Below are 251,969 nucleotides of genomic sequence, written 5' to 3' on the forward strand. Positions count from 1 at the left end.
TGTCTTGGAGGGTATCAGAAGATAATGGTAATCTTGAGGGAAAAGAGTTATCATGGTGTTAGCAAGGGAATAACTTCCAGACTTCTAGGTTCCCAACAGCCTTAGTATTGTATTGCAGCAGATAATCTTTCTTTGTAGACTCATGCCAGGAGGGAAATAAGCTTTTAAATTCCATGCAGCCTGTGAGCTTGTTTCTTCTATAATATAACCTCAGTGCACAAACTTGTTTTTTCTTTATTTTGCCAGTTCTCTCTTGTTTTCACCCCTTCTTTCTGGAAGGCACAAACACTTCCTGTGATTTGGCTCCAGTCACCCAAGTAGCCATTCTTCCTGTCTGAGCCTAGAGGATGATAATTGGAAGATTATTCAACTATGGACGGCATCACACCTGAATCCGTCCATTCATCACCCATATAGGGGCTGTCAGCACTTTCTAGCGGGGGACACAGTGATCAGTAGTATTCATTTATTCTCACCCTATCCTAGGAGTGCTGACACCAATGATGGCACCCATCTACTGCCTTGATTAGGAATGGCTAACTCAGCACAACCCAGGAATCAAACACACCCTTCTGCTTTTTTTCACTTCGTACCACATTTCAAAATTTTCATCCTTATTTTCAAATCCCTCCATGGCCTCGTCCCTCCCTAGTTCTGTAATCTCCTCCAGCCCCACAACTACCCCGAGATGTCTGCGCTCCTCTAATTCTGCCCTCTTGAGCATCCCTGATTATAATCGCTCAACCATTGGTGGCTGTATCTTCTGTTACCTAGGCCCTAAGCTGTGGAACTCTCTGCCTAAACCTCTCCGCCTCTCTACCTCGCTTTACTCCTTCAAGACGCTCCTTAAAACATACCTCTTTGATCAACCTGTGCTAATTTCCACTTTTGCGGCTCGATGTCAAAGTTTTTATCTCATAATACTCCTGTGAAGCGCCTTGGAGCCTTTCACTACGTTAAAGGCGCTATATAAATACAAGTTGTTGTTGTGTAGTGAATATACTTATCAGGCAATTGAGGGAGCTTCATGTTTAACTTATTTTCCATTGACTATTCGACCATGGGTGGCATCAGAGAGAATTGTGATACTGTGAAATAATGCCTACTTTCTTGTAGGGTCACCAAATAATGATCATGAAAGGAAAAGTGGCTGAGTTTTCTTTTCTGTAGCACAGAAGCAGTGAGGCTAACTGAAACATTCCTACTGTGAATCCTGACTGAGATCAGCTAGCTCAGCACGGACTGAGTATTAGGGCACCATTAAAGTACCATATGCAGTTTTTGGCACACCATTATTAAAGTGATATTGGAACCATGCAAAAGGTGCAATAGAGATTTATTAGGATAATACCAGGAATGGGGGGATATAGCTATGATGGGAAACTTGGAAAAATGGGACTGCATTCACTCGAGCAGAGTAGGTTAATCAAGGATCCAATAGAATTATTCAACGTTTTGAGAGGGTAAATACCGAGAGAATATTTACACTGGTCAGTGAACTGGTTAAAAATATTTAAAGCATAAAGTTGGAGGTTAAAGACATTTGCTTATACAATTGGTTATTAGAATATGGAATATATTACTGAAAGTGCGTATTTAAACTGATTCAATCACAATGCTTATGAGAAAATTAAACAAACATTTGAAGACAATTAATAGTTACAAAGAAATGGGATTAAAGTACGCTATACCGCTGACATAGCTAACATTGATGGGACAATTGGCTTCCTTTTGTGCTAAAATGTGTATGATTTTATGATTGAACCTAGGATCTTTCTGATTTATATGCATCAATTACATGCTAAGCCTTTAAGGAACATCATTTTCGGTTTAATTTGGTTTAGTATTTATTGCTGCAAAATGCCTCTGACAAAATAATAAAACTAAAACATACATCCCAACCCAGAAAACTAGTAAAAGCTGACCAACAGCTTCAAAAAGCAAGGTGACACCTCAAGATTGGCCCTGATTATTAACTTATAACGTGTGTAAAAAAAAAAGCAAGGCGCTGTAGGTACAAACAACATTCCTTCCCTTATGTTGGAGGGGAAAAAAACATAAACTTATGAAGGCACAAAATTGAGGGTGCATTTCTAGGAAGGCCTGGGGCATATCCCTTGGAAAAAATTTGAATTATCACGTTAAAAATGATAAATTCTGGTTATTTTTAAATACTTTTATAGTTCACAATTAATAGATTTTTAATCCAAAAAGAGAGGAAAACAAAGTGATATTTAAATTTTCAACAGGCCAATCAGACCAAAAAGTGACTTTAAATGTCGCAGCCCCACATTCAATCATCACCCAGCTCACGGGCACTGTACCCCCTGCATACCCAATTCACAGAGGGACAGTGTACTCTATTCAACTCCCACCCTTTCACTGCTACACTCTCTCTTCTTCCAATCCTTAGTTTATACTGGCTCTCTTTATCCCTCAATTCAACTTGGCACTCTTTTCTCCCTACAACCCATTTCAAATTGGTACTCATCTTCCTCTCTCCATTCAAGTTGGAATCTTCTTCCCCCTCTCCTATCTTCCTGAGTTAGCTTCCTCCCAACCCTCTACTCTCTCCCTTCCCTCCCATCCTATTTTTACCTGAGTCTGGCTGCTAAAGGACTCAACACCATTTCAAATACCATCACCCTGATTTTCACATTAAAAATTATATATTCTGGTTATTCACAATGGCAGGAAGTCTAACGAAAATAGGGATCTTGACCACAGTATACAACAGCTGTGTTCATTGACATTAGTGGCAGAAGTGGGAATGAGGATATAAGAGCCCTGGCCCATTCCTTAAGCAACCAGACTCAGGGAGGAGCAAGACTGAAGGGGAGGAGGTTGGATGGCAATGAAGGGCAGAGGAATGGGGGAAATGAAGAGGAGAGGGAAGGGGCCAGAAGATGGGAGCAGTGCTTTGGGATGAGGGTCTAACCTATGCAAGTTTGAATTAAACCTGTTTTGGTGGCTCTCCCATGATCCAGTAAGCAAACGCCCTCTCCACTGTGTTAGTGAGACATGCAGACCAGGAAGGCTCAGATTCAATCCCTGATCTGAATTAGCTAATCTCAGCGAAGGTGGTAGTAGGGACATTACAATAGTCCACATCATGCTTGGGCTCAGGGGAAGGGGATTTTAGTGAGAGTTTTTGCTCCTAATCACTATCAAGTGACTACTGGTCGAAAGCGCATGTGTGTGGCTGTGAAGTCAGGGCAGGATTGGGCTTGCCTGTGGCATCCCCCAAGATGAATAGCCTGACAACATTCATCACCAAGGTTTGCAAGGTGAAGCACTGGATATCTGCCAACACCTGTGGAACCATACCGAATATAAATCAACACCGTTAAAAGAGAAATGATGAAAGGGTGGGGAACACAATTGGGAAAGCATTTTAAAAATGTAAAAGAGAAGTCGTGCCTGTCCTCTGAATGTAGAAGAGGCACGTGTCACAGGGAGATCTAAAGGAAATTGAATACATTTTAAAGAATTAAAAATAACCAAAATAATTTTTAAAACATATATTTATATTAAGTGCTAATATTGATGTGCTGAGTTCTTTTTTTATTTTTTTTACTTTTTTTAGATCAATTTATTACACATTTTTGCAATAATCAGCAGGGAAATTTATTAGAAAATATTTATTTTGATTTGCTACCCTTGCAAATGCAACAACCTAGTAAGAAACAACAGGTTGAATTGTGTATCATAGGTGTATTCAATGAATGGCCTATTAAATTTCTCAGGATTAAATTGAGTTTAATTACACGAACACTGAATCGTTAAACAAAATCTGCCTGTTTCCACTAAGCAGTGCTGCTAAAGGTGCTGAATTATGTCTCAGTCTTTAGTCAATTTGTCTCAATTTAATCTTTTGCAGTCTTGGTCAACAATTTAGGCTCACACTAGAGGGTAACGGAGTTATTGTCCTTGACCTTGAAAATCAATATTAGTATAAATTTGGAAGCACATGATCTCATCTCTTGAATTGTGATGTATAAAAAAGTTGTATTAATTTTTTTTTTCTTCTTGACATTATTTCCTATTAAACCCAAGAATGCCAGTGTGGCAGCCTATTTTTTGTCTAGCCTTGGTGGTATGTGTGTGTGTGTGAAAATACATTCAAACCTAAATTATTAAATGGGGCATAGAAAGAGCAGGGAATTGGAGTCAGAGTGGACAGCTTCAATATGGAACTAGCACCAGCACAGGCATGAGGAGCCATAGGCCTCCTTCTGTGCTGAAATGTTTATGGTTCTGTATATGACTGGCTGAAATCTGGATTACACTGATAAAATGTAGTCACTGTAAAATTCCTCTTTGGTTGATTCCACTTGGAGCAGGGGTTCGAATACATTAACACAGCATTAGAGCCTGGAGCCCAAAACATAGTATAATAGAATGTTACTGTACAGAAACAAGTCATTTGGCCCTTCCATTCTGCACTGTTGTTTTCCTTTACATGGAACTAATTCCATCTGCTGCTCACTCCTGTTACTTTTTTAATATCCCTCTTTTTCAGGCAACTATCTAATTCCCTTTTAAAATAATGTATGGACTTTGCTTTAACAACTTTGTGGCAGAGAATTCTATATTCTAACAATCCCGAAAGGTTCTTTTCTCATTTCAGTATATATGTCAGAAAATGTGGAAATTAATTCTGGCTTTACGTAAATGGGGTTTTGTGACTGGTCTGTATTCACTTGTTCCTCCTATGAATGTTTACTGCTGTTATTCATGAAAAGTTTTTGAAATACCAATTACATTTATATTAATTCCATTGGTGATGCTGGATAAAACTAGTTTTTCTCCCATGTGTGAACTGGAAGCACTTACAACATTCTATCTTAATGAATGGCAAGAATTAATTAAGAAAAAAAACCTGTAAAGTACAGTCAGGTGTTGGGAAACATTGTATTTGGGCTTGTGACCTCCTTCTGATTGGGGATCAAACAGTTACAAAGCCACCCATGCACAATTGGTATTCTCATTTCCACAAGCAATCCTTTGTTTCACACTGCAAATTAATATTTTCCAAGTAATTAGCTTCTGATTTCATCAGTAGAGACATCACTGAGGTAGATCAAAAAGGAATTTATCTGTTCCACCTTCACACATACAATAAAAACAGCTGGTGTTTATCTGCAAACCGTGCTCTTTATACATAAGCAAACTATCAAAGAGACAGAAAGTAGGTTAAAGAAGATTAAAACTACAATAGATCAGTATCTAATCCCCAATGAAAGAATTAAAATATTTTCTAAGCAGCTTGCTTGATAGGTCAGGAATTCGAGTAGCAGATCCAAATGCACCAGGATGGTCCCAGATTCAATACACACTGAGTCCATTATTCTCAATTGAAAGATGCTGCAATTGGCCTCAGTGTCCCTGGGTTAAGGAAGGAAAAGTCCCTGTTGGAATTGTGTGTTGTCAGGTAGAAACAGGATTGGGGTCCATTGTAATACAGGTACAATGTCCCGAATCTGGAATTCTGAAAACTGGACATTTTTGAGGCTGCCTAGATGGGCAGCGAGGGACGAGGAAACCGGTTTTAAAAAATCCCAGCGCCGTGGAGTTACGGGTGGCGGGAATCGGCGAGCGGTGAGGAGTGGAGGAGCGGCGGGAATCGGCGAGCGGAGGATGGCATGAATCGGCGGGCGGCGAGGTCCGAAATCCGGCAAAACTCAAAATCCGGCACAGATTCGGTCCCAATAATTCCGGATTTCAGACTATTCATTTTCTTGTCTGAAATCGGGCAAAACTCAAAAATCGTCATGGACTCAGTCCCGAGGATTCCGGATTTCAGACGTTGTACCTGTAACAGCTTGCATTCATGTAGTACCTTTAACATGGATAGAAAGGCACAAGGTGGTGACAAAAAGCATAGTTCTCCCGATCTTAGCCCTGCCTTCAAGAAGAAGGGTCGATTGGAGACCAGGTGGCAAAATTGTCTCGGATTCTTTACACATTTCATTGGTTCATGAGCTGCATTGATAGAAACACATGGGTACATTGGCTGCCCGACCAGACAGGCAGAGCAAGAAGTGCAGCAGAGAAACAACTAAAAAGAATAGGAGAACATGCAACTTACTTTTTTAATTCCTAATTTTAAGGGTAGAAGTTATTATGCAAAAAAATATGTGTATCATATTCTGTTCAGGATCAGACACACTAGACAAGACAAAGCTAAAATGTTCTGTATATAGGGCAGAATGATAGGATGTGGGTTTGCATCACCATTCCCTATACAGGATGTTTTCGGTTGTGGTCAAAGGTTCGGGGAAGCTTTGAGTAGTGGCCAGGTGTTTCCTCACAGAAAGGAGGTATAATGAAGATCTGCTGTAGGTATCTGAAGATAGTGGTGTATTAGAACATGTAAAGATTTTTCTGCATTGACTGGAGCTAAAATATTTACCCAAGCTAAAATATTTTCTATGGGCCTTTCTTTGCCCCACTCTGGCAATATACCATGTAGAAATCTATTGTACATATGCTAGCCATCAGTACTCAGCTACACAGTGTTAGATCGAGACCATTTTATTTATGGAGAGCTACTGAGGAATGGGTCTCTTATTTCCAATTTGCTCACCTTTCTTTCCCTCCTCAATTGAAGGTGATGATTCATGACACAGAATGGTTCTATAGACAGCAGCAGTCGTCTGGTACCTTCTCATGTGATGATTGTTCATATATGTGGCCAGATAGTGAGTATTGCAGACTATTCAGCTCCGAGAGCATCATAGCCGAGCTCGATCCTGTCCTCACCTAATATCCATACATACGAACATACTTTCACTGGATTGTAATCAGTAATGGGAATCCGAGCTAATCTTCCGAATGTACTAGGGGACAGTAGGTCTAGTGAGAAGGAGGAACTGAAGGATATCCTTATTAGGTGGGAAACTGTGTTAGGGAAATTGATGGGATTGAAGGCCGATAAATCCCCAGGGCCTGATAGTCTGCATCCCAGAGTACTTAAGGAAGTGGCCCTAGAAATAGTGGATGCATTGGTGATCATTTTCCAAAAGTCTATCGACTCTGGATCAGTTCCTATGGACTGGAGGGTAGCTAATGTAACACCACTTTTTAAAAAAGGAGGGAGAGAGAAAACGGGTAATTATAGACCGGTTAGCCTGACATCAGTAGTGGGGAAAATGTTGGAATCAATCATTAAGGATGAAATAGCAGTGCATTTGGAAAGCAGTGACAGGATTGGACCAAGTCAGCATGGATTTATGAAAGGGAAATCATGCTTGACGAATCTTCTGGAATTTGTTGAGGATGTAACTAGTAGAGTGGACAAGGGAGAACCAGTGGATGTGATGTATTTGGACTTTCAAAAGGCTTTTGACAAGGTCCCGCACAAGAGATTGGTGTGCAAAATCAAAGCACATGGTATTGGGGGTAATGTACTGACGTGGATAGAGAACTGGTTGGCAAACAGGAAACAGAGAGTCGGGATAAACGGGTCCTTTTCAGAATGGCAGGCAGTGACTAGTGGAGTGCCGCAGGGCTCAGTGCTGGGACCTCAGCTCTTTACAATATACATTAACGATTTAGATGAAGAAATTGAGTGTAATATCTCCAAGTTTGCGGTGACACTAAACTGGGTGGCGATGTGAGCTGTGAGGAGGATGCTAAGAGGCTGCAGGGTGACTTGGACAGGTTAGGTGAGTGGGCAAATGCATGGCAGAGGCAGTATAATGTGGATAAATGTGAGGTTATTCATTTTGGGGGCAAAAACACGAAGGCAGAATATTATCTGGATGGCGGCAGATTAGGAAAAGGGGAGGTGCAACGAGACCTGAGTGTCATGGTTCATCAGTCACTGAAAGTGGGCATGCAGGTACAGCAGGCGGTGAAGAAGGCAAATGGTATGTTGGCCTTCATAGCTAGGGGATTTGAGTATAGGAGCAGAGAGGTCTTACTGCAGTTGTACAGGGCCTTAGTGAGGCCTCACCTGGAATATTGGGTTCAGTTTTGGTCTCCTAATCTGAGGAAGGATGTTCTTGCTATTGAGGGAGTGCAGTGAACGTTCACCAGACTGATTCCAGGGATGGCTGGGCTGTCATATATGGATCAACTGGGCCTTTATTCACTGGAGTTTAGAAGGATGAGAGGGGATCTCATAGAAACGTATAAGATTCTGACGGGACTGGACAGGTTAGATGCGGGAAGAATGTTCCCGATGTTGGGGAAGTCCAGAACCAGGGGACATAATCTTAGGATAAGGGATAGGCCATTTAGGACTGAGATGAGGAGAAACTTCTTCACTCAGAGAGTTGTTAACCTATGGAATTCCCTGCCGCAGAGAGTTGTTGATGCCAGTTCATTGGATATATTCAAGAGGGAGTTACATATGGCCCTTACGGCTAAGGGGATCAAGGGGTATAGAGAGAAAGCAGGAAAGGGGTACTGAGGGAATGATCAGCCATGATCTTATTGAATGGCGGTGCAGGCTCGAAGGGCCGAATGGCCTACTCCTGCACCTATTTTCTATGTTTCTATGTTTCTATGTTTCTCCTTGCCAGCCTATGGACAGTGTGGCCAACTGTAGTGGCCCACCAACATAACACAGCACAGACCAACCCAGTCTGCACAACGCTACCCACCACAGAGCTCTGAAAGAGATCCCTTAATAAGTTATGAAAAGTACAAAAAGCAGTGTTCTTGTGGGCGACTTTAACAAGATCAGATTTTCCCATCTAAGTTGCTCTGAGAAGGTGATGGCTTGCTAGGCCACTTCAGGGGGCATTAAGGAATCAACTCTGTATTGTAGACTAGTCACGGATAGATGGACTGGCTACAGCGATAGGTTCTGTTTCAAGAAAGATGTTAATGAACAAGTAGGTTTTTATACTTGAAGAAGGAAAATGAGAAGCTTGCATGTAATTAAGATACATTACCAACGATAATGGTTATGGTATTGGATTGTAACCCAGACGATAAAAATTAAAATCTCAAGTCATGAAATTGAATTCAATAAATTTGGTAAATACGAATGCTGTGAGATTGTTATAAAATCCCACTTGTTCATTAACATTTTTCTTGAAACAGAACCTATCGCTGTAGCCAGTAGTTGATTCCTTAATGCCCCCTGAAATGGCCTAGCAAGCCATCACCTTCTCAGAGCGATTTAGATGGGAAACCTGATCTTGTTAAAGTCGTCCACAAGAACAAATAAAAACAAATGAAGCATCCATCAATCTATATATCTATGTTTCTATATTTACTTCTATGTTTCTATATTTACATACAAGTACTCTTTAACTATATAATCCATCTATAGAAATAATCGTACTATACATCATCATCATCATCATAGGCTGTCCCTCGGAATTGAGGAAGACTTGCTTCCACTCCTGAAGTGAGTTCTTTGGTGGCTGAACAGTCCAATACAAGAGCCACAGACTCTGTCACAGATGGGACAGAAGTCATTAAAAGAAGGGGTGGGTGGGACTGGTTTGCTTGTTCCGCTGTCTCTGCTTGATTTCTGCATGCTGTGATATACTATTATGTCTGTGATGTACTTATGAATGACTCCATGAGGCAACGTGTTGTGCTCAAACTGTAGTCACCTTGGTCCTTTATTCATAACTCCAGAGTGAGGCAGCCACATGGTGGCTACCCTTTTATACAGCCCCTGCCATCAGGGCAGGAAACTCTGGTCTCCAGTTGCACCCTCTAGTGGTGCCAGCATAGTATATACACAGTGTAAACCTTATTGATAGTACATCAGGTAAACAAGTCTCCATCTTATGCAACTATACAGTGACTACACAGAGAGTATATCTATAATCTGCATATATACATCACTCTCCCCCATGTCCTTTGTGCCAATTACTTTTGCACTATGTGCTCTGGCTTAGCTCTCCCCAGATTTAAGTGGCAATAACTCTTGCACCTTGGCTGTGCTTGGGCTTGGCTCTCTCCCTGTTAACCCCCACCCTCCCACCACCCCCCCCCACCCAAGTCCTTTTGCCACAACATTGGGTAGTGGTTACCAGTTTGGATGGGTCGATGATGCAGTGGAGGTTCCAGTGGGTTCTGGGTGTGATCCATCCATGTGTGTGTGTCCATCACTACATACATCCATTTACCCAGCCCCTCCCACAACGTGTTCATGCAGCTGGCCCGTTACATTAACATACAGGATCAGACACAGTGCAAGTACAAAGAAAGGTAGGGAAAAAAACAGTTTGTATCGTGAAACCTTGGTTCAGTGACTTACATTTGTTACATTTTACGGTTGTGCGCCAGAATTGCGTAGATTGCATTCATGGTTCAGTCATGGTCAGTACTGAGGTAGCAGTACAGGTATGCGAGGACGTTGGTTCCAGAGCAACCGGATGGGATCCTTGTCGTCTGATAGCAGCGCTGCGTGCCCTGCTAGTGGAGTGGGCTTGGTTTGCTCACCCAGCCAGGACTCAGGGCCTTTGCCGTTGCCTAGTGGTGGGCAGAGCCCAGATGTGTGTGGCCACCCTGTCCTCCTTTGAGGGCTGCAGAATCTTCTGCTCTCTAACCTGGCTGTTCCAGGTCCCGTTTGGGGAACTCGTTGGTTCTGACCTTTCACTCCCGGACATGGCCGAGGTAGTGACTGGGTCTGGGGGCTGCACCGTCTCCACCCGGGTGTTGGGCAACGGCGGCCGACTGCGCGTATTGGCACCATTTTCTTTTCCAGGTCCGTGGTGAATAGTGCCATCGAGTGCCTGCAGCGTGGGATAGACCTGGGGCAGGGTATCAGGGTCAGTGCCTTCACCCTCCAGAGGTCGCTGGCCTATAACTTGTGGGGACACCTGGGGCATGGCATCAGGATCAGCGCCTTTACCCTCCCGAAATCGCTCGCTTGCTACTTTTGGGGACACTCTATTCCTGACATCTCGCAACAACATTTTGTTCTTTACATTAGGAATAGTACCGACATCTCGCAACAACATTTTGTTCACAATCTTAATTGGTTTGTTACATTGATTGCCATGCATACAATATCTCGAAGTTCAGTTGGTTGCAGGTCTCCTTTAAGAGAACCCTGCTGGCTTTACCCCAATCAAATCCTTTGTTAGACACCACGTGTTGGTCCCTCAGCGGTGCACCTCGTGATATGGCCGCAGCCATCTTTTTTTTCAGCCACACTGCACCTCGCTGCAGCAGGGACGCCATCTTGCCTCTGTCCTCGAGGTCGACTGCCTTGATCCTTCTCTCCCGCAATTCTGCCACAAAAGCTGGAAGAGTGCCTGCGAATTCGATCTTCCTCCCCAGAAGTCCTGCCACTGGAGCCAGGAAGGTACTTTTAGGTCGTTCCAGTCGGATCATTGCCACGCAGTCGTGATGGATGGTCTGTGCCTCAGGTGCTGTGCTGGTCTGTTCTCTGATGCCTGGCCTAAGCGAAGGTGAGGTTTTGCTCTGCCTCTGAGCACGGGGGACATCGATTGCTGGAGTGAAGAGGTTTTCTTATTTCCACTGGATCTTCCCCATCCACCTTCTTCCCGAGTAACGCTGGACCATCACCTGCAACAATCCACAGAGGTAACTTGTGCACCACGCCATTATGGATTACACTTACATCCGCACTACCAAGGACTGGGATCAGCTCCTTGGTGTAGGTGAGCAACTTTTCCTGTATTGGAACCAACTCGGGTCGTTTTTTTGTTCCATAGCCTCTCAAAGGCATCCTGGCTCATCACTGACTGGCTCACTCCTGTGTCCACTTCCATGAAGACTGGAACGCCATTTATCTCGACTTCTATCTTCACTGGAGGACAATTGGTGGTGCAGCTATATACTCCATACACTTCTTGGGGCTGAGCTGCCTTTCTGGCCAAATCATCACACTCCCCGCTGGATTCAAAATCATCTACTGACTCCTCTGCTAGACGGTGAGTCGTATTTCTTTTACACATGTGCTGGAGGTGGCCCTTCGTGTTACAGGCTTTGCATACGTACTCAGAAAACCGACACTGGTGAGCCCTATGGTTTCCTCCGCAATGCCAGCATGGTGCTACTCAATTAGCACCCCTCGGCGGACTCTGAGTTCTGGAACCCTGAGGTCTGTGCTCTCTGCCCTGGGCAGAGCCACGTTCTACAGTCTTGCCTGTGAAAGGCACCATTCTGTGTACATTACTTGCCGGATTTGAGTCCACAGGATGAATGATTTGCTTCGTGCTGCAGGTCGAGGTCATGAACACCTGACTGATGCTGATGGCCTTCTGCAGGTTGACTGTGGTGTTGGCAGATAATAGCTTGTGAAGGAGGCCCTCGTGGCCAATTCCCATAACGAAGATGTCTCGCAATGCTTCGTTGAGGTGTGTGCCGAAATCACATGGTGCCGCAAGTCTCCTGAGGTCGGCAGCATATTTTGCAATCTCCTGGCCCTCAAGTCTGCGGTGAGTGTAGAATCTATGCCTGGCCGTGAGGATGCTCTCTCTTGGTTTTAGTTGGTCATGAATTAGTTCAGTCAGCTCATTGTATGTCTTATCCTTGGCCTTCGTGGATGCCAGCAAGTCCCTGACGAGGCGGTAGACCTCGGGCCCACAACTGGTCAGCAGTATAGCCTTGCACTTCTCCGCCAATGTGTCAGTCTCACCTGCCAGGTTGTTTGCCACGAAATATTGCTCGAGCCTTTCCATGAAGGCATCCCAATCATCACCCTCTGCAAAGTCTTTTAGTGCGTCAAAGGTAGCCATAATTGCGTGAAAGCCCGTATTCTCGTCGCCAATTATTATGTCTGTGATGTACTTAAGGATGTACTTAAGAATGACTCCACGAGGCAATGTGTTGTACTCAAACTGTAGTGACCGTGGTCCTTTATTCGTAACTCCAGAGTGAGGCAGCCGCATGGTGGCTACCCTTTTATACAGCCCCTACCACCAGGGCAGGAAACCCCGGTCTCCACCAGTTGCACCCTCTAGTGATGCCAACATAGTATATATAAAGTGTAAACCTTATTGATAGTACATCAGGTAAACAAGTCTCCATCTTATGCAACTATACAGTGACTACACAGAGAGTATATCTATAGTCTGCATAGATAACACTCTTGGCGTTGAGACTCGAGGTGCTCAGCGCCCTCTCGGATGCACTTCCTCTACTTAGGGCGGTCTTGGGCCAGGAACTCCCAGGTGTCAGTGGGGATGTCGCACTTTAACAGGGAGGCTTTGAGGGTGTCCTTGTAGCATTTCCGCTGTCCACTTTTGGCTCGGTAATATAAATAATGGATATATGGAAGTGATCTCTAAAGAATATTTGTTTTAAAAGATTCGTATAACATTAAAAACCATGACAGCATAATTTATGTGGTTTATAATGATCATCTGAAACTGCAATTAGATTTTAATCACATTCAAGTGTTTGTTATTTATACATGTTACAGTGTCGGGTAAAGATTTAATTCTGTTTTGAATCAGTTGTTGTCCTGTCAGCAGTTGTCAGTACTATTGCCAATTGCAAATGAATTCAATTTACACAATTTGTGATGAAGTTCATAGAAGAGGATTAATAATTCTGATGTAATGTTGGCAAATTTGGGACAAGTCATTTCTCATCATTTACCTGAAATAAAGCCTAGTGGATTGAAAAGCATCATTAGAAATAAAAAATGAATATGCATTTATATCGTACCCTATCACGTCCTCAGTTTCAAAGAGCTTTTGCAGCTACTCTTTATGTAGGTAAATGTAACAGATGATTTATACACAGCAAGGTCCCACAAGCAGTAAATACAGCGAACAAACATTTAATCTCCTTTTTGGTTGAGGCATTTTAGCAAAGAATGTTGGCCAGGCCACCAGTTTTTTTTCTCTCTTAGTTGTGTCATGATGGACATGGGCACCATGATATTCTGCCTTCCACCGTATCACAGACCTTCCAATTTGTTCTTTCCTCTCCCCACCACCACTCCCCACCCCTTTCCCTGCCTCTGTACTTGCTTAAAACCTGTTGCATTTCTAACTTTTTCATTTCTGATGAAAGGCCATCAACCTGAAACATTAAACTCTGTTTCTCTCTCCACAGATGCTGCCTGACCTGTTGAGTATTTCCAGCATTTTCTTTTTATTTCAGATTTCCAGCATCTGCAGTATTTTATTTTTATATGTTCTTCCACTTGTTTGATATTGGATAATATCGTCAATTGAAGATAACATTTGTGATGTACTTGTTGTAAGGTCTCAAGTTCTGCCATTCATTTCTGTAAATAACACTCCAGAATACATTATAGGACTTCAATAAACCTTGGGATTCAAATTAAAGAACAAAAAAACTTGCAGTTATATTTGGCCTTTCAAGAACTCGGGATGTCCCAAAATACTTCACAGCCAATGAGTCACTTTTTGAAGTGTAGTCACTGTTGTAATGCTCGAAATTTTCTTCGACAGCACCTCCCAAACTTACGACTGTTACCACCTAGAACAACAAGGGCAGCAAGCTCATGGGAAAAACACCACTTCCAAATTCCCTTCCATTCACTCACCATCCTGACTTGGAAATATATCGCCGTTCCTTCATCATTACATGGTCAAAATCTTGGACCTCCCTACCTAACAGTACCTTCACCACACGGACTACAGCAGTTCAAGAAGGTAGCTCACCACCACCTTCTCCTCAAAGACATTAGCGATGGACAATAAATGCTGGCCTTGCCAGCAATGCCCACATCCCGTGAATGAATAAAAAAATTATTCAGCATCCAATTTGTACACAGCAAGGTCCCACAAACAGCAATGAGATAAATGACAAGATTCTCTCTTGCTGGATTGATAAATGTTGGCCAAGACACTCGGAAAACTCCGTTGCTCTTCTTTGCCATGGATTTTTTGTGGCCGCCTGAGAAAGCAGAGGGGGTCTTGGTTTAACATCTCATCCCAAAGTTGACAAATAAACCATATTCTATATATTTTACCTTGCCTCTGAGTCAGAAAGTTGTGGATTCAAGTCCCACTCTGCAGAGAATTGAGCACAAAATCTTGGCTGACACTACAATACAATATTACTGAGGGAATGCTGCACTCTCAGAGTGCTCCCCAGTCTCCTACATACAACAGTGACTACACTTCAAAAGTGCTTTGAGATGCTCTGAGGTCGTGAAAGATGATATATAAATGCAAGTTTTTAAAAAAAAGTGCACCCCTTTTGTAACTTATTTTTTAAATTATTTTTCTCCCTCAGTGACTTCTTGGAAAATTTACCATGCCAAACATTTTTCCTGGCAGAGGTCAGGCTGGGGACTTCTCATATGCCTCCCCCCTTGCTGTTACACAGCTGGCTACTAGGAGGTGTGCAGAAGGGTCTAGTGTGATTGCACTTTTAAATTTCTCCTTCCTTTTCATTAGCAAACACTTGGGGCTAGATTTTTGGCTTCTGCGATTTCGGGCGGTGGCAGGGTGGTTCTGGGAGCACCTGGGAAAAGTTTGCGCCCTCGTCTGAAAAATTTGCCCAAAAAAGAGATTCGATGATCGGGGGTGCAAAATTAGGCGTTACAACAGGACGTTTTAGTGCCCCAGCCAAAAATCATGGCAGTAAAAAAGTAAAAAAATTTGAAATTTGAGCATGCGCATCTAGTTTTCATTTTTCTAGGTGCAGGCGGTGCATCAGGGCACGGTTGTTTCCTTCGCGCACATGCGCAGATGACCAGGCCCACTTCCAACACAGCGGGAGAGATGGCGCAGCAAGAGGGCAGGCAGCATGCACGGCAATTCTCTCCAGTGGCTGCTGAGGTGTTAGTGCATGCCATTGAGAGGAGGTGGCTTGCACTCCATCTGGTGGGTGGAAGGAGGCATCTTAAGGAGAATTTGGAGGGAGATTGCCCAGGAGGTCTCAGCGGAGACACGGTGACCAGAACTGGCACACAATGCCACAAGAAGTTCAATGAGAGGGTCATCAGGGTGAGTACCCTTCACATTTATATCGGCCTGACATGCTTGCAATATCACTGTCTCACACAATGTTAAGTCTTTGATGGAGCTGCCCCTTCTCAATGTGTTACAGGCCATTTGTGTGGGTTGGTGAATCCAGCAGAAAAGATGCAACATTCAGGATGCACATACCCTCTTGTCCCCTAATCATTGTCAACCCTCCTCGCACTCCACTCCCACTTTTGATATGCGTTGTCCAAACATCACCCTGAGTCGCTATGCTACCTGCCTCTCACCTTTTCCCAGTCTTTGAAAAACCTCAGTCAACAGCTACACAGATTGAACTGGAGACATTTACACATCCACACAGTGGCAGCTATTGAACTATGGAAGGCACATGCGGCATAAGAGGAGGTGGACACTTACTGAACCCTTCTGCTTACTCTTATTGCAGGCCAAGCTTTCCCATAATAGACAGGAGCAACGTCATACCGGAGGCAGACAGCTGGAACTGCTGGAGCTCACAGACGTCGAGCAGTGAGTGTCGGCCCTCATGGGCACTCCAGTTCGCGCAGTAGCCGGGGGCAATGCCGAGCCCCCTTCGGCTAGTGATGGTATGTGAATGGCATTTGCAACTGATGTGACTTCCTTGACCCCTAATATCAAGTGGCCTGGCCCCTTTACGTATACATGTCTAATGCCACCTTCCTGTTATCACCCTGCCCGCTCCCCTGCTAACTACATGACTTCTTTTGTGCCTACAGATGACCAGCCAGAAGCGCGCCAGTCTTCCCGTGAGCCATCGACATCTGGCCATGGGGCAGATGATGAGGGAGGGGATGATAGTCTGCTGCCTGAGTGTCAGAGCCCACCAGTCGCATTGTGTGGTGACACAACATCGGGGGTTGAAGGCGACTTCGAAGGGTTTCTGGACTCTGAGCCTCCTGGCTCCAGTGGCCTACAGCAATGCCGAGTGGGAGGGGAAACTCAGAGGAGAGCTCCCCAGAGGGTGAGTTGGCACAGTAGTCCTGCTCAAGAACAGGCAGACGTGGTGGCAATGTCCAGGGAGCACACACAAATGCACCACAAGCTCATGGATGCATTGGCGAGGGTCCCCCAGAGCATAGACACACTTGCTGTGAGTGTGGCGGAGACTGCCTCATGCATTGCATGTGCATCTGAGGACTCCAGCGAGCCCATCCTTGACCGCTCACAGAGGCATGTGGCCTCCAGCAGCGACAGTGGAGTTCCAGAGTGTGTGTGCCCCATGCCATGGGTGAGGTTGCTGCAGCGATTGCATCGCAGACAGAAGCTATGCTGCAGCTTGGTGATGTCATGCGGTCACTGACTGCTGCCATCCTCTCTGTCTTCCCCACTGTCCAACGGGGAAGAGGCGGTGCCGAAGCAGGCCAGCAAGTTGTGGTGATGCATTGTGCTCCGGATGCTGAGGCCCAGCCCCGTGTGAGTGTCATTGGTTCCCAGGAAATGGAAGGTGCTGTCCTTCCTCAACATGACCGTATTCCGGTTTCCACCACTGACTCTCCCACCATGCATCTTTCATGGTCCATACCTGAGTCATCAGATACTGCTGCCGCCGATGCTGCAACGCAGCAGTCCGCAGCCAGGCCTTCCAGGCCCAGTGCTGGTCCAGGGCACCCACCTAGGCCGTCTGCACTGTCTGCCGACTAACACAGCAGCCCTCAAGCAGCATTGCTGTAGGCACTGAGGTCTCACTGAGGAGGAGTAGCAGGCATAGGAGGGGTTGAAAGGAAGGGGTGGGAAAGCTCACGTCAAGTTCCTCTAAGGGGTGTGAGAACATTATGGAGATAACCTCATATATTGTAATGATGCCTGTTAATAGTTCAGTTGAAGTAATCAAATGCATTGTTCTTGAGTGCCTTTCAGCAGAACACTGTTTATTGAATTGTTTTGTTTTGTTGGGGGGGGGACTGTTTGTTACTTTGTGGAAGTAAATTTTCACTTTGACCGTTTGCCACTGGTGTTGTGTGATCTTCACCGCATGACAACTACAAGAGAAATGCAGGGAACAGCACCATGGCCTTCTTTGACCTCACAAAAGGCCTTTGAAACTGTCAATCGTGACGAATTGTGGAGTGTCCTCCATTTCGGCTGCTCTCAAAAGTTTGTCACCATCCTCCTTCTGCTCCACAACGACATGCAAGCCGTGATCCTGACCAACGGATCCACCATAGACCCAATCCACGTCCGGACCGGGATCAAGCAAGGCTGCGTCATCGCACCAACGCTCTTCTCAATCTTCCTTGCTGCAATGCTTCATCTCACCCTCAGCAAGCTCCCCGCTGGAGTGGAGCTAAATTATAGAACAAATGGAAATCTGTTCAACCTCCGCCACCTCCAGGCCAGATCAAAGGTCGTCCCATCCTCTGTCACTGAACTACAGTACACAGACGACGCTTGCGTCTACACACACTCGGAGTCTGATCTCTAAGCCATCGTCAACACCTTTGCCGAGGTGTACGAGAGCATGGGCCTTACACTAAACGTACGAAAGACAAAGGTCCTCTACCAATCTGACCCTGCAACACAGCACTGCCCCCCGGTTATCAAAATCCACAACGAGGCCTTGGACAACGTGGACCATTTTCCATACCTCGGGAGCTGACTGTCAGCAAGAGCAGTCAAGTCCACCTACAGCCCAAGCACCCAATGTCCCACCCCACTGCTGCCCAAGAATGGGGAGACACTCATCAAGGACACTGAGGCAGTCAGGACCATCTGGAAGGAGCACTTCGAAGATCTCCTTAACCGAGACTGCCTTTGACATGAGTGTCCTCGACTCCATCCCGCAGCATGCTACCCGCCACCATCTCAGCAAAACCCCAGCCCTGCATGAGGTAGAAAAGGCCATCCGTCAGCTCAAGAATGACAAAGCATCGGGAGCGGATAGAATTCCTGCTGCTAAAGAATGGGGGAGAGGCACTATTGGCACGAATGCATAACCTCATCTCTCTCATCTGGAAGGAGGACAGCATGCTGGGAGATCTCAGAGATGCATTAATCGTGACCATCTTTAAAAAAGGGGACAAGTCCGAATGCGGCAACTACAGAGGAATCTCCCTGTTATCAGCCACTGGGAAGGTCATCGCTAGAATCCTCCTCAACCATCTTCTCCCTGTGGCTGAGGAGCTCCTCCCGGAGTCACAGTGCGGATTCCGTCCGCTACGGGGTACAACGGACATGATCTTTACGGCGCGACAACTGCAAGAAAAATGCAGGGAACAGCACCAACCCTTGTACATGGCCTTCTTTAACCTTACAAAGGCCTTTGACACTGTTAACTGCGAGGGACTATGGAGCGTCCTCCTCAGTTTCGGCTGCCCCCAAAGGTTTGTTGCCATCCTCTGCCTGCTCCATGACAACATGCAAGCCGTGATCCTGACTAATGGATCCACCACAGACCCAATCCAAGGTCCGGACCGGGGTCAAGCAGGACTGCGTCATCGTGCCAACCCTCTTCTCGATCTTCTTCACTGCAATGCTCCACCTCACACTCAACAAGCTCCCCACTGGAGTGGAACTAAACTACAGAACCAGTGGGAACCTGTTCAACCTTCGTTGCCTCCAGGCCAGATCCAAGACAGTCCCATCCTCTGTCGTCGACCTACAGTACGTGGACGATGCTTGCGTCTGCGCACATTCAGAGGCTGAACTCCAAGTCATAGTCAACATCTTCACCGAGGCGTGCAAAAGCATAGGCCTTACACTAAACATCGGTAAGACAAAGGTCCTCCACCAACCTGACCCTGCCACACAGCACTGCCCCCCAGTCATCAAAATCCACAGCGCAGCTCTGGACAACGTGGACCACTTTCCATACTTCGGGAGCCTATTATCAGCAAGGTCAGACATCGACGACGAGGTTCAACTCTGCCTCCAGTGCGCCAGCGCAGCCTTCGGCTGCCTGAGGAAGAGAGTGTTTGAAGATCAGGCCCTCAAATCTGGCACCAAGCTTATGGTCTACAGGGCTGTAGTGATACCCACCCCCCTGTATGGCTCAGAGACATGGACCATATACAGTAGTCACCTCAAATCGCTGGCGAAATACCACCAACGATATCTCTGCAAGATCCTGCAAATCCCCTGGGAGGACAGACGCACCAATGTTCTCGATCAGGCCAACATCCCCAGCATCGAAGCACTGACCACACTCTACCAGCTCTGTTGGGCGGGCCACATTGTTCGCATGCCTGACACAAGACTCCTAAAGCAAGCACTCTACTCTGAATTCCTATACAGCAAGCGAGCCCCAGGTGGGCAGAGGAAACGTTTCAAGGACACCCTCAATGCCTCCTTGATAAAATGCAACATCCCCAACGACACCTGGGAGTCCCTGGCCAAAGACTACCCTAAGTGGAGGAATAGCATCCAGGAGGGCATTGAACACCTCAAGTCTCATCGCTGAGAGCATGCAGAAAGCAAGCGCAGGCAGCCGAAGGATCGTATGGCAAACCAGACTCCTCACCTACCCTTTCCTTCAACGATTGTCTGTCCCACCTGTGACAGAGACTGTAATTCCCGTATTGGACTGTACAGTCACCTGAGAACTCACTTTTAGAATGGAAGCAAGTGGAGGGACTGCCTATGATGACATCGATGATGAGAGCCAACACCGCCTCCAGTGTGTCAGGGTAGCCTTCGGTCACCTGAGGAAGAGAGTGTTTGAAGACCAGGACCTCAAATCTGGCACCAAGCTTATGGTCTACAGGGCAGTAGTAATACCCGCTCTCCTATATGGCTCAGAAACGTGGACTATATACAGCAGACACCTCAAAACGCTGGAGAAGTACCACCAGCGCTGCCTTCGCAAGATCCTGCAAATCCATTGGCAGGATTGACGCACCAATGTCAGTGTTCTCGCTCAGGCCAACATCCCCAGCATCGAAGCATTGACCACGTTCGATCAGCTCCGTGGGGTGGGCCACATCGTTCACATGCCCGACACGAGACTCCCAAAGCAGGTGCTCTACTTGGAGCTTCAACATGGCAAGTGAGCCCCAGGTGGTCAGAGGAAACGCTTTAAGGACACCCTCAAAGCCTGCTTGATAAAATGTAACATGCCCACTGGCACCTGGGAATCCCTGGCCCAAGACCACCCAAAGTGGTGGAAGAACATCCGGGAGGGCGCTGAGCACCTTGAGTCTCATCGCCAAGAACATGCAGAAAACAAGTGGAAGGAGCGTGCGTCAACCCTGGCTCCCCACCCACCCTTTCCTTCAACCACTGTTTGCTCCACCTGTGCCATTGACTGTAGGTCCCGCATTGGACTCTTCAGTCACCTGAGAACTGCCTTTTAGAGTGGAAGCAAGTCATCCTCGACTCCGAGAGACTGCCTATGATGATGATGATGTGTATCATTCCAAAGTTTACCAGAGATGTACCTTTATGGTGGCACATAGTGTGGCCAGTTTTGGCTGCATTCCTCATCTTCCTCCATTCAAGCAAACTCGGCTTAGTCCGGCAGCATCTAGACGCAGCTTCCCCCATGGATGGGGTGGCTGCACAATTAGGGTTTCACCAGGCTCCTCTTCATTGTCCTCCTCCTCCTGAGGTGGGCCTGCAATTCCTACTGGCAATGGTTGGCACCTCATGATGGCCAAGTTGTGCAGCTTGCAGCACACGGTAATGAATTTGGAGACCTGTTGAGCGGAGTATTGAAGGCTGCCTCCAGAGTGGTCCAGGCATTAAAAGCACTGCTTGAGCACCCCAATTGTCTGTTTGATGATGTTGCGTCTGGCTGCATAGCTCTCATTGTCGTGCTTCTCGGCTTCTGTGGTGGGGTTGCGGAGGGGATCATTAGCTAGGTGGCCATGAGCCAGGTGGCTAGGCCGTATCCTTTGTCCCTGAGCAGCCAGCCGCGCCCTTCCCTTTGTCGCTGAAACATTCATGAGACACTGCTCTCACACAAGATAAAAGCATCTTGTGTGCTCCCTGATAGTGGGCATTCACTGCGAGGACGCACTGAGTGGCCGCACACTAGCTGTCGTTTAGGGAGTAATATCCCTTTCGGTTTCTGAGTACCTCTGCATTCTGTGTTGGTGCTCGCAAGGCCACCTGTGTGCAGTCAATGGCTCCTTGATCCCTCGGGAAGCCCGCAATTCTGTCGAACCCAAATGCTCACTCGTTCTGGCTGTCCCTGCTCATTGGGAACATTTTGAAGTTGATTCTGCGGGTGTACAGAGCCTTTGTGATGAGGCGAATGCAGTGATGTGTAGTGTATTGAGAGATGCTATATATGTTTCCTACTGCTGCCTGGAGGGAGCAGGAGGCTTAGAAGGCCAGCGCCACAGTCACCTTCACTGCGATGGGCAGCGCAGTCCTGTTGACACTGGAAGGCTGTAGGTCTGCTTGAAGGAGCTAGCATATCTCTGTCAGCATTTCCTTTTGGAAGCACAGCCTTCTCACACACTGCTTCTCAGAGAGCTGGAGATCTGAGCGTTGGTGCCTGTAAACCCATGGGGGGGGGGGGAAGTCCTTCCCCCCTCCCCCCCAGATGTCTTCAGCCTCTCCTCATAGAAAATAGTTGCAGGAGTAGGCCATTTGGCCCTTTGAGCCTGCACCACCATTCAATAAGATCATGGCTGATCATTCCCTCAGTACCCCTCTCCTGCTTTCTCTCCATACCCCTTGATCCCCTTAGCCGTAAGGGCCATATCTAACTCCCTCTTGAATATATCCAATGAACTGGCATCAACAACTCTCTGCGACAGGGAATTCCACAGGTTAACAACTCTCTGAGTGAAGAAGTTTCTCCTCATCTCAGTCCCTCATCCGTGGGCCAACATGGCCAAGAGCCCTTCTTCTATCTTGACACCGCCGAGCAATAGCATGGAGCATGATACGCTGGCAAACTAGTAATTCCCCCATTAAATTCTCTCACTGAACTTGTAAGGACACTGTAAGGATGCTAAAAGGCTGCAGGGTGACTTGGACAGGTTAGGTGAGTGGGCAAATGCATGGCTGATGCAGTATAATGTGGATAAATGTGACGTTATCCACTTTGGGGGGCAAAAACATGAAGGCACAATATTATCTGAATGGTGGCAGATTAGGAAAGGGGGAGGAGCAATGAGACCTGGGTGTCATGGTTCATCAGTCATTTAAGTTGGCATGCAGGTACAGCAGGCAGTGAAGAAGGCAAATGGTATGTTGGCCTTCATAGCTAGGGGATTTGAGTATAGGAGCAGGGAGCTCTTACTGCAGTTGTACAGGGCCTTGGTGAGGCCTCACCTGGAATATTGTGTTCAGTTTTGGTCTCCTAATCTGAGGAAGGACATTCTTGCTATTGAGGGAGTGCAGCGAAGGTTCACCAGACTGATTCCCGGGATGGCGGGACTGACATATGAGGAGAGACTGGATCAACTGGGCCTTTATACACTGGAGTTTAGAAGGATGAGAGGGGATCTCATAGAAACTTACAAGATTCTGACGGGACTGGACAGGTTAGATGCGGGAAGAATGTTCCCGATGATGGGGAAGTCCAGAACCAGGGGACAGAGTCTTAGGATAAGGGGTAGGCCATTTAGGACTGAGATAAGGAGAAACTTCTTCACTCAGAGAGTTGTTAACCTGTGGAATTCCCTACTGCAGAGAGTTGTTAATGCCAGTTCATTGGATATATTCAAGAGGGAGTTAGATATGGCCCTTACGGCTAAAGGGATCAAGGGGTATGGAGAGAAAGCAGGAAAGGGGTACTGAGGGAATGATCAGCCATGATCTTATTGAATGATGGTGCAGGCTCAAAGGGCCGAATGGCCTACTCCTGCACCTATTTTCTATGTTTCTATGTAATGGCAGATAAAACTGCCGTTTTCAAGTCGGAGCTTCACGCAGTGTGCTGTGTGCAGCCAATGTGACCTGCGATGTAGGATTCTCCTCCCTCCATTTAAATACGCTGCAAACACCATCTGTTGCACACTGGGAATGCCTGGTTTTTCAGGCGTTTCCTGGGGCGGGCATATAATGGGGCATTAAGGCCTAATTTTGCACCTGGGGTGCTAGCGGAGCGTTGCATGACAATTGACATCATGATCTCGGTGAAACTAGAGGGCAGGACGGTAAGTTTTAGTGCTGCCGCAAGCCTTGAGCCGAATTTGTCGACTGGGCAGTAAAAGCTGGACGCCCGCCACTATGCCTAAAAACCGCCCCTCCGGGGCGCTACCAGAGGCGCAATCGAGCCGAAAATCCAGCCTTTGGCCTTCAGTTGCGACCTTCCCACAATGGTAAAGCTGAGACCTGAAGCTCAACGTGGTGAATTGCCATAACTTTCAACTGTCCTGTTTTATTAAGGATGTCTTGCTAAGCAGCACTGTTGAAAAAAGCAGTGGCAACATGTAAGATTCCCAAGCTAGCTAGTTTGCTGGTTCTACATAAAATTGTTCTCCCACCTCCGCTGACCTGAATTCCATCCTCTCAACACATTGCAGGTTGAAGATTATGGATATTCCTGCATGCTACAAAGTTCTGTGTCACCTACAATTCTTATTGTTAAAGTTATTAGTTGTTCTTCTGTAGTATTGCTGGAAACAAAATCACAACTGGTGGCAGCCAATGGGATTGCTCAAAAGGGATGCATATCAATATTTTAATTAATTTTTCTTTCCCACTTTTAGGTGTCAACTTGACACAATATCATTTTCTGATTGAAATGGTGAGCAGGTGACCTGTTTCAACAACAACAACATGTATTTATATAACTCCTTTAACATAGTGAAATGTCCTAAGGCGCTTCACAGGAGTATTATGAGACAAAAAAAATGTTTTGACACCAAGCTACCTAAGGAGAAATTAGGGCAGCTGACCAAAAATTTGGTCAAAGAGGTAGGTTTTAAGGAGCGTCTTGAAGGAGGAATGCAAGATAGCGAGGCGGACAGGTTTAGGCAGGGAGTTCCAGAGCTTGGGGCCGAGGCAACAAAAAGACACGGCCACCAATGGTTGAGCGATTATAATCTAGGATGCTCAAGAGGGCAGAATTAGTTGAGTGCAGATATCTTGGGGAGGCCGGGGTGGGGGCGGGGATGGTTGTGGGGTTGGGGATGGTTGTGGGGTTGGAGGAGATTACAGAGATAAGGAGGAGCGAGACCAAGGAAGGATTTGAAAACAAGGATGTGAATTTTGAAATCAAGGCGTTGCTTAACCGGGAGCCAATGTAGGTCAGCAAGCACATGGGTGATGGGTGAGCGGGACTTGGTGCGAATTAGGATACGGGCAGCCGAGTTTTGGATCACCTCTAGTTTACATTTGGGTAGAATATGGGAGGCCAGCCAGGAGTGAGTTGGAATAATCAAGTCTAGAGGTAACAAAGGCATGGATGAGAGCTTCGGCAGTGGATGAGCTGAGGCAAGAGTGGAGACGGGTGATGTTACGGAAATAGGCGATCTTAGTTACGCTGCAGATATGTGATTGAAAGCTCATTTCAGGGTCAAATGCCTCTGTCGGTTGTTCTGAAATTTGCAATCCACCACAGTTCAAAATTGAATATTTTTTCATTTCATGGTGCAGTGCATAGATACAACAATATACTGTAACGAGGACCCATCTAGTTCAGAGACATCATAAATAGTGAAATTGTCGCTCCAATTTTTATTTACAGATGTCACCTGAACACAAAATTTTAATGTGCTTTTCTCCTCGTATCCATAAGATCTCAAGTGTACGTATTTATCTTTACCCTTATGGATCTTTAAAAAAATGCATATCTCAGAAAAACGAAAATATTGTTAATAATTGTTAAAACAGTGCTGATAGATGGTGAGAGGCTATTATGATAACATAACTACACAATAAATTGGCACTTAGCTCACACAGTGGGCATGATACAGCAAATAATAGATGCCTCCAAGTGTTAGATGGCTGATAACCCATTGGAGTGGGTTGGAAATGTCACAAACCATAAGAACAAAGCTGAAACAATATATGAATGTTTTGTGCTATTGAAAACATTCAGGCATTTATATTCTTTATAACAGATCATCTCTTTTGTTTTTAAGTTTTACTATCAGGCCCAGAATTTCCAACCGTGTCACCAATCTTTTTTCCTGCTGCAGTAAAGCATCATCATCTCAATGCAGAGTTTTGCCATGTGGCTGAGTAACATGTACTAGGAAGAGTTTTCAGTGAGATTATACTCAAATATTTTACTGGAAAATAAAACGTGTAGTCATTTCATATGATCTGGAAAAATGTTCTCCTGAAAACTAAAAGCATCTTTATTGGATTACAATATTGAGCATATATTATAGAAAGAATAACAGATTCTTGATTTTTACATATTGAAGTTTACTTGAGTTTCCATTTTGTTTTCAGGTTTGCCTTATTGCTTCATGTTACTTGACAAGAGGGGAGGGGCGGGGGTTATAAAATTATGATCACATGGGGGCGGTTACAAAAGTATGATCGGTATAGTAATGTTAACTATGAGAAGATTGTAGTTTCTCCCAGTTTTCCCTCTTTTTTCCTCAAAGTGTTGACATACTGGAGTTTGACTCCACATGAACCAGTAGCCTAACAGTATCACGTGGCACTCTTCAAGTGTATGCCTATACAGTGAGCGTTTGGAGACTATTCTCCCATGGTCATCAGAGCAAAGCATGATCCTGCCCCCAACCAGTCTGTACACAATTTCCAGCTGCGGTCAATGGATAGTTGATTTTCTCCTCCCCAGCTCAGGGCTGATAAAGTAAATTGCACAATCCAAATACTACCCCAGTTAAAATCAGCTAACTCTGCACTGACTGCGATGCTGCAATTACTGTGCTGCAATACCATACCATCCAAGGACACTGAATTATAAAAAGAAAGACTTGCATTTATATAGCGCCATTCATGACCACCAGATGCCCCAAAATGCTTTACAGGCACCGAAGCACTTTTTGAAATGTAGTCACTGTTGTAATGTAGAAAAATCTGAAGGTTATTAAGACCATAATAGACATCACTATTCAGGGATTGTCTTTATCTATACAGCTCTAGATGTGCTACAGTTGTCAGTAGAGGATTTCTTCTTTTAGAGGGAGGCTCACTTTATCCCTGGTGGGAAAATAAATGGCCTTTTTCTGCCAACATCCAAATTTTGAAACATTGTATAAACTAGAGATTGTGGCCATTTATTCGTCTGTTCACCACTACCAAAAAAAAATCGGGGGAATAAAAACAATCTGTGTTTTGGATTTGTTTGTAGTGATCTGGCGCGGAGACACGACAAGTGAGAGTTGTGTTGTTTCCCCGTCAGCCTCCTCCCTTTCTCAGCTGCTCGCACAATAGAGCCCTGTTGCTGTGAGTGAGCCATTTGCGCGGGCCGGGTCACAGCGGCTGGCGGGCGGGGGGAGGGAGGGAAGGAAGGCAGACGTTGGATGGCAGTGAACGTTTGGCTGTGTTCAGCCTGACATTCTCCTCGGCAAAGCCTGGTCGCCCCGCACCCACCGACAACCCGCTTCAGCTTCATTTTTTATTATTTTTTTTTACACATCGGCCGCTCTTCCTGGGACAATACAAACGATCGATCGGCTCCAGCTGGCACGGATGCGAGGTTTTATATCCAGAAATTTCCATTATTAGCCCGGCGAAGCCCCGGCCTCGAGAGAGAGCAAGAGAGGGGGGTGGGGAAGGAGCGACAACAAGAGGCCGCCGAGCAGCCCGGAGAAGGAGGCCGAGCGTCTGCGGTTCCCGGTGAGTCAGCCCTCCGGCTCTGGGTACAAACTCTACCCTGGACCGAGCTGGAGGGGAGGGAGGGGAGTGTTTCTGAAGCAGGGAGAGGGCGGAGGGACGCGGCCTGCTCCGCTAGGCCCGGCGGTGGGGGAGGGGCGCTCACCGACTCTTTACCCCCACCCTCCACTGGAATTGGTAGCCCCGGGCCGGGCCGGTGGTGCTGCCGGGTTCCCCCCCCCCCCCGAGGGGGGCCTGCATCCCCCACAACCCCTCCCCTAAGCCTTGGGGTTAAAGCAGGCGGCTCCTAGATAGTGTGTGGGGGCCTGAGCACGGGCCTGGGGGTAAAGACTGTGGGGGAAGTTCAGCAAACCATCACTCCGGGCTCTGTTTGCTTGCAGCGCCCGCTGGGGGTCGGGGAGCCGGCTGAAGGTGCGGGAGAAGCGCGGCTCGGGCCCAGACTCGTGCTGTGGGGGAGGGGAACCGCTTGAAGAAAAGCCTGTAACCCACATGTTGCTGTGGCTGACATTAGCAACACTAGAGGTGGATGAGTGCCTCGTCTGCGATTAAAATAAATGTTGAATGATCAGTTAATGTTAGTCTGTTAGTGATGAGGCCCACAAGTTTTCTTGATTCAAAACTTGTGGTTTTGTTGGGGCCTGTACTGTTTGCATGTGTGTTGACCAAGCCGTTCAAATTCTTGTCATACTGAAGCTAGTAAAGGAATTGCTGATCACACTTTAGAAGGAAACGTGTTATTTCAAAAGCTACTTGTGTTATGGCTCACGTAATGGATTACATAATTGATGGCAGGACACAAGCTTCCATAAAACCATGACTGAACTACACAACTTTAGGACCAACAACACTGCAAATCTGTGTAGTGTAAAACTAAACATATTTTATGCATTGATCACAAAAACAACTCGTAATTAGAACATATTTTCCTATTGAACTCTTGAGTTCAGATATTGGGTACAACAGAGTGTACCAAGAACTAATTGTGATGTTGCAAAGTGGGCTTGCAACATATTTAGGTTTTAACATGCAGGCATTGATGTAATAGGGTTATAAATGGAAGATATTGTTTCTGACTAGACAAAGTAACACACATTGGTGACCATAAGGTGGTGGATCTTCTGTGTGAAATGGCTGTGGTTGAGGAGTGTTAGCTACTTAAATTACATGGTCTTTTACACAGGCTAAATAACTTCTAAAGCTCATTAACTATGCAGACACAATATTTAGATTTTTTTTGGTATAGTGGAATAACACAATCCCAGTTCTGTTGATCTATTTTTGCTTTATGTTGTACTACACTTAGATTCTCCAATGTAGTTAGCGCATGCACACTTTGCAACTGTTAAATTCTAAATTTTTCTTTGTACGGTGAATTATTTTGCTGGAGTGGGAGTGGAAATAGTTTACTGCCGCAGAACAACCAGAAGGGAATATAAAAAAAAGTATGGAAAATTACCTCTGTGAAGATCTGATGGTACTTTATTCGCTCTGCAGAATTTAACTTGTCCTATTATCCAAATGCAGTGTTACTCATTTTTTTAGGTGTTGGAAATGGCTGCAATGCTGCATGCACCATGCAGTGATGGGACACCGGTCCATGCCAGTGATTCACCACACAGTAAACTCCTGATTCACTCACGCCGATCTGGATAGTAACTGAGTGGCGGTCAGGTATTTCCCAACAAGACGACAAAGTGTGGGTGGGGAGGGGAAGATAAGTTATATTAAATAATTCCGGACTACTGAATATCAAATTGGATTTTCTCAAAAATTTGAGACGTCTCAAATCCAGCTGTCCAAAAATCGGAATTGTCCAAAAACCGGACATTTTTGAGAAAATCCAATTTGATATTCAGTAGTCTGGAATTATTGTCCAAAAACCGACAGGCTGGACGAGTGATCGGCTTTGGGGTTGTGGAAGATCCTCTCCGGAGAAATCTAGACAGATTGGAAAAGTCATTTTTCAGCGGCGCACGTGCGTTGCACCCCGAAAACTGGCTTTTGCGAGGCCTTGCCGGGTCCGTGCGTACTTTGTGGAATTTACGGCCCATAGATTTTCTTGTCCGAAATCCGGAAAAATCCGAAAACCTGCAAGGTCTCGGTCCTGAGGTTGCCGAATTTGAGATGTTGTACCTGATATATATATCCGTGATCCCATTCTGCTCATGTAATTGTGGCAGAGTGGCAATTGTGCCCTGATGGATAATTGTGAACCTGATTCCATTGGAGTTTCCAGGATCAGTCATTTCTATAAAAAGGCAGACACTTGTTACTTGGGGGAGTGGGGAGAAATCATTGCTAGTTAGATGCTTTCATGTGAATTTGTCCGGCTAAATCAACAGTAAAGAGTTGAAATTGGTATTTAAAAAAAAAAGGCTGATTTCTCTGTCCAAAATTTGTATTTTTGAATGTTCTTGACAATGATCGCAGTCTGGAATACAGCTGTAAACTTTACCTCTGATGCTTCAATTAACTGGTCATTGGTATCTTAGTGGTTTGTTTGGGACACAGAAGGTGGGGTCAGTGGGAATTACAATGGATGATGTAATTCTGCTGGCCATCCTTTTTTAATAGGCAGATGAAACTTCCACCTGCCCTCAGAAGAAACCCTCGTGATCTACTCTTCAGGGTGGAAACTTAGTGTTACTAGGATCCATCTCCCCCCCCCCCCCCCCCCCCCCCAAGTTTTCGTTCATCCGGAAACCACCTCATGTATATCCGAGGCACTGAGGAAATTTGGGTCATAGTTCATGCTTTAATGCGACTGTCCCTCTTACTGAGTGGACTCTGGGCTAAACTTGCCATTTAATGATATTCCTTTGCTTCCTTTTGTTTGAGAGCAAGAAAAAGAGGGGGACAGTGTTTAATCCCAGCCTGGTCATTCTATAACTGGGTTGTCTGTGAATGGAAACCTTGAGGCAGCAAATCTGCTGAGGCCCACAGATGAAGGGGAAGCAGACTGTAAGTGAGTCCCATTGCCCTATTGTGTCTTGCACCCATTGGTGCAAAAATATCTCTCTGCAATTCTCAGGCCCCAAACAAGAGGGGATCATTTTTCTGGGGTTTCTTGTGGGGCCTCGTAAATGGTGCTTTTACATTGTCATTTTTCCTTTTGTTCAGGTATTTAGAGTATGACATCCATGAGCCTTTGTCTCCCACTTCTATTTGTCACTGGGAGCTGGTCTCTTTAGACTCTAATGCAAGGTTGGAGTACATGTTGGAGTACACGCATGCTGAGCTAGCTATGTGTTTTAACTTGTTACAGCAGAAAATGCTTAATCTGATGACAGATTCATAGACCCACATTTTGTGGGCTTACAATGCTGTCAGTTCTCTGCAGTTTGGGCAATTTATAATTATGCAACTCACGGTGGGACAACTAAGCATTTGGTGTTGGCTGCACTCCTCTAACGTGTGTCAGGGATCCGTGCCAAACTTAAGTGACAGATTCAGAAACCCAATGCAAACCTGTCAAATGTGAAGATAATAAACTTGGGCGCGGGTGTCAGGTTCCACGTACCTACAAAGGGGAGTTAGATAAAACCTGCAAATGGATAAATCAGTGGCAGGTGAAATTCAATGCAAGTGAGAATTACACATGAGAAGGAAAAATGGGTGCTCAAATGTATACTATGGATGATGTAGAAATAGCTAAAGGTGAACTGGAAAGGGTTTTGTAGATTCAGCAGTTAACGCATTAAATCATTGTGGAGCAGCAACAGACAAAGTGAACAGAATGTGGACGTCAAAGTGCCATGCTAAAATTATGCAGTACCACCGTCATACTGCATCTAGAGTATTGTTACATTTTTGTCACTAAGATATAAGAGAACGTTCAAGCCATAGAGGCGGTGCAAGAGAGCACCATAATATTGAATGGCAGAGCAGGCTCGAGCGGCCAAATTGCCTACTCTTATTTCTTATGTTCTTATAAGGCTTTTTGGTTGTTTCAAAGGAATTAACTAAAATGAAATACTGGAGAAACTGGGACCAAAAGGGGACTTTATAGAAATATGCAAGATACTAAAAGGCATAAATGAGGCTAACTTGGAGTACTATTTCAATATGTGCCAGGATATTAAAACAAGGAGCATAGGTTGAACCTGGTGAACTGAGGACTGATGTCAGAAGAATAGAAGAATGTCTTCATACAAAAGTGTTTGACACATGGAATCATCTCTTGGGTAGGGTAATGGAGGCAAAAACCTTGCTTTCTCTTCTCCCCCCCCCCCCCCTCCCCCCGAATTCATTTTTTATTTCGGAATATGAGTTAAGATGGACTGAATGTCTGCCCTTATCTGTATCTATTTTATAACTATCTTGTAATTTTGTAAAATATCTTGTAATTTTGTAAAAGTTCCTAAAGTGACACTTTTAGCATTTCTTGCAAATTCCTTTGAGTTAGAAATTAGAGGAGATGTAGCTCAAAGACTACAGTTTACACTTTCAACGGGTACATTTATAGTAGGTGACCACTGAACTTTTGAGGGCCATTTTGATCGTTATTGCACATAAGCACATATTGGCAGTGAGAATATTGCTGTTCTGTACCAACGCCATACTATAAATTTTAAAATGCCGTCATTGAAAAGTGTCAGCTTACATTTAGGAATTTAAGATAGGAATGCTTACATTTTGCTGCAATCAGGTGCTGATTAGGCATTTAAATTATGCAAGATCTGTGCTAGCACTCAATAGGTTCTCAATATAAGACTAGCTACCTGTTGGCCAGCCTCGAGTCCTGGCAGGTTTACCTACAGGTTACAGTCAGCTGTGTGAGACCCATGAGTTGGGAGCCAATGGTGCTAGCACAGGATTTTGTGTAGTATAGAATCAGGTTTAAATGGACCACACTGTAAATCTTTTGACTTCCAGCAATAATCTGCTGTAACCAATGTTCCTCTGCGCTGCAGCTAGCAGATACCACGCGTGCACGGCCACGCAACAAATTTAAAGGGACCGCAAATTAGAGGGATCATTGGCTGTAACTTGTCTTTTTAACTATCCTAAAATGCACTCTTTTGAGTACTGGCTTCAAGAGTTTGCAGGTACTGCATAGCGGTATAAACACTTCAACCTGCTGAAGCCAGTGGCTTTGTTTTGCCATTCTATTGTTTTTCCCAAAAATCACTAGGTTGTCTTTTTCCCCCCCCCCCCCCCCCATTTTACTGCTTATTTAATGCTCTGCAAAATGATCGTGCAGTGCCGATTTTTTTTTTGAGTAATATAAAGTCACAAAGGGTATCCTATCCCTCCCTCCTCTTCGTTTTCGACCTGTCTGCAGCCTCTGACATGGTTGATCACACCATCCTCTTCCTCTTTACATTCTTGCGTATCCAGTCGGAGCCAGAGAATCACCTGCAATAGCTTCTCTTCCCGCTCCTACACCGTTGCCTCTGGAGTGCCTCACGGATCTGACCCCTTCCTGTTTCTCATCTACAAGCTGCCCTTCAGCAACATCATCCGAAAACACAGCGTTCGTTTCCACATGTATGCTGACTACATTCGGCACTTCACCATGTCCGCGCTCAACCCCTCCACTGTCTCTAAATTGTCAGACTGCTTATCTGACTTTCAGTATTGGATGTGCAGAAATCTCCTCCAACTAAATATTAGGAAAACTGAAGCCATTGTCTTCAGTGTCTGCCGCAAACTCCGTTCCCTAGCCACAGACTCCATCCCTCTCCCTGGCAACTGTCTGAGGCTGAACCAGACTGTTTGCAACCTTGGTGTCATATTTGACCTTGAGATGAGTTTCCGACCACATATCCGTGGCATCATGAAGACTTTGTGGGCTGGATTTTTGGGTTATTTGTGACTGTTTTTTTGCTGAGTTTTGACCCTCCGGGCGAGATCCTCGGGTCGGTTTTTGTGGCGGCGTTTGCTTAGAAGCACCGCCGGGGAGAACTGCACCGGGTGTGCAACAGCTCACATTGTGACGCCAGCACAAGATTTGTCAATCACCCGACCTGTACGCCGCGAAATGCGCCCCCCGATGACCACCAGGGAAAACGCAGTGGTCCAGCCCCACCGGCAGTGGTGATTTGAATAAACTGTAAAAAAGTTAAGTTAAAGTTTAAACTTTTTTATATTTTTGCAGCGATTTGTGTGGTAAGGGCGTTGGCAATGTTTTTTGAAAGTTTTTGTGACTCCCCCTCCCAAGGCCTCTCTCAGAGCACTCCCGGCCCCGCACTAAAGTTGGCGAGGATCCCGTTTTTGCACCGCGAAACTAGTACAACGCATTCCTTTGCGCTGCAAGGCCCAAATGACAAAAGTTGCTCTACAAAGCGCAGATGTTAATTGGGCGGTAAATTTCCCGCCCCTCCTCCATTTTTGCCACGAAAACGGCAAATCCGAAAATCCAGCCCCTTATTTCCACTTCCATAACATTGCCCTGCCTCCGCTCATCTGCTGCTGAAACCCTCATCCATGCCTTTGTTACCATCCATGCCTTTGTTACCTCTAGACTTGACTATTCCAATGCACTCCTGGCCGGCCTCCCACCATCCATCCTCTACAAGCTTAATCTCATCCAAAACTCTGCTATTCTTATCCTACCCGCACCAAGTCCCGTTCACTCATCACCCATGTGTTTGCTGACCTACATTGGCTCCTGGTTAAGCAATGCCACGATTTTCAAATTATCATCCTTGTTTTCAAATCCCTCCATGGCCTGGCCGTCCCTATCTCTAACCTCCTCCATCCTCACAATCCTTTGAGAGCTCTATGCTCCTCCAATTCTGGCCTCTTGCGCATCCCCCATTTTAATCATTTCACCATTGGCGGCCGTGCTTTCAGCTAACCACTGGACTTCCCTCCCCTAAACCTCTCCACTTCTCTACCTCTCTTTCCTCCTTTAAGATGCCCCTTAAAAATCTACTTCTTTGACTAAGCTTTAGGTCACCTGTCCTAATATCTCCCTATGTAGCTCAGTGTCAAATTTTGTTTGATAACACTCTTGTGAAGTGCCTTGGGACGTTTTGCTATGTTAAATGCACTTTATAAATGCAAGTTGTTATCCACTGCTTGCCATTGCAGAGCTCCTGTTGAGTATACCAGTGTGAATGGAGCCTCCACATTCAACATCTGGTTAAAGAGAAGAGTTACAATGCTGAAACAGGCAACAAATATAGTGTAGATGAAGTATCAAAGGCACAGTACAATAAATATTAGAGGTTCACGTCTGACACCATCACAACAAATGTGTGCAAAGCAACTGCCAAAGCATTTGCCATTTCGGTAAATGATGCCCAGATTGCTAATGGAACTTAGGAAATACCAAGAGATATGGGTAGTCGAAGACACCCAGGACCATTGTGGATGGCAGTTCCCACATTACCCAAGTCTCTGAGCCTCCCATCTCGGACACCTCATGGTCCTTTGTATTGTGGAAACGACCATGACTGTCATCCTCAATAACCAGTATTAATGAATGTTATTCATAACTGTCCATTAACATTTCACACTGATTAGTGTTTTAAGGGCCGGGTTGTCAGTGTTTACTGAGGCAAAGCAGCACAGCTGGGCCTACTCAACCACCCACTCTCGTTTCTTCCGAGTTCCGAGGCTAATGCACTGGACAAATCCTACTCCTCTTCACACACTTTCAGGTCACTCTGGATCACTGCTTCAGTAGAGACAAGAACTCTTGGGAGAACTGCCATCTTCAGTACACAGAGCATTACCATTAGCAGCGAAAGTGCGTGAAGAAGAGTAATGGGACTGGTGAATTAGTCACCAGACAGTTACAGAAAACATTTTAGTAAAGGATATAGATGGGGAACAGAATGCACGAGTCAGAAAGCAGTGGAATTTCCCCTTCATTGCCATCTACTTCCTCCTCTCCCCCCCCGCCCCCATCCATTTCCCCCTATCCCATGCATTCTGTCCCTTCCCTTTGGTACGCAGTCTTCCCTCTCCCCTGGCCTTGTTTTGTTTCTTACTTTTCTCCCCTGAACCTGATCTTTAGCGTAAACAATCCCAAGTCCTTAATCCTCTCCTGATTCTTTAAAATAAGCATCCAATTGGTTACCCTTTGCTGCACTGCCTGGATATTCTTGTTGAGATTCAGTGCCTGAAATTGTACGCAGTAGGGCAGGTGTGGCTGTGACAGTGCCTTGTACAGACTCACTATTGCCTCCTGAAGTATGGACTTTATCTCTGATTTATGCATCCAACTGGTGTTGCTGCACCCCGGCTGTTGGTTTCAGTGAGCATTCCATCAATTCCACCAGATCCCCCTCCTAATTATTTGTCGGATAAAGACATTTAGTTTGTATTCACATTTTTTATTCATTACCTTGCATTTGTCCAAATTAAATGACAGTTGCCACTCATTAGTCCCTTTCCACCACCATTAAGATCTTTTTTTATTATCCTTTTCCATATTGTTTGAAACCGCAGCAATTTGCAACAGCAAATTGGTGTCATCTGCAAACTTAAGCTTTGTTTTTATGCCCAGTTCTAAATTAGTTATATACATTGTAAACAGCAGTAACCCCATCACTGATTTCTTATGGCATCCTGTTAGTGAACCCTTGCCATGTTGATGCAGCTCTGTTGAAACCACCCTTTGCTTTCTCTAGTTTAGCATATTTTCAATTCTATTCAGAACCTTATCCGCTTTGGTAGAAAGAATAGAAAAGCAGATTATTTTTTAAATGGTGAGAGATTGGGAAGTGTTGCTGTTCAGAGGGACCTGGGTGTCCTTGTACACGAATCACTGAAAGTTAACGGGGGGAGAAAATTGTGGTCGGAGGCATCCTTCGTACTGAACGCCTCCGACCCGAAAAAATTGCCAGAAGTACCTGGTGATGAAGCGTAGGATTCCTGTCGGAGTCCTAGATTTGCTGCACAGCACATAGGAAAATGTCTTTCAGGTACATGCTGGAGTCACGTGGGCCTGGACCACCAATCACTATGCAGTATTCTCATTGATAAAAATGGAAATTACGTTTGAACAAGTCCCCATTACTATCAATGAAAATAAACCCCTAAAACACCAAAATACAGCATAATAAATAAAACACCTCACATATTTAAAATTAATTGTAATTAAATGTTTTAGAAAAAAAATATTTTTGGGGAATTTTTTAAATGTGTTTCAATAGGGTTAAAAATAAACTTACCTTTAATGGACATGGTTTTTAATATAAAAATGAATGTTTAAATTTAATTTTTATATGTTTTAAAACTCTTATGCTGGTAAAAGTAAGCTATGCGCCTGCTTTTACCAGGCATAAAAGTTTGAAGGACATGAGTTGGGCAAATAGACCAATCTCTCCCGCGCGGTTATCCTTCTCCCGGGAATGGAGAGGATCTGTCCACAGAAATTTTGACACATTTTCAGCGCATGTGCATCGCGTCTTGAAAACCGGCCTTTGCGAGGCCTCGCCGGGTCTGTGTGCACTTTGTACGGACCTGGCGAGGCCTGTATTTTCGTCACCGCATGGTACAGCACGCAATTTAGAAAGCAAATGGAATTGTTGGCTTTTATTACAAGAGCATTTGAGTATAAGCGTAAAGATGTCTTACTGCAATTATGAGACCGCACCTGGAGTATTGTATACAGTTTGGTCTCCTTACCTAAGGGAGGAAATACTTGCCATTGAGTGAGTGCAACGAAGATTCACCAGACTGATTCCTGGGATGGGGGGAATTGTGCTATGAGAAGAGATTGAGTAGATTAGGCCTATATTCTCTGGAGTTTAGAAGAATGAGAGGTGTTCTCATTGAAGCATACAAAATTCTTACAGGGCTTGACAGGGTAGATGCAGGGAGGACGTTTCCTCTAGCTGAGGAGTCTAGAACAAGGGGATGGCCATTTAGGATTGAGATGAGGAGAAACGTCTTCACTCAGAGGGTGGTGAATCTCTGGAACTCTACACCAGAGGGCTGTGGAGGCTGCCTTTGAGTATATTCAAGATAGAGATTGATAGATTTTTGGATATTAAGGGAATCGAGGGATAGTGCAGAAAAGTAGAGTTGAGGTAGAAGATAAAACCATGATCATATTGAATGGGGGAGCAGGCTCGAGGGGCCACGCAGTCTACTGCTCCTAATTCTTATGTTCTTACCTCCTAGTTTCAATATGGATTTTTTAATATTTTAGTCCTAAACAGCTTTTCTTAGGTCTCAGCTGTCTTAGTTTTGAACCATTGTGACTAATGTTTTAAAAAGGTTAGAGTATATTTGAGGTCCAAATTATTTTGTGAGGAAAGAAAGGAGATAGAAAGTTTGTGCACTTCGAATCAGGTGGGGTTGGAAATGGGTATGATTGACATTAAGGGTCATTTTCAGTAAACATATTCAATGGGTAGTCCTTAATTAATTTGCTTCTAATTCCTAGCAGCAATTCTGTTAAAACAGTTGAACTTAATGATGTGGAGAGGCAGCTGTTGTGACATTAGACATTGTGTTATCTTCAGATGTTAATCAACAGCAATAGAATTCACTAAGTGGCTCAATAGTATGTTGAAGTTGTTAAGTATTTTTATCATTGTGCGCATAAATTTGGTTTGGGTTGACTATGGTAGCTTTGACCATTTCAAATGTGAGATTTGATTTGGACCTCTTTGCAAGTTGTAATTGCTGCTCACAGAACAATCTTCTATACATTGGGAAAACCAAACCCAGATTAGGTGACCACTTTGCCAAACGTCTGTCCTGTCCGCAAGTGTAACCCCCGAGCTATTTGTGGCTTGCCATTTTAACTCTCTTCCCCAACGACCCTTCCCTTTCCCACCTTGACTTCTCTGCAATACTGTACAAAGCCAAAGACAATGAAAATCAATGCAAGCTTCAAGAAGAACATCTCATCTTTCTCTTAGGCACTCTAAACATTGACGTAATTGAAGTCCGACTTTTTAAAATGTCATCCCTGGTCCCAGCTTTTCATCTTTCATTTTCTTGCATTTCCCCAGACCTGCCAGTTCCCTATCTTTTAATCTTTTAATGCTTCTGTCCATTGCTTGTCTGAAATGACAAATTTATGATTTCTTTGTAGATTTGACTGTTTATACAATTTTTTTCATATTTTTTGGCTAAGAGTGGCATAAAACCTGTTCTAGACTATTCCATTACATTTATATAGTGCCTCATGTTGAACTGTATTAAAACAACTTGGAGCGTGCTGTCTATATGTAGGTAAATGCAATGGATCGGAGTTTGTGATGGGTAATAATGGCAAACTAACAACGTTTGCTGTTACTACCCCATTGGAACGGAACACAACTTCAGGATGTAGCGCATGGGCATCTAAACGCGGAAATCCTGAAGTTGTGGTCAGTCATTCACTACTCTGACACAGGCTGCCCTGTGGACCGACCCCACCCCCCATAGCTGGTAATCAGTGAAACTGAATAAAACCTGGGCTTTTCTGCGGTAATATCGCTGTTAAATACCCCATTAAAAGTTAGACCTTTTTGGATTAGGTATAATTGGGGTTTTAGCAGTGTGTTGTCTGCTGAACAAACATTATGGCTCTGAAAAACTAATTTTAATTTTGTGGAGTGTCAAATTTCTCCATTATGATAAAACCATTTTTTTTTTAAGAAACTTTAAATTAAAAAAAAAAAGTTTTCACGATATTTCAGGTTCTACCTCATCCCCATGTGAGAGCCCCAATCTTTGTTTTGCTCTCTAATATTTTTAAAAAGTTATGATAAAAGCTACTACTCTCTTCAATGTGTGAGGAGGACAGAAACAAATCTGTAAAAGGACATAGACAAGCTAAGTGAGTGGGCAAAAATTTGGCAGATGGAGTATAATGTTGGAAAGTGTGAAGTCATGCACTTTGGCAGAAAAAATCAGAGCAAGTTATTATTAAAATGGAGAAAGATTGCTAAGTGCCGCAGTACAGCGGGACCTGTGGATATTTGTGCATGAAACACAAAAGGATAGTATGCAGGTACAGCAAGTGATCAGGAAGACCAATGGTATCTTGGCCTTTATTGCAAAGGGGATGGAGTATAAAAGCAGGGACTCTTGCAACATCTATATAAGGTATTGGTGAGGCCACACCTGGATACTGCGTGCAGTTTTGGTTTCCATATTTACGAAAGGATATACTTGCTTTGGAAGCAGTTCAGAGAAGGTTCATTAGGTTGATTCCGGGGATGAGGGGGTTGACTTATGAGGAAAGGTTGAGTAGGTTGGGCCACTATTCATTGGAATTCAGAAGAATGAGGTGATCTTATCGAAATGTATAAGATTATGAGGGGGCTTGAGAAGGTGGATGCAGAGAGGATGTTTCCACTGATGGGGGAGACTAGAATTAGAGGGCATGATCTTAGAATAAGGGGCTGCCCATTTAAAATAGAGATGAGAAATTCCTTCTCCTGAGGGTTGTAAGTCTGTGGAATTCACTGCCTCGGCTGTGGAAGCTGGGACATTGCCTATTTCTGTCTTAAATTTATTCAGTTTCTTAAATGATAAGGGGATAAGCGGTTATGGGGAGCTGAGTCCATGATCAGATCAGCCATGATCTTATTAAATGGTGGAGCAGGCTCGAGGGGCAGTATGACCTACTCCTGTTCCTATTTCTTGTGTTCTTATGTTTATGTTCTTCCCGATTTCCTGTCTGAGAATTCTGCAGTGCGATTGGCTGCTTAAACAGCTTGTGACGTCACAGCATCTCGCACCCGAGAATTCCAATTCCACTGTGCTGAAATCAATTATGCGTCGAAAAGGGCAAACTTTTCGTCACAGAGATCGCGAGGTCTTTGTGGGCAGCTTTCTTCGAGGCCAGAGGTGAACGCCTTTCCTTTGGTTCTGACCAATAACTAACAAACAGCAGTGATATTAAAGCCAGTTGATCTGTTTTTTTAGTGGTATACATTGAGTGTGGAATGTTGGCAAAGATCATCTTCTTTGAATAGCATCTTTAATATCCAGCAGAACAGGCAGGAAAGCTTGCTTTAACATCTCATCCAAAGGATTCAATAATGCTTCTTTCCATGACCCTCTCTATAGGCCATATACCGATACAGAAGATACTGGCCCAGAATTTCCAATGTCCCGGGTCTGTATGAAGTTTCTACGGACCCGGGAAGGCATTGGAAAAGCCGGTTTTCAGTGCGCAATGCGCACGCGCTGCAAACCGGCTTTTCTGATCTGTCAAGCCGACAGACAACATAAGAACATAAGAATTAGGAACAGGAGTAGGCCATCTAGCCCCTCGAGCCTGCTCCGCCATTCAAAAAGATCATGGATGATCTGGCCGTGGACTCAGCTCCACTTACCCGCCCGCTCCCCATACCCTTAATTCCCTTATTGGTTAAAAATCTATCTATCTGTGATTTGAATACATTCAATGAGCTAACCTCAACTGCTTCCTTGGGCAGAGAATTCCACAGATTCACAACTCTCTGGGAGAAGAAATTCCTTCTCAACTCGGTTTTAAATTGGCTCCCCCGTATTTTGAGGCTGTTCTCCCGTATTTTGAGGCTGTGCCCCCTAGTTCTAGTCTCCCCGACCAGTGGAAACAACCTCTCTGCCTCTATCTTGTCTATCCCTTTCATTATTTTAAATGTTTCTATAAGATCACCCCTCATCCTTCTGAACTCCAACGAGTAAAGACCCAGTCTACTCAATCTATCATCATAAGGTAACCCCCTCATCTCCGGAATCAGCCTAGTGAATCGTCTCTGTACCCCCTCCAAGGCTAGTATATCCTTCCTGAAGTAAGGTGACCAAAACTGCATGCAGTACTCCAGGTGCGGCCTCACCAATACCCTGTACAGTTGCAGAAGGACCTCCCTGCTTTTGTACTCCATCCCTCTCGCAATGAAGGCCAACATTTCATTCGCCTTCCTGATTACCTGCAAACTAACTTTTTGGGATTCAAGAGTTTCATGCACAAGGACCCCCAGATCCCTCTGCACCGCAGCATGTTGTAATTTCTCCCCATTCATATAATATTCCCTTTTTCTGTTTTTTTTCCCAAGGTGGATGACCTCACATTTTCCGACATTGTATTCCATCTGCCAAACCTTAGCCCATTCGCTTAATCTATCTAAATCTCTTTGCAGCCTCTCTGTGTCCTCTACACAACCCGCTTTCCCACTAATCTTTGTTCATCTGCAAATTTTGTTACACTACAATCTGTTCCTCTTCCAGGTCATCTATGTATATTGTAAACAGTTGTGGTCCCAGCACCGATCCCTGTGGCACACCACTAACCACCGATTTCCAACCCGAAAAGGACCCATTTATCCCGACTCTCTGCTTTCTGTTAGCCAGCCAATTCTTGATCCATGCTAATACATTTCCTCTGACTCCGCGTACCTTTATCTTCTGCGGTAACCTTTTGTGTGGCACCTTATCGAATGCCTTTTGGAAATCTAAATACACCACATTCATCGGTACACCTTTATCCACCATGCTCATTATATCCTCAAAGAATTCCAGTAAATTAGTTAAACATGATTTCCCCTTCATGAATCCATGTTGCGTCTGCTTGATTGCACTATTCCTATCTAGATGTCCTGCTATTTCTTCCTTAATGATAGCTTCAAGCATTTTCCCCACTACAGATGTTAAACTAACCGGCCTATAGTTACCTGCCTTTTGTCTGCCCCCTTTTTTTAAACAGAGGCGTTACATTAGCTGCTTTCCAATCCACTGGTACCTCCCCAGAGTCCAGAGAATTTTGATAGATTATAACGAATGCATCTGCTATAACTTCTGCCATCTCTTAATACCCTGGGATGCATTTCATCAGGACCAGGGGACTTGTCTACCTTGAGCCCCATTAGCCTGTCCAGCACTACCTCCCTAGTGATAGTGATATTCTCAAGATCCTCCCTTCCCACATTCCCGTGACCAGCAATTTTTGGCATGGTTTTTATGCCTTCCACTGTGAAGACCGAAGCAAAATAATTGTTTAAGGTCTCAGCCATTTCCACATTTCCCATTACTAAATCCCCCTTTTCATCTTCTAAAGGACCAACATTTACTTTAGTCACTCTTTTCCGTTTTATATATCGGTAAAAGCTTTTACTATCTGTTTTTATGTTTTGTGCAAGTTTACTTTCGTAATCTATCTTTCCTTTCTTTATTGCTTTCTTAGTCATTCTTTGCTGTCGTTTAAAATTTTCCCAATCTTCTCGTTTCCCACTAAGCTTGGCCACCTTGTACGCATTGGTTTTTAATTTGATACTCTCCTTTATTTCCTTGGTTATCCATGGCTGGTTATCCCTTCTCTTACCGCCCTTTTTCACTGGAATATATTTTTGTTGAGCACTATGAAAGAGCTTAAAAGTCCTCTATTGTTCCTCAATTGTGCCACCGTTTAGTCTGTGTTCCCAGTCTACTTTAGCTAACTCTGCCCCTCATCCCACTGAAGTCCCCTTTGTTTAAGCATAGTACGCTCGTTTGAGACACTACTTCCTCACCCTCAATCTGTATTACAAATTCAACCATACTGTGATCACTCATTCTGAGAGGATCTTTTACTAGGAGATCGTTTATTATTCCTGTCTCATTACACAGGACCAGATCTAAGATAGCTTGCTCCCTTGCAGGTTCTGTAACATACTGTTCTAAGAAACAATCCCGTATGCATTCTATGAATTCCTCCTCCAGGCTACCCCGTGCGATTTGATTTGACCAATCGATATGTAGGTTAAAATCCCCCATGAGTACTGCCATTCCTTTTTCACATGCCTCTATTATTCCCTTGATTATTGTCCGCCCCACCGTGAAGTTATTATTTGGGGGCCTATAAACTACGCCCACCAGTGACATTTTCCCCTTACTATCTCTAATCTCCACCCACAATGATTCAACATTTTGTTCCATTAGAGCCAATATCGTCTCTCACAACTGTCCTGATATCATCCTTTATTAAGAGAGCTACCCCACCTCCTTTCCCTCCTTGTCTATCCTTCCGAATTGTCAGATACCCCTGTATGTTTAATTCCCAGTCTTGGCCACCCTACAACCACATTTCTGTAATGGCCACCAAATCATACCCATTTGTAATGATTTGTGCCGTCAACTCATTTACTTTATTTCGAATGCTGCGTGCATTTAGGTAAAGTGTTTTAATACTAGCTTTTAAACCATGATTTTTAGTTTTGACCCCTCCTGCAGCCCCTTTATATTCATGCATATTGTCCCTTCCTATCAAGTGCTACTCTGCTCTGTTGCCTCCTGCCTTTTGCATTCTGCACTCTCACCCACTCTAACTAGCTCAGGGCCCTCTCCTGAGTTCTGAATACTTCTCACATTGAGGCACCGAGCTTTCAGGCTTGCCTTTTTATTACACTTTGACCCTTTAGAATTTTGCTGTACATTTTGTTTTTTGCCTTGGGTTTCTCTGCCCTCCACTCTCACTCATCTCCTTTCTGTCCTTTGCCTCTGTCTCCATTCTGCTTCCCTCCGTCTCCCCGCATTGGTTCCCATCCCCCTGCCATATTAGTTTAACTCCTCCCCAACAGCACTAGCAAACACTCCCCCTAGGACATTGGTTCCGGTCCTGCCCAGGTGCAGACCGTCCGATTTGTACTGGTCCCACCTCCCCCAGAGCAGGTTCCAATGTCCCAGGAATTTGAATCCCTCCCTGCTGCACCACTGCTCAAGCCACGTAGATCGGGAGCGAGGACATTTGTACATGGAAGTTTGGGCTATTTACCCATATCTTGCACAGCAAATGTCCTCAAAACTCTTGTGCCTGAAAAAGCAGGCGCATAGCCTACTTTTACAGGCGTAAGAGTTTAAAAACTTAGCAAAAACATGATTAAAATAAAAATTTTAAAAACAAATTTATGTTAAAACCCTGCCCACTCAGATAATGTTATTTTAAACCCTAACCCTAACTTTTTTTTAAAATCGGGATTTTTTTTCATGGTAACATTTTTACTTTCTATTAGTTTATTGTGAGAGGTGTTTTTTAAAATGTTTTATGTAGTGTTTGTGCGTTTTGGGGTTTTTCTCATTCATGGTAATAGGAGATTCGTAACTTATGAATCTCCTATTACAATGAATGAGAAAATACTTACCTGTGATTGGGTGTCCAGGCCCACGTGACTCCTGCGGACGTCCCAACGTGCACGCGCTGCGCATCACAGGGAGAGGAGGCCTGTGGATCGGGAGTTCCTGCGGGAAATACTCCTCGGAATTTCTGCCCCAATGTTTCAACTTGGAAATCTTGTTGGGACGCAGACTTGAACGGATATTATGGACAACTGTTTTAGCCATTCACCACCAGATTTGGCTGGACCACATAAAGCATTGTCGGGTCCTGCTCTCATAGAATCATAGAATGGTTACAGCATGCAAGAAAGCAATTCGGCCCATCTAGCCTGCCAACTATTCCAGAATCAATCTGGAATGCAAAGATAACCCCCAGCTACTATTCTCTACTGCTAACCGTCTTCTTAAACTCCTCTTCCCTGACTCTTCCACACTCATCTCCAATAACAAGTGCGAGAAGCTCATGATCTGCTTTGTCTCTAAGATGGAGACTACCCAATCAGCTGCCTCTGCTACTTCCCTTCCTTTCCCTAGCCCACCGGGCCAAACTTCCTCTAAGGTCCCCCTGTCTTAGCTCTGAACTCTCATCTTTCACCAGTTTCTCTCCAATCTCCCCACTTGATCTCCCCAAGCTCATCTTGTCCACGAGACCCACTTCCTGCTCCCTCGACCCTATTCCCACTTAACTGCTGATCACCCAACTTCCTTTTCTGGCTCCCATGTTAGTTGACATTAGTAATGGTTCGCTCTGCTCAGGTATTGTTCCCCTATCCTTCAAATCTGTCGTCATCCCTCTCCTCAAAAAAACAACTGTTGACCAAACTGTCCTTGCAAACTACCACCCCATCTCCAACCTCCCTTTTCTCTCCAAAGTCCTTGAACTTGTTGGCGCCTCCAAAATCTGTGCCAATCTTTCCCAGAACTCCATGTTTGAATCCCTCCAATCCAGTTTCCTCACCGCCACAGTACCGAAACGGCTCCCAAAGTCACAAATTACATCCTTTGACTGTGACAAAGGTAAGCTATCCCTCGTTGTCTTTCTCGACCAGTCTGCAGCCTTTGACACAGTTGACTACTTCATCCTCATCCAACGTCTCTCCACCATCGTCCAGCTGGGTGGGACTGCACTCACCTGGTTCCATTCTTTTCTATCTAATCGTAGCCAGAAAATCACCTGCAATGGCTTCTCTTCCCATTCCCGCATTGTTACCTCTGGTGACCCCCAAGGATCTATCCTTGGCACTGCCCCCGCCCCACCATTTCTCATCTATATGCTGCCCCATGGCGGCATCATTCAAAAACATGACGTCAATTTCCACATATATGCTGACGACACCCAACTCCACCTCATCACTACTTCTCTGAACCCCTCCACGGTCTCTAAATTGTCAGACTGCTTGCCCGACATCTAGTACAGGATGAGCAGAAATTTTCTCCAATTAAATATTGGTAAGATCAAAGCCATTCTCTTTGGTCCCCGCCACAAACTCCGTTCCCTAGCCACCGACTCCATTCCTCTCCCTAGCATCTGTTTGAGGCTGAACCACACAACCTTGGTATCGTATTTGACGTTGAAATGAGCTTTCGATCCCATATCTGTGCCATAGCCTATTTCCACCCCGTCTCTGCCCCTGCCTCAGCTCATCTGCTGAAATCCTCAGACATGCATTTGTTACCCCTAGACTTGACTATTCCACCACATGCCTGGCTGACCTCCCACATTCTACCCTATGTAACTTGAGGTCATCCAAAACTCGGCTGCCCATGTCCTAAATTGCACCAAGTTCCGTTCACCTATTACCCCTGTGCTCCAGGTTAAGCAACACCTCGATTTTAAAATTTTCATCCTTGCTTTCAAGTCCCTCCATGGTCTCTCCCTTCCCTATCTCTGAAATCTCCTCCAGCCCCACAACCCCCCCCGCCCCGAGATACCTGTGCTCCTAATTCTGTCCTCTTGATCATCCCCGATTATAAATGCTCAATCATTGGTGGCCGTGGCTTCAGCTGCGTAGGTCCTAAGCTTTGGAATTCCCTTCCTAAGCCTTTCTTCCTCCTTTAAGATGCTCCTTAAAATCTACCTCTTTGACCAAGCTTTTGGTCATCTGCCCTAATTTCTTTTATGTGCCTCTGCCAAATTGTTTGTCTATACACTCCTGTGAAGTGCCGTGAGACGTTTTACTGTGTTAAAGGTGCTATATAAATACAAGTTGTCGGTATTATAATTTGCAAATCTGCAATGTCTGTTTTTATGCTTTTGATTCGTTCAGCCTATCGTAACTACTGCAGTGTAAATAAACGGATTTGAGATTGATATTAACAAAATGGTAGGTAATATCATTCTTCAACAGGAAAAGAAAATTTGAAGAAAACAAATTTGTTACCTGTCAGTGGCGAAGTTAATGGACACTTTTTATCACCTTTCGTATCCCTCGCCAACTCTTGTGTGCATTTGATCTTTTTTTTAGGCTAAATGGTGTGTCTGCTACCATGACAAAATCCAAAGCAACTGAGATCAGGAAAAACTTGTTCAATAAGGGTAGGCCAGTAATTTGAATGTCAGTTAAAGGCACTACAGAAGAAGTTGCATACTGATCTGGCGATACCGTAGATCCGACCTTTTTATACTGCAGGGTGGATTGAACAAGCAGTGGCGCACAAACTGCAAATTCACAGCTTTAAAATTATGACTATTGACTTTTATTCCTGGCAGCCCGACCTTCCCCATTGGCTGGGAAAGATCTTTATCAGCTGGGTGTGAAAATCAGAAAAAAATGGTGGCGTGCACTGCTATTTACATTTCCAGTTTTTGGAGAGCAACTGAACGCAGTCTTTGGAGATGACTCTTTGATCCTTCATTCCAACTTTGCCATTTCATTTACATTAGAGCGCTGCATCCGAAGGAGCTGCCAGCTGTGGTATTATAATATAAAACCATTCAAAAGAATCCCCTGCTAGCTTGTGCAACCTATTTTATTCTTTGACTGGTTTGAAGAACTGATTTTTCTGATCTTATTCTCCAGAGGTGCTTTTATTCCCTTCACTGTAAATTTTAAATGAATCAAAAATCTGCACAGACTTGTGTGGAATTTTTATAATCACTTTAAATTTAGTGATTGGTAAATTTACAGTGGTGGGAGGAGAAGCAACAGTGCAGGTAAATGGGAAACTGCTGTGCAGAGGATGGGGTTAAGCCAGGTAGTGGTGGCATGTTATTGAATAAATTAGTAATAGAGCCTCCATGGGCTTGTTTCAATATGATTTTTGAATTGTCCCCAGGTTGAGGCCACCTCTAAAGGTACTTGTTCAACTAGGCTTTGATGCAATTCTGAAGTTAATTTGTTGTATTATAGCAATAATCAGAAGTCACAGTTTCAGGAGATTCAGCTCCCAATTACTGCTATAGATGGAAGGTGCAGCGCTGTGATGTTTTGAGCACCAGATACAGGCTACTGGGAAAAAGATTATTGATTCAATCTTTTACAAAAAAAGGGATTCTGTTGGAGGGGTGTGGGGGGTGTGGTAAGAAGGAGGTATGATGGAGGATGGATGAATTTCTTCTCTTGCCATCCCCTATTAAGTCCTTAAGCTTAATTTACATAAGAACATAAGAAATAGGAGCAGGAGCTCTGCTATTCAATAAGATCATGGCTGATCTGATCATGGACTCAGTTCCACTTCCCCGCCTGCTCCCCTTATCCCCTTATCATTTAAGAAACTGTCTATTTCTGTCTTACATTTATTCAATGACCCAGCTTCCACAGCTCTCTGAGGCAGCAAATTCCACAGATTAACAACTCTCGGAGAAGAAATTTCTCCTCATCTCAGTATTAAATGGGTGGCCCCTTATTCTAAGATCATGCCCTCTGGTTCTAGTCTCCTCCATCAGTGGAAACATCCTCTCTGCATCCACCTTGTCAAGCCCCCTCATAATCTTATACATTTCGATAAGATCACCTCTCATTCTTCTGAATTCCAATGAATAAAGGCCCAACCTTCTCAACCTTTCCTCATAAGTCAACCCCCTCATCCCCAGAATCAACCTAGTGAACCTTCTCTGAACTGCCTCCAAAGCAAGTATATCCTCACCAATACCTTATATAGCTGTAGCAAGACTTCCCTGCTTTTATACTCCATCCCCTTTGCAATAAAGGCCAAGATACAATTGGCCTTCCTGATCACTTGCTGTACCTGCATAATATCCTTTTGTGTTTCATGCACAAGTACCCTCAGGTCCCGTTGTACTGCGGCACTTAGCAATCTTTCTCCATTTAAATAATAACTTGCTCTTTGATTATTTTTCTTGCAAAGTGCATGACCTCACACTTTCCAACATTATACTCCATCTGCCAAATTTTTGCCCACTCACTTAGCCTGTCTAAGACCTTTTACAGATTTTTTAATGTCCTCCTCACACATTGCTTTTCCTCCCATCTTTGTATCATCAGCAAACTTGACTAGGTTACAATCAGTCCCTTCTTCCAAGTCATTTATATAGATTGTAAATAGTTGGGGTCCCAGCACCGATCCATGCGGCACCCCATTAGTTACTGGTTGCCAACCAGAGAATGAACCATTTATCCCGACTCTCTGTTTCCTGTTTGTTAGCCAATCCTCTATCCATGCTAATATATTATCCGCAACCCTGTGAACTTTTATCTTGTGCAGTAACCTTTTCTGTGGCACCTTGTCAAATGCCTTCTGGAAGTCCAAATACACCACATCCACTGGTTCCTCTTTATCCACCCTGTTCGTTACATCTTCAAAGAACTCTAGAAAATTTGTCAAACATGTCTTCCCCTTCATAAATCCATGCTGACTCTGCCTGACCGAATTTTGCTTTTCCAAATGTCCTGCTATTGCTTCTTTAATAATGGACGCCAACATTTTCCCAACCACAGATGTTAGGCTAACTGGTCTATAGTTTCCTGCTTTTTGTCTGCATCCTTTTTTAGATAGGGATGTTACATTTGCAGTTTTCTAATCTGCTGGGACCTCCCCAGAATCCAGGGAATTTAGGTAAATTACAACCAATGCATTCCTGCCGCTACTTCTCTTAAGACCCTAGGATGCAAGCTATCAGGTCCAGGGGATTTATCTGCCTTTAGTCCCATTGGCCCTGAAATTCCGGTTTGGCCTTCCTGTGGGCATTTTAGAGAAAAAAAAATCTACACTCCTTAAGCTGCTGCCCACATCCGCACTTCCGAGCTTGTGGCCTCCTTTGACTGGCAGTCGCAGCGCGTGCACGTGGGGACGTGCGCAGTGCTGGAGCTGGCGTCACTGGCTCTGGGCAGCCAATCAGGTAAGGTATCATAGTAATAGGAGTTCTGGAGGGTCCTAAATTCCTATTCCTATGATTATGACTCCTATTACTATAATTGTGATAGACCCAAAACACAGCCCCAAGCACCCAAAACAGTAAAAAAAATAGAAAATAAATACACTACATTCATTTAAATTAAAGTTATTAATGTCTTTTTAAAAAAAAAAAAAAATCCCGATTTTTAAAGTTTTTATAAATAAACTTACCGTTGTGGGGAGGGTTTTTAATGTTTTTAATTATTTTTAGATGTTTTTGTGCTTTTTCAGGTGCAAGATTTTTGAGGACCTTTGTAAGCGTAAATATTGGAAATTTACACTTACAAGTGTCCTCGCTCCCGATCTGGCTATGATCTGTCAAGCCAGAAACTTGACAGATTGGAAATGCCGGTTTCCAGCGCATGAGCATTGTGCGCTGGAAGCCGGCATTTCCGATGCCTTCTCGGGTCGGTAGGAACTCCGTATGGACCCGGGGAGGCCGGAGTTTCAGGGCCAATATCTTATTGAGTACCACCTCCTTAGTGATTGTGATTGTATTAAGTTCCTCTCTCCCTATAGCCCCTAGACTATCCACTGTCGGAATATTGTTAGTGTCCTCTACCGTAAAGACTGATACAAAATATTTGTTCAGAGTTTCTGCCATCTCCATGTTCCCCATTACTAATTCCCTGATCTCGTCCTTTAAGGGACCAACATTTACTTTAGCCACCCTTTTCCTTTTTATATATCTATGGAAATTCTTGCTATCTGTTTTTATATTTTGTGCTAGTTTACTTTCAAGGGGCCCAAGTTTCGAGCCGCGCCTAGAACGGCGCAGTCCCGACCTGGACACCCGTTTTTCGCGCCACAAAGTGCGCCTAAAAAAACTCTCCGTATTCTCCACCTCCCTGCAGGTCCTCTGACCCTCGGCGCGGCGCAGCAGGAGCTGTAGGGGGGCGGAGCCAGGTCCCTGCGCTGAAAAAAGTGCCAGGACCTCTGCACATGCGCGCTACAGTGGGCACGCAAGTGCAGTAGCTCCAGACGCCCGAAACACTGTGGGAGGGGCCCGAAGCACGCAGCCCCGAGCCCTGGCCAAATGGCCTCACTGGGGCTGCGTGAATAAGGCTCCTCCCACGACCAGCTCCTGCTTCTCCCCCCCCCCCCCGACCCGACTGCCGCTCCTACTGGACCCGACCCGACTGCCGCTCCTGCTCTCTTTCCCCCCCCCCCCCCCCCGGACCCGACCCGACTGCCGCTCCTGCTCCCCCCCCCCCCCCCCCCGACTCTACTCCCGCCCCCGGACTGGATCCGACCTGACCTGACCTCCCTCTCCCTCTCCCCCCCCCCCCGTCGAACCGAACTTCCCCTCCCGACCCGACCCAACGCCACCTACCTGTAAATCTGGTGCTGGGGACGGGCCCTGCCCGAAGTCTCGGCCCCGGCCCGTTCAGCCTTCGGTCCCGACGGCAATCCGCTGCCTGAAGAACTTTCACACAGGTAGGAACATGGTTTATTTAATCTTTTCTTTGCTTATACATTTTTATTCAGGTTGGATTTATTTGTTTAATATTTGTATAAGTATTACTAAGGATTTATTGTAGAATTTAATGACTTCCCTTCACCCCGCCCCCTCGTTCCCGACGCCTAATTTGCAACCTGCGCCTGATTTTTTAATGTGTAGACAAGGTTTTTTCAAGCGTACAAAAATCTTCACGTACTCCATTCTAAGTTAGTTTGGAGTAAGTTTTCACTCACGAAACTTTGAAATCAGGCGTAAGTGGCTGGACACGCCCCCTTTTGAAAAAAAAATTCTGTTCCAAAGTGAAACTGTTCTAACTGACTAGAACTGGAGCAAACTAAATGACGAGAATTCCGATTTCTAAGATACTCCGTTCTACACCAGTTGCTCCTAAAAATCAGGAGCAAATCATGTGGAAACTTGGAGCCATAGTCTATTTTCCCTTTCTTAATCATTTTTTTTGTTATTCTTTGCTGGCTTTTAAAAACTTCCCAGTCTTCTATCCTCCCACTAGTTTTGACCAATTTGTATGCCCTTGTTTTTAATTGGATACCGTCCTTTATTTCTTTAGTTAGCCACGGATGGCGCTCTCGTCTCCTACACCCTTTCCTCCTCACTGGAATATATTTTTCTTGAGAGTTGTGAAATATCTCCTTAAATGTACACCACTGTTCATTAACCATCCTACACTTTAATCTATTTTCCCAGTCCACTTTATCCAACTCTGCCCTCATACCTTCATAGTCTCCTTTTATTTAAGATTACAGAGTGCTATAGAATCATGATACAGCACAGAAGGAGGCCATTCAGCCGATTGTGCTTCTGCCGGCTCTTTGGTAGAGCTATCCTATTAATCCTACTGCCCTGCTCTTTCCCCATAGCCCTGTAAATATTTTCCCATCAAGTATTTATCCAATTCCCCATTGAATGTTACTAATGAATCTGCTTCCACCACCCTTTCAGGCAATGCATTTGCAACAACTCGCTATGTTTAAAAAAAACGTTTCCTCATGTCGCCTCTAGTTCTTTTGCCAATCACCGTAAATCTGTCACCTTTGGTTACCGACCCTTCTGGAAACAGTTTCTCCTTATTTACTTTATCAAAACTATTCATGATTTTAAACACCTATCAAATCTCCTCTCAACCTTCTCTGCTCTCAGGAGAACAACCCCTGCTTTAACAGTCCCTCCACACAACTAAGAACCTCATTGCTGGTACCATTCTAGTAAATCTCTTCTGCACCCTTTTATGTAAAGGAATTGTTCTTACTGTTTCGACGCTCCTTAAAAATCTACCTCCTTGACCAAGCTTTAGGTCACCTGTCCCAATATCTCCATGTGTGTCAAATTTAGCTTGATAATGCTCCAGTGAAGCGTCTTGGGATGTTTTACTACATTTAAAGGCACTATATAAATGCAAGCTGTTGTTAAATTCTGATTCTTGAATTTAGATCCCTCCATGGCATCGTCCCCTTTATATCTCTGTAACCTCCTCCAGCTCCACAGCCCTCCGAGATCTCTGCACTCTTCCAATTCTGGCCCCTTGCACATCCCTGATTTTCATAGCTGCTTCTTGTATCCATTTGTTCTTCATTAACCTGGCTTAGCTAGAATTAATATTCTGGGATTTACCTTGTCATTTAACACTTTAATACCTTTACTAGTAAATTCCCCATGGCCAGTTGAGGAATACTTTTTTTTATAAACAAAATGGTGTCAGAATTGGAAGGTAGATTTCAGAAACTTGCTTCAGAGCCTGCAACTACAGATGTAGCAAGGTTGTTTCCCCTGGCTAGAATGTGTAGAACTAAGGGTCTTTGGACTGGATTTTTGAGGGGTTTGCGACTAGTTTAGCGCCTGGGCGGGGCACAAAAAAGTTTTTTTGTTGCGAAATGAGGCGCGCAACATTTTGCGCCTGGGTGGAACTTTCGCCAGTGATTTTGCGGCGGCGCTAAAATGTGGCGCTCGCCCGAAGTTTTCACTGTTTGGATGACATCAATCGGTGTGCAGTGCTGCGTTAGCGCCCCAGGCGGAACTTTCGAGCTTATTGCCCAATTTAGCGTTCGCCCGGGAACTCACCAGGAAAAAGCAGGCGCTAACGGCGCCATCTTGAAAACTGTGCAAAAGTTGAGTGCATAAAAAGATTGGGAGAAGAAGGCTGCGTTTTTCATACTGAAGTTTTATGTGATTTTATAATTCATTTTAAAAGGACATTTAAGGGCATTTTCAAAGATGGGGGCTATACTATATTTGCCATTATTCCTGACTGCTATATTTATATGGCGAGCTGGAAGAAGGCTTAGTGAAGATCATTTTGAATGTAATCGAAGAGGTCGCAGACGTACGGGGAGGAGGCCTTATTCCTATAATGAGTTTACAGGGAACAGCGCTCATACCTGCAGCTCTCTGAGGCACAGTGCGTTAGAAGGCGACCGATATGCCAGCTCATAAAAGCAGACCTACAACCTACCAACAGGACAGGACTGCACTGCCCTTTGAGATGAAGGTGACTATGACTCCGGCTCCTTTCAGGCATCAGTGGAGACATTTGCTCCATCTCGCAGCACGCTCCACATTGCAGCATTCGGCAGCTGCCTACTGCACTGTACACACGCAGAATAGACTTCATAAACTTCCCAATGGCCAAGGAGGCCTAGAATGAGAGGACTAAGTTTTGGATGATTTGCTGGCTTCCTCAAGATTCAGGGTGCCATTGACTGTGCGCACATTGCCCTGCGACCACCTTTAGAGGATCCAGAGATTTACCGAAACCGAAAGAGATTCCTTTCCATGACCATGCACAGCGCATCATGGCAGTAAATGCCCAATATCCAGGGAGCATCCATGAATTTGTGTGAGAGCAGTGTCTCACGCATGTTCCAGCATCAACCACATGGCCAGAGCTGGATGCTCGGGGACAAAGATTACGGCCTCGCCATCTGGCTCGTGACCCTCTCCGGAACCCTCAGACAGAAGCTGAGCATCGCTATAATGAGAGCCATGCAGCCACACGCAATATCATCGAACAGACAATTGGAGTGCTCAACCAGCGCTTCCGATGCCTGGACCACTCTGGAGGCTCCCTGCAATACTCCCCTCAGCAGGTCTCTCAGTTCTTTGTGGTGTGCTGCATGCTACACAACTTAGCCATCATGAGGGGACAGGATTTGCCAATGGGGATTTCAGGAGCACCTCAGGAGAGAGAGGGGAGGAAGAGGAGCCTGGCGAGGAACCCATATGCCACCACCACCACAGCCACAGGAGAGGCCTCGTGGAGTTTTCACCGCTGCAAAAGCCTTACATCAGCAGCTCATAATTCAATGCTTTGCTTGAAGAGTGAATGGCACGTTTGACCGTTGCCTGACCACTCTCTTCCATCATGTTGACTATTCCCCCTCTTATTCTGCAAATGAGACACTACACAGGAATGGTTAAGGTGAACAAAAGAATTTATTAAACATTGTAAACGTAATTGAGAAACTGGAATAAAATTTATTAGACATTGTGAACTTTTATAATTTAACAGAATTGAGAAACTTTGAAAACTTTTATAAAATAACAAAACAACTCCTGCCCCAACAACGCTTTACCACCGGCTCTTTCTTCCCCTCACCCCCACGCCCCACCCCCACCCCAACCCCCACCCTTACCCCTCGCCTGCTGCCCCTACCTGAAGTGGCACCAAGAATTTGTGCAGCAAGGCGGCCAGAGTCCTACTGAATTGGGGGGAAAGACATTGGAGACTCTTTCTGGGGTTACACTGGATCTGCTCGAGGCGTGGAAGGCCTGGCTTTTGACTGGTGAGCTTCTTAATTGGTGTCGCCAGTCACAGGTGCTGTGGGGGTGTGTCTGGGTGTCACACTGGGGAACTCGGGTTGCTCACCACACTCTCCGAGACTTCAGTGTGACTGGTGGAGGCCATCAGTAACGCGTGGGTATTGATGGCTTCGCAAGTTTTGCCGCTCGCACTGACAATCTGCGACCCTACCTCCGTAATGGTCGCTGTCAGACTGTCGATGCTCACGGGAATCCTACCCAGGACATCAAGGAGCTGTCGGGTGAACTGGATGCTCTCCCTAGACATTCCCACCATGTCCAGTTCTGCATCTGCCTGTCTGTCAGCAGACCGACTTTGCCGACTCGCCCTCCGGAGAGATGGCACATAGGATTCGACCCCACAACTGCGTTGCTGCACGCTACTAGTCCCAGGAACCTCAGATCTCAAAGCCCGGGAATGTTTGATCATCCTCGGATGAGGCGTTTGCTGGTGGCAAAAGAGGTGTCGAGTGCATCTGCCCACCCCCCGCCCCCACCACATAGGCTTCTCCGTCAGCACCTCCTCCTCCTCCCCCCCACATGATGGCTTGAGGTGGAGGTTTGCTGTAATGGATTTGGTGCCTGCGACTCCTCGCCTGGAAGTGGTAAGCAGCAGGGGTGGAGGCAGGGTGACATGAGGAAGGTCACATAGCACAGGCTCTTTTGAAGGACCACCGTTAGTCCAGTCCATTGTATGTAGTCCAGAGACACTGCATCACATTGCCCCAACCCTAGTCCACAGACACGACATCACATTGCCCCAACCTTAATCCACAGACAGTGCATCACATTGCCCCAACCCTAATCCACAGACACTGCATCACATTGCCCCAACCCAGCCCAGGGAGTGTGCAGGACTTACCGTCAGTATCCAAGAGTGGGTCAGCACCCCCATGGGCAGTTGCCTGGCCTGAGACACCGATGAGACTTGCCACTCTCTCCTCCAGGTTGGTGAGTGGCAGGGTCCGAGGCGGACTGCCGCCTGTCCGCCGCTGCTCCCGGCGTTTGTGGGACTTCTTTGCCTGCAAAGATGAAAATGGGAATGGTTATCAGAGAGTCCATCTGCTCTTGTGGCACACACAGATAGCCACCAAAGCATTTATACCATACTGTGTGAATGTAATACAGTCCTCTGTTTAATGGCCTTGGAAGTTGCTTGTGGTTCATCAGGAGGACATCGAAGTGCGGAAACATCTTTTGAGATCTCAGAAAGCAATCTTAATGTGTAAAGATCATTCATGGCAAATAGGGTGCCACACTAAGCCTACTTATGTGTCATGCATTTTAGGAGGCAACCCATACAGTGTTCACAGACAGCAACAGCATGAGAACAAATAGTTTGTCAGATTTCTATTTTAAGTAATGAAGGAGTGCATCAATAAAAATTGTACTCACTTTAGCGACCCTTTAATGATTGTTACATTTTTTCCGGCACTGCGTTGCAGCCCTTTGCATAGTGTCGGAGGCTCCACTGCCCCCACTAGACCTCATTTGCCTCTGAGCTGAATCTTCGAGCACACTACCTGGTGTTCTCCTCCATCAGGAAAGTCAAAAAGTATCTCCTCCATCAGGAAAGTCAAAAAGTAAAATGGCTGATTCAGCCCCGGGTGTACTGTGCATGCGTGCGGCCGGGCCCTGCATTAGTATTTGCGATTGGACAGCAGAGCAGAAACGCGAGGGGGGAGAAAAAAAAATTTGCGCATGCGCAGAACGGCCAATCTCTTTTTCCCCCCCCCCCCCCGCCCTCGGTCGCAACCTTCGGCTCTGCCGACAAATTCTGTCGGGCAGTGCCGGAGTTAGCGCGAATGTCCGTCATGAACTTTCATTTGGCGAAGGTTGCGTGCTCTGGCGCTAACGCTAACCCGGTGCTAAAAAAAATGTCTCCACGATTTGCGCCCGCAAACGGGCGAAATCGCTAAAACTGGAAAATCCAGCCTCAGGATAAGGGGTAGGCCATTTAGGACTGAGATGAGAAATTTCTTTACTCAGGCAATTGTGAATCTTTGGAATTCTCTACTCCAGAGGACTGTGGATGCTGAATCGTTGAGTATATTGAAAACTGAAATCTCTAGAGTTTTTGCTGCTCGGGGAATCGAGAGATTTGGGGATAGAGTGGGAAAGTGGAGTTGTTTTAGAAGATCAGCCAGGATCTTATTGGATGGAGGATCAGGCTTGAGGGGCTGTATGGCTTACTCCTGCTCCTATTTCTATGCTCTTATGTTCTTGTGTACACCATGATAGTTGACATATCAAAATTGAATGGGAAATGGCAATTTACAGAGGTACATGTTGATGCACAAACATGATCAAAAATCTTGACATGGAAAGTAAGGTTTATGGACAAGGATGCATGTCAAAGGGGAGAAGAGTGGAGGTGGGAGAATAGATATCTGAAATGCTATGTGAATGTCCGCCAACCCCCCACCCCACCCCACCACCATTCCTCAAGTAGGGAGACAGGAAAGAGAAATGTAGAGATAATAATGGTGTATGGTTCTGATCTGCAATTTGATTGCAGAGCTAATGTTGCAAAGCCAGATCATGTCCTTGTCAACGTCGGGTGCACTTTCGATTATTCCTGGATAGTTGATCAGGAATCCTAGTTAATTTCTCTCTCATTATCTCATTCACAACCCCCCCTGCCCCAGCTTGGCTTCGGGGTACTGAGGCCAATTGATAGTCCTGTATATATGTGTGTGTATATGTATGCATGTATGTATGTATTTGTGTTTAGATATATTTATATATTTGCATTTAGTTGCATATGTACATTTATATTTAATAAATAAATAACTAGCTAACTTCACAGGGACACAGTAAAAAATGAGCCTTGAGCCAAAGGAGATATTGGATGGGGTGAACAAAACATTGGTAAGAGTTTGGGCTTCAGGTGGAGAGGCAGAGGGGTTTTGTGAGGGAATTTTAGTGGGTAGGGCCTAGGTGGCTGAAAGCACAATCATCAATAGTGGGTCAAAGATGGGGGTGGAGGTGAACATGTTATGGAACTGGAAGTGAACACTCGGTGCTGGAGAGGATATGAGGTTCAGAACCTGAGTTGGAAGCTCAGCTTGGGCGAATATGAGGGCGTGGTTGGAAAGAGTGCCTGACAAATCTTCTGGAATTTTTTGAGGATGTAATTAGTAGAGTGGACAAGGGAGAACCAGTTGACCTGGTGTATTTGGACTTTCAAAATCGCTTTTGAGGGTACTGAGGTGGATGATCAACCATGATCTTATTGAATGGTGGTGCAGGCTCGAAGGGCTGAATGGCCTACTCGTGCACCTATTTTCTAAGTACCTCTTTCCTGCTTTCTCTCCATACCCCTTGATTCCTTTAGCCATAACTAACTCTCTCTCGAATATATCCAATGAATTAGCATCAACAACTCTCTGCGGTAGGGAATTCCACAGATTAACAACTCTGAGTGAAGAAGTTTCATTTCAGTCCTAAATGGCTTACCCCTTATCCTTAGACTGTGACCCCTGGTTCTGGACTTCCTCAACATCAGGAATATTCTATTTGCATCTAACCTGTCCAGTCCCGTCAGAATTTTATATGTTTCTATGAGATCCCCTCATCCTTCTAAACTCCAGTGAATACAGGCACAGTCGATCCAGAGTCTCCTCATATGTCAGTCCAGCCATCCCGGGAATCAGTCTGGTGAACCTTCGCTGCACTCCCTCAATCGCAGGAATGTCCTTCCTCAGATTAGGAGACCAAAACTGAACACACTATTCCAGGTGAGGCCTCACCAAGGCCCTGTACAACTGCAGCAAGTCCTCCCTGCTCTTATACTCAAATCCCCTAGCTATGAAGGCCAACATACCATTTGCTGCCTTCACCGCCTGCTGTACCTTTCAATGACTGATGTACCATGACACCCACGTCTCGTTGCACCTCCCCTTTTCTTAATCTGCCGCCATTCAGGTAATAATCTGCCTTTGTGTTTTTGCCCCCAAAGTGGATAACCTCATTTATCCACATTATACGGTATTTGCCATGCATTTGCCTATTCACCTAACCTGTCCAAGTCACCCTGCAGCCACTTAGCATCCTCCTCACAGCTCACACCGCCACCCAGTTTAGTGTCATCTGCAAACTTGGAGATATTGCACTCAATTCCTTCATCTAAATCGTTAATGTATATTGTAACTAGCTGGGGTCCCAGCACTGAGTCCTGCTTCACCCTACTCGTCACTGCTTGCCATTCTGAAAAGGACCCGTTTACCCCGACTCTCTGCTTCCTGTCTGCCAACCAGTTCTCTAACCACGTTAGTACATTACCGCCAATACCATGTGCTTTAATTTTTGCACACCAATCTCTTGTATGGAACCTTGTCAAAAGCCTTTTGAAACTCCAAATACACCACATCCACTGGTTCTCCCTTGTCCACTGTACTAGTTACATCCTCAAAAAATTCCAGAAGATTTGTCAAGCGTGATTTCCCTTTCATAAATCATGCTGACTTGGGCCGATCCTGTCACTGTTTTCCAAATGCGCTGTTAATAGTTGATTCCAACATTTTCCCACTACTGATGTTAAGCTACCTGTTTTCTCTCCCTTTTTTTAAAAAGTGGTGTTACATTAGCTACCTCCAGTCCATAGGAACTGATCCAGAGTCGATAGACTGTTGGAAAATGATCACCAATGCATCCACTATTTCTAGGGCCACTTCCCTAAGTACTCTGGGATGCAGACTATCAGGCCTCGGGGATTTATCGGCCTTCAATCCCATCAATTTCTCTAACAATTTTCCGCCTAATAAGGATATCCTTCAGTTCCTCCTTCTCACTAGACCCTCGGTCCCCTCGTACTTCCGGAGTGTTATTTGTGTCTTCCTTTGTGAAGACAGAACCAAAGTATTTTTGTTCAACTGGTCTGCCATTTCTTTGTTCCCCATTATAAATTCACCTGAATCTGACTGAAGGATATGTTCGTCTTCACAAATCTTTTTCTCTTCACATATCTAGGTGAATGATAAGTCATGATCTTATTGAATGGTGGTGCAGGCTCGAAGGGTCGAATGGCCTACTCCTGAACCTATTTTCTATGTTTCTGAGTCTGGCTTAGCATGTGACAGTGATGTAACTGGAGGCAAGAGTTGTTAGTGAGAGTACAGAGATTGTGATAGAGGCTGAAGACCATGGTTTCAGACTCGCTAGTGTTAGCTGGAGGAAGTTGAGGTTCATCCAAGAATGCATGTTGGAGAAGCAGTCTGACAGTACAGAGGGATGAGCGTTCGAGCTGGGTGTCATCAGCATATATGAGAGATCTTAAGTCTCCCCTTAGCCCTTTCTCCCACTCTCGCCCTCCACCCCATTTTCTCGCCCTCCCTTGAGCTCCCATGTACCTTTCTCCTCTCCTGCATGTGTGTGTCTCTCTGTCTCTCTCCTTGTCTGAAATGTTGTGGTATCATTTCTATATGTTTCTTTGTCTCCAACATTCATTCTCTCTGTCGTTTTGTAAATCTCTCTGCAACAGCTGAAGCCAGGAGTGATGATGCAGTGTCTGCTAGCATCTGCCCACTCTCTGGTACTTCCACGATACATTATGGACTTAGCGGGGATGGGAGGATGTGTGGACATCCTGAAAGGAAATTACCCGGGGCCAGTTAAACTAAATGATACACAGTTGCACCTCTCCAGTCCGGCACCATTGGGACCCGACCATAGAATTTTCCAGACCACGGGAGATCACGCCGACCCTAGCGTTGTCAGCAGTACCCTCGACTACTGCTGACAACGACCTGGCCGCGTTCTGCGCAGAAGCCTACTGCGCAACATTTCTCAGACCCAGCTTCGGCGCCTCAGTCAGTCGCCACGCTCCCTCTCCACGCTGACCCGACCAAGGAGGGAACACCAGGGCAGCAGGGAGAAGAGCAGCAGCCAGCCCCAGGACACAGCGCAGGTCGCAAACTCCCGCCGGGACCAAAGTGTCCTGGACTGGAGAGGTACAACCTGTATCAACAATTATTTACAGCATTTTCAGACACCACTTTTATAGGCCACAATGACAGTTCCAAAAGTAAGAAAATAATTTGCATTTATATAAAGCACCTCTCACGTCCTCAGAGCATCCCAAAGCACTTCTTCATAGCCAATGAATTATTTTGAAATATTATCACTGTTATGGAGACAAATGTGGCAACCAATATGTGCACAGGAAGATATCACAAACAGCGGTGAGATAATGACCAGTTAATCTGCTGGTGGTGTTGATTAATGGATAAATGTTGACTGTGACACCAGCAGAACTCCCTTACTCCTTTTCGAATAGTGCCATGAGATCTTTTACATCCACCTGAATATCTGAATCATCAAGCATCTTGGTTAACATCTCATGCGAAACACAGTACTTCAGAGTATCATTCTAGATTATTTGCTCGGGTCTTGAAGTGGGACCTGAGCTCATGATCATCTGACTCCGAGGCAAAAATACTACCATTGAGCCAGTCTGGCACGCTATATAACTTTGCGTGATCACAAAATGCTGTCAAGCTATCTTAGCACTAAATGATATTTTTATATTTGTGAATGGAATGTGTGCTGCAAACTGTTAATTGCTAAAATTAATATTTAAAGTAGCATATTACCATCATAATATAGTGAAGAACAAATATATTAAGTCTGAAGTATGCAGAAGCTGATAAAATGTAAGTTTGCAGAATGTGCTGTATATTTTATACAGTGTTTTCATTTAGTCATTTTTGGTCAAATTTGTCTAACATAACTTGCCTTTAACAAATCTATGCTTGCTTACCTTTATTCTCTCTCTCGTTTGATTTTGAATGATAGATTCGAAGAGTGCCCACAACTAACTCGTCTAGTTACCCATTTTATCCTTCTATCCCATCTTGAGCAGAAGTATACACCAGTTACACTCCAGTCGCTTGGCACTACTAGCCTTGTATAAGGAGGATTGAAAAATTGCTGTAATGTTCTCTATCTTCTCTTTGACCTTTCACAGCCTAGAACCAATGACATCAGGACTTGGTGACTTTTGAGTCCTGCTAATTTTTTCAGAAGCAATTCCTTTTCTATAGTTATCTCTGTTTTTCCATATCTTCTCTAATACCGCTACATTCTAACTTCCACTATTATTATTGAATGATGATGCTTGGTAGAGTATAACTTATTTTAAGTGAGAGGCATTGTGACTTTTTTTGCAAGGGAAGTTGTGATGCATTTCCTTTTTGTAGCCATGTATATTAAAGAAAGACATGACTGAAAACATACTTGCCTTTGATGGAGTGCAACTGTCAAAATCTCGACCTCCGAAAAGAATGACTCCGACACTTTCAGCTCTGGCAGAAGTTTCTTTAATATACTTGCTAGCAAGGGGCAGGTCACATTCAGTCAATGGCTAAGTGAACACCTCCGAAATGGTACAGTTTCACAAGATATTTATACAGTAAAACCCAAGTTATGGCCTCTCCCTGTGTATTGGCTCTGTCTCGTAGTCAGTGAATACAGATAAAGAGTTAATTACTACATCCTTGTCCTGACATGGTTTCCAGATATTTCATTTTGTCAGGGTTATTAGTTGGCCAGCTGGCCATTACTCCATGAGAGTGTGGTAATGAGCTATTACCTGTCTTGCATTGTGTCAGGATTGTTCAGTTTCCTAGTCAGTTTATCTGTTTGCATCAAATGGATGAGGTCTCTACAAGAGATAATGGCTGGTGGTTTGGGTACAAAGAAAAGGGTGGGGTGACATGGAACTCTTGTCGTGTAGACAATAGGAGAGCACCATGGGGGGGGGGGTACTTGTCTTAGCATGACTTGTCTCCTAGCTGTCTGATGGCCATCAGCCATCTCAAACCAGGTTTAGCTGTTTATGCAAGCTGACTGATTTTATGCAGAAAGTTCTGGAAGGACCAGGACTCCATTTTGATATATATATATATTGCAAAGGGCACACAAATACCGTATGGAATCAGCTTGGATAAAAATACATTTCCACACAACAAAGGTTCACTAGACTGGTTCCTGGGATGAGGGGATTGCCCTCTGAGGAGAGATTGAGTAGACTGCGCCTATATTCCCTAGATCTAATTGGAACATATAAAATTCTTAAGTGGCTTGACAGGGTTAATGCTGAGAAGATGTTTCCCCTGGCTGGGGAATTTAGAACAAGCGGTCAGTTTCAGAATAAGGGGTCGGCAATTTAGGACTGAAATGAGGAAAAATTTCTTCACTCAAAGGGTTGTGAATCTTTGGAATTCTCTACCCCAGAGAGCTGTGGATACTCAGTTGTTGCGGGCGGGAAGGTGGAGTTAAGGTGGAAGATCAGCCATGATGTTATTGAATGGCGGTGCAGGCTCGAAGGGCCAAATGGCCTACTCCTGCTCCTATTTCTTATGTTCTTGTGTAAAACAGGTGTTCGACAATCGGCCTTTGTATGTCAAGAAAGGAATTAATTGTTAGGTATGCAACTTATCTGGAGGAAGACCTAGAACTGCCCTTTACTGGAAGGAGCTTAGTTACATTGGGCCCAAGCTTCCCCAGGAGTTGCTCCGAATTTTTTTGGAGTAACTTAAAAATCGCAATTATCCCCATTTAAGTTGCTCCAGTGTAAATGAGTAGTTAGTTTTTTTTTTAGTTTTTTTTCCCAAAAGGGCGAGTTACCAGCCACTTACACCTGTTTTGGTCATTTACACAAGTTTAGCCAGCTAAAACTTAATCCAAACTAAGTTAGGCCAGAGTAAGTGGCCACTTTTGTATGTTCTGAAAAAGCCTGCAGTGAATTAAGAGATCAGTGCAGGTAGCCTCCAAATGACAGTGTTATGATAGGAATGCTAGTTTTTTTAAAATCCCAAGCAGCGAGACTGGACAGGATGATTAAACGGAGTATATTTTTAGTAAAGACCCCCCCCCCCCTTGCTGGATCAAAACTCTTCCCCTCTCCCCCCACCCCCGCCCCCACCAAACCTGTCTCTTGCAGCCCTCAGCGCAGGAAGGCAGCGGCCGGCCTATGCGGCAGGCCACTCGGCCCAGGATAGGGATGCCGAGCGTCGGTCCCTCCCACACAGCCTGCATCTCTCACACTCCGATTTTGGGGGCTAGGAGCTACTGCGCGTGTGCGCACACTCCAGCGCGCATGTGCAGAGGTCCCGGCACTGTTTTCAGCGCTGAGACCTGGCTCCGTCCCCGAATCCAGTTGCTATGCTATGCCACCATGGAGGAGAGGCTGGGAAGCAGCCAAACTCGGCCCGAAGATATTTGCCGCCCTTGGAGTTCTACAAAAGTGGCGCACCTCTGGTGAGTGCGCCAGAAATCTGTGCGGGCCAAATTTAGGCCCAATGTGTTTGCAACTGTATGTAGCCATTTAAAATTTTTGAAAACTTTATGGATACAAAAGTTTCTTTTATAAAACCATAAAAGTAATGCACAGAAAATGTAAGAATGACATGAGTGAGATAATAAAGGACAAGATACTGCATAATTTCTAATTTAGCTGTTGCATTAATTTAAAATAATTTCATGGGTGATGCAAAATCGGAGCATAATAAATTGAACAGGTTGTTAGTGCCCAAATTGTGAATTATTGGGCTTAGCCATACCAATGTGAGGAGACATTCAGTATAGATCGAGTGTTTTCCCACAAATAGTGGCAGTGAGGAAATCGCTGATGGCCAGGTACAGAATGGGAGCACATTATTTGTAATCTTGGTTAGGGGTGGTGCAGGCAGATTTGAAAAAAGGAAGGGATAAAAGCTGTTTTTAAAAAAAAATGGAAGGCCTCTACATATTTTACTCCAGTTCAGAATTTAGGCTAGCTATTTAATGACTTAATTCTACCATTGGTCAGCTGGATTTGCAGTGTGAGTTAGTTGAAGAGCATTAGTTTTTTTCCCTCTTCTCCTACAATAAAACCAGGCAAAACAAAATTTAGTAGAATAAATTATGGTTTTCAAAATTGTGTACAGTGCAGATTATTGACTGTGCAGTGACTGATCATGACACTATTATATGGAGCCTGAAATTCCGATGTCCCGGGTCTGTACGAAATTTCTATCGACCCGGGAAGGCATCGGAAAAGCCGGTTTTCAGCGTGCAATGCATATGCGCTGAAAACCGGCTTTTCTGATCTGTCAAATTTCAGGCTTGACAGATCTTTCTCATATCTGGAACGAGGACACTTGCAGGGCAAGATTTGTGATATTTACGCATATCTTGCCCAGCAAATGTCCTCAAAAATCTTACGCCTGAAAAAGCAGGCGTATAGCCTACTTTTACAGGCGCAAGTGTTTAAAAACATACATATAAACATTTAAAATTAAATTAAATAAACACATGAAAACATTTTATTGTTTAAAAACCCTCCCCACTACGGTAAGTTTATTTTAAGGCATAATTAAAAAAAACTTAAAAAAACGTCAGGAAAATATATATTTTTTAATAAGAACTTTAATTTAAATGAATCTTAAATATGTAGCGTATTTTTTTATTTTTTTATTAGTGTTGTGTGTTTGAGGGGGGTTTCTCATTCATAATAATGGGAACTCGCAACTTACGGAGTTCCCATTATTAGGAATGAGAAAATACTGTACCTTGATTGGTTGCCCAGAGCCATGTGACTCCAGCTCCAGCATACGGACGTCCCAACGTGCACGCACTCCGATGCGCAGTGAGTGAAGGCCTCAGGATCGGAAGTTCGAGCGAGCGCAGCACCTTCAGGTAATTGTGCATTTTTTCCCCTTTTTTCAGTAGTTTGCCCACGGGAAGACTTCGATCGGAATTTCTGGGCCATGATTAAATGTTGCATGAGGAAGTTCAGGAAGTAGCATGGTTATTGATATGTACCATGTTCTAAATTAAACTGAGGTAGCGAATGCTTCGTAACCTTTTTGAAGCATATTGCTGTTATACTTTCTCTCTCGCTTGATTGAGAATATTGAGGAAGTCTTGTGCTATGATAGTTGACTAATGTTGCAATAAATTTACTTGGTGTGGAGCTAGTGATTTTGCTTGTTTGAGAATACCTATGCTGTCTTCTGCTCAAAAACTAGTGACTGACCAAATGTCGAAACGCTTAATACTGTAGTGGGTAAATACACTGTGAAGTATTGACCTTGCAGATCAGAAGGTCTCTGGTTCAATTCCTGGTCTGATCTCAGTCAGGGGAGTAGTCTGTTTGAAATTAAGGAGACGCAGTAAGTGAGTGAAGAAACATGGTGCATTTCTGTGAAAGGAAACCGTGGCACCCATTTGCTACTAAGTTTTGCAAGTGTCTACCATGGTTTTGACATTGTGCCCAATCTCTGCCCTGCGAATATCCTTCACCCGTGGATGCGTGCGATCTGTCAAACAAATTTTGACAGATCGCAAAAGACGGTTCTCAGCGCATGCGCATATTGGTCCCAGCGCTGTTGAGGTGCAACCTGTCCGGTTTGTACAGGTCCCATCTCTCCCAGAAGCAGTCCCAATGCCTCAGGAATATAAAACCCTCCGTCCTGCACCAACTCTCCAGCCACACGTTCATCCTCTCTGTCCTTCTATTCTTGTACTCATTAGCACGTGGCACTGGTAGTAACCCGGAGATTACTACCTTTGAGGTCTTGCCGTTTAATTTTTCTCCTAGCTCCCTAAATTTTGCCTGCAGGACTTTATCTCTCTTTCTACCTATGTCATTGGTCCTGATATGGATCACGACCTCCGGCTGGTCACCCTCTTCCCCCAGAACGCCCTGTGTCTGCTCTGTGACAGCCTTGACCCTGGCACCAGGGAGTCATCATACCATCCTGGAGTCACATCTACAGCTGCAGAAATGCCTCTCTATTCCCCTAACCATTGAATCCCCGATCACTAATATGCCAGCCATGAAGGAAGTTGCAATTCTGACTCTCTCACTTTTAAGGAGTGATTGGTCTGTGCAGTTTCAATCTCTCGTGAGAAAAAACTTCCTTTGACACTAGCTCAGGTGACACTTAACCACGTTCCCTTTCGGTGCAGTAGTCCTATGTTATTCCCTTATTATGCAAGTTGCTACATGACCTCACACCCCAGGCATAAACTCTTGATGAGGTTAAAAATAGGAAACATGTCTGATCTCTCATCACCCCTCCATCCCACCCACATACACGCACCCACTAGACAAGGAAGTAAAAACTAGTGTGTTTTGAGACTAGGTGTAAAACTTGTAACCCCTCAATTGCCGTCATAGTCGAGATCAGATAACTCAACACAAACTGAATGAAGCTTAAAACTTCCTGATTTGATTCCTTGGCTGAGATCATCTAACTCAGAATGGACCCGTAATCAAACCTGACTCATGAAATGTGGGACTCGGCCAGAGTCAGAGTTTGCCTACCTTGTAGTGTTCAATCAACAGCAAGAGTACCACGTGTGTGCTGCTGACAGAAAAGTGCTGCAGTGGCACTGGAAGTCTTTCAGCAGTGAAGAATTATTGCCAGGTGAGTGCAAAACTCGAACTGTTCTATTTTGGACTCATTAATAGGATTCGCTGTGCATCCTCGCACTTGGCACAAAGTCAACAAAAGTTATCAAATGAGTCCGACTGCATTGATTGCCACAGACTGTATTGCCCTAGTCTGTTTCTTCAGATTTACTTAGTGAAGATTTCATCTTGCCTTCTCCTATTCGTAGTATTTCTGTTACTGAGGATTAGAAGGGGATGGCAAAGATAATTGATGACAATTGTTGATAATCATCAGGATTTACTCTTACCTCCTTGTCTAGTCCTCCATGAACTATTTTTCATGTCTGTATTGAAGCATGGAATTTCTTTCAGAAAATTATATTTTTAGATACATTATATCAGTAATTTGAGACATGGCATATGATAAATGATCCACGATGGCATGAACTTATGGTTCCCAAAGATTTCAGTTACTGGGGGTTTTCTCGCCTCGTGTCTGGGTCTATGGTTGACTAATTGATAGTGGTTGCCATAATCTCCTACATTACAACAGTGACTGTATTTCAAAAGTACTTGATTGGCTGTATAGTGCTTTGGGACATCCTGAGGGTGTGAAAGGTGCTATATAAATTCAAGTCCAATTTCCTACTATGGTTAGTAAACAGCTCTATTATCGTTGTATCATGTGACGACCAGGATGGTAGAAGGCGAACTAGATGGACCGTGATTTTTTGTGTCTATGAATAGACTGGCCATCATGACTAAAAATAATCTCTCAAACCCAAAAGTCATATTTGACATCTGCACTTGTACCTTGTAGATGTTGGAAAACCATTTAAGGATTAAGCAAGTCACTCATTGCAGAGTACCCAGCCTCTATTTTTCTCTAGTGACCGTTATGTTGATTATAGTAACCATTATCCCTGTTGAAGCATTGAAGCACTGTCCACACTTGATCAGCTCCGCTGGGCAGGCCACATCATTCGCATGTCAGACACGAGGCTTCCAAAGCAAGTGCTCTACTCGGAACTCCTTCATGGCAAGCGAACCAAAGATGGGCAGAGGAACCGTTACAAGGACACCCTCAAAGCCTCTCTGATAAAGTGCAATATCCCCACCGACACCTGGGAGTCCCTGGCCAAAGACCGCCCGAAGTGGAGGAAGTGCATCCGGGAGGGCGCTGAGCAGCTCGAGTCTCATCGCCGAGAGGATGCAGAAATCAAGCGCAGGCAGTGGAAAGAGCGTGTAGCAAACCAGACTCCCCACCCACCCTTTCCCTCAACGACTATCTGTCCCACCTGTGACGAGGACTGTGGTTCTTGTATTGGACTGTTCAGCCACCTAAGGACTCATTTTTAGAGTGGAAGCAAGTCTTCCTCGATTCCGAGGGGCTGCCTATGATGATGATGATGAAGCATGTTATGATAGTTTTGAAATAGCATATATGCCAAGCTTCACGCAACTTATACCCAGCTTACTGAGAGATATTTTTGTGATACTCAAGTGCCCACTTGTGATGGTGATAGAATTCCCTCATTAGTGATTTGTAATTTTTCTGGCACAAAAAGCTACAAGGATGGTTGGTCTTCAGGTTCATAAAAAGGTGTCCTCTAGTGCACCAGTACTTTGTTTCCCTTTTCACTGGCTAACCTTCTACCAGTGCTCTTCTGAACTGTCAAATCATATTTTTCACTTTATTATTCTGAATGAGAATAATTCACTCATTCCCTCCTCTGTCATGAATGTAAAATCTAGCACTTCCAGATGGTTTTGACCTGTAATCATAGAAAGAACTCGTGGGCCTAAACCTGGCTTTAATAATGTGATCTACAACCATGGGAACATAAGTAGGTCATTCAGCCCATTTAGTTTGTTCTGCCATTCAATTAGATCATGGCTGATCTGCACCTCAACTCCATTTACCTGCCACTGCTCCATATCCTTTGATACCCTTATATAATTAAAAATCTATCCAGCTCGGTCTTGAAAATTTCAATTGTCCCAGCAACCACAGCCTTTTGGAGGGAGGGCAGGGATAGGGAGAGGAGTGGGGAAAGAGAGAAATGGCCTAGCTCTCTAACTTTTAAGATTATGCCCCCTCGTTCTGGGTTCCCCCACCAGACAAAATAGTGTCTCTGTATCTAACCTATCAAAATTCTGTATCATTTTAAACAGTTTCTTTGGATCACCCTTCAACCGTCTAAACTCGAGGGAACACACGCCAAGGTGATTCAACCTGTCATAATTTTAACCCTTTAAGCCCTAGCATCATTGTGGTGAAACTGCTGTACTCTCTCCAAGGCCAATATATCTTTCCTGAAATTCGACACTCAAAACTGAACACAGTACTTCAAATGGGGACTGACCAAGGCTCTGTCCAACTGAAGATTCACTACCTCATTCACTACCTCACTTATGCATTATCCTTGAATAAAGGCCAACATTCCATTAGCCTTGTTAATTATTTTTTGTACCTTGTGCATTAGCTTTTAAGTGATCTATGCACATGGGCAACAACTCTCTTTACTCCTCCACAGCTCCTAATCACTCACCATTTAAGAAAATATACGGATGTCTTTATTTGATCTAAAGTGGATGACATCACACTTCTCCACATAGAACCATCTGCCATAGAGTTGCCCATTCACTTAGTCTGTCTAGGTCCCATTGTAACTTCCTGCTCCCATGTATACAACTTATTGCGCCTCCTAAATGTCATCTGCAAACTTGGATGTACAACTCTCTCTTTCTTCTTTCATGTCATTAATATATATGATGAAAAACTGATTTCTCCCCCCCCCCCCCTCCCCCTCCTCCCCATGCAACTCCCTGGAGAATATCACCTGTCACATCCTGCCAATCAGAGAATATTCCCTTTATTTCTACACTCTCTCTGCTCCCTCCCAATTAATTGGCAACCTATGTCACAAGGTTATTTCCAGTTCATCGCGCGTTCATTTATGCTAATCTCTTATGCAGAACCTTATCAAATGCCTTCTGGCAGTCCATGTAGATCACATCCATCAATACACCTGTGTCCACTAGTGACCTCTTCAAAGTATTCAACTAGACTAGTTAGATATGACCTACCCGTCACAAAAGCTGACGCTTTGATCAGCTCATTCAGCAGCAACTATACATGTTTCTTTTTGGTGTTGTATTGCAATGCGGCTAGGTACTGATTGCGAAGTTGGATACACCACAGTTAAAGCATTTTAGCTGTACTTTGCTGAAGATACTGAGATTCCTTGGAATGTTCCCATGGTCTGATCTCAGATCTGCTATAAATTTACAATACTAACTCTGGTATGATTGCCAAATCTACAGACATTAGTGCAATCTGGTATTTTGTGTTAAGTCTTAGAATTGCTTTGATTTAATGGGTCACAAAAGGCTTCTGAACTGTGCAATCATAGCGTGCATAACGTGGTAGCGAATCTACAGGCCATTGGTTTCTAGCTAGAATTTCCTATAGGATAAAACCTTCTATCCCCTGCCAGATATTAAAGGATTTTAGAAATTATCCAGGCGCCACCCTTTTCTTGTATGTTGACATCTAATACAGCCAGTCTTTGGGAGACTGCTCCATTATTGTTCTTGTCCTTTCCTGTATTTGTATCCGAGAACAGTGACTGCCACAGTTGTCAGTCAGTGGTTGATTCTGACATTGTGTATCTGGTTCCCTGTGTCAAATTTAGCCTGTCTGCCAGTTGGGCTTCTCATTTGACATACTTGTCAAAGGGCTCCTCCTAGTCCATCATTGATTTTAATTACCAGTCTGGAGCTGCTAGATCCTGATGCCACAAGTTTACATATTCTGTTTTGAATGTGGGGTTATGTTTCAAATTCTTCAGTTACTCGCGTGACTTTATTCTCCTTCATGAGATGAAAAGTCTCCACTAAGCCTAATGCAAATACAACAATTTAAAAAGAATCAGTTACAGCTTCAACTGTGCAGTGCCACTGAAACCGCTCATAGAATGATGGTTGAAATTTAAATCCCAGCAACTGAGAATCAAAACTGTTTATCAGTAGGGTATGCAACATCATTTTCTACGCCCCATACTTTCAATATTTTGAAAGACTGGATCAACTGGGCTTGTATTCACTGGAGTTCAGAAGAATGAGAGGGGATCTCATAGAAACGTTTAAAATTCTGACGGGGTTTAGACAGGTTAGATGTAGGAAGAATGTTCCCAATGTTGGGGAAGTCCAAAACCCGGGGTCACAGTCTAAGGATAAGGGGTAAGCCATTTAGGAGAAACTTCTTCACCCAGAGAGTGGTGAACCTGTGGAATTCTCTACCACAGAAAGTTGTTGAGGCCAATTCACTAAATATATTCAAAAAGGAGTTAGATGTAGTCCTTACTACTAGAGGGATCAAGGGGTATGGTGAGAAAGCAGGAATGGGGTACTGAAGTTGCATGTTCAGCCATGAACTCATCGAATGGCGGTGCAGGCTTGAAGGGCCAAATGGCCTACTCCTGCATCTATTTTCTATGTTTCTATTAACAATGGTAATTTTTTAGCCTACAATAGTTGCATATTTTCACTAAAACACCAATTGTTATAAAGCAGAAATGTTGCAAATTTGATAGAAATTTGCCTGTTGTGAATGGGGTGTCCTGTATCCTGTACTACACGTGCAAAAACATTATTTTGCAGAGAATTTAATAACTTTGAACAGAAATTAAATTTAAGAAAGTAGTCACCATAAAAATATATATGCAGAATGCCTTCCTTGAATCTGATGAGACATTTTTCTGCCCACTTTATCGTGAGTTGAAAGGTTGCTTGGCCAGACCCAACCTGCCAATAGAAAACTACTGGGATCTCCTTGTCTCACCCAGTGGTTTAAAGATACCTTTGTTTAGGTGCCAACTGTGAAGGCCCAGCTAGATAAGCACCAGATAACAGGATCATCACAGACAAACCTTTGAACACAGTTATTTACATAGGATTGAGTGTACTTAATAATTGGTAACAATGATGCAAGTCGAGAACACCACCTCATTTTTTTCCTCCTGGGAGAAAGCCGAGGAGCTTCAAGTAAAAACTTTATAACAAAAGTATCAATGAATAAACAATGTTACTGTGAAATATGTATTTTCTTTTGTTTTAATCCCTATTTTGGCTACACATTTCAGTTGTCGATGAAAATTGTTTGGAAAAACAATTTGGTTCATGAAAAAAACAGGATGGTGAAAGTTAACCTAGAAAAGTTAAATGGGAACTGTTGTATAGGAATCTACAACAGGAAAAGTATGAACAAAAATAGTGACATCAAAAAGTAAGGTTTGTTGACAGGAAGTGCACACCCTAAACAGAATTTTAATGTAATATAGATACTAGATACTGATACCATTTTACTGTAAGTACATTCCAAATGTCTTTATGCTTTACCCACTGTTTTCATGTACATACATGTTTTCACACTATTTAGATGTGTTCACAGGTTGGCAGTTAGGTGAGGAACACTTCTTTATAGACACATCTCGTATTATTTGGTGAAAATTGAGAAGTGCAGAATACTTGCAAGTTTAAATGGGTTTATTAAACAATCAATATGCAGTGAAAACTGAGGTTTCTTTGTATGGGTACATTTTCCTATTATATTGCTCTTATTCATTACAATGATACAAAATGTTCAAAAACACTCAAAGTTGAGCTCTGGTCTGCTTAGCATCATATTTTTATAAGATTGATATCGTCCAGTATTGCTAAATTTCTGCAGCCCCAGCTGTGAGGCTGGCATCATTCTAAATTGATGCCTTTGTTCATTGTTTTGGGTAGGAAATTAAACATTGTTTGTGTGTCATTTGGCAGTTTTCTTTGTGTGTGAGGGGGGGCAGATTTCATGTTTTTGCTCATTAAAATTCATGAGATGTTGCATTCCCCTGTGCACCATTCCAGATATTATGCTGCTTTGTCTTGACTTCCATGTAATCTTTCTGAACTTGATACTTCTGGTTTATTCATGAACTGTTACCTTCAGTAGTACAGGATCATACCTTTTATAGGCTACTTAAGTGAAACCAATTACAATACTCTGGATGGCACATATGCCTAGATATTTGTGTTGTATGCTATGGAGAATTAACATGTCTGGAAATATATTGCAGGCTTGAATGCAGTTTCTGCTTTTTTTTAAACATTTAAAAAATCTCTTTATTGTTCTCCCTCTTTCCTCACGAGTTTTCTCCCCTCCCTTCCTTTTCACTTTGTCATTGACTCCTTTTGGGGTACATTTCCACCACCCAGTATTTCACATGTCATTTATGTGTAAGTGACACAATTTATGTGTAGGGCAGATCACTGATGACAGACTATTTGATTGATTAAGGGGGAGTGGGACTAATTCAGAGTGTGGTAGCTCTTTCAGAGAGCCGGCGCAGGCACAATGGGCCGAAAGACTTCCTGTGCTGTAGGATTCTATGACGTTGCAGCTAATCCTAATTCTTCATTTGATGCCCACTAATTCAAACTTCTAGGAGAAATCAGGCCGTGAACACTGGCTGGATAATGCATTGATCTTAATTCTAGATTTCCAGTGATCACTAACCTAAGTATTCCTTCACTTCTGGGCTGCTGTTCAATTCTGATGTACTAATCTACTAAGTCTATTGTAGTATCTTGCTTCACAAGTTGTGTTAAGCAACCACGGATCATCTATCTCTATGAAATTGGTGTTTCAACCTGTTCTTTTTGGTTGTCCTTAATCTGTCCACTTCAAATCTGGGATATTAAAATGCTTTATCAATATCACATTAGAATTCCCTGTCACCCTTCTGCATTGCCGAGGCAGTTTATTGTTTATTTGATTCCCATGAATTGACACTTGATAGGAATTGCCAATTACTGCATTAGTTTGCCGTCCTCACTCATTTCTACTCATTGTTCCTGTCATCTTCCTTTCTGCTATTATTTGTATCCTTTTAATGGATTTAAAAAAAATCATCCTTCATCAATGTTGCTGCTTCAGCTAGTTTAACATCATTTGCAAACATTATATCCTTTTAGCTCCTCCTCATAGCCATATTTCTGTTGTATCTGAAAATAGTTACTATCTTCACTCTGGGTGTGTATTTTATATAATTTAATTATTATTATTGATTCAAGCGGTAGTTCATGCTAATGTGTTCTGGGATACGAGCATCTCACCCAAGTGGACATTCTTCATGAAGGAGCCTATACAGAGTGATGGCAGAGTATTCATGGGGATTTGATGTCATACCTGAGGCTAATCTTGTTCCTGTTTCCTACATATGCACCTCTCAACAGGAGTTAGTGGTCATTTACAGGCGCCCTGGCTGATTTTTATTCTCCTTTTTACGAGCTTGGAGGGAACAATTGTTATATACTTGTTGATACCATGATTGAAATCAGCTAGCTCATGTTTAGAAATAAACCCAGAACCATCCTGTTCCATATAGGTCTCTATTAATGCATTTATGCATTGAGCCACAGGGGGAGCTCTACAATTGCTTTGTAAGCATGCCATTATTGACACATCAGCAGTTTTGGTAATCATGCAGACCTTCCAGCCTTTCTACTTCAGAATCAGACAAAAACTGCTTAAGCTGCTCAACCTGCTTACATTTGGCATATGCAAATTCCTTAACATCCAGTTTAAGTGCACCTCTGTCTCCTACACTGTTCCAACGCAGCTCAACATAAGCTCAAGGAACAGCACCTCATCTTTAGTTTAGGCATTTTACAACCTTCTGGACTCAACATTGAGTTCAACAATTTCAGAGCGTAACTGCTGCCAATTCCACCCCCCCCCCCCAACCCCAAGAGCTTGTTTCTTTTTTTCTCCTTGTCTCTAATGGCAGTTGGTCATTATTTTGGCTAATGTTTTTATAACTCCTGGCATTACCATTTGAATTCGGCCCATCATCCCTTTTGTCTCTCTAATCTCTCCTGTCTTCCAGCCTATCACAGATCTTTCCTTTTGTTCTTTCTTCCCCTCCCTCTTTCAGTGCTTCTTAAGAATCTGTTCTTTCCGAACACTGTCCAGTTCTGATGAAAGGTCATCGACCCGAAACATTAACTCTGCTTCCTTTCCACAGATGCTGCCTGAACTCTTGAGATTTCCAGAATTTTCTGTTTTTATTCCAGATTCCAGCATTCGCAGTATTTTGCTTTTGTATAAGTGCATCTTCTGTCTTGTGTGTAATCAGGTTTTGGAAGCTAACAATTCTAGTAGATGTAAGGGACAGGTTTGTTGTAAAGTAACAACTTGAGCTGTTTCTCCCCATCCCAATTGTTTTGACCATTAGGAATTTGAGATGAAAGATCACTTCAGTGATATGCGGCACTGGAAGATTAGATGGTCCATGTCATCTGATGTATTTGGTGGATCAGTGGCAGATGATTGGTTAATTTCAAGTGTTGGCATATGTTGCTAATGGTGAAATCTAACTTGTCATAGTGGTTAACGTACTTGATTAATTATAAGGTATTTGGGTTCAACTGATAAAACCACTGATTGTAACATTTTGAAATCTATTCATTTTGATTACATGCCCTGGAAATGCATTAAAAACAAAATATTCAGACCATTGGCTGTATTTCAACAATTTGTTATCGGGAGCTTTTCATAAGTAAATTAACCTGATCCAAACTGTTAATATTAAAGTACAGATTTTTAATGTTGGAGCAGGATGCAAGCTAGGGTTTTGACTTTCCATCTTTGTGTTACTGAACACTATTGAAGTTTGATGTCACTTGGGTGTTTCTGATCACTATGATGTTTGAGGTGTAAAAGTATCACTAATTTGTACAAAAAACTCAAGTTTCTGTTTTGTGGCTTGTAGATATGTGCTGGACGATTTCAACCATGTGTTTATACTATCAATATATGCTTTTTAATATAAAGGTTTACAGAATGTGATAGAATACACATTTTTGTTCTAGCTGCAAAGAAAACTTACTCAAAGCATGAAATAAATAGTACATAGCTTATGTTTAAGATCTATTTCAACTTGTTTTTATGAAACCTGAACTTGTGGGAAAATGTATACCACAGGACAAACAATAAATAACCTCAAATTCCCAATATTCTTTTTACATTTTCTCCTGAGGAGGTTGATGCTCTACATTGGTTATGTAACAGAGAATCCATTAAAACCTAACCTAATTTGCAAACCTCCGTGCCTTCAGTTGCTATTGCACATTGAAATTTAATTTGTGAAAGAGCCGAATGAGATTCGTCAGAGATAACTGAAGCATCAATCCATAGAATTTAGGAGTAATCTAATGCATTCATTTAGTGGGTTGGCATTTTCTTGGCAGGCGACTAATGTGTAAAGGTACAGCATTTCTTTTTATAATTGAGTGTTTGCAATTAAACTTTTAAGAACTTGAAAATAGGTGGAATGCCTATATATGCAGAAAAGTGGATTAGACTGTGATCTAAATGGTGGAATTAAAATCTTGAGTAATCATTGCTAATTGACCAGTACACTACTGCTTCAACTTTCAATTTATCAATGCCCAGTTATAACATTAACTGCAAAAGTATCATGGTTTTGCATGTCTGATCATACTATTTCACTAATGATCAGCCAAATTACATCTTTCCCTACTAATAATAGAATTCACCATGTTTTCGCCTGTCTGGAGCCTGTACTTTTGGTCATATGGTCAGCGGGGACCAATCCAATACCTGAAAGCTGACATGTTACAACAACAACTTGTATTTATATAGCACCTTTAATGCCTTTAAGGTGCTTCATGGAGGTGTTATAAGACAGAGGCTGAATAAGATTACAGAGCTGGGGAGGGGCGAGGCCATGGAGGGATTTGTAAACTAAGGATAAGAATTTTGAAATCGAGGGACTTTGTCTAACTGGGATCTAATGGAGGTCAGCGAGCACAGGGGTGATGGGTCAATGGGATTTGGTGTGAGTTAGGACAGAGGCACGCGAGTTTTGGATGACCAAGTTTATGTAGGGTAGAACATAGCAGGCCAGCCAGGAGTGCATTGGAATAGTCAAGTCTAGAGGTAACAAAGGCATGCATGAGGCTTCAATAGCAGATGAGTTGAGGCAGGGGCTGAGATGGGTAATGTTATGGCGGTGGAAAGAGGTGGTCTTAGTTATGCTGCCGATATATGGTCGGAAGCTCATTTCAAGGTCAAATATGACGCCAAGGTTAATGAACAGTCTGATTCAGCCTCAGACAGATGCTAGGGAGAGGAATGGAGTTGGTGACTAGGGAATGGATTTGTGGCTTCGGTCTTACCAATATTTAATTGGAGAAAATTTCTGCTCATCCTGTACTAGATGTCGGGCAAGGAGGCTGACAATTTAGAGATCGTGGAGTGGTCGAGAGACGACGTTATGAGGTAGAGTTGGGTGTCGTCAGCGTACATGTGAAAATTGACGCCATGTTTTTGGATGATGTCACCAAGGGGCAGCATATAGATGAGAAATGGTGGGGGGGATAGATCCAGAGGTACTGATGCGGGTGATTTTTTGACAACGATTAGATAGAAAAGAATGGAACCAGGTGAGTGCAGTCCCACCCAGCTGGACGATGGTGGAGAGACATTGGACGAGGATGGAGTGGTTAACTGTGTCAAAGGCTGCAGACTGGTCGAGAAAGACAATGAGGATGTAATTTGTGACTTTGGGAGCCGTTTCGGTACTGTGGCAGGGGAGGAAACTGGATTGGAAGGATTCTGGGAAAGATGGGCACAGATTTTGGAGGCGATAGCACGTTCAAGGACTTTGGAGAGAAAAAGGAGGTTAGAGATGGGATGGTAGTTTGCAAGGACAGTGTGGTCAACTTTTTTTTTGAGGAGAGGGGTGATGACAGATTCGAAGGATAGGGGGACAGTACCTGAGGAGAGCAAACAGTTAACAATGTCAGCTAACATGGGAGCCAGAAAAGGAAGTTGGGTGGTCAACAGTTTAGTGGGAATAGGGTCGAGGGAGCAGGAAGTGGGTCTCATGGACAAGATGAGCGCAGAGGTCAAGAGGGGAGATTGGAGAGAAACTAGAGAAAGATGCGATGAAAGGGCAGGGGGACCTTCGAGGAAGTTTGGCCTGGTGGGATAGGGGAAGGAAGGGAAGTAGCAGAGGCAGCTGATTGGGTAGTCTCCATCTTAGAGACAAAGCAGGCCATGAGCTTTTCGCACTTGTTATTGGAGATGAGTGTGGAGGAGTCAGGGGAGAGGGGTTTAAGAAGACGGTTAGCAGTAGAGAATAGTAGATGAGGGTTATCTTTGCATTCCAGAATGATCCTGGATAGTGAGCAGTTTTGGCAGACAAGAGTAAGGCCCGATAATGCTTTTTGTGGTCCAGCCAGATCTGGTGGTGAATGGCTAAACCAGTTGTCCTCCATATCCGTTCAAGTCTGTGTCCCTTGGACTTGAGGGAGCGAAGATGAGGGCCATATCAGGGGGAATGACCAGGGTGAGAGAATGTAATGGTTTTAATAGGGATGAGGGCATCAAAGATGGTGGTGAGGATGTGGTTGAGCAGATTGGTGGCTGCAGAAATGTTGTGGTGAATGGAGGGCCAAAGGCTGGACAGTTGGGAGTTTGAAAGTGCAGTTGTAACAGATTTTGGAGAGCTGTTTTTTTCCAGGAGCGGACAGAGAAGCTAGTAGGGTTGGAAGGGGATGTGGGTGGAGAGCGATACAAGGAAGTGGAGAGAGATGCCCTTATCTGTAATTGACATGGTGGGAATAGCGAGATCATGAGAGATGGCAAGATCAAGTGGGTGGCTGTGAATATGGGTTGGGGAGTTCACATGGAGGGAGAGATTAAGGGAGGATAGGAGGGTAGTGAACTCAAAGGGGAAGAGAACATGATGAATTGAGATGAACGTTATTGGTATAGAGATTTTCTCAAATTCTGGTAGAACATGTGGCTTTTTAAAATATATATTGGATTGTCAAGGAAAACATGCATTTTATGAGAATATTGTACATATAGATGTGAATTCACACATTTTGTAAAAGTGTACATATATATTACGAAGCCATTGTAAATTTCGATTGCACTGTGCTGCTTGTAGGAGGATCAAGGGGTATGGAGAGAAAGCAGGAAAGGGGTACTGAGGGAATGAACAGCCATGATCTTAGTGAATGGCGGTGCAGGCTCGAAGGGCCGAATGGCCTACTCCTGCACCTATTTTCTATGTTTCTAAGAGTAATGCTTCTAGTTTAAAACAAAAACTGTTTAGGGCTGCCTGCATTTCTCAGCCACGCCCTCTTTTCATCTTTCCCTCTCTCTCGTTTACCTCTCCCCCACCATACAACATGGTGTGTTGTATTAAAATTACATAATTCGAACTGCTGGATAATTTTTTTTAAATGTGAAAAAAACAACTTTGCGTTAACAAAAAAGGACTACTTGATTTTTTTAAATTAATTGTCGTAAATATAGTATCAACACACACAGTTGGGGAGAACCCACAATTGCTCAGTTCCTGATACGATCATTGCCAGGCAAGGAGGATTGATATCACCTGTGGTTGCTATTACATGCCTCTCGGCAGCTGCCTAAATAGGATGTTGCAGAAGTGTAAATACAAGCTGCACATCTACCTATTTACTTGCTTGCTGGATGAGACACCAGGTCTACAACTGGGTGAAAATAGGGGTTGCTTGCTCTTTGGAAGCAATTATCACCCAACAAAGATAATAGTAAATGCTGTGTCCACAGTTTGTGCAGAATAAAAATGCTCACATCTTGTTTTCCCTTGTAACTGTAGACCTACACTGAGCTAATAGTTTTAACTGTAACCTTCAAATCTCTTTCCCGATCAATATACTTCAAGACTGCTACAATCCGAGCAGAAACTGTTTTTATTTTATACTGCCATGTTAGTGCAGCTGGCTCCTGACACTGGGTTCTCGAGCAGATGCTGACAACGCTAAAGTAAACTGAGAAGACCCATTTTCTTACTTGGGGTTTCCAGCTGTTGGTCTTAGCAAATCTGGCTGTGCAGATCTACAGGTTGCGAGCTGGTGGTGCGAACATGGCAGTGCAGCTGTAAGTGGTTTTCCTTGGGTGTTTTCGAAGCACCCCCCACTTTACAATAGTTCTAACGCTGGGAATTATTACTGTATTGAACAGATGAATGAGTCGGGGACGGGTACCTTGATCCAAGTACCTCCAATGCTTTTTATTAAAGTTAAATCACACACCTGCACCCAGTAAAACCACACACACCCTGGTATGTAAAACAAACAAATGCAGTACAATAAACAAACCCCTAACATCTTTACCACGTCTAAAACACCTCCCCTGTAAACCCCTTAGAATTTGGTTGGGAGATCGCACGATACCCCCTCACCGTGACTGTGCTCTCAAAAGGTGTGTGCGCAGAGATGATGCTCACCAATTCACTGGATTACTCGCTGCCTCTTCCGATGAAAAGGTGTCTCTTCTGGTTTCTTCTCTCCATCCCATGCAGAGGGTTGGATTCTTATAAGGACGAAGCAGCGAGGCAAGAGAGAGAGCTGTGACCCACACGGCCTCTTTTATATCCCAAGTTCGTTTGCCTTTTCAGGCTGAATAAAGTTTGTTTTGAGAGCTTTCTGTGGGTGTGTCTTCAGCTTTTAGCTCAATAAAGTTTCTTCCTTTGTTTCGAGGTTTCCTGTTTTTCCATTGATGAGTTTTGCTTCCGAGCAGTCTGGGGTTAATGGCTTTTTATTGTTCTGGTATCTCATCCAGGTAATGGCTCGATCACTGATCAGTTCACTTGACGAGTTCACATTGCTTAAAAAAAACAGTCCATTTGCTCATCACCTGCGATGAATTGCCTTAGCTTGGCCATTGTCTTCCCAGAACCCCTGCCCATCATTCTAAGTCCAATATGGAGCAGCACCCGGGTCCTTCTCACAAACCGCTTCCAGCTTTTTCTGGGGTAAGAAAAATATTAAAACGCAAATCCTTGAGAATTAAAACGGAAAATCCTTGAGGATTAAAACGCAATGTCCTTGGAGATTCGATGCTTTCAAGTCCTTACAGTCCCCCCTATGATATGTCAAGAGTCTTCTAGAACGTAGCAACGTCCGCTGGTAGGCAAGCATCGTGGTTCCCAACTGATCCTATCCCTTTTTACTTTTAAAACACCCCGAATATACATCCCTGAAATACAAGCGTGCATTGCACTGTTACTATATGGATACAGAAAGTTACATTCAAGGTTCGTTAACTACGGCCTCCCATCGACTCCGGAGCACCTGACTTCTCTTTTTACAAGAAATACACAACTGGTATATCACAATCAAAAACTGTACAATGACGTGAGCATGTGAGCATATCCGGATCCAAGGTCCCATCAGGGCGGGGAATTTATCCCTTTCATTCTTTCCCCCGTGTCCCGGTTCGTTTGTTCCAGTGTGAAATAATGTTTTTGGGATAGCTTGACAGCTTTTAATAACGTTGGATGTTCCGGCAGAAAAGGAATCTGATACCCGAACTGGGTAATGTACTGTTGCAGGTTTGGGATTGTGTCATTTACCATAATGTGTACTGTGAATGGTTCTGGGATCGGAATAATATGTTCCTGTGCCACTTGAACTTCGGTGTGGGGTTTGAAGCAGAAAGTGCTGTCGGTGACCGGACACCAGGTGGACATTTGATACCGGTCCACGCTCATGGTTACACAATATGTCCCATCATCCGCATATGCTACCTGAAGTGGAACGTGGCTCTGGGCTCTCACCTCCATGGTGCAATTGATAGGCTCTCGACTCTCGTATTCAAACGCGTTCAAATGCTGGGGACACAAATATGACGTGCACCTCTGCTCTGACACCCCATGAGGTCAGTGCCGGTCATGGCGTGCTCCCACTTTATAACAAATGGTGGGACCGCATGATACTGCACGTGCACCCCTTCCCGTATGACCCCAATGTTCTCCACCATGTGTACTGGCGCTGGTTGTGATGTCCCACCCATTACCGGCATACGCAACACTATCCCCATGATTGTGTGGTTGGACCAACCACAATCCACTGGGACTGGGTAGGCTTCGGAGGCTAGACGGAGCTGACACAGGCTCATCGAATTACTGTACGGGCTGAGCGCTGCGAGGTGCCGGTAGCTGATCCATGACAGAATGCGATCTTGCTGGAGGCCCTCTAAATTACTGCGCCCCTCGCTCAGCAACCAGGCACCGTACAACACGCACACTTAGATTTGTGCTGCCTGCGCCGAACCATTCCTGTCCTCCCATATTAATGCATTTATAGTCTTTGCGTGTGTCTCCAGCTCTGCGATAACCTTTTTAAATGGACAGTCATTGCCTGGTCCTCCTAACTCCGATCTTACCACCGCGTTCCCTTCCCCCCAGGATTTTCCGCAGCTGGTCCTTTAAACCATTGATCTGCATTTACAGCTGCACGTCGTCCATGCTGTTGACGAGAGATGTACCCGCGCTAAACACCGTAGCGACATTGAGCACATCTCCTGCCTCCCCGGACCAATGTTATCGTACACTCCCATATTGTACAATCTTTCCCGACTACTATCCCCGTAACTGAGTTCAAAGAACTGGCAGAACATTTCTTTAATGAGCGCCACATACAGCTGCTCAGTTTCTTTTGGACCCCATTCAGGCAGATGTACCCCGGTTAGGTTTAAAATGACTGAGATGACTGCATAATGCACCCCCTGGAATAAAACCTTTCCAGTCCGGACTAAAACTAAACCATTCCCTGGGCCCTGTGGTGGCTAGATACCTAACTTCTGACATCTGTACCGGTGGGGCTGTGGGCAGGGGTTTTCTCTTGTGTGCTACAAGTTCAGTGGCATTTATTTTGTTGGGAGGGTCTGGGATCACGCAGGAGTCCATACTCCGATCCCATACTCCGATCCCATCTGATCCCAGCCTGTCATTGCCTCGAAAAGGCAATCGACACACCCGCTGGGCAGATTTGCTCCGACTTCCCCCACCCCACCACCCCCACACACACACACACACACACACACACACACACACACACTTCCTGTTCCTCCTTCCACCACTTGTCCCAGCACATTTCCACTCCACCCCCCCCCTTTTGACCCCGTGATCTGTCGGTACGTATCATTTCCCAGTCTGCTGTCTGGTTCCCCGTGTCCTGTCTCAATTTCCTGAGCCACCACCGTCCCGGGGAATGTGTCCCTTGGACTTCAAGCATACGTGCTTGCCCTAGGTCACCCTGACCCGTGTGGCTGTGACCTTCGGTCTGGGACATGGTATGGAAGCCTCCCCATATGTGAACCTTGCGTGGCTGGAATATTTCGTCGAATTCGACCCTGGCCACCTTCCCTCGTGGAAGTAGGCTGCCATCCCGTCCATGTCCCCTATCCTATCCACCCTGTGTCATTGTGGGTCCATTCCCCCACCCCCCCCCCCCCCCCCCGTACACCCGTAGAGGTTGGACAACTTGGCGTCTCCCCTCCTGCTGTACCCTGTTCCGGCCAAGTTCCAAAGAACTATTACCAGGGTTGTCTCCATCTTTCTCTCGGCTTCGTGTGAAGATACAAAGAAACAACAACCTTTCTGTGAGAGGATATACCTCCACAGGCCTGGCTTCATCAAAAACACACTCTGTAAAACACGACACTGAGAAGGGAACTATATACACCGCCACCCGTTTCTGGGTGGCCCCGCTAGGTCTCTACGACCCTGGGCCTTTTCCGGCTCCTCAGTGGTGTGTAAGGAGGCGACCACGGTGCTCTTGGCCGTGGGATCCTGCTATACCTCCTAACCACCACCACCACAGACTCCTCACTGTCCCAAACTATGAGAGGAAAACCCGCGTCCACCATGATGTTTACAGCGCCTTGGTGTTTCTTTCTGTTTCTTGCCCTTTCCCCTGGGTTAAAGAACTTGCACTGGTTCACATGGAGCCACTTTGTGCGCTTCAGAAGCTTAACCGCGTACACCATGGGACTGGCCTTATCTACGATGCTGTAGGGCCCCATGTACAAAGGCTCAAATGTGCCCACTCGAGCGTAATTGTGGACCATGACCTGATCCTCTACCTTCCACTCGTGGGTTCTCCGGGGCTCGAGCAACAACCGATTGCTCCGGTGCTGCTGCCCCATGTTGCTGGCAGCTTGCCAATGAATCTGTTTCAAGTGCTGGAACAGATTCTTGACAAACTTGTCCTGGTTAACCTCTCTCTCCTGCCCTGCTGTGAGAACTAGTGCCAGAACATGGGTGGGCGTGCGCATGACCCTACCAGTCATGAGCTCATGCAGGGAATACCCTGTGCTTCTGGAGAGGCTGGCTCGGACCCCATCAGGACAAACGGCAGGACCTCAACCCACTTTTTCGGGGACTGTCCTGTTTCCTTCTGCAGCCTTTATTTGATGGTCCGATTAAGTCGCTCCACAACCCCCGATGACTCTGGGTTGCGAGCCACATGCCATTTCGCTTCTATCCCTAGCACTTTCAAGGTAGCCTGCATGACCTGCCCTGTGAAGTGGCACCCATGATCGTACTCCATGATTTGTGGCAATCCCCACCTAGAGAACACTTCCCTCACCAAGATCCTTGCCGTCGCCAACGCTGATCGGTAAGGGAAGGCTTCAACCCACTTCGAGAAAACGTCCACTCGGACCAAACAGTACTTTGCGGTGGGCAGTGGCCCGATGTAATCGACCTGTACCGACTGCCATGATCCCTCTACCCTTCTTGTGTATCCCATGGGAACCTTTCTTTTCTGGGGGATCGAGGTTGTTCGCTGCGCACACCAGACAGTCTGCACAAAAATCGCGGACGTCCTCCCTCAGTTGCGGCCACCACCCTGCCTGTTCTACCTTCTGCCAGGTAGTCTCTGGCCCTGGGTGTCCCGCTCCTGGGCCCCTTGGGCTATTTGGAGGAATTCCCTCTGGTGCTATTCTGGAATTACCCACTGATCTCCCCTGAAAAGCATTCCCTCCTTTCAAGTAATGCCCGCTACCCTGAACGGGCTTTCTACCTTTTCTCCCCTAGCGAGCTGCTCCAGGACAACCTTGAGGACGGAGTCCTGTGCCTGGACTTTCCTCGAGTCCGGGGCCAATGCTACCCCTACACTCCCTTGTGTTCCCCCTTTGCCCCAGAACGCTGCGACTGGGCTGGACTCGTATGGGTCCCAAAACTCTCCTGTTTTGGCTCCTTCCTTGGCTAACTCATAAGCCTTTTGGTTGCCTTCCCCTCTGGGCTCTGTCTTGGAACGGGTCTTTACTTTATGAATGTAATGGCTTCCCTGGGTTCCCGTGGCCTCTAAGATCCTTTGCAACAGTGGTTTGGTTGCTAAGGGCTTCCCGTCTGCAGAAGTGAAACCGCGACGAGACCAGATGACCAACATGGAATCCGAGCAGAAGGTGTATGGGGTCTTCGGCGTGGGTAATGACATACACCACCGCCGACAGTTCAGTGTGCTGGGTGCTCAGGAGTTTAAGGGCCCTTGCAATGCCTGCCGTCGGGTCATAAATCCCACGCCCGGTAAAACGCTCCCCTGCTACCACCGAACTGGATCAGTCGACATATTTCGCGGCCCATGGGATGTATCGCGGCCCAAAATCCTATGTCTGCGTCCCATACTCCCTCTACAGAACACTTATGGTCCATCCCAGCATAGATCATGTTAGCTGCCAGCTTGGGTCCACGCAGGCCTTGCACTCTTAGATTCATCTGTGAGAGCAGTAAAGTCCAGCGAGCAATGCGAGTACTGCTCATTGTGCCGCCCTTTATCCTCCCATCTAATAACATCTGAGTGGGGGTATGGTGGGTTAGTAGAATGATCAGGGGTGACCCCGTGAAGAGCTGGGAGCGCGTCACGGTCCAATGCGTGGCAAGGAGATGCCTCTCGCAATTGTGAGGATTCTTGATGAGTACACCATGGGTCTCAGTTTGCCGTGCCACTCCTGGAGCAGCACCGTGCTCAAACTGTCCCCGCTAGCTGCTACTTCTAAAAAGAAGTCCTCCCCACCACCAATGGGCCCCTACTGCGGGTGCCATCTGCAAGTTTCCCTTGAGATGATTGAACGCTGCCATGCAATCCTCATCCCATTCCCATCCGACTTCCTTGCGGAGGAGCCAAAGTAGAGGGGCTGCCATGGTGGCGTAATCCTCAATAAAATCCCTGCAGTATCCCGTGAGCCCCAGGATGGAGATCACCCCTGTCACCGTTGAGGGGGTTGGTAACTCCTGTACCGCCTTCCGTTTGGCCTCTTTCTGTAGCCCTTTCCCCAGCCCTTATGGTCAGCCCAAGGAATTTGACTTTCTTCTGACTGATCGGAGCTTTCTTGGGATTGACCTTGAACCCGGTGTCCTTTAACAGCTCCAGCATCTCGGCCAGCAGTGGACCATGCTCCTCCCCCTCGTCGGAGAGCAAAAGCAATTTGTCCATATACTGCACCAACTGCTGAGGCCTGCTGAAACCCTTTAAACTGTTGGCCCTACATTGGTGAAAAAGCGAGGGGCTGTTGTGGAAATGCTGGGGAAGGCACATCCAGGTGTACTGTTGCCCTTTAAATGTGAATGTGAACTTGTACTGGTCCTCTCTTTTGAGGGGAATTGACCAGAACCTGTTTGATATATCCAGCACCGTGAATGTGGTCGCGAATGCTGGAATGCTCCCTATCAGGTCGGGTACGGCCGCGACAGTGGGCGCACAAGCTGGGATGTTCTTGTTGAGCACCCGATAGTCCACGGTGGCCCTCTACGACTGGTCTGGTTTCCGAACCGGCCAAAGTAGAGAGTTCATGTGTGTGGCTATGGCCCTCAACACCTGGGCTACCAGGGATCCCAGTGCCACCTGTAAGTCGGCCTCTGCCTCCCTGGGGAAATTATACTGTTTCTGCGACCGGGACATAGGGTCTCCTTGTACCCTGACTTCTACCCCCGTCACCCTACCCCAGTTGTGTTTTTGTGTGGCGAACAATGCGAGATTGTCCCGCACGTAAGCCGGGGTAGTATTAACCAATTGCTCAAGGCCGTAACTACGCTTTGGCTTCATCGTACACACTGCCTTTACCTTCCCCTTTCCTTGGGATCACTACCACTACTTCCTCCTTATCGGAACCCACTGCTCCCCAAAGGCAGTGATTCCTCAAATCCACTATGATTCTGTGGGCTAACATAAAGTCCCCTAGGACTCCTGACCCTGGCTGCTCCCATTTCAGCAGGATGCATTTCAATTTTGCGTGGAGTGATCCTAAATCGATGGCTAGCGGCCTGGAGATCGACCCCGCCTGCTCGTTTCTTGTGAACCTCACCAGGTTGTGTGGAACCTTGCTAGACCGAGGTGAGGTAGTCGGATTATTTGCGTGAATCACCGTGCTGGCAGCCCCGGTGTCCACCAAGTACTTCCTCTCTACCTTCTCCACCCCCATCCTCACGCATGGTCTACTCCACTCATTGTATGTGAGCGAACACAGGTACTCAGGCTGGGTGTGTGCTAGTCAGGGTGGTGGGATTACTTGAGCGGTCGGAATTTCCCTGCTCACGGCAGCGTCTACGCTTCCCTGCTCTGGCTCAAAAGCTGTCCGAAGGGCGGCCACCAGAACATCAAATTGTTCCGGGGTCTGTCCCTTCGCCCAGACAGGTTTTGTCTTGGGCACTGGAGGATCCCCTTTGTCTTGCCCCTTCCTCAGGGCTGGGCAGTCTTTCCTCCTGTGGCCCGGCTTCCCTCACCCGAAACACATCCTCACCTTCTCTGAGCTACCTCTTTCTTGGCGCCATTCCCTTTTACAACCCCCACTGGGCTTCATCGCGTGAGCCTTCCCTTTAACTGGTTTGATCTCCTCCTCCACGCCGGCCTTAAATGCCAGACTCGTGTGCCGGAGCACATCGGTCTCTGTGTTCTGAAGATTCTCAGGGTCAAACCAGTTCTTGGACTTTACCCTAATCCGGGGCAAACTCTTTGACACTAGGGTCCTGAGCCAATGGTTCCTTGGCTACCCCTGCAACTGCGCTCAGTCCAGCACTCCATGACGGGCTTTATTATAGACCGGCCAGAGCCGGTCTGCAAAAGCCTGAGGTGCTTCCCCAGCCAGTTGCAGTGTCTTTTCCACCCTGGAGAATGGACTACCTTGGGCATGACCCATGGCTCTTAGGATTTCATCCTTTAAGCCCTCTATATGGTTCCCTGCCCCCTTTTTCTTTCGGCAGATAGGGCCTCATACATCTTCCTCTTCAGGGAAAATAATAGCAGCTTGTGACCCTCCGCTTCATTACGCTCATTAATCCCTCCCACCTGTTCCACCTCCGTGAAGTGGACCGATGGGTCTCCTTCATTGTTAAGCTTGGACACCCCTGAAATCATGTTTTGCAGCTGTGGGGTTGTGAATGGGACCACAAAATCGCTTTGCAGCGGCCCTTGGCCATCTAAGGGTGCACCGTATTTCCGCTGCCGTATGGGATGCATGGGCTCCGGCACCTCTGGCCGAGGTCGTGCGCCCCTGTTTGGCTCCCAATCCTCACTGTCTTCCCCTTTTCCTAGTCCACCTGGGCTCCCCCCGAGGCCATTAGGCAGACCATTCCTTTGGCCTTGGATAAAGCGTTGGTCAAGCTTTGGATTTTCTCTTGGCAGGGCCCGTGATTTCCACTCTCAAAACCCTTACTGGTGGCTACCCTATAGGCGGTCTTAATATTCTTCAGTTGCCCCTCCAGCCCGCTTACTTTACCCGCTAGATGAGCGGTCTCCTCCCGTGCAACCTGCTCATGGAACTTGGCCTCTGTTACCTGACACTGCAGGTACTCCCTTTTGTTACGGGAGGTTTCCTCCTGAGTGTGCCTCTCCTACTTTTCTTCGCTCAACTCATCTAAAAGCCTCGTTCCTACCACGGCCCTTGTGGCTGACTGCTCCTCAGACTCTTTGAGCTCTGCCTTAAGTCTACCAACCTGCTCCCTAAGCAGTTGGACTTGCTTCTGCAGACACAGGGGCCAGATGGCCTTTTCTTTTGCCTTTCTATGCCCCTTACTCCCCTTCGCCTCAGCCCACAAACGGTATAGTACCCACTGTTGTGTTAGGTTAACGTTCCCAAAGATATATGAGGAAATCCTGGCCCCCATTGCAGATCTCTTGGCCTTAATATCCTCCATAACACTCTGTTCAGTACACCCAGCGTCCAGCCTGTGGTCACCAGATTCTGTAAGTGGTTTCCCTTGGGTGTTTTTGAAGCACCCCCACTTTACAATAGTTCTAACGCTGGGAATTATTACTATCGAACAGATGAATGAGTCAGGGACGGGTACCTTGGTCCGAGTACCGGCAATGCTTTTAATAAAGTTAAACCACACACCTGCACCCAGTAAAACCACGCACACCCTGGTGTGTAAAACAAACAAATGCAGTACAATATACAGTCTGGCCTGTCTAAACAGGCCCCTAACGCGAAATACCCACGTAAAACACCTCCCCTGTAAACCCCTCAGAATTTGGTTGGGAGAACGCACGATACCCCCTCACACCGTGGCTGTGATCTTAAAAGGTGTGTGTGCAGAGATGATGCTCACCGATTCACTGGCTTATTCGCTGCTTCTTCCGATGAAAAGATTTCTCTTCTGGTTTCTTCTCTCCGTCCCATACGGAGGGTTGAATTCTTGTAGGGGCGAAGCAGCGAGGCAAGAGAGAGAGCTGTGACCCACATAGCCTCCTTTATATCCCAAGTTCGTTTGCCTTTTAAGGCTGAATAAAGCTTGTTTTGAGAGCTTCCTGTGGGTGTGTCTTCTGCTTTTAGCTCAATAAAGTTACTTCCTTTGTTTTGAGGTTTCCTGTTTTTCCAGTGATGGGTTTTATTGTGTTCCAAACACAGATGAGGCTGCACACAGGGAGGTTAAAGTAACAGTGACCTCAGTCTTTAATAAGACACTTCAGAGTGAGGAACAGGCCTTAACACAGACGCTAATGCCTCTTTCTCAATCATGCTGTAGGCCCTCTCAGCCTTAGGCAAGCTCCTGGCAGCATAGGCAACAGGTTGCAACTTCCACGCAACATTAGCTTGTTGTAATACACACCCGACTCCGTACGACGATGCGTCACATGCTAGCACAAGTCTTTTGCACGGGTTATACAATACAAGCAGCTTGTTGCAGCATAAAATGTTTCTGGATTTCTCAAAAGCAATTACTTTTTTTTCCCCATACCCAGTTCTCACCTTTGCGCAATAACTCATGTAGGCTCTAAAAGGGTGCTTAACCCTGGTAGAAAGTTACCAAAATAGTTGAAGAGTCCCAGGACCAACCGCAGCTCCGTGACGTTCTGTGGCCTGGGCGCGTTCCTGATAGCCTCTGTCTTGGCGTCTGTGGGCCGAATGCTGTCCGCCGCAACCTTTCTCCCCAAAAACTCCCCTTCTGTTGCCATGAAGACGCATTTCGACCTCTTCAGCCGCAGCCCTACGCAATCCAGTCGCTGGAGGACCTCCTCCAGGTTTTGTAGGTGCTTGGCGGTGTCCCGACCCGTGACCAATATGTCGTCCTGAAAGACCACCGTGTGTGGTACTGACTTGAGTAGGCTCTCCATGTTTCTCTGGAAGATCGCTGCAGCCGACTGAATTCCAAATGGGCATCTGTTGTCGATGAACAGTCCCTTGTGCGTGTTGATGCAGGTGAGGCCCTTCGAAGACTCTAGCTTCTGCGTCATGTAGGCCAAGGTCAGGTCGAGCTTGGTGAACGTCTTGCCTCCTGCCAGCATCGCAAATAGGTCATCTGCCTTAGGTAGTGGGTATTGGTCCTGTAACGAGAAACTATTAATAGTTACTTTGTAATCGCCGCAAATCCTGACCGTGCCATTACTTTTGAGTACTGGAACAATCGGGCTGGCCCACTCGCTGAATTCCACTGGGGAGATGATGCCCTCGTGTTGCAGCCTGTCCAGCTCGATTTCCACTCTCCCTCATCGTGTGAGGTACCGCTTGCACCTTGTGGTGAATGGGTCGTGCCTCTGGGACCAAGTAGATCCGCACCTTCGCCCCGGAAAAGTTTCCAATGCCTGGCTCAAAAAGGAAGGAAATTTGTTAAGAACCTGGGTACATGAGGCCTCATCGACATGTGATAGTGCTTGGACATCATCCCAGTTCCAGCGGCTTTTGCCCAGCTAGTTCCTTCCAAGCATATGGGGCCATCGCCCGGGACAATCCAGAATGGCAGTTCGTGCACCGTGCCCTCGTAGGTGACCTGCCCAGGACAGTGATAAGCTCTTTGGTGTACCTTCTCAGTTTCGTGTGGATGGGGCTCAGGACTGGTCTGAATGCCTTGTTGCATTACAGTCTCTCAAACATCTTTTTACTCATGATAGATTGGCTAGCGCACGTGTCCAGTTCCATGGCTACGGGTAAGCCATTCAATTTTATGTTTAGCATTATAGGTGGACATTTCGTTGAAAATGTATGCACCCCATGTACTTCAGCATCTGCCTCCTCTCTCTGAGGATCGAAATTGCTTTGATCCACCATGGACCGATCTTCCTCTGCCACGTGGTGATTAGCAGGTTTTGCAGAGCTTGCAGCTCGTTTGCAAGCTCGTTGGAGGTGCCCCATTGTTCCACAGCTCTTGCAAACATACCCTTTGAAGCGGCATGAATAGGCTGAATGGAAGCCTCCACAATGTCAACAAGTTGTGAATTGCCTTGCATTCATCCTTTGTTGCGGACTCTTGAGTCACCAGGGTCACCTGAGGCCTGCTGGCAGTTGCAGACTCGTGGGTTCTGCCCTGTACATTTCTGCTCGCAAATACAGTTCCAGTTAATTTATGAACATTGCTACACTTGTGTGCTGAGAGATTTGTTTGGTGTTATCACTGGTGGACACAGCGCCTGTGCTATCGCAATGGTCTTACTGAGGGTCGGTATCTCTACAGTCAAAAGTTTTCGTAGGATGGTCTCGTGACCAATGCCCAGTACAAAAAAGTCTCTGAGCATTTGCTCCAGGTAGCCATCAAACTCACATTGTCCTGCAAGTCGCCGTAGCTTGGCGACATAGCTCACCACTTCCTGACCTTTAGATCGCTGGCACGTGTAGAACAGATACCTCGCCATCAGCACGCTCTCCCTCGGGTTAAGATGCTCCCGAACCAGTGTACACAGCTCCTCATACGACTTATCTGTGGGTTTCACCGGAGCCAGAAGATTCTTCATGAGGCTGTAGGTCGGTTCTCCGCAGACCGTGAGGAGGACTGCTCTCCTTTTTGCAATGCTTCCTTCTCCATCCAGCTCGTTGGCTACAAAGTACTGGTCTAGCCGTTCGACATGGGCTTCCCAGTCCTCACCCTCCGAGAACTTCTCCAGGATGCCCACAGTTTGCTGCATCTTTGCGTTGGATTCGTATTCTTGTCGCCAGTTATTGTGTTCCTAACACAGATGAGGCTACACACAGGAAAGTTAAAGTAACAGTGACCTCAGTCTTTAATAAGACACTCCAGAGTGAGGAACAGGCCTTAGGGACCGGCTTATATACAGTGCTCCCAAGGGACGCTGTGATCCCTTGGGACTTCAGGAGATGTGCTCCCTTGTGGTGGAACATGGGAGTGCATGCTTTACAGATACACAACAGGTTTTGCTTCCGAGCAGTCTGGGCTTAATGGTTCTGGTATCTCATCCAGGTAATGGCTTGATCACTGATCAGTTCACTTGACGAGTTCACATTGCTTAACAAACACAGTCCATCTGTTCATCACCTGCAATGAATTGCCTTAGCTTGGCCATTGTCTTCCCAGAACCCCTGACCATCAATCTAAGTTCAACATGGAGTAGCACCCGGGCCCCTCCCACAAACAGCTTCCAGCTTTTTCTGCGGTGAGAATAATATTAAACCGCAAATCCTTGAGGATTAAAACGCAATGTCCAGCTCCTTGGGGATTCAATGCTTGCAGTCCTTACACAGCTGTACTCCCTGATTTGGTTGATCGCATACTAAACTCTTATCTAGTTGAATCAGTGTTACATTGTTATTACATTGAATTTTATTTGACCTCTACAAAGCAAGTTACTTAAAAGGTCTAATTCTTACTGAATCCAGTTGTAATTTTGGTTGCTATTTACTCTAGTTCAGTGTTCTCTGCAAACATATAGGATCCCAAGACCTATCCCTGGTGTACCTTATTCATAACCCTTTCTGGTTGTGTCAACAATTTTGATAAAGCACACTGATTACTGTCACCTGATACTGTGCCTTGTTGCCAATTTGAAAAGGTTCCATTTATGGCTACCCTCTCTTTGAGCCAATTTTATGCCGAGCACTACCCCATTCCCATAAATTTAGATTTTGACCATTAAGCACTAATGTATATTCTTGCCAAAAGCTTTTGAACATTAATTGTATTACATCCACTGTGTTCCCGTATTAGCATCTTCAGAAAGTCCCACGTTATTTTGAGTTATTCCGAATCTTTGGCTATTTTATCAAGCTATGGTTTTTCATATGTCCCCTGACGAGCCTTTAAAGTTCTTGCAAAGCTTTTCCACTTTAACTGATGTTAAACAGACTGTTGTATGTTTCCATGCATGTATATTGTCCTTTTTTTTAAAAAAAAGTTGTAATTGTAATTTTTTCTAATCCTCGGGAGTCTTCTGCTTCAGTGAATTAAAAAAAAATGTGATTTGAGACTTTGCTCGTTTTTATTCCTTTCCTTTTACACACACAGATGAATGTGTCTGACATTGTACTTTGCTTTAAACGCAGTGTTAAAGTGGGGATGGGTTTGAAATGGGTGAGTTGTACATTTCTAGTGTGTCTTAGACTTTCTGTTCCCCCCCCCCAAATTCTCTGGGAAGCTATCTGCTTGAATTTGAAGGGGAAAACATTCTTTGGAATCGTAGTTACTTTCCTTGCAAGAGAGAAGTGACTTGTGCCTGTTGATCCATTATGTCTTCCTACTAGTCATATCGGGAAGTCAATAGTAATGTCATTGGTTTTTGATGCCAAAAAATTATGCTGTTTGGCAACAAAAAACAACGACAAGATCTTTTTTTCATTAGGAGGAGTGAGGATATCACTGGGTCAGTGTAATACTAATTTTGGTAACTTTGCCTAAAATGTTGTTGGCCCATAGGTATTGACATTGTACCTGGAGTGAGGTACTTATTTATATCACAACTGGGAAGAATAAGACCAGTGAGACAATCTGGCTAAAGTGGTTGAGGGGATGGAGAAGAGAAAAATTTGTGCAGGGGAAGTGGAGGCATACATTCAAAGCTTCAGGCAAAAAAACATCTCCAACAAGAAAGAGCTTCCCCATGGCGTTCGATGACACTACCTTGTCAAGCCCCCCATCATCAACCTTCTGGAGGTCACCATTTGCCAGAAACTTAACTGGACCAGCCACAAACATGCAGTGGCTACTTGAGCATGTCAGACACTAGGTATTCTGCTGCGATTGGTTCACCTTGTGACTCCCAAAGCCTATCCACCACCCACAAGACACAAGTTAAAAGTATGATGGAATACTTACCACTTGCCTGGATGGGTGCTGCAGCAACAGCACTCAACGGTCTCAGTGTTTTGTCGCAATTCCCCCGATATTGGCGTAACCGCTGCAAAGGATTGCGGAATTTTAAATGCAAATTGCATTCAGTGCAACGAACATTTCGTCGATCTTTTGTGCTAGTTTTTTATAAAGTTGCGCTAGAAACAGGCCCTGTGCACAAAACTGGTCACATCCCCTGGGTGAATTAATCACCATTGGGAGTTTCTGCTAGTTGTGCTCCTTTGCAGGCCTTCGAGGAGGCTCCAAAGAATTAAGCTGGAACTTTAGGGTGCAAGGACACTAAAAGGTGCATTTTGAAAGGTTAGGGAACTCGCTACTGTACCGCAGTCGAACTCGAAAATTGTTTTGTATTTTTTTAAAGTAATTTTCAGCCATTTAAAATTGTGTTGCTCACTGGTGGTGGATTGATAGTTAAAATGCTGATTTTGTGAAAAACCGAATTTCAGCTGTATTAATCAAACTTACTACTCTTTTTAAAAAAAAATCAAGGAATTTTTTTTAAAAGCAAAATTAGAAAAAAGTTTGAAAATGCTGCCCGATTGCACTGGTTCCTGGCAGATTTTGCATTCGCCGATATGCAAATGAATTTGAGTGGAAACTCGGAGGGGGGGAAACACTTTTCAAAACGGGCGCAATTTGCGCTGCAATCACAGATTGTGCGCAAAGTGGAAATTCTACACCATGAAGTTCAACATCATCCAGGACAAAACAGTCTGCTTGATTGGCCCTTTGTCCACTAATCTACACATTTACAACCACTGGTCCACCGTGGCTGCAGCGTATACTATCTGCAGAACGAACTGGAGCAACTCGCCAAGGCTTCTTCAGCAGCACCTCCCAAATCTGTGACCTCCACCACTTAGAAGGACAAGGGCAGCAGGTGCATGGGACACCATCACCTCCAAGTCTCACACCAATCTGATTTGGACATATACTACTGTTCCTTCATTGTCGCTGGGTCAAAACGTTGGAACTAACAGCATTGTAGGAGCACCTTCACCACATGAACTGCAGTGGTTCAATGAAAAGGCTCAACATCAATTCTGAGGACACCTAGTGATGAGCAATAAATGCCAGAATTGCCCACATCCTGAGAGTGAATTAAAATAAATTCTTGTGACATTGTGCTACCGAGCATATTCATCTCTGGCTTTCAGAAGGGATATTGCTTGGTGCATTTCTCAAATTTCTCAGTACATTGGGCCCAAGTTTCCACATGATTTGCGCCTGATTTTTAGGAGTAACTGGTGGAGAACGGACTATCTTAGAAATCGCAATTCTCCACTTTTTTTCTGCAGTTCTAGTCAGTTAGAACAGTTCCACTTTGGAACAGAATTTTTTCTTCAAAAGGTTGCCTTTCCGGCCACTGACGCCTGATTTCAAAGTTTCCACAGTGAAAACGTACTCCAAACTAACTTAGAATGGAGCAAGTGAAGATTTTTGTAGAACTGAAAAAACCTTGTCTACACATTAAAAAATCAGGCGCAGGTTACAAATTAGGCGTCCAGAACGAGGGGGAGGGAAGGGAAGGGAAGTCATTAAATTCTATAATAAATCCTTATTTATACTTCTACAAATAAATCCAACCTGAATAAACATTTATAAGCAAAGAAAAGATTAAATAAACCATCTTCCTACCTGTGTGAAAGTGCTTCAGCCAGGGAGAATGCTGCATGCGTTCGTTCCCACGGGGGGGGGGGGGGGAGAGGAGGAGAAAGCCGTTCATTCCCGCGGGGGGGAGGGAGGAGGAGAAAGCCGTTTGTTCCCGCGGGGGGGGGGGGGGGGGAGGAGGAGAAAGCCGTTTGTTCCCGCGGGGGGGGTGGGGGAGGGAGGAGGAGAAAGCCGTTTGTTCCCGCGGGGGGGGAAGGAGAAAGCCGTTCTTTCCCGCGGGGGGGGGGGAGGAGGCAGCCATTTGTTCCCGACGGGGAGGGGGAGGGAAACGGCTGCCTCAACTTTCTGAGGCTTCCTGCAGCCTTCTCACTGCTGCAAGAAGCCTCAGTGCTGATGTGCTGATGGCAATGTGCCTTTATTAAAAAATGTTCAAAAATTAAACAGCTACAAAGAACTACAAAAATGGCCTAGTGTCAATGTTTCCTTCACATTGCGTGTGCGTGAACGCTCCAACGCGCACGCGCAGCGTTGCCGGCAGGAAAAAAACTAATTTAAATGGTACCCGCCCCCTCCCACTTACAAAATCGGCGCGAGTGTAGGCTCCGCCCCCCTGGGCGCCGCGCCAAACAGACAAGGAGCTGCAGGGCGCTCCAGAATCGCGCGTTTTTTTTCCGGCGCCGTTTTAGGCGCGAAAAACGGGCGCCCAGCTCGGAGGGGCGCCCGTTTTTTATCGTGTGGAAACTTGGGCCCATTATATTTAGAGGCTTGCTAAGTTTGTGACAGTAATGCTGTTCAGATCCTTGTCTCTCATGTAAGAAATATCATTAAGGACATGCGATACCATATACAGTAGTAATCTTGAGTACAGTTGCAATGCTATACCCAGATTCAACCAGGTACTGTGTTTTTTTGATTTTATAAACGAACTTAGAAGAATGTCATTTTGAGTGTTTGCTGTGGTGTATGCAGGTTTTTGTCTCCTCTTCTGTTAGTACAGTAGAGACCAAAGTATTTGCCCTCATTATCTACAAAATGCACTGATATGGGCTATATTTTTCAAAGGACACAGAAATAGAAAGTGTTGCAAATATCAGCATCTGTAAAGAGAAAATACAAATTGAAGTTTGGGTGAGAACCGCAAGTCTTTTAGAGTTTGGAAAAAAAGAGAACTGAGAGGAGGAATAACGGGTACTGAAATTACAGAGAGGAAGTTGATGTGTTAATTGACCTGAAACGTGCCCAACTGAAAAGCAGGAAAATGTTAGATTACATAAAAGATCACATTAGGTAATGGAATTACGTTAAGAAAATAGCTAAAATGGTGAAACTGTAATGGTCACACAAGGAAAGAGGCAGAAAAATGGAGAGAATAGAGGGGAAAAAATCAGCAGCTGCAAGAAGTCTGAAATTAAAACAGGAATGCTAAAAGCACACTGTCTGCCAGCCCTGAAAAGGGAAAAGGGAAAAGAGAATGGTGAAGAGGTCGCTATATGCGGAGTCTGAGTGGCAATTGTCTGACTCCTCTTCGTCTTTCCCCTCACTACTGCTGAAAACAAATATGACCCCTTGTACTTAAATTCATTGCACAACAGAAAAGCTCATGGATCCAATTTGTCCAAACCTTTCATAATAAATACTTCTATCATATCCCCATCAAATCTAATTACAAGAGAGAGAAAAGCGCAGGTATTTTATTGTTCCTGAAACATCATTCCCTTATGTTCTGGGATCACCCGTGTAATCCTTCTCTCTACCGCTTCTAACAACTAAATATCCTTTTTGAAATAAGAACACCATAACTGTACATGTACTCCCGACGTGGTTTCACCAGGGCCAAATATAGTTTTAAAATGACTCTCTTGATTTATATGCCACACCTCTTGCTATGCATCCTAACATTCTGTTTGTTGTTTTAACAGCCTAATGACATTGTGCTGATAGTTTTCGTGACCTGTCCACCAAATGCCATGCCATGCTATCTATCCTCGAGTAAATTCCTATTTAGTACATCATCCGCATTAATTTCCATCTGCCAAATTTCCATTAACTGTACATTTCCCTGTATTAAATTGTATCTGCCATTTCTCCACCCGCTGAGCTTGTCGAGATCCTTTTGAATTTGTGCACATTTATATCAGTCATTTGCCACTGCTCTTAATTTGGTATTGTTTAAAAGTTCAGACATTTTGGACACTGTTCTTTCCTCTAAATCATTTGTAAAAATTATACCCAACAGTGATCCATCACTGAACCTAGTGGCATTCCACAAGGTAGCTGTCCATGCACTACCACTCGTCTACCAAGCAATCATTTGCTAATCCATTGCAGTCATTTGACTCGGGCCTCTCTCTTGCTGGGCTTTTAACTGCTGGGCTGCCTCTTTAGGTTGGATTGAAATTTGGATCTGGTCTTTTATTGACACTGCAATGCTACAACAACAACTACTTTTATTTATATAGCGCCTTTAACGTAAAACTGGAGTATCTGCCATTTTTGGTTGCTAACTTGGATTTCCCCCATTATAAGAACATAAGAAAAAGGAGCAGGAGGAGGCCATATGGCCCCTTGAGCCTGCTCCGCCATTTAATACGATCATGGCTGATCCGATCATAGATTTGGGTCCACTTCTGTGCCCGCTCCCCATAACCCTTTATTCCCTTATCAGTTAACAATTCCCTTATCGGTTAAGATGAATAATCAAAATTTGGCTTTGTGCGATTTAATGTACTATTTCTGATCTACAGTTGATGTAGCCTAGAATTCCTTTTGGGGGATTTCTTCTTGCAAATGTCGAACAGGCTGTTAATATTTTTGTTCTCTGTTAAATTTGCCTGACTTTTCCGAGCAGGGCAGCTCTGAGCAAAGTAGGGGGTTTGCAAGATATTTACATTTTGTACATTTGTAGGAATCCTAGTATATTTATGCAAGTAATTGTGCTTCATACTGTACTTAGCATTATAATGATACAACATTAAACTTACATCCGTGGTGTTGGTATTTGACATCACCGTTCCACAGTTACAGTTGAAGTCATGCTTCACATCTGGTGCTAATTTTACACTAAATTACATTAAAAATAAATGTGAGCTGTCTTGCGTGTCCTTTAGAAATTGAAAAGACTACCCTTTTGACTGGGATAATTTTATGAGCCTGTGCTGCTGGCATGCATCCTCATGGATTGGCATGTGATGTGCACAATCTTTTGACAGATTTGCACTTTTGGTAAGCAAAGCACCCTACTAGCAAAAGGATCTCATAAAATTACCCCTATTACTTTCTGTTTAAACAGAAATATCTTTGTTTCTGACCGAAAGGACGAACAGGTAGCCTGATCTTGGTTTCTCTCTGCACCATTGTTATATTAACTGTCTGTTACGAGATGCATAATGGCAACCATAGTAACTTTCTCTCTCTCTGGGCTCGCACTTGGTCTGCACCTAATATTCATGTGATGACTGCTATGCTAACATTAATAAGTCTCCATGGGATTGTGGCCAGTGAGCATGTTCCCTACCATATTATAGTGCAACTTGCTTGAACACTGTCAGAAACCACTGGATCACTTTGATTTTTTTAGTTTTTTCTCTATTTTTATGTTTGAAAGATAAAAATATGTTTAAAGAATGAGGGAAGCGAGAAAAGGGAACATTATTTTGACATAAACAATTTGCTGCCCGGGCTTAACATTGGTGTTGTGGATTAGTTGACCGTTATAGAAATGCGATTTTCTTTCAAGTCAATGGAAGGGCTGTTTACTCCATGACACCTTTTCCTCCTTTGAGCACCTCACCTGTTCCATCCCTCTTCGAAACATAGAAAGAAAGATAGAAATCTACAGTGCAGAAGGAGGCCATTTCGGCCTATCGTGTCCGACAAAGAGCCACACGGCCCTCGGTCAGCAGCCCTGAAGGTTACATATAAATATATGAACAGTGGCGGAGAGGTAAAGGGCATCTGGCTCACACAACTGCGATACCCCATGCATCGCAACCTTTTGCACTCCAGTCTGCCATGTAGGACCTTATCAAAAGCTTTGCTAAAGTCCATATACTCTATCATACGCACAACCCTCATCGACCCTCCTGGTTAACTCCTTGAAAAATTCAATCAGATTAGTCAAACATGATCTTCCCTTAACAAATCCGTGCTGACTGTCCCTGATCATTCCTTGCCTTTCTAAATGTAGATTTATCCTGTCCTTCAGGATTTTTTCGAATAATTTTCCCACCACTGATGTTAGGCTGACAGGTCAGTAATTACTCGGCCTATCCCTTTCTCCCTTCGTAAACAAGGATACCACATTAGCAGTCCTCCGGTACCATGCCTACATCCAAAGAGGACTGGAAAATGACGGGCAAGACCTCTGCTATTTCCTCTCTTACTTTGCTCATCAGCCTGGGATGCATTTCATCTGGGCCTGGTGACTTATCTACTTTCAAAGCTGCTAATACCTCCTCTCTCACTGTTTATTTCATCGGGAATTTCACATTCCTCCTCGATAGCAGTATCTGCATCGCCCCTCTTTTGTGAAAACAGATACAAAGTATCCATTTAAGAACCATACCAACATCTTCCGCCTGCACACAAACACAACCCTCATGGTCTCTAATAGGCCCTACCCTTTCTTTAGTTATCCTCTGACTCTTAATATATTTATAGAACATCTTTGGGTTTTCCTTAATTTTACTAGCCAATAATTTTTAATGCTCTCTCTCAGCATTCTGAATATCCTTTTTAATTTTACCTCTGAACTTTCTATATTCCCCAGAAATTCCACAGTATTTAGCTGTCGGTATATGACATATGCTTCCCTTTGTTTCTTTATCCTCCCCTGTAGGTCCCTAGACATCCAGGGGGCTCTAGAATTCTTATTCCCACCCTTTTTCTTTAAGGACATATGTTTGACGTGAGCCCTCCAGATCTCCTCCTTGAATGCCTCCCACTGTTCCGACATTGATTTACCTACAAGTAACTGTTTCCAGTCCACTGTGGTCAAATCACTTTCAACTTAGCAAAGTTAGCTTTTCCCCAATTTGGGACTTTTATTCCTGGTCTATCCTTGTCCTGATGGATAACAACCTTGAATCTGACTGAATTATGGTCACTGGCACCCAAGTGCTCTCCCACTGATGCCCTTTCACCTGTCCAGTTTCATTCCCCAAAACTAAATCCAGAACCGTCCACTCCCATGTTGGGCTTGTTACATACTGACTAAAAAAGTTCTCTTAAATGCATTTTAGGGATTCTGTACCTTCTATACCCGTCACACTATATTTGTCCCAATCACTATTGGGATAGTTGAAATCCCCTACTATTACTGCCCTATGGTTTTTGGACTTCACAGAAATTTGCTAACATATTTGCTCTTCTATCTCCCTCCCTCTATTTGGGGGCCTATAATACATGCCCAGCAGTGTGATTGCCCCTTTTTTATTTTTCAGTTCAACCCATATGGCCTAATTTGATGATCCCTCTAACACATCATCCCTCTTCACAGTTGTAAAAGTTTCTTTAATCAATAACGCAACCCCCCTCCCTTTTTACCCCCCTCTCTGTCTTATCTAAAAATCCTGTATTTAGCTGCCAAACCTGCCCCTCTTTCAGCCATGTCTCTGTAATGGCTATAATGTCATACTCCCAAGTGTATTACATGTGCTCTCAGCTCATCCGCCTTATTCGCTATACTCCTTGCATTGAAGTATATACCATTTAGCACAGGAAGACCTCCTTGATTACTACTTACTAACCCTTATTTCCTCTGTCTTACAGATTCACTTTCTACATTCTTGCTTTCTAATTTCAGCTTTACTTCCTTCCCTATTGAATTTGTTCTCTGGTTCCCATCCCCCTGCCAAGCTAGTTTAAACTCTCCCCAACAGCACTAGTAAAACTCCCCGTGAGGATATTGGTCCCGGCGCTGTTGAGGTGCAACCCGTCCGGTTTATACAGGTCCCATCTCACCCTGAAGTGGTCCCAATGCCTCAGGAATTTAAAGCCCTCCCTTCTGCATTAACTCTTCAACCATGCGTTCATCCTCTCTATCCTTCTATTCTTTTACTCATTTGTACGTGTCACCGGTAGTAACCCGGAGATTACTACCTTTGAGGTCCTGCCCTTTTAATTTATCTCCTAACTCCCTAAATTCTGCCTGCAGGATCTCATCCCTCTTTCTACCTATGTCATTGGTCCCGATATGGACCACGATTTCTGGCTGTTTACACTCTTGCCCCGCACCCCCCCCCCCTCCCTAGAAGGATGTCGCTCTGTGACATCCTTGACCCTGGCCACAGAGGCAGCATACCATCCTGGAGTCACGTCTACGGCTGCACAAACGCCCCTTTATTCCCCAAACTATTGAATCCCCTACCACTACAGCTCTTTTATTCTTTTTGAATCTGGATGCACTCCCCAGAGGCACCATCGCCCTCACCAGTCGGTGCTCAGAAGAGAATATTGGTTGGAAAGCGAGATGGAGTCACAGGGGAACTCCTGCACTACCTGCCTAGCATTCTTCTTCCGTCTGGTGTTCACCCACTTCCCCTCGACCTGCATGGTTTTAAGCTGCGGGGTGACCACCTCCTGAAACGTATCCACGTAGCTCTCAGCCTCGCGGATGCACTGTATTGACTCCAGCTGCTGCTCAAGCTCCGAAAAGTGGAGCTCGAGTAGTTGAAGCTGCAGACACCTCCTCACATGGTTGCCGAGGCCGCACGGACTTCCCACATGCCGCAGGATATGCACTCCAGAGAACTCAGCTGCCCTGCCATCCCTCTAATTAGATTTATCTCATTATAAAAGAGAAAGAGAAATACTTACCAATCAAACAGCCAATCACTTACCTGCCTGGACGAGGGCTGTGAGCTCCTCGCCAGAAGTAAACTCCTTGCCGACCTCCGGGCCTCCGACTCCTCGGACTCTGGGCCTCCGGGCCTCTCGGACTCCGGGCCTCTCGGACTCCGGGCCTCCCGGACTCCGGGCCACCCGGACTCCGGGCCTCCCGGACTCCGGGCCTCTCGGACTCCGGGCCTCTCGGACTCCTGGCCTCCGGGCCTCTCGGACTCCTGGCCTCCGGGCCTCTCGGACTCCTGGCCTCCGGGCCTCTCGGACTCCTGGCCTCCGGGCCTCTCGGACTCCTGGCCTCCGGGCCTCTCGGACTCCTGGCCTCCGGGCCTCTCGGACTCCTGGCCTCCGGGCCTCTCGGACTCCTGGCCTCCGGGCCTCTCGGACTCCTGGCCTCCGGGCCTCTCGGACTCCTGGCCTCCGGGCCTCTCGGACTCCTGGCCTCCGGGCCTCTCGGACTCCTGGCCTCCGGGCCTCTCGGACTCCTGGCCTCCGGGCCTCTCGGACTCCTGGCCTCCGGGCCTCTCGGACTCCTGGCCTCCGGGCCTCTCGGACTCCTGGCCTCCGGGCCTCTCGGACTCCTGGCCTCCGGGCCTCTCGGACTCCTGGCCTCCGGGCCTCTCGGACTCCTGGCCTCCGGGCCTCTCGGACTCCTGGCCTCCGGGCCTCTCGGACTCCTGGCCTCCGGGCCTCTCGGACTCCTGGCCTCCGGGCCTCTCGGACTCCTGGCCTCCGGGCCTCTCGGACTCCTGGCCTCCGGGCCTCTCGGACTCCTGGCCTCCGGGCCTCTCGGACTCCTGGCCTCCGGGCCTCTCGGACTCCTGGCCTCCGGGCCTCTCGGACTCCTGGCCTCCGGGCCTCTCGGACTCCTGGCCTCCGGGCCTCTCGGACTCCTGGCCTCCGGGCCTCTCGGACTCCTGGCCTCCGGGCCTCTCGGACTCCTGGCCTCCGGGCCTCTCGGACTCCTGGCCTCCGGGCCTCTCGGACTCCTGGCCTCCGGGCCTCTCGGACTCCTGGCCTCCGGGCCTCTCGGACTCCTGGCCTCCGGGCCTCTCGGACTCCTGGCCTCCGGGCCTCTCGGACTCCTGGCCTCCGGGCCTCTCGGACTCCTGGCCTCCGGGCCTCTCGGACTCCTGGCCTCCGGGCCTCTCGGACTCCTGGCCTCTCGGACTCCTGGCCTCTCGGACTCCGGGCCTCTCGGACTCCGGGCCTCTCGGACTCCGGGCCTCTCGGACTCCGGGCCTCTCGGACTCCGGGCCTCCGGGCCTCTCGGACTCCTGGCCTCTCGGACTCCGGGCCTCTCGGACTCCTGGCCTCCGGGCCTCTCGGACTCCTGGCCTCCGGGCCTCTCGGACTCCTGGCCTCTCGGACTCCTGGCCTCTCGGACTCCTGGCCTCTCGGACTCCGGGCCTCTCGGACTCCCGGCCTCCGGGCCTCTCGGACTCCTGGCCTCTCGGACTCCTGGCCTCTCGGACTCCGGGCCTCTCGGACTCCTGGCCTCCGGGCCTCCGGGCCTCTCGGACTCCTGGCCTCCGGGCCTCTCGGACTCCTGGCCTCCGGGCCTCTCGGACTCCTGGCCTCCGGGCCTCCGGGCCTCTCGGACTCCTGGCCTCCGGGCCTCTCGGACTCCTGGCCTCCGGGCCTCTCGGACTCCGGGCCTCTCGGACTCCTGGCCTCCGGGCCTCTCGGACTCCTGGCCTCCGGGCCTCTCGGACTCCTGGCCTCTCGGACTCCTGGCCTCCGGGCCTCTCGGACTCCTGGCCTCCGGGCCTCTCGGACTCCTGGCCTCCGGGCCTCTCGGACTCCTGGCCTCCGGGCCTCTCGGACTCCTGGCCTCCGGGCCTCCGGGCCTCTCGGACTCCTGGCCTCCGGGCCTCTCGGACTCCTGGCCTCCGGGCCTCTCGGACTCCTGGCCTCCGGGCCTCTCGGACTCCGGGCCTCCGGGCCCCACGGACTCCGGGCCTCTCGGACTCCTGGCCTCTCGGACTCCCGAATTCTGTCTCTGCTTGAACATCCTCATTCTCTACCCCTACCCCAGCCCCATCTAGAGTTTCTCCCAAAGATATGCTCCCTCCTTTTCTCCTTTTGCCTCTGCACTGAGTGATTCCTCATCCTCGGTGTTTTCAATGTCCGTCTCGACTCATTGTGCCCTCCCACTGATTTCATTGGCATCCCCTAAATCTCTGCCTCCATATAAACACTCCTTCCCATATTCACAACCATCCCCTCGACAATGCTATCTCCGGTGGCCTCATTACCCGCACCTGCGCGCCCGCATGCACCCACCCCTACACACCACCCCCTTGGAAAACAATCTCTTGCCCAAGTTACTTACAACTGCACTTTCAAACTTTCACATGTCTAGCCTTTGGTCTTCCATTCGCCACGATACTTCTGCTCAATTGCTCTCTCACCTCCACCCCTGATGCTCTTGACCCAGCAAAACCGTTACTCTTTCCCATCTTTGTTGTTTGTCCTGGTATGATCCACATCTTTTTCCCCTTGAATCTGACACACAACTGGTTTAGCTGCACATTTAGCTTGTCCTCGTCTGCAAAAAACATCCACTACTCCAGAAACATTTTGAAGATCAAATCTACCAGCGAGATTTTTTTTCACTGCCAACTGCCTCCTTAAATCCTCCTTCCACTGCTCCTTTGTTTTGGAGGGCTGTTTATGCCTATGGAACAATACCTCTCAGCAAGATTCAGCCGTTACAGAGGAGAGAAAAAGTCTGGGGTGTGGAGGGAAAGAATCTTTCATTGTTCCAATTTTGAAACTTGCCACGTTTCTCTTTGATTTGTGTTCGGAAAAGAAGGAACTAAAATGAATGTCATTGATAAAAGATTCAGCTGTACAATATTGATATGTATAAACATTGTATGCACACTGAGTAATGAAGCTGTGTGTGTTAACAATCGGCTGCTTTCCAGCACCAGCTGCTGATTTTGAGTATGTTTGGGAAAGGATGTAGAAGATTGGTCAGGAAATATGCTAGAATGTTGCATTTTTCTGTTATTTATTTCTGTATCAGCATAATTGGATATCTGATCCATGCTATTCCTGACCTAGAAGTCTTTGAACCTAAAAATGGGTAAAAATGATGGGGGGGGGGGGGGTTAGAATTGTTTCTTAACGAGTAGGAATCAAACTTTCCTCTTAACAGCTGCTGAATTTAAATTTTTGAGGACTACACATGAAGCATTTTGTTCCTAACCGATTCATGTTTGAACAGTAAGAAGCCATGCTGTCGGTGTCCTTGGTTGAACTATGCAAATATATTTATCAAGCTGTTTTTGCCATGCTCTAAAATTCAACTTGTATGACACTGCCATTCACTTAACATGGATGCCATACTATGGGTGGAGTGCGTGCACAGCGTGTATGTGATTTTTTTTCCCCATAAGTTTCTAGGAAGGTAGGCAACACTATAATCTGTTTTATTTACTCTTTCAAGTTCTTTAGTACAATTTTTTTGAAGGCAAACGCGAGTCTTATTTGCCACTTCACAAAAGTTGTTTAATGTAAGTTAGAATCTTGTGACACTATATAATTGCAAAGATGGGAGTTGCATATTTTTGCAGTAAATTTAAAATAGTCAATCAGTCATCATTTCCTGGTGTACTTCAAGTAGCTGGAGAGTTTCACATGAATATTTTTGGAAGCTGAGCCTCTTGTGAAAATAGAAAATATTTTTAATGTGAAAATAAATACACTCAAAACTTTGATCCTATCGAGTATTGATATGCACACAGAGTGGGTAAATAAACTGCATGTTGGTCTCAATAAAAAGTGCTGTCTTTAGTTGTGAAACTACTGACCAACTGATTTGATCATCTAGGATTTATTGATAACTTGCTAACGTGAGTATTTTGCTGTTTGGAAAACAAAAATGTGCTATTTCTAGTTCCGTATTTGGCAATTAAATATTATGACTATGTCTGCTTATTGTGATTCTATTTGGAAAAAAATCCTGAAGTTCAATCATATGCATTAAATCTGGTGGTTTGTAAATAGTTCATTGCTCTACTACTGTCATAGCAACTGTTAGGGAGTCTACATTACCTTCGGATTCCTGATTATTTGTGGCTTAATATAAGTCAGAAGCATTTCTGCAGAATAAAATTGTCAATACTGTTAGTATACATACATCTTGCATCCTTTTTCAATTTTTCATTTACTTGGTAAAGTTGCTGTCAGTCCAAAATAATAATTCACAGATTACAAAGTAGTGTGATAATTTATAATACAGGTACAATGTGCCGAATCTGGAATTCTAAAAACCAGAATTGTCCTAAAACTGGACATTGTGCAGATTGCAAGAGTCGTTGTCCGGAATCCGGAAATATTTCACGAAAAGCTGTTCATACCCTTTTCAAACATAAATCAATAAAAAGACGCGGCCTAACCCGGCCTCGAGGTTGCCGGATTCGGGCCGTCGGATTTAATGCTCCGGAATCCAGAAATACACGAAAGTCATCCCAAGGGTTTCCGGATTTGGGACGTCAGATTGTCTCCGAAATCTGGAAATACCTGAAACTAGGCACACGGGTTTCCGGATTCGGGAAGTCGGATTGTCCCCGAAATGCGGAAATACCCGAAAATCATCCACGAGGTTGCCGGATTCGGGACTTCGGATTTTCTTCTCTGAAATCCGGAAAAAACAAAAAAACGGAATGGCCTCGGTCCAGAGGTTTCTGGTTTCGCGACTTTATACCTGTACTTTGTTCTTGGGATGTAGTGTAAGAATCTGGTCTAGCCAACAGAATGAAAGGCTAGAGATTTTGGATTAGTAATGATTTGGAGAATAAGAACGTAAGACAAGGCCAACTTGAAAAGGCCAACGAAAGCTTGATTCTCTAGTAATTCAACTTGCCCCCAGTCTGGAGTCTGACTGGTTTTTGAAAGTCCTAAGTACAGGTTGGACCTCCTTGGTGCGGCTCCCTCGAGACCTGACTGGTGCTGGGACAGAGAATTTTCTAAACCACGGGAGGTCTCACCAAGCCTAGGCATACCGGTACCTGTAGACAGCGCCCAGGCTCCTGAACCCCTCCGCCACCCTCGGCTCAGGCGGCAAAACTCTGGCCTCGCTCGCTCTCTCCGTGTAGAAATCTCCCAGCCACATTAGTTAATTAACGTGCTGGTTTGGTGCTCTCTCTTTATAAACCCTCCCTTTCCCTCAGGCCCAGCTTCGGCGCCTCAGTCAGCTGCTTGCCCTTCCCTTTCTTTGCCCAACCACCTCACTGAAGTGCCGGAAATCGGGACGCCACGCATGCAAAAGCGGCAGTTGCGCACTGATCAATGAGAGCCAGGAAGCGCAGGAAACCGATGCCGAAGCCGAAGCGCAGGAAACCGATGCCGAAGCCAAATCACGGCTATTTCTGGACCAGAGAATACTGGACCAGAGAGGTCCAACCTATTTGAATCCACTATTTTACTTTATAGATTATTTTAAATTCTATCGCTTTGCATAGGTACATTTCCAAAATATTTTAGAACTTGTCTCTCTCTCTCTCTCATTTAACTTGCTCAAATAGTATCTCAGTCCTGTATTGCGAGAATGACATTCTTTTAAGGTACGTAATTTGGAATTTATTCTGGAGAGTATTATATAAATTCAACAACAGCAACAACTTGTATTTATATAGCGCCTTTAACATAGTAAAATGTCCCACGGCACTTCACAGGAGAATTATAAGACAAAGAATTTGTCACCAAGCCACTTAAGAAGAAATAAGGGCAGTGGACCAAAAGCTTGGTCAAAGAGGTAGATTTTAATGAACGACTTAAAGGAGGAACGAGAGGTAGAAAGACGGAGAGGTTTATGGAGAGAATTCCAGAGTTTAGGACCTAGGCAACAGAAGGCATAACCACCAGTGGTTAAGCGATTGTAATCAGAGATACTCGAGGGCAGAATTAGAGGAATGCAGATATCTCTTTTTTGCGGGGGGGGGGGGGGGGGGGGTGTTATAGAGGTAAGGAGGAGCGAGGCCATGGAGGGATTTGAAAGCAAAGATGAGAATTTTTAATTGGTTCCCGATTAAGCAACAACTCAATGTAGGTCAGTGAGCACAGGGGTGATGGGTGAACGGGACTTGGTGCGAGTTAGGACATGGGCAGCTGAGTTTTGGATGACCTCAAGTTTATGTAGGGTATAACGTGGGAGGCATTGGAATAGTCAAGTCTAGAAATAGCAAAGGGATGGATGAGGGTTTCAGCAGTGGATGAGTTGAGACGGACAATGTTACGGAGGTGGAAATAGCTGCTTTTGGTTATGCTGCGAATATTTGGTCGGAAGCTCATTTCAGGGTCAAATATGACACCCAAGTTTGCGAACAGTCTGGTTCCGCCTCAGACAGATGTTGGGAAAAGTGATGGAGTCAGTGGCTGGGGAAGGGAATTTGGAGCGAGATCTGAAAACAATGGCTTTGGTCTTCCCACTATGTAAATGGAGAAAATTTCTGTTCATCCAGTACTGGATGTCTGACGAGCAGTCTGACAATTTACAGGTCGTGGAGGTGTTGAGAGAAGTGGGAGTGAGGTAGAGTACGCTGAGTGTCGTCCGTGTACTTGTGGAAACTGACGCTGTGTTTCCGGATGATATCGCCAAGGGGCAACATGTGGATGAGAAATAGGAGGGTGCTAAGGATAGATCCTAGGGGGACACCAGAGGTAACGATGCAGAAGCGGGAAGAGAGCCCATTGCAGGTGATTTTCTGGCTATGATTAGATAGATAATGGAACTAAGCAAGTACAGTCCCACCCAGCTTGACGACGGTGAAAAGGTGATGGAGGAGAATGAAGTGGCCAACCTTGTAAAAAGCTGCAGACAAGTCAAGAAGGAGGAAGAGGGATAGTTTACCTTTGTCAACGTCACAAAGGATGTAATTTGTGACTTTGATGAGATTCATGGAACATGGGATTAAATTTGGTATATCCAGACATGCAGTAACAATGAAAACTAAGTTTTGTAATCCTTTAAGAGCTATGACTTAGCTTATTATACAGTTGTTTTTTGCTAGTTATTTTGATTTTGACTGCAAAACTTGCTGGCTTTAAGAGGACTTTGTTTAGTATGTGCCCTTAAAGAAAAAAGGTGGGAATAACAATTCTAGAGCCCCCTGGATGTCTAGGGACTCACAGGGGAGGATAAAGAAACACAGGGAAGCTTGTGCCATATACCAGCGGCTAAATACTATAGAATCTTTGGAGGAATATAGAAAGTTCAGAGATGAAATTAAAAAGGATATTAGGAATGCTAAGAGATAGCATGAAAAATTCTTGGCTAGTAAAATTAAGGAAAACCCAAAGATGTTCTACAACTATATTAAGAGCAAGAGGGTAATGAAAGAAAGGGTAGGGCCTATTAGAGACCATGAGGGTAATCTTTGTATGGAAGCGGAAGATGTTGGTATGGTTCTTAATGAATACTTTGCGTCTGTTTTCACAAAAGAAAGGGGCAATGCTGATACTGCTATCGAGGGGGAGTGTGAAATTCTGGATGAAATAAACATAGTGAGAGAGGGGGTATTCAGGGGTTTAGCAGCTTTAAAAGTAGATAAATCCCCAGGCCCGGATGAAATGCATCCCAGGCTGTTGAGCGAAGTAAAAGAGGAAATAGCAGAGGCCTTGACCATCATTTTCCTGTCCTCTTTGGATTTGGGCATGGTGCTGGAGGACTGCTAATGTGGCCCCCTTGTTTATGAAGGGAGAAAGGAATAGGTCGAGTAATTACAGGCCTGTCAGCTTAACCTCAGTGGTGGGAAAATTATTGGAAAAAATCCTGAAAGACAGGATAAATCTACATTTAGAAAGGCAAGGATTAATTAGGGACAGTTAGCACAGATTTTTTTAAGGAAAGATCGTGTTTGACTAACCTGATTGAATTTTTTTGAGGAGGTAACCAGGAGGATCGATGAGGGTAGTGCGTACGATGTAGTGTATATGGACTTTAGCAAAGTTTTGATAAGGTCCCACATGGTAGACTGGTCACGAAGGTTAAAGCCTGTTGGATCGAAAATTGGCTTGGAGATGGGAAGCAAAGGGTAATGGCTGATGGATGTTTTTGTGACTGGAAGGTTCTTTCCAGTGGGGTTCCGCAGGGCTCAGTACTGGGTCCCTTGCTTTTTGTGGTATACATCAATGATTTAGATTTGAATTGAGAAGATGGTTGGCGCGATGACTCAGCCCTGCTTGACCCCGGTCCAGACCTGGATTGAGTCTGATGGATCCGTTGGTCAGGATCACGGCTTGCATGTCGTCGTGGAGCAGGCGGAGGATGGTGACAAACTTTTGGGGGAAGCTGACTCCCCAAGCAAGATTTGAATATAGGGAGTATGATTAAGAAGTTTGCAGATGACACTAAAATTGGCTGTGGTTGGAAATGAAGAGGAAAGTCATGGACTGCAGGAGGATATCAATCTACAGGTCAGGTGGGCAGAGCAGTGGCAAATGTAAATTCGGAGTAAATAAGGGGTAAATTCGGAGAAGTGTGAGGTGATGTACTTTGGAAGGGCTAATAAAGAAAGGGTATACACTAAGTGGTAGGCCACTTAATAGTGTAGATGAACAAAGGGACCTTGGAGTGCTTGTCCACAGATCCTTGAAAGTAGCAGGCCAGGTGGTTAAGAAGGCATATGGAATGCTTGCCTTTACTGGCTGAGGCATAGAATACAAGAGCAGGGAGGTTATGCTTAAATTGTATAATACTCTGGTTAGGCCACAGCTGGAATACTGCATGCCATAATATAGGAAGGATGTGATTGCACTAGAGAGGGTGCAGAGGAGATTTACGAGGATGCTGTCTGGAATAGAGAATCTTAGCTATGAGAGCAGATCGGATAGGCTGGATTTGTTCTCATTGGAACAGAGGAGGCTGAGAGGAGACCTCATTGAGGTGTGTAGCATTTTGAGGGGCCTGAATATAGTGGATAGCAAGGGCTATTTCCTTTGGTGGAGGGGCCAATTACGAGGGGGCATAGTTTTAAAGTGGTTGGTGGAAAGTTTAGAGGTGATTTGAGGGGATGCTTCTTCACGCAGAGGGTTGTGAGGGTCTGGAACTCGCTGCCTGGAAGGGTGGTGGATGCAGAAACCCTCACCACATTTAAAAAGTGCTTGGATGGGCACTTGAAGTGCCGTAACTTGCAGGGTTACGGACCTAGAGCTGCAAAGTGGGATTAGGCTGGATTGCCTTTCGTTGGCTGGCATAGATACGATGGTAAGTACCGCAGGGAATTGAATACGACCAGAGTGATCTGGACTAGTTTTGATCACCTGGATGGATTGGAGAGGAATTTTCCCAGATTTTTTCCCCCTAATTGGCTTGGGTTTTTAATCTGGTTTTTGCCTTTCCCAGGAGATCGCATGGCTCCGGTTGAGGTGGAGTGTAGAATGTTTCAGTATAAGGGGTGTGGCAGTTTTGTGGGGGGACTGGTTGGACTGGGTGCTCTTTACCTTTCCGCCATTGTTCATAGGTTTATCTATAACCTTCAGGGCTCTTGACCGAGGGCCACGTGGCTCTTTGTCGTCCGGCACGGACACGATGGGCCGAAATGACCTCCCTCTGCGCTGTAAATTTCGATGTTTCTATGTATGTAATTTGAATTTGATCAGTATTTTCCCCGTGTGAGAAAGTGCCGAGTACTGTTTATGTTTATAATGTCATGTCTCTCATAACCCATTTACATTGTTACTGTGGACCTATCTGGATTCAAACTGCACTACAGTAACTTCAAAATCACTTTTGACCTTTTTCGAATAATGCTGTAATTGTTTGTATCAACGGAAACGTAGACTATAATTTTGCGGTGTAAAATCAGCAACCGTTTATAATCTTTTGTTGCAACATCCTCCAGTAGAAAGAAATACTCAAGTCCTAATAATCCCAGAATGTAAACACTGCTATGGTGCAATTAAATGGCTGAAAGCCAATTTTGTGAAAACTCAAGATCTTCGTGTGTGTGAGTGTGGATCAGAGGCAGGAGTTTCATTGTGAACTCAAATTGTTAAACTGGCTTTTTGGAGTGGGCCTCACACCAAAGGGCTTTAGTGCAGTCAGTAGTTATAATACCACCTTTCCTTTGAAAGGCACTCAAAACCACTTTGCATCAATGCAAGCATAGTGAATATTATACATGCAGTTTTGAAGTCTTTGGCATCTAGAGTGATGAAAAGGATGTTTTATTCACTGCACAGCTCTCTTGAGCAGTTTGCTGCTGAACCCCATAGCTGACCTTGTGCCAAGATAGAGTCCCAATTGGTAGATGTGTTCAGAGCTAGGAAAATAAGTAGAAAGTGAAATTACTTTTAAAGTATAGAAAACTCTCAGCTTTATTTTCCAGCTAATATGATGGGGGGAGGGGGGGGGGGTAGAAAGAATATTTTACATTTTCTACTAATTGATCTCCTGTGACATTGCATGGGATGTGTCGAGACTAAGTGTAGTCTTCAGGGGAAGCAGGGTTAGAGGATGATTGATCAGTGCTAGCAGACCTGATTAGTCGCCATTTTAAAGGCAAACTTTTTGTCCTTTTTATAAATCTGTTCTAATTTCCTATGTCCACATTTGTAACAGAAATGGCCTATGTACACTTTTGGCAGTGCTGCAGTCTCCGCTAGTGAGAGAGGGTGTAATTACAGTATGATAAGTTTACATCGGCAGTTTCCATTATAAACATGGACATGGGACTATTTATGGGAAGTGTTGATACGGAGTGCATGCCGAGGTAATATTTTTAATATACTACTAGTCGATCTGCTGTGGCATTGTACATGGTAAGTCATAAAATATAGGCCCCAAGTTTCCACATGATTTGCTCCTGATTTTTAAGAGCAACTGGTGTAGAACGGAGTATCTTAGAAATCGGAATTCTCGTCATTTAGTTTGCTCCAGTTCTAGTCAGTTAGAACAGTTTCACTTTGGAACAGAATATTTTTTTCAAAAGGGGGCGTGTCCGGCCACTTACGCCTGATTTCAAAGTTTCGTGAGTGAAAACTTACTCCAAACTAACTTAGAATGGAGTAAGTGAAGATTTTTGTACGCTTGAAAAAACCTTGTCTACACATTAAAAAATCAGGCGCAGGTTACAAATTAGGCGGCGGAAGTCATTAAATTCTACAATAAATCCTTAGTTATACTTATACAAATATTAAACAAATAAATCCAACCTGAATAAAAATGTATAAGCAAAGAAAAGATTGAATAAACCATGTTCCTACCTGTGTGAAAGTTCTTCAGGCAGGCCTTTCAGGCAGCGGACCGAAGGCTGAACGGGCCGGGCCCGAGACTTCGGGCAGGGCCCGTCCCCAGCACCAGATTTACAGGTAGGTGGCGTTGGGTCGGGTAGGAGGTGGGGTGGGGGGGGGGGGGGGGTCAGGTCGGATCCAGTCCGGGGGCGGGAGTCGAGTCGGGGGGGAGCGGGAGCGGCAGTTGGGTCCGGTCTGGGGGGGAGGGGGGGGCGGCGTGAAGCAGGAGCGGGAGTCGGGAGGAAGCAGGAGCTGGCCGTGGGAGGAGCCTTATTCACGCAGCCCCAGTGAGGCCATTCAGCCAGGGCTAGGGGCTGCGTGCTTCGGGCCCCTCCCACACAGTTTCGGGCGCCTGGAGCTACTGCACTTGCGTGCCCACTGTAGCGCGCATGTGCAGAGGTCCCGACACTGTTTTCAGCGCAGGGACCTGGCTCCGACCCCCTACAGCTCCTGCTGCGCCGCGCTGAGGGCCAGAGGACCTGCAGGGAGGTGGAGAATACGGAGGGTTTTTTTAGGCGCACTTTGTGGCGCGAAAAACGGGCGTCCAGGTCAGGACTGCGCCGTTCTAGGCGCGGCTCGAAACTTGGGGCCATAGTCTCTTGCCTATCTCTGTTGTCTCCATGTTGGTGTTTCTCTACCACCATCTTCATTTGTGTCTCTCTTCTCTCTCTGCTTAACTCTTTGCCTTTACCTCTCCTTTACTTTTGAGTTGGTGGTGCAGCAGGCAAAGGAGCTCTTAACAGCGGCAGACTGTATTTGGGCTGGGGGTTGCAGGGAAAATATGGCCCTCAGCAACTGCCTTCCTATTCCTTTCCCCAATTGCTCGTGCTTCTCTCCACCCCTCCCACGCACCCTTTCCCTTTCATCATCTCCATGCATTCCCCCTTCCTACCGCACCCTCTTTGCCATCACTACTGCTACTGCTTCCCTTTGAACTATCTGCTCAACTGCTATTATCTTCCTTTCCACCTTGTTTTACTGCCACTCACTTCAACTGTAACCTTTCATTTGCTCTGAAGACTCCCATTCACCCATCCATGTAACATTACACGAGGAAAGGTACAATCTTTCTCCCCTCCACTCACTCCCACTCTCTTGCATAAGCTCTCCTTTTAAAAAGGAAATATGAATTTTGAACTTTTTCCTCAAATAATTAAAAAAAATTGTTAAAAGCTAAAGGAAAAAAATCCTCAGTATATTGAACTGTATGTTACTGATGTATCCTGGGAAAGCAGGCACATTGCACATTTCAGACAGCACATTCTAAATTTAGATCAAAGCATCACAGATTTTGGCAAGCATATCAAGTCCAAGCCTCGGCTTTGTGGGAGAGGCTATGGTCTTTAAAAAAAACTTTTAATGAAGGCATTAAAAGGCAATTCATTCAATGGATATATTTATTTGGATGAATATTGACACCACTGTGTTAACCAAGGAGTTGGAGCTGGGGTTTGTTTTAATTTAGAACTCACGACTAAAACTACAGTAAACTAAGTCTCCTGAGTACAGCAAGGTTATTTCTCCAGCAAAATGTAAAATCGATCCAAGTTACTTATTTCCAGGCCTGATTGGGTAACTCCCCCAATCATCTCCATTCAGGCTGGGACTTGTGGTGTCACTATAAATGTAATCTTATTATTGTAAAACAGATGCGTATTTATTTTGGATGATATGGATTTCAGTTACTGAGAAAAAGAATGGCAGTGAATTTATTTTTCAGAAAGCATTTTGAGAGAATTGTTGGAATCCAATTGCAAGATTGCAGATTGAGTCACAAGTTTACACGGGCGTTTGCATTGTAAATGTGAATATAGAAATTTATAATGTAAAAAGCCAACACAAACTGCGACGAAAACGATACCAGGAAGAGGCAGAGAAAGAAAATACATGCAGGTGTAAGATCTTTAAGATAGATATGATTTTCAACTGCTTAATAAAAAAAACAGTTGAATTGCACATTTTAAGTTGGTTCCAGAATGTATAAAGGATCTGAAAAAAAACAGTTCTGTGTTAGATGTAGTGCTTTAGAGGTTGATAACAAATTTCATAGGCCTCAGCTATTAAAAACAAATATGAGCCTGCCAAATAGATTTCTACTATCGAGAATTATGGGCAAAAGTCTCGTGTGGCCTGGATTTGAGTGTGGGATCTCCTGTAGGCTGTAGGAAAGCCCTGCAATGTGTGCTATCCCTCTTGCAATATCTTACACTTCCAGAAATAGTATCGGCATGTTTCTCCCTCACCCAGTAGAATTAAGTACTTATTTATTGTTAACTTATCTTTATATTGGTTTGAACCAGTAGGTGTTTGAATTATTAATACGAATATAGAAAAATATTTATTGCGCCCTGCTATCCCTATTTTAAGCTTGAAAAATATATTAGCAGAAATAAAATAACTAGCTTTAATTCATATGTTTTAATTCGAATAAAATTGTTTTCCACCATTAATTATAGGATGCATTTTATATTGCTGTTAAAATGTGCACATAGTGTTTATATTTTGTCTGCTGTATACCATTTGTCATGATGCATGACATTTGCAATTTACACCTAAGGAAGGGTTAGAGAGAGGTTTTTTTCTTCCCTCCAGCTCCTTATTTTCTCCCATCGTCAAGATGCTGACTCAATGGGCTCAAGTTTCCACATGATTTGCGCCTGATTTTTAGGAGCAACTCGTGGAGAACGGACTATTTTAGAAATCGCAATTCTCCACATTTTTTTTTCTGCAGTTCTAGTCAGGTTGAACAGTTCTAGTTTAGAACAGAATTTTTTCTTCAAAAGGGGGCGTGTCCGGCCACTGACGCCTGATTTGAAAGTTTCCACAGTGAAAATGTACTCCAAACTAAAGTAGAATGGAGCCAGTGAAGATTTTTGTAGAACTGAAAAAACCTGTTCTACACATTAAAAAATCAGGCGCAGGTTATAAATTAGGCGTCCAGAACGAGGAGGGGGGGAGGGAAAGGGAAGGGAACTCATTAAATTCGACAATAAATCCTTATTTATACTTCTAGAAATATTATACAAATAAATCCAACCTGAATAAACATTTATAAGCCACGAAAAGATTAAATAAACCATCTTCCTACCTGTGTGAAAGTGCTTCAGCCAGGGAGAATTCTGCAGCCGTTCGTGCCATTGAGCAGGAGAGGGAGAGAGAGAGGGAGAGAGAGAGGGAGAGAGAGAGGGAGAGAGAGAGAGAGAGCCGGTCGGGGAACAGGAGCGCGCGGCGGGTGTCAAGTCTCGGGTCGTCGGGGGGGTGTCGGGTCTGGTTGGCGGGCGGGGGTGGCGGGAGCGAGTGTCGGGTCTGGTCAGGCGGGGAGCAGGAGCTGGCCGTGGGAGGAGGCCATTGGGCCAGGGCTAGGGGCTGCGTGCTTCGGGCCCCTCCCACACAGTTCGGCGCCTGGAGCTACTGCACTTGCGTGCCGACTGTAGCGCGCATGTGCAGAGGTCCCGGCACTGTTTTCAGCGCCGGAACCTGGCTCCGCCCCCCCACAGCTCGTGCTGACTGCGCCAAGGGCCAGAGGATCTGTAAGTAGGTGCAGACTACCGAGGATTTTTTTAGGCGCGAAAAACGGGCGCCCAGCTCGGAGGGGCGCCCGTTTTTTTTCTTGTGGAAACTTGGGCCCTTTGAGATGCAATACCATGAGGCACTGGTAGCGCTGTAAGCAATTCAATGGCTGAAATTTGTTCCATTACAACTTTTTGGGGTAATAGGCAGAGCATTTTCATGCCCTGTATTAAATAGTAGCCCTGGTCCAGAGATCCAAAGGTAAAAGTTTATTTTTAGATTGTCATATTTATAAACATTCTTTTATCTTTATACAGGTGCTGCAAAATTTCAGAATACTGACATTACACCCTTTGCTGGACCTGAGATTTTGCACTCTCAGCGATTGAATCTAGTAAGTTAGTATTTTGCACAACTTCTTTACAATAGCTATTGCAATAGCACACCATAAAGTGATCATTGAGAACATGTGTGAGCTAATTTAAAGAACTGTAGTGTCATGGTTTTGAAGCCAAAAGCTGGTGGTTTGTTGACCCTAATTTGATTGGGATGTTCATCATGAAATAGTGTCCAGATTGAAAAAATTAACCAAAATCTGAAACTGGAGCCTAGAGTGTCTTTGGTCTTCATCTTTAGTCTTATCTTTTTGTTTAGGATTGTAGACTCTCCATTAAAAATGTAATACAACTATCTTTGCTTTAATATGTTTTTTTTAAAACCGCTGCAGTGAAACCTTATAAGGAATAATTCATAAATATTGTACTTTTTGCCACCATTAACCAACCCACCTCTCTTGGTGACAGAGTCTTGAGCATTTAAACTATTTTAAGTACGTAATAAGGATCAACTACTTTAATACATATGAAATAACAGCTTTGACTTTTGTTGTGACCAAAAGTTTTGCTGCTTGAATAATTTATTGAAGTGCTGGTCAACAAAACAAGGCTATAGTAATTTTTTGGTATGTCACATTCTTGTTTTTAAATAATAACTGCTTTCAAAAATATAGCAACATTGGGGAAAATTGAATCATCAGTGCTTTCTTGTAAGAAGCCAAGTATGAAAAGAAACAGGGTTCTTTTATTCTAACTTTGAAACATTAAGAAATAGTGTTAGTGGTTATTGATGAAATTTGACAACTGTATACATTTTAGAGTCAACTACAGAATAGTCAGATCAGCTTGCAGTACTCTGTTATTGCATTTCAATTTTATTACTTTACTAGTCAATCTTCTGTGATGCTGCACACAAGAAATCACGATAAAGTTTAGTCTTCAAGTATCTGAGTAAGATGGAATTCAGTCTCCACTTTACATTCTGTCTTTAATTTTAAATAATACATCGATTTTATATTTATCATTAAATAACAATACTCAGCAATTTGGGCATCAGAGAACTAGCAGTGGTTGGAACAAGGGAGTTTCTGTGCAGTACAGGTTGAAGAGCTAAGAGATGCAGAACTGAAGCTCTAAAAAGCCATTACTGGCAGAAGGGTGCAATTACAGTGCAGCAAGTTTACATAGGCAGTTTTCATTCTAAACACTATATAATGGAAAAAGTTGAGAACAGAAAGCAAGGTTTTGTAAACGGCAAGTGTGCGCAGAAATTAGATTTTTAATAGATAGATCAGAGAACTTGGAACTTGGGTGTTTCTTTCTTGATTATTGGTAATGTTTTGCATTGTGATACCTACGTGCAACAGCAATACAATTGCTGGAGTACTGACATTTTTAGAGCACCAACTCTTGTGCTCTCGTGTAATTTAAAACAAAAGTAGAAGTATTTGGATTTGAAGGTTTTGGATGCTTTAAATCGCAGAGTTCCTGGTGTCCCACAGATCTTCCTCATGGCACGTGTACACTGTACACAGAGCAGGTCTCCAGTTGTCTTGGGGATCCTTGCCACTGGACCAAGACCAGTCATGCCCGTTTGGTGGCTGGTGTGTAACAGCCATCACACGTTTTTAAAAAAAAAAATCCACGCACAGGCATCTTCCACCCTTGAAGATGTAGTTCGGGTTCTTCATTCGAAACACCTCTGAACTCATCCTTTTTTTTGCCGTGGAAGCAAGTCATCCTCGTTCGAGGGACTGCCTATGATGATGAGGGGTACACTGTACGTAACAGTTGCAAATGCTATTCCAAACACACTGGCGCTGAGTATTTAATTTACTTCAGTGCAGCAAAGGAATTGGCCAGAAGTAAAAGTTACAATGAGCAACTAAACAACAGCTCGTGATGCTATACCCTGTGTTGGAAAAACAGTAAAACATCAAAATCCCCTAATGTAGGGTAATTATGAAAGGTATTTTCTGGGCATGTTCACTTTTCATTGATGATTACCAAACCTTCCTAACATATCAATCCCAACATGCATCGGTCAACATTGTGCATGGCTCAATATCCTTTAATCTTGGTGTAATATGCTACAGGTCGAATCTCCCTTATCCGGCACCCTCGGGACCTGGCCTGTCCCGAATGAGGGATATTGCTGGATGAGGGGAGGCTTGCGTGGACTATGCCTTTAAGTGCCGTTGCTGGGATGCTGCTGCGGTCAGTGTGTATGTGCGCCGATAGACTGACTGTCGTTCCAGCCAATCAGTGTGTAGGGGGCTGAGAAAAGTCGGCGGGCCCCGCAGAGTTGGCCCGACCCCCCGGAGGGAGCGCTGTGGGGAGGAGCAGCCGGCCTGAGGACTGTGGCTGCAAGAGTTCCAGGAGGCAGCTGTTCGAGGAGAAAGATCATATTGGTGAGTAGGATTTTGACGGGTCGCGTTCTGCGCATGCGCCACCCGGTGGCTGGGAATGGTTCCGGACGAGGGGTGGTGCCGGATAAGAGAGGTTCAACCTGTATTATCTATCTTCCCCTATTGCTATCGGTTGAGTGCCCGCCTGACTGTCTGTCCTCAGCAATGCAGTTTCACAGGCAGGCCTGCATCGGTCATGATTTGAAACTTAGGTTATGTGTGCCTTTTGAAAGGGAGTAACATTCACAAGATCGACATTTGCCTGTTTACTGTGATATTTTGCACTGGAGGATGCATAGCCTGCCCACTGTGCCTTCCTGTCCATTTCAAAATAGGAAACCACCATCAAACTATCATTCAAGCTAATACCAGTAGTCAAATTTATTTGCAAGATTTATAATTATAGAATATAGAAGCAGAAGAAATAATCAGCAAAACAATGTTTGATTTACAATTTAAAAAAAAAACTATTCTCACAAATAAGTGTTTGAAATTTTAATTCAAAACCTTTTCACATAGACCTGAAACCCATAGCTATCTCTAGACGGGTTTCCATGTGGAATTCCCTACCGCAGAGAGTTGTTGATGCCAGTTCATTGGATATATTCAAGAGGAAGTTGGATATGGCCCTTAGGGCTAACGGGATCAAGGGGTATGGTGAGAAAGCAGGAAAGGGGTACTGAGGTGAATGATCAGCCATGATTTTATTGAATGGTGGTGCAGGCTCGAAGGGCCGAATGGCCTACTCCTGCATCTATTTTTTATGTTTCTATGATTAACACAACATTGGCTGCTTTTCTCCCAGATTCTTGTCTCATTATTATAGTGCGGAAACAAAAAGCTGAAGCAAGGGAATTTCAGGTTAGCTGGCTGGCAACATCTCCAATCAAAGCAGTTCTTTTGCAATAGGCAATCATGTTACTATTTTTACCACTCATAGATTTCAGACTTCTGGTTTTCTGGTAGGTTGATTGCTTTTGAAACATGACTTGCATATCAATTAGCTAGGCTGTTCTCAAACCGATATCTTGACACTGGTACAGTAATGCAAGCATCATCATCTCGAATCCAAGAGAAGTGTTGATTCAATTAACTTGCAAGTATATGCATTTGGCTCCACTGTAGGAAACCGGCTGGCTGCTTTCTCCTGAAACCGATAGCTATCTCTGGATGGGTTTCCATGTTATCTATCTCCCCGTAAACATAGGCAAAAAAAGTCCTTTTCATAAAGGAGCTAAGTGCTCTATTTTAAATTCATAATTGGGATTGTGAAAATATATAGGCCCAGAAATTGCGGTCGCAGGCTTCCTGTTGGCAGATGCCTCCGGCCAAATTTAAAAAAATGAAAGTACCTGGCAGTCACGTAGATTTGCACTCTGAGGCCGAGCTGTGCAGTCCAGCGAAGGGGTCAAAGTATTCCAGGAGTGTATGTGCAGCCTGAGATCACGTGGGCCGGCACAAACAATGAAAATGGCGTATCCCCATTCCCAGTAATGGTAATCTCCGTACAAACGGAATGGAGGTACCCCCAAAAACACACACATTTTAAATAAACAAGAAAAACACTTCACATATTTAAAATTAATTGAAATTGAATTTAAATGCTTTAGACAAAAATATATATTTTTTGAAGTTTTATAAATATGCTTTAATAGGGATAAAAATAAACTTGCCTTAATGGACAGGGTTTTTAATATAAATATTATTGATTATTTTACTTTTTCTATCTTTTAAAACTCCTATACTGGTAAAAGCAGGCCTTACACTTGCTTTTACCAGGCGTGAGAGTTTTAAGGACATTCATTGGGCAAATAGCCCAAACCTCCGCCCACGAGGGCCCTTCTTCCAGGGATGCGTTGGAACTGTCGAGACATTTTGACAGTTTGCAAGTGTCGGATTGCTGCGCGTGTGCATCGCGCGCCGAGAACTGGCACTTGTGGGGCCTATACGGGTGCGTGCGCACATCGTACATGCCCATAGAGACTGCGATTTTTGGCCCATAATCTATAGATTTTATGATTTGAAGCAAGACAAGACTCTGCTAATGTAATGAATGATCCAGACCATGCTCCCACCCTCTTAGTGTATCTCCCTCGCAGGCATAGAGCCAAACAGTTGCAAGTATTTGCCTGTACTCCTCAGTAAGTGTAGAATTGCTTCATAATCATTATAACCGTGGAGCTTAATGGAATGGGTAAGTACTGGTTCCATGATTACAAACCTAACACACTCAACCTATAGCAATAGAGGAGATAGATAAGAGCACATTACACCAAGGTTAAAGGACATTCAACCATGTACAATGTTGACTGCAGCATGTTGGGTTTGATTATGCTTGGGGGTTGAGGAAGTAGCAACTATGTAATGTGTTGAGCATGCCCAGAAAATACCTTTCATAATTACTGTCTTTAAACTTTTATGAAATGTAAATGGTAGCAAGCAGTTATATTAGAATAATCACATGATCACTAGTCAGTGGGACTGCTTAAAAATGTCATTTGGTTGGAAAGGTCACGCAATACCTGTTGGCTAAGATTGCTCAAAAGGCACAGAAGAAATCTCAATAATCTAGATAATGCTTCCAGGGGATTAGGGGAGAAGTTCCAGAAAGTAAGACCAAGATAGCTGAGTGCTCTGCCATCAAAAGGATACTGAACAGTAATTAGGGGGAGCGAACAAAAGTGTGGTTAGAGTTTTTTGAGAAGGGATTTGAAAGCGGAGGGAACGTTACAGTTCTGTGGAGTTGATGAAATGAGTGTAAGACCATGCAAACTGTGAAGGTATGACACTGATGTGATTGTTTTGTTTTTGGTTTCTGATTTGGACTGAAAGCTATTAATTATGCGTATTTCAGCTCAGTAAAACACAATCTCTAAAATGGAAGAGTGCAGTGAATTTCTAAATGAATTTCCAGAGAACATTAAGAGATTGTTACAAAACATTTGAAGCTCCTCTTGTTCCAAATATTCCTAAAGTGGATTGAAGTATGTCTACTGTCAACTACAGGTACAGCGCCTAAAATCCGGAACCCTCGGAACGTCAGAGCTTGGGGGGGGGGGGGGTGAATTCCCACCGAGGAGGTGTTCGGGCCGTCTGGCCTCCCGAGGAGGTCACCGTTGGGCGGGACCCCGCCAAGGAGGTTGCCGTCGGTACAGCAAGCGGTGAAGAAGGCAAATAGTATGTTGGCCTTCATAGCAAGGGGATTTGAGTATAGGAGTAGTTGTACAGGGCCTTGGTGAGGCCACACCTGGAATATTGTGTTCAGTTTTGGTCTCCTAATCTGAGGAAGGATGTTCTTGCTATTGAGGGAGTGCAGCAAAGGTTCATCAGACTGATTCCCGGGATGGCAGGACTGTCATATGAGGAGAAACTGGATCGACTAGGCCTGTATTCACTGGAGTTTAGAAGGATGAGAGGGGATCTCATAGAAACATATAAAATTCTGACGGGACTGGACAGGTTGGATGCAGGAAGAATATTCCCGAAGGTGGGGAAATCCAGAACCAGGGGACACAGTCTAAGGATAAGGGGTAAGCCATTTAGGACTGAGATGAGGAGAAACTTCAGTCAGAGAGTTGTTCACCTGTGGAATTCTCTACCGCAGAGAGTTGTTGATGCCAGTTCATTGGATATATTCAAGAGGGAGTTAGATATGGCCCTTACGGCTAAAGGGATCAAGGGGTATGGAGAGAAAGCAGGAAAGGGGTACTGAGGTGAATGATCAGCCATGATCTTATTAAATAGTGGTGCAGGCTCGAAGGGCCAAATGGCCTGCTCCTGCTCCTATTTTCTAAGTTTTTATGTCGGGCGGCGAGGAGGCCCTGAGGCAGCGGAACATTTTACGAATTCCGGAAGACTCTGCCACCGATCGGTCCGGATCCCGGAACTCCGGCTCCTTGACGCTGCACCTGTATTAAGAGCAAGTAATAGGATAAGATTTATTAAGAAAACCTATTTTTCCAATTTGGACGCTAATTATTGTAGAAATGTGGTGGAATCTATCGCTGTGACAAGTTGGCAAGTCATTACAGTCTTGTGTGGGAGCACAAAGTCTTATCAATTTTGTAAGACATTTGTCCATGTCACAGAAATCTTCCAACAATGCTCGGCTATTATGCCATATTTATGTACAAAACAAAATCAGGAGGCTTTGTTAGGCCTGAAGTACAATCGCATGCCATTACCTGGAGTCCTTGTGCTCTGGGATCCACTACGTGTCTAAGATTGTACCCTGCCGCAGTACTCTGGGTACCGGGAGAGGAAAGACGCAGCACTGGTCTCTTTCTTTATTTAAAGAGTCATCGAGATGAGCAGCCATGAGTCGACTCGGACTAATATGCAGCTCGAGCTCCGGTTCGCGTTCTATTTCTGCCCCGCCCAGTGAGCCGGATAGAATGAACCTGTAGGCCATATACTGCCCACCACTGGGCGAGAAGCTCTCCCGCTCGTTACTGAGGAAACTCGCAAAAATGGCAGGGACCTGATGTACCTGGGTCTGCGCCAGAGTTATGCCCGGAGACTGGCAGTACCACTGCGGAATTCAGACAACACCATACACCCATTGCACCAATAAACAAAACTATGATATGTGGCTCTCTATCCTGTCATCTAAATCATTAAAAAATACAGTGAATATTTGAGGCTCCAACACAGAACCCTGTGGGATGCCACAACTTGTTCCTGCCGATTATAGTACTTGCCCATTATCCTTACTTCATTGGCTGTAAAGCGCTTTGAGACGTCCGGTGTTCGTGAAAGGCGCTATATAAATGCTAGTCTTTTTACTCTTTGCTGCCACTCAGCCAATCTCCTAACCAGGTCAATAATTTGCCCTCAATTTCATGAGCTTCAACTTTAGCTAACAATCTCTAATGAGGAACTTTATCGAATGCCTTCTAGAAGTCCATGTAAGTAACATTCATAGACATTCCCTTGCTCACTGCTTTAGTTCATCAGGCATGACGACTGTCTGTGACAGAGACTGTGGTTCCTGTATTGGACTGTTCAGTCACCTAAAAACTCACTTTTAGAGTGGAAGCAAGTCTTCCTCGATTCGGGGGATTGCCTATGATGACCCATGACAAATCCATGCTCTTTCTGATCAGTTGAAAATTTTCATGGTGTTCAGTTACTCCATCCTTAATTATAGACTCTAGTAATTTCCCAACAACAGATGTTTGGTTAACCGGTTCAGAATTCCCTGGTTTCCCCCTCACCTTTCTTAAATAGCAGAGTGACATGTGCAATTTTCTAATCTAAAGGATGGGTTCCTGAATTGAGAGAACTTTGAAAGATCATAGTTAGGACATTTGCAGTGTCCTATTTCCTTTAAAATCCTGGGATGAAAACCATCTGGTCCTGGGAATTTGTCACTCTTTAGTGCCATTGCTTTCTTCATTACTGTTAATTTGCTAACTTTAATTCTGGTGAGTCCCTGTCCCTGATTCAATATTCGTTTCCTTGGGATGTCTGGCATGCTTCTTTTGGGGTTTAGAGAATAAATCAATAATTCAGTACTAGTGGCTTTGCATTATACGTATAAGGCTGTCATGCTAACCTGACCAATGGGGCCATCAGTTATGCATAAAAAAGAAGCCTTTATTTATAATTTCCTCTCCACTGGTTTTATGTTCAGAGTTATACAAGCTTGCTTGTAACCCACATCTACATAGAAGAGCCTGAGCCGAAGTACAGGGTGTTTTGATTCAGGTGATTAGATATGAGATTTTCCTACATTATTTATATTTTCACTATTTAAAATTTTATGCTGTTTTTAGAATGGCAAAAAAATGGCAAGAGGTTGGTATTCAAAGTATGCTTTTATGAGAGAATATGCGGTCGTGTTACAGTAGTAAAGCTACTCTTGATGTTTGAATAAATTCTGTTTATTTCAGCAGCACTGTGCACAACTGCAGCCAAACCTCATCCTTCATCTTGCACACCTGCCATTCTATCCATGCCCTCCTATAATCTAAAGTTCTTTTCCTCGAGCTACCCTGTACTAGTGGCATTGATGCATGCGAATATGATGAACAGGAATATCTTGCCTAACTATCTAGTGTAACATCAAACGTTGGCCTAGAAATCCTGGTTGGCTGCTTCCCGCGGGCGAACGGGTAAAAAAAGTTTTAAAAAAGATACACACTTACCTGAGCCTGCTTCACCCACGAGAGATCCTAGTCCTGAGGCCATCATTGACTGCGTGTCGCAGCGCGAGCACGTCGGGACATCCGTAGGCTGGAGCTGCAGTCACATGGCTCTGGGCAACCAATCCAGGTAAAGTATATACTCATTCATAATAATGGGAACTCCATAAGTTGGAGTTCCCATTATTATGATTGAGAACCCCCCCGCCCACCCCCAAACACTCAAAATACAAATCAAAAATAGAAAAAATACACCACATATTTTTATTAATTTAAATTCGTTATTTATGTATTATAAAAAGTTTTTAAAATTATGGTTTAAAATAAACTTACCATAGTGGGGAGAGTTTTTAACAAAATGTGTTAAATTTTAGTTTATTATGATTTTGTGTATTTTAAAACTCTTACACCTGTAAAAGTAGGCTATGCGCCTGCTTTAATCAGGCGCAAGAGTTTTCAGGACATCCGCTGGGCAAATATGGGTAAATACTGCAATCTTGCCCATGCGAATGTCCTGGATGTGGAGATGCGTGCGATCTGTCAAGCTCCAGCTTGACAGATCGGCAAAGCCAGTTTTCAGCGCATGTGCATTGTGTGCTGAAAAACGGCTTTTGCGATGCCTTCCCGGTCCATATGGACCCGGGAGGCCGGAATTTCTGGGCCCTTGTTTTTGTATTAACACATTGCTTTGTAATTTCATTTGTGGTATATCAGTTGCTATGAGTAGCTTGTATTCAACAATACATTCTCCTGGCATATTTTTTTTCCTCAATTGCGGCTAGACTGAATGTAAAATTAACGTATATTTAGAACCCTTTTTTAACAAAAATTAAAAATTGACAAAATCCAAAAGTTTTTTTTCTAAATGCTATTTGTTGGCGATATTAAAAAATGTTTAAAAGCAGGATAAATTTCAGCTCTCAATAATGGGACTTTATTAAGGGTGCATTTACATGCAGCTGCTGGTCTGACACTTTGTAAACCAGGTTTGACACCACACCAGATTTATGGTCCATGTGGTGTTCAAACAAAATGGTGTCAGACTATCACCTCCTGGGCGTCTCAGTCCACTTCATTCCAGAGTCAGACCGATTCTGATACTACAACAATAGTTTAGTGTCTGTGCAAATTTGAAATTGTTTTTACCAATGCTAAATCTGCAGCATAAATGCATTTTAAATATCTTGATGTTGTAGTTAATATAAAGACGATCACAGTAGCCTACAGTTTTTTCTTTCTTGCAATGTGTTTGAAGCCTATTTTGCAGTACATCCTGACTACTGTACAGTAACAGTGTTTCTTTATGGATGAACCCCTAACTCGCTGATGTAATCCTTACCAGCACTAATGGCTTTGACCTAGTTCTTGTCATAGGAGGTCCTTGCGATTCCTGGTGTGAGAACTGATCAAAGCAGAGATTATGGTGACAGTTAAGTCTTTGGGGACAGACTGTTAATTGTACAGTCACTGTCTGATGCTGTGGAAAATTTTAGGTACTCTTTCAGTGCATCAGAGACCAGGGGTATTGCGCTTTTGTATGAAACGAGGCAAGATTCTTCAGTCAGGTAATTCTAATCAACATTGACCCTCAAGCAAACTAATTATTTTGGTTTTTTTAAGGCTAATTAGAGACTTTTTTCCATGTACAAAATTAACGTGATTCTATAAGTTTCAAAACTAATATATAGTTAAATTCACTTTATTCAAAAATAAGTTCTTGGGACAATCTGCTTTGTTTTGAAAAACATCAATAATGTATTGCATTATTGGTTTAAAATAATCTGAATGGGCAGTAAGATTTGCCTTTAAACTTTAAAATGTTTCAGTTTATATTCTGGAAACGGATATATATATTGGCTATTGTGCATTTTCTGGAAAGACCTCTTTTGTGTCTCATGTTGCTAAAGTAGAGTTAAGACTGTATCTGATGAACATGGTGACTGAATAAGTCAAATTCTGTTTGTTTGTGTTCTGGGGATCGCATTCAGCAATACAGCATAAAAACTGCAAACCAATGACCTTGCCGATGAGCAACTCCTGTGCTCTCAGGATTTTTGCTTTCCTTTGATAAAGGGCCCAATTTACAGCACAAGGGCATTGGGGGGAAAGGGGGCAAAAGCAGGAGGAGGGGCAGAGAAGAAGAGGGTGAACTTACTCCGCCTCAACCCCTCCCATCCCAACCAACGATCACAGCGTTAAAAATTGAAACGCCCCAACTCTTGTCTCTGCTCTTCCACCTCCATTTAAAAAAAATAGAGATGCTTCCGCTCTAGGCATAGATGCCTTGCTGCAGCTGTCAGTGGCATGGTGGGGGAGCTGCGTGGGGAGGAAGAGAAAGACTTTCTTGGTGGCTGCATCGGGGGGGGCTAGAGACCTGGCAGAAACAGATAGCTGAAGGAGCTAGTGAGTGTGATACAGGCCGCAATAGCCTCCTACTCAGGCCCGCCCAGTTAACAAGGTGCAAGGTAGGAAATTGTGGAGCTCACAATTACAGTGGGGAAAATGAGATGATATGTGTACAGTTATAACTAGTTTACGTAGATTCAAAATTAAATGTACAATTTCCTCCATACATTTTTTTTAATTTGCCCTTCCTGCCTTTACCAATATGGCTGACACTTCTGAAGGTTTCACAGTGGCACCTGATGGCTAGAGCCTGCAATTGTATGCAATCAGTTTTTAATGCAAGCAGGTTTTTCAACCCAGTCTTCTAATTGATTTAGATGTTAAGGTATTGATAACATTTGGGTGTAACTAACATTGGCTAAGATTTAACATTATCACAGCTTCACCTACATACCCAATGGGCATTGCAAGTAATATATAATGGGACAATGTCAGAAAGACAGTTTTGACATGGGGGTTTTCAGTGCATTTTGAAATGGAATATTCTGATCCCTATCTACCATTTTTAATAATACAAACATGCAAAAATGCTGAACAGGTGGTCTGAACCTGGCCCACACAGTTGTGGCGCTTTTCGATTGGGAATAGAATAGGGGGAGAATGAATTGGCTGGGGAAGAGCGAAGGGCGAGGAGAAATCAGGAGGAGCTTGAAAAGTTGAGTGAGGGATAGAGGAAGACAAAGGGGCGAAGTTGAAGGAAGGGGGAGAGAAATTGTGTTGGGAGAGAGATCGGAGAGAGGAAAGAGCACAGGCAGATGGTTGGGGAGAGGGGTAAAAGGACAGGCAGAGTGGGAAAGGGGGGAAGAGGATGTGACCAGAAAGGGGAGACGATGATAGGGAAAGAGGGCAAGGTAGTTCCAAATAAAAATGACAATGAAAAAAATTAATTAAATGTGAATTAAAAAAGACTTAAAGAATTGAAAGAAACTGTACCAAAAAAAATAGACAATAGTGTCAGAAAATAATTAAATAGGTTGGGTAAATGTGGCATCAATAAATTGAAAGGATCTTTGCACATCAAAGCCTAGGCTTCAGTCAACAAAATAAATTAAAGTTCAGGGCAGCTTGGGGATAGGGCAGTGGAAAGAGGGGTGAATTAATTAAATAAATGTTATGGTTTCATAGGAAAATGAAATACTGGGTTATTCTGGGGACAATTAAATGAAGATTGAGGTTATCGGGGAAACTGATCGGCAGGAACAGGAAGATACAGCACCGGCAGTTGGCTTTTCGTCTAGTTAGCGTAGGGCTGTGAGGTACCAAAGAACTCACTTTAGGAGTGGAAGCAAGTCTTCCTCGATTCCGAGGGACTGCCTATGATGATGATGATGAGGTAGAGGTGGGGTGGCAATGAGTGACAGTCGAAGCAGTGGAAGACTAGATGGCAGGCCCGTGAGCGAGCAAACAAGCCAGCAGCAGGCAGAAAGGCACATTGGCTGTGCTGATCACTTCACATATGTTGCGGGGTGGGGGTGGAGGGGAGAGGCACATCAGCAGTGGCAGTATTGCGCGTAAGGACTGGCGCGCAAAGTGGGCCCCAGGAGTGGAACCTATGGTACTCTTGAGAAAGCAGGAGAACATGAAAACACGTGTGCCATGAACTGTAGAATTGCCTTTATTCTTGGCAAGCTGGCTGACATTCTCAAGGAATGCACTGCTATAGCACCATCCTTTGGTGAATGTTGAGCACTACAGTTGCAATTGAGATATAAAGAGCTTGAGTTTCAGTTGATTGATGGTCACATAATGTTAGGTAGTATAACATTATGCTTACAGTGTCACAAGCAGGTGCAATAGGCATCAATACCCATCCTCGGAATCCTGAAGTGAGTTCTTTGGTGGCTGAACAGTCCAATACGAGAGCCACAGACTCTGTCACAGGTGGGACAGACAGTCGCCGAAGGAAGGGGTGGGTGGGACTGGTTTGCTGCACGCTCTTTCCAATGCCTGTGGTTGATCACTTTACGCTCTCGGCGTTGAGACTTGAAATGTTCAACGCCCTCCCGGATGCACTTTCTCCACTTAGGGCGATCTTTGGCCAGGAACTTCCAGGTGTCAGTGGTGATGTCGCACTTTATCAGGGAGGCTTTGAGGGTGTCCTTGTAACATTTCCGCTGCCCACCTTTGGCTCGTTTGCCGTGAAAGAGCTCCGCATAGAGCACTTGCTTTGGAAGTCTCGTGTCTGGCATGCGAACTATGTGGCCTGCCCAGTGAAGCTGATCGAGTGTGGTCACTGCTTCAATGCTGGGGATGCTAGCCTGGACAAGGACACTGATGTTGGTGCGCCTGTCCTCCCTGGGGATTTGCAGGATCTTGCGGAGACATCGATGGTGATATATCTCCAGCGACTTGAGGTGTCTTCTGTACATCGTCCGTGCCTCAGAGCCGTACAGGAGGGCGGGTATTACTACAGCCCTGTAGACCATGAGCTTGGTGGTAGATTTGAGGGCCTGGTCTTCGAACACACTTTTCCTCAGGCGGCCGAAGGCTGCACTGGAGGCGATGTTGAATGTTCGCATAGAATTTTGAAACCACTTGCTGTTTTTAATATATAATAGATTCACAGTTGACATACTACCTGAATACATAAGTAAGTGAGCTGGAATTTATTCAGCTTGATGTTCATACATAGAAACATAGAAAATAGGTGCAGGAGCAGGCCATTTGGCCCTTCGAGCCTGCACTGCCATTCAATATGATCATGGCTGATCAACCTCAGTAACCCACCCCAACCTTCTCTCCATACCCCGATCCCTTCAGCCGTAAGGGCCACATCTAACTCTCTCTTGAATATATCCAATGAACTGGACTCAACAACTTTCAGTGGTAGAGAATTCCACAGGTTCACCACTCTCTGGGTGAAGAAGTTTCTCCTCATCTCGGTCCTAAATGGCTTACCTTTATCCTTAGACTGTGACCCCTGGTTCTGGACTTCCCCAACATTGGGAACATTCTTTCTGCATCTAACTTGTCTAAACCCGTCAGAATTTTAAACGTTTCGATGAGATCCCCTCTCATTCTTCTAAATTCCAGTGAGTATAAGTGTAGCCGATCCAGTCTTTCCTCATATGTCAGTCCTGCCATCCCGGGAAGTCTGTGAACCTTCGCTGCACTCCCTCAATAGCAAGCACGTCCTTCCTCGGATTAGGAGACCAAAACTGTACACAATACTCAAGGTGTGGTCTCACCAAGGCCCTGTACAACTGCAGTAAGACCTCCCTACTCCTATACTCCAATCCCCTCGCTATGAAGGCCAGTATGCCATTTGCTTGCTTTACTGCCTGCTGTACTTGCATGCCTACCTTCAGTGACTGATGTACCAGGTCTCACTGCACCTCCCCTTTTACATAAGAATTAGGAACAGGAGTAGGCCATCTCGCCCCTTGAGCCTGCTCCGCCATTCAACAAGATCATGGCTGATCTGGCCGTGGACTCAGCTCCACTTACCCGCCCGCTCCCCACTAATCTGTCACCATTCAGATAATAATCTGCCTTCCTGTTTTTGCCACCAAAGTGGAAAACCTCACATTTATCCACATTATACTGCACCTGCCATGTATTTGCCCATTCACCTAACATGTCCAAGTCACCCTGCAACCTCTAAGCATCCTCCTCACAGCTCACACTGCCACCCAGCTTAGTGTCATCTGCAAACTTGGGCGATATTACATTCAATTCCTTTGTCTAAATCATTAATGTATATTGTAAATAGCTGGGGTCCCAACACTGAACCTTGCGGCACCCCACTAGTCACTGCCTGCCATTCTGAAAAGGACCTGTTTATTCCCATCTTTGCTTCCTGTCTGCTAACCAGCTCTCTATCCACGTCAGTACATCATTGCAAAATGTTAAAATGCAGAGTTAAGTATTTTTTGGGGGGTTTATGTATCTCTATCAATTGATTATAAATATGAAAATAATTGGTGTAGCACTAAATTCATTAATATTTAGTTTACTGTCCAGTGGCTCGGTGTCTTGTTTTGTCTTGTAACACTGCTGTGAAGCGCCTTGGGACATTTTACTACGTTAAAGGCACTATATAAATAAAAGTTATTATTATTTACTAAATAGCTCAAGTTAACTGAGCACAGCTATGTCTTGCTATTTAGGTTAGATATATTTAATTGCTTAAATAGCTTTGTTCCTTGATATAAAGTCTGTCTCAAAATTCATTCCTCAAAATTGAAGTTTGATCCGCTCCACTGTTTAATTATATTGGAGCTATACTGTAGAAGTCTACTACTGTACTGTTTATTTTTACAAAGTGGAGCAAAGTTGGAATGATAGGCTCTCTTATACTAGGAGTAGCTGACCACCTCGCTCAAAGGAAGTATTAATGTGAAGGCTTTTGTAAATTGTACTTTTACGTGGTTGTTTATTTAGTTTGAATGGTCGAATTGTAGCATCCGTGCACCAGCTGCTCTGTTTACACTGCAAAACCTGATCCCAATGGCAGGATGATAGATCCACTTTCGAGGTCAAAGATTCTGCTGCCCGATAAGTGGGTCAGATTTATCAGTGCAAAACAGAGACCGAGTCCATTGCTACTTGTTTTGCATGATACAAGTAACCCGAGCCAGTGTCAGTGAAAGATTAGCTTTCCAACTTTTCCTACTTGCTAGGCACCTTTTGTGGAGTTCCTGTATATTTTAATTTGATACAATCTGATGAGTGAAATAGTGAATGGATGGATGATAACATATCCTGTTCACTTCTCAGCAATTGTGATAATGGCCCAGATTTTGCAGCTGGTTAGTGGACACTTTCACTGTAGAGGTAGGATCACTGGTGTGGCTGTGTAATCTACAAGCACTGAGACTCAGCTAGAATCTCAGTGCTTGCAGATTATACGACCATCCACCAGTGCTCCCAAACCACAGCCTTTCCCTCTGCTACCACTCCTCCCCCACCTTACTTAGTACTACCAGTTCATGGAGACGCCCTCCCCAGTGCTACATAGAAAATAGGTGCAGGAGTAGGCCATTCGGCCCTTTGAGCCTGCACCACCATTCAATAAGATCATGGCTGATCATTCACTTCAGTACCCTTTCCTGCTTTCTCTCCATACCCCATGATACATGATACCAGGACTCACTCCTCTGCCTATCCCATTCGGTGAGTTACAGGATATACTGTTTTAGAACAGTCAGCGAGTTGTGCCGTGTAACTCAGTTTATCAGCAGCACTGATTTATGGGAACTCTAAGTCACATTCTGTTTTTACTGCATTGGATTCCTGGATTTTAAAAATTATGTTTTAGGATCAAATTTTGTGATTGTCTATTTTCTCTGTAAACCACAAATGAGTGGCGTTGATTACTGCTACATGTTCCTTCACCTGCAAAGGGCTCAGCCCAAATACTTACTGCTCTTCTCCCCCAAGTTTTCACTGCGTGTTCTCTTAAATGTTCACTGCCCCAGTTCTCTTGCGTGCTCCCACACTCCTGAGTCCTCAAAAGCCGCAATTGTCCCCTCTCCTGAGTGCTTCCAGATTATTACCCCACTCTCTCATCCCTTACTCCCATAGTACTCTGGCCCTACACTCCCTGCTCCAGTCCCATCTGTGGATCTCTTATCTTGAGTATACTTAAGTTTCTCTAACTCCTTTCTCATTCATGGATATTATAACAAGTTTCTAGACTGCCCATCACACCCATTTTATGTATTCACCTCAACCAAAGAACATATTATCTGTTCATTCTGGACTTCAACAAAGATAAACTCCAAAGACTTGAGAACATAATCTAAACTGACACTTTGGTGTGGTAGTGAATGCTGCATTGTTGGGTGTGGTAGTGAATGCTGCATTGTTGGGTGAGGCATTAATAACCAAGGTGAACTTAAAAGATCCCATAGCGCTATTTAAAAAAGATTAGTAGGTCCACCTAGTATCTGGCCATTTATCCCTCAACCAACATTGCTAAAATAGATGATTTGGTTATCTGTCACATTGCTATTTGTGAAAGCCACTTATCCTGGTGGCAGAATCTTAGACCTCAAAAATGATCTATGATTCTGCTACTGGGATCAGGTTCAGCAGTGTGAACAGGTGCACAAATGCTAGAATTCAGCAATTCAAACTAAACAAACACTCGTGTAAATTGACTGCCTCGCTTGCCTATATTACAACAGTGACTACACTTCAGAAGTGCTTTGAGGTGTCCTGAGGAAAAGGAAGGCACTATATAAGTGCGTTTGGTTATTTTTTTTTTCTTTTAAGCAGATTGATGATTTTTAACTAAGCTTATTTTCAGCAGTACTAAGCTGGAGAAAAAATAGAGTTAGAGATTCACAGTATTTGTTTTTATTTTAATGCAGAAATGCTACTGCAGGACTGAAAGAGTTTGTACACCCATGACTACAGGTGGAAACATTTTTGTATTTCCAAACTTCGTGTATAACTGCATCAGTTGCCTTGGATGTATAAGATGAACCTGGCATAGATCCTTACAATAGCTGTTGGTTACAATATGGAAATAGGTTTTACCTTCTCGAGATTGTAGACATATTTGTAAAGAGTTACATTTTGGCCCTTGAAATAACTTGAGTGTTTTCATCATCCTTGAGAGTGCTTATTACAACTACAGAAAATGTTTCAGTCCTTAAAATTTCAATTCGTGACCGAGTTGGGAACACTTCTACTTGTACTTATGCTAAAAGTAAATTAGCATTTTTAAATGCACTAAAGTCTTCTGAAATGTATTTTCCAGCAAAGCGTTGCTCCTTCTCCCATCCATTCCGCCCCCTCCTCCCCCACCCCTCCCCAAAATTGAATATTTAATATAAAATTTCAACAAAAGGCAGAAATTGTGCTTTAGAAAGTTGACACCTTAAAATGTACTGTTGACGTCTTTGGCATGGAGAAAGATCATACAATCACAGCTCAGCTTCCAGTCATGTGGTTAGTTATTTGTTTGAACATTTCTTCATGCTTGCTTGGTTCATTTCAAAAGCAATTTACTTTGATTAGAAGTGGCAGTTCCAGTGCTCCAGTGGCTCCATCTCAAATCAGTTATTGTGAACAATGGTCTTAAATTGGCCTATGTTGGGGATATGGTTTATGAATTGTGGTTAAATCGGCACAACTCAAAGAATTGAAAGGAGTGATTGTGTTAGGTGTTAGAAAGAAAAGTGAGACTTTTCATATTATAAAAATCACAATTGGAAGGAGAAGGGCTCGGAAGAAGCTGGGAAAAGTATCTGGTTACTTCATAGGTGAGCTATTAATAATTGGTGTAACTGTGGTTTCTTAATGCACAGCTATCTACGGTAAGTTAATGCAGTAGTTAAGCTAAGTTTGTGGCAATCCCCAACTGGATGATGGCTGCTAAACAGGACTACTTATTCCTTTTGGGTGATGGCAAATTCTTGGCATTGTCCATATTTGTGCGAGTACATCTGACTTTGTAGGAAGTTTGAATGGAAGTACATCTAGTGTAAAGCACAAAATGGACCTATGTTAACCATGTTTAGTTCTCGGTATCCAGGTACAGTACTGATTTACCCCGTGCACCATTTCTGCCCAGTACCTCCAGCACAGGATGTTGTGGGTAGTTTTAGAGAGTCTACACTACACAACAGTGGAGTCGTGTCTTTATAATAAATGTCCAGTTTTAAGTGACTGTTGTGGGCCTGTTCTATCACAGCTAATGGTTTGAAGTTGGTTCCTGTGTAGGACAGTATGAACTGGCAGCATTCTTTTATTTTGGTTGCTGCACATTGCTCCCTGGTCAGGGAACGTGGATCTCAGCGCATAAGAGCTTGCATTACAATCACAAGAATCTGAAAGCAGGTTAAATTTTTTGATGTTTCCGAAGAGCTGACCTGCATCACTGGTAATGTGAAAAATATATATTTTTTAATGAGGTGGGCGCTGGCGATTATTTGCTGGAGAATAGAATACTTGCCATTGTAAGCCTCATGCACTCCCAGTTAAGATGTAGTGAAGTTACTTGCTCCATTTCTTCTGCCTTAACATTTCACTTCGAACCTCACAGAACTGATGGAGCAGATTATTTACTGGGTAAGATTTGAATCAAGATCACAGAGCTGAAAGGCCACTGCTTAATTCAAAGCACCACCCAATTTTCTCAAACAAAGATTTAAGTACACATACTACTTTCCATCTAAGATGCAAAGCTGAAGTGCTGTGAGATTACTTCGTTGAGGTGACTTGAATTGGCAGTCACCCGTGAGACTTTGTCAATTCAATTTGAAAGCTTGCATCTGAGCAAGAACTAGGACAACTGGACTTGATTCTCCAGCATATTGGCCCAATAAATAAAATTGGGGGCACGTTAAAACATGCTGTAAATAGTTGATGAAATGTTATACAGGGTACCTGTAGGCTAAACATCAAATACTAATTTTAATGTGTTTAATTTAAGTACCAATATGTGTAAATTGGAGGATTAAAGTTTTAACTTAATCACTGGTCCAAAATAAGTAGTTACTAGTTTACTTGCCTCATTAACCTGCCTTTGTTGCTCTTGTGCTGAATAGAAATTGCATATGCTGCTTTAACTCTAATGTTGCCCAGTAATCTGTCACGTCATGTTATAAATGCTTAAGTCTTCTATATAGTGTACATTTATTGAGACTGCATAATACTGCTGAAAGACTGAAGTATCAATTTGCAAATTTAAGTAAACAAGTATTTAGAAAGGTAATTGCTTGAAGATGAATAGTTACTGGAGCCAATAAGGAAATTGCCACCATTGCATCTGAGTTGTTAACAAAGCTAGAGAAACTGCAATTAACTAACCTCTCTTCCACGTGCCACCCAGGGCTGAAAGGGCCGATTAGGCCTTTGTCAATGTTCAGGCACTTTTACTTTTGAGAGAGTGCTGTGAATGGCAGACATGCGATTTTCTTGTCAATGGTACTCGCAAGTATAAAGAACCCAATCTCTGGAGATCCAAGAGTATTGTATACCCAGATTTCTGTGAGCCATTGGAGCTTCCTGTATTAGCCTTTTAAAGCACAGAGTTGGTGCAGTGCACCTGGGTTCTTGCTTTATGGTGCTATTTTGCATCTTGATGGATCGAGATACTTTAAGTGGTTTCCCAATAGTGGTGTCTATATGGATGGGTGCATGAACTCTTTTGGGAGCAAACAAAAAACGTTAAACCGTGCCCCCCCGATCTGGGGGAAGGGATGGGTGCATGATTCAGGCAGCTCATGCTCTACCTGAAGGAGGCATTTACTGAGCAAGTGGCTCGTCTAAAAGTGATGAGGATGAAAGTGAGACATTAAATGGACAAAAAGGTTTATTCACAATGCTACTTTCTGTGGCTCAAAACCCAGGATGTATCTGTCTTAGTATCCCTACCCACCCACCTTGTGTATAGAGCTGTAAGATGTGTGGACATGCACATTACACGGTCTACAGGGAAAGAAAACTGGCCTTGAATTGAAATGTCGACACCAACCACAGCGAACAGAGAATGGTCATCAGTTTTGGTTTAAGTGTGGCTCTCCCAATACCTCAATTTAAATGTAGAAGTGTCAATATTAAGCCTGGTGCCAGGAAAAGCATAATGGCAATTAATCAATTACTCTCCCTGCAACTCTTGCGATTCAAACTCAGACTTTTGCTTTAGTGTTTCAATGAACTGTCTCAAAAACTTGATTTAGGTAATAAAATAAAAATAAATAATTGGAAATGTATATCTGGTTTCATAATGTGATAATACTAAAAGATCCCCTATGACATGGCCTATGGCAAGTACAAAGGTATAGTGTTTTGGAAGAAATTGGATTTGGTGTGGCATTCATTACCTAGGTGAGATGTTGGCCCGGATTTTGCAGTCAGCAGTAAAGGAACGACACTCGCCATTCACCTCGCTGGCAGCTGCCCACAAAGATTTGACTGGCTTTACAGCGGAGACTTCCAGTCATCAGGCGTCTGTTCCAGTGTGGCGGCCTCTTCAGGGAATCGGTGGCATCTTTGGATAGGGCAAGAAACATTGAGGCGCTTTAACCAATCAGATTCAAGAATCATCACTGAGACACGCAGAGTCCAAACCAGGAAGTATAAATTAGATTTAAATAATGTAGAGAAAGTAAAATAAAGATTGGGAAATACAGATGGGATAATGGGGGAAGAGATAAAAAAGACAAAGTTAAAAGAAAAAGTAATTAAAATTTTTAAAAATAATCTTGCAACATAAATTCTCTTACGGAATGAGACTTCATGTCAAAATTAATTTTTCAGGGCCAAAGAGTTAATTGTCACTTAGTCCCCGTTAAACTTTTTCAGGAGTCTTTAGTGCGGAACTAGTGGGTAAGTCGGGGTGCAGGAGCGGCAAGAGACTGTGGAGGGATGTGATCGGGGGCCAGGGGAGGCGTGGGTTCGGGGCCGGGGACCCAGGGGCCAGTCCACACTTTGATATGTGTACACACTAGGTCCATGCAGCAGAGCTGGTCTCCAGTCGTCTTGGGTCATCCTTGCCACTGGACCAAGACCTAGTTCTGTCAAGCCCATGTGGTGTCTGGTGTGCAACGGCCACCACATGTTCAAAAAAATCCACGCACAAACATCTTCCACCTATGAGGATGTAGTTCGGGTCCATCATTCGAAACACCTGTGAACTCATCCTTTTTTTGGCGTGGAAGCAAGTCATCCTCGTTTCGAGGGACGGCCTATGATGATGATGAGTGGGTAAGTACAGCAAGTTCATGCCATTACAGTGATTTCAATGCCGAGTCTATCGGCGAGGACTGCATCAGCGCACCCTGTGGAGGAACAAGGTATCTCTGACAGCAACTTCTGGATTTCTGCATTTAACTGGTGTGGACCCAATATATTGCTGTCAGATTTACTCTAATAATGGCGAGCGCTGATAGTCTCGCTGTTATTATTACAGCAAAAATCCAGACCAATGTGGTTGTGAGAATCGGTTATTTGGCTTGAAAGAATTTGATTAGGGTGTAGGATAAATTAAGTGGGGTGGGATAGATGTGCTTATTAGGGATTTAAAAGATAGTGTGGAACATCATGCGGGAACAAAAAATTATAGTGTGGAATAGGTGTTTGGGTGGAAGAAGTGCAGCAGGCAAGCAAATAGAACAGTGCCTAATAGGATTAAAAAAAAAGAGGTAGTGAAAAGGGATTTAATAAAAGTGGGACTGAGAAAAAAATTAACCAAAGAACGGGGGCAGGTATTCAAAAAATACAGCAAAAAAGCCACAATGCGATGTTAAGAGCAAAGCCATGTGACAACAAAAAGTCAAGTGGTACCAGAAAACAAAAGAAAGACACAAAAAGTGGAGGTTTAGTTAGTGTGGGGCCAGATAATCAGAAAAAAAGCCAAAAAGGAGTTGAGACCTGGGGCAGAACATAAAAAAGAACTGGTTGGGGTGAGGATGGGTTAAGAGTGAATTAAGAAAAAAAGAGGTAAAAAGGGGAGTACTGGTAACTCGAGGAACAAGCCGGGAGCTAGGCAAACAAAGCTTTACCAGAGTTGGTATTCAGATGTTGCAGGGGCTGGAAGTGGAACATTTTTTGTGAGTGCCTGAGGAGCATGAATGGGGCTGGGTGCAGAAAGAGCTTCAATGGGGTTCGAGGTGTCAGTTGATAGGCTGTAAAGCCGAGTGAGGAATGAAACTGGGACACCCTAATGTTTTTCAGTAATTTTTTCTCAGATCAGAGGATGAGGGAGACCCGGGGTTGGGACTGAGTGCAGCAGTGCTTATCTATTACCCAGAAACCTGCAATTGCAGCAAAGCAGGCAGATTGGATTTTGCCATTATAAAAAGTGAAGATGCAATTTTTAGTAATATCAACTTTGGTACGTTGATATAAAAAGTGTGACTCAAAAATAGTGACTCGGGAAATAGGTATAACATGGACAAGAAGTGCGTCACTTAATAATTTATAATGAGTGGTTTATTCAATAAATTCTATTGAGGATGAATAATTTGTATTGGTGTTTTTTAAAAAAAAAAAATAGCTTCATAATATTGAGGAATGTAAAAAGTTAGATCCCAAAATAAAATGTATAGTGTACTTGGTCTTGGATTTTGTGTTGTCTAGCCAAAGTCAGTAATGTGGGAGCATTCCAAAACACAAGAAGTTACAGTACAGGCTGTGAATTACATTGAAGCTTTTGGCTGCATGAGTACATATTTTGTCCATATAGCAAGTTCCCATTTTCCTTCAACTACACCAGCAAGCATGTGGACCACATTCTTTCTTCAGTATATTTAGCTCTTAATTTATTTTACAAAACGAAAACCAGACTTTGATAATGCAGATTTTTATGGTACCTGCAGTATAATCCCTACTTCAATTTGATAATTAGAATTTTCTGTATTTCTCTATAGTGTAAGGATTTAGATTATCTATTTTATTGGTGATTAACATTGTGCTATCTGATTTCAGCCGCAGCTGTACTATTTTCCCAAGCAAAGACCTTCAAATTTGCATATGCTGTTCAGGTTAATGTAAATTCACAGAACTCAATACACTAAACGGTTGTAGACAAAACTTGGCATACAATTAGATTTTGGGCTTTGTGTCTTTTGGGGAAATGGTTAAAAAGGGAAGTTCCAGTTTTATAATGTAACCATGGGGAAAATATCTCCAATTGTGAATAATAATACACTTACCAAGCAAACTAAGAGTTACAGTGAGATTTATAGCAAAAATAAACTCCCAGTATGAGTTATAGGGACAAAAATTGCGCATGCACCCGTGGGGTCCTCACAAGTTGCAGGTTTAGGTATGCGCCGAAACCCGGCACTTGCGATCTATCAAAAATCCCTTTGACAGATCGCACACAGTTGAAGGAAAAGGGTCTCCGTGGATGGAGAGTTGGGCTATTTGCCCAACTCCTGCCCAGCAAATGTCCTTCACATTCTTACGCTGGTAAAAGCAGAAATAAGTACTGCTTTTACCAGCATAAGAATTTTACAACAAAAATAGAAAACTAAAATGTTGCCACTCATTTATATATTAAAAACCTTGTCCAATAAGGTATGTTTATTTTTTAGCCTTGCTATACATTTTTTTTTAATTCAAAAAATACATTTATTTTCGTTGTTTCTGTTTCTGGGGGTATTCTCATTCATACTTAGCGCCGTTCCGTGTATATACGGAATTACTATAAGTGTGACAGGGGATCCCCCTACTCTGATAGGTTAAGCCTGCCTACGTGATTCGAGAGATCAGTATGAAGCCAGTACGATCCTGGGATACGTGGTCCCCTATGCTGACCTTCGCGTAGAGCCCCAGGACCACAAGTCGCCGAACCTCTGGGAAGACCAGGTACTTTCGTAAAAATTATTGCGATCAAAGGCCTCCGCCCGAGGGAAGCCTCTGACCGCAATTTTTGGGCCATAATTTCTCTCTGCGTAATTTTACGGGGGCAGGTAACATTAAGTCTGAGTCAAGTTATTTCAAAAGAAATGCTGATCTGTTTACAGTACATAAACCTAACCAGTTCTATTAAGTGGGGCATTCCTTTATTAACGGTCATTCATGCATACTGTCATTAAAAATGCAATTGTTTATGAAATGCAATTCATCTTTTTCCTAGCTGAATTCAATTGCTAAAATTTGGTGGTATACTCCTAATTAAAACAAGTGGTAAAAACTGTATTCTTGTACATGAGATCGAGCCATGGTTAGATGTATAGAACTCTGTGTACAAGATGAAACCTGAGCCGGTAATTAATGATTAACTGGAGTTACTGTATACCTCCAACAGGATGTAATCATTTCCAGCTCATCAATGGTAAATAATGATCTGCCTGGGAATACGATGGTTTGGATGAGCTTTTTTTCTGGAAGATTTTGTGTAATAATCAGGAGTCAAATAAGACAATTTGCACAAATCAAGGCAGTGGGCCGGAAGAATGAATGCAAACACTGCGCAGTTGCTGTGATTTGTACAGATGGAATTAGTCTGGTGTGCAACTGGATTCCACATAAAATGAGTGGCATTGAGCTTTTTCTAAAGCAACTAATAACCATTTGTGTTTTCTTGTATAAAGTGTACTATTTTTTAACAAAACTATACAATTTGAAGGTGCAAAGCTTCATAAACTTTAGTTTTAATTTTTTTAATTAAAATAGTTGACACTGAAAACTGACTTTTTTAACCCTGTAATGTGCTTTCATTTTAAAAGTTTTTCTTTTCAATGGAAGATCAATATCTTATTCATACATTATTCATGCAGTGCTGGCCCCTGACTCTGATTGTATGAAATGAATAATTCCAAACTGATGGCATAAATACCTTCCTTGTAAGGAAAGTTCTAACAAAACTTTGGTGCTGTGAAGCTTTGTTCACTTAATATTATTTTGAAGCTCATGTCTCTTGCATGAACTAATGAATGTAAGATGTATTGTGTGGATCATTGATAATTAACAACAACTTGTATTTATATAGCACCTTTAACATAGTAAAACGACCCAAGGCGCTTCACAGGAGTATTATAAAACAAAAGTTTGACACCGAGCTACATAAGTAGAAATTAGGGCAGGAAGAGGTACGTTTTAAGGAGCATCTTAAAGGAGGAAAGAGAGGTGGAGAGGGAGTTAGTAGGGGGCTGGAGGAGTTTACAAAGATAGGGAGGGTCGAGGCCATGAAGGGTTTTGTAAACCAGGATGAGAATTTTGAAATTTAGGCTTTGCTTAACCAGGAGCCAATGTAGATCATCAAAGGTGATGGGTGAACAGGACTTGGCGCAAGTTAGGACACGAACAGCTGAGTTTTGGATGACCTCAAGTTTACGTAGCGTAGAATGTGGGGGGTGAGCCAGAAGTGCGTTGGAATATTGACACATGAGCTGAGACACAGACAGAGACAGGCAATGTAACATAAGAAATAGGAACAGGAGTAGACCATATGGCCTCTCGAGCCTGCTCCGCCATTCAACAAGATCATGGCTGATCTGATCATGGACTCAGCTCCACTTCCCTGCCCGCTCCCCATAACCCTTTATCTCCTTATCATTTAAGAAACTGTCTCTTTCTGTCTTAAATTTAATCAATGTCCCAGCTTCCACAGCTCTCTGAGGCAGTGAATTCCACAGATTTACAACCCTTTGAGAGAAGAAATTTCTTCTCATCTCTGTTTTAAATGCCGGCCCCTTATTCTAAGATCATGCCCTCTAGTTCTAGTCTTCCCCATCAGTGGAAACATCCTCTCTGCATCCACCTTGTCAAGCCCCCTCATAATCTTATACGTTTCGGTAAGATCAACTCTCATTCGTCTGAATTCCAATGAGTAGAACATAAGAACATAAGAATTAGGAACAGGAGTAGGCCATCTAGCCCCTCGAGCCTGCTCCGCCATTCAACAAGATCATGGCTGATCTGGCCGTGGACTCAGCTCCACTTACCCACCCGCTTCCCTTATTGGTTAAAAATCTATCTATCTGTGATTTGAATACATTCAATGAGCTAGCCTCGACTGCTTCCTTGGGCAGAGAATTCCACAGATTCACAACTCTCTGGGAGAAGAAATTCCTTCTCAACTCGGTTTTAAATTGGCTCCCCCGTATTTTGAGGCTGTGCCCCCTAGTTATAGTCTCCCCGACCAGTGGAAACAACCTCTCTGCCTCTATCTTGTCTATCCCTTTCATTATTTTAAATGTTTCTATAAGATCACCTTTCATCCTTCTGAACTCCAACGAGTAAAGACCCAGTCTCCTCAATCTATCATCATAAGGTAACCCCCTCATCTCCGGAATCAGCCTAGTGAATCGTCTCTGTACCCCCTCCAAAGCTAGTATATCCTTCCTTAAGTAAGGTGACCAAAACTGCACGCAGTACTCCAGGTGCGGCTTCACCAATACCCTGTACTGTTGCAGCAGGACCTCCCTGCTTTTGCACTCCATCCCTCTCGCAATGAAGGCCAACATTCCGTTCTCCTTCCTGATTACCTGCTGCACCTGCAAACTAACTTTTTGGGATTCATTCCCCAGATCGGGGGCACGGTTTAATGTTTTTTGTTTCAGAATGTCCTGCACCCGCTCCGAGATATCTTTGACCCTTGCACCAAGGAGGCAACATACCATCCTGGAGTCTTGGTTGCGGCCGCAGAAACGCCTATCTATTCCCCTTACAATTGAATCCCCTATCACTATCGCTCTCCCACTCTTTTTCCTGCCCTCTTGTGCAGCAGAGCCAGCCACGGTGTCATGAACTTTGCTGCTGCTGCCTTCCCCTGATGAGTCATCCCCCTCAACAGTACTCAAAGCGGTGTATCTGTTTTGCAGGGGGATGATCGCAGGGGACCCCTGCACTACCTTCCTTGCACTGCTCTTCCTGCTGGTCTTCCATTCCCTATCTGGCTGTGGACCCTTCACCTGTGGTAAGACCAACTCGCTACACTCACTGCTCACGTCATTCTCAGCATCGTGGATGCTCCAGAGTGAATCCACCCTCAGCTCCAATTCCGCAACGCAGACCGTGAGGAGCTGGAGGTGGATACACTTCCCGCACACCTAGTCGTCGGGGACATCGGAACTGCCCCTGAGTTCCCACATGGTACAGGAGGAGCATAGCATGTGACCGAGCTCTTCTGCCATGACTTAACCCTTAGATGCACTTAAATTGGCAACAACAATGCTAAAGTTTACTCGCTGTTATAGAAGAGAAAAAAGAAAAACTACTCACCAATCACCAGCCAATTACTTACCCCCTTGGCTGTGATGTCACCTTTCTATTTCTTTCTACTTTTTTGCCTTCTCCCTGTAGCTGCACCAGCTGGCGGCCTCCTCGAACTCCTGAACTCATGGCTTTTTTAATAGGCCTCCGACCCTGGACTATCGCCTCCTTCTCGACGCTGCCCGAACTCCTGCACTCGCGACCTTTTTATAGGCCTCTGACCCAGGACTGTCGCCGCCTCCTTGACGCTGCCGAACTCCTGAACTCACGGCCTTTTTATAGGCCTCCGACCCCGGACTGTCGCCGCCTCCTCCTCTAGGCTCAATCTACTCAACCTTTCCTCATAAGTCAACCCTCTCATCCTCGGAATCAACCTAGTGAACCTTCTCTGAACTGCCTTTCCTAAATATGGAAACCAAAACTGCACGCAGTATTCCAGGTGTGACCTTACCAATACCTTATGTAGCTGTAGTAAGACTTCCCTGCTTTATACTCCATCCCCTTTGCAATAAAGGCCAAGATACCATTGGCCTTCCTGATCATTTGCTGTACCGGGATACTATCATTTTATGTTTCATGCACAAGTACCCCCAGGTCCCGCTGTACTGCGGCACTTTGCAATCTTTCACCATTTAAATAATAACTTGCTCTTTGATTTTTTTTCCGTCAAATAGGCGGTCTTAGTTACGTCACGATATATGGTCAAATATGACAACTTTTGCTGGTTCAGCCTCAGACAGATGCTAGGGAAAGGAGTTTGTGACGGGTCCGAAGACGATGGCTTCGGTCTTGCTAATATTTAATTAGAGAAAAATACTGGATGTTGGACAAGCAGTGTGACAATTTAGAGACCTTGGAGGGTTCGAGAGAGGTGGTGGTGAGGTTGGAGCTAGGTGTCGTACTTTTGGAAATTGACGCCGTGTTTTTGAATGATATCGCCAAGGGGCAGCATGTAAGTGAGAAATAGGATGGGGCCAAGGATAGATCCTTGGGGGACCCCAGAGATAACAATGCGGGAGTGGGAAAAGAACACATTGAAGGAGATTTTCTGGCTACGATTAGGTAGATAAGAATGGAACCAGGCGAATGCAGTCCCACCCAGCTGGATAATGGTGGAGAGGTGTTGGAGGAGGATGATGTCAAAGGCTGTAGACAAGTCAAGAAGGATGAGTAGGGATAGTCCACCTTTGTCAATCACAAAAGATGTCATTTGTGACTTTGTTCAAGGCCGTTTCCATACTGTGGCAGGGGTGGAAACTGGATTGGAGGGATTCAAAGATGGGCACAAATTTGGTGACAACACGTTAAAGGACTTTGGAGAGGAAAGGAAGGTTGGAGATGGTGTTAGAAATAACCTCTATGGCTATCTCTGGTCAGGATAGTCAGATTCGAGTGCAAACCAATATAGTGGGTATATTGTGTTTAATCAAAGTTTAAGATGGAATATAACACATTAATTATACAGCAAAAACATACAACTGTGACAAGTAGCTGATTACGATTCATTTGGACAAATGGTTGGCGGACGTGAGCAGTTCTCTAGCTTACAACCTCTTTCTCTTCGTCTTGCAGCTTAGGCCTATACTTGGGCAAAATACCAGACAGCAGCTGGCATGTGAACCATTTTGCAGCGTAAATCCATGTCTTTAGGGGAGGATGGGGGATGCAAGGGACTTGGAGGACGGATAGACTAATGTTCTTCAGGGAAGGAAATTTGCCGTCCTTACCTGGTCTGACCTATATGTGACTCCAGACCCACAGCAACGTGGTTGACCGGGCATTTTACCATGAAGGAGTCACACCCAAGTTTGATCTTCCCATTGGCTTCAGCTGACGTCTACACATGCACTTGTCAACAAGAATTAATATCTGATCTACCCTGGCTGATTTCTTCCCTTCCACCCCATCAATTAATTTAGCACAAAGCAAAAATCCGATCTGGGACCTTTCTGGCTTGTATTAAACTGAACAAAAGTGTACTGAGTGGATTATTTGCTGTATGCACCCGAGAGATAATCTCTAGCATATATTTTATATTCAGTCTGAAAAGTATAGAACTTGAAACTTTTGTTCATCACTATATTGGATGTAACTATTACACTCCCGATATGTCTAATGGGATAGGAATTAGAAACATTGAAAGAAAGATGCAGCCTGTTAAGTTGAACAGTTCCAGCTATGCCGAGTTTGTGTTATTGCATCTTGCGCCAGTAATGTTCCTCTCAGTTTTTCTACTTGGATTGTTGTACAGGCTGCACATTCCACCCGCCTGCAGTAGCAATGCCACAGGTATCCTGGCATTGAGGGACTACCGCATTGTTGTTGGAGGTGCCGTCTTTCAGTTGAGGCATTAAACTGAGGGTCCGTCTGCCCCTTGGTGGGTGTAAAAGATTTGATGCCAATATTTGAAGAAGAGCAGCAGAGTTTTCCTGGTTTCTGGCCAACATTTTTCCCTCAAACACTGACAAGCAGATTAATTGATAATTTATCTTTTGCTGTGTGGAATCTTGCTGTAACAAGTTGGCTGCACTGTTTGCCTTACATAACAGTGACTACACTTGGCTGTGAGCGCTTTGGGAAGTTCTGTGGTCTTAAAATGTGCTATATGAATGCAAGTTCGTTCTTTCATTTGAAGTGCACAGCCTGATTATTTCAGCAAATGAAAGCAATTGATTAGCTGTACAGATTGAAACCTCCCTTATCCGGCACCCTCGGGACCTGGCCTGTGCTGAATAAGGAATTTTGCTGGATAAAGGGAGGTCAGCCCGAGGGCGGGGTGTGTGTGGGTGGGGGGGGGGAGGACAATTGGCTTGAGGTCGGTGGGGGGGGGGGGGGTGCGGAGGAGGTTGGTGCCCAGGGCGGGCTGCGTGTTGTTGCGGCCCCCAGGAGGGCCGAATGTCGGCAGGCCTCAAAGTCGGGGTGGAGGTCAGCCGTGTTCTGCACATGCGCCCCCGGCCACTAGAATCATGCCGGACGAAGGGTGGTGCCTGATAAGGGAGTCCCGGATTAGGGAGGTCCAATATATATTTTAAATACTCAAAATTGAACTGAAAAAAAGGAAGTTACAAAGACTATCCACTAATGAACAAGAGAGTTTATCCATTATGGCAAAACATTATATGTTTTGAGAAGATCAGTTATTGCTCCATTTTCTACTCCAGATTGGGGAAACAGGATATCGAAAAATTGTTTAGATTTTCAACATGTAATGTTTTCATTCACTTTATGCCTGTAACTATGAACTCTTACTCATATCACATTTCAAAATATTTCATTCTAAACATAATGGGCTCTCCCCAAAATATTTATATTCTCTATCAATGTTGTTTCATTTTTTGATAAAGTAAGCACACTCAACAGGCAATGGCATTAGTTTTGATATTGTTTTTAACTTGGGATTATTTAGAACTTGGGCTGCCAAATTAGTGGCAGTCTTATGCCATGAAAAGCGGGCTTATCTGAATTGAAGTCAGTTGTTGAGAGCCACTTTGTTCTGTTTTGCTCTGGATTTAAAATACAAAGCTCCATAGGGAGCCTGAAACTGTTCCTATTTACATCATCACTTTTTATATAGTGGGAAATAAAAGTCCAGTTCATCCAGTTGAGCATATGTAATTCCCCCTTAAGCAACTCTTGATGCATACCAGTATTAACTAGCACATACTTGGAGGCAAATTTGCAACTAAAATAAAAGTACTTAATAGGTGCCCAACATATTTGTATCATCATTGTAAATGGAGAACCATTTGAAAAATAGTAGTAGGGGGAAGGGGGAAACAAAAGAATAGTTTGTCTACCAGCAGAATAATTTGACACAAGGTTATTAGGGCAACATTTGTACAGTACTACTTGATTTTTACATATCTCCAGGTGTTGACAATAACACACAATTTAATCTTGTATTGTGACCTTGTATACCAATTCATAGCAAGAAAACACATACACTAAAATGTAACTCTCTTGGTAGCAGCATAATGGAAAGATGACTTCACCTTTATTCTCGCCAACTATCCACCTCCCCGTCTGCCCCCATTTCTGTTGTTTTTCTCAGTCTGGACGTAAGTACCTGGATGTACAGCAATTGGAAACACTTAGCTCATACCAAACAAGCTTAATTGGGTGCTTCCAGACAAACTGGAATGAGTTCAAGTTTGAAAAAAGACCTGAAATAGTGGTACTTCATGTTAAGGGAAATAACTTGATACAATGCTGCTGTGATCTAATAACTGTAATCGTTAAATTAGAAAAGAAGGAGTTCTTTATAGACTGGAATTGCTGTATAGGATTTTCTTATTTAAACATCTAACATTCTTAACTAGAATCTGAATGCACCTTTCGGGTCAGAAATGGCTACAGATTGAACATAATACTGAATGGATTGTGATCACAAAAATCTATTACAACATTTTTCTCTCCATGCCTACTCTCAGACTACCTTCCACCTCTATCCTGCTGCTATCTGTCCCTCGACACATCCTCCTTCAGGTTTCTCTTTACTCCCCTTTCCCTCTGTAGACTTGTGTTTCAATGGCCGTAGATATTATCTATTACATTTATAGCCTTGAACTAGCATTCTGTTCAAGAATCTGCTCTTTCATAATATTTTGCTGGTGAAAATTGAGCCAATAACTATATCAGCTATAACAGTGTGTGCTTTTTAAGGTTTTTTTCATCTGTTTTGAATTTGTTTTTTCTCCTCTAACCCACACATTCCATGAACTACTCCCTGGCTGACAGTGCACTTGCAGAGCTATAGATGTCCTTGAGTAACCTTTAATATTTTCAAAGTACAATGTGTAATTTCAACATATTGACATAAAAATGCAATACTTGTAGTTCACTGCTGCATCTAAAAAGATTTTAGTGTTCAGGCTTTTCCACAACATTTTCTCTTGTGTTTACAGCTTTCATAAGTAGCCCTGTCCCTCTTGTCCAGCATGTATGGGTTTACAGACAGATTTAACAGTTAACCCTGAATCACAGTCACAGCTCATTGGAGAATATACAGAATGCCCACTATCCCGTTACCTCTGAATGTGGAAAATAATATAGTATCAGAGCAATGCATAAAAGATAAAACTTCTTGATTAGGCTTATTACATAGAATCTAAAAGACACAGCAAGGTTCTCTTTTTAAAAAGAGAAGAAACACAATGCCAAATTCTCAGCAAGATCTTAACTTTCATTTTCATCATCATCATCATAGGCAGTCCCTCAATCGAGGAAGACTTGCTTCCACTCTAAAAGTGAGTTCTTAGGTGACCGAACTGTCCAATGCGGGAATTACAGTCTCTGTCACAGGTGGGACAGACAGTTATATTAGTGGTGTTTGTGCCTCCAGTCCTTGAAACATGAGTCTCACTCAGTTGACAACACCCCCAATGTTAATTGCTCCCAGGATCCTGGCTAACATTTATGTCTCAACCCCATCACAAACAGATTAACTGATCTTGTTTGTTGTTTGTGGGGCCTTGCTGTGTGCAAATTGGTTGCTGCAATTGTCTCTATAACTAACTACAGATCAAAGTAATTCATTGGTTGTGAAGCACTTTGGGATGTCCTGAGGAAAGGCACAATGTATAAATTTAAGTTCTTTTTTAATTACTATTGTATCTAAATGTTTTTAAATGATTCAAATGAAGACTTTGTGGACACTGGAAATTAATATACACTTTTGCTACAATTAACAAATTAACAAAAGTAGATCCTATATCTTGATCAGACGTCTCCTGTAAATACTCTTTCTCCCCCCCCCCCTCTTTGTTTCCTGCTTAGTTCTCCTCTTTTCCCCTCCCCTCCATTACTGTTGCTTTCTCTTAGTTCTCGAATCCATGCAGATCTAATCTGAGATCGTTACATCTGGCTATTCCACATATCTACCTCTGATTTTCTCGTTTCTCACTCCATCCCTTATGTTATGCCAATGGTGGCGCTTTGCCGTCTCCTCTCTTCCCCTCCTGCAACTTGATTTCCGTATTTCTTTACTTTTCCTCATCTCTTGTATTCTCTACAGTGAGAATAGTCTATGCTTCCCATCTCGGAAGATTTGGGATAGCCGCATCTCTCAGCAGCATTATCCGACGTTGCGACGGAAAGCAGACAACAGTAGATATTTATGCAGATTGAACAAGAGATAAATAAGGAAGAGGCAGATCAGACTGTGATTCCCCCAAAACACTTTAATGTAGTGGAATCTCTGCAGTGATGGAGTGCACAGTATTGCACCCAAGGCAATCCCAGCTATTTGTAGAATACGTTACCTTGGACCTCCAGGTTGGAGCACTAAATTATTTGCTATAAATACAGGATATACTGCAGGAAATAATTTGCTGATACAAAGGTAACATTATGCAAATAAATGGGAATCCCTTGGGACAAATTCTCATGCACACAAAATAAGCAATTCATAAAATAAACTGTACTGTAAATAATAGAATACCAGCCTCACTAGCAGCACACATCCTTCCTTCCTTTCCTCTGGTGCAGATCAAAAAAACATTGCATTCCAATCCATATTCTTTAATCTACTGCATGTGAAGGGTGAACCTCGCCATTGGATCATAATTGCTTTTTAAAATATGTACAAATGTACATTACAAAAAGGGTTTCAAGTTTTTTTTAAAGCATGAATTTACTAACCACCTGGATCAGCATATGTGATTCATATACACATTACACAAACTGATTTATTATGGCTTATTATCTCTCTCGGCATCTGAAGTGTAACAATTCCTAACATTTTGACACTCTTTACAGCAATCAGTGCAGAAGAGGATATATTCAAATAAATGCTGGCTGGGAGTTTCCTCCGTGAGCACAACCTGGAAGTTGGAACCATTAAAAAAAAAAGCACCCAATCTGCCGATGTAAAGTTATGTTCAAATTTTCTGTGAATCTCATTAGAATACACCCAAATGTAAAATTGGCATAGTTTACACGATTCCCACTGACATATCAAGCCAAAGGAAAGTGCCCAACACACACATTTCTTCTTTTTGTATGAAAAAATGTTTCAACTCATTTAATCATCATTCATGCATATTAGGCACAACATGTGTATTTGGGGAAGCACTTCAATTTTTAACGTGACTTATACTTGTGTCATAAAAATGAATTCCGAGAAACCTACACTGCAGGTGCCAGTGAGGATAATTTAAAAAAAATAAAAAAAACTGCTTCAAAGTTGCAATAAAACACCAGGAAAATTACTTGTTTCCTGCTGTGCCAGAAAATCTGGTCATAATTTGAAGAGAGCTTCTGAGCCAGCAGAGTTGCAAGAAACTTGCGTATAAGACTGTAACTTGGGGCTGGGACTTATTATTATAGGCGGAGATGGGGTTGGGTGGAGGGATCAATAGACAATCATAAAAGCTTCAGATTTGGACGTATTGTACTTAGTCATAACATCTGCAGGTATGACAAAGACTTTTGATATTTGCCTTTTTTCAGCAGTTGGCCCAAGACACAAGAAACTTTTAATGATGAGTTCACTGTCTGATAACTAAAAATAAAATTTTTAATACAGCATAACCAGAGGGGAAATAACTCACTTGCGCCCAAAATTCTGCAATCTTTTAGGCCGCATATTTGTGCCAATTTGCACGTCTCTGGCCACAAATACACAGGAAATTGCAGGCTGTTTTCTCTGTGTTGCATGCCGTCTTGTGACTGTCTCAGGACAAATTATTTGGATTTGATTTTTAATCTGTAAAAAAATGAATGTGAAAACTAGTGACTAAAGTTGGGCTTTTAAGAAGTTTTTTTTATTAGAGTATTCCTTTTCACTAGCAGCTGACTTTGGCTAATATCCATAATTGGTAATAGCTGGTTTGGCTGTGTGAGTTGTCATAAGCAGCTCGAGTTTATAGTAGTAAATGATCACGGTCTATTCCAAAAGCTAAAACCACTTCCTCTTTGGTTATGCTGCATTTAAAAATTTCATATTTTAGTTATCAGACATTGAACTCAACATTAGAAGTTTCTTCTGTCTTGGGCCAACTGCTGAAAAACAGCAAATATAAAAGGGGGCTTTGTCTTAATTGCAGATGCTATGACTGGAAACTTTTAGTGGAGAGAATGTCATGTTCATTATTAATGATGCCCATATGTTCATTTGCAACTGTATAACCAGGAGTTAACTGATCAGAGATCATCTAGAAGGCTTGTGCAGTATAGTAAAAGTTTGTTGTACCGCTACTAGTAATTTTATCAATAACAAAAATGAAACATCAGTAGCTCTTGGTTGCTGTTGGATTACAACTTAATAATAGATTGCAGAAAAGTGTTTAACAGAATGTTGCATGTATTATCAGGATTCTCAAGTTAAGTTACAGAACTGCCAGATAGCAAGACCCATAGGTGCCCAAAAGATCTGTTCTGCAGTTATAAAGAAAAACATCGGCCCAGAATTTGCAGTTGTAATTACGGCGAAAGTGTCAGTGTTCGGCATCATTACTCAAACAACAAACGGCCACTTTGGGAGTCTGCACATGCGTGTTTAAACGTGGAAAAGCTGAAGTTGCTGTCGGTGATACCCTGCTCCCCCCCAAGGTGCGCTGTTGCGGTCTTCGTAGACGGAAATCAATTAGAAATTACTGAATTGACTGAACGCCTATTTTTTGCACTCTATTTTTGCTGTAAAAACCCTTGAAAAAGTTAAGCCTTGTTGAATGAGGTGTAATTGGGTTTTTAGTAGCATACTAAGTCATAATTAGTGCTGAACAACCTCTCTGGCTCTGAAAAACTAATTTTATATTTGTAGAATGTCACATTTCTCCATTCCATGATTCCATAGAATTAATTAATTTTTATTTTATTTTTTAAAGTTTGATATTTCAGATTCTACCTTCATCCATGTGTATGTCCCAATCTTTTCACTTTATGTAAAATTATAAAAAGTGAATGATAAAAACCTGCTAGTCACTTCCTGGTTTGCTGTTTGAAAATTCTTGAATGTGATTGGCTGCTTAGCCTGCTCGATGACTTCACTGTTCCTTGATGCTAAAAATCCCCAATAGATGGCGCCAGAATGACATTGACATCATAATAGGGGAAAACGACGCCACAGAACTCACTGAATCTTTGTGGGCAGTTTTCTTTCAGATCAGCAGCGAGCACCGGCGCTTCTCCACTGACCACAAAATCCGGGCCATTGTAACCCATATACATATACTTTTGCGTTTTGAAGGAATTTGTGAGAAGCATGCACTAAGCTTCTAGGCTGTGGTAACAGTTTGAAAGTATAGCGCAACAAAATTACTAGCCAGTTGCACTAATGTAGTGGACCAACATCAGTTTTGAGCACTGATATATTTTTGCATTTAGAAAGTCAAACTGTCAGTGCCAGGTCATCAACCTGGAAGGCATAAATTAAATTTTATTTAATTTTATCAACCTTAAGATCGAAAGTTGTGTCTTGGATTCAACAAATGCAAATATTTTGTAAAATAGGTGTTTTTGATGGCCAGCAGTTTCAGCACCAATCATGGGTTCATATATATCAATTAATGTGCACTGATACTGTGAGGCAGGCTATTCTGAACATGTTTTAATATCAGGCACTTTCAGTTACGTTTCTGGTATCATTAAAAAATCTCAACAAAAATGCCATCTTCTGTACAATTATTTATCCATTAAGCGGTCGTCTGTCTCACCTGCAAACACTGAGCATGTTACGAATTGGTGTAAACCGTGATCAAAAATAATGTTTGGAGGCTCTGTAATTGGTTCTGAGTTACCTAATGGAAAATTAAAGGTTATTTTTGTCCCCATTTTTTTACTACATTTTGAATTACTCTTAAACAAGCTTTGCAACTCTGTTTTAATAATTGCATTCAAGTAAGAGTAATAAAATGTTATTTATTTACATATCTTTATTACAATCCGAAGCGTGCAACTTTTTATTAAGTCTTGTAAGTTAATGGTATTGAACTCTTTATCGTGTACTATTTTGTACAGTTACCCTCCTGATCAAGTGATGCAGCATCACCCATCCAATATAATAACCTTAATTAGTGGCACTATAGGAAAATTGGTATTGATAACAGAAAATGCAAAGTGCACCTATACGAGCAAGAACGCCCATTTGAGCACAAGCAGGAATATTAGGCATGTATAATAGTGTTAACAGCTAGAAGGGTCTAATGTACTGAATTACAATTATTGGACAAGAAATATAGTGGTTCAACATTAAAGTATATTTCAATTGCAATTTGTTCTAGTAATTTATTGGTACTGGTACGTGAGCCTAGCAGCAACATTGAATTATATCACAATTTTGTCTGTGTATGTTGAAGTTTGCTAGAAGTTATGGATGTGGTCTAGGAAAATAAATGTGTAAGCTTTCAACATAACATGAATGAAGTTTCAGTCTATAGGGGTAAGTAGACATTTGTAGTGCAATTTTTAATGCATTTGGGTAAGAGAACAAATAATGCTATTAATCTAGGATTCCTCATTTTGGTACACCAAAAATGTTGGATTTCCTTGCCTCTCATTGCTGTCATTCTTTTATCTCTCTTTATTGGGCTTTTGCTCCTGTGCTTTTATTTTCTCACCATCCTTTTTGCTCTTGGATATTTTTGTATGTATTCATCTATTTTTGTTATCATGTCTGTTTGTGGCACTAAAATGTCAGTGTTTTGTATGTAACCTCTGTGGAGGTTGCCATTGATGTGCTAGCCAATTGATAACAGTGGGCCAAGAATGGTAATGAGATTTTTATTTTTATTTTCTTCTTGCTCAGTTTCAGGGACATAATTTTCTTGGATTGGAATATCTGCAATAGTGCCATAGTCCACATTAACTTGGCTGGTAGGGGGTGTTCTTCTGACGCCATCTCAATGGGATGTACTGAAGGACTATGCTTCATGGAAATCCAAGCACCAGTGAATGTTAAGGTCACTGGGGAGTTTAGGAATCTGGCTTGATGGGTTGCTTGGTGACTTTTATGGATGTCGCACAAAACCCTTTGCCAATATTCTTTTCATGTATTACTGGTTAAGATTGTGTGCGCAGCTTCATGGGTGGAATCCCAATAGTTGATTGGAGTTCTCCTTTCTTCCACTATTTTTGCTGCATTTATATTTTCTGGTCTCACACACACACACACACACACACACACACACACACACACGTTCTGTATATTATCTAAATTGGTTTAATTGAATCGTGGTTGGGAGGATAAAGATAGGAACATAGGAAAGTACTGGACCAAAAAAGGCTGCAGTCCTATTTTATTGGCTGGTCCCTAATACTCCCTTAAATATCAGAAGGCCAACTAAACATGTGAACTGTCACTTTGTGCTTTGGAAGCAGAGCTTAACCTCCAAAATTTAAAAAGTAGTTGCACTCCATATACCTTTAATTACATGCTATCAAAAAGTGGGTATATTCTTGCTATCAAAAATTAAATAGTACATATACACATTATACCCAAGTATACCCTCCACGACACTCTTGCTGCTATACTTGGATATTTCAACTTTCTTGGCTCCCCATGCAGCTGCATACCTGTGGCATCCTGCTTCCCTGTTATGTTGGTGCTCTGTGCTTTCTTCAGCTCCAATCTTCAGTGTTCTATTCCTAGCTTTGCTGGGGTTTCAGTTTGTCGTCCTCATCTGATCCTGAACTTTTTCTCAAGTCGGCAGTGTCCTGTGGTTTGGGTGAAGAGTGAGTGATGAGTTTCACAGTACTCTGGAGCTGCTGCCGAGTACAGTTATTTAGGTCTATCCCTTCTACGTGGCCAGGGAAATTGTGGTTGCAAGAGGAGGTCAGGAGATGAGTGCCAGGATGATTGAGCCAGGGCAACATGCATTCATCGGAACTTGAATCGCACAGAAAATAAGAATTTATTTTTTCCCTATGAAGTGAAGGAAATGTTTAAATACACACTAAAATGTTCTTGTTTGGGTTGTGATTTTTTTTTCACTTTCCAAATTATCTCAATTTCAGCATGGTCTTGAACCAATTGCGTAACTGCTAATAACCTATTTCCAATCTTCTGTTGTACGTGCATTTGATTCCTAACCACTAATTTACTCTTCATCTAGATGTTCTCCGTGACCTTTTTGACACCAGTTTGATGTGCTGATTAATTATGATTTGACTGCAGATGGTATTCAGTGTTGTGATAAGTTCTTTCTTGTCTTATCTCCCATTGTCTCTCTTTAAATTAGGCCAATAGTTACTTCTTTTATTGAAGCACAGAACATATAGCATGTACCAACAGGTGGGCAACAGTACAAGAAAAGGGAGACCTTCAGAAATAATAGCAAAGTGGTCTCATTTATCTGAAGATCTGGTGTCTACAGATTTGGAAATTAGCTACGCTGTTATTTATTGGAAGTGTCCTTATTTTTGAATTAAATTGTAAAGCTAGAACCCAGTAACCTGTAAATAAAACATCAGGCACATAGCTTTTTACATTTATGTTTTAAACTGGAGCAATGAGCTCTATTTGGTTTGACACGTTTAGGTTTCTTCCTGAGGGCAGACTATACTTTCAGTTAACCTTCCCATTACACACTGAAGTTTAGTTGCCTCGGATCTGTCATTCCAGGAGTCAAGGTTGGGAAGAGGAGAATGAAAAACGACGTATTATGAAAGCTATTTGTGAGTCCGTTCAAGACTATCTTTGAATTTAAATTACTAAACTGTTTAAGATTTTGTTTTCAATTTGCCATCCAGTCTTCCAAGTATGCTAATAGCCTTGCAATGTTTTCTTACTTGTATGGTGTTCAGTATGTATTGCACCCTGAGCATGTTAGTCACTACATGACTAGTTGAAGTCATATTTTATAGATGAGTTGTAAGTTTAAGATAGGAATGGATAATACGTTTTTTTTCAATTCAGTGATTTTCACACTGGGACTCCAGTACTTCTATTTACTGTGTGTTTAAAGGTCAATGCGATGCATTATACGGCAGTGAGTGAAGATAATTGCTGATAAAATTCTTCTGTTGACCCTTGGTTTAAAAAAAAAAAATTGTAGTAAGGAGAATTTTGGTTATCTCGCATAGGCTTTGCCAAGTCCTTAAACCGTTGTAACTCTGAAGACCATTTTGGTGGAATTTTGTTTGGCATGTGTAATTTGAGACATCTAAATAGTATGGGTTTTGTGTACATTACCAGGCAGCACATCTAGAAAATCAACACCACTGTGCCATTTGGAGGAGTGAAAAACTTGTTAAATATTTAGCATCAAATATTGCCCAGTATTGTCCAACATTCATTGTAAGTAAAAGGGAGATGCAATCTTTATCCAGTGCTTGTATTTATATACAAATGGATCTACTAAGGCATTGTTCATGCTAAATCAGAGCAGTTGGGCTCTTGCTGTTTCTGCTGTCTTTGTGTTGCTACTTCTGTCTGTTTGTCTCTTTTTTTTTCTTCCTTGTGTTTCTCGGTGCTGTTCTGCTTCTTTGTCACTTTTCTTCTTTTCTTCCAGGTGGGAGGTGGTGTGCCGTGGCAAGGAAGGGAGCCGCCGCAGGCCGCATTTTCCAGTCTTTGGTGCTGGTCAGGTGGGGATGGGAGTTACGGAGGGCGGCAAATCGCATTTTCAGGTGGTGACACTTGGCGCTGGAGCAATCTGCCAGGGTTGCTTTGGGTTGGGTGATGGAAAGAAAGGCATTTATATAGCTCTTTCAGGTCGTCCCAAAGCACTTTACAGCCACTGTAGTCACTGTTGGATGTGGGAAGTGATTCTGTTGGGGCTGCAGGTCAGATTTTTGATTGTGTGTGGTGGGGAAGTGGACTGTGGCTGCAGGCAGGTTTTAGAGGGAGGGGATCGGTTCAGGATGCAGCACATCTTCTCCACAATCCTTTCCAGTGTCCCCTCAATGATATTGTCTCCCCTAATCTTTCTGATCAACGTCTTGCCCTCTGCACCCTACCATGCCACTTGTTCCCTTAGCTCGTGCCCTCAGCCATATCCTCATCCCCAGGTTAAAAGTAATACCTAGGAATTATCCTCTAGACATGACAGGTGTGATGGTGGGAGGCGTGAAAAGTTGTGACATGGGATTAATGTGTAAATGTGCGTAAAATGCTTGCTATGTACTAAACTTTTAATATATTATGGATTATAGTATATCATATTTCTAAAAAAAAATCATTGGATGCCAATGAATGTTCATACTAATCCATCTGTTTACACTGGCTGGGAAAATCATCTTCTTTAGAATAAGGATAGTTTTTGCAACTTGTAATTAAGTGCAAATATGGCTACTGCCTTTCAACTGCATCTGGTCTTCTCTAGTCAACTCGCATTTCTGCTTTGTGAGTTTTCCCTCTTTATCTTGACTGCAACTTGGAGGCCAGCTGACCTCCGGTTTACAAACAAGACGAACTATTCCCATGCTATCCTGGTGTAGTTTCCTTTTGCTGTTTGTTATGTGGTGTCAATGATGAGCAAGGGAGAGGCGGCTACTACTTTGGTGTGTACAAAGGCTGTGGGAGGGCAGGAGTCCTCTAGCTTGCTTCGGGGTGTGTATGGCTTGAAAGTGGAACTATTGCATGATTTGTAGTGGAATGATGACTCCAACATAATGACTGATAATTGCATATATCTTGGATAATGTAGTAACTATAACTACAGTATTAAAACTTAATTATTCGGCAATGTCCACTGGAAATTAATTATTTTGTTCAGTACAATAGGGAACTAAATAATTTGAAGTATTTTGATAGAGCTGATGCTACTTTGGGAAAATACTTGTAAAAAATAAACAGGGATTCCTAATATTTGTTGAAAGGAATTTATAATAGCATAGCACTTCATTATTTTATTCCCCACTTAAAATGGTTGAGGAAGGCCATTCGGCCCATCTTAAATCAGTCATCCAAAAGGATTCCCAAATGCTCCCATTGCAATATTCAGTTGTTTCTTAAAAGATTCCAGGTTTTTCACCTCCACTCTTCTTCCTAGAGTTTTGTTCCATACATTAATCACTTTATGTGAAGAGGAATTTTACAACCTCAATCCTGAATTTACCTTTTACTAGTTTGAACCCATGTCCCATTTTCCTACCCTCGCAATTTAAAGTAATATTCCATATTTACCTTTACAATTTCTTTATCTTGTATAACTCTCGAAGATCATCTCCAAGATGCCTCTTTTCCAGCATACTGCAAGTATTTTTGGACAAACACCAATAATTAAGGAATAGTAATTTGAGAATGAAAAGTACTGAATCTATTGCAGCGCCAGGGTAAATCCTATCTATTTAAGTGTGCATTAATATTTATAATCCTAATAGAGCAGTTATAAACCATTCAACATACAATACACGCAGCCACCTGCGAAATTAGTTTATCAAAGGATGCAATGGTAGTGTGTCAGTATTATTCCCATCTAAAGGAGCATTTATTTTCTTTGTAGCATAACAGCAAGTAAAAAAAAAATCTAGATAGAAGGCTGTGAAATAAACTTTGTGCGATCATTGCATTTCTGCGGCACATGCTGTGTTCCACTTGCTGGCAAGAATCCCCAGAGGAATATGTGAGGGGTCTAAATTAAGTTTTAGAGCCCAGAAAAGATCATAGAAAATAACTTTAAAAGGGAGTTAAACAGGTACTTGAGGTTGAGGAACTTAGCAGGGTTGCAGACAAAAAGCGGGGGTGTGGGACTAAACATGACTGCTCTTTCAAAGATGGGCCGAATGGCCGCCTTCTATGCTGTAAGTTTCCATGATTCTATGATAAGCCCAGGATTCTCCAGTATTTCCTCATTACACAGACTTTTGACACCAGGGGCCCAAGTTTCCACACGAAAAAAACGTGCTATTCTCGAGCACCCTGCAGCTCCTTGTCTGCCTGGCGCGGCGTGCCGGGGGGCGGAGCCTACACTCGCGCCGATTTTGGAAGTGGGAGGGGGCGGGTACTATTTAAATTAGTTTTTTTCCTGCCGGCAACGCTGCGCGTGCGCGTTGGAGCGTTCGCGCACGCACAGTGTGAAAAAATCATTGGCACTCGGCCATTTTTGTAGTTCTTTGTAGGTGTTTAGTTTTTGAACATTTTTTAATAAAAGCACATTGCCATCAGCACATCAGCACTGAGGCTTCTTGCAGCAGTGAGAAAGCCTCAGAAAGTTGAGGCAGCCGTTTCCCTCCCCACCCCCGCCCGCCGTCGGGAACGCACTGAACGGCTCCCCCCCCCCCCCCCCCCCCCGCGGGAACGCACTGAACGGCTCTCCCCCCCCCCCCCCCCCCGGCAGGAACGCACTGAACGGCTCTCCTCCCCCCCCCCCCCCGGCCCCGGCGGGAACGCACGGAACGGCTCCCGCCCCCGCGGGAACGAACGATGGCTGAAGCACTTTCACACAGGTAGGAAGATGGTTTATTTAATCTTTTCTTTGCTTATAAATGTTTATTCAGGTTGGATTTATTTGTAGAAGTATAAATAAGGATTTATTGTAGAAGTTAATGACTTCCCTCCCCCCCCCCCCCACTTCGTTCTGGACGCCTAATTTGTAACCTGCGCCTGATTTTTTAATGTGTAGAACAGGTTTTTTCAGTTCTACAAAAATCTTCACTTGCTCCATTCTACTTTAGTTTGGAGTACGTTTTCACTGTGGAAACTTTGAAATCAGGTGTCAGTGGCCGGACACGCCCCCTTTTGAAGAAAAAATTCTGTTCCAAAGTAGAACTGTTCTACCTGACTAGAACTGCAGAAAAAAAAATGTGGAGAATTGCGATTTCTAAGATAGTCCGTTCTCCACCAGTTGCTCCTAAAAATCAGGCGCAAATCATGTGGAAACTTGGGCCCATAGGATTGATCTTGTGATGCTTTACTACACTGCCTCCAGAACCCTTGTGTCTCCCATGTGTTTTGGTGACCATATTTGGATATAGTACTCAAGATGCAGGATGAAAGCATTGTTATAGTTGGGTCATAACTTCTGATGTGTAGGATAAACCCACCATCCAGCTGAGATAAATCGTAGAGACACTGCTTGTCTCTGGAGTTTTATATATGTGCGATTCATCTCAACTGTCCCCCAACGCAGTCTTTCATGCTTCTTGCTGCTGGATGTAATGTGAAGTTGCTCTCTTTCACTTGAAAAATAAAAATGCAATTTACAGTTGAAAGTGGTGCAGGCAAGCACCATAAATGTACTTTAGTATTTGCCTGGACCAGGCTTTGAATTTCAGCTTCAGTTGAAGACTGAATAACTTTGCCTATTGCAACTCCAGGCATTTGGGGTCAGGTTTCAGCATGTAGTCCGCAGTTCAAAGCTACATCAAAAACTTGCATTTATCTACCACCTTTAACATTGTAAAATGTCCCAAGGTGCTTCACAGGAGCATTATCAACAAAATTGGACACAAAGCCACAATAAGGAGATACTGGCCCTGAAATTCCGGCCTCCCCGGGTCTGTACGGATTTGGAAAGGCATCGGAAAAGCCGGTTTTCCGATCTGTCAAGTTTCTGACTTGACAGATGGCCGTATCTCGAGGCGAAGGACATTCTCACGGCAGAGATTGTGCTATTTGCCCATCACTTGTCCTGCAAATGTCCTTAAAACTCTTGCGCCTGGTAAAGCAGGCACAAAGCCTACTTTTACCAGCATAAGAGTTTAAATACATATTTATGTTTAAAAACCCTGCCTACTCAGGTAATTTAATTTTAAACCATAATTAAACTTTTTTTTTTAAATCGGCAAATATTTTGTTTTCAAAAACATTTCTATCAACGGTAATTTCTATAATGTATTTATGTGAGGTGTTAATGTTTTATGTAGTGTTTGGGGATGTTTCTCATTCATAGGACTTATGAAATTCCTATTACTATGAATGAGAAAATACTTTACCGTGATTGGGTGTCTAGGCTCACGTGACTCCTACGGACGTCCCAACGTGAACATGCTCCGTTGCGCAAGAAGAGGAGGCCTCAGGACCGGGATCTCTGGTGATCATTTGACCAAAAGGTAAGTGCGCATCTTTTCTCTTTTTAGTCGCATGCCCACGGGAAGAAGAGACTGAGATTTCTGCACCAATAGGACAGATAACAACTTGGTTCAAAAAGATAGGTTTTAAGGAATGTCTTAAAGGAGGCGAGAGAGGCGGAGAGGATTAGAGAGGCAATTCCAATGCTCTGGGCTTAGGCAGCCGAAAGTACAACCGCTAATGGTGGAGTGATTAAAATAGGGGATGTGCAAGAGGTCAGAATTGGAGGAGCACAGAGATCTCTGAGGATTGTAGGGCTGGAGGAAGCTATAGAGATGGGCAGGGGCAAAGCAATGGAGGGATTTGAAAATGAGGATGAGAATTTTTAAATTGAGGTGTTGCAGGTTTGGGTGCCAATGTAGATCAGTGAACACAGAGGTGATGGGTAAACAGGGCTTGGTGTGATTTAGGATATGGGTAGCAGAGTTTTGGATGAGATGAAGTTTATAGAGGGTGGAAGATGGGAGGCAAGCCAAGAGAGCGATGGAATAGCTCTCAGGTCCAGAGGTAACAAATCTTAAAAAAACACTGGAATTCCAATGGAGAAGTTTTCTATCATTGATATTGAACTCTTGCCTTCTGGGTCTTTCGCTTTAAGAGCTCCGGCCAAGGCAGGCTCTGTATGTAGTGCATGGCTGGAAGAAGGCATTGGGTTCTTCCACAGCTTGGCAGCCACTTTTCAGTTTCCACTGGATGTTGATAAGATTATGCAGCACAGGACCCTCTGCATCAGTGGTTTTCATAGAGTGCTTATAGCAAGGTTGAACTTCACTCTGAACAGAAATTTGCGAGAGTTACTGCCTGCAGTACACAACAACCCCATCCCTTAGCCTTGATTGAAAAGATGCGGGTATTTGTCTGATGCAATTGTCACTGGACTCGGAAAGGAAGGAAGAGACAGAATAGATGTGAAGGGGGCAGAATGGATGGAGAGGGGAAATAGGTGGTAAGGGAGAAAAGTGGCTAGCAAAGGGAAAAGAGGGCACAATGTGAAGGAAAAGTCAGGGGATTTGGAAGATGAGCAGAAGGCTCCCTCTCCCTTTCCTTCTCCCCCTGCCCTGCTTATACACAAAACTATATCCTAAATAGTATGTATATCTGTGAGTATATATGTTTTAGACTCTACGGGTTAGACGTTCCTATTATTTTCAGTGGGTTCTCGGCGATTTTCTCGGCGGTACAGCTGATTTTCCGCCCGGTGAAAGTTTCCCCCTTAGTTTTTTTAGTGGTATTGTCCAAATCTGAAAATGCCTGCCGAGACCAAACCACAGATGTGCAATGCCGAGAAAATCGTCAGGGCATAGGTTTGGCCTCAACGGAAACTCTTCCAGATGGCTGAAGGAACCGCCCTGTAAAAGCTGCTTAACCAGGGCGGTAGGTGAGTACTCTGCAAAGTAAGGTAAGTTAAAGGTTCTTTATTTTTTTTTAATTTTAAAACGCCGATTAGGTGTAAAAGTGTCTTGGGAATGCTTTTTACGTTTTTTTAAATTGAGATTTAAAAAAAAAAAGTTTCCCCCCCTCCCTCGGCCCAACCGCAGCCTCGGACAACGTTTAAAAAAAAAAACGCCCATTTTACTCAGTTTCCCCTTAACTATCGAGAAAACCGCTGAGAATAAAGGGGCAACGCCCATTTTCTCACCAGCATTACTTACCAAACATTAGCGGTTTTTCTGAGATGGCAATCGAACGTTGAGGGGCTCATAGGAAAGTCTAACCCTACTTCTTTTTCCTAGTTTGTAGTGGATCTTTGTGCTTACAAGGTGAGGCATATTAACACTGGGTAATGGAATTTTTAACTTGTAACTCTAAAATTGCTGGCATCACTCCCAGGTTAGATGTAACATATCCTGATCGAGAATAAATGCCTTTTATCATTCCAACACTGCAGATGGCAAACCTGAATTTAGTGCCAGAGTTGTGCGGTTAATGAGGTGGCTTAGTTAATTTTGAAGGTGACTAGAACTGACTAAAGAATTGATTTTCCTGGATCTCTTTGGAAGAAGCTGCGTTACTGGCAGCAAATTAAAACTACTGTTGCTAGCTGCCATTTGTTCTGGCCGCAGGAAAGCTAAACATGCAGGTTAGCAACATATTTTGCCCATAGTGTATTCGCAAGTTTGTGTACGCCTGTTTTTCGCGCCACAACGTCTAAAAAAACCTCACCTAGTCTCCGGCTCCCTGCAGGTCCTCTGGAGCTGGGCGCGGCGCAGCATGAGCTGTGGGGGGCGGAGCCAGGTACCCTGCGTTGAAAACAGTGCCTGGACCTCTGCACATGCACGCTACAGTGGACGAGCATGTGCAGTAGCTCCAGGCGCCCAAAACTGTGGAAGGGGCCCGAAGCACGCAGCCCCTAGCCCTGGCCGAATAGCCTCACTGGGGCTGCGTGGATAAGGCTCACCTCCGCCCCCCACCCCGGCGACCCGACCTCCGCCCACCCCCCCGGGGAACCGACCTCCGTGACTCTCCCACCTCCGTGACTCTCCCACCTCCGTGACTCTCCCACCTCCGTGACTCTCCCACCTCCGTGACTCTCCCACCTCCGCGACTCTCCCACCTCCGCGACTCCCCCCCCGACCTTCGCGACTCTCCCATCCCCGGACCTCCGCGACTCTCCCACACCCCCGACCTCCGCGACTCCCCCCCCCCGAGACCCGACGCCACCTACCTGTAAATCCAGCCCGAAGTCTTGGGCCCGGCCGTTCAGCCTCCTCTCTCCCTCTCCTCTCCTTCCCTCCCTCCCTCCTCCCCTCCCTCCCTCCTCTCTCCTCCCCTCCCTCCCTCCTCTCTCCTCTCCTCCCTCCCTCCTCTCTCCTCCCCTCCCTCCCTCCTCTCTCCTCCCCTCCCTCCTCTCCTCTCTCCTCCCCTCCCTCCTCTCCTCCCCTCCCTCCCTCCTCCCCTCCCTCACTCCTCTCTCCTCCCCTCACTCACTCCTCTCTCCTCCCCTCACTCACTCCCCTCCCTCTCCTCACTCCTCACCTCCCTCACTCACTCCTCTCTCCTCACCTCCCTCACTCACTCCTCTCTCCTCACCTCCCTCACTCACTCCTCTCTCCTCACCTCCCTCACTCACTCCTCTCTCCTCACCTCCCTCACTCCTCTCTCCTCACCTCCCTCACTCACTCCTCTCTCCTCACCTCCCTCACTCACTCCTCTCTCCTCACCTCCCTCACTCACTCCTCTCTCCTCACCTCCCTCACTCACTCCTCTCTCCTCACCTCCCTCACTCACTCCTCTCTCCTCACCTCCCTCACTCACTCCTCTCTCCTCCCTTCCCTCACTCCTCTCTCCTCCCCTCCCTCACGCCTCTCTCCTCCCCTCCCTCACGCCTCTCTCCTCCCCTCCCTCACTCCTCTCTCCTCCCCTCCCTTACTCCTCTCTCCTCCCCTCCCTTACTCCTCTCTCCTCCCCTCCCTCACTCCTCTCTCCTCCCCTCCCTCACTCCTCTCTCCTCCCCTCCCTCACTCCGCTCTCCTCCCCTCCCTCACTCCTCTCTCCTCCCTCACTCCTCTCTCCTCCCCTCCCTCACTCCTCTCTCCTCCCCTCCCTCACTCCTCTCTCCTCCCGTCTCCTCCTCCTCCTCCTCCTCCTCCTCCTCCTCCTCCTCCTCCTCCTCCTCCTCCTCCTCCTCCTCTCTCCTCCCCTCTCCTCCTCCTTCTCTCTCCTCTCCCCCCTCCTCTCCTCCCCGTCAGAAACACAGACACTGACAGACAGAGTGTGAGAGACACACAGACAGACAGAGATAGAGACACACTGGGGGGGCCGTCCCAGCACGCTGTTGGAGGACTCCCGATGCTGCAGTCGGTAAGTAGAAAATGTTTTGTTTTGTTGATTTAAAAAAAATTTTTATTAATTTTTTTTGATTGATTTATTGGTTGATTTATTGATGTATTTATCATTTATTATTGATGATGGCTCTTTATTTGTAAAACTGAAGTGTTTAATGTTTGTAAACTTCCCTTAAACACCCCCCCCCCCATTCCCTACGCCTAATTTGTAACCTATTCCTGATTTTCTAAAGTGTAGACAAGGTTTTTTCGAACGTACAAAAATCTTCACTTATTCCATTCTAAGTTAGTTTGGAGTAAGTTTTCACTGCCTAAACTTTGAAAACAGGCGTAAGTGGCCGGGCACGCCCCCTTTTGAAAAAAAAATTCTGTTCCAAAGTGAAACTGTTCTAACTGACTAGAACTGGAGCAAACTAAATGCCGAGAATTTAAATTTCTAAGATACTCCATTCTAAACAGTTGCTCCAAAAAAACAGGAGCAACTCAGGCTGAAACTTGGCCCCAAATAGTGTAGATTCCATGGCACTGGGATTTGAACATTTATAATGTGGTCTGTTAAACGACTTCTTGCCTGCCCAAATGGAGTATCATAATACTTAAGGTCAGTAGTCCGCTACACCAGTGTCAATTTCAGTATTTCCTGCAGCTATCACGTTGGTCACTCTGTTAGTTCAGTGTTGAATTATGGACTGTTTTGTGTTGTGGCCTGCAGCTACTTAGAACTGAGTGGAAACTTCCCAAGCTTGTTTCACATGGAAAAAGGAGATTCTGTCCCATTTGTCTGAACTGCACTCCACCAGGGCCCTGTAACAGACTCCACCTAGATCTTGAAGTTGAAAATAGTTTGCTAACCCTCTTTATGCTGTCAACTGTCTTTGCCAAAAAGAACAGGCCACTTCATATGCCTTTCATGGAATTTAAGAGATTGTAAAACTCAGAGACCAGCACTGTTCCAGTTGTCCATATTTAGATAATTTAAAGTTAACTCAGTTCACAACAAATGATGAAAACTCCCATCAGAGGGTGGTAGCGGACATCGTTCTTCTGTACAGAAATAATCAAAAAGGGAATAGTGTCTGCGGCTGAATTGTGAAAAGCATCAGTAACTTGAATATAGTTGCTCTTGCTTAGAAAGAGCTTATCCAATCAGTAGCTGATCATACAGACCAAGAAAATCCCAACTCTTTGGGTTGTGCTGACTTAGCGGATCTCAGACAGGCAGCTGTAAGGGTCTCAGTGTCTGACTGAGTAAGCAGAAAATTGGCAGTATTCCTGCACTTGATGGCTGCAGCTGGAAGCAGACTTGTGTGGACATCAGACGAGAAGAGGATTGGGTTTAACTGATGGCCTTCAAAGTCAAATAGCTTGCCAACACTAATTATTCAGGCTGACACGAAGAATAGCAATTATATGACGTGCCAGAGGTGATACTTGTGGAACCAGAAGTTCCTTCCTGAGGGGATGAAATTGGTGGGGGGAGGAGAAAGCTGTGAAGCTGGATCCAACTCTGCTGCCAATCAAATACTTATGATGGTTACTTATTTAAAATAGCAACTCTATTGAAGCTTCACAAAATCTTTTTCTTTTTCTTTTTAAATCTATCCTATACCAAGCACTAATCTCTAGTTGACTGAGTTGGCAGGCAATCTGCTTTCAGGTCTGTGACAGAGTTGCTAGAAATTGTGGACGAATGGCACAGATTGTCTCACTCCCCATGGTTAAGTGCATCACCTCTGCTTGATGTTCCTGCTCAGCCTTGGGAGCCCAGCTAAAATTGAGAGCATTCTGCCAGGCTACCACTCAATGGCATGTTATCTTCATTTAATAAAAATAGGTTTTGGAATATATATAGAATACATAAGCCAAAAATCGCGGTCCCTACGGGCGCGTACGATGTACACACGCACCTGTAGAGGCCCCGCAAGTGCCGGTTCTTGGCGCTCAATGTCTTTTGACAGTTCCAACGCGTCCCTGGGAGAAGGGCCATCACGGGCAGAGACGTAAGGCCTGCTTTTACCAGCATAAGAGTTTTAAAAGATACAAAAATTATTGCTAATTTTATTTTTCTATTTAAAAACCCAATCGATTTAAGGTAAGCTTATTTTTACCCCTATTAAAACATATAAAAAATTTCAAAAAAAATTTTTTTTGTCTAAAACATTTAATTAAATTCAATTTCAATTAATTTTACATGTGAAGTGTTTTTCTTATTTATTTAAAATGTTTGTGTTTTTGGAGTATCCAAATTCCTAGAAATGGTAATCTCTGTACAAACGGAACTCACCATTACTGTGAATGGGGATACGCCATTTTCATTGGTTGATCCGGTTCACGTGATCCCAGGCCGCACATACACTCCTGGAATACGTGGGCCCATACGCTGGGCTGCGCATCTAGGCTTCGGAGAGCAAGTCTGCGTTCCTCCGGGGCCACCAGGTACTTTTGTAAAAAAAAATTGGGTCAGCAGCATCCACCGCAGGAAGCCTCCGACCGCAATTTCTAGGCCAATGACTTTGCATTGCATCATGATATTAGAATATGGATGTCAGCACAACCACCTACCATCAAAAAAAAACGTAAGTCCAGACTAAACAGCATATTGGTGAGAATAATCTTGATCAGGTAAAAGCTTCAAACTTCTTCAACATGGGTGAGAAGTTGCATAATGAAATTATGGAATTTAGTTTGAATCCCTGACCTAGGATTGACTATATTTGGATTGATTATGATAATTGAAGTTAGCCGACATTGTTAACGGTTCTCCTCAAATATGTCCCCCTCTCCCTCAAATCCTCAAATCTGCCGTGATCACCCCTCTGCGTGTAAGGTGGTCAAGGTTAGTGGGAAACTAGAAGATTGGGAAAATTTTAAACGATAGCAAAGAATGACGAAGAAAGCAATAAAGAAAGGAAAGATAGATTACGAAAGTAAACTTACGCAAAACATAAAAACAGATAGTAAAAGCTTTACCGATGTATAAAACGGAAGAGAGTGACTAAAGTAAATGTTGGTGTCTTAGAAGATGAGAAGGGGGATTTAATAATGGGAAATGTGGAAATGGCTGAGACCTTAAACAATTATTTTGCTTCGGTCTTCACAGTGGAAGACACAAAAACCATGCCAAAAATTGCTGGTCACAGGAATGTAGGAAGGGAGGACCTTGAGACAATCACTATCACTAGGGAGGTAGTGCTGGACAGGCTAATGGGACTCAAGGTAGACAAGTCCCCTGGTCCTGATGAAATGTATCCCAGGGTATTAAAAGAGATGGCGGAAGTTATAGCTGATGCATTCGTTATAATCTACCAAAATTTTCTGGACTCTGGGGAAGGTACCAGCGGATTGGAAAGCAGCAAATGTAACGCCTCTGTTTAAAAAAGGGGGCAGACAAAAGGCAGGTAACTATAGGCCGGTTAGTATAACATCTGTAGTGGGGAAAATGCTTGAAGCTATCATTAAGGAAGAAATAGCGGGACATCTAGATAGGAATAGTGCAATCAAGCAGACGCAACATGGATTCATGAAGGGGAAATCATGTTTAACTAATTTACTGGAATTCTTTGAGGATATAACGGGCATGGTGGATAGAGATGTACCGATGGATGTGGTGTATTTTGATTTCCAAAAGGCATTCGATAAGGTGCCACACAAAAGGTTACCGCAGAAGATAAAGGTACGCGGAGTCAGAGGAAATGTATTAGCATGGATCGAGAATTGGCTGGCGAACAGAAAGCAGAGAGTCGGGATAAATGGGTCCTTTTCGGGTTGGAAATCGATGGTTAGTGGTGTGCCACAGGGATCGGTGCTGGGACCACAACTGTTTACAATATACATAGATGACCTGGAAGAGGGGACAGAGTGTAGTGTAACAAAATTTGCAGATGACACAAAGATTAGTGGGAAAGCGGGTTGTGTAGAGGACACAGAGAGGCTGCAAAGAGATTTAGATAGGTTAAGCGAATGGGCTAAGGTTTGGCAGATGGAATACAATGTCGGAAAATGTGAAGTCATCCACCTTGGGGGAAAAAAAACAGTAAAAGGGAATATTATTTGAATGGGGAGAAATTACAACATGCTGTAGTGCAGAGGGACTTGGGGGTCCTTGTGCATGAATCCCAAAAAGTTAGTTTGCAGGTGTAGCAGGTAATCAGGAAGGCGAATGGAATGTTGGCCTTCATTGCGAGAGGGATGGAGTACAAAAGCAGTGAGGTCCTGCTGCAACTGTACAGGGTATTGGTGAGGCCGCACCTGGAGTACTGCGTGCAGTTTTGGTCACCTTACTTAAGGAAGGATATACTAGCCTTGGAGGGGGTACAGAGACGATTCACTAGGCTGATTCTGGAGATGAGAGGGTTACCTTATGATGATAGATTGAGTAGACTGAGTCTGCTGGCTCTGCTGCACTGGAGGGCAGGAAAAAAAATGGGAGCGCGATAGTGATAGGGGATTCAATGGTGAGGGGAATAGATAGGCATTGCTGCGGCCGCAACAGAGACTCCAGGATGGTATGTTGCCTCCCTGGTGCAAGGGTCAAGGATGTCTCGGAGCGGGTGCAGGACATTCTGAAATGGGAGGGAGAACAGCCAGTTGTCGTGGTGCACATTGGTACCAACGACATAGGTAAAAAAAGGGATGAGGTCCTACGAAACGAATTTAAGGAGCTAGGAGCTAAATTAAAAAGTAGGACCTCAAAAGTAGTAATCTCAGGATTGTTACCAGTGCCACGTGCTAGTCAGAGTAGGAATCGCAGGATAGCGCAGATGAATACGTGGCTTGAGCAGTGGTGCAGCAGGGAGGAATTCAAATTCCTGGGACATTGGAACCGGTTCTGGGGGAGGTGGGACCAGTACAAACCAGACGGTCTGCACCTGGGCAGGACCGGAACCAATGTCCTAGGGGGAGTGTTTGCTAGTGCTGTTGGGGAGGAGTTAAACTAATATGGCAGGGGGATGGGAACCAATGCAGGGAGACAGAGGGAGACAAAAAGGAGGCAAAAGCAAAAGACAGAAAGGAGATGAGGAAAAGTGGAGGGCAGAGAAACCCAAGGCAAAGAACAAAAAGGGCCACTGTACAGCAAAATTCTAAAAGGACAAAGGGTGTTAAAAAAAAACAAGCCTGAAGGCTTTGTGTCTTAATGCAAGGAGTATCCGCAATAAGGTGGATGAATTAACTGTGCAAATAGATGTTAACAAATATGATGTGATTGGGATTACGGAGACGTGGCTCCAGGATGATCAGGGCTGGGAACTCAACATCCAGGGGTATTCAACATTCAAGAAGGATAGAATAAAAGGAAAAGGAGGTGGGGTAGCATTGCTGGTTAAAGAGGAGATTAATGCAATAGTTAGGAAAGACATTAGCTTGGATGATGTGGAATCTATATGGGAAGAGCTGCAGAACACCAAAGGGCAAAAAACGTTAGTGGAAGTTGTGTACAGACCTCCAAACAGTAGTAGTGATGTTGGGGAGGGCATCAAACAGGAAATTAGGGGTGCAGCAGTTATAATGGGTGACTTTAATATGCACATAGATTGGGCTAGCCAAACTGGAAGCAATACGGTGGAGGAGGATTTCCTGGAGTGCATAAGGGATGGTTTTCTAGACCAATATGTCGAAGAACCAACTAGGGGGGAGGCCATCTTAGACTGCGTGTTGTGTAATGAGAGAGGATTAATTAGCAATCTCATTGTGCGAGGCCCCTTGGGGAAGAGTGACCATAATATGGTGGAATTCTGCATTAGGATGGAGAATGAAACAGTTAATTCAGAGACCATGGTCCAGAACTTAAAGAAGGGTAACTTTGAAGGTATGAGGCGTGAATTGGCTAGGATAGATTGGCGAATGATACTGAAGGGGTTGACTGTGGATGGGCAATGGCAGACATTTAGAGACCGCATGGATGAATTACAACAATTGTACATTTCTGTCTGGCGTAAAAATAAAAAAGGGAAGGTGGCTCAACCGTGGCTATCTAGGGAAATCAGGGATAGTATTAAAGCCAAGGAAGTGGCATACATATTGGCCAGAAATAGCAGCGAACCTGGGGACTGGGAGAAATTTAGAACTCAGCAGAGGAGGACAAAGGGTTTGATTAGGGCAGGGAAAATGGAGTACGAGAAGAAGCTTGCAGGGAACATTAAGGCGGATTGCAAAAGTTTCTCTAGGTATGTAAAGAGAAAAAGGTTAGTAAAGACAAACGTAGGTCCCCTGCAGTCAGAATCGGGGGAAGTCATAACGGGGAACAAAGAAATGGCAGACCAATTGAACAAGTACTTTGGTTTGGTATTCACTGAGGAGGACACAAACAACCTTCCGGATATAAAAGGGGTCAGAGGGTCTAGTAAGGAGGAGGAACTGAGGGAAGTCTTTATTAGTCGGGAAATTGTGTTGGGGAAATTGATGGGATTGAAGGCTGATAAATCCCCAGGGCCTGATGGACTGCATCCCAGAGTACTTAAGGAGGTGGCCTTGGAAATAGCGGATGCATTGACAGTCATTTTCCAACATTCCATTGACTCTGGATCAGTTCCTATCGAGTGGAGGGTAGCCAATGTAACCCCACTTTTTAAAAAAAAAAGAGGAAGAGAGAAAACGGAATTATAGACCGGTCAGCCTGACCTCAGTAGTGGGTAAAATGATGGAATCAATTATTAAGGATGTCATAGCAGCGCATTTGGAAAATGGTGAGATGATAGGTCCAAGTCAGCATGGATTTGTGAAAGGGAAATCATGCTTGACAAATCTTCTGGAATTTTTTGAGGATGTTTCCAGTAAAGTGGACAAAGGAGAACCAGTTGATGTGGTATATTTGGACTTTCAGAAGGCTTTCGACAAGGTCCCACACAAGAGATTAATGTGCAAAGTTAAAGCACATGGGATTGGGGGTAGTGTGCTGACGTGGATTGAGAACTGGTTGTCAGACAGGAAGCAAAGAGTAGGAGTAAATGGGTACTTTTCAGAATGGCAGGCAGTAACTAGTGGGGTACCGCAAGGTTCTGTGCTGGGGCCCCAGCTGTTTACATTGTACATTAATGATTTAGACGAGGGGATTAAATGTAGTATCTCCAAATTTGCGGATGACACTAAGTTGGGTGGCAGTGTGAGCTGCGAGGAGGATGCTATGAGGCTGCAGAGTGACTTGGATAGTTTAGGTGAGTGGGCAAATGCATGGCAGATGAAGTATAATGTGGATAAATGTGAGGTTATCCACTTTGGTGGTAAAAACAGAGAGACAGACTATTATCTGAATCGTGACAGATTAGGAAAAGGGAAGGTGCAACGAGACCTGGGTGTCATGGTACATCAGTCATTGAAGGTTGGCATGCAGGTACAGCAGGCGGTTAAGAAAGCAAATGGCATGTTGGCCTTCATAGCGAGGGGATTTGAGTACAGGGAGGTGTTGCTACAGTTGTACAGGGCCTTGGTGAGGCCACACCTGGAGTATTGTGTACAATTTTGGTCTCCTAACTTGAGGAAGGACATTCTTGCTATTGAGGGAGTGCAGCGAAGATTCACCAGACTGATTCCCGGGATGGTGGGACTGACCTATCAAGAAAGACTGGATCAACTGGGCTTGTATTCACTGGAGTTCAGAAGAATGAGAGGGGACCTCATAGAAACGTTTAAAATTCTGACGGGTTTAGACAGGTTAGATGCAGGAAGAATGTTCCCAATGTTGGGGAAGTCCAGAACCAGGGGTCACAGTCTAAGGATAAGGGGTAAGCCATTTAGGACCGAGATGAGGAGAAACTTCTTCACCCAGAGAGTGGTGAACCTGTGGAATTCTCTACCACAGAAAGTAGTTGAGGCCAATTCACTAAATATATTCAAAAGGGAGTTAGATGAAGTCCTTACTACTCGGGGGATCAAGGGGTATGGCGAGAAAGCAGGAAGGGGGTACTGAAGTTTCATGTTCAGCCATGAACTCATTGAATGGCGGTGCGGGCTAGAAGGGCTGAATGGCCTGCTCCAGCACCTATTTTCTATGTTTCTATGTTTACTCGTTGGAGTTCAGAAGGATGAGGGGTGATCTTATAGAAACATTCAAAATAATGAAAGGGATAGACAAGATAGAGGCAGAGAGGTTGTTTCCACTGGTCGGGGAGACGAGAACTCGAGGGCACAGCCACAAAATACGGGGGAGCCAATTTAAAACCGAGTTGAGAAGGAATTTCTTCTCCCAGAGTGTTGTGAATCTGTGGAATTCTCTGCCCAAGGAAGCAGTTGAGGCTAGCTCATTGAATGTATTCACATCACAGATAGATAGATAGATTTTTAACCAATAAGGGAATTAAGGGTTATGGGGAGCGGGCGGGTAAGTGGAGCTGAGTCCACGGCCAGATCAGCCATGATCTTTTTGAATGGCGGAGCAGGCTCGAGGGGCTAGATGGCCTACTCCTGTTCCAAATTCTTATGTTCTATGTTCTCTCCTCAAAAAAAACAACCCTCAACCCCTCTGTCCTTGGAAACCATCTCCAACCTCCAATTCCTCTCAAGTCCTTGAACGTATTGTAGCCTCCCAAATCCTTGTCCATCTTTTCCTGCAATTCCACGTTTGAATCCCTCCAATCCGATTTCTGCGTCTGCCACAGTACCAAAACGGCTCTCATCAAAGTCACAAATGACATCCTTTGTGACTGTGACTGTGACAAAGGAAAACTATCCCTCCTCGTCCTTCTTGACTTGTCGACAGCCTTTGACACGGTTGACCACTCTTCAGTTGACCAGGTTGATCCTTATCCAATGCCTCTACTGTCGTCCAGCTGGGTGGGACTGCATTCGCCTAGTTCCATTCTTATCTATCTAAGCGTAGCCAGAGAATCAACTGCAATAGCTTCTCTTCCTGCCCCTGCATCGTTACTTTTGGTGTCCCCCAAGGATCGATCTTTGGCCCCCCCTCCTATTTCTCATCTACGCTTTGCCCCTTGATGACATCATCCAAAAACACGGCGTCAGTTTCCATATGTACGCTGCTGACACCCAGCTCTACCTCACTACCACCTTTCTCGAACCCTTCACTGTCTCTAAATTGTCAGACTGCTTGTCCGACATCCAATTATGGATGAGCAGAAATTTTCTCCAATTGACTATTGTGAAGACCAAAGCCATTGTTTTTGAACCCCCGCGACAAACTCGCCACTGACTCCATCCCTCTCCCCAACTTCTGTCTGAGGCTGAACCATACTGTTCACAACCTTGGTGTCATATTTGACCCTGAAATGAGCTTTTGACCATATATCCGCAGCATAACTAAGACGGCCACTTTCCACCTCCATAACATCGCCCACCTCCGCCCTTGCCTCAGCTCATTCGCTGCTAAAGCCTTCATCCATGCCTTCGTTACCTCGAGACTTAACTATTCCAACTCACTCCTGGCTGGCCTCCCACATTCTACTCTACATAAACTTGAGGTGATCCAAAACTCGGTTGCCTTGTCCTAACTTGCATCAAGTCCCGCTCATCCATCACCCCTCTGCTCACTGACCTACCTCGGCTCCAGTTAAGCAACGCCTCGATTTCAAAATTCTCATCCTTGTTTTCAAATCCCTTCATGGCCTCGCTCCTCCCTAACTCTGTAATCTCCTCCAGCTGCACTCTTCTAATTCTGCCCTCTTGAGCATTCCTAATTATAATCGCTCAACCATGGGTGGCAGTGCCTTCTGTTGCCTAGGCCCCAAGCTTTGGAATTCCCTCCGTAAACTTCTCTGCCTCTCTTTCCTCCTTCAAGACATTCCTAAAACCTACCTCTTTGACCCCTGCCCTAATTTCTCCTTATGCGGCTCGGTGTCAAATTTTTTATCACCTAATACTCCTGTGAGTCGCGTTGGGACGTTTCACTACATCAAAGGTGCTATATAAATACAAGTAGTTGAACTACCATGCTACTACTAATGTAATACCAGTAAATATTTTCTTAGCTTGTTCTATGTTTCTTGATAATTCTGAGAGTGTTGCCTACTTGGAAGGCATTTCATCATTTCAGAACAACTGCATTTGGATATCAAGATACCGGGACTATTTCTACTGCAGCAGAGAAGGATAAGAGGAGATTCAATAAAGATTTTTAAAATTATGAAGGATTTTGATAAAGCTTGTTTCCTTTGGGTGAGGGCTAGTATCTGGGTCATCAATTTAAAATTGTTATTTGTGAGGAGAGAGGTTTGAAGAAATTTGTTTATGCAGAGAGCTGTTGGAGCTTGAAATGCTTAAAACATGAGCAGCTCGGACAGAGACCATTTACAACTTGCCTACTTGGAAGGCATTTCATCATTTCAGAACAACTGCATTTGGATATCAAGATACCGGGACTATTTCTACTGCAGCAGAGAAGGATAAGAGGAGATTCAATAAAGATTTTTTAAATTATGAAGGATTTTGATAAAGCTTGTTTCCTTTGGGTGAGGGCTAGTATCTGGGTCATCAATTTAAAATTATTATTTGTGAGGAGAGAGGTTTGGAGAAATTTGTTTATGCAGAGAGCTGTTGAAGCTTGAAATGCTTAAAACATGAGCAGCTCGGACAGAGACCATTTACAATTTTTAAGGGAGAATTAGATAACCTTTTGAAATAGAGGAAGATACAAGGCTATGGGGAGAGAACAGGGCAGTAGGATTGGTTTTAGTTTTGGATTGCTGTAGTAAAGAGCTGGTACAGACGCAGCAGGCAAATTGGTCTATGGTGTTGACCTTTGTGGTTAAGGTTCGCATGAATATTCAACAGGATGTGAAAACAATACATAATATAGCTCACACACAACTTCATGTGGTTATGTACATGCCTACATTATAATAATGAAGCCAGTTGAAATGGCAAACTGGAACACTGAAATCTTGCAGTCTATTACTGTTCCCCATCTGATGGTGTTATCCTGTCGTCATTTTTTAATTTACTGTTGCATGTTTCATTTTTACCACTAAGCAAAACCTCTGGACTGATGTCCAGGGAAGTAAAGTAGTTAAAGGTTTTAATCTGTAATATCTGAAAGATTTCCAAATGTGATTTTAGCAGCAAGATTTATGGCACATATGATCTGCCGTCAATCATGCTTAAACTTTGAATCATAGAATTAGAACAGAAATAATATGCTGAAGATGTGTTATCTGACAAAGTAAATGATATGTGATGTTTGATGGGCAGCGACCCTTTCATCTTGTGGACTTGGGCTCAAATTCAGGCCACACTGTTGGGATAAAACAATCTTTCTCTGTGTCTTAAGTGGGAGGTTTGTACAGGCTCAAACATTTCTTACTGGGCAAAACTCCACAAAGCACTTATCTGCCTAGAAAATCTTAATCAAAAGCTACAGGTTGGTAACAGGAAAAAAATGATGCCACACATGCTCCTGATAGTACTTAAAAGCTGTACAGGCTGTGTCGTACATGTCTCTCTTTATTTTTCTTAAAAAAAAATGTGCACAAAGTTAGTGAGTGCTTTTTGTTTGGTTTGCCTTTTCAGCTATACTACATGCCCAACGATCTAAGGTGACGTGAGACATCCGTCCTTAAACTGTCCTGGAAAGAAGTTCAGAATGTGTTAATGGCCTGTTCATGAAAGGTAAGATTAAACTGTATCTTCTTTCAAAAGAACACACAGCTATTGGTTTGTCTTACTTAATATGATTTTCTTGTATTGGAATGTGATTTACAGGTTATTTCATTTGAAAGCCTTTAGCTTAAAGGCAATTTATTCTTTTTCTTTCATATGGTAGTAACAAAGCAAATCAAATGGCAATATCTAAGTCAGATATCCAGGCCAAATCTTCTGGTGTAACGGCGTGGATATCATGTAGGCTGCCTGCAAATTTCCTCTGAGGGAATGATGTGCTCCAGGGTCTGATTAGGAGCTCCAAAGTCGCATGATGGGGATGCTTTAATCTTCCATCTACAGAGAAGGTGGCATCATCAACCATGACCAGTTCTGTCCACTGTTTGCGAGGAAGGCTTGATCTTTCAGGTTGTACTGTGGGGTCCTCTATAAGGAATCCATTCCGTATGTCGCAATTTTTCCAAGCATTTCACCATCGGTCATCAAGGGCTGAGGGGAGATCGCTGAAGGGCTTCGGCAACGGTCCAAAGTGGCCTTCTAGATTTGAGACGCGTTGCTGGTAGTTTGTTGAAGTCGACCTGGATCGGCATATCTTTGCCGGTGTAACAGTTGTATTCTCTGGAGACTGCATATTCGTGGCTTGGGTGTGGTGGTGCGATGCTTGCAAGCATGGGGAGCCAAGGTGTTGGTGTCCATAAAAGCGTACCGAAGATAATTCTTGTAGTAGACTTCAGCTGGACATCAATGAATTTGACATGCAGACTTGATAGCCATGCTGGAGAGCAGTTCTCCATTGTAGAGTACACCAGGGTGAGGGCTGCCGTACGGAAGGTTTGGGCGTCTGCTCCCCATGTGGATCCACCAAGTTACTGGGTCAAGTTGACCCTACTCTTTATTTTCTTCCCAAGGTTCTAGAGATGTTGTCTATATGACCGGGTGCGCTCAAGCGTGACTCCTAAATAGGATGGTTATTTGGCATGGTTTACCCTTGTGCTGCAAAAAGAGACTTTCAAAGCTTGGTTTGCTTGATGGGTGTTGAAGTGGAATGTCGAGGTGAAGATCTTTTGCAGGTTTGACCGATGTATATACTAAATTTGGGATCAATTAACAACAAAGATAACATTGATTTTAGTTTAGCGGAGTGTTGGAAAAACCCACTTTAAATAATGTAGCTCTTTTTTTAACGAGAAAATAAATTGATGTTAGGTAAAACTAAGCCCTGTTCACATCTAGGTCTTGGCAATTATAGGTCTATGGGCCCAAATTCCCCCAGGAGTTGCTCCTTTTTTTTTTTAGAGCAACTTGATTTTCCTGGACTATCTTTTTAGTTGCATTTCTGGCCATTTAATTTGCGCAGTGTAAGTGAGTTTTTTTTTAGTTTTTTTTTCAAAAGGGGGTCACTTATCCCTGTTTGAGATGTTTGGCCAGCAACTAGTTGCTCCAAACTAACTTAGGCCAGTGTATGTTGCCACTTCTGTCTGCACAGAAAAACCTTACCTAGAATTAAGGAATTGGCACAAGTAACTACATTTTAAAGCACCACCAAGCACCAAACAAAGCACAAAAAGTAATAAGCAATTAATTAACAAATAAAATAGAAGGAACCCTGCACCTAAAGCACCAAAATCAATCAGTAAACAACAAATTAAAAAAAAAAAAATAGAAGTCCTACCTTAGGGAACGCAGCGGGCCGTCGATGAGGGAGGCCATTCGGTCAGGGCTAGGGACGGCGTGTTTCGGGCCCCTCCCACATAGCTTGCAGCGTGCGTTTGCAGAAACAGCTTGCCAGGAGCTACTGCACATGCGCGCAGACTCTAGCGCGCATGTGCAGAGGTTCCGGCACTATTTTCCGTGCCGGAACCCGGCTCCGCCCCCAATCCATTGGGCCACGCTGTGCTATCACCGAGGAGAGGCTGGGGAGCGGCCAGAATACGGGCATCTTTTTTCGGCGCGCTTGGAGGCGGACAAAAGCAGCGCGCCTCAGGTGAGGGCGCCAGAAAAACAGGTTGGGGAAACTCTAGCCCATAATAACTTACAATAATAACAACTTGTATTTATATAGCACCTTTAACGTAGTGAAACGTCCCAAGGCGCTTCACAGGAGTATTATGAGATAAAAATTTGACACTGAGTCACATAAGTAGAAATTAGCGTAGGTGACCAAAAGTTTGGTCAAAAAGGTATGTTTTAAGGAGAGTCTTGAAGGAGGAAAGAAAGGTAACGAGGCGGAGAGGTTTTGTGGCCTATGTAACAGAAGGTATGGTTGCCACTGGTTGAGCGATTATAATCAGGGATGCTCAAGAGGGAGTGCAGACATCTCCGGGAGGGTTTTGTGTGACTGGAGGAGATTACAGAGATAGGGAGGGGTGAGGCCATAGAGGGATTTGAAAATAAGGATGAGAATTTTGAAATCGAGGCGTTGCTTAACTGGAAGCCAATGTAGCTCAGCGAGCACAGGGGTGATGAGTGACTGGAACTTGGAGCGAGTTAGGACATGGACAGCCGAGTTTTGGATCACCTCTCGTTTATATAGGGTAGAATGTGGGAGGCCAGCCAGGAGAGCATTGGAATAGTCAAGTCTAGAGATAACAAAGGCATGGATGAGGGCTTCAACAATGGATGAGCTGAAGCAAGGGCCGACACAGGCGATTAACAGGATTATATGGATTAAATAACCATGTTACAATTCGGGCTACTTTCCTATTTTCTTTTACTCATCCGCAAGGCAAATGCCTGCTTCCATAGCATGCACTTCCTATAAAATAAAACGTAATCTTGTGTGCAAAGTATTTAGAATGGTGGACCTCCGGGTGAATAGCAAATCCATTTACTTCTCGAACTCCTCGAAATCAACTGAAAATAACACACAAACAAGACTATATGGCTTAATCTAAAAGCATAGTTAGTTTTGATTAAGGACATATAACCTAGAACCAAAATGGCAAATGAACAGAATGAGTACAGGAATAGAAATGATATCTCACCTCTACTTTAAAACAATTCCGAAACAATAAAAGTTATGAACACTAGCAGCACTCAATAGTAACTTTCATAACTTTGAACATGTGTCTTTGATGAAAAGATTGCATGTGAGAAAGACACTTCAGGGAGTCCCTGTAGCCTATGAGAGGGTGATCGAGAACCTAGGCTTTCAGCCTGATTGACTTCAAAGGAAAATAATGCATTTAATCAGCTACAAAAGAGAATTGACAGCTTTAATTAAGTGAATAATACCAGTCTATCAAAAATCACTAGTAGACTGAAGAAAAGGCTGTTGACAGCATAACGTTAAGTAGTTGTATAGTCTGGGTGGGCTTTGTATCTTGTCAGCAGTTATCGAGCAACACAAATATCTCACACCTAAACTACCAGATGCATTTGCTATACCCAAGAGATCCTAATTCTGATGCAGTGCACACCTGGTTGGCTTTTGAAAAACAAAGCATATTTTGATGGTTCAACTTTCAAGGCAGGGTTCAGGTTATAAGTTATGTAGACACATGATTGCATGTGTGTGTGTGGAAGGAAGAGCTATTACCAATCTTAATGCTGAACTATCAATTTTAAAGTTGTTACTACGGGCCTGAGTTTCAGATCCCCAGTAGAAGGGCGCGCCTCAGAGAGACCCGCCTAATTTCTAGAACTGAAAAAGCACCAAATACTTACCTCGCAATTCTCCGATATCTAGGCCCGTTTGCAGCTCAGCGCGGCGCAGCAAGAGCTGCTGGGGCTGAGCTACAGCTCTGCGCCAAAAAGAGTGCCGGCAGCTGTGCGCATGCGCAGTAGCTCCTGACCCTCCCAGCGCGTCCTGTCTCCGGGCGACCCTATCCCCTGCTCCCAGTGCTGCAGTAGGTGAGTAGAAACTTTTAATTTTTTATTTATTGATTGATTTTTAAAATGTTTTTATTTATTTTTTGATGGCTGATTTATTGATTTATTTATCATTTATTATTGATGATGGCTCTTTATTGGTAAAAGTGAAATGTTTAATGCTTTGTAAAATCCCCTAACTTCCCTCTTAACTTCCCGCCCCGCCCCCATCTCTCGCTACCTGCGTCTAATTTATAAAGTGTAGGAAAGGTTTTTCTGAGCGTACAAAACTCGACACTTACTCCGTTCTAAGTTAGTTTGGAGTAACTTTTCGCTGCCTAAAATTGCAAAACAGGTGTAAGTGGTTGGTAACGCCCCCTTTTGGAAAAAAAAATGTACTAAAACAAAACTATTTTAACTAACTAGAACTGGAGCAAACTAAATGCTGAGAATTGCGATTTCTAAGATACTCCATATTAAACTAGCTGCTCCAAAAAGCATAGGAGCAACTCGGGAGCCGAAACTTGGGCCCAATAGTAACAAGCTACAAATTCCTAATTTTTTTTATAATGTAGACATTCTAATTTGAAAAGGGACAGATAGGTGATAAAAAGTTCAATTTTATCCTTATTTATTTGATTGGATATGCTTCCCCAAAAATGTTCAAACCTTGCTGTCCTATCTGGAAATGTAACTCTTTTTGTAGCGTATAGCATTTTGAATATATATACTGTGCCATCACAAAATGTGTCCTTGTACAATACACACATGTTTTGGCTGAAGAATACTGAATCCTGTATTGTGAATTATCAGAGGAGAACATGGTGTAGCATTGTTAGCTAGTCAGCCAAATGTTCCACTAATGTACTGTGTGTGCTGTGTGATTATATAAAATGGTTAATAAACAGTTTAAAAATCATCACATGGACCTTTCGTTTTGCAGTTGAGGCTCTGGCCTGCGGTTTTCACAGGAAACATGGAGGGAATTATGATACCTGAACACTCGTGAAGATCCTGCAATTCAGTGTAATAAAACATTGAATTTGAATTGTTCAGTCATTATAAGCTAGCAACCCTGAATCTATTATAATAGTAGCTAATTAAGGAACAATCTTGTTGCATATGTGTAAGGTGAAAAATAACTGACAAATTGTGGTTTGCAAACCTCATTTTCCATATTGAGGAACCACCAGTAGTGCATGTACCTAAATAATTTTGTGACTTTTTTTTAATATATAGGCTTATCCTCTAATGACCTCATGGTTTAAGTGGGACTGAAGATGAGTATAAGCAGTGATGAGGTCAACTTTCTGGTATATAGATATTTACAGGAGTCTGGTAAGTATGCCAAACATCAAAAGTAGACTTTGAAATGTTTGAATTATTTTTTCCTAGCTATAATACTGGCAGTTAAAAAGTTGGGTAGGGTGTTGGAGTCCAGAGGTTTGGGATCTTGGTGGGGGGGAGGGGGTGAGGTGAGAGGAGAAGAGGTTGTGGGCCAGAGCCTGGAGCAAGGAGGATTGGTGGAGGGGGAAGGGAGAGTAGTGGTCGAACATCCGTGCTGGGGAAGAGGAGTGCTGGGGATATCTGAGGAGGGGGGGGTTGTTGGATGCTGGGGATCTTGGGGCTGGGAGTGGTATCAATCGGGATGGTGCTTTACAGGTGAGTAACTTACCTTTTTTTGGTAGGCGATCTTTAGGCTTGGTTTCCCTGAGTGCAGCTAGTGCTGACTGCCTCAGGGCAAACCAACGTTGCAGCAGGGACCTGAACTTGGTGTTAGACCCCTTATTTGCATATGCAAAGGATTTAACACCTGCTTCAGGCATGGGTAAAGGATACCTCTTTGTTCTTCAGGGTCTAGGAGCATTGGGAGGGGTGGAGTTATGGGAAAATTGAAGAATGAGGTTCTGGGAACACTAGGATCGGGGGAACTGGGTGGGGATTGGGAAATTCTTGGGGTCTGGGAATAGTAGGAGTGGTCCTAGGATCGCGGAGCACTGGAAATGTGGTGCAAGGATTTGTTATCTTCCCATTGCTGAACGCAGATTTTGTCGGTTCATAAAGAAAGCAATATGTGTTAAATAACTTGCCTGAAGTAAAGCTTGAGAATGTATTCTCTAGTTTCTTTCAAGTCTTTTGGAAAAAAACAAAGAAACTTTAGAATCTTCACATGATTAGGGGGGCATACCTTTCTATTCTTCAACTCCTGTTGCTATGCACATTACATTGTGGGAATTTTTTCAAACTACATGCTCAGAATGCACAAATGTGGTTGAAAGCTCTGGGCAACCGTTGAGGTAAAAAAAAATCTGCAATCAAAACCTAGTTTTTTTTTCTCGAGTGGCCAAGGTCCTGAAGTAATTTAATCATGTTGTGAAGCATGTGATTTTAAAATGTTGCTCTATTTAAAACTTCCTTCTGGACATTATATGTTAGTCACTGAGAAAATAATGGTGAATTATTGTTTTTTCAAAAGACATTTTCAGGTGAATTAATTGGTTCATCAACAAACTGTGATGAGCTACTGTTTAAATGCAGCTTTTCCATTATAACATGTTTTCATATGGTTTTCCCTGAAAGGTGTTACAGCAGATAAAATTAATCATCACCAAGTCCATGCCATATCCAAGATTTTTAGTACATAGATGAGGTCTGAGTCACAGCAGTAATAAATCTGAAGCTGTGTGTGACTGCTGAATAATTCACCCTCTCGTACTTCAAGTACTTGATGTCAGAGAAATAAAGCATGGTGTAATTTTTATCAGTAATCTGCATTACTACAGTGTGTTTGTTTGTGTGTGTAATGCAGGTGCAACGTCCCGAATCCAGAACTCCGAAAACCGTAATTGTCCAAAAACCAGACATTTTGCGCATAGCTAATAGAGTCGTCCGGAATCTTGAATTATTGTCCGAAAACCGGACATTTTTGAAGCAAAACCCAAAATCTGGCATAGATTGGGTCGAGGATTCTGGAATTCAGACAAGAAAATTGTCTGAAATCCGGAATCCTTGACCGAATCCGTGCTGGATTTTGGATTTCAGACCTCGTCGCTCAAAACCCGGCACGGATTCAGTCAAGGAATACGGATTTCAGACTATTGATTTTCTTGTCTGAAATCTGGAAAAATCCAAAAACCGGCACGAATTCGATACTGAGGATTTTGGACGTTGTACCTGTACATGCTGTTTGAGCTATTATACGTCATTATTTTTATTTTCTGTTTTATCAAAGGTTTTTCCCATTCAGCGTTCACATTTGGTATAGAGAGTCATATCAGTCAGTCCAATATTAATGGTGCCCTGGTACCACCAGCAGCTCTCATCTCGATCATACAGAAAGGTTTGCAATATGTGGAGGCTGAAGTCAGTATCAATGAGGTAGGTATCCAGCAAACTTGGGAGGAGATGACTGGAATTGGGGGAAGGGCAAAATTGAACACTGAATAAGTTGCACATTCCAATACTTTATTGTAATATTCTCTTTTTTAATTTAAATTTTCATGACTGAAAAATTTCTATGCTAACATTAGTTATCTCCGTAGATATATTTTAGCTTAATCTTATGGAGTTGTCTGAAAATGAAATAAATTTTAAAATAATAAAGAATGTTGTTGACTAAAGTATAGACATAATAAGTGAAATAAATATATTGGGATGAAAGCGCTATATACGCTGCTGTCTCTAGGGGCCCAAGTTTCCACAAGAAAAAAAACGGGCGCCCCTCCGAGCTGGGCGCCCGTTTTTCGCGCCTAAAATGGCGCCTAAAAAAATCCTCGGTATTCTCCACCTACTTACTGGCCCTCGGCGCAGCCAGCACGAGCGGGGGGGGGGGGGGGGGGCGGAGCCAGGTCCCGGCGCTGAAAACAGTGCCGGGACCTCTGCACATGCGCGCTACAGTCGGCACGCAAGTGCAGTAGCTCCAGGTGCCGAACTGTGTGGGAGGGGCCCGAAGCACGCAGCCCCTAGCCCTGGCTGAATGGCCTCACGGGCTGCGTGAATAAGGCTCCTCCCACGGCCAGCTCCTGCTCCCCACCCCTCCCGACCAGACCCGACACTCGCTCCCCGCCCCCTCCCCGCTCTGACCCGAGACCCGCGCTCCTGTTCCCTGACCCCCCCCCCCCCCCCCCCCCCCCAACTGGACCCGACTCCCGGACTGGATCCGATCCGACCTGACCTCTCCCTTCTCCCCTCCCCCCCCCCCCCCCCCTCTCTCTCTCTCTCTCTCTCCCTCCCTCTCTCTCTCTCTCTCTCTCTCTCTCTCTCCCTCCCTCCCCCTCTCTCTCTCTCCCTCCCTCCCCCCACCCCCCTCTCTCTCTCTCTCTCTCTCTCCCCCTCCCGCTCAGCGGCACGAACGGCTGCAGAATTCTCCCTGGCTGAAGCACTTTCACACAGGTAGGAAGATGGTTTATTTAATCTTTTCTTGGCTTATAAATGTTTATTCAGGTTGGATTTATTTGTATAATATTTGTAGAAGTATAAATAAGGATTTATTGTCGAATTTAATGAGTTCCCTTCCCCTCCCCCCTCCCCCCCACCTCGTTCTGGACGCCTAATTTGTAACCTGCACCTGATTTTTTAATGTGTAGAACAGGTTTTTTCAGTTCTACAAAAATCTTCACTGGCTCCATTCTACTTTAGTTTGGAGTACATTTTCACTGGAAACTTTCAAGTCAGGTGTCAGTGGCCGGACACGACTCCTTTTGAAGAAAAAATTCTGTTCTAAACTAGAACTGTTCTACCTGACTAGAACTGCAGAAAACAAAATGTGGAGAATTGCGATTTCTAAAATAGTCCGTTCTCCACCAGTTGCTCCTAAAAATCAGGCGCGAATCATGTGGAAACTTGGGCCCAATGTATCTGCAATTTTTATTGGAAAAAGATAGATCAAATTACATGTAATAGTTACTATGGTTTAGGAGGCAGTCTTCCTTAACTATTTTAGTTTATTTTGTTTTCTGTGGATAAGGAAGTAGGTATTATGATTGTGTGATCAATGTAGTCTGATCTTTTGGTCATTTATCATGGATCTAGTTTAGGCTATTTATATATTTTCTTTCCATTCCTTTTATAGTCTCATTCAAATCCTAAACATGTGTAATGTGGTAAAACAAGTGTTTGAACTTCAAAAAATAAGTTTTTATTTTATTAGCCAAATGTTTTATTTGATTTTTAATCAAAGCTAAATGATCAGTTTTGTCTCATTCGTTTGCTTTATTTTGTGTTTTGGTTCAAAACCGTAATCAGCATTGCCATGCCTTAATTGAAACTTTATCTGGCGGGGGTATATTTTAGAAAAAGGTTTTAAACGGTTTGTAAATTTGACTAATTTGTAATTCAGTTTTTAACACTTGAAAGTACTCTAATTCAAAAATGCAAACAACACCCTTCTCAACAATGTCTTGGATGGCAAATCCTTTGACATCTTGCAATTGTCAGAAACGTGGGTAATGGGTGGTATTTCCTTCCTCGTCACCTAAACACCTCTACCTGGCCACACATTCCTTCCTTTACCTCACCCAGACAGCCATGGAGGTGGTGGAGCCATTGTTGCCCAGTAACTGTTTGGTCTCTTCCCCTTTCCACTGCATCTACAGCAAAGGCTTCTTTTTCCACATCTACATTGTAAAAGCCCGAGTCTTCAAAGATTTATTCTGAGTCTCAATCTCTCTCTCATCTACATGCTGCCCCTTGGTCCCATAAGCATGAGATCAGTTTCCTTATTATTGCAGTTAACGCCCAGCTGTACTCCCCTGCTACCTCTCTTGACCCCACATCCACCTTCATGCTATGAGACTACTTTTCTGACATGTCCTGGATAAGTCACAACTTCTTCCAACTGAATATTGGGAAGACTGAAGCCATCGTTTTCAACCCTTACCATAAGCTACGGTCTCTTGCCACTGACTCTATCACTCAGCCATTTGCTCAGGAATAATCAGACTCTAAAGCCATGTTATTCTATTCAACTTAAAGTTGAGCTTTGAACTTCTCATCCAATCCAGTACTAAAATCACTTACTTCTGACACTTCAGCATTGCCAGTTTCTGCTCCCTGTCTTAGCCCCTTCAGCTGCAGCACTTATACATGCTTTTGTCACCTCGAGCCTCAACTATTTCAATATCCTCCTTGTTATACTTCCACCCTTTGCCCTTAATAAACTTCAAATTGCCTAAAATACAACCACCTGTATCCTGTCCCATTTGTCCAACACTTCTCTCCTTGCTGACCTACATTAACTTAATCTAAAATTTAAAAATCCTTATCCTCACATTTCCCCACAGCTTTGCAACCTCCTCCAGAATTATATCAGCCCTGTCCCCATCTGGCCCTCTGAGATGGCCTACTGCACAAGTTCTTTGCCCCACCCTTCAGCTTCTTCTCCTTTACATTCTGGAATTGCCTCACTAAACTCCTGTGCCTCTCCACTTCTCTCTTCTTCAGTCACTTCTCTTAAACTCGCCTCCATGGCTCAGTGTCCATTCCCGGATCTTTTGTACAAGTTGTTAAGAGCCAACTCCTTTCTATTATTTGTTGCTGTGCTTTAACATTGCAGAAAATCGAGCTGCTTTACTGCATTTACTCTAGTGTTTTGTTTAGAATCTTTAACGTTCCATTTCTGTAGTTAATAGATCAGAATTTAAGTTTAGTTCCTGGCAACAATAAAATACTAAAATCTAATGCTGTAGAATAAAGCCTGCATTTCTCTAACACTAATTTCACCATCATATTTTTACATAAATCATTTAAGATATATTTTTTTTAATCAGTTTGTTTGGTCATTGTTGCTAAGCTAATTTGAGTTTGTTTGGTGGGGTGGCAATTTCTTTTTTTTAAAATATGCCTTGTGTGCAGCTGTCAGCCATCCATATTTCTTAAATGAAGTTCCAATTTTGGCAAACTTGGCCCATTCACTCAGTAGCTGTGTCATCGTGTCTATCGGTCTGCTGAACTTCAATCGCAAACAACTATATCTTTGAGGTTTTTTTCTCCTTATAGTGTTGAATGCGTTTGCAATTTACTATTTCATTAAGCAATTTTGTCAAAGAGTGGGTTTCAGATTAATTTCAAAGCAGTACATCAGTGTTGACTTGTTCATGAGCCCTGAAATATAGTTTTAACTGGGAATTTAATAATGGGAAAGGATCCACAATTTAGTTCTAGAATGGATTTTTAAGCGCCTGCGATACTGTTGTTGTGGAGCTCACTTAAATCTCACCAACATATTCCTCCTCCATTCTTCTTCCCCCATCCTAGTTTGTGTGTTATTTTTCTTTCCTCCTCCTTTGTCTCTCTCCCCTTCACCAAAATAAAAACCCGATCCCAAATTGCTTCTCAGCAGAGGTGCAAGTTTAACTTGCTTGCTGTCTGACTGCTAGGGCTTGTCCAAAAATGGCTTGAAGTAATTTGCTCCCCAGAAGGCCAATACCTTGATTGTAATTTTTCCTATATTAGAAAGATCACTGCTGAACTTCAATTGCAAAGAACTACATGCTTGCTTAATCTTTTCCTCATGCAAATTATTGTCAGCAGTCCATCCCATGGTAATTAGGCATATAATGTGGCCAATCAAATAGGAAGACTGTCTAAATTCTGAATATGGATTTTCCCTTAACTCTTAAGAGATAGCATTTTAAGATGTACCCAACTTGTCTTCATATCCAATGCAAAACAGTATTGGTGAAATGTGCCTTTTTTAATGTTAAGGAAATACACGGTCTTTATTCTGAGCCATAACTTTCTGTTCTAGGATGGCACACTATTTGATGGGAGGCCCATTGAGTCCCTTTCTTTAATTGATGCTGTAATGCCTGATGTGGTGCAGACAAGACAGCAAGCATATAGGGACAAACTGCAGCAACAACAAGCTGCAGCAGCCGTGGCTGCTGCCACCGCTGCAGTCAGTCAACAAGGAGCTGCAAAGAATGGGGAGAATACTGCAAATGGAGAGGAGAATGGAGGACACACAGTTACTAGTAAGTATCAGTGAGAACACACACGTCCATTTTTTTTTTAAGGGTTTCCATGGCATTTCTTGTATCTTGAGAGAAAAGAGTACACATTCAAATTGGGTGCCTATCGCTTGCTTCGGGCCCCTTTGAGAAATTGGACTGCGACTGACTATAGCATACATCATGCATACTGTGGACAGTTTCTTCAGGCGCTCTGAAGGGACCACTGAAGGCTGCCACCTGAAACATAAGTTTTAAGTGCTTATCTTAATTTGGAGTCAGGCGGAGCAAGAGTTCCCCTCCTGGCTCCACATTAAAACCGCAGGCCACCGCTTGCCCCTTTCCAGATTGCCCCACCCTCCCCTTCCAGACTTTCCTGACGCCCTCAGCTGGCAACCCAGTCCAGCCCGCCCCAATCTTTTCTTTTCCCCACCTCCTTGCCCTACGACCAGTGAACTATCTCTGAATCTGCATATGGCGGCTGAGGCTTGCCAGCTCTGTTCCCAGTTTGGGCACAGTCCAATTTCTAGGCCCTTGTCTTCTATGCCCCATTATCTATAAAACACATCGGGCGCGTTCATTTTGTAAGTGAATTTTTTCTTAGTTTAGAAATTGAAATAATAGTGTAAAATGTTCCGTGTTCCCAGTGCTCTCCTGCAACTTGCTTATATTATTTTGTTGAACATTTCTTTCTAGCTACAGAGCTTATTCTATTCAGATCTACTGCTGAAATCATTAAGTTCCATATAGAAGGGAAGCTTGAGGCAATACAGCAGTAATCCGGCATTTCAAGTCTAAGAGGAAAGGTTAACTCTGTTCTCCACAGATGTTGCCTGACCTGAATATTTCCAGCTTTTTGTTTTGTTTTTGCTTTCTGAATTCCAGCATCCTGCAGTATTTTGCTTTTTGTTTAAAGTGAGGCAGTTTTCAAAATATTTTGCATTGATTAAGGTGAGCAAAAGTGAAAAGATCCTGGATTTGACATGCCCTTTTAAGGACAATGTATGCAATAGGGTTTGCTTCAAACCAAAAGTAATCTTCTCTGAATAAAATTCCTAGGAGTAAAACGGCCAAATTACATTTTGTTCTATATTTGAAATAAAATAAACCTGACATTTTTAAGTTAGAAAGAAAGCTGAAAAGGAATATTTTACAGGTACCTGTATTCTGTAATCACATAGAATAATTCCCATTAGTGTTTTAAATTATTTTGTCCAAATTCAGTTACATTGTCCATAATTCATTTAAAGATGTTTTGGCTGTTGAAGACTTGAAAAAAACCCACTTAATTTATTTTGCTGGAATCTCACTATTGATTCACAGACCTAGGCATGACTCAAATAACCCATTTCAGAATATCCAATAGACATTCAGGGCTAGAATTTCCTATCAGCCCGCCAGCGCCCGATCGCCGGCGAAAACTTCCCCCCAAAAAATAAAAAAATCTGCCGAGCGCAAAACATGGGCCTTGCACCCCCATTCTGGGCGAAAAAGTGCAATTTAGGGTCGATTGGGCGGTTCGTAAACAAAATGAGTGAAAAATATAAAAATTTACTCCGAAGCTGCGGGTTGGGCCTAACACCAGAAAAACAATAAACATTTATTTTCAAAAAACATCAACTAACAAATCAAAAAAACATTCCCAAGACACTTTGGGCCCAAGTTTCGGGCCGTGCCTAAAACGACGCAGCCCCGACCTGGATGCCGTTTTTCGCGCCCGAAAGTGCACCTAAAAAATACCTGCAGATTCTCCGGCTCCCTGAAGATCCTTTGGAGCTCGGCGCGGCGCAGCGCAGCACGAGCTGTGGGGGGGGGCAGAGCCAGGTCCCTGCGCTGAAATCAGTGCCAGGACCTCTGCACCGGTGCGCTACAGTGGGCGCGCATGTGCAGTAGCTCCAGGCGCCCGAAACTGTGTGGGAGGGGCACGAAGCACGCAGCCCCTAGCCCTGGCCGACTGGACTCACTGGGGCTGCGAGGATCAGGCTGCACCTCCCTGGTTCAGCTCCTGCTCTGGCTCCAGCTGGTTCTCTCAATCCCACCCCCTGCTCCGACGGACCCCACCCCCCCCAAAGCTCCCGCTCCGACGACCCCCCCCAAAGCTCCCGCTCCGATGACCCCCCCCCCCCAAGCTCCCGCTCCGACGAGCCCCCCCCAAAGCTCCCGCTCCAGTGACCCCCCTCCCCGCCCTCCCGCCAGCTCCCGCTCTGATGATCCACCCCCCCCAGCTCCTGCTGCGACGACCCAGCTCCGGCTTCCCCCGGCCATCTACCTTTAACTCCTTCGGCGGGGCCCCCCGCCCGCCTGGCATCTTGCTGGGGGCGGGCCCTGTCCGAATTCTTGGGCCCGGCTTCTTCACGTCAGCCGGGCCTGTTCAGCCTCCTCCCTCTCCCTTCCCTCCCTCTCCTCTCTCCCTCCCACCCTCTCCTCTCCTCTCCTTTCCCCCTCTCCTCTCGTCTCCTCCCTCCCCTCTCCCCCTCCATCTCCTCTCCCCTCCATCTCCTCTCCCCTCCCCACCCCTCCATCTCCTCCTCCTCCTCTCCCCTCTCCCCGCTGTCAGAAATATGTAGACACTGACACAGAGAGACACTGACACAGAGAGAGAGACACACAGACAGAGAGAGAAAGGGGGAGAGAGAGACACACACTGGGGGATGGGCCCCGTCCCAGCACACTGTTGGAGGGCTCCCGGTGCTGCAGTCGATGAGTAGAAATTTTTTTATTTATTGATTTTTTAAAAAAACATTTTGTATTTTTTTTTGATTGATTTATTGGTAGATTTATTGATGTATTTATCATTTATTATTGATGATGGCTCTTAATTTTTAAAATTGAAATGTTTAATGTTTGTAAACTTCCCTTTAAACCCCCCCCCCCCCCCCTTCCCTATGCCTGATTTGTAACCTACGCCTGATTTTCTAAGTGTAGACAAGGTTTTTCTGAGCCTACAAAAATCTACACTTACTCCATTCTAAGTTAGTTTGGAGTAAGTTTTCACTGCCTAAACTAGCAAAACGGGCGTAAGTGGCCGGACACGCCCCCTTTTGAAAAAAAAAATCTGAAACTGTTCTAACTGACTAGAACTGGAGCAAACGAAATGCCGAGAATTGCAATTTCTAAGATACTGCATTCTAAACCAGTTGCTCCAAAAAATCAGGAGCAACTGAGGCCGAAACTTGGCCCCATAAAAACTAAATCACCACAACACATTTTTTAAAATAATTAGTAAAAAACCAATTACTAACCTTTTTCTTGACGAGCTACTCACCTACTGCCCAACTCCGCTGATCCTCATGAGTGGGTTTTTTAAACTTACCTACGGGTCACCGCTCAGCCAAATAACACACCAGGGCGATCTCAGGACGGTGCCCGCCGGCGGTCTGCTCCCCAGCGGTACCTCAAAACCGCTGGCATAACTCGGGTAAGGACATTTTCGCTCACCTGATTACCGCCCACAGTGGCCAATACCACCCAGAAACCGGGCGGTAAGTCATTGGAAATTCCAGCCCTCAGTCTCAGCGTAATTTCACAAATTTTTCAGTTTATTTTTTCTTTCTGATGATTACTTAACACATTTCAATGTTTTCATTTTTTTAAAAATACAAATAGATAATCATACAGATATGATGGAAGTTGATGTAGATGTGGATATTCCATCCAATAAAGCTATGGTATTGCGTGGCCATGAATCAGAGGTTTTCATATGTGCCTGGAATCCAGTCAGTGACCTCTTGGCATCTGGGTGAGCTTTTTCCAGCAATAGCAACTGTGTCATAACAATATATCAATGTCTGGAATAAAATGAGTTAACAAATTTAATTTTTTTAATTGTTGATGTAGTTTCTATCTGTTTGCTTGTTCTCAGTTAGCCACTTTCACATGCATCAGATCTGTATAAAATATCAAGCTGGTCAACTGTTCTTTGCCGAAGTTAAAGAGTCATTCAGAATAAACTATGTTTAAGTTTACCTAAAACTTAAGAAACAATTCAGCAGAAATTTGTGACTATCAGTTTAAATGTGATTTTTGAAATTTATTCTCCAGATCAGGAGACTCAACAGCCCGAATATGGAATCTTAGTGAAAATAGTAGTGGTGGCCCCACCCAGCTAGTACTTAGACACTGCATAAGGGAAGGAGGTCAAGATGTACCAAGCAACAAAGATGTCACATCTTTAGACTGGAATGTAAGTGGTGAATCTATCCAAATCTGTACTAACTAAAAATTGCCAAACATTTAAGTAATTCTGTTTTTAAAATAAATATATAATATATTTGATTTATAATATCCAATAATTAAAATGATTAGCTATTTTTAACTTTTATCAGAAAAATCCAGTAGTTCGTGGTCTTTCTATCAAAGGTTGTGGAAATTTGTACACTTCAAATTCATGCGAAGGACATTCTTTCCAACATTTGCTCTCTCAAATTGATTGGGTCTCTCTCCGTGTTACCTGACTATCATAGCTGTCAATCCTGCATATGCAGCATTATTTCTGTGCCAGTGTATTTCTGTGTTCACATCTTCAATTGCATTCCTTTGTCACTGACAAAAATAGTTTTGTCTAAGATTTACTAAATTGGTTTCTTTAATGTTGTCATAAGGTACATAGGGAGTTAAATATCAGTTCATGCTCATAAATCAAATCTCTGTTTTACTTGATATTGTTAAGGATTTTAGTCAGTTTGTCTGTGTCTAATATCTTGAGGAATTTATACAAATATTTGTTTGATAGGTTCAAAAAAAGTTGCCAAACAGACAGCTATTTAAATCTGAGTGAAACCTCACCCAGTTGATTATTGTTTATCTCTGAATTGATGGTGAATGCCAGCTGGCTATTTACCCACAATGGGCTTCACAACCGAGCCCAAGCCTGTCTTTACCTGATGTTCAAGCACATGCACTTCCAGCATGGGTCACTGGATAGTGATTAGGAGCAAAAATGATGACTGACTTTTCTTTTCCCCAACCCAGTGGCGCTGAGCCCAATTGTAGTGATTCTATCACGAGCAAGATGAAATTAGCTAACTTTGATAGACTAGGGATTGAATTTAGCACATTCCTTGTGATTATGGCTCAGCTACTTGATGAATATGTACATTGTTCCTAGTTTAGTTGCATGTAATTATTAATGTTACTTTCCATTGTCTTAGAGTGAAGGCACACTTCTAGCAACAGGTTCGTATGATGGATTTGCAAGAATATGGACAAAAGATGGTGAGTGTTATTCCTGTGCATATTTGCTTGTGCCATCTTTATTTGATCTAATTTTTATTTTCTCCCATGCATTATGCCACATATCAATGTCACAGTACCAGGGTAAGATGTGGTCTGTTCCTAGGGCCTCATCAGTGTTACTCTTGAACTAGCCCCTGGGAAGGGTAGAAAAACAGCCCAGGAAAATGTACATTTTTTTTTCTTTTTCATTCCTACTGAGCTATGTAGGAAGAATCTCACTCCATGTGACTTGTTTACCCCATCAGGTCCCATTAACAATCCAGATTGATTGGCCAGTCAAAAACAGCAGCCTTTAGTACTTGGGACCTCCTTGATTCCAGTATCTGGTTATCATAGAGGTTTGCCAAAGCCCCCACATTCTCCTCTATTCCCCAGCCCCACTCCACCAAGAGGATAGTTACTGATTGGTTATTAGGAAACTGACTAGTGCAGGTTTGAACCTTCATGGATGGACAGCAGATACCAGGAGCACGTTCTGTGCGGCATGGTGAGGTGTAATTATGTTACTGCCACCATCATCCTGACCACATAACATGCATCCAATTGAAGGTGCAGAACTTCAGCACCAACTGCTTGGTTCTCTGCTACTTTGTTGTAGCATGTGTTTCCTATCCTCCTTGTAATGGCCTCTCCATGTTTTTCAAGCCCCAGTTTACGCTTCAGCTAAATGATAGATATTTGTTACCAGTGTGACGGAAGGATCTACAGAGCACACCTGGCCTTGGTGTTTCGGACATCTACTGGTCGCACTTATACCCAACAGGTGGCATCATTATAGTCTGGAGACTACCCTTGCAATTGTCCCCACTTTTTATCACATCTATTATGTAAAGAAGTTTCAGCCCTTGCTTAACAACTGATCGTGAATTATAAAAACAAATGCCATATCCATCACCTTAAGTGGGCATTGATTTTTCTATTTCATCAAAGAAATAACTGTCTGGTATAATTTCCAATTTGCAAACAATTGTTTATTTCATTGCAATGTGATGATGTCAACATTTCAATAATATAAATGTACCATTACCAACTATGTGCTCTGTAATGCACCATTGTGAAAAAGTTCCCATTAAAATTCACATTGTTTCAAATGCTAACCTTTGTATCTGTTAACAAATTTGTGTTGCTGTGCTCTTAATTATCTTGCAGTTTGTCAAAACTGTATTACAGTTACAGAGGAACTGTGCTACACAGTTCCTCTGTATGGTACGTAATTTAATGTTAATGCCAATTTGGACATTAACCTAGTCATTTGTTGACTATATAAATTGCTTCATTAACTGTAAAAGTTGCCAGTGGAGATCTAGTAACTAATTTTAGTTGTCTTGATTTTTTTCCTTATTAATGTAGTTTTCTGTCCTTTTCTAAGGTAATCTCGCTAGTACCTTGGGTCAACATAAAGGACCTATATTTGCATTAAAATGGAACAGGAAAGGAAACTTTATCCTTAGTGCAGGAGTGGACAAGGTAAGATTTTGAAATATTTTGTTGATTATTTCAACACAAGTAATTTAAAGTCTTAATTATGAGTAATGCATTTATTTTTGTATCTTCTTCATGCTAATAATACTTTGATTTTGTTTAATGAAGACGACAATTATTTGGGACGCACATACCGGAGAGGCCAAACAGCAGTTCCCTTTCCACTCTGGTAAGCTTTTGGAAAACTTATGAATTGTTTAAAACTACCTGATTTAAATTGGTTTCATTTGACTAGGAACTCTTTTAGCACAGGATGTGCATAGGAGCTATTTGATTCCTTCCCTACTTGCTGAATGGTTATACTTATCATTTTTGAATGGAATGCTGGAGATGCTCATTAACTTTGGTTAATCCCAAGCAGTGACTTGCTGAAGGACTGCTGATTGTCAGCAGGATTCTGTTGAATTGTAAAGGTGGGTATCACCCAATATTGAACAGCTTGTCCTTTTCAAAAATGGAGAGGTTTTAAGTATTTACATTGTTGCTACATTAGATGATTTTATCATGTTTAGATAAATATGTTCAATAGTAGGAAAACAAAATCAGGAAATTAATTCTGTAAATGAAAGAAGAAAAAAGTTCAAAAACACAAGAACAGCGATGCGGAAGGTAAAATAGTGTAAATACAAATCCGAATCAAAGGACAGGATGAAACTGCTTTAAATGGACAAATGAATTTGATGGAAAGAAAGATGCTTTCAAGTAACATCCGTAGATACTAACTTATCTGCCACGTTAGTGACCTCTTGACCTGAGTAACCCTTTCACAGTACTTCAGATGTGGTCAAAGGCATTTGAAAAAGTCCTTCATAAGAGACTCTTGGCTAAAGTTAAAGCTCATGAAGTTGAAGGCAAACTATTGACCTGGTTAGGAGATTGGCTGAGCGGCAGGAGACAGAGAGTAGGGATAATGGGCAGGTACTCTAATTGGCAGGAGATGACGAGTGGTGTCCCGCAAGGATTTGTGTTGGGGCCTCAACTATTATTTATTAATGCTTTAGATGATGGGATAGAAAGCCACATATCCAAGTTTGCCGATGATGCAGATAGGCAACATTGTAGATGGAAGCATAACATTACAAAGGGATATTGATAGATTAAGCGAATGGGCAAAACTGTGACAAATGGATTTCAATGTAGACAAATGTGAGGTCATCCACTTTGGACCTAAAAAGGTTAGAACAGAGTACTTTCTAAATGGTGAAAAGATAGAAATAATGCAGCCACATAGATCCTTAAAATGTCGTGGACAGATACAGAAAATAAAATGTCGGGGATAGATCCAGAAAATAATCACAAAGGCTAATGGAATGCTCGTTTTTATATCTAGATGACGAGAATACAATTGGGTAGAAGGTGTGCTACAGCTATACAAAGCCCTGGTTAGACCACACCTGGAGTACTGTGAGCAGTTCTGGGCACCACACCGTAGGAAGGATATATTGGCCTTGGAGGGAGTGCAGCATAGATTTACTAGAATGATACCCAGACTCCAAGGGTTAAGTTATGAGAAGAGATTATACAAACTCTGGTTGTATTCCCTGGAATTTAGGTGGCTTAAAGTGTGATTTGATTGAAGTTTTCAAGATATTAGGGGAATTGATAGAGTAGATAGAGAGAAACTATTTCTGTTGGTTGCAGAGTCGAGGATTAGGGGTCATAGTCTAAAAATTAGAGCCAGGCTTTTCAGGAGTAAAGTTAGGGAACACTTCTATACACAAAGTTTGGCAGAAGTTTGGACTTCTCTTTCGCAAATGGCAATTGATGGTAGGTGTAGGGTCTCTTATATTCTTAGCAGTTGACGAGACTCGAGTCCGGTGGTAGTATCCAGGCAAACTTTATTGGCTCAGTTACATCTTGCAGTTACGAAGAATAAAGCGCACTCTACCGCGTGTTACAGCTTCAGTTATCGTCACGAACGTGGAGTCTTCCCATTCCCTGATTGGCCCCCCTGCTGTTACTGGGGTCAGTTTGTCGACTCCGGACTGGCCGCTGGTTATGACCCAGCTGCCCATTGCAGATAACAATCGCCTTGGTCATGATGTGATTACCACATCATGCCCCTTCCTCCTGCTGTTCACTGTTTCGCAGCATGTTCCTGTTATCTGGTCGGAACAGCGCTTAACCCTGTGACTGTGCTTTGGCCCCAACCACACTGCAACCTTTTCCATTGTTAGTGAGCATGCACACAGCACACAGCTACTCTATAATTATAAATTAATCAGGTCCAACAATAGTTAATCAGGTCCCACAGTAGGTTAATTATAAATTTTAATTCTGAGATTGATAGATAAACCAAAGGTATTAAGAGATATGGGGCAAGGCAGATATATCGAGTTAGGTCACAGATCAGCCATGATCTCATTCAATGGCGGAACAGGCTCGAGGAGCTAAATGGCCTACTCCTGTTCCTATGTTCCTCGATCCATGCTGGCTCTCTCTGATCAGTTCATACTGCTCAGTCACACTGTCCCTAATTACAGATTCTAGTAACATCCCCACAACAGACGTTAAACTAATAGGCCTATAATTTCCTGGTTTCCCCCTCCCACCTTAAATAATGGCGTGACATTGGCAATTTTCCAATCCAAGGGAAAATTTTTGAATCAAGAGAGCTTTGAAAGATCATGACATTAAGCCATCTATAATTTCCTCACCTACTTAATACCCTGGGGTGGAAACCATCAGGTCCTGCAAATTTGTCGATCTTCAGTCTTATTATTTTCTCCATTCACCTGTGTTTAAACTTGTATTAAATCTAGTTAGAAGCTCCCCATTTATTTATTTTTATTTTTATTTTTCCTTGTATCTCCGGAACTTTATCCTTTTGGCCGTTGTTATATCCAACTGTTGGTTGTAAATAAGTCTAATATTCACGTTGCCAGACATCTGAAAACAAAGTGTATTTCAAAAATAACAGAATATTTTTGTACAGAAGTAACATTGGAAATAAATATTTTTGTTTTAATGTGGTTCTAAAACGGAGATTTTATTTTAGTGACTTGTTTTCAACTTGCTTTGATCAGTTGTAACGTGCGATTGAGTAGCTAGCATATGTTTCTTGTTTAAATACAAGATGGTTGCACTGCAGTCACATAGATAACTTGTTGAATTTAGAGATTCTGAGCAATTAGTGCAGGATTTTTGCAGTTGCCATATATATTATCTATGTGGAATTAAATAGTTTTGAATTAGTTGTTTGCCAAAATTAATAGCTGTCCTTTATAAATTCAAGATGGTGATATGTTGTAAACCATTGAAGAGCATTGATCAGCATAGGGTGAAGTAAATATTTAACTCTAACCAATTTAAATCTATCCTGTTTTAGACTGATAGACAGTTATGATTTATGGGAGAAGATTGTGTGATTGATTCAATGTATTTATCAAATAAATGACACAACAGTTAGTCCTTAATCCAAGGCAGGCCTGATAGTATTGTAAATATAAACAGTTTCTGGAAGAGTATTCTGATTTAAGGTTTACTAATTGATTGAGCTTCCTAATATATATTTTAAGTCATGTGTTAATTTTAGGCGTGCTTTGCTTTTACAGCAATATCTTGGTAGTAATAGTGCCAGGTGTATTTTTAAAAATTGTAATTATTGCAAAATAACTAAGGATGATTTGCAGCAGTTGCCAGTTAGGAAGATATACATGCCTAGCCCCCAGAGGCAAGATCTTCAGATAGTTTTTGCTGGGTTGGTAATTGGGTGAAATTTCAAACTCTAATAACGCAGAACTGTATTAAAGAGAGGTTTTCAATTTCAATTTAAATCATCCAGTTAATTGACCAACATTAATGTGTTTCAAATTTATGCTTGCATTTTTGTAACCCACTTCCTCAAATATCTTTCTAATACTTCCTGTGGGATAATTCGAGAGACAATTTGAGGGAATGGGTGATTGGGGAGTGATAATTTGGAGCCAGTTAGATAGACTACATTTCGAGCCCTGTAATTTTATTTGTTCTTGATACTCCTTCTGGGGATTATTTTATGTATTGCTGCTTTTCTAGTTCAAAGCTAGCTTTTTGAATTTATCTGCTTCTGAAAACAATTTCAGCATTTTGAAGTGTGGTAGGATTGTTCAAAAATATATTTCTGTTGGAATTTCAGTGCATATCAAGAATTAAATATTTTTCTCTTCTCTACTTGCATTTACAGCCCCAGCACTAGATGTTGACTGGCAAAGCAACAACACATTTGCCTCTTGCAGCACAGATATGTGCATCCATGTCTGTAAACTAGGTGCAGACAGGCCCATCAAGACATTCCAGGGACACACGGTAATGACAATTCCTGATCCATGCAGAAATAGTTGATCTCAGCTAAAGTGACAAAAGGGGTACTGCAGTTTTCATCAGCATGTGGGCGGGAGGCACATTCTTGCTCCCGATTACTATCCAATGATTCCCTTCCAGAAAGTGTGTGCGTATATATTTTGGCTGTCAGTTGAGGATAAGATTAGGCTTGGAAATTATCGTTTGGACAGTTGAAAGGCTGCCACTGCTCGCTGTCTCGGGCCACGTGAAAAATGTCCAGTGATGCAAAACTGCTAAAGCTCATCAAATCATACTTAAAGATCAGATGATGCCTTTTGGGGGACGGGGAGTGGGTGGGAAGTAAAACTGCCAAGTAATTACCATCTTTTTAACTCTTGTCTATTTTCTGTTTAATCTTTTCTTTAAAGGGTAAGGTTTGTAAGAAAATTTCCACAGTCGATTGTTCAGATTGGTAATTAGCCATTTGTGTTCTGATGTTTCATTGAAAATAATTTTTACTTGCATCGCTTTTCCTCTTGAATGGCCCAGCATCCAGTGTCTTCACAGTCGTTAAGGTGGAATGGTCATCTGTAAGGATGCCATCTCCGTCATTTGACTGAGACTGGCAATCTCATCTCCAAGGATAAGTTGAGTGCTAGCAGCAGTCAAGGCTAAGATTCAAGTTTTGGTTTTCCAGTCAAAAGTTGTAGCAGTTTAACATTGCACTTTCCAGGCAACTCTTTCTGTCTCTAACATAAAATTGATGCATCTGAGAATGAAGGTGTTAAACTGATTGATTAAAATGGTCATTTTTTGCTTGTTGGGGTGTTTCTAAATGTTTTACTGAGTAGATTTAAACCTCGCAACATGATTGCCACAATATTACACTAATGTAAGGATTTCTGTTTCGTTTAATATGTACCACCTCCTATTTTCCTTGCTACTTTCAGCCAGTCACCAGATTGCAAATTTAAAATTGTTTTTGAATGTTCTGCACAGTAAATAGGTTTTAATAATAGATATCGTTGAACATTAAAGCACAATTCCTTTGATCAGAAAAAAGTTTTATTTTGGTGGTTCAGCAGCATACAAATGGCTTTGTTATGAATTGGAAGGGTGCAGGTTTTCATTCACTATTCTCCCTACAGTAAATCCACAATCTTAAATGACAGTGTAGTTCCAATTGGCCAATAATAGTATAGCATTGGCAGAATGTTGAACAGGTTGCCTTTCATACTCTCTTGATATTGGCATGTTATGTGACATAGGGACTCGTGGAGGGGGAAAACTTGTATTATAAGAGAGAATTATGCCGTTGCCTCAACTTCAGTAACTTCTGTTCCTTTTTTTTCAAATGTGCACATTTGTAACCTCAAAAATATAACATTTGCATTTTTACTAAAGTTAACAAGTGACCCCTCTTAACCGTGACTGACTTGCAGGAAATATGTTAAGCATGTAAAATAGAATGAATGTCTTGAACAAGGACTAAACTGGGCATCGCCATAACACACATACAGATGTATTGAATTTTAAAAAATCAAACTTGAGCGATTTTTTCATCATATTCTTCCTTTGGATATTTGGTAAGCTGGAAACTGTACCATCATAAAGTTATGTACTAGTAAATACTGACTTGGCTCAGGTTGAGAAATGTTGATATATTTAGATCAATAGTTTAAAAAAAAAGGCACTGTATTTTTTTAAAAACATGATTTGTCCTCTTAAACACTGTGCTGAATTTGCACGAATCCAAAAGTGCCTGATTGTGCAGTTTGCGTGTAAACTGCATATTTAAAAATGGTATGCAGTCAGTTAAATAGCGCACACAATTTGTATTGGGATAAAGTAGGCGGATTGTCTTTGTGGTACATTTTTAATAAATGGACCTTTTTTCCCTTGACATTTGCATGCTGCTTCATATATTTTACATAATTAATCTTTTGGATACTTTTCAAATGACTCCCGTGATATTTGTCCACACACTTTTTATTTTTGTAAGCCTTGCTTACTTATATTTCAAATTAAAAGACTTTTACTTTTTAATGTCAGTTTTAAATCTTGACTACAGCATCTTGATTCGTCTCTTCAATTAACTGTGTAAGATTATAGTAGTATCTTTGCACTTTGCCCTTTTGTTAAATGTGCTTCAGAATTGACAGTGTAATTTTAGTATTAATGATCGGCTTTTAAAATAAACAAAGCACAATACAAATGAATAGTCAGTTACCAGTGCTGACAATCCTGTAGCTGAAGGTTTGATATTTCTTGTTGACATTCTGTTAACATTAGAGAATATTCTAATTATGTTGAATGCCATGTACATGAAGGAGGTGTCTTGTTTATTTTTAATAACCTGACTCTGTTTTCAGAATGAAGTGAATGCAATCAAGTGGGATCCAACTGGGAATCTACTCGCATCTTGTTCTGATGATATGACCTTAAAGGTAGTTAACATTTTATTTATATTCTTTCCACATTGTTGTTGTAAATTAAATACTGTATTAAAAATTCTGCTATAGCTGAAAAATTGAAGATTTAATATAGAAACCAACAAGCTTGGGGGCAACTGTAATGGTGGAAGATGACTCAAAGATTTGACCTTGGTGATTGATGCGCGCTGATTAAAAAATGTAGACAAATTAAATCAGGTGGGGGAGAAAGACTGAAATTTCTTGAAACCTAATTGCTCTAACAATTCTGTTTTAGTAGCTGGTGATTAATATCTGTATTTGGACTTATGCGTAGAAAACGTAAGCGTTCCAGGCATTGACCTTGTCTGGGAGAGTTTCATAAATAAGAGAAGCAGTGCGTGTAACTTCATCATGGATTTTTACCATCTAATTAAACAAAATATTAAACTTGGAAATGTTATATCCAAGATGTATTATTGGGATTATTAGTTAATAATTTAGGCTGGAGTTTTACTGTATTTGGTATAATTTCAACCTAATGTGAAATGATCACCTTGAGGGGTTGGGGTGAGCAGGGAGACATTCATTTTGAATCTCTAGTGCACTTGATCGGCATCTGAGTTACACTGCCACTTTCGCATTGATGCGCACCCAAAATTGCTTCATATCAACTTGAAGGTGTAACTGCACCATTACATAGGCATCCAGGATTAAAATATGAAATGCTTTGGGACAATTGTAAAGAGGTACTGAATGATGATTCTTTTTTATGTCTTTGTTCTTATTTGTTCTATGGATAGCTAATCTAATAAGGCGAGGTTTATCTGTGTAATGCGAGTAATTGAAAGTCTTGGAAAATTTCTCTCTCATAAGCATTCCATCTATCCATGAGCCAAAACATATTATGCCATGTTCAATTCATGCAACTTTGGCATTGGCTTTCAGCTCTCAGCCTTAAACAAATCTTGATAAATGGGGACGATTAAAGAATAAAATAGGACAGGCAATCATATATTTTTGCTAAGTTGTAATTTGAAAAGATTCCAAGATTTGCTTTTCAAAGTCCAAATGCAAGGTCAACTGCTTGACCAGTTCCAAGCATTGGTGGAACATTGTCAAATCAGTTTCTTAACATGAAGCCTAGACCCACTGTCTTTCCTGTTATAATGAATAGAGTCACATTTTGTACATTTGTGCATTAGATGGGAATCGTTAAACACCATGGGAATGATTTTTGTGTCACTAGCAGCGAGAGGCCCTGGGTGGAGCCTGAGCCGAGACCGAGGATATATACCTGAGGGTCCTTGTGCATGAAACACAAAATGTTTGTATGCAGGTACAGCAAGTAATCAGGACGGCAAATGGAATTGTTGGCCTTTATTGCAAGGGGAATGGAGTATAAAAGCAGAGAGGTCCTGTTACAACTGTATAGGGTATTAGTGAGGCCACATCGAGAGTACTGCGTGCAGTTTTGGTCTCCTTATTTAAGAAAGGATATACTTGCATTTGAGGCTGTTCAGAGAAGGTTCACTAGGTTGATTCCGGAAATGAGGGGGTTGACTTATGAAGATAGGTTGGGTCTCGGAATAAGGGGCTGCCCATTTAAAACTGAGATGAGGAGGAATTTCTTCTCTGAGGGTTGTAAATCTGTGGAATTCACTGCCCCAGAGATCTGTGGAATTCACTGCCCCAGAGAGCTTTGGAGGCTGGGTCTTTGAATATATTTAAAGCGGAGATAGACAGATTTTTGAGCGATAAGGGAGTAAAGGGTTATGGGGAGTAGGCAGGGAAGTGAAGCTGAGCCCATGATCAGATCAGGCATGATCTTATAGAATGGCGGAGCAGGCTCGAGGAGCCAAATGGCCTACTCCTGCTCGTATTTCTTCTGTTAAAGAGTGGGAGAGAGAGAGGCCCACACTTACTAAGAGCAGTAGTGAGGAAAAAAAAACACGTGGAGTGACATCACAGAATAGCTGGTAACTGATAGGTCGGTAAAGGTCACGTCATTTTCTTTTCTTGCTCTTCAAGGGGCCGGGTTTAATAGCTGGTTTGGGATAAAGCAAAAACTTAGAGATTGGTAACTGTTAATACTTTATTAAATTAATAACTGTAATTACTGTATTAAAGTAGTAACTGTAATACCATATATTAATTTTAATTAGATACATCTTAGTCTTAAGTTTCTGCAAAGCTAGTAAATAGCCTATTAAATAGAGGCACGGCAGGACAGCTCAGTCCCATGGAATGCACATTCCGTGCAATGTGGGAAGCCCTGGACGCTGCTTGTGGCCTGGATGACCACGTATGTGGGAAGTGTCGCCAGCTAGAGCAGCTCAAGCACCTGGTTTAGGAGCTTGAGTGGCGGCTGGAGTCACTGCAGTGCATCCGCGAGGCTAAGAACTTTTGTCGATAGCACGATTCTCGAGGTAGTCACCCCGCAGCTTAAGAATGTGCAGGCAGAGAGGGAATGGGTGACTGCCAGACAGACAAGGGGGACCAGGCAGGTAGGACAGGAGTCCCTGGAATGCATCTCGCTCGCTGACCAGTTTTCAGTTCTGGATACTGGTAAGGGCGATGGTTTCTCTGGGCAGTGCAGCCAGAGCCAAGTCCATGGCACCATGGGTGGTTCAACTGCACAGGGATGGGGAGGAAGAAGAGTAAAAGAGCAATAGTGGATTCGATAGTTATGGGAACAGACGGGCGTTTTTGCGGCTGCAGACAGGACTTCAGGGTGTTGCCTCCCTGCTGCCAGGGTCAAGGATGTCACTTAATGACTGCAGGACATTCTGAGGGAGGAGGGTGATCAGCCAGAGGTAGTTGTCCATATCGATACCAACGACATAGGTAGAAAGAGGGATGAGGTCCTGCAGGCAGATTTTAGGGAGCTCGGAAAGAGATTAAAAAGCAGGATCTCAAAGAAGTAATCTCCAGACTACTCCCGGTGCCAGGTGCTAGTGAGTACAGAAATAGGAGGATAGAGCAGATGACTGCGTGGCTGGCAAGATGGTGCAGGAGGGAGGGCTTTAGATTCCTGAGGCATTGGGACCTGTACAAGCGGGACGGGTTGCATCTCAATAGAGCCGGGAGCAATATCCTCACGGGTCCTAGTGCTGTTGGGGAGGGATTAAACTAGCTTGACACGGGGATGGGAACTTGAGAGTGGTTTCAGAAGGAACATCAGCAAAGCTGGAATTGTAGGGCAGAAAATTAGTAAGCGAGTTTGGAAGACAGGAAACAAAGGCTAGAAAATAGACAAGGGAGTTTGACAGTGCTAAATAGTATATACAGGTGCAGCGTCCAAAATCTGGAGTTCTGGAATCCGGACTCCGGACCGATTGGTGGCAGTGTCGTCCGGAATCCGTAAAATGTTCCGGAATCTGGACTCTGCCGACCTCGAGGTGCCACCACTGCCCGATCTCGGGCCTCGCCTCGCCGCTGTCGCCCGGCCTCAGACCTCGCCGCAGCGCCCCTCGCCGTCGCCCGAACTTGGGCCTCACCTTGCCGGCCCGCCCGAACACCACCTCCACAACAGGGCCGCCCGATCACCACCTCCGCGGCGGGGCCCCGCCCGAACATCTCGAGGGTGAGACCCGCCCGAACATGTCCTCGGCGGCAGGGCCCACCCGAACACCTCCTCAGTGGCGGGACCCGCCCGAACATCTACACGCCGACCCAAACAACTCATGGATGAGCCCCCCCCCGCCTTTTTCTGACGTTCCGAAATCTGGAAATACCGATCCTGGGCTTGGATGTTTCCGGATTCGTGACGTCAAAGTCATTCCAAAATCCAGCAAAACTCAAAATCTGGAATGGCCTCGGTCCCGGATACAGGACGCTGCACCTGTACTTCCATGCAAGGAGGCTGGGGAATAAGGCAGATGAGCCGAGGGCACATAGACCTAGGTGTATAATATTATAGCCATTACTGAGACATGGCTGGAAGAAGGGCAGGAATGGCAGCTCAGTATTCCTGGTTACAGGGTTTTCAGACGGGATAGAGAGGGGAATAAAAAAGGAGGCGGGGTATTGATTAAAGAAACAATTACAGCTGTGAGGAGGAATGATTTGTTAGAAGGATCATCAAATGAGGCCATATGGGATGAACTAAAGAACAAATAAGGGCCGATCATACAGCTGGGAATATACTATAGACCCCCAAACAGTCGAGAGGGAGATTGAAATGCAAATATGTAGGCAAATTTCTGAGAAGTGCAAAAACTGTAGGGCAGTAATAGTAGGGGATTTCAACTACCCTAATATTAACTGGGATAGAATTATTGTGAAAGGTAGAGAGGATGCAGAATTCCTAAAATGCATTCAGGAGCACTTTTTTTTAGCTAGTATATAGCAAGCCCAACAAGGGAGGTGGCGGTTCTGGATGGTTTTAGGGAATGAAACTGGGCAGGTGGAAGGTTATCAGTGGGAGAGCACTTTGGTGCTACTGATCATCATTTAGTTAGATTTAGGGTTGTTATGGAAAAGGACAAAGATAGACCATGATTAAAAGTTCTCAATTTGGAAAAGCCAATTTTACTAAGCTAAGATGTGATTTAGCCAAAGTGGACTGGAAACAGCTACTTGAAGGGAAATCGGTGTCCGAGCAGTGGGAGGTGTAATGTATGCACCTGTGAGTATGCTCAGAGGCTTGTAGAGCTGTTGTATTGTGAGTGGCTTAGCCAGTCATGTGATGTTCACAAGACTCAATAAACCCCAGTCAGCTGGGTCTAGGTCATCCACGATGAGGCATGCGGTTGTGAGCCTAGTGGATGAACTGGTAATGTGTAGTGTGATTGTTAAACCTTTGTTAATATATCAACCAGTAGCAATAATAGCAATGTGTTGCTATGAATGTTTAAATGAAGAACCCATGAAGCAAATACATTACAGAAGGCATTCAAGGAGAAGATAGTGAGGGTTCAGAGCAAGTATGTTCCCTTAAAGAAAGGGTGGGACTCACAAATCTAGAGCACCCTGGATGTCAAGGGGCATACAGGATAACATAAAGAAAAAAAGGGAGGCGAAACACTGCTGAAACCCTAGAGGAGTATAGAAAGTGCAGGGGTGAAGTTAAAAAGGAAATTAGGAAAGCAAAGAAAGAGCATGAAAAAATGTTGGCAAGGAAAACCCAAAGGTGTTTCATAAATACATTAAGAACAAGGGGATAACTAAAGAAAGATTAGGGCCTATTAGAGACCAGAAAGGTAATCTGTGTATGGAGGTGGAAGAAGTGGGTATGGTTCTTAATTAATACTTTGTGTCGTTTTCACAAAAGAGAGGGGCGATGCAGACATTGCAATCAGGGAGGAGGAGTGTGAAATATTACATGAAATAAACAGTGTGAGATAAAGTATTAAGTGGTTTAGCATCTTTGAAAGTGGATAAATCCCCAGGCCCGGATAAAATGTATCCCAGGCTGTTGAGAGAATCAAGAGAGGAAATAGCAGAGGCTCTGACCATCATTTTCCAATCCTCTGGCTACAGGTGTGGTGCCGGAGGATTGGAGGACTGCGAACGTTGTACCGCTGTTTAAAAAGAGAAAGGGATAGACCAAGTAATTATAAGCCAGTCAGCCTAACCTCGGTGGTGGGAAAATGATTGGAGAAAATTCTGAAGGACAGGATACATCTTCATTTAGAAAGACACGGATTAATCAAGGACCGTCAGCATGGATTTGTTAAGGGAAGGTCGTGTCTGACTAACTTGATTGCATTTTTTGAGGAGATAACAAGGATGGTCGATGAGGGTTGTGCGCTTGATGTAGTCTGCATGGATTTTAGCAAGGCTTTTGATAAGGTCCCACATGGCAGACTGGTCATGAAAGTAAAAGCCCATGGGATCCAAGGCAAAGTGGCAAGTTGGATCCAAAATTGGCTCAGAAGCAGGAGGCAAAGGGTAATGGTCGATGGGTGTTTTTGTGACTAGAAGGCTGTCTCCAGTGGGGTTCTGCAGGGCTCAGAACCAGATCCCTTGCTTTTTGTGGTATATATCAATGATTTAGACTTGAATGTTGGAGGTACGATTAAGAAGTTTGCAAGTGATACAAAACTTGGCCGTGTAGTTGATAATGAAGAAAGTTGTAGACTGCAGGAAGATATCAATGGACTGGTCAGGTGGGCTGAACAGTGGCAAATAGAATTCAATCCAGAGAAGTGTGAGGTAATGCATTTGGGGAGGCCTAACAAGGCAAGGGAATACACATTTAATGGTAGGATACTGAAGTATAGAGGAACAGTGGGATCTTGGAGTGCAAGTCCACAGATCCCTGAAGGTAGCAGGACAGATAGATAAGGTGGTTAAGAAGGTATGCGGAATACTTGCCTTTATTAGCCAGGGCACAGAATACAAGAGCAGGGAGGTTATGCTTGAACTATATAAAACACTAGTTAGGCCACAGCTAGAGTACTGCGTGCCGTTCTGGTCACCACATTACAGGAAAGATGTGATTGTACTGGATAGGGTGCAGAGGAGACTTACAAGGATGTTGCCTGGAATGGAGAATTTTTGCAATGAGGAAAGATTGGATAGGCTGGGTTTGTTTTCTTTGGAACAGAGGAGGCTGAGGGCAGACCTTATTGAGGTGCATAAAATTATGAGGAGCCTCGATAGAGCGGGTAGGACATACCTATTTCCCTTAGCCAAGGGGTCAACAACCAGGGGGCATAGATTTAAAGTAATTGGTAGGAGGTTTAGAGGGGATTTGAGGGGAAATGTTTTCACCCAGAGGGTGGTGGGGGTCTGGAGCTCACTGCCTGAAAGGGTGGTAGAGGCAGAAACCCTTGCCACGTTTAAAAAGTACTTGGATAGGCACTTGAAATGCTGTAACCTGCAAGGCTACGGACCAAGAGCTGGAAAGTGGGATTAGGCTGAATAGCTCTTTGTCGACCGGCGCGGACACGATGAGCCGAATGGCCTCCTTCCGTGCTATAAATTTCAATGATTTGTGCTTAAAAACAGGACAGTTACAGGATTAAATTAGCACGTGGAACGGAAACACCAGCTTACCGCTCAGTTCCCATTCTTAATTTTTGGGCAGACATCGATCCAGGTGGCCGCAGCTCCCACTGGAAATGGGCGGGACCCTCATGTATGCTGAACAGTATCAGATGAGACAATTAGAACCTTTAAAACCTTCTGAAGTTAATGTGCTTGCTGCTGTCCATCTGCTGCACTGAAATGTTTTCAGTCCCATTGCTTCTGCTCTTCCCTTTAAGGCATAGTGTTGTCAGTGCCATGGTTCAGAGATGAAACCATTCTCTGTCCAGTATGAAGTTAACATCAATAGCCCTCAAAGTATTGCATGCATTATACAGGTTATGGTATCCAAGCTTCATTGGGAAGCTCGGTTGTGGATACAGTTCAACAGCTTAGAATTTAAGAGACTTTACCATATTGCAACATCTCAAGGGTATCTCATAAATTGTTATCTTGCAATTAGGTAAGCAGTAATTGAAAACACTGCAGATTAGGGGTACAGTGGATTAGAAGCTGACCTTTCACTTTTGAGGCTTCGGTTCAAATTCAGTCTTGAGATGAAAATCTCTCTTGGCTAGCTGTAAGAGACCTATTTAAATGAGTTTCAGGAGTCTCCATTTAGTTGCAGTGGTCATATCAAAAAAATCTGCTAATTTGGCACTATTTGGTGCACTCAAGGCACAGGATGGCTGATGTGACAATTTGAAAAATGTTACTGATGCATAAGGTTGCTCTGAGATTTGGCCTCGACACATTATTGAGGCAGACTATAAAGAGCCTTACTCTGCATTTGAGCCCATTATCCAATCCTTTCCCAACTCCACTCCTAATTATCCTGCTTTCTCTTAACTCCATGTTTGCCAACATCATTGCTGTCTCTATCTTAAGATCTCCATCCTTTTAAACCCACTTCCATCAACACTGTATAGTGTTTGCTTTTGACTTTTCGGTTTACTCTATATCGCCCTACTGCTAACCTATCATTTCTTGCCAAGAATCCTTGCACATATTGTTGCAACTCCATTACAAACTTTGCCCATGACACCCAGTTTGAGTCCCTTCAATCCAGTTTCCAATCAACCCACAATCACTTTGCAACTTTTGACTACTCCATTGAAGCTTATAGCATAAAAGGATGCCATTCGGCCCATCATGTCCGCGCCTGCTCTTTGCGAATACAATCCAAAACTAAACCAATTACTCTGCTCTCTCTCCATAGCCCATTATCTTTTCCTCTACTTCAAATATTTATCAACTTTGTATAGAACCTTGGTTAGACTACACTTGAAGTACTGTGAGTAGTTCTGGTCTCCATATAAAAAGGATATAGAGGCACTGGAGAAGGTGTATATATATTTAAAAAAAAGGATTTACTAGAATAATACCAGAAACTGAGAGGTTATACCCATCGGGAAAGATTGAGCAGGCTGTGGAGCTCTTTTTTTTCTAGACAAGAGAATATTGAGGGGTATATAGGCAGTTTCTTGTGATGAGGATGACGCTCTTCGCACCCAAAAAATAGATGGGCTCACAGGTGTTGCAGTGAGCTTCATCTTAAAAGGTGGAAGATGCTTGTGCATGGATTTTTTTTAACGTGTGGAGACCGTTGCACACCAGCCACCACACGGGCTTGACAGAGCTAGGCCTTGGTCCAGTGGCGAGGATTGACGAAGACGACTGGAGACCAAGCTCTGTTGTGCCACCCTTGGGCCCCGACCCCGCTTTTAAATGCTGTCCCTACCCTGGGCCCCGGCCCCGCTGCTATTAAATACTGCGCCGCTCCTGAGCCATGACCCCTCTGAGGGGTGACCTGATGGAGGCTTTTAAGGTTATGAAAGGATTTGATAGGGTAGGGGTAAAGGAGATGTTTCCACTTGCAGGGGAGATCAGAACTAGAGGCCATAAATACAAGAAAGTTACTAATAAATCCAATAGGGAATTCTTTACCCAGAGAGTGGTTAGAATGTGGAACTTGATACCATAGGGTCTAGTTGAGGCGAATACAAGAACACATGAAATAGGAGCAGGAGTAGGCCATTGACCTCTCGAGCCTGCTCCACCATTTAATAAGATCATGGCTGATCTGATCATGGACTCAGTTCCACTTCCCTGCCCGCTCCCCATAACACTTTATTCCCTTATCGCTCAAAAATCTATCTATCTCTGCCTTAAATATATTCAAAGACCCAGCCTCCACAGCTCTCTGGGGCAGTGAATTTCACAGATTTACAATCTCTGAGAGAAGAAATTCCGCCTCATCTCAGTTTTAAATGGGCGGCCCCTTATTCTCAGACTATGCCCCCAGTTTTAATTTTCCCCATGAGTGGAAATATCCTCTCTGCATTCATCTTGTCAAGCCCTCTCATTATCTTGTATGTTTCAATAAGATCACCTCTCATACTTCTGAATTCCAATGAGTATAGACCCTATCTTCATAAGTCAACCCCCTCATCTCCGGAATCAACCCTAGTGAACCTTCTCTGAACAGCCTCTAATGCAAGTGTATCCTTTTTTAAATACGGAGACTAAAACTGTACGCAGTACTCCAGGTGTGGCCTCACAGTTGTAGCAGGACATCTCGGCTTTTATTCTCCATCCCCCTTGCAATGAAGGCCAACGTTCCATTTGCCTTCCTGATCACTTGCTGTACCTGCATACTATCTTTTTGTGTTTGATGTACAAGGACCCCCAGGTCCCTCTGTAATGCAGCACTTTGCAGTTTTTCTCCATTTAAATTATAATCTGCTTTTCTATTTTTTCTGCCAAAGTGGATAACCTCACATTTTCCTACGTTATACTCCATCTGTCAAATGTTTGCCCACTCAGTTAGCCTGTCTATGTCCCTTTGCAGATTTTTTGTATCCTCCTCACAATTTGCTTTCCCACCCATCTTTGGATCATCAGCAAACTTGGTTATATTACACTCTGCCCTTCATCCAAATCATTAATATAGATTGTAAATAGTTGAGGCCTCAGCACCGATCCCTTCGGCATCCCACTAGTCACTGTTTGCCAACCGGAAAATAACCTGTTTATCCCGACTCTCTGTTTTCTGTTAGTAAGTCAATCCTCAATCCATGCTAATATATTACCCCCAACCCTGTGAACTTTTATCTTGTGCAGTAACCATAGATGTATTCAAGGGGAAACTAGATAAGCACATGAGGGAGAAAGGAATAGAAGGATTAGTTAAAGGGGGGTGAAGGGGAGGCTGATGTGTCACATAAACACTGGCTTGGATCGAATGGCCTGTTTCTGTGCTGTAATTACTTTGTAACTTTATAATACGTCCCGTAAAAAAAAATTCAATTGTCTCTATCAACTAGTCCCTGTGGCAAAGCATTTAATAGATACCTTTGCATACAGATATTTTTTTTTAACCTCTTTCCTTACTCTTCTAGTAACAATTTTAAATTGATGCTCTTGTCACTGAATACCCTCCCTTATTCACACTATCGAAATTCCTCATAATTTAAAAAAAACCTTTATTAAATCTTCCCATGGCCAGTGAAAATTGTCCCTCTAACTCAATGTTAACCTTTTAACTACATTTTCTTATCCTTACTATGATCCTGATGTATCTTTGCTGTTTACTTTCCGGCTTTACAATTGGGCATTCAAAACTGCTCATAGTTATCTAAGCTGTGACTCCATCATTGCCGTGTACGAATTTATCATGATCACTCTGCTTTTGCACTCTTATGTTCCTGTTTATAAAGCCAAAATGCTATTGGCCGTCTTTTAACTTCACCTGCCTGCACCTGCACTTTCAAAAAAATTATGTATTTGAACCCCTGGGTTCCTTCGCACCTTTCAACATTTTTCCATTGAGAATATTCTGATTGCACCTGCCACCTGTTTGCCCATTCTGCTAAACTGTCCCTATCCTCCCCAGACTCTTAAAGACCTCCTTGCTGTTTGCTATCTCTCCTTTTATTTTATCTTTCTTTCTCTTTCCCATCTAATGCTTTTCCTTTCAGCCAAATGTTCAAAAAAAACCTCCTCAATTTGACAAACACAACTTCCCTTTAACATATCCAGGATGGGTATCCTTAATTAGCCGATCTTAAGTGCCAATTAATGTGATGTTGTTATCGATTCTAAATGTTCGCTCACAACTGAAGTTAGATGAATCTCTTTATTGTTACATATTTACTCCATTCTTCTTTGCTTCCATAGCATTGTACTTTTGTGGTTCTGCTCATATCGGTCGGTCCCAATGTATTTAACACGTCGAGTCAGTTTCTCTGCCAGTCCCCACCCAATTATCTCCAGGGTGCCCCAAGGCTCTACACTGGGTGTTCTCATATTCATTGTCTACACACTGTCCCTCAGTTACATCATTTGCAACTATGGATGAGCTTCCACTTGTATGCTGATAATGCCCAACTTAACCTTTTGGCTTGAATCACCTCGGATTGATTTAATAAATTCTCTCCTTACTACATTCCTCCGCCCTGTTTCATAGACTTTCTAATTCAGAACTCTGTGGCCTGCGCGCTCTCCTGTACGTTCATTATCCAAGGTGTTTCTTTCATGTGTCTAACAATGGGCTCTGAATGATGCACAATTTCCTCCAGCTCAACATCAACAAAAATGAAGCCATGCTTTCTGCTCCCGTTAGCATTTTTTCTTTTTGCCTCTGACTCCCAGGCTGCTCCCTCAGGCTAAATCAGGAGGTCATGTTTGATCCCAAACTATAATGCTTTCTCTACATGTACTCTAGCAAAACCACTTCCTTCCATCTTTAGAGCATCACTCGCCAACACCCATACCTCTTCATTGCTAAAGCCCTAAGGAATATTTTCGTCATCTCGGATTGATTTAATAAATTCTCTCCTTACTACATTCCTCCGCCCTGTCTCATAGACTTTCTAATTCAGAACTCTGTGGCCTGCACCCTCTCCTGTACGTTCATTATCCATGTCTTTGTAATCTCCACTGATTCTCTGTATCCTAACAAATTCTTGGGCTCATCTTTAAAATCCTTCCACAATCTCGCTCAACCCTATCTGAGCAACCAGCCATATGTCCCTGCAGGTGCCCTCTGCTTTACTAACACCAAACTACTGCTTCCTGTACTCCACCATTGGAGGCCAATCTTTCAGCGTCTGGCCTCTGGAACTTTCTCCCAGAACCACTTTGCCTTGCTGCTTATTTCTCTACCTTCAAAAAACTCCTTTAAAACCTTTTAAACCTTGTCTTCAGTCGTTCCCCCATCCAAGTTTTCCTCCTCCTTCTGATTAGTGCTTATTTTCATAGCTTATGCACTCCAATGTTTTCTTTTGCTTGTAGAGTGCTATATATAAATCAATAAATATAAATAGAATGATGTGAATAGCACATTTAGTGAGTTGGTCTTACCGCAGGTAAAGGGTTCACAGCCAGATAGGGAATGGAAGACCAACAGGAAGAGCAGTGCAAGGAAGGTAGTGCAGGGATCCCCTGCGGTCATCCCCCTGCAAAACAGATACACCGCTTTGAGTACTGTTGAGGGGGATGACTCATCAGGAGAGAGCAGCAGCAGCCAAGTTCATGGCACCGTGGCTGGCTGGCTCTGCTGCACAGGAGGGCCGGAAAAAGAGTGAGAGAGCAATAGTGATAGGGGATTCGATTGTAAGGGGAATAGGTAGGCGTTTCTGCGGCTGCAACCGAGACTCCAGGATGGTATGTTGCCTCCCTGGTGCAAGAGTCAAGGATGTCTCGGAGTGGGTGCAGGACATTCTGAAAAGGGAGGGTGAACAGCCAGTTGTCGTGGTGCATATAGGTACCAACGATATAGGTAAAAAATGGGATGAGGTTCTACGAGGCGAATTTAGGGAACTAGGAGTTAAATTAAAAAGTAGGACCTCAAAAGTAGTAATCTCAGGATTGCTACCAGTGCCACGTGCTCGTCAGAGTAGGAATCGCAGGATAGCTCAGATGAATACGTGGCTTGAGCAGCGGTGCGGAAGGGAGGGATTCAAATTCCTGGGACATTGGAATCGGTTCTGGGGCAGGTGGGGCCAGTACAAACCGGACGGTCTGCACCTGGACAGGACCGGAACCAATGTCCTAGGGGGAGTGTTTGCTCGTGCTGTTTGGGAGGAGTCAAACTAATATGGCAGGGGGATGGGAACCTATGCAGGAAGACAGAGGGGAATAAAATGGAGACAGAAGCAAAAGATAGAAAGGAGAATAATAAAAGTGGAGGGCAGAGAAACCCAAGGCAAAAAACAAAAAGGGACACTTTACAGCAGAATTCTAAAGGGTCAAAGTGTGTTAAAAAGACATGCCTGAAGGCCCTGTGCCTCAATGCGAGGAGTATTCGGAATAAGGTGGACGAATTAACTGCACAGATAGCAGTTAACGGACACGATGTGATTGGCATCATGGAGACATGGCTCCAGGGTGACCAAGGCTGGGAATTCAACATCCAAGGGTATTCAGCATTTAGGAAGGATAGACGGAAAGGAAAAGGAGGCGGAGTGGCGTTGCTGGTTAAAGAGGAAATTAATGCAATTGGAAGGAAGGACATTGGCTTGGATGATGTGGAATTGGTATGGGTGGAGCTACGGAATACCAAAGGGCAGAAAACACTGGTGGGAGTTGTGTACAGGCTGCCAAATAGTAGTAGTGAGGTTGGGGACAGCATCAAACAAGAAATAAGGGATGTGTGCAATAAAGGTACAGCAGTAATCATGGCTGACTTTAATCTACATATTGATTGGGCTAACCTAACTGGTACTAATGCGGTGGAGGAGGATTTCCTGGAGTGTATTAGGGATGGTTTTCTAGACCAATATGTCGAGGAGCCAACTAGAGGGCTGGCCATCCTAGACTGGGTGATGTGTAATGAGAAGGAACTAATTAGCAATCTTGTTGTGCTAGGCCCCTTGGGGAAGAGTGACCATAATATGGTCGACTTCTTTTATTAAGATGGAGAGTGACAAAGTTAATTCAGAAACTAGGATCCCGAACTTAAGGAAAGGTAACTTTGATGGTATGAGGCACGAATTGGCTAGATTAGACTGGCAAATGATACTTGAAGGCCAATAAATCCCCAGGGCCTGATAGTCTACATCCCAGAGTACTTAAGGAAGTGACCCTTGAAATAGTGGATGCATTGGTGATAATTTTCCAACAGTCTATCGACTCTGGATCAGTTCCTATGGACTGGAGGGTTGCTAATGTAACACCACTTTTTAAAAAAGGCGGGAGAGAGAAAACGGGTAATTACAGACCAGTTAGCCTGCCATCGATAGTGGAGAAAATGTTGGAATCAATTATTAAGGATGAAATAGCAGCACATTTGGAAAGCAGTGATAGGATTGGTCCAAGTCAGCATGGATTTATGAAGGGGAAATTATGCTTGAGAAATCTTCTGGAATTTTTTGAGGATGTAACTAGTAGAGTGGACAGGGGAGAACCAGTGGATGTGGTGTATTTGGGCTTTCAAAAGGCTTTTGACAAGGTCCCACACAAGAGATTGGTGTGGAAAATTAAAGTGCATGGTATTGGGGGTAATGTACTGATGTGGATAGAAAACTGGTTGGCAGACAGGAAGCAGAGAGTCGGGATTAACGGGTCCTTTTCAGAACGGCAGACAGTGACTAGTGGAGTGCCACAGGGCTCAGTGCTGGGACCCCAGCTCTTTACAATATATGTTAATGATTTAGATGAAGGAATTGAGTGTAAAATCTCCAAGTTTGCAGATGACACTAAGCTGGGTGGCGGTGTGAGCTGTGAGGAGGACACTAAGAGGCTGCAGGGTTATTTGAACAGGTTGGGCGAGTGGGCAAATACATGGCAGATGCAGTATAATGTGGATAAATGTGAGGTTATCCACTTTGGGGGCAAAAACACGAAGGCAGAATATTATCTGAATGGCGGCAGATTAGGAAAAGGGGAGGTGCAGTGAGACCTGGGTGTCATGGTTCATCAGTCATTGAAGGTTGGCATGCAGGTACAGCAGGCGGTGAAGAAGGCAAATGGCATGTTGGCCTTCATAGCAAGGGGATTTGAATATAGGAGCAGGGAAGTCTTACTGCAGTTGTACAGGGCCTTGGTGAGGCCCCACCTGGAATATTGTGTTCAGTTTTGGTCTCCTAATCTGAGGAAGGACGTTCTTGCTATTGAGGGAGTGCAGCGAAGGTCCACCAGACTGATTCCCGGGATGGCAGGACTGACATATGAGGAGAGACTGGATCGACTGGGTCTGTAGTCACTGGAATTTAGAAGGATGAGAGGGGATCTCATAGAAACATATAAAATTCTGACGGGACTGGACAGGTTAGATTCAGGAAGAATGTTCCCGATGTTGGGGAAGTCCAGAACCAGGGGACACAGTCTAAGGCTAAGGGGTAAGCCATTTAGGACTGAGATGAGGAGAAACTTCTTCACTCAGAGAGTTGTTAACCTGTGGAATTCCCTACCGCAGAGAGTTGTTGATGCCAATTCATTGGATATATTCAAGTGAGAGTTAGATATGGCCTTTGCAGCTAAAGGGATCAAGGGGTATGGAGAGAAAGCAGGAACGGGGTACTGAAGGAATGATCAGCCATGATCTTATTGAATGGTGGTGCAGGCTCGAAGGGCTGGATGGCCTACTCCTGCACCTATTTTCTATGTTTCTAAGTCCATGTTGAGCAACATCTTTTAAGTAAAAAGGCTTTTAAAACAAATTGCAGGACGTGAGGGTATATTTGGACCTGTGTCATTTGTGGGATTCAACTGGTTAGAGTTGAATAAGTGAGACTGCAATATTGCATCCTGGAGTTTTGCAAGGTTAGTTTGGGGGTGGGAAAGTTAAAGCTTTCAGAAATTAATCCTGGAAATTTTAACTTGTGGTTAGGCATCTTCCTCAGGTGATCAGTGGGGGAAATTATACACGAGCTATAGAAAGGATGGGCTTTATGATCTGAATAGTCTTTCCTTCTGTACTTTAGTCAAATGCAAATTATACATTTTTTTCAGTAGATTACTTTAAAAAGTTATGCATTAATGTATCTATTAAGAGATTAAAAGATTGAAATGCAGTGTTGAGCATAGTAGTGTAGTATATAAATAAGTTTGTAGATGAATGTTTTCATATTGGTTTTCATGCAATTTTGTTTTTAATATAGATCTGGAGCATGAAGCAAGATGCATGCGTCCATGATTTACAAGCACACAATAAGGAAATCTATACCATCAAGTGGAGTCCAACAGGACCTAGTACTAACAATCCAAATGCCAACCTTATGTTAGCAAGGTATGAAAGAATCTTATCTATGTAATTAGAAGTCCTGAGTCTGTACATGTCTGTCGCTCCTTTCAAAGATGTTTCATCTGAAAGTGTGCTGCTAGTGCGTCACATCACAAAAGCATTTTTAGGACAAAACATTATGATGGGCTTAAATAACATTAATCATTTAAGTTTCTACATTAATAGATGACTAAATGTGAACAAATTATAAAATGAGGAATGAATAACGGTTGGAAAGCCAAGTAATCAAATCCTTGAATTTTTTTTCCAAGGTTACCATTCCCTAACAGGGAAATACCATAAAGCCCACCCGTCAAATTGCTCAAATAAATTCTTGCATTCTTGGATTTCTAGTTGTTGTGCTGTTCCTGTGGAATTACAGTACCAGAATGTACTATGATAAGCTAGACAGAAAATGGGGGGAGGAGGGTGCTTTTTTTCAGTATTTTATACAGTTAAGTCAACAGTGAAAAATTCTACGCTTGTGGTGCATTTTGGCAAGATTTGTTTTTATCAGGGTTATATGGGATGTTCATGAGGCACTTTGCAGCTGTGGGCAGCCAGCCAGGCAGAACCAGATGATGACAAATGACCATCAGTTTATATGCTGGCTACTGAAGACTCTCAATGGGAATTTGCCTCACTTGTGCTACACCAATTACAGCTTCAGGAACTACAAAACGGGGAGAAAAATTTATTTTAGAAACCAAAATTACCGAGAAGAGTGAACGTTTTGAGGAAGGAGCTGAGTATAATAAATATAGTCCTTGCATCTTCAGCAAATACTACCAATCAGCGGGAGATGGAAAACAAATGATAAGCTATATAACTGGGAATAAAGGGTTTTGGGAGGGTTTAACAACCGAGCATTTTTTGTGAGTTAAGTAGCATTACAAATATTAAATCTACTGGCCTCCAATGTTCCTATTAATATTTTTTGTACAGAGCGGGCTACGAACACCTTTGAGTGTGACCGTTTTGTCTGTGTGCAAATTTTAAAACAACTTTTACAACAACGACAGCAACCACTTAAAAGCATATATACAGTAATACCATGTTGCCACCCCACCGTCTCACATCATGAGACAAGCAGACAAGGTTCTATCGAAGTTTAACATAACTTCTCTGCTTTTGAATTCTATGCCTCTAGAAATGAGGCCCAGTGCTTTATTTGTAATTTTATGGCTTTTTTAACCTGCGTTGCTACTTTTAATGAAGTAGAGGTGCATAGAGATCAAGGGGTATAGATTCTAGGGGTGAATCTATATCCCTAGATCTCTATGCACTTCTACTTCATTTAGATTCTCATTTTTACAAGGAGTAGGTCGCCTCCTTATTCCTCCTACCAAAATGTACCACCTCACACTTAGCTATATTGATATTCATTTGTCATTTACATGCTCATTCTGCAAGTTTGTTTTCAGTAGAATTAATTAAAAGCTTTTAGTTCATCATGTACTAACTCTATTTAATAAAAAAATTACTTGCCAGAAATGACTGGGATATGAAAGAACTGCATAATAACGCATTAACATGTCAGAAATGTCACTCAGTTACATAGTTATGCATCGATAAACAATCCAAAAGCCCAAGGCGAGCTGAAAGAGGCATTTGTATTAATTTTAAAGTTTTCAACGTATTAGCCCATCCCTCATGTCACTATAGCAATGGCTGCACAAGCAGCAGGGGCAGCTTACCTATGGCGCTGTATGTCCACATAAGTAATTAGAATATTAATCACAATGCAACCAGACAACCATCAAACATAAAGTGCTGTAGTTCTTTAGTTCACAGTTTTAAAAAGAATTGAATAAAAATGGGTATCCGTATTTCCAACTTCAATCACTTCTGTTAATAAACATTGTCTTCTTGAACCAGCACACCCCCGTGTAACATGTCAGAAATGCAGCACTTAAAGTGCAGTAAAATGCATACACAATTTATGCCACCGGATTAAAAACAAAGCGGGAAAAACTATGATTTAACAGAAATAAACATTCATCTTTCTTCTTGGACAGGAAGAATGGGAACGGTAGCATAGTGGTTATCTTACTGGACTAATGATCCCGTGGCCTGGACTAATGATCCAGTGAGTTCAAATCCCACCATGGCAGCTGGGGAATTTAAATTCAATTAATTAAATAATCTGGAATATGAAAGCTAGTATTAGTAATGAAACTATCGGATTGTCATAAAAACCCACCTGGTTCGTTAATGTCCTTTACGGAAGGAAATCTGCCGTCCTTACCTGGTCTTTGCTATATGTGATCCAGACCCACAGCAGTGTGGTTGACTTTTATCTGCCCGAGCAAGCCACTCAGTTGTACACAAACCGCTACGAGAATAAAACCGGACAAACCACCTGGCATCGACTATGGACATGACATCGGCACACCCAGCCCAGTCGATCCTGCAAAGGCCGCCTCTCCAACATTTGGGGACTGTGCCAAAATTGGGAGAGCTGTCCCACAGACTAGTCAAGCAACAGCCTGACATAGTTATACTCACAGAATCATACCTTTCCGTCACTTTACCAAACTCCTCCATCACTATCCCTGGGTATATCCTATCCCACCGGCAGGACAGACCCACCTGAGGTGGTGGCGGCACAGTGGTAAACAGTTGGGAGGGAGTGCCCCTGGGAGTTCTCAACATTGACTCCGGACCCCATGAGGTCTCATGGCTTCAGGTCAAGCATGGGCAAGGAAACCTGCTGATTATAAACGACCATCCTCCTCCATGTTGAACACCACTTGGAAGAAGCAAGGGCGCAGAATGTACTCTGGGTGGAGGACTTCAATGTCCATCACCAAACGTGGCTCGGTAGCACCACTACTGACCGAGCTGGCCGAATCCTGAAGGATATAGCTGCCAGACTGGGCCTGCAAAAGGTGGAGAGAGATCCCACACGAGGGAAAAAGCTACTTGACCACGTCCTCACCAATTTAGCTGTTGCAGATGCATCTGTCTATGACAGCATTGGTAGCGAAGTCCCGTCTTCACACTGACTATACCCTTCATCGTATTGTGTGGCACTACCGCCGTGCTAAATGGGATAGATTCAGAATTGGGCATCCATGAGGTGCTGTGGGCCATCACCAGCAACAGAATTGTATTCCACCACAATCTGTAATCTCATGGCCTGGCATATCCTTCACTCTCCCATTATCATAAAACCAGGGGACCAACCTTGGTTCAATAAGGAGAGTAGAAGAGCATGCCAGGAGCAGCACCAGGCACACCTAAAAATGAGGTGCCAACCTGGGGAAGCTGCAACACAGGGCTACATGCATGCTAAAAAGCAGAAGCAGCATGATATAGACAGGGCTAAGTGATCCCACAATCAACGGATCAGATCAAATCTCTGCAGTCCTGCCACATCTAGTCGTGAATGGTGGTTAACCATTAAACAACTTAACGAGGGGAGGAAGATGCTCCATGAAGATTCCCATCTTCAACCACCAGCCTCCAACAGATCCCCTGACCTCTGCATGGAGCTGACGAAAGCGTGGCCCAACTGGATACTGCACGTGCGTGGCTCCGGTATACCGCGAGGCGGCGCTGAAATCTGAAAGGCAAAGAGTCACAGTGCGAAGGATTCTCTTGCTGTCCAGCTTAAAGGTCAAAGTTCAAGGGAGAAAACCAAATCCCCCTCGGCATTACACAGCAATCCATCAACCATCGGGACACGCACTTCAAGTGCTGCAATTGCGATCGGCTCTGAAATCGCAAGAATCACAAACGAGTCTGACTGGATTCCCGGGACCATTGTGTATTGTGCCCCTCCCCTGCGCCAGCTCTGCACGGCATTTCAATTCCAACTGCGTGGGAGCTCGTGGATCAGTGTGCATGTGCATCTTAGAGAGAGCAGTGCTGGCCTGTATCTCGCTAACTTTCTCAAGGGCTATCAGGTATAGGCAATAAATGCTGCCCTTGCCAGCGACACCCACATCTCGTGAATGCATTTTTTAACGTGTGTAATATCAGTCATGTGATTTATTGCTTCAGTAAATTTACTCTCGCGTTTAGGCTACAGCGAGAACATGGCAAATGTAGAAAAAAAACACATGCAATCAGGTCCCAGACTACCCGTAAACTACTAATTTGTTAATTAACTAAAACACCTGTAATGTTGGTAAATTGTTAACATTCTCACTTAGAAAATGTGTCTGTGCTTTGAGTTCTTAATATTTAGTAGCTTCCAGACCATAAACCTTAAGTTATTACTTTCTAATATGTATTAGATATTGTTTCCTGGTAATCAAAGGCAAATTTCTGTTCAATAAACTCTGATTACATATAGTCATTGGTGCGTCAGTTGGACTTGCTACTGACAAAAACATAAGAAATAGGAGCAGGAGTTGCCACTTGGCCCCTTGAGCCTGCTCTGCCATTTAATACAATCATGGCTGATCTGATCATGGACTCAGCTCCACTTCCCTGCCCGCTCATAACCCTTTATTCCCTCAAAAATCTGTCTATCTTCGCCTTACATATATTCAATCACACAGCCTCCACAGCTCCCTGGGGCAGAGAACTCCACAGATTTACAGCCCTCTGAGAAGAAATTCCTCCTCATCTCAGTTTTAAATGGGCGGGCCCTTATTCTGAGACTATGTACCCTAGTTTTAGTTTCCCCTATGAATGGAAATATCCTCTCTGCATCCACCTTGTTAAGCCCCCTCATTATCTTTTATGTTTCGATAAGATTACCTCTCATTCTTCTGAACTCCAATGAGTATAATCACAACCTACTCAACCTATCTTCATAAGTCAACCCCCTCATCTCCGGAATCAACCTAGTGAGCCTTCTCTGAACAGCCTCCAATGCAAGTATATCCTTCCTTAAATACGGAGACCAAAACTGTACGCAGTACTCCAGGTGTGGCCTCACCAATACCCTGTACAGTTGTAGCAGGATTTCTCTGCTTTTATACTCTATCCCCCTTGCAATAAAGGCCAACATTCCATTTGCCTTCCTGGTTACATGCTGTACATATTAACTTTGTGTGTTTCATGCACAAAAACCCCCAGGTCCCTCTGTACTGCAGCACTTTGCAATTTTTCTCCATTTAAATTATAATTTGCTGTTCTATTTTTTTCTGCCAAAGTGAATAACCTCACATTTTCCCCACATTATACACCATCTGCCAAATTTTTGCCCACTCACTTAGCCTGTCTATATCCCTTTGCCAATTTTTTTTTGTGTCCTTCTCACAATTTGGTTTCCCACCCATCTTTGTATCATCAGCAAACTAGGCTACATTACACTCGGTCCCTTCATCCAAGTCATTAATATCGATTGTAAATAGTTGAGGACCCAGCACCGATCCCTGCGGCACCCCACTCGTCACTGTTTGCCAACCGGAAAATGACCCATTTATCCCGACTATCTGTTTTCTGTTAGATAGCCAATCCTCTATCCATGCTAATATATTCCCCCCAACCCTGTGAACTTTTATCTTGTGCAGTAACCTTTTATGTGGTATCTTATCGAATGCCTTCTGGAAATCCAAATACACCACATCCACTGATTTCCCCCTTATCCACCCTGCTCGTTACATCCTCAAAGAACTCCAACAAATTTGTTAAACATGATTTCCCTTTCATAAAACCATGTTGACTCTGCTTGATTGAATCATGCTTTTCCAAATGTCCGCTACTTGATAAACAGTAAACATATGGAATTGTTAAAAACCTGGAATGATTCAAGGTTATAACACTACCTCTCAGGCTCTGAGTTTTACAGTTTGATATGATGACTCTTGATCAGCACCCAGACCAAAAAGAGTGTACGTCAGTCTGAATCGCATGGAGCTGCTTGTTAATGACTGCACCACTAATATTAGTCGGGCGGCTCAGTGATGAGTTTGAGCTCAAAATGGTTGTCGTGGCTCCTCTTAACAGTAGATATTACTTTTCTCCTAAAAGGGTAGGAGACTTTAAAAATATTTTTCTTTAGCTGGATGGAGGGAGTACCTTACATTGAGAGTATTTTTAGACTTGTGATAAAAGATGTCATGGATGCTGCTGATGTGGTCTTTGAAGTGTACTCTTAGACTTTGGAATTTTTTCTACAGTGCATCATTTGACTCCACTGTACGACTATGGGATGTGGACCGAGGTATCTGTATCCACACTTTGACCAAACACCAGGAACCTGTATACAGTGTAGCGTTCAGCCCAGATGGCAGGTACCTGGCTAGCGGCTCCTTCGACAAGTGTGTTCACATCTGGAACACACAGGTATGTGCTGTCATCTGATGAAGAGACGTTAAATTCCCTTTCTCACACAATCTGACCCTTTTTATACCATAGAATCATGTTGGAAGGCTGCTTATAAACCGACAAAAGCAGTAACTCTTGTATGTACACTGTCCTGTTTGTGTATAACTATCATCACAGAGAAAATGGTGATTGTGCTGCCATCACCTCGCCTACCTTCACCTTTCTCTCTCCCTCCTAATTTATTATAGTGCAAACGCACGCGTGAATTGCTTTTTGCACACACATAGTACACCCTGTGGAGTCTTGACATTGCGTTGTGTTCAGATTTTTGATACTCTGCCTCATCTCTGATAATTGAAGTAATTTGGTTTGTTTACAGACAGGTGCTCTTGTCCATAGCTACAGGGGAACAGGAGGAATCTTTGAAGTGTGTTGGAATGCAGCTGGGGATAAAGTGGGTGCAAGTGCATCAGATGGTTCAGTAAGTACCATAAGTGACCTGTATGCTAACAGAATTTAGAGTTAACTAACTTAGAATATGCACTATAAAACATCTTTAGACCAATTTGCAAACAACAAAGGGGACACATTTCCTGGAGTGATTTTTAAAATCATAACTGTCATCAAAATCCGAAGTAAGATTATTTTTTCCTTCATTTTAAGGGCACAAGTTAAAAATGAGTTTTTAAACAAATAACCCATTTATCTGTTAAAAATCGTGCTTCTGTGCACACTTCCTGTTAACTTTTTCCAATATAAGTTCCTGTTTTTACATTATAATGGGAACTGCCTATGTAAATATGTCACACTGTCATTATACCTCCTGCCAGTGTAGCTCCTCAGTTTTGCATTCCCAGCTCCTCGGCCTGTATTGCAGAAAAAACTCTACTTCTCTGCTTCTCAAATCGATGTTTGTTTAGTCAGAATATTATACAAAAATAAGGATAGAATGTATGACTTCAAAAAGAGACCATATTACATCTTTGCATCCTGGTCCAATTATTCTCTTCCCTCTAATCCGCTTTCAGCTTAAGGCTACATTTGGTCTTCACTTGTGTGCTGTACTGTAGATCAACTAGTATATACTGCATAAACAGAATGAGTAGTCAAACTCCAGTTCAATATCATATACTAAATTTGACTGCGCAAGAACAATGTGATTTGTACTTTTATCCAGTTTACAACTATTGAATGTTTTTTTAGTGCAGTGTCTCCACCTACTGACTTTTTTCTGAAGTTCATGTTTATATTGTTTCATTGACAAACTAGTCTGATATTCACTGGTAAGTCTTTTTTCCCATACCTAGATTTATTTTAAGAGTTCAGGAGAGTCTTTCTTTTAAAAGCTGAACAGTAAAGGAAATAAAATGATTTGACAATACCAAATGCTTGAAAAGCTTTCGGGTGTGTTGGCATGCTTAATTTGATAATTAAGTTGTTGATGCCAGTTCATTGGATATATTCAAGAGGGAATTAGATATGGCCCTTGCGGCTAAGGGGATCAAGGGGTATGGAGAGAAAGCAGGAAAGGGGTACTGAAGGAATGATCAGCCATGATCTTATTGAATGGCGGTGCAGGCTTGAAAGGCCGAATGGCCTATTCCTGCATCTATTTTTTCTATGTTTCTATAATGATTTCAAACTATACATTTGGGTAAAGTTAATTTGTTGCGCTGCATTTGAAAACCCCATCTAATAATTTGCAAGGCAAGTGTCCAATCTACAAATATATTGGGATGAAACTGCAAAACATTTAGTCTGGGATATATTCTCTCTTTTTTTGATGGTAAACTTGAGGAAGGCACATGCTGGGATCTTAAAGATGCATTGCTGTGTTTCATCGTGCTGTTGGTGTACAAGAATCCAAGCAAATGGAATCTGCATCAAGAAAGAATTAGGGACCTTTGTATGCACCATAACTGTTTAGTCACAAAGACATTGGAGACTCAGTACAGACCAGGGGCCAGTGGCTTTACCCAGTAAACCATCATGGAATTGGAGCAAACTAGGGATTGCCCTTTGCTCAGTTAAACTATCAGGAACTCGACACAGACTAGGGATCAATGCATTTACCCAATAAATCATGGGGGATCAGTTAACCCACAGATGGAGACTCACTTTTTTTTTAAAAAAAGGACACCTTCTGTTGAATTTATGAGTCTTTGTGGATTGTCTTGGTGTTTGGTGAGGTTGTTCATCCAGTGACATTTTGCATCTGTGGGCTGACAGTTGGATAATTAGATCTTGTAGCATTTTAGTGTCACATTAAGGTACTGAATGTATGGAGTTTATACAAGGTACATGGAGGAGAGGGGAAAGGTCTTCTTTTTGCCACCAAGATTTCTAATCTCTGCCTATGTAATCCGAATGCTCTCTGTGTCCATACATGTATGCATTTTGCCTGCCCATTGCTACTATCTTTTTTTGTCTCTTGATCTATCTGTCCTGTCTCCTCCCTGTCCTGTCATGCCATCTTTCATTTCTCCTCTCTTGAATACTTTGCCCCCAATCCATTCCCCCAACCAATCATGACTACTCTACCTTCCTACTCACCTGCCCCAGTCTTAAATCATCCTTGAATAAGCCCACAGCTACCATCTGCGCCTCCCTTGGCATTCTCTAAAGAACCATCGAGGCACCTGTCATTTACAAGCAGTAACCCCAACTACCCATCCTCCTCTATTGATGACCTCACTTGGGGCAACTGCCGGGGCTAACCACGTCACCCACCTTTCCATCCTGCTCACTCCATCCACCAGTAGCCTCTTATATTCTGTCAGCAGAACAATCAATGCCCCATTCCGTATTTCCTTGCAGAATTTCCCTTCACGTGGACAAAGCGCTTGCCACCCACAACCTCTCTGCACATGATTGCACTCACATCCCGGCTTTGACTGAAACTTGACTGTGGGTAGTGACGCCATGCCCCTTACCAAAGCTTCTCCGCCTGGCTATACTTTCCACCACTGCCCTGCTAAAACTGTCGTGGTGGTGGTGTGGCCTGTAGTACCAAGTTACTACCTTGTTAGTTCTTCTCCTCTGGCACTTTCTCCTTTGAGAACCTCAACTGGTTCCACTCCTGAAAGCTCTCCATTAAAATTTGCATTGTTTACCATGCCCCCAAACATCACCCTGATTTCCTGTCTGAGAAATTATTTCTCCATCAGTCTCTTGATCTCCGTGCTACTTCCCTCTGAATTTATTAACCCCCTGTCCTTCATAATCTCTCCCTCCATATAAACTCTCCTACACACATTCATGCCAGTCCTCTTGTTCTTGATATCTTCTGCAGCCTCTCTTCACCCATTCTCAATCACTGACTAGGCCATCTCGAACTACTTCGTTATATCCCTCAACATCCCAATTCCCTTCCAACCCCATTTCCTTCTGCATCAGTCTTTGGGGGGGGGGAAATCCTTCCCCCAAATCATTTATAACTGCACTTTTAAACTCCCAACTGTCGAGCCTTTGACCTTTCATTCACCACAATACTTGTATAGCTGTCGATTTGCTGAATCATTCCCTCACCCCTGGCCTTTGTCCCCAGCAAAACCGTTATCCTCTCTCATCATGGTCCTTCCACCTAGTACTGTCCCTGTTTTCGCTCCCTCAATTCCAAGGGGTGCATCTGTCACATAACTGATTTAGCTACCCATCACCAGATCTGGCTGGACTACTTTCCAGCACTATCGAGCCTCACTGTCAACACCACCTACTACTCCAGAATTATCATGGAGAGCACTTCTCTAATACCAACCGTCCCCCTAAACCCCTCCACCACCACCTAAAACAAGTGCAAGGAGTTCATGATTCTCTTTGTCACTAAGATTGAGATGATACCTTTTGCTCCCTCTTCTACTTTCCTTCCTTTTTCACCAAGCCAAACCTGCCCCCAGTCTACACCCTGCCCTAGCCCTGAACCAGCATCTTTCTCCAGTTTCTGTCCCATCTCTTCTCATGGCCGCATTGAACTTATCTCAGCCATAAGAACCATCTCAAGATTCTTTGAACCCAATCCTACTAAACTGCTGACCACCTAACTTCCATTCCTACCCTCCATGCTCGTTGACAATGTAACTAGTTCCTTCTTCTGAGGTACTGCCTTTCAAAACTCTACTGGACATCCTCAATCTTCTGTACACTTCAGAACATGCAAAACTCTTCTGCCTGTATGCTATCCGGCACCAAGTCCTGCTCACCCATCACCGCTGTCCTTGGTGACCTACCTTGGCTCCTATTCCCCCAACATCTCAAATTTAAAGTTCTGATCCTGCTGTTTCAATCCCTTCATGACCTCACCCATCCTGTCGCCCCACCATTTACAGCTAAAACTTTAGTTGCCTAGGTCCCACACCTTGGAATTCCCTCCCTAAACCGCTCCTCTTTTAAGGCCCTCCTTTAAAAGCCACTACTTTTAACCAAGCTTTTGGTTACCCCTCCTAACATCTTTTCCTTTGACTCGGCATTAATTCTCCCCCTTACCCCTCTGTGAAGTGCCTTGGGATTTATTTTCACTGATAGGCGCCGCATAATGCAAGTTGTTACTGTAATAATAACAGAAAAAGGCATTCAAACTAGAGATACAAGGTGCCACATAAAAGGTTACTGCACAAGATAAAAGTTCACGGGGTTGGGGGTAATATATTAGCATGGATAGAGGATTGGCTAACTAACCGAAAACAAAGAGTCGGGATAAATGGTTCATTCTCGGGTTGGCAACCAGTAACCAGTGGATGCCGCAGGGATCAGTGCTGGGACCCCAACTATTTACAATCTATATTACGACTTGGAAGAAGGGAATGCGTGTAACGTAGCCAAGTTTGTTGACGATACAAAGATGGGAGGAAAGGAAATGTGTGAGGAGGGCACAAAAAATCTGCAAAAGTACATAGACAGGCTAAGTGAGTGGGCAAAAATTTGGCAGATGGAGTATAATGTTGCAAAATGTGAGGTCATGCACTTTGGCAGAAAAAAATCAAAGAGCAAGTTATTATTTAAATGGAGAAAAATTGCAAAGTGCTGCAGTACAACGGACCTGGGGGTACTTGTGTATGAACACAAAAGGTTAGTATGCAGGTACAGCAAGTGATCAGGAAGGCTAATGGAATCTTGGCCTTTATTGCCAAGAGTATAAAAGCAGGGAAGTCTTGCTACAGTTGTACAGGGTATTGGTGAGGTCATACCTGGAATACTGTGTGCAGTTTTGGTTTCCATATTTACGAAAGGATAGACTTGCTTTGGAGGCAGTTCAGAGAAGGTTCACTAGGTTGATTCCGGAGATGAGGGGGTTGACTTATGAGGAAAGGTTGAGTTGGTTGGGCCTCTACTCTTTGGAATTCAGAAGAATGAGGTGATCTTATTGAAACGTATAAGATTATGAGGGGTCTTGACAAGGTGGATGCAGAGAGGATGTTTCCACTGATGGAGGAAAACTAGAACGAGAGGGCATAATCTTAGAATAAGGGGCCGCCCATTCAAAAAAGATGAGGAGAAATTTCTTCTCTGAGGGTTGTAAATCTGTGGAATTCGCTGCCTCAGAGAGCTGTGGAAGCTGGGACATTGAATAAATTTAAGACAGAAATAGACAATTTCTTGAACGATAAGGGAATAAGGGGTTATGGAGAGTGGGCAGGGAAGTGGAACTGAGTCTATGATCAGATCAGCCATGATTGTGTTGAATGGCGGAGTAGGCTTGAGGGGCTATATGGCCTACTCCTGTTCCTATTTCTTATGTTCTTATAAACTGAATCCACCACTTTTCCCCCTTCCCATCCCCAATCAGAGGGGTGGGGGCTAAAATTAACAACTTTATTTTAAAATTTGCTGCTATTTGTTGAGACTTTGTTAAAGAGCTGGAAAATCTAAAATGGACAGGCAGGAGTTAACTCACTTGCTGAGCTGGAGTTAATTTATTGATCGAATATTTAAACAATTTTCCAGGGTATCTGTTGAACATGAATTTTGCTGCAAATGTTACATTAACTCATTCAATGCTGCTCTTAGGAAATGCAAGCCCCATTGGATCTCAACACCCAGCCCTGACTGCTGCACTGCCTTCACTGGCACTTTAATCAGCTGAGTAACTCTGGGCTCACAGGCATTTGAATTAGATGAGTAGCAAACTGTTGAAATTCCTAATGACTACTCAGCTATAGATTTTATTCTCCACGGGAAATCAAAATCTCACGGTTAGATACTTAAATCATTATTAAGTAGAAAAAAGGCCAGAACTGAACAAGATAGTAATATAAATGTTTCGATATAAACTACACAAGCACATGATGCACACAATTTCACAACTTAGAATTGTAGCTTCCATGTCTGATTACATTGAAACCTCAGACGTTGATTGCACATAGAAAAGCAAATACTTAGATTCTAATGCCGTGATCTTTAAACCAATCTTCTAAAGCCCAGAACTGGCTGCGTCATTTGGCCAGCCGTACAATTTTGTTGCTCTTTGTCTAATTTTCTACAGTACCCTGATGCCCAGAACTGGATTAATGCCCTTGCCCGTTATTTAAGTGGCTGTTTAACTAGTAGAGAGGCAGGCAATGACCATTACTGTTGCTGAGTCTTGGTTGGCCAGGTTTTACTGGTAAGGTGAAAATCCTATAGAATTAACCTACCTAGGAGAACACTGAAGTAATTATCACTTTGATTTTTTTGCCATGAAAATGATCATATTGTAAGATTAACACCTCACTGCTGGGCTGGCTCTGAAGCATTGCAGCTGGCTCTCGCCCAGCTTGAGATGCAGCTCCCTTGCCACTGAATGATTTCTATCCTGATGTTTTCTGCTTACTCTCCGGCGACCTGCCTTCAGATGTCCTCCATCACTCTTTGCTGTGCAGGGTTGGACTAGTTCCTAGGGCTTTCTGATTTTGTATGCTCTTAAGAACATAAGAAATAGGAGCAGGAGTAGGCCATTCGTCCCTTCGAGCCTGCTCTTCCATTCAATAAGAGCATGGCTTAATTTCTACCTCAACTCCACCATCCCGCACTATCCCCATATCTCTTGGTTCCCTTAGTATCCAAAAATCTATCAATCTCTGACTTGAATATACTCAACGACTGAGCATCCTCAGCCCTCTGGGATAGAGAATTCCATAGACTCTCAGCCCTTTTGAGTGATAACATTTCTCCTCGTCTAAATGGCTGACTCCTTATTCTGACCCCCTAGTTCTAGACTCCCCAGTCAGGGATAACATCCTCCCAGCATTTACCCTGTCAATCCCTGTAAGAATTTTATTTGTTTCAATGCGATCACCTCTCGTTCTTCGAAACTCTAGGAAATATAGGCCCATTCTACTCAGTCTCTCCTCGTAGTACAATCCATCCCTTTGCTGCTCTATAGACATTACTTGGATCTGATCCCTTGGTTTTACCATTGCCCTCCACAGCTTCACAATCTTTGCTGTTCTTGGTCTCTGCATTTCACTCGCATTGTTTCACGCTGCTTTGCTGGTCCATTGGATCTGCTCGTATGCACTGTTGACGCCTAGAGCCACTACACATCTCCACTGGACCCCAGGGTCAACCTCTACTGACTCTTGGCCAACTCTTCACTGCTCTTTGGTTTCCTCAATCCACTGGACAACCTCCACCAGTGTCTCAGCTATTACTCGCCACCAAATGGCTCCTTGATCTATCTCCCTCTACTGCTGACTCCAAACTTAGTCATTGGTTGATGGTTACTCCAAGTTGACTCCATGCTTTCTATAAGTGGATGTCGTCATATCATAGCCTTCTGGTCTTCGGACTTCAACTTTGGATTGTTTCATATCTCTTTTCTATCCACAGTTTATAACTTGATGCATGTCTTGCCTAATCTTTGCTATGGCAATTTGACCTGAATAGCATGCAATCGCAATCTCCCTTCTTTATTTTTGTCCCTCCTCTCCTCTTTTCCTCTTATTCCATTTCTCCCCTCTCAGATGCTTTACCATTCTTGGACCTTACCCAACCCAGCATTACACCTCAGCCTTCCTACTCTTCTGCTGCCTGGCAGGTTTGAATCCTCCATGAACAAGCCCATGGCTACCCTCTGAGCCCCTCTCCTCACTTTCCGAAAGACGCATTGTGGCACCTGTCGCTGTCTCCTTACGAAAAGAAATGCCAATTGCCCCATCCTCCTCTCTTACTGACTTTCCTGTCCAACATGCTCACTGGGGGCTAACTTTCCCAACCTCCTCCTCCTCCTCCTCATCCCGTTCAGGCCACCCATAAACCCCCCCCCCACAAACCCAGGACTTGGCAGTTCAACCACCTGCCCTACCCAAACCAAGCCACTTTAGTGGTAATGTGGCCTTTATCGGCCTGTCGCACCTTGACCTTTTCCTCCTACTCCTCCTCCAAGCACTTCCCTCTGTTCCACTCCTTCTGTGCTCCCTAGTGCTACCCTCACTTCTGTTTCTCCTCAGCCTCTGGACTCAGCAACTTTCCATCCTAGAGTGATATCAGTCTCCTTCTCAATTTCCCTTGCCACTTCTCCTGAATTCACTCACCTCTTCTCTCTCAACTATTTCCTCCATATAAATTCTCCTACCCATATTCACGGCCACCCCCTCAACATTCACCATCTCTCTTGTATCCTCCACCATGCACACCTTCTTTCAATACCGCTTCCTTTTGTATCTACCCATGGAGAAAACGCTTCTCAAAGTCACTTACAGCATCAGTCTCCAACTCAGTACTGCCTAGCCTTTCGCTTTCCATTTTCAACAATACCTCTGCGGCTGTTGATTTGCTCAACCACTCCCTTGTCTCAACTTTTAATGCCGTGTCCCCAGTAAAACTGTCACTGTCTTCCATCCTGGCCATTCCCCTGGTATGACCCCCCCATCCTTGGTCCCCTAAGTTCAATGGGTGCAAAGATAAGCATGAATGGTGCACACCTGGCTTAGTGATCCATTCTTGGTCTCCCTTCTCCTCCTGAACCATATGTTGCCCCTTGGGGACATCAACCAAAATCATGGGGTCGACTTCCACATCTCTACCTCTCTACCCTTCCATTGTCTTTGTGCTATTAGACTGCTTGTCCAACATCTTAGATGTGACATATCATCTTCCAGTTAAACAGAGAAAATCAAAGCCACCGTCTTCCACTCCACCACAAATTCCATTTTCTTGCCACTGACTCCATTCCTCTCCCTAGTCAGTGTCTCAGGCTGAACCAGACTGTTCACAACCTTAATGTCCTGTTCAACTCCAAGCTGAGTTTCCAACCTCATATCCCCTCTGTCACAATTACCACATACTTCCATCTCCATAACTTCACCTTCCTCTGTGACCCTGCTTCAACCTTTCTGCCACTAAACCCACATTCATGCCACTGTCCCCTCCAGACCGAATTACACCAGCTTCTCAATCTCCAACCTCTTAACTTCACCATATTCAAAAAATTGCTGCCCTTATCCTATCCCACACCCAAGTTACACTCACCCATCACACCTCGCTGGCATTCGATTTGCCCAGCGCCTCAAATTTTATATCTTATCCTTGTATTTAAATCCTTCCATGGCCTCATCAATTCCTAGATCCCACTGTCTGGAATTTCCTTCCTAAACTTTACCACCAAGTGGCAAAATCAAGTACTCATGGCCAGATGCCAAATAAAAATTCCTGACAATGTACTTTAACTTAACCTCAAAAGTCTCCACTATAATTTCCAATTAACAGTCATACTTTTTGCCTTTCTGTTGGGGATTCTAGTTTGTCGGCAGTTTTGTGCTTTGGGGCCATGTCCACTTGGAACTGCGCAACCTCAGTTCATGTCTGACTGCTGTACCTGGAGACTGGTGCCCCATCAGTGTGGCCTGGATTAGAACTCAGGACCTTGTGTGTTGGCCTACTGCTTCAGTCAGTTCCTATTTTATTAATAATGAAAAAGAATAGTTTCACTTATGTTATTTAGCCTTATAATTGCATATATGTGTAATTGTATTGAAAATGTATTGATGGTGGATGTATCTACAAATCCAAATCTCATTCATAGGGGCACATGTGGCTAATACAGAATGTGTAGTGATTTAATTAAAATGCAGAGTGAATTTACACTATACATTTTCTCTTAAAGGTTTGTGTGTTAGATCTGCGGAAATAGCGCTGCTAGCTGGAAGCCATGGACCGACAATGAATGTGTACATAGCCAAAATGACTGTCCCTGCCCTATGCACTGCTACAGTCTCACTTGAACCATGGCCAGTCCACTACAGCCAAAACAAGTCAGAATGGAAAACCCAGGACAACTGAGCCCTGACGTGAAGAGTACCCTGACTGCTTAATGCTGGAAGCTCCACCCACAAAGTAAAGTCAACCTTTCTTGAAGATTTAAAACAACTTGAAAAAGACTTGACATGAGACCATATGTGTACTAAAATGGGAAGATAATATCCGAGGACAAAATATCTTATCTTTTATTTTTTTGGTCCAGAGTCTATGTAGAATGAGTTATCTTGTCAGCAGTTCAGCAGATCTGTGTGCAGACATATCAGCTTCTTTAAATCAGCAGCAAATAGTTTGTTCCCTTCTTTTAAACATTGTTTTATCATTTTAGTTTACAGTTGCATGATGTAGGAGAGTGACTGTATCTTGTTTATCTTGTTTTTTTTTCCTACTGACACTTAACACACAATTAGAAAAAAACTTTTTTTATGGATACTATAAGCAAAATAACAGTGTATTTGGTATGTTTTTGGTACATTTTGTGGCTCACAAACTAATATGTGGGGAAACATAAAACCGCTCCAAAACTCAACATAAAATTAGTTTCATTGTACATCAGTCATAGGTAACAAGCTGTGGTTTACAGGTGATGTGGCTAAAATGTAGTAGTTTCTCAATGGGGACATGATTCTACCGATTTTATGAGAATTTTAAAAATGGGCACAAAGAAAGAGAATCGATGCAGGGATGCATCCCATTGCTTTAAGACCATAGTTTGCATATGGTTGGATTGTGCACTATTGATAGAGCAGCTTATAGAATTTTGAAAGATAAGTTTTCTGGACAGAGGATTATTGCTGCTGTTCTACTCATTCTTTGGTAGAACTACAGGCATAAATTTTGAAGCAAGATTCCAGTATTAAGGACTGATGTCTCGTAAGCAATGTTTTAAAAACCTATCCAGTGCAATGAGATAAACCCCCTCTGCCATTGGGCAAAAATCATGCAGGCATATGTTTTATGTTAATGCTAAGGTAAGGGTTGACTTTGCTTTAATTTTCTTTCCTCGGTGCTCATGTATTACATCATGGGTTCATCTTGGCTCAACCCTCTAAAGTACTTGCACTTGCTGTGTTATTCAGTAAAGTACAGGTAGTATAGTTGCAATAGCTTTTTTTTTAGAATAAAAGTATATTATACTATAAAGTATAGCATATCTGAGCTTTTAAACCTCAGGGGACCCTTCTTCAAATGATGAAGTGGTTAAACAAATATTTCTGCTAAAAGACACTCGATTACTTTTTCACATGAAGAAAAGACGTTTGGGGTTTCAAATTCTTGGATTTAATGCATTGTAAAATGTTAGTCTAACAAAGGTATTCTTCTACTTCCCGTATCCCATGCAGCAACAGATCAATTAAATTAGGTTACTGTTGCAAAGGCTTTATACCACCACATCAAACTTGGTCTGTTTTCCAACTCATTAAAAATGCAAGGTCAGTTGCTTTTTTTGTCTAAAATAGAAACATGAGTAAGAAGGATTCTGCACAAATGTTGGATTTTGTTTGTCCTTGAAGTAAAGTCTGTTGATGATCACATTTGGAACTGATCATAGGTAACATTGTGTAATCAAATAGCTGCTATATATGCAGATATTCTACTGTGTCTGCACTACTGAAGTTGACCAATAAGTTCAGAATGACAAACATTTATTACGGGCTATTTGTAAAATGTGGATAAATGATTAGGCAGCTTTATCACATTTGGAACAGAAAATCCACTGGTTTTATTATTTACTGGCCTTTTATTAGGTTGTTACACATTACGGTGAAGAATGGGGTTGGTTTTATCATTCTATCAAGCTTTTGCCCCTTGCAAGTTTGTTGTGAAGTCCAAGTTAAATTAAAAATCCTTGCATTCCCATCCCCTTTAAAAATGATTTATGAAGCATCAGTCACTGTATGTTGATCTAAAGAACTGATGTTTGGATGGGTGAGCCCTAGATAGTTTTAATTGAGCAGTTAAAACCTTTCATCTAAATGTTTTAAAAAGTATATACCAGTGGCACATCGTTTGTTGAGAGCTGAAAAGCATGGAGGTAAACAGGCCAGAAGCAATTTTTTTAAATGAAAAAGATACAACTAGCTTTCTAATTGCTGTTTTTAGACCCAGCTGAAGGTAGAGGTGTAAGGACGGTTCTGAGTTCTCTTTTACCTAACTCCACATTTTAGATTGGAAAATTACAAAAGGTTCGCAGTTACCTCCACACTAGTCAGGTGTGACCAGCCAAAAATGGGGCAGCAGTGGAACCTCTTGCCTGAACATGGGGATTTTTCTGAATTGGTGTTTACGCAGTCGGCTGTTGTATGGATGGCAGCACTTTTCTTTTTACACATAGATTTGTTCTTATCATTTGTTCTAAGGGCATACCAACTTCAATGATCTGAGGCTCCTGTTCACATCTGGGACTTTGGGAGACTCCAAACAGCAAAATGATTATAATCACATTTTGAACTACCTAAAGCTAGTAGTTATTACACACAAAACATTTACTATTGGAAATTGTTCTGAATTAAAAACTGCTCCCCTTCCTCAAACCAGTATCAATTGAATATGCTGATATAACTGTTGCTCGTTTGTTCTTTTGCAAGTGCTGTTTTAGGAAGGGCTGCAAATGAAACTAGATAGTTGAAACAAGTGAAGTGTTTAGGTTGGTGAAGACAGCATTAGGTGCATTCAGTGCTCAAAAGTGATGAGCATAAGAGGTAATGATTTCAGGGGATAGCGCTACAACTCCAGCACTGGATTTACATGTCTGCATCATTTCTACAGTTCTCACAAATTAAGATTTTAAAAATTGTGAACCTGTAAACCAGGCCATGAAAGTTTTTTTCTACTCTTTGAACTCTTTATTGTTCTGTTTTTATTTGTATCTGTTAAAAAGACTGATTTTTGATGTACCATACTGTCCTGGACCATGTAAATATCACCTGACAATGTATTTAGGTTCCACATTACATTAATTTTCCCTTTTTCCCCCTCCTCAGCCCCACCTTCCACCACCTCACCCTACAAGTATCATCACCATGGCACATCTTCTGTTGCAGCTTCCCTTTGCATCGTATTGATCTGACAACCATAATTTGCATCAGATCCGAAAGAGGTCCAGAATAAAATATATTTTGATATTACATTATTGTCTTTTTGGACTTTGTATATTTGACTTTTGGTGCAACATCCCGAATCCGGAACTCGGAAAACCGGAATTGTCTGAAAACTGGACATTTTGCGCATAGCTGACGGAGTCGTCCGGAATCCGTTGTCCAAAAACTGGACATTTTTGAGGCAAAACCCAAAATCTGGCATGGATTTGGTCAAGGATTCCAGATTTCAGACAAGAAAATCAAGTCTGAAATCCGGAATCCTCGACTGAATCATTGGTGGATTTCGAACCTCACCGCTCAAAACCCGGCACGGATTCAGTTGAGGATTCCGGATTTCAGTCTTGATTTTTTTGTCTTAAATCAGGAAAAACCCAAAAACCGGTACAGATTCAGTCCCAAGGATTCCGGATGTTGTACCTGTATAATTAAAATCAACTCTTGCATTTTAAAAGATAGTGATGGTAAAATAATTTAATTGTGAACATTACTTCTAGCCCTTTAAGGAATACTCCTATGGAAGAACATACTTGACAATTTTGATTTGAGGCGATAAAAGTGTAACTTTTCTTATTAACATGGATGTCCTTGAAATAAGTCTACCTCCCCGCACAGTTCCTTTGTGGTGTCATCAAAAGGGAGCTTTCTTGTGTGGCTACCTAGAAATCAGAGGGTCACTGCTTTGGAGCTGCCTGACTCTGGGAAACCATGATATCAGCTAGGAATAGAGGAGTACTTTGAGGTATGGTTAAAGATTTTCAGTGACTAGAGATTGGAAATAAATTAACAACCAAGTACTGGCAGCACAGGAAAAGCATGCAGTATGAGGGTGTTGTAAGTATGGTATAAAGTGATGCACCTCATTAGCCATATAAATGGTTTTGAGATTTATGTATCACTCCAGGCATCACACTTTGTATGAAGTTTCAGTTGAGGCATTCTATTTTAGAGAAAATACTCGTTGGAGTTCAGAAGGATGAGGTGTGATCTTATAGAAACATTTAAAATAATGAAAGGGATAGACAAGATAGAGGCAGAGAGGTTGTTTCCACTGGTCGGGGAGACTAGAACTAGGGGGCACAGCCTCAAAATACGGGGGAGCCAATTTAAAACCGAGTTGAGAAGGAATTTCTTCTCCCAGAGGGTTGTGAATCTGTGGACTTCTCTGCTCAAGGAAGCAGTTGAGGCTAGCTCATTGAATGTATTCAAGTCACAGATAGATAGATTTTTAACCAATAAGGGAATTAAGGGTTATGGGGAGCGGGCGGGTAAGTGGAGCTGAGTCCACGGCCAGATCAGCCATGATCTTGTTGAATGGCGGAGCAGGCTCGAGGGGCTAGATGGCCTACTCCTGTTCCTAATTCTTATGTTCTTATGTAAAATAAAAGAGCAAGAGGGATAGCAATTTCCTGATGTTTTTTCTGACTATGATAATCTGGCCTTTTCCCAAAGAAAGGAACCTGAGCTACTGCCAATCTAGAGTAACTTCAAACAGTAATCAACCTCTGGAATTATTCCCACAGGGAGTTCCTGTGTAGTGGTTTTAAAAGGGCAGGCTTGGATTGTAGGTGATCTTTACAATCATATTCTAGTGCTCCAACTCCCAGATGAGTAATGATCAACAACTAGGGAATATTGGTTAGTATTGTAGTAAACTTCAATATTAAAGTAAAATGCGTTAATTCTAAGCTTTTTTGTGTTAATGCTCACCCCAGTTTCCTCTGCCCTTTCCCTGAGGGTAGCGATTGGTGCTGGGCTATTTCAATTTTTACCACTTGGTGGCAGATTTTGGAAGCATGGCATTAACTAGAAAATTTCAACTGACATGGGCTAACTACAGAAGTTAATTTAACCAACATAGAGGTGTATTTACAATGTACTCTTTTTTTTTTCAGATTTTGAAGTCCGGCTTAAGCCAGGAAAATGTAGTCACCTGGAGAATTTCTAATTGACATTTAAAACCATATGCATATTGAAGAACCTGCATCCTTTTGATGTAGATTCTGAAAATGTAATGGTACCTTTATTTTATGCAAATGCAGAAAATTAGTGATATCAACAAAAAAAAGTTGCTGGATTGTCATATGGTCACCTCTACGATTGAAGAGCATTTGTTGTGTGCTGAAAAAAGCATGATTTGCTGCAAGGTGACCATGGTATGAAAATGAAGTGTTCAGTCACTGTTGCTGTCAAGTTAATGTTGCTATAATTAGGATTGTGTTTTCTTACCATTGCACACATGTTGCTTTTTCTAAGTAATTTATGCCTGGCTTTACATATCCTAGGTAAATGATTATTTTCTCCTGACGTCTTACCTATGGGGAATGATGCATGTTTTCAGTAACCAAAGCTTTACTGCCAGGCACCCGTGAGCACTCGTGTGGCACGATCATAGTGACAATTCACCCTATTTTATAGGGTGCATCATAAGGTTACCGTACTGACTTGTAGTGCAATCTGCCCTCACCCAAATAATTACTTTTCTTAATCGAGATTTTAGACAATCTGCAGTATTTGTTGCAGCTTGTTCAAACATATGCAATATAATTACATTGTGTTGGATTATTGCCAGTGGTAAAATACCGCATTAAACATTACTCCACTTGGACAAATTCAGGTAAGATTTGGAAAATTGTACAAGTAATTCTAAATGTGGGCTCACCATTGAGTTCTAAAGTGTTAAAATAACTTGTGCCCACTTGTTCTTAAGATATATCCCAGCAGTTTTTGACCTCATTGGCAATAGCCTCAGATCAATAATCATAAAGTATTTGCTTTCTACCTTTGTCAGTGACCATAAACGTATTGTTATTTTTTGTATTTCTGGCAGCAAACTATGTTTCTCACACCATTCCTCAATCATGTCTTAGCTCAATCTTTTAGAATTTCACTAGAAGTAGTGTTGACACAAGAGGACTCCAGAACAGCCCCCTGAATAATGGCATTAGTTGCTCATCGCCCCCCCACCCCCACCCCAATTGCGCGCGCGCGCACACACACACACACACACACACACGAGTTTTAACCATTTATCACATTGCTTTTTCATTGGTCAATTTTCTGCTATTTTGTCATTAATTCAATGAGCCATATTCTTTCTTAATAATCTTGAATGTCTTCTGACAATACAATTATTTTTGATTAATTTAATTAGCCCCTCAAATAAATCCAAGAAATTTGTAAAACATGATTTGTATTACTCTAATAAAATGTTAAGTTCCTACACATTTTAAACAAATGTTAAGCATGCTCCAAAATGTCAGCATTTCTTCACAGGTCTTTTATCTCCCAGATTCCCATGTTTCATTATTGATTATTGGAATTCCATGAACCATTCTTTGTGTACATCTCCTGTATTTAGGCAGCTCATAAAGATCCACAGATCCTGAATTACCTTAAGTTTCCTTGGGAATTCCTGAGGGGCCAGAAGACCGTTAATGCTTTCTTCATAATTCATTTGCAACTGAATGTTAGACAGTTAGACAGTTTGTTGCTGCCAGTTCCTGATAGCCAATGACATTTCTACCCAATTTATGCCTTAAAGGACTTAACTGCATACAGATCTAAAATACTTTATCCTCTTTGCCGTACTTGTGCTCTTGTTACTTCTTACCTTTAATGGATAATCAACTTCTTCACCATAACTCCTCGTCAAGGAGCTGTCTGAGATTTACCGTTTAGTCTACACCTAACGTATTGGGTGCCTCAATTTAGCTCGCCTGAAACATCTTGCACCAATTGATTCAGATTATGTTAATGTTTACATAACCTACACTAATGGTAGCACAATTAGCAGCAGCTTTTAAGTATGTGAAACCATGCGAATTATTTAGGTAGATAGTTAACTGGCAGAATTAATCATTGAGTTTACATAGAATATCCAGCACAGAAACAGGCCATTCGGCCCAACTAGTCTCTGCTGGTGTTTATAGTCTGTTTTTCCTACCAAAGCATCTAAACTATTTGCCTCAACCACTTCCTGTGGTAGTGAGCTCCACATTCAAAGCACTCTGAATAAAAAAATTTTTCCTCATTTCCTTACTGGATTTATTAGCAACTATTTTGTATTTATGACCCTTAGTTTTGAATTCTCCTACAAGTGGAAACATTCTCTCCACATCTACCCCAATCCATTCATAATTTTAAAACTCCTATTCTCTAAGTCACCTCTTTTCTAAAGGAAAAAAAGTCCCAACCAGATCCATCTTTCCCGATAGCTGTAATCTCTCAGTTCTGGTACTATCTTTGTAAATCTTCCTTGCACTTTCTTCAGTCCTTTTTGTAGTATGGAGACCAGAACTGTGCGCAGTACTTTTTATGTTTAGCATAACTTAAGTACTTTTGAATTCCGTAACCCTAGAAATAAGTCCCAGTGCTTTGCTCACCTGCAATGTTGCTTTTAATCATTTGTTCACCTGTATCCCTAGATCTCATTGCTCTTCTACCCCATTCAGTTTCTTATTTTCTAAGCTGTAGGTGATGTTTCTGTTTTTCCTATTTATTTACGTTCAAGTTCATTTGCCACTTATCTGCCTAGTCTGCAAGTTTTTTATGTTGCATTCTTCAAATATGTCATGGTAAGTCAGCATCAGATAGCTTCACTTCTTAGCTCACAAGCTGCTTTCCATGCTGTGCTGTATGCTGTGCAAATTGCTATTTTGGATGGTTGAGTCTGACAAACTTGATTTAATTTTTCGAGGAGGTAACCAGGAGGGTTGATGAGGGCAAAGTGTATGATGTAGTATATGTGGATTTTAACAAAGCTTTTGATAAAGTTCCACATGGCAGGCTGGTCATGAAAGTAAAAGCCCATGGATCCAGGGCAAAGTGGCAAGTTGGATCCAAAATTGGCTGAGGCAGGAAGCAAAGGGTAATGGTTGATGGGTGTTTTTGTGACTGGAAGGATGTTTCCAGTGGGGTTCCGCAGGGCTCAGTACTAGGTTTTTTGCTTTTTGTGATATATCTAGACTTGAATATGATTAAGAAGTTTGCAGATGATACTAAAATCGGCTGATAATGAAGAAGAAAGCTGTGGACTGCAGAATGATATCAATCAACTGGGCAAAACAGTGGCAAATGGAATTTAATCCAGAGACGTGGGAGGTAATGCATTTGGGGAGGGCTAACCAGGAAAGGGAATACACATTAAATGGTAGGACACTGAGAAGTGTAGAGGAACAAAGGGACCTTGGAGTGCATGTCCACAGATCCCTGAAATTAGCAGGCCAGGTAGATAAGGTGGTTAAGAAAGCATATGGGTTATGCTTGAACTGTATAAAACACTGGTTAGGCCACAGCTGGAGTACTGCATGCAGTTCTGGTCACCACATTACAGGAAGGACGTGATTGCACTGGAGAGGGTACAGAGGAGATTTACGAGAGTGGAGAATCTTAGCTATGAAGACAGATTGGAACAGAGGAGGCTGAGGGAGACTTCATTGAGGTGTATAAAATTATGAGAGGCCTAGATATAGTGGATAGAAAGGGCCTATTTCCCCTAGCAGCGGGGTCAACAACCAGAGGGCATAAATTAAAAGTAATTGGTAGAAGGTTTATAGGGGATTTGATGGGAAATTTCTTCACACGGAGTGTTGTGGGGGTCTGGAACTCACTGCCTGAAAGGATGGTAGAGGCAGAAAACCTCACATTTAAAAAGTACTTGAATGTGCACTTGAAGTGCCATAATCTGCAGGGTTATGGACCTAGAGCTGGAAAGTGGGATTAGGTTGGATAACCTTTTATTGGCCGGCACCGACATGATGGACCGAAATGGCCTCCTTCCGTGCTGTAAACTTCTATGATTCTATGAAATACACTAAATAGTTTTTTTTTAAAAACAAGACAAATCGAAAAGATAAGATATAGAATGCATTGTTCCTAATGACTAATGTGTTCTGTAAATTTTTGAAGTCTGGCTAGTATCTGATTATGTAGTAACAAAATACATCATTTCCAATTAATTAATGAAAACTGGAAATACTATACGTATACAGTCTATGCTTGTTAATTCAGGGTAGAGTGAAGCAAACTGTTTTCAGTAGTGGATGGGTCAAGAATGAGGGACCATAGATATCAGATAAAATGCCAGATTTGGAACATAGCAAGACAATGGGCCGAATGGCTTCCTTCTGTGTTATAATTTTTCTTCTGTAAGAGAACGTTCTTTACGCAGAGAATTGTGAGGGAGTGAAATTCACTTAATGGACAAAGCAGAAACTCAGCATTACTATAAGTTGATATTAAGTTCAATGTCTGAGATCGACAGTCAGCTTGATTAGTTTATGGTCAGACTCTTTATAAAGCTAGAAAGTTAACAGATTTAGATACCAAGTCTATTGGATATATGAAATGTCTCATTAGTTTAGCTATTATTGATATTCTTGTACCTTCAGCAATGATTTGAGTGGCTTATACATCCTTGTCCTTCTGTAGTAGAGCTGGTTGCTTTGCTGCCTTCTGGGATGTTAGTGGTGACATTTGTCCATAGATGTATCTGGTCTCTTGGATTGTCTTGTTATTTTGGCTAGATCCACTTTGCATGTCAGTAGCTATATTTGGACTAGAGCTAGTTCAAATCTTTTTTTTCTCTCGGAAATTTACCATGTTTCCAAGTGGCAACTTACGATTGTGTAGTCTAAACCTTCTATTCGACTTTCCTATACCCCATTGGTCTGACATCTGTCTTTGCTGTACCTGCCTTTTTTGTCCACAAAAACATTTTTTTTTGTTTTGATTCACCAATAGACCTCTTTAATTTAATCTTTAACCTATTTGAATGACACATATTCTGTAAGAGTTGACCTCTTTGGAGTCAATCACTTTTAGACACCTGTCAAGGAATTGTAATGAATGTGTTAACTTTGAAGCAAAAACCCAGGCATGTTCTCAACCTTCAATAACAAGGAACTGAACACATCCAGATAAATGGCATTTTCTTTATTTTCCATGTTGTTATCTCTCAAGTTGTGACCATGAAAACTTGGGTCTACTAATTTTGTGAAAAGGTCTTTTTCATGTAAGTACCCATTAGCATTAACTTTTTATTTCCCAGTGACCAATTGCATTCCTGAAAACTCTATTTTGAGGGTTCTTTATGACAATTTTCAGGTTATTTCACTGCATGCCATGTGCCTAAATTGGATTCAGATAATGTAATGTTTACGTATCCAGGATGAGAAAAGGGAATCAAGTCCCTAAGTGTTTGCCCCACCCTTCGGCTGATTTAATCACTAATCACCCCCTCCTTCAAACTCACAGGAGACACAAACAAAATAGAGGTGTAGCTAATTCAGGAGTTTTCTGACAAAAATTCCTCTGCAACCGGTAATAGGTGATCAGACAAGAACCAGGAGGCTTTAGATCCAATGATTATTATCCAGAAATAATATCCTCTTGCCTTCCATATTCCATGATCAGTGTTTTCCAAAAATCCATCCAAAGACTTCTTGAAGGACTGCAGCTAAATTGGTTTACTATTACCTCTAACATCCTAGTTAATAGTAAGGTGGCAGGTGGATGGTATCCCAAATTCCTAAAAGCTGCTTTAGGTGGGGCATGGTGGACAAACAGATGTAAAAGACATTGAGGAACTAGCATTGGTTTTGCTGAATAGAAGGAGCTTGTTTTGAAGCTGCCTTTTGGAGACTCTGGAGCACAAAGAAACCAACTTGCCTTCCTTGCATTGGAATCTTTTGCTCCATGAAGAAGTTGGAAGCACAAATCTTGATTTTAGCGAATGTGTACTCTAATTCAAAAATCCATTTTAAGGGCACATGTGAGACACATTGAACTTAGCACTTGAAAATGTGAGGGAAAATTGTCCACTGCTTTTTCCCTATTTTACGTCATAATGTGTTGTATGGCATCTTAAGGAATGGACTTGGAATGCCAGGTATTGCACAAAGTATTGCTATCAGACTCACCTGTGTATCGAGTACACCGCCAACAGTTCGACATAGTGATAAGGATACTGGAGGCACCTGGGCCTTTGAGACCGTGCTAAGAAGGATTCTTTCTAATATTGTAGTGTATCCTCTATGTAGAAATCAATTGCCAGAATCAAGTGTGAATACTGATATATTCTTAATCAGTATTTTGCAAATGAAAGCTGTTTATTGTTAGAATCAAGAAGTATCTTATTCACTGTTTTGACCTGATAACCCAAATCCTTAAATTAGATTTTGAAGTAAAACACTTTTTCTGTTTGCAAGCCTTAATTCAGAAAAACAAAAACGTTCAATTCTTTGTGCATTTTTGATGATGCAAGCTATATTAATATAATCAACTGCAACAGGATGATTATTCACTGTTTATATTTAATTAATATAACTGAACAAGTAATGACTACCATACATATTTTGGAAAGAAATTCCATTCAGTAAATGTACAACAGAACCATACAAAATGTATTGGGTAACAGCTGAATTCTAATTCCATGATGTAACTTTACTGTATAGATCATATTCAACATATAAGCTTCTTTAATTAGGATATTATGGTGCAAAATGTTCATAAGCAGTAATGGCAGCTTGCTACCTCTCTGTGGTGCTTCATGTGGAAGATGTTTTTTTTTTTAAACATGTATTTTAAGGAATGACACAGAAATGTGTAAAATTTATACTTACTGCACTGAGGTTGTGAGTATTAATGACATATAAAAGGTTGAAGCCAACAGTGTTGTACATTATTTCAAGAGCTGATAAGAATTGAGAGGAGCTAGGCTTCCAGCCCTTAAAAATTAGTGTCTTGGACACTGGTAGAAAAAAAAATTACTGGGACATTAAAAAAATTGTTTCTTAAACATATTGGATGATTGTTGGCTGTCAGCCAAACAGCCTTCTTTCCCCATCTCCAATGTGGCAACCGTGTCTGTTTGCCATCCCACGCCAATTGGAAAGTAGTGTGCCGCAAGGATGGATGGATAACCAGTGATTCAAGCATAGGGGTGGGGCAGTTGGTGTGATGAAACCTTTCAGATTACATCCAACCAGAGTTGGCAACCCTAATAAAGAATTCTACCATATTATGGTCACTCTTCCCCAAGAGGTCTAGCACAACAAGATTGCTAATTAGTCCTTTCTCATTACACATCACCCAGTCTAGGATGGCCAGCCCTCTAGTTGGCTCCTTGACATATTGGTCTAGAAAACCATCCCTAATACACTCCAGGAAATCCTCCTCCACCCCATTGCTCCCAGTTTGGTTAGCCCAATCAGTATGTAGATTAAAGTCGTCCATGTTTGATGCTGTCCTCAACCTCACTACTACTGTGTGGTGGTCTGTACACAACTCACACTAGCGTTTTTTGCCCTTTGGTATTCCGCAGCTCCACCCATACAGATTCCACATCATCCAAGCTAATGTCCTTCCTTACTATTGTGTTAATTTCCTCTTTAACCAGCAATGCTACCCCACCTCCTTTTCCTTTCTAACTATCTTAATTTTTTAGTCTTTAAAGATAAAGAGCCCGATTGCTCGCCCAGAAAAAACGCTAACATTTGGTAAGTAATGCTGGCGAAAATTTAAGTTAAAACTAATCGCCCAGCGAGAAAATAGGCCTTGCATCATTATTCTCAGCGGTTAAGGGGAAACTAAGTAAAATGGGTAGTTTAAAAAAAATGTAGTCCGAGGCTGCGGTTGGGCCGAGGGGAGGGGGAAGTTTTAAAAAAAAACATTCCCACGACATGTTTCCACCCAATTGCTGTTTAAAATTAAAAAAAAATAAAGATCCTTTAACTTGCCTTTCTTTGCAGAGTACTTATCTACCACCCTGTTTAAGCAGCTTTTACAGGGCGGTTCCCTTGGCGATCTGAATGGGCTTCCGTTGAGACAAAACTTACGCCCTGGCAATGCATGGCGGTGGACATTTTCAGAATTGGGCAGTACCATTGAAAAATAAAAGTGGAAACTTTCACCGGGTGGAAAAACAGCTGTACCGCCGAGAATGAAAGGAAAGTTTAGCCCAAAGAATTTGACATAACTCTAGTTCTTGAATGCTGTCAGCTTTAACAAAAGTCTTTTTGGTCCAGTTTAAATAACCCATTGTTATTCAATGTGCAAAAAGGGTGAGGGAAAGCCATCAGGCCTACTACCAATGTTCACCCAATCCACTGCCCCCTCCAATTGTTAGTAGTGCTGCTAATATCTAGGTGAGGGGAAAGAAAGGGTGTGAAAAGTTACACAACTTTTGAATATTAACTTACTCCTTATGTGGCTCGGTGTCAAATTTTTTGTCTCAGAATACTCCTGTGAAGCGCCTTGGGACGTTTCACTATTAAAGGAGCTATATAAATACAAGTTGTTGTTTGAGGCTGCTGTATATTCAATATTATGAGTCCTGAGCCCTGTTCGTTTCAACCCTGTCTTCATAATTGTTTAACAATGTAAGTCACTTTTTGTTTCAGCTGATGTTTGTCATTTGAATATTCAATGTCAAACATTTGGTATATGAACTGTAGGGGCAATTGAAAAACAAGTAGTAATCTATGGAATATTTTATCTGTACTGTTCCAATGAGTGCAAGAAGCAACCTTGAAGAATATACTGGAAAATCTTGTTGTTTTGTACACATAAAGACTTAATTCTTAATTGTTCTTCAGTATCTCCTGAGTGTGTACTGTTTTACATGTACGTAATAGAACAGCTGGACTGTTACAAACTACATATCGACAATATTTCAAACCATGTAAATTGTGAATTCTTAAGAACTTAAGGATGAAATAATTAAATTCCTTATTGATCTGATTCTTGGCTTAAACATTAAGCAAATTAAATGTTTCAACAAACTACATTTTTACATGTTCAGTGCATTTAGCATCATAGAATTTTACAGCACAGGAGACTGCCAGTTGGTCCATCACACCTGCACTGGCTCTATGAAAGCGCAGTCACTTACTGTCAAATTCCACATACCATTTGTATATGTATCTTTTTCAAATATTTAGTCACTTCCATTTTAAAAGCTATAATGGATTCTGCTTCCGCTACTATCTTGGTAGGGCATTGCATAAAATTCTTGTGTATATATAAAAAAAATCTCCTAATTCTTTTGGTGATGTCTTAAATTTATGCCCTCCAGTTACTGACTTACCAACCAATCCCAATAGTTTTCCCAGTTTATTTTTTATCAAAACTATGATTTTCAACACCTCTCCTCTAAAGCCTATTTTGAACTACTCTTAAACATCTTTGCTCTAATGAAATGAGCCCCAGTTTTTCTTGTCTCTCTTCATAACTAAAGACTCATCCTTGGTATCACTGTAATAAATCTTTTCTGCACTTTCCTGCCATCCTTTCTAAAGTAAGGTGCCCAACAGTAGCCAGAATATTGGGCCCAAGTTTCAGCATATGGTGAAAACGGCGCACCTCTGAGACTTACGTGACCTGTCTGGGCTCGAAGGTGCGCTGGAATATTCAGCAACAATTCTCCGGTCCTCCTGGACCATGGCGTGGAGTGGCGTGGCGCAGCGTAGTCTCCCTGGGGAGGAGACTGCCTGCAGGGGGGTGGGGCTAGGGATCATGTCTTCTTCTCAGAGCCGGCAGTGTTGCGCAGGCGCGCTGGAGCATGCGCAATGGCTCGGGAGGGCGTGGATACCGGGAAGGGGGGAGGGTGTGGAGCGTGGCAAGGAATGGAGGAGCGTGGGTTGGGGGGCACTCAATGATCGAAGGGCTGGAGGACATAGCAGGGGTGCCTCCTTCC

At 43.4% G+C, this 251,969-nt stretch overlaps 1 protein-coding gene across 6 annotated transcripts; it reads left to right on the top strand.

Moving 5' to 3' along the window:
- The first annotated feature begins 27,212 nt into the window (after positions 1-27,212).
- tbl1xr1a (TBL1X/Y related 1a) lies at positions 27,213-240,301 on the top strand. 6 transcript variants are annotated; one of them, XM_070883509.1, is made up of 18 exons: positions 27,213-27,554; positions 118,491-118,567; positions 142,548-142,737; positions 179,275-179,373; positions 184,414-184,512; positions 186,407-186,552; positions 190,922-191,147; positions 194,730-194,862; positions 195,165-195,306; positions 196,274-196,337; positions 197,728-197,825; positions 197,949-198,009; positions 202,006-202,127; positions 204,476-204,550; positions 220,594-220,721; positions 226,796-226,961; positions 227,323-227,424; positions 237,022-240,301. In XM_070883509.1, the coding sequence occupies exons 5-18, from the start codon at positions 184,455-184,457 to the stop codon at positions 237,046-237,048; spliced, it is 1,548 nt and encodes a 515-aa protein (XP_070739610.1). In that variant the 5' UTR covers positions 27,213-27,554; positions 118,491-118,567; positions 142,548-142,737; positions 179,275-179,373; positions 184,414-184,454; the 3' UTR covers positions 237,049-240,301. The 6 variants fall into 6 exon arrangements, with proteins under 6 accessions (XP_070739610.1, XP_070739608.1, XP_070739611.1 ...); XM_070883507.1 differs by lacking the exon at positions 142,548-142,737; XM_070883510.1 differs by lacking the exons at positions 118,491-118,567; positions 142,548-142,737.
- Positions 240,302-251,969: the final 11,668 nt, after the last annotated feature.

The sequence above is a fragment of the Pristiophorus japonicus genome, chromosome 6 (assembly GCF_044704955.1).
Source record: "Pristiophorus japonicus isolate sPriJap1 chromosome 6, sPriJap1.hap1, whole genome shotgun sequence".
NCBI lineage: Eukaryota > Metazoa > Chordata > Chondrichthyes > Pristiophoridae > Pristiophorus > Pristiophorus japonicus.

Bases quoted from the DNA above. Each gene is read 5' to 3' on its own strand.
- tbl1xr1a (XM_070883509.1), top strand. From the start codon at position 184,455: ATGAGTATAAGCAGTGATGAGGTCAACTTTCTGGTATATAGATATTTA. The intron at 202,128-204,475 runs GTAATGACAATT...CTCTGTTTTCAG, and splicing joins AGACATTCCAGGGACACACG to AATGAAGTGAATGCAATCAA. The intron at 226,962-227,322 runs GTATGTGCTGTC...GTTTGTTTACAG, and splicing joins TTCACATCTGGAACACACAG to ACAGGTGCTCTTGTCCATAG.